The 280291-nt window shown below is 57.2% G+C and overlaps 2 protein-coding genes across 4 annotated transcripts; one reads left to right on the top strand and one right to left on the bottom strand.

The window, feature by feature from the left end:
- The first annotated feature begins 46560 nt into the window (after positions 1 to 46560).
- On the top strand, positions 46561 to 241245 carry HSPG2 (heparan sulfate proteoglycan 2). The gene is given in 100 exon segments (XM_073316403.1): positions 46561 to 46797; positions 88883 to 89018; positions 89912 to 90007; positions 91502 to 91576; positions 97669 to 97778; positions 98180 to 98238; positions 98754 to 98914; positions 99671 to 99709; positions 101455 to 101580; positions 102579 to 102686; positions 103554 to 103844; positions 106755 to 106874; positions 107660 to 107791; positions 107984 to 108128; positions 108764 to 108915; positions 109322 to 109469; positions 110186 to 110348; positions 110852 to 111031; positions 111741 to 111857; positions 111859 to 111938; positions 113096 to 113211; positions 113214 to 113242; positions 113625 to 113752; positions 113886 to 113972; positions 114325 to 114383; positions 115048 to 115115; positions 117657 to 117668; positions 117670 to 117798; positions 120822 to 120998; positions 121550 to 121729; positions 122100 to 122218; positions 123154 to 123265; positions 124980 to 125093; positions 126520 to 126647; positions 126816 to 126902; positions 128056 to 128105; positions 129090 to 129178; positions 130892 to 131032; positions 131136 to 131327; positions 145811 to 145903; positions 147064 to 147144; positions 148547 to 148777; positions 148897 to 149010; positions 149374 to 149501; positions 153975 to 154061; positions 155247 to 155305; positions 156723 to 156887; positions 158040 to 158150; positions 159083 to 159183; positions 160288 to 160468; positions 162207 to 162266; positions 163640 to 163762; positions 164592 to 164744; positions 165430 to 165572; positions 171222 to 171357; positions 172814 to 172965; positions 173340 to 173478; positions 174183 to 174322; positions 193730 to 193868; positions 194809 to 194960; positions 195724 to 195859; positions 196825 to 196976; positions 197421 to 197547; positions 197931 to 198082; positions 198485 to 198623; positions 199051 to 199202; positions 199599 to 199737; positions 200407 to 200567; positions 201773 to 201911; positions 202490 to 202641; positions 203066 to 203204; positions 203638 to 203781; positions 204522 to 204656; positions 205362 to 205543; positions 206220 to 206412; positions 216383 to 216562; positions 217423 to 217683; positions 218547 to 218724; positions 219154 to 219251; positions 219498 to 219764; positions 220061 to 220173; positions 223860 to 224007; positions 224936 to 225052; positions 226992 to 227076; positions 227571 to 227715; positions 227990 to 228089; positions 228341 to 228450; positions 228694 to 228802; positions 229384 to 229482; positions 229596 to 229817; positions 230497 to 230741; positions 233245 to 233416; positions 233757 to 233879; positions 234632 to 234688; positions 235048 to 235123; positions 235517 to 235595; positions 237335 to 237405; positions 238085 to 238168; positions 238484 to 238587; positions 239265 to 241245. Coding segments are annotated over 100 exon segments (12867 nt in total). The 5' UTR covers positions 46561 to 46731; the 3' UTR covers positions 239438 to 241245.
- Positions 241246 to 242137: 892 nt separating this feature from the next.
- LDLRAD2 (low density lipoprotein receptor class A domain containing 2) lies at positions 242138 to 271325 on the bottom strand. 3 transcript variants are annotated; one of them, XM_073316737.1, is made up of 5 exons: positions 271099 to 271325; positions 246896 to 247402; positions 244840 to 244983; positions 244349 to 244489; positions 242138 to 242875 (listed from the first exon to the last, which is right to left on the bottom strand). In XM_073316737.1, the coding sequence occupies exons 1-5, from the start codon at positions 271229 to 271231 to the stop codon at positions 242640 to 242642; spliced, it is 1161 nt and encodes a 386-aa protein (XP_073172838.1). In that variant the 5' UTR covers positions 271232 to 271325; the 3' UTR covers positions 242138 to 242639. The 3 variants fall into 3 exon arrangements, with proteins under 3 accessions (XP_073172838.1, XP_073172837.1, XP_073172839.1); XM_073316736.1 differs by having other exon boundaries at positions 242138 to 242855; XM_073316738.1 differs by lacking the exon at positions 271099 to 271325 and having other exon boundaries at positions 242138 to 242855; positions 246896 to 247505.
- Between the last annotated feature and the right edge of the window lie 8966 nt (positions 271326 to 280291).

Below are 280291 nucleotides of genomic sequence, written 5' to 3'. Positions count from 1 at the left end.
GATCCTGAACTCGACCATCTCATGGTCACTGCCTCCCAGGTTCCCATCCACTTTTGCTTCCCCATGTAATTCTTCCCGGTTTGTGAGCAGCAGGTCAAGAAGAGCTCTGCCCCTAGTTGGTTCCTCCAGCACTTGCACCAGGAAATTGTCCCCTACACTTTCCAAAAACTTCCTGGATTGTCTGTGCACCGCTGTATTGCTCTCCCAGCAGATATCAGGGTGATTGAAGTCTCCCATGAGAACCAGGGCCTGCGATCTAGTAACTTCTGTGAGTTGCCGGAAGAAAGCCTCATCCACCTCATCCCCCTGGTCTGGTGGTCTATAGTAGACTGATCAGGGAGTGAGTCACTAAGGGGGGGAGCGGAAAGGGCTGGGGGGGGGGGGGCTGCACCTTTAACCCCTTTGAGCCCTGAGCTCAGGTCCCCTAATTGGAGCAGGGTCAACGGTTTCCTCACAGCGCCAGGAAAAGCGGGAGGGGTTCAGCAGTGCTCCAGCAATGCGAGGGTTAACGGGGGTGCTGGGTGAGGCATGTGCGAGGGGAGGACCCACGCAGGGCACAGAGGTGCGGGCGTCGGGCAGGCTCAGCACCTGCCCCTGGAGAGCTGAGTGCGAATCCTGGGGAAGGTCCCAGAAGCAGAAATGAGTTTGTCTCAACCTCGTTCCCATTTCTCCAGCCAAACTATTCCCACGGCTTTGAGAGGCCTCAGGAGAATCCCAGGGGCTGTGGGTCAGGACTGAGGGGCGCCAGCGGAGCTATGTGTGAGGAGCTCAGCACTGAGGTACGGGGGGCCGTGGGTCAGGATCAGGGGGCACTGGCAGGGCTGTGTGTACGGTGCCCATTCCCAGCTCTGCTCTGGGCCCCTGGAGAGGCCCCCAATCTGCACAAGGCCCATCTCAGGGAGCCTGAGTAGGGAGATCTGCCCCCTGTTTCCTGGCCAAGGGGAGCTGGGGGTGCTGGGAGATTGTCCTGCCCTGTCTCAGGGGGCTGCAGAGGTACAGGCCTGTGCTGGGGGTTGGCATCCCATGGGAATAAACCTCGAGGCACCAGTCATCCTCAGGAAACTGTGGGGGAAGGAAGCCCCATGCACCATTCCTTGCGGGGAGGCTGCTCCCCCTCTGCATCCAGCCGGCTCCACTAGAGCAGGGCCGTGACCCCGCCTCACCCCCTTTGGAGGGCAGCAAAAACACCCTCCAGAAAAGGATGCCAGAGGCTCCTGCACCCAGCAGCTACAGCAAGCAGTGCAGAGCCAGTACTCTGTCCCGCTGGAGGCAGGGGTCCCTTTCCCCGAGAGTTGCCTTGCTCTCCGGCCATGCAGTGGGATGCCGACCAGGCCCCATGCTAGGTACATTTCCATAGAGCATGGATCCACCCTGTTCTCTCCCCCCAGGATGGCCGAGACCCCCACTGCTGCACTAGAGGCTCAAAGGCACAGAGGCTGTGCCCAGCACAGGGAAACGGCCAGTCCCTGCCTCCCCAACCCGCGACTGGGGGCTGATCAGCCCTGGAAGGGGCCCCCTGCTCAGCCAGCTGGTGGGTTTGTTTCCCTGTTTGTTCCCCCTTATCTCCACAAGCCCTGGGAGCTCTCATCAGTGCTGATGATACAGTGGGCAGCGGAAGGCCAGCCCAAGCACCTTCTAACCTCTGAATCCCTCCCGGAAAGAGAGGCCTCGGGGAGCGTGCTGAGCAGCGGAGGAACAAACAAGCCAGGCTATTCCTGTTGCTCGCACAGACACTTCCTCTGACATGGCCCTGACTGCAGGGACCCCAGTCCTGAGTGCGTGGGGTCCCAGGGGCTCCTTTCACACACCAGTCCTGTGGCCTCTTGGGGTAAGCTTAGCCCATCTCCCTACATCCCATTTATTTAAATGTCTCAATAGGTCTACTTACAACAGACTGATTAATGAATCCCATCCTGGGATAGACTCTGAGACCCTTGGTGCTAAAGCACAGGTGTCTACTTCTTGTGCTAAAGGACGAACTCTGTTAGCTGGTAGATGTAGTGGGCTTTTATCCACTGCCAGGCCTAACCACTAGGGCAAGGGACACACCAAGCTTAATTGGAGCATCACATGTCCTTGGAAGGATTCAGGATTGGTCGGTTAATGTCAAGAATCATCAGTTTCCACGTTCCACTTAAGCCCAACCACAGACATTTGTGGCAGAGGCCATGGAAATGCCAGTGTGTCGCTGCAAGGGGGAATGTAAGCCCCACACTGGCAATGCCAGGATTCAGGGGAGCTGGACAGCCCAGTTAGCCCATTCTGGGGCCTCTTCAGGGAACCAGGTAATGGAGGATCAGCCCCAGCTGAGAAGTTCCTATGGAGGAAGGACTGCGGGGCAATGGGAGGAAGGCCTACTTGGAAGCTTCCTCTCTCTGAGAAGGAATGAGAGGGGCCTGCAGGAAGGAGCTTGTCCTTTGGGACTGTCCCCGAAGGGAGAGGGCAGCTGGGGAGAAGGAGGCCCCTAAAGCAAACCTAGGAGAAGAGAGCCTCCAGGGAAGGTGCCCTGAGTATCAGCGGCTTGAGAGGAGCCAGGCCCCCTGGAAGAAAGCTCTGTGACCAATGGAGGAGGAACGCAGCGGAGCCCAGGAGAGGGGATTGAACTTGGGAAGGGGGGAAGTGTTTTGGTCCTTGGCACTGGGCCATTACCAGCTGGGCCGGTCAGTGTCACCAGGCAGGAGAGCCAAGTCACCACACAGCAGGAGGGTGAGGCTGAGGGCAGGTCTTGCCATCAGGAGGCGCTCTGGGATGCTGAGTGTGTGACACTCACCCTCCCAGATGGGATGGTGCCCTGGTCACCTGTGGGGACCGAACACCAGACCTCTGGATTTCAAGTCACAAACCGTGGCTGCTGGAGCTAAAGGAGCAGCTCGGAAGTCAGCAGCAGACTCGTAGATGTCTATGCATGTTGCAGCCACTAGATGGGGACAAGGAGCCACACGAGCTAGCATAGGCTAAACTGGCACCTGGCACCTGGCTGATCAGTTCGTAAGAAAGGAATGACAATAAAGGTGAGGCTCAGGCATCGGGGGTTGTTTCTGCATCTCTACATCTACAGACAGCAACTGATGGTGAGGGGCTCCTGCTACGGGGGTCTGAACTCAGCATTTCTGGGTGCCCAGCTTTTGAGTTCGAGCAGTTAAGCACCTGTTTTGGAAGGGCTGTGCAGAGCCGAGAGGCCCAGGGCCACCTGGACTCCAGCAGCCTTCGCTCCACGGGGCTGCAGGGGTGTGTGTGTTTGTTTATTCTGTGGGCTTGGTTTTGTTTTAATTTCCAGCAAGTGCAAAAATTGAAGATGGTGGAAAGTCAGGAGCCTGGGAGTAACCTGGATTTTATGGGGTTCCTGGCCCTTCACTAGCACCTGGCACAGCCAGGGCCAGGGCAGGTTTGTACTGAGCTCTGAGATCCTCAGAAGAATGCAGCCTTCAAACAGAAGAATCAGATAAGCATTCGCCTCTCTATTGTAGATGCCAAGCCAGGGGGCTTATGTTCCAGCGAAATCAATCGAACAGCCTCAAATGGCATGCACACCTCTGTGCACGCGTGGCATGCACACGACTGCACGTGTAAGCGGAATCTGATCTGCACACACATGTTACTAGACAGGCGCCCGCCTGGCAGAGCCCTGGTTTACACACCTGGCAGGCGAGCAGCGGGGCATGCAGCTTCCAGCTGAACAATGAGGCCCAGAAGTCTGCCCCACCCCTGCGAACACTGGCACTGGTGAGCGTGTTTGTGTCGGGCTGTCCGTGTGTGTTCATTCACCTCGCTGCCCTGCCCTCTCCTCTGCTCCAGGCCAGCCCTGGAAAATCCTGCTTAGACAGGAAAGAGAAGATAAGGCGGAGAGAAAACAAGGGGCTGTTCTAACCCCAGGAAACACCCTCCTAGTCTCAGCAAAACATTCCTTTCTCCTGTTAACCTCCCCAGCCCTCACAGGCTGGCCTGGATGGCTCCGGAGCCTCTCAGCTCCTGTAATGAGCCAGCTGCAGCCTCCCCATCCCCAGCCATGAGAAGGGAGGCTGGCGGGGCAGGACGTGGCTGCCCCTCTATCCCCAGCTTGAGCCCAGCCAGGGCTTCTGGCTGCAAAGGCAGGCAAGGAGCTGGAAGAAGCAGGATGCTGCTGGATGTGTCTCTCAGGGTGTCAGGTAGCTGAGATAGTGACTGGTGCTGTCTGGTCCATCTGCTGCCAACCTTCTGTCCCGGCAGCTGGCACTGACCAGGTGGGACGCTGTGATGAAGTGGGACTGTTCTTAATGTTCTCTCTAAATACTGTGCGGTGCCTCAGTTTCCCCTAGGCATTTCTTAAGTATCTAGGGGTGGCGGGATAAGGGCGTGTGATTGCTGCAGAGCCCTAGAGGGCCAGTGTGATGGTGTCTGCACAGAGAATGGCCGACCTGTCTCCTGGCGACTGATGGCCTGGGCCCTCCCCTGCAAAGGGACCAACTGAAGGTGTTGGAGAACGAAGAGATCAGGTGGCCTCCTGGCCCAGGAAAGGGACAAAGGCCAGGGGAGAGGCTGGAGAGTTTCAGTTTGGAGCTGGCTGGGGAAATGGAGAGAGGCCCAGATGGGGCTCTGGCCTCCCTGCCCCCCAAGATGGACCTGACTGAGGGGTCCTGTTCTCTGTACCTACAAGCTCTGTTTTAGACCATGTGCCTGTCATCTAATAAACCTTCTGTTTTACTGGCTGGCTGAGAGTCACGTCTGACTGCAGAGTTGGGGGGCAGGACCCTCTGGCTTTCCCAGGACCCCGCCTGGGCGGACTCGCTGGGGGAAGCGCACGGAGGGGCAGAGGAGGCTGAATGCTCTGAGGTCAGACCCAGGAAGGTGGAAGCTGTGGAAGCTTCTTGCCCTGCAGACAGGCTGCTCCCAGAGAGGAGGCTCCCCCAGAGTCCTGACTGGCTTCGTAGGGAGCAGTTCCAGAGCATCGCCCAGGGACTCCGGGACAGAGGGTGACCTTCCCAAGGTGGAAGGTGCAGAGCGGGGCAGCACCTTTCCCTTAGCCAGCCTGAGCTGGACTGGAGCTGAGCACCTGCACCCAGGGCGCCCAGCCCTCACCCTCCCGCGTCTCCCTGGGGCTGATGGGAATGCTGCTGGCCCGTGAGTCACCAGCAGGGAGCCCAGCCCTGGGGTGACTCCTCCCCCGCACGTACGTGATGCGGCCGAGCCTGGTAACTCGCGGTTGGCTTCACTTTCCAGGCTCTTTGCAGTCAGTCCCCACCCAGCTCTCATCTCTCACCCGCTGCCGAGCTGGCCATGCACCTCCAATAGCCCCTCAAGCTGGGCTCTGCTGCCCGCTGGTTACTTTTTCAAACAAGGCCCTTTTGCTTTCTCCCGGTGACCCCATGCTTGGGTGGAGCTCCCACAAACACCCACAGAGCTACTGCTTTGTCCTCAAATCGCTCCCTAGCGCTGCCCATTGCTGGGACGCCGGCAGGCACGGGACAGCTGTGGGTGTGCTGACAGCACGGCTGTCGTGCTGCTCAGGACTGTCCTCCTGTTCTTGGGCTCCCCCGCTGGTCAGTCTGCCCCCACCTGTCACTGCCCCTTGCACTTGGTGAGCTCCTGGGGGCTGTCGCCTAGCACCTCATGCACTGGGGGGGTGGGCCACAGAACGGTACCACTTGTGCGGAGGGGATACTAGAAATGGGCCCAAACTGCCCACTTCAGATCTGGATCTCGACTCTCCCAGGAAGCAGGGTTTTGGTCCCTCCTGTCCAGGACCTTGTCTTCACTAGGAACAAGGGTGTGTTCCTAAAACAAGTTAACTAATCAGAGGGAAAATCCAAGTGACACCACAGCAGCATGTGGCTTTCACGGGTAGGAGCAGGACCAGGTCAAACCCGTGGAGGAGACTGGGGCTCATCTTGCCCTGTGAAAGCTCCCAGCTGCCTTGGCTTCCCAGTTCTCGTGCCAGGTAGTCTCTTCATGTCAGCTCACAGGTGGAAGCTGGTGAGAACCAGTGTCGGGCAGGAAATGGCTTTCCTGACCCTTGAACATTTTCAAGATTTCCAAGCTGCATCAGGATGAATCCGAGACCTTTCCATGGTGAGAGCAGCCCCACACTAGCCAACCAGTGGGTTGGGGCTCATGTGGGCTATGGGAGAGCCAGGTTCAAGGCCTGCTCTGCCTAGTTCATTGGCACTCAAGCCTGGGTCTCATCCACCCCAGCTCAGTGCCCTGGCCAGGACATCTCGCTCTCCATCCGGGAGCTGAGAGACCTTCTCCACAAAGCACCATTTTCCCACAGCAAGAAAAGTTTGTCAAATCATTCCCAGCCAGCTCTGGCAGGATGCACGTTGGTGAACATGATGTGGGAACATATGTTATCTTCTCATGAGCATGGGACCCAGCCGGCTCAGTCCCTGCTGGAGATGATGGGGCAAAGCTCCCCAGCCGGCATGGCAGAACTTGCAGATACCCCAGGGTCTGGGGGCTGGCGCCCCTCACTGCTCAGTAGTTCATTACTGTGGACCCCAAGCTGGGCAAATCCAGAGATCACGGCTCATATGCTACGCTAGGCTCCCTCCTCTCCCTGCAGCGGCAGCCCAGCCTTTGCCAACCAACCGAGAGGAGCAATGGCAACTTGCCAGGAGCACATGGCTGCCCGCTGATATGCATGAAAACGGAAACGATTGCACCTGCCCTCCTCTGACAGCACGGGTGGGGCCTGCAGGGACACAGGTCTGCAGCCTGCTTCACTTCACGCAGGGGCCCTGTGCGATCGAACGCTGAACTGCGTTATGCTGTTCAGCCACTAACTGTGTTATGCATACAATACCTTATTTCATCCAACCTCAACCATACCTGGCAGAGCATTAAAGGAGCGAGTGATGAACACAGCTGGGTTATAAGCACGCTCTGCGCCCAGCCTGTATCTAACGCAGAAGTACATGACATGGTGTCAGCAGTAATCTAAGAACAGAAACAGAAGGAACAGCAACAAAGGTTGCAGGATCTCGTCAATATGCCACTCTTCAGTGCCCCAGAGAACTTAAACAGAAATTAAATGGTACAGTCCCAAAAGTGAAATCCCTGCAAGCTGCATGGAAACTCTTTAAAGACACCATAATAGAGGCTTAACTTAAATGTATACCCCAAATTAAGAGAACCAAAAGTGCCACCGTGGCTAAACAACAAAGTAAAAGAAGCAGTGAGAGGCAAAAAGGCATCCTTTAAAAGTGGAGTTGAATCCTATTGAGGAAAATAAAAAAGAACATAAACTCTGGAAGTCAAGTGTAAAAGTATAACTAGGACGACCAAAAAAGTATCTGAAGAGCAACTAGGCAAAGACTCAAAAAGTAACAGACTTTTTTTAAAGTACATTAGAAGCAGGAAGCCTGCCAAACAACCAGTGGGGTCACTGGACGATTGAGATGCTAAAGGAGCAGTCAAGGAAGATAAGGCCATTGTGGAGAAACTAAATGAATTCTTTGCATCAGTCTTCATGGCTGAGGAGGTGAGGAAGATCCCCACATCTGAGTCATTACTTTTAGGTGACAAATCTGAGAAAATATCCCACACTGAGGTGTCATTAGAGGAGGTTTTGGAGCAAACTGATAAATTAAACAGTAACAAGTCACCAGGCCCAGATGGTATTCACCCAAGAGTTCTGAAGGAACTCAGATATGAAATTGCAGAACTACTATCTGTAGTCTGTAACCTGTCTTTTCAATCAGCTTCTGTACCAGATGACTGGAGGGTAGCTAATGTGACACCAATTTTTTAAAAGGGCTCCAGAGGTGACCCTGGCAATTACAGGCTTCAGTACCAGGCAAACTGGTTTAAATTACAGTAAAGAACAGAATTTTCAGAGACATGGATGAACATAATTTGTTGAGGAAGAGTCAACATGGGTTTTGTAAAGGGAAATCATGTCTCACTGATCTACTAGATTTCTTTGAGTGGGGGTGAACAAACATGTGGACAAGGGGGATCCAGTGGATATAGTGTACTTGGACTTTCAGAAATCCTTTGACAAGGTCCCTCACCAAAGGCTCTGAGGCAAAGTAAGCTGTCATGGCATAAGAGGGTAGGTCCTCTAATGGATCAGTAATGAATTAAAAAACAGGAAACAAAGGGTAGGAATAAATGGTCAGTTTTCAGAATGGAGAGAGATAAATAGTGGTGTCCAGTTGGGGTCTGTACTGGGATCAGTGCTGTTCAACATATTCATAAATGATCTGGAAAAAGGGGTAAACAGTGAGGTGGCAAAATTAGCAAATGATACAATATTATTCAAGATAGTTAAGTCCAAAGCAGACTGCAAAGAGTTGCAAAGGAATTTCACAAAACTGAATGATTGGGCAACAAAATAGCAAATGAAATTCAAGGTTGATAAATTCAAAGTGATGCACATTGGAAAACACCATCCCAATTATACATACAAAATGATGGGGTCTAAATTAGCTACTACTATGCAAGAAAGAGATCTTTGAGTCACAGTGGATAGATACAGCCATTCTTATGTTCTTAACTTCAGCTTTGACAAACCTTCCCAATGGACAGACTGTAAACAATATTTTGCAAGATTTTGGATTGCAAACCAACTCCGCAAAGAAACTGGAGATATTCACCTATTGTCTCTAATTTATGAGCTAGGGAAAGGATATCTTTAAAGCCTTTGGCTTTACTGAAGATAGTCGTAAAGATGACTATGAAAGGGTTCTGACTATGTTTGATGCATATTTTATACCTTAGAGAAATGTGGTTTACGAAAGACCATGTTTTCACCGGAGAATTAAAAAACTAGAGGAAAACATTGACTGTTTCTCAGAGGTCGCATACACTGCTGGCTGAAAACTGATTTTGGGAATGAAAACAACAGAGACAGGCTGGTTATTGGGTTAACAGATAAAAGCCTTTCACAGCAGCTACAGCTGAAGAGATTTAACCCCAGCCACAGCTATGCAGAGAGTGAAGCAGTCAGAATTAGCCAAACAACAGACCAAATGGCAGGAGCAACTTGAAAAACCTGAAACTAGATTAGAAGCTGCAGACAGACACTTGCATGTTATCATAAAATGCTGAGGCCAGGAGAAAGAACTCCCAGGCTAAGAGGGATAAATTCCAGCCTAGTGCCCAAGGTGTGGAAAAAGTCGTATCCCAAGAGATGATTCATGTCCAGCCAGAGGCGCATGGTGTAATATGTGCATGAAATATGGACATTTTGTGACTGTTTGCTGCACCAAAGCAGTCAGGGAGTTGACTCATATTACAGACAATCAAAACGAGCCGTTGTTCTGGGATCTATCACTTGTGATGACTCAGAACGTGCATGGAGAGTGAAATGGACTATTCATGCAGAGACTATTGACTTTAAAATTGACTCAGAGCTGACATCACAGTCATCTCAGAAGGGGCAGCTCTGACTAGCCCTGGAGGGATTCTGAGCTGCCTGGGCAGCTCACCACAGAACAACTTACAAAGACAAGAGCTTTGTGTTCAGAGTGTATGTGATCCAAGGACACAGATCAACAGCCTTCCCAGCCGCAGCAGGGCAGCCATGATGGGCCTAGTGAGAAACATGGATGAACTCTATGGAATATTTTATGATACTGGACTTTTGAAAGGCGATCCAATGCAAATCAACCTAAAGAGACACTGGTGAGCCATAGAGAGTACAAACACCCCGAGCAGACAGACCTGAGAAGAGAATAGCTGCAGATTTATGCACATTCAGAGGACATCATTACCTGGTCATTCTGGATTATTTTTCCAGAATAATGTATTTTTCCAAGAAATAATGTACTTGAAATACATAATGTGTCACAATGTCTTCGAGAACCTGAAGTGCACTTTTGCTCACTTTGGAATTCCACAATTCCTAAGGATGGACAACGGGCCACAATTCACGACAGCAGAATTTAAGTCATTCCAAATGAAATATGATTTTGATCATATTGCTAGCAGCCCACATTACCCACAAGCGAATGGAGAGGCTAAAAGAGCTGTACAGACAGCAGTGAGATCCATTCCTTGCTTCTCTGAGTTACAGATCAACGCCAAGAGCGGCTACTGGATATAGTCCAGCATGACTCCTGATGGGAAGACAACTCAGAACATGAAGCGAGTAGCCAAATCAGATAAAAAGGGCTAGAAGAGCTTATGAACACTTTTGCAACAGACATCGCTCAGATAGAGAACTGCCAGGTCTAGAATGTCCTGTGTTCATATCAAATTGGATGGAGGAAAAGGGTGGACAATTCCAACTGTTGTAAAGAAAAAGAATTCCATGCCCAGATCATATGGGATCGAGCTGACCGCAGAGAGTTCAACAGAAGCCGTCAACATCTACATTTGTTCATCAGAGAGAACAATCAACAGAGCAGACTCTGCAGCTGGCAGATGCAGAACAAGAAGACGAGGACTCAAGGATTCCAACATAGCCAGTCACTGCAGCTAATGGACAGCCAGATGAGCATGTTGTTATGTGTAATTAGAAAACTAGTACAATTCAGAGACGCTGAACAGACTGATCCGTACTGAACATCAAAGACAGCGCGACAGTGTAAATACTGTAACTGGTAGGAATATAGAACTTAAAGGGGGAGATGTGATGGAACCCTAAACTGTATCACACAATTCAGCCACTAGGTGATATAGCTTATTTAAGCTAATCTTAGCCGTACCTGGCGGAGCATGAAAGGATCTAACAATGAACACAGATGGGGTATAAGCATGCTCTCTGCCCAGCCCACACCTGGTGCAGAGATGTGACTACCTAGACAGCCAGATTTGCAAATGAGCTCATCTCTTATCAGCTGCCACGGAGTACAATAGAGAATCCCCTACCCTCCCATTAAGAACAAGGGAGTGGCTGGGTGATGACCTATTCGGAAGTCTGGCCTGTGTGTTTTGCAGGCCGTCTCTCGGTGTGCAGAACAAGAATGGCCACAGGCAACAGAGAACTTGGCAGACCTGCTTTGTCAGTCTTGGGGACTGGTGCCCCAGTTCTGCCAATGCCCCATAAACCTGACTCACAGCCCCTCTGCTGTTCCAGCCTGGGCCTCCATACAGCGCGTTAATGCACTTTGTCTCTACCTGCTACCACAGCACAAACGAAGAATAACCTCAATCCTGGCCTGCTGCACCTTGGCCATTGCAGCCCTGGGCTCACACACAGCGCCGCTGCTGCCCCTCCATGCCACCCACAGCCCAGCTGCTAGTCCAGGCCTGGGCTCACCCACAGCCCCGCTGCTAGTCCAGTCCTGGGATCCCAAAGCAAGGCACTGCTGCTTCTGCTCAGTCCTGACCAATGGCGCCTCCAGTCTTAGATTTTTCAGGAATGAAGAATGTGATGGTGCCCCCCCATAAGACTTTATGGAAATATACTTATGAATGTATTAATGACATAACTAGAATATGTTTTATGCTACATATGCCATGTAACATATCTCTGCAAAGGTTATGATCTATTGAATCTATTAATCCTATTTGTATGCATGTGTCATTTTTGTATTCAAAATTATGAATATTGGCTGCCCACTTGTTTGATTCTAAGTAGGTTTTAGTGAAGCAGTTGATCAGCTTCCTGAGAAAAGACCATTCTCAGTAAGTGCCCATCAAGAAGCCCTTAAGCCAACAATGAACTTGGAGATGCCAATCCACATCTGGGCTTTCCCAGGAATGTGGCCTGGTTGGAAAGGAACTCAGTCATGCAAGGACATGTGACTTGCCCAGGTGACTCCAAAACTCCATTTTGTAGCTGAACTTTGCATAGGAGAGAGGAGGGAGTCTCCACCCACAAGAGAAAGTCTATTTAAACCCCTGGGAGAGCCCTCCATTTTGGTCTTCAGCTGGCTAAAGAGAGAGACTCTATCCCCAAGGATACCTGAAAGAAACTGAAACAAAGGACAGTAACTACAGGGGGTGTGAGTGATTGCTGGACCCACACTAGAAGGAAACTAGTCTGTAAAAGGAAGCTTACTGGGTGAGGATTTTATCTGTATTCAGTTTTATTACTGTACTAGACTTAGACTTGCGTGTTTTATTTTAGTTTGCTTGGTAATTCACTTTGTTCTGTCTGTTACTACTTGAAATACCTTAAATCCTACTTTCTGTATTTAATAAAATCACTTTTTACTTATTAATTAACCCAGGGTATGTATTAGAATCATAGAATATCAGGGTTGGAAGGGACCTCAGGAGGTCATCTAGTCCAACCCCCTACTCTAAGCAGGACCAATCCCCAACTAAATCATCCCAGCCACGGCTTTGTCAAGCCTGACCTTAAAAATATCTAAGGAAGGAGATTCCACCACCTCCCTAAGTAACGCATTCCAGTGTTTCACCACCCTCCTAGTGAAAAAGTTTTTCCTAATATCCAACCTAAACCTCCCCCACTGCAACTTGAGACCATTACTCCTTGTTCTGCCATCAGCTACCACTGAGAACAGTCTAGATCCATCCTCTTTGGAACCCCCTTTCAGGTAGTTGAAAGCAGCTATCAAATCCCCCTCATTCTTCTCTTCCGCAGACTAAACAATCCCAGTTCCCTCAGCCTCTCCTCATAAGTCATGTGTTCCAGTCCCCTAATAATTTTTGTCGCCCTCTGCTGGACTCTTTCCAATTTTTTCACATCCTTCTTGTAGCGTGGGGCCCAAAACTGGACACAGTACTCCAGATGAGGCCTCACCAATGTCGAATAGAGGGAAACGATCACGTCCCTCAATCTGCTGGCAATGCCCCTACATATACATCCCAAAATGCCATTGGCCTTCTTGGCAACAAGGGCACACTGTTGACTCATATCCAGCTTCTCATCCACTGTAACCCCTAGGTCCTTTTCTGCAGAACTGCTGCCAAGCCATTCGGTCCCTAGTCTGTAGCGGTGCATGGGATTCTTCCTCTCTAAGTGCAGGACTCTGCACTTGTCCTTGTTGAACCTCATCAGATTTCTTTTGGCCCAATCCTCTAATTTGTCTAGGTCCCTCTGTACCTATCCCTACCCTCCAGCATATCTACCTCTCCTTCCAGTTTAGTGTATTAATACCTGGGGTGGGCAAACAGCTGTGCATATCTCTCTATCAGTGTCATAGAGTGCCAACAATTTATGAGTTTACCCTGTATAAGCTTTATACAGGGTAAAACAGATTTATTTAGGGTTTGGACTCCATTGGGAGTTGGGCTTCTGAGTGTTAAAGACAGGAACACTTCTTAAGTTGCTTTCAATTAAGCCTGCAGCTTTGGGGCAAGTGGTTCAGGCTCTGGGTCTGTGTTGGAGCAGACGGGCGTGTCTGGCTCAGCGAGACAGGGCGCTGGAGTCCTACACTGGCAGGGAAAGCAGGGGCAGAAGTAATCATGACACATCAGTTGGCAGCTCCCAGGGGGTTCTGTGATCCAACCCGTCACAAAGATCACTAGTCACCATGAACTGGGGGGTGAGAGGCAGCGTGTGCATGTCCGAGGGTGTGGGTCGGGGTGTGCATGCATAAATGAGAGAGGAAGGATGAGACACGTTGGTTGTTATTGTCTAGCTCATTTTCCCAGCATTTGGTCCCTGCAGTGCCATTGCTCAGTATCTCCTCTGACTCTCCAGGGTGCAGCTGCCCCGCATGCCTCCCAGATTTCACTCTGACGATGAGCCCCCCTCCAAGCTCAGTAGCCTCCCAGGCTCTCCTTGCAGCCTGTGCCTGCTCTGCTCAGACATGTGTCACTCAGCCAGGGAGACAGCGTCCCTGGTTACGGCAGTTAGCTGAGATGCCACCTCCTGCAGATTGGTGCCATGCAGAGCTGGTGCCGCTCTTCACCGGCTGGGAGACGCCGCAGTCCCAATATAACCCTAAATCACGCTGCCTGGGTTTATGTTTACGCCCTGCGCGCCAGTCCGGGAGGAGCTTGGCCTGCGCTGGGATCACAGCGCTAGATCAGCTCATTAAAAAGCAGCCAGTTCTCTTGCCGGGCACTCCACACGCGCAGAGACAGGCCTGATAGCAGCTAACTACTCCACCGGCGCGGTTCCCAGCTCACCACCGCCACATGGTCAATCGCAGGCGGGTGTTAGCCCCTCCCTGCCGCACTGGGCACGGAGCCCATCTGGCAGGCTGTGCGGGAAGAAGTGACTCACCCACTTGGCATCTCCCAGTGCAATCAGCCCCCATCTATTTAAAACGGTGAGCTACAGTTTGCTGTCCGAGCTGCCATCCCGCCGCTGGCTCCATTCCAGGCCCAGCGCCTGGCCCCACAGGCTGCTGGTGGTGGTGATTATTTCAAGGCAGGGATTTCGCTAGCCACAGGCAGGAAGGGACAGGATTCAGGCCAGGCGTGGTCAGGCAAAATCGTGGCCATGTGCATGGAGCCGGCATGGAGCACTCGCGCTTGCCAGCTGGTGACAAGCACCCGCTCGCCTCTGATACTAGGAGAGCCCTGGCCAGGTGAGCAGCGAGGGACAGTCCTGCAGCGCCAGGGTACCAGTGGGGGCATGTTGGAGTAAGCTCAGGGCCTGGCCAGTGGTTTGGCAGGATCGGATTCCATCCGCCAGAGGTCGACCCATGCCAATCAGCAGGGCGGGTGGCTTCAGCTCAGGATGCTGAGCTGGGACACAGCAGCTAATTTCCGGCCCTGTCACTGATTCCCTGTGCTCCAGTTCTCTCTGCAGCATGGAGATGGTAATGCTCCCTCTCTGCCTTGCCTATTGAGGTGAGGGTCTCTCTGGGACATGGCCTGGGTCTCACCCACACAGGGGCCATCTCCGTGCTGTGTTTGTCCAGCCTGGGGGATGCCACAATGCAGATCAGAAATACTGGTGCCACCTGGGATGCCATGTCCAGGTGAGTTTCTGGGCACCACATGACACAGCATTGCCAACCGCAGCGTTCAACCACCAGGCGTCAGACCACCACCACCAGGAAACTGTCTTCAAAACTATGACATTAAAATCAAGAGTCCCCATTTTGCCGTGCATGGGTTGGTTGGTCTGAAGTCTGCTCTAAACAGCTCCCAGGGGTAACCCCAGCTGCACCCCTTTGCCCCTGGCCATGCCCTCTCTGCCTGCAGCAGGCTAGGGGCTGGATCTGTGTCTCCATGCGCAGCTGGGCCAGTGTAAAGCAGCCCTGACACACCAGGCCGCGGCGCCCTGGGCGGTGGGGCGGGGATGGAGCACCGGAGGCCTGGAATCTGCATCTGGTTCCCATTGGGTGCAAAGCGAGTAACACCCGTGGTGGGCTGGCGGCTGCGCCCGGGGTCCCAGGAAGCAGCCTGCTGTGCACACGCACCCCCTTCCCCCACTCCTGGTAGGAGCTTTGTGATCAGCCTTAGCGCCCGGGCCAGGGGCACAGAGGTCATTCCCACCTGGCATTGCAGCTGGGAGCAGGCTGGGCCGCAGCTGCAGGCGAAGGGGTGGATCTGTCCTATCAGGCAGGTGGAGAGCAAGGGGTTTTACACGGCAGCAAGGCCTGCTGCCCCATCCCTCACCCTGACAGCTCTGGCATCTGGAGGATGATCTCTCCCTCCCCCTGCACTGGGCACCGCCAGCACCTGGCTGCAGTGAGCGGCCGTGAGTGCAGGGAGCACATTGTCTGAACTGGCCTGAGTCCAAGGTTTCCAGTGTTTACGGTTGGGAAAGCATCCCACTGAGTCCTGACCTGCTCCCAGCCAGCCAGGGGGCTGCTGCCTTCTCCTTGCTCCCTGGTTGGGCTTGAGCAGAGAGCGGCTAAAGGGCAGGAGTCCCTGGGATGGATTCTTCTCTCATGGCCCAGGAGTCACTCCAGCTACACCCACAGGCTCGCACTGGGGAACCAGGCCGCCACGGGGAAGTAGGGCTGGATCACCTGACCTCATTCAGCCTGGGGCAAAGGGGGGTCCCAACCCTATTCCCATGGGGCCACATGAACCCCACTAGCAGGTTGGTTCCCCTCACGGCGCTCTGCCGGGGTTGTGACTGGCCCGGTAGCTGCTGCCGTCCCCTGCAATCGGATATTGCCCCCCACACTTTGCTCCAATGGCAAATGACGCAATCCGGTGCAGGGCAGCCGGGGACTGGGCCCCAGCTAGCATAAGGTGTTGGCCAAAGCAAAGGTGTTGGCCAAAGCCACCAGCAAGGATCTGGCTGTTCCTGAGTCCAACCTAAGCCCTTCAGCTGGAGTCAGGCCCCTGCGTGGCCACGCCCATGGTGGGTCCGGGGAGGCCAGGGGCGAGGCACCCGAGAGAGGGGGCAATGCCTGTACAGCAGCTTCCAGGCCACGGCCTCCACACAGATCCATCCTCCAGGCAGCTGAGCGCCTGGCCCACACCAGTCCCTGCGGGCGCCTCTCCCAGTGCAGGCCTGGGCTGACAGTGACCTGACCACATAGACCCTGGGCCAGGCAGGGTGCATCCCCCAGTGCTGGTGTGGGGGAGAAGATGCAGCAGAACGTGGCCAGGCTCCGGCAGGGCCCCTGAGCACCCAGGGGAGCAGCAGAGGGGGTTGCAGCTGGCCTCTCGGCCCCAGAGAGAGCTGACCGAGGCCTGTGGAGGGCCCCAGCAGGAGAGGCGTAGCTGCTTGAATTATTCTGAACATTTTCTGTTAATGAACCAGAGCCCAAGGAGGCTGTTGTTGTGGGACTGAAGAAAGCTTTATGTGAGTTCCTGAGGGGTTCAAGAGGGGAAACTGAGGCAAGGTGCTGCAGAGACTCCCCTGGACACAAGGGGGCACTCAGGAGGCAGCCCACCTCTTACATGGTCGTGGGCGGTGGCGGGGGAGGGCAGAACCCTCTCCTAGAAGCCTGGCTGAGGCCTTGTCTGCACCCGCATGCTGCACCAATGTCAGCCCCTTGTGTCAACAGGATGAGCTGCAGCAAGCTGGGCCTGGCACTGGTGTTGCCTCGCTCTGCTTGAGCCCAGCCCTGCTTGTCTGCACTGGGGGCACATCCCCCCACAAGCAGCTGAAATTGGGGCACATCCCCCCACAAGCAGGCTCAGAGGCGTAGAGGAGCGACTGTCCTTACAGCCTTTAGCCCGTGTGCAAGCTGTGTGCCCTGGGGAAACAGCCCTCCCACATAGATGGAGGTGGCAGATGCCCACTTTAGGTGTGGCAGTTGTGACTGGTTCGGTCACAGAGATCCCCTTGGGACTGCCACCTGACGTGCTGGAATTACCTCTGAGCCCGTTTTCCCGGCCAGCTCGGGACTCCAGAACCTGCCTTGTTGAGCCAGACACACTAGCCTGCTGCAACACAGACCCAGGTCTGGTCCACGTCCCCAAAGCTGCAGACTTTAACCAAAAACAGCTCTGCAAGTCGCCTATCTCCAGCACCCAGTTCCCAATGGGATCCAAACCCCACATAAATCCGTTTTACTCTGTATAAAGTTTATACAGGGTAAACTCATAAACTGTCCACCCTCGACAACACTGAGAGAGAGAGATGCACAGCTGTTTGCTCCCCCAGGTATTCATCACTTACTCTGGGTTTACTAATAAACAAAGGTGATTTTATTCAGTATAAAAAGTAGGATTTAAGTGGTTTCAAGTAATAACAGACAGAATAAAAAGAACAGGAGTACTTGTGGCACCTTAGCGACTAACACATTTATTTAAGCATAAGCTTTTGTGGGCTACAGCCCACTTCATCGGATGCATGCTGTGGAAAATACAGTAGGACGATTTTATATACACAGAGAACATGAAACAATGGGTGTTACCTTACACAGTATAATGAGAGTGGTCAGTTAAGGTGAGCTATTACCAGCAGGAGAGAAAAAAAACCTTTTGTAGTGATCATCAAGGTGGGCCATTTCCAACAGTTGACAAAAACGTGTGAGGAACAGTAGGGGGGAAAAATAAACATGGGGAAATAGTTTTACTTTGTGTAATGACTCATCCACTCCCAGTCTTTATTCAAGCCTAATTTAATGGTGTCCAGTTTGCAAATTAATTCCAATTCTGCAGTCTCTCATTGGAGTCTGTTTTTGAAGTTTTGTTGTTGCCATATTGCGACAGTATAGGGTGGTGTTTATGTGACCATTGCTTATTAGCACTGTAGCGTCCAGGAAGTGGATCTGTTGTGTGGCCTGGTCCAGGCTGTGGTTGATGGTGGGATGGAAATTGTTGAAATCATGGTGGAATTCCTCAAGGGCTTCTTTTCCATGGGTCCAGATGATGAAGATGTCATCAATGTAGCACAAGTAGAGTAGGGGCATTAGGGGACGAGAGCTGAGGAAGCGTTGTTCTAAGTCAGCCATAAAAATGTTGGCATACTGTGGGCCATGCGGGTACCCATAGCAGTGCTGCTGATTTGAAGATATACATTGTCCCCAAATGTGAAATAGTTATGGGTGAGGACAAAGTCACAAAGTTCAGCCACCAGGTTTGCCGTGACATTATCGGGGATGCTGTTCCTGACGGCTTGTAGTCCATCTTTGTGTGGAATGTTGGTGAACCAGTCGGAGAACACTTCAATCTCTCTGGTCACTTGATTACAGACCTAAAAGTCGCAATATTACAACAACAAAACTTCAAAAACAGACTCCAACGAGAGACTGCTGAACTGGAATTAATTTGCAAACTGGAAACCATTAAATTAGACTTGAATAAAGACTGGGAGTGGATGTGTCAATACACAAAGTAAAACTATTTCCCCATGTTTATTTTTTTCCCCCTACTGTTCTTCACACATTCTTGTCAACTGCTGGAACTGGCCCATCTTGATGATCACTACAAAAGGTTTTTTTTCCTCTCCTGCTGGTAATAGCTCACCTTAACTGACCTCTTTCGTTATAGTGTGCATGGTAACACCCATTGTTTCATGTTCTCTGTGTATATAAAATCATCCTACTGTATTTTCCACTGCATGCATCCGATGAAGTGGGCTGTAGCCCACAAAAGCTTATGCTTAAATAAATGTGTTAGTCTCTAAAGGTGCCACAAATACTCCTAAAAAGAAAAGGAGTACTTGTGGCACCTTAGAGACTAACCAATTTATTTGAGCATAAGCTTTCGTGAGCTACAGCTCACTTCATCGGATGCATACTGTGGAAACTGCAGAAGACATTATATACACAGAGACCATGAAACAATACCTCCTCCCACCCCACTCTCCTGCTGGTAATAGCTTATCTAAAGTGGTCACTCTCCTTACAATGTGTATGATAATCAAGTTGGGCCATTTCCAGCACAAATCCAGGTTTTCTCACACACACACCCCTTTTCCAAAAACCACAGACACAAACTCACTTTCCTGCTGGTAATAGCTTATCCAAAGTGACCACTCTCCTTACAATGTGTATGAAAATCAAGGTGGGCCATTTCCAGCACAAATCCAGGTTTTCTTACCCCCCCCCCCCAAAACACACACACACAAACTCACTCTCCTGCTGGTAATAGCTTATCCAAAGTGACCACTCTCCCTACAATGTGCATGATAATCAAGGCGGGCCATTTCCAGCACAAATCCAGGTTTTCTCACCCCCCCCCCACACACACACACAGACTCACTCTCCTGCTGGTAATTTTGCTTATGCTCAAATAAATTGGTTAGTCTCTAAGGTGCCACAAGTACTCCTTTTCTTTTTGCGAATACAGACTAACACGGCTGTTACTCTGAAACAAATACTCCTGTTCTTTTTGCGGATACAGACTGACACGGCTGCTACTCTGAGACAGAACAAAGTAAGTTACCAAGCAAAATAAAACAAAACACACAAATTTAAGCCTAATACATTAAGAAACTGATACAGTTTCAGATAATCAGATTCAGAAAATCTCACTCTTAAAGATGTTCCAATAAGCTTCTTTCACAGACTAGACTCCTTCCTAGTCTGGGCCCAATCTTTTCCCCAGTACAGTTCTTGTTAGCTCCAGCTCAGGTGGTAACTCAGGGATTTCTCATGACTGGCAGCCCCCTTTGTTCTGTTCCACCCCTTTTATAGCTTTCGCCGAAAGCGGGAATCTTTGTCTCTCTGGGTCCCCACCACTCCTTCTAAATGGAAAAGCACCAGGTTTAAGATGGATTCCAGTATCATGTGACATGGTCACATGTCACTGTAAGACCTCATTCTTCATTACCCACACCAGGTACACAGGAAGGCTTGCAGGTAAATAGACCCATTCACAACCAATTGTCCTAGTCAATGGAAGTGTCAAGGTTCCCTCCCAACTCTGAACTCTAGGGTACAGGTGTGGGGACCCGCATGAAAGACCCCCCTATGCTTATTTCTACCAGCTTAGGTTAAAAACTTCCCCAAGGCACAAATCCTTCCTTGTCCTTGGACGGTATTGCTGCCACCACCAAGTGCGTTAGACAAAACTTCAGGAAAAGGACCACTTGGAGTTCCTGTTTTCCTAAAATATCCCCCCAAGCCCCTTCACCCCCTTTCCTGGGGAGGCTTGAGAATAATCTACCGACCAAATAGGTAAACCAGATTCCTAAAAAACAGAACTTTATTATTGTGACGTTATTGACTTGAACTGGGACCGTATAAAACATTGTTGCAGCCAAGGTCCTACAGTGGCACCAAATCCTGTATAAAGGGGGTCAAATGAGGTGTCTAAAGACAAGGTTATGGTTTGCTGGTTATGATTATGCTGTCTATCTGTGTGTATCACTTTTGTAGTTAAAGTTATGGGTATTGGCTCTATACTGTTTGTATTTCAAACCTGTGCTATGCTTCTGGGTGACACCCCAGACAAGTTGGGGTCAGCTCTGCCTAGCCTGCTTGATGGCCCATTAAGGACCATCAGCGATACAAGTGACCCATTGAGAGAAGGCAGACACGCCTGGGGACTCAGCAAGGTGTGCAGGGACCTGCTGAGGGACAGAACTCTGAGGTGTTTCCAGGCCATGGGATGGACAGCGTGTCTTTGGGACAAAGAAAGACAGAGACCACATGGCAAGGGAATGTAAAAAGCTGCTGCAGCTCCTCCATCTGGTCTTCAGTCCTGCTTCCTACCTCTGGAGGGACTTTGCTACACTGAAGCTTTGAACCAAGGACTGAACGACCCATCCCAGCTGGGGATGTTCTCCAGAGATTTGATTTGAACCTGTAGTTTGTTCTATCACTGCTGCAAGTCTGAACCAAGAACTTTGCCATCACTGTATGTCATTGAGTCCATTTAACCCATTCTAGCTCTCGTCTCTATCCTTTTCCTTTTATGAATAAACCTTTAGATTTTAGATTCTAAAGGATTGCAACAGTGTGATTTGTGGATAAGATCTGATTTGTAGATTGACCTGGGTCAGGGGCTTGGTCCTGTGGGATCGAGAGAACCTTTTTTCTTTTACTGGGATATTGGTTTTCATAACCATTTGTCCCCATAACGAGTGGCACTGGTGGTGATACTGGGAAACTGGAGTGTCTAAGGAAATTGCTCGTGTGACTTGTGGTTACCCAGTGGGGTAAAACCAAAGTCTTCTCTGTCTGTCTGGTTTGGTTTGGTTTGCCTTGGTGGGCATAGAAACCCCAGCTTTGGGCTGTAACTACCCTGCTTGAAGCAATTTGTCCTGAATTGGCACTCTCCGTTGGGTCCCGCCAGAACCAGCAATGTTACAATTATAAAGAAAAAAAAAAGTAAAAGAAACACCTCTGTAAAATCAGGATGGAAGGTAACTTTACAGGGTAATCAGATTCAAAACACAGAGGATTCCCCTCTAGGTAAAACTTTAAAGTTACAAAAAAGCAGGGATAAATCTCCCTCTTAGCACAGGGAAAATTCACAAGCTAAAAACAAAAGATAAGTTACCAAGATATCTTATCTTGCCTTATTTACTTATCTTTTTTGCAATATTGAGACTCATTTTAGGATGATTTTAGGAGAAGGAGTTTTCTGACCTGATGCTTCTCTGCTTCCCCAGAGAACACACAACACAGAGCACAAAAAGTCTCCCCCACCCCCCAGATTTGAAAGTATCTTCTTTCCCCATTGGTCCTTTTGGTCAGGTGCCAACCAGGTTATTTGAGCTTCTTAACCCCTTACGGGTAAGGAGGAATTTTAGGCTACCCTTAGCTGTATGGTTATGACATGCCTCCCAAATCCCAGTCGGTGCTAGACAACCTGTACCACACTGGTTGTGATTTCTTCCTGGAGCTCTAGGACCAAACAGAGTTAATATGACACATGCATCTCTAGATATACTACTGATTATATAAAAACTAACAATATCTCCCACATTTCAAGGATGATTTTAACCAGTTGATTCTGGGAAACCTTCATGGGAGAGTGCATCAGCCATTTTGTTCTATGTTCCTGGAATGTATTGTATTTCAAAATCAAAATCTTGGAGAGCTAAACTCCACCGAAGAAGTTTTCTGTTATTTCTTTGACGGTGTGAAGCCACTTCAGTGCAGGATGGTCAGTTTGCAGGTGGAAACGCCGTCTCCAAACATATGTGCGTAGTTTTTCCAGAGCGTACACAATTCCTTTTCGGTGATTGACCAGTGACTTTCCCTCTCAGACAGTTTTTTGCTGAGAAACATGACAGGATGCAATTCTTGATCCGGTCCTTCCTGCATTAAAACTGCTCTCACACCATGCTCGGACGCATCCGTGGTTACTAGGAACAGTTTGTCAAAGTCTGGGGCCCTTAGTACAGGGTCAGACATGAGTGTCGCTTTAAGCTGGTTAAAGGCCTTCTGACACTCTTCAGTCCACTGAATGGCATTTGGCTAGTTCTTTTTGGTCAGGTCTGTTAGTGGGGCGGCAATTTGGCTGTAGTGTGGTACAAATCGCCTGTATTATCCAGACAAGCCTAAGAAGGATTGGACCTGTTTCTTTGACTTTGGGACAGGCCACTTTTGGATAGCATTCACTTTGGCTTGTAGGGGGTTGATAGTTCCTTGACCCAGCTGGTGTCCAAGGTAAATCACTCTGTTTAGGCCTATTTGACACTTTTTAGCCTTAACAGTTAGTCCTGCCTCCCTTATGCGCTCGAAGACCTTCTGGAGATGCTCCAGGTGTTCTGCCCATGAATCAGAAAAGATGGCCACATGATCAAGGTAGGTGACTGCAGATTCTCATCCATCTCATCATCAAGCTAGGAGACTATCTACAAGATTCTGGAAGGTGGCGGGTGCATTTCGCAGCCCAAAAGGGAGCACATTAAATTCACACAGTCCTACATGGGTGATGAACTACAGTCCTGGGGAACTACAGGCCAGTCAGCCTCACCTCAGTCCCTGGAAAAATCATGGAGCAGGTCCTCAAGGAATCACTTCTGAAGCACTTAGAGAAGAGGAAAGCGATCAGGAACAGTCAGAATGGATTCACCAAGGGCAAGTCATGCCTGACTAATCTAATTGCCTTCTATAACTAGATAACTGGCTCTGTGGATGAGGGGAAAACAGTGGACGTGTTGTTCCTTGACTTCCACAGTATTCTTGCCAGCAAGTTAAAGAAGTATGGGCTGGATGAATGGACTATAAGGTGGATAGAAAGCTGGCTAGATTGTCAGGCTCAACGGGTAGTGATCAATGGCTCCATGTCTAGGTGGCAGCCGGTATCAAGCGGAGTGCCCCAAGGGTCGGTCCTGGGGCCGGTTTTGCTCAATATCTTCATTAATGATCTGGAGAATGGCATGTACTGCGCCCTCAGGAAGTTTGCAGATGACACTAAACTGGGAGGAATGGTAGATACGCTGGAGGGTAGGGACAGGATACAGAGGGACCTAGACAAATTGGAAGATTGGGCCAAAAGAAATCTGATGAGGTTCAACAAGGACCTGCACTTAGGACGGAAGAATCCCATGCACCGCTACAGACTAGGGACCAAATGGCTCGGCAGCAGTTCTGCAGAAAAGGACCTAGGGGTTACAGTGGACGAGAAGCTGGATATGAGTCAACAGTGTGCCCTTGTTGCCAAGAAGGCCAATGGCATTTTGGGATGTATAAGTAGGGACATTGCCAGCAGATCGAGGGACTTGATCGTTCCCCTCTATTCAACATTGGTGAGGCCTCATCTGGAGTACTGTGTCCACTTTTGGGCCCCACGCTACAAGAAGGATGTGAAAAAATTGGAAAGCATCCAGCAGAGGGCAACAAAAATGATTAGGGGGCTGGAACACATGACTTATAAGGAAAAGCTGAGGGACCTGGGATTGTTTAGTCTGCAGAAGAGAAGAATGAGGGGGGATTTGGTAGATGCTTTCAACTACCTGAAAGGGGGTTCCAAAGAGATGGATCTAGACTGTTCTCAGTGGTAGCAGATGACAGAACGAGGAGTAATGGTCTCAAGTTGCAGTGGGGAGGTCTTGGTTGGATATTAGCAAACACTATTTCACTAGGAGGGTGGTGAAGCACTGGAATGGGTTACCGAGGGCGGTGGTGGAATCTCCTTCCCTTGAAGTTTTTAAGGTCAGGCTTGACAAAGCCCTGGCTTGGATGATTTAGTTGGGGATTGATCCTGCTTTAAGCAGGGGGTTGGACTAGATGACCTCCTGAGGTCCCTTCCAACCCTGATATTCTATGATTCTATGAAGACTGACCTTTCCTTGGTGGATTCATCCAGCCAGTACCCCTTGGTTAAGTCCAAGGTAGAGATGAACTGGGACTGTCCCAGTTTCTCCAATAGCTCATCTGTGCGTGGCATTGGATAGTTGTCTGGGCGAGTTACAGCATTTAGCTTACGGTAGTCCACGCAAAAGTGTATTTCCCCATCTGGTTTGGGAACTGTTAGAGGGGCGGATTACACCCATCTGTAGCATATCCTGGATCTCCCGTTCTACAGCAGTTTTAGCTTGAGGAGACACCTGGTAAGGTTGGGCTCTAATTGGGTGAGCATTACCTATGTCAATGGAGTGGTATGCCCGTTCGGTCTGTCCTGGGGTGGCTGAAAACGTTGGCGCGTAGCTAGTGCACAGCTCCTGGATCTGCTAGCATTGCATATATCCGAGGGTCATTGAGAAGTTCACCTCTTCCACGCCACCGTCACTTTTTCCTTCGTAGTAGACACCTTGAGGCCACTCAGCGTCATCTCCTCCCTAGGCTGTAAAATGACAAAGCTTTAATTCTCTGGAATAAAAGGGTTTTAGAGAATTAACATAGTACGCCTTAGGCCTTAGGTTTGAGGTGGGGGATGCTATGAGATAGTTAACAGCTCCGAGACACTCTTGGACCATAAATGGCCTTTCCCATGACACTTCCATCTTATGGGCCTGGAGCACCTTCAAGGCCATGACCTGGTCCCCTACTTTGAAGGAACGCTCTCTGGCATGTTTATCATACCAGGCCTTTTGCTCTTCTTTTAGGTTTTCTCTAGCAAGGGCTAAAGAGGTTCAGAGGGTGTTTTGTAGGTTGTTTACAAAGTCCAGAATGTTAGTTCCTGGAGAAGGTGTAAATCCCTCCCATTGTTGCTTCACCATCTGTAATGGCCCTTTAACCTCATGACCAAACACAAGTTCAAATGGTGAAAACCATAAACTGGGATGGGGTACAGCTCTGTAGGCAAAGAGCAACTGCTGCAACACTAGGTCCCAATCATTGGAGTGCTCATTTATGAATTTACATATCATGGTCCCCAACCTTCCATTAAACTTCTCCACTAGGCCATTTGTTTGATGGTGGTAAGGAGTGGCGACCAAGTGATTTACCCCATGAGCTTCCCACACGCTTTTCATGGTCCCTGCCAGGAAATTAGTTCCCGAATCCATAAGGATGTTGAAGGGCCAACCTACCCTGGCAAAAATATCTGTTAATGCCTGGCACACACTTTTAGCCCTGGTGTTGCTTAGAGCTACTGCTTCCAGCCATCAGGTGGCAAAATCCAGGAAAGTCAGTATGTACTGCTTTCCTCTGGGTGTCTTATTTGAGAAAGGACCCAGAATATCCACAGCTACTCGCTGAAATGGAATCTCAATTATCGGGAGTGGCTGGAAAGGGGCTTTCATAGAATCATAGAATATCAGGATTGGAAGGGACCTCAGGAGGTCATCTAGTCCAACCCCCTGCTCAAAGCAGGACCAATCCCCGACTAAATCATCCCAGCCAGAGCTTTGTCAAGCCTGACCTTAAAAACTTCTAGGGAAGGAGATTCCACCACCTCCCTAGGTAACGCATTCCAGTGTTTCACCACCCTCCTAGTGAAAAAGTTTTTCCTAATATCCAACCTAAAGCTCCCCCACTGCAACTTGAGACCATTACTCCTTGTTCTGTCATCCGCTGCCACTGAGAACAGTCTAGATCCATCCTCTTTGGAACCCCCTTTCAGGTAGTTGAAAGCAGCTATCAAATCCCCCCTCATTCTTCTCTTCCATACACTAAACAATCCCAGTTTCCTCAGCCTCTCCGCATAAGTCATGTGCTCCAGTCCCCTCATCCTTTTTGTTGCCCTCCACTGGACTCTTTCCAACTTTTCCACATCCTTCATGCACTGTGGGGCCCAAAACTGGACACAGTACTCCAGATGAGGCCTCACCAATGTCGAATAGAGGGGAAAGATCACGTCCCTCGATCTGCTGGCAATGCCCCTACTTATACATCCCAAAATGCCATTGGCCTTCTTGGCAACAAGGGCACACTGCTGGCTCATATCCAGCTTCTCATCCACTGTCACCCCTAGGTCCTTTTCCGCAGAACTGCTACCGAGCCATTCGGTCCTTAGTCTGTAGCGGTGCATGGGATTCTTCCGTCCGAAGTGCAGGACTCTGCACTTGTCCTTGTTGAACCTCATCAGATTTCTTTTGGCCCAATCCTCCAATTTGTCTAGGTCCCTCTGTATCCTATCCCTACCCTCCAGCATATTTACCTCTCCTCCCAGTTTAGTGTCATCTGCAAACTTGCTGAGGGTGCAATCCACACCATCCTTCAGATCATTTATGAAGATATTGAACAAAACCGGCCCCAGGACCGACCCTTGGGGCACTCCACTTGATACCGGCTGCCAACTAGACATGGAGCCATTGATCACTACCTGTTGAGCCCGACAATCTAGCCAGCTTTCTATCCACCTTATAGTCCATTCATCCAGCCCATACTTCTTTAACTTACTGGCAAGAATACTGTGGGAGACAGTGTCAAAAGCTTTGCTAAAGTCAAGGAATAACACGTCCTCTGCTTTCCCTTGATCCACAGAACCAGTTATCTAGTCATAGAAGGCAATTCGATTAGTCAGGCATGACTTGCCCTTGGTGAATCCATGCTGACTGTTCCTCATCACTTTCCTCTCCTCTAAGTGCTTCAGAAGTGATTCCTTGAGGACCTGCTCCATGATTTTTCCAGGGACTGAGGTGAGGCTGACTGGCCTGTAGTTCCCAGGATCCTCCTTCTTCCCTTTTTTAAAGATGGGCACTATATTAACCTTTTTCCAGTCGTCCGGGACTTCCCCTGATCGCCATGAGTTTTCAAAGATAATGGCCAATGGCTCTTTACAATCACATCCGCCAACTCCTTTAGCACTCTGGGATGCAGCGCATCCGGCCCCATGGACTTGTGCTCGTCCAGCTTTTCTAAATAGTCCCGAACCACTTCTTTCTCCACAGAGGGCTGGTCACCTCCTCCCCATGCTGTGCTGCCCGGCGCAGCAGTCTGGGAGCTGACCTTGTTCGTGAAGACAGAGGCAAAAAAGCATTGAGTACATTAGCTTTTTCCACATCCTCTGTCACTAGGTTGCCTCCCTCATTCAGTAAGGGGCCCACACTTTCCTTGACTTTCTTCTTGTTGCTAACATACCTGAAGAAACCCTTCTTGTTACTTCTAACATCTCTTGCCAGCTGCAACTCCAGGTGTGATTTGGCCTTCCTGATTTCACTCCTGCATGCCCGAGCAATATTTTTATACTCATCCCTGGTCATTTGTCCAATCTTCCACTTCTTGTAAGTTTCTTTTTTGTATTTAAGATCAGCAAGGATTTCACTGTCTTTTTTTTGACCTGGTCTTGGGGTTTTCCCACTCTTTGGCACACCTCAGAAGACTGGACATAGGTAGAAATGTCCTTGCCCATTCCCTCCCAGTGGAAGGACTTCCCCAAACGGTCTTTGGTCCTGTTCACTCCAGCATGGCCGCTGGGATGATCGTGGAATAAGCTCAAGAGCTTTACCCGGTACTTAGTTGGGACTACCAACTGTCTCTGAGGAAGCCAGTCTTCCTGGTGCCCACCAGAAAGAGTGTCCTTGTATAGAAGTCCTCTTTCTACAACAAACCGGGATCGACTAGAAGAGCTGAGGGGTGGTGGGTTGCTCTGTCCAAGCTCCCTGGAGGCTTTCAACTGCTTCCTGCTCAGCCTGGAACTGTTCCCTTGATGCTGGAGACATCAGTTCCTCACTGGATTGTAGACTTGGGCTTGGTCCCTCGGGAAGCGATGTAGGGGATGAGGCTGTTTCCGTTGACTGTGAACCGCTCTCCGCTGGTGCACTATGGGTTATTTCAGGTGCTGGCAGAGCCTCTTGCCCAGGTTTAGCTGCTGCTGCCAGGGCGGGCTCGGTGGGGCCCTCTGGTGTTGGGGTTGCAGGCGAGGTTGCAAGCGCTGGACTCAGGGCTGGCAATGGTTCTGGTGCTGGTTGCTCCACCAATTCCGGTTCTGGGACTGGCCCTGGCTGGGTCTCTGAGGCTGGATCCGCTATGGCTGTTGCAGTCGTTGGCAGGGGATCCGGTTCCACCACCTCTGTCTGGGTCTCTGGTAACACAGATGGGCCCCTGGTGGAAGGCTCAGGAACAGAGCTAGGTGTGACGGCTCGCTTAGCCTGGATGCAGGTGACCATTCCCACCCTCTTGGCCTGCTTCACATGGTTGGCCAAATCTTCCCCCAGCAGCATGGGAATGGGATAATCATCATAGACTGCAAAAGTTCACATTCCTGACCATCTCTTATACTGGACAGGCAACTTGGCTGTAGGCAAATCAAAAGAGTTGGACTTGAAGGGTTGAATTGTCACTTGGGACTCTGGGTTGATGAGTTTGGGGTCCACTAAGGATTGGTGGATAGCTGACACCTGTGCCCCAGTGTCCCTCCAAGCTGTAAACCTTCTTCTCGCCCACACTCACAGTTTCCCTTCCCTCTGAGGGTATCTGGGAGGCATCTGGGCCTGAGGACCTTTGGTGTGACCCCAGTGCAATGAACTGTAATCTGTTGGGATTCAACTTTATTATAAAGAAAAAAAAAGTAAAAGAAGCACCTCTGTAAAATCAGGATGGAAGGTAACTTTACAGGGTAATCAGATTCAAAACACAGAGGATTCCCCTCTAGGTAAAACTTTAAAGTTACAAAAAAGCAGGGATAAACCTCCCTCTTAGCACAGGGAAAATTCACAAGCTAAAAACAAAAGATAATCTATCGTGCCTTGCCTTATTTACTTATCTTTTTTGCAATATTGAGACTCATTTTAGGATGATTTTAGGAGAAGGAGTTTTCTGACCTGATGCTTCTCTGCTTCCCCAGAGAACACACAACACAGAGCACAAAAAGTCTCCCCCGCCCCCCAGATTTGAAAGTATCTTCTTTCCCCATTGGTCCTTTTGGTCAGGTGCCAACCAGGTTATTTGAGCTTCTTAACCCCTTACGGATAAGGAGGTATTCTAGGCTACCCTTAGCTGTACAGTTATGACAGCAAGCCATCAAGATTCCCAGGCACCATTAATGGCCCACACTTTGCATAGTTACAGTAGGACTTCAGAGTAATACTTCATATTTCTAGCTTCAGAGACAAGAATGATACACTCATAAAAATAGGTTGAACACACTCAGTAGATCATAAGCTTTGTAATGATACCTTACAAGAGACCTTTTGCATAAAGCATGTTCCACCTCATATTCACACTCATAAGCATATTTCCATAAACATATGGAGTGCAACGTCCCAGTTGGGAGCCCGGCTTCTCCAGGGTGGAGGCAGGCAGTGGTGCATGCCACGGGGTGAATTGCACTGGCTGCACCATATCAAAGGCCTGTGTGGTTCAAAGAGCCTTTATTTGTGGGCCCTGGTGAGGCAGGACAGCCTCCTTCTGGACCCACAGCAGCCTCTGTTCAGTTCCCATCAATTGGGAGCACAAAAGACAATGGGAGGTGGTGGATGGAGGAAGCTGGTTGGCTGGACGGAGGGCTGCTCCAAACGGAAAACATGCACCAGGCCATTGTCTGCAAACAGGGCAAAGCAAATTCACCCCAGAGTGGGACGGGGAGCAATCACAGCAGTGTCTGTGTGACGGGAGCCCCCAAGAACAGCCATGCCTCTTCCAAGCAGGAGGATCTCACCAGCGGGGGTGGGTACAATGAGCCAGAGCAAACCCCCTCCCCAGCTCTGCAGGGCTGGCCTTGTGCCAAGGGCCCCCCAGCAGACCTGGTTAGGAAACTGAGGGGTGGGGGGCGGGATGCATCAACATTTGGTCAATTTTTTTCACAATTTTTCTTTTTTAATTTTTAAATTCAAAACGTGCAAATCTGACAAAAGTCTCCCACCTCTGCTGGTCAGTGTGCGGACTTTAGCCAGGCTTCTAGGACCATAAGAATGGCTAGACTGGGTCAGAGCAAGGGTCCGTATAGCCCAGTGGCCTGTCTTCCTACAGTGGACAAAGCCAGATGTTTCACAGGGAATGAACAGAACAGGGCAATTTCAAGTGACCCAATCCCTGTTGTCCAGTCCTAGCTTCTGGCAGCCAGAGGGGGAGGGATACGCGGCATGAAGGTGTGTCCTTGACCATCTTAGCTAGCAGCCACTCATGGCCCTAACAGCCTCACTTTTCTTAGGGTTTTATTAATTTCATTTTTCAGGGTTGACTTTTAGCACTTTTTGAGTTGTGTGTTCAGAAGTCGGGAGGGGGCCTCAGAGCTTTCTCTTTGTATGCGGCCGCAGTACTGCTGGAAACAGTATCCCTTTAAAGCACACAAGGGCCCGGTTAGCATACACCAGCGGGGTGTACACAGACCCGTTGGTGTCCAGCACAGTAGTGCACTGTAGAAGGCAGAAGCCTGTAGTCCGCAGGCCCGCGTTACTGCTCCAGGGAGACATGCCCTTAGATCTGAGCTCAGGAGAGGGACATCACCTGCAGAAACAAACTGTGCCGGGTAAGGGGTGAAGCTACCATGAACCGAATAACCATTGCCAGTGGATTTCCAGCTTTTAGTGGATGAATGCCGAACTCTTGCTTTTGGGTGGTTGGGTTTTTTTGGTATCTAGGGTGTTTTATTGGTTGCATCCTAAAGTCAGAAGCCCCACTCATAAACTAGGAGCCCAGGAGTACTTGGGGAATGGCACCTTCTGTGGTTTATACGTAAGCTTGGAAGGATTCGATTTTTATCAGTAAACCTTGATTTGGCTGTACACACGCACACAAACCCACAGAAAAATGTTCCATTGGCCACAACTGACATTTACAGATTGGCAAAGGAAGAAAAATGGGGCTTGAGAACTCCTTCGAGTTTGATGTAAGGATAGTTACTTTGACAGCTGATGTTGACAATTTGTCTGAACAGTTACGAAGTGTTCACATTTCTAGGCCTACCATCATTAAATAGCTACTGTCCGAACTCCCATTGTCTGACCCCTCCCACCATTTCCTGCAACTGTGAACATTTAAATGAATTAAAATCAGAAAAATATTGCTTAAAAATAACCATCAGTGTTATCCATCGAAACAATAACAGCGACCAGTGAATGCTGCCAAGGCTACTGGCTGTGAGGCCGGGGGCTGGAGAAGAGGCAGAGGAGCGACAGTGTGGCCTAGTGGACACAGCTGTGGTCTGAGACTGCTGCGCTCTGGGGTCTGTGCCCAGCTCACCCTTGCCCTGCCGGGTGACGTTCAACATGTCCCCTCCCAGCTCTCCGTGCCTCTGTACCTGGGCAGCACCCACCGCAGCAGGGCCCCGCTCGCAGCAGGGGTGTCTGGGTACTCCTGGGATATAGGTAATAACCTCTCGGTTGCTGCTTCAACCCACCAGAGAAAAGCAACTCCTCTCCGTCCCGCCATGGGCCAAGGGTTTCTTTGCTGCCTGCAGCCCCTGCAGCCCAGCGCAGCCCAGCTGACAGGCAGCCGTGGCAAGAGGGGCCCCCTCTGAGCTGAGTCCCAGGTGCACAGGCTGCTCCTCAGCACGTGGGACACTCCATGGAGAACACAGGCCAGTCCCAGCCTGGCTGGGAGCACGGGCCGGCTCCTCACACAAGCAGGGAGAAAAGCGTCCCTGGGCGATGGAACAACCAGGGCCCAAGCCACAGCTCTTGGCTCCCGTGGCCTGGATTTGGGCCTCGGAAGGTCCTGGTCCTGTGATGGCAGCACATCGAGCTCTGTTGGGAGGGGGGGATCAGAGCCCAGGAGAGCTTATCCGCAGACCAGCTGCAGAATGGGCAGCAGCCACACTAGCTTCTCCCGCAGTGCTCAAACCAGACCAGTGCGGGGAAGGGCTCTCTGCTGAGCCTTGCACCCCTGCCTGCAAAGGAACAGCACAAGCCCCCCGCATGCCTGGGGTTCCCCAGCCCACTCGGGTGCCTCTCTGCTGCGTGGAAGAAAGCCTGCCCAGAATTCTTCCCCACTACTGGTCCTGGGCTTCCTGCTCACAGCCCATCTCTCTGCTCTCCCTCCTGTCTGGTCCCGGGGACCGACTGGCTCGGCAGCAGTTCTGCAGAAACGGACCTGGGGATTACAGCAGACGAGAAGCTGGATACGAGTCGGCAGTGTGCCCTTGTTGCCAAGAAGGCCAATGGCATATTGGGCTGCATTAGTAGGAGCACTGCCGGCAGATTGAGGGAAGTGATTATTCCCCTCTATTCGGCACTGGTGAGGCCACACCTGGAGTATTGCGTCCAGTTTTGGTCCCCCCACTACAGAAGGGATGTGGACAAATTGGAGAGAGTCCAGCGGAGGGCAACGAAAATGATTACGGGGTTGGGGCCAATGTTCCCTCTAATTTTTGACAGGCCGTGTGTGCAAAAAATTTCTTCTGTGCAAATTTTTGTGTGCGCGGTGTTTCGCTGTGTGCGCGGGGTTTAGGATCTGTGTGCTCACACACACACGCACAGCTTAGAGGGAAGAGTGGTTGGGGCACATGATTTACGAGGAGAGGCTGAGGGAACTGTGGTTATTTAGTCTGCAGAAGAGAAGAATGAGGGGGGATTTGATAGCTGCCTTCAACTACCTGAAAGGGGGTTCCAAAGAGGATGGAGCTCGGCTGTTCTCAGTGGTGGCAGATGACAGAACGAGGAGCAATGGTCTCAAGTTGCAGTGGGGACGGTCTAGGTTGGATATTAGGAAACATTATTTCACTAGGAGGGTGGTGAAGCACTGGAATGCGTTACCTAGGGAGGTGGTGGGATCTCCGTCCTTAGAAGTTTTTAAGGTCAGGCTTGACAAAGCCCTGGCTGGGATGATTTAGTTGGAGATTGGTCCTGCTTTGAGCAGGGGGTTGGACTAGATGACCTCCTGAGGTCCCTTCCACCCCTGAGATTCTATGATTCTATGGATTTAGCACCCTGGACTGCAGAGATCCCCATCCAGAACCTGAGTCTGGGGCCAGAAGCCTGCAGAGAGGCAGGGATGGGGCCCTTGGAGACCTGTCTTCTCAGCATTGGGCTGAGCTCCAACAGCTCCTGTCACTACTCTCCAGGGAGCCAGAGCAGAAAGGTCCCACAGGTCTCTCCTACCATCAGGGCCAGCTCCAGCGTTTTTACCACCCCAAGTGGCAAAAAAATAAAAAAACAAAAAACCTTGCCACTGAACACGGAGGTGGAGTGACGGTGCAGCCGCTGAATTGCTGCTGGCGACCGTAGGAGAGTCGCGTCCCCGCCGCCAAATTGCCGCCGAGCGCGAAACGCGCTGTGAGGGCGGATTGCTGCCCCAGAGCCCGCCATCCTGCCGCCCCTTTACACTGGCAACCCCAGGCACCTGCTTGGTTCGCTGGTGCCTGGAGCCGGCCCTGCCTACCATACACCCCATTCTGGATCCAGCCCACCCCCCAGGGCTGACTCTGGGCTCCCATCTCATTAGCAGTCACTCCTTGCTCTAGCAGTATCTTTTCAGATGCTCCCTGCTCAACAGCTCGGTTTTCTAAAGAGCCCTGAACTTTAGGCCCATTCCCTTGTTGCCTCTGCCCCCTGCTTTAATCTCCCTGGGAATGGCAAAGGAGCCCTCAATGGCAAAGCAGTTTAGCAGAAAATGATTGACCCGACCTCAGTGTTTTTCAACAATAAAAGACACAGAGGCAGAACAAAGTGGGACAATTCCCTTTGGAAAAAGCCCCAGGCCCGGTCCCACCCAGCCAGGGATCTAGGGGAGAGCGTCCAGGCTGTAGGACTGTGCCCTCAGCAGGACCCTAGGCCCGCAGGCATTGCTTATCTTATTTGGCTTGTGCTTCAGACACTGGGAGCCTCACCAGGGGAGGGGGTTGAGTGTCTCCAGGGGTGGGCAGCCGCCTGCAGGGCCTTTCACCGAAAGGTGACCTGTTCAAGCCAGGCCTGGGTCAGAAGTCCAAGCAGTAGCCTGCCTGGAATGAGACACGTGCTCTCAGTCCACACCCAGCAAAGAGGCCATTGGTGCCCCAAGAGCTGCCTGTCTCCCTGGATGGACCTGAGTAGGCCCCTCGCCACCCATGGAGATGGAGAGTGAGCCCTTGATTCTCCAGGGTCGGGGAGGCTCACTTATGCTGCTTGTGTGGCTCTGGCTCCATGGACAAAGGAATCCAGGGCCAGGGACCCAGCACAGAGTTCACAAGAGGCAACCTGCCCTCGAACCTCTGGGCCAGCATGTGGAAAAGGGGCCACTGACTCTGCTTTTGGTGGCCCAACTTGAGACCCCTGATTTTCAGGGGAGCTGAGCACCGCTGTGTCCAGCTGAAGTCAGTGGGAGCCGTGGCACAGCACCATCCAGTGGGCCCTGCAGGTATCTGGCAGAAAGTAGGCTAGCGCAGTGCTTCTCAAGCTATCTGATGTGGGGGACCGGCAATTTTATTTTCCAATGTGCGCACAGACCAGCAGCCGCTGGCTCATGGACCGGCGGCACTGGTCTGCGGACCACCACTGGATTCCATCATCCATCCATCCCTCATTCCCACATCAAAACTACACGAGTCAGATTACAGCAGGGTTTTGCACTTTGAGTAGCACTGGGCTAGAGAACAGGGTGAACAAACCCATCTCTAATTGGGTAGGACAGTCCCAAAATGTACATTTCCAAGTCCCGGTCCCAGCTGAATGACTCTGGGACAGCATTTGTCCCAGATTCCCTGCGGTGTCACTCCACACCAGCTTGGGGCTCAGGAGCAGCGCCAGCCTCTTCCCAATGGAGGGGACTGAGGTGAGCCTTAGCCCCCTCCTTGCCACGAGGCCCTGCCCCTGCTCCACCTCTTCCCCTGAGGCCCCACCCCTGGCCAGGCCGGAAGCCAAAGCCGGACCATGACCATGGTAAGAGCCGCCCACGGAGTCTGAAGCACAAGTCGCTGAAGGGAGCCTCACCTGTCCTGGGCTGCACAACCCAGGGGGCGGGGACACTGGCTGGGAGCTGCTTTTGTGCACCCTGGTCCCCCGCCCAGGGCAGATGGAGTGGTTGGGGCTCCCCACAGTGGCCCAGGCTGCCTGGGCAGCTCTTACCATGATCTGGCTCTGGCTTGGCCAGGAGATGGGGCCTTGCGGGGAAGAGGAGCAGGGCCATGGGGGGTGCGGCTCCTGCATGTGTCCTGTTTTTGCATTTTGAAAAGATGGTCACCCTACTGGAGACCCAGAAGCAGACAGTTCAGGCATCTGGGAGTCCACCCTGTTTCAGTGTCACCAATCCCGGGCTCAGAAATCACTTCAGGTCCAGCAAGTCATTAAAATATAGTAAACCTGGGATGCTTTTCTCTGCCTTCTGCGCCTTCAGAGTGCACACTGGTCACCTTTGCAGGGTTTCCTCTGCCAGCAGGATGGCTCGAAACTGATCTTTTAAAAAATGAAAGCTGAGTTCTCACCTATTCCCCAGCCTCCAGGAACTGGGGCTTTACGGGGAACACCAAATAGCATGGCATGGCAGCGCAGCTTGTTGTCTCTGAGCCTCCTTCCAACACAGCACGTCGGAGACTGGGCCCTGGGGTCTCTGACTGGGCCCGGACACACCGCTGCTCTCAGAATCATTGAACAGGTACGATGGGGCTTCCCCAGCTGCGCTGCTGAGGCTGGAAGGGAAGCGCTGGGCGCATCAGGGGCCGATACACAGCGCTCTCTCTGCGAGACCCTTTGTCGGGGATGTCCCGGATGTCCGGTCATCCTCATGCCCTTTAACCTCTCACCCTCTTGTCCTCCTTCAGCACCCAGGCTGCATGCTGGCATCTCCGTCTTCCGCCTCTGAGACACCTGGAGCTCCGGTGCCAACTCTCTCTTAAGAGCTCGGGCAGCCCACCCTCCTTCCAGCTCTATCACTGCGCTGCTACCTCTCGTGCCTGGCATGCCTGGCGCTCTCCTGAGCCAGGCTCTGGGCAGGGCCTTCTCTACAGGGCGGAGCAGGCAGCATGACCGCCTGGCATCGGCATGCCTACAGGCGGCAGCCTGCCAGCAGCGAGCTGGGGAGTGGCGGGAGGGATCGCACGGGGCAGCTTGTGCAGGAGCCTCGGCCCTGCTGCCGCGACGCTCGGCTGGGCAAGGCCAGTTGTGGGAGCTGAACGCTGCCTGTCCTGCCCGGGGCGACGTTCACGTTTCTCCAGAGAAACCCAGGCCGGGAGCGCCTTGGAGGGGTGGGTCTTCTCTCTGGGCAGGGCAGGTGCTGGAGCCAGGGGGCTCAGAGCTGGCGCTGTGGGGGAAGCTGCTGGGGAGGCAGAGGAGAGGGGCTATGAGGCAGTGGATCGCCGCGCTTAGGGGTGACTTGGCAGAGATCAGTGCTCCTGTGTGTCACCCAGCTGTGGCGGGTTCGGCTCCCCGCACGACGGGGCAGCATTGCTCGGGGAGGAGCAGCCTCTGCTGTGCTGGGGAGGGCGACTGCCCAGGCCTGGCCTTGTCGCTGATCAGTGGAACTGCAGCCTGAGCTTCCCTGTCCAGGGCAAAGGAACCTGCAGAACAATGGGGGGAAGCTCAAGGCGCGGGGGAGTCACAGAAATCCAGGCAAGGTCACCTCCGGCCCGGCCTGCTGGGACCAGGCAGGACAGCTCCCCTCCCCCACTTCGCAGACTGCTCCACCCGGCTACGGGTCTCCCTGATCCCTGGCTGAGGACCCCGCAATCCCTGCCGGGAGAGGGAGTGCACCTGCACCCACCCACCCACACGCAGGCCTCCAGCCCCTTGTAACTGACCAGGAGATTTGCCAAGGAGCCAAGCAGCTATTCTAAATTAGCTCAGGATGCCAAGAGCCGGGGAGGTGGAGGCGGGGACCTTGCCCAGAAGAGGGGTTTGGCTTCCTAGGGCTGCTCCTGCGGTTTCCCTCTGGTCACTCCCTCCTCTGCCTGCTGCTCCCCCAGGGCTGGTACAAAAGGGGGCTGCTCAGTCCCTCATGCAGGAAATCCAGAGTTAATCATTAATGGCACCTGGATCCCTGCAGTTCAAGGGTGTTACGCAGGAGGTGGAGGCCCCTCCCCCACCCGGGGGGGGGGTGTGTGTGCAGAGAGCTGGGGGGTGCTGGGGAGGTGAAGCAGAACAGGAGCCTTTGAGATGTGGGGAGAGCTGCAGAGGCAGAAGCTGAGTCATTGGTCCGTTTCAGAGATAGACAAAGCCAAAGGAAACGAAAAATCCCCAAGAAAAGAGCAGGAGTACTTATGACACCTTAGAGGTTCATTACACACACACACCCCCGCCCCGTGTGAGCATTAGGCAGTGCAGCGGGCTCTGAGCAGTGTGGATGCCCCTGCAGATGGCGGTGCTCAGGGCACCTCCTTGCTGCGTCCCAGAGCCTGAGTAACCAGTGGGGTGCCCTGGTTGTCCTCCCCTGCTCTGCAGTTTGCACTGGGGGGGAGGCCAGGGTTCACAGGAGACAAGACAGGTCAGAGACAGCTCCAGGACCATTCATTCTCCCCCCCCGAGCAGTGTGGAGGGAATGGAAAAGCTGCCTCTGCTTTTTGCAGAAAACCGGTGAGGCTTCAACTGGCCACAACCCCTACAGAGCCCCTGGTGCTCCCTGTAATATGCCGGGTGGCAGACTTTGTGAGGAGCTTCTCATCACCTGTATTGGGGGGTGGGGGGTGGGGGGTGGGGGGCAGGAACCATGGTCACTGGCAGATGGCAGGGTACAGTAGAAAACAACTGAAGCAAATACTTGCCTGTCCAAGTGAACTCTCTTTGCCCAGGCCCTCTTTGCACTCACTGTCCATGCAAGTCCCAGGAGCTGAGTTTCAGCAGCACAAACTTCTCCAGAGACTTGTCTGTGTGGCCAGTAAATTTTTAATTTGCTCATGCTCACCTGGTCAGAGAGAGGGAAAAGTGGCCATGTGATCTGTTCAGTCAATCACAGCTGAAATTGGCTATTGGCCATGGATCCTGAGGATGAAAATCAGATAGGAGTTTTGCAGAATATGAGATTATGGGATGAAGTCGCATTGGTTGTGATCTGCCCAGAGATGTCCCCGAAGTAGGAAAAGGAGCCAAGATTCAACCAGCAGATTATTGGTTGTGAATTATTTGCTCATTATTATAATACTGGGCTTTGATTAAATACCTGACATAGGTCAGTGATAGCTTGGCCCATCACTGAAATGCAGCCTCCTCTGGGGGGATGCTTAACAGCACACAACAATGCTGCATGCCACTTTGGGGCAGGAAGTGAAGAAGGATACTGTATTCTTTCAGAATGATGGAGTAGACACAATGCCCTCACCAGGGGTAAAAATGGGCCAGGACACATGGCCTCAACACCATGGGATCTCTCATAGCCCCAGGTGTGAGAGCGCCCCCTAGCACCAGACTGTGGATTGCTCAGCAGTGACAGAGAATCACCCATGCTGCTCCCTGCAGCACCTTAAATATGCCAGCCTCCTTGCTTATCTCCTGAGTGGTGACAGGCCCCAGCCTAGCTGCAGGCCGATCCTAAGCATTGCACAACTGGCCAGGGGTGGGGGAGTCGCTTTCCCAATGAGCTGGGGATCAGCCATGGCTGGAGGCCGCATGCCAGCCTGGAAGGAGCAGTGGTTTGATCTGCAGTGGCAAATCCAGTGTTCCCCCAGCCGAGAAACATCCTGCATCCTTCCCTTGTTGTTATGCTGACAAAACTACACAGAATCATTTCAGGGGACAAGACAAGATGTCACGTTTATTATAATAACTAATATCTAATACCTATGTACACACACACACACACAAATGTTCTGCAGCTGCTAGATGGTTCCCAGTCCTGAATGTAGCTTGAGTTTGTGGCTTGGGTTCATAGCTTATGGCAGCTCACTGGCCAGGAAAGCCGGGCACAAGGAAGGGCTGGGTCTCTGTGGAACGTGCACCAATGCCCTTCCATGTTGGCAGCAGAATGTGACCCTCTAAAGTCTTCCATCTCCCCCATCGTTTTTGTAGGCTTTAGTTTGAATCCAGAGTCTATCGGTCTTGGTGTGTCAGGTTGCCTCTGGGTTTGGTGTGATTGATCACCCGTCAATTGCAGACATGACTTTCAGCCTGGGACCTGGCTTTGATGTTTCTTCAATTGTACCTTTGTTCTTTTCTTTTGAGGGTGGACTCTTCCTGCTTTGTCAGGGCTGTTGTCTGCATCTTCAGCCATCGGTGTTTACACTTTATTTCATCAGGACAGGCTGGGGCTGGAGGTTGATTCCATCATCCATCCATCCCTCATTCCCACATCAAAACTACACGAGTCAGATTACAGCAGGGTTTTGCAAAAATGAAGGTTGCAGCAAGCTTTTACAAAATGGAGTGAGCATTTAAAAATGGAGTTTGGGACAAGTTAAAATGGAGTTTGGGTTACACCATGGGCACGTGTAAGGAACGGCAAACAGTGAACAGAAGTTACAATGTTGAAGTTACAATGCATCCGATGCAGTAAGCTGTAGCTCACAAAACCTTATGCTCAAATAAATTGGTTAGTCCCTAAGGTGCCACAAGTCCTCCTTTTCTTTTTAATGTTGAAGCAGTACAAGATTCAGTGATTTAAGCAGCAATTGGATTGAAAGTGAAACTCAAATAGCCAGTTATTGGGATACCTGGTTTTATGAATGAATGTAATTTCATTCATAAAACTTTACTTATTAAGTTATATTAATAAAGTGAACAATTAAAAACAATTTCATTGATCAGTTCTACAATGTCGAAGCACAGCCCTGGGCCATGTACAACTCTTCCTGCTGTCTCCTGGCAGGGAAGGGACTGGGTCTCAGCCCCTTCTCTCCCCGACTCCCTGGAGACTGAAAGAGGAAGGGGAAAGTCCCTGGGGATCCTCTCCCCAGATGGGAGAACAGTGCTTTGAACAGGGGCTCCTGGGTGCAGCCCAGTGAGCAGAGCACTAACCAGTGCCTGCTCTCTGCTCTGCCCCATGGCATGGGGGATGAGCGCGGCTCCCCAGTGGTGCACGCCTCCCTTCATGCTGCCTCTGCCTCCCGATGTGGCCTGTAGGAGAAAGGATCCCGGCTGCACAGGTGGAATGTCCTTAGCTAAAGCAGCCGCAGCTAGTACTGGGCACTGAGCAGGGCTCCAGCTGAGGAGATGGGGCCAAGGCGGGGGGGGCTTGCAGGCGCTCAGATGTGCATCAGCCGGCTGGGGAGAGGTGGTAACCCTTACCGCAGCTCCCTGCTCTTGTAGCCTCTCCTTTGGCGAAGGAGGTCTCTGTTGGAGCAAAGGGTCCATGCTGTACTCCCGGCACGGCTGGCCGGCGCACAGAGGGCAGTGTGTGTGCGAGAGGCTGTCTCCTTGGCTGCTCCCACTCCTTGAGGCACAGGCCGCTGTGCAGAGCACATGCCCAGTGCCAGGGCCCAGTTGTGCTCCTGGACACTGGGGACCCTGCTGGTTTCAGGGGCTTTCAGCAGGCCCCCATCTCGGTGCAAAAGGCTTTGGTTGTGTCTGCTGGTGTTCCGGGGTCGGCCCCTGGCGGCGCACACAGCTGCAGGGTGTTCTGGGGCTGGGATCAGAGGTAACCTGGCTCAGTGGACTGAACACAGGGCTGAGAGTGGGGATGCCAGACTCTCGGCCTCTGCCACTGATATGCTGCACGGCCTGAGCCTCTCACTGGCCGGTGCAGAGCCAGCGGACCAATTGCCATTAGGATTTGTACAGAGCTGCACATGCCTGGTGCCGAGTGATGGGGATCGGTCCCTTCATCATTCCCTTGGCTGGGAGCTGAGTTCCAGCTCTCAGGGGAGCACTGTGTCTGGCTGGGCCTACCTGGGCACCCCATGCGCTGGTTCCTGGGGATGTGGCTGTGACATGGGCTTATTTCCCCAGCTCCATTCTCCCAGGGGCCAGCTCTGCTACGTGTGGTTTGTGCTGTGGACTGAGGCCACCTGAGGGCTTCTCATCCCCCTCCCCCAGAGCCTGCAATGAGGTAACCATTCTTACCAAAGGTGGGGATGGGTGTCCTTTTATGGGGAGCCACTGTGGCTTGAGGACCTACACATTTCCTGATGGTAACACACAATGGCAGAGTGTCGGCCTTTGTTTCCCCCCAAAGACTGCTCACATAAGATAAGAGCCTACTACTGGTACCAACTAATAGAGCTGGCTCCTTTAGCACAAGCTGAAACAGCCTATGCTTTTACTGCAGAAAGTTCTGGGTTCAGGCCCCAGCCGTGGCTCATGGGGGGCTCTGCAGTGTTCCCAGGGTCTCCTGGTGCAGCAGTGCACAGGAAGAAAAGGACAGGTTTCAGAGTAGCAGCCGTGTTAGTCTGTATTCGCAAAAAGAAAAGGAGGACTTGTGGCACCTTAGAGACTAACCCATTTATTTGAGCATAAGTGGACAGGAGCAACCTTGCTGTGGACGTGCCCCATCCCACAGCCTGACACACAGGTGGTTCTTGTGCCCTATTGGCGAAGATATCACACTCACATCATCCCCCCCAGGAGATACTCCCTGCCCTGCTCTGCTCGCTTACCCAGCAGCTGCCTCTACTCAGAGGCCTATCAGGGTGTGATTAAAAGGCTGGTGGAAGAAACCATGGGAAAACAGCCAGTCACTGGCTGCCCCCAGGAAATTAAAACTGCACACTGTGGTAATCTCTACATGCTGTTTCCTTTGCCTGCTCCACCCTGCACAAGCCTGGCATGCTCTCCCTGGCTCCAGGCACCTCCACCAAGCTCAGCAAAGCAGGGTCATGAAATGGATCTTGCAGTCAGACCTGCACCCTGATCCCGCCATCAGATCCAGGGACCAATTCTGTAATGAGATCTGTGCCATAGTCCTGCCAGCGATGGCAAGATCAGCACCCGGGTCAGTCAGGACATCAGTCTTGCACTGTTTTAAAGGGACTCCGAACATTTCCCACATTTCATAGAATCACAGAATCATAGAATATCAGGGTTGGAAGGGACCTCAGGAGGTCATCTAGTCCAAGCCCCTGCTTAAAGCAGGACCAATCCCCAATTAAATCATCCAAGCCAGGGCTTTGTCAAGCCTGACCTTAAAAACTTCTAAGGAAGAAGATTCTACCACCTCCCTAGGTAACGCATTCCAGTGTTTCACCACCCTCCTAGTGAAAAAGTTTTTCCTCATATCCAACCTAAACCTCCCCCACTGCAACTTGAGACCATTATTCCTTGTCCTGTCCTCTTCTACCACTGAGAATAGTCTAGAACCATTCTCTCTGGAACCCCCTTTCAGGTAGTTGAAAGCAGCTATCAAATCCCCCCTCATTCTTCTCTTCTGCAAACTAAACAATCCCAGTTCCCTCAGCCTCTCCTCGTAAGTCATGTGTTCCAGACCCCTAATCATTTTTGTTGCCCTTCGCTGGACTCTCTCCAATTTATCCACATCCTTTTTGTAGTGTGGGGCCCAAAACTGGACACAGTACTCCAGATGAGGCCTCACCAATGTTGAATAGAGGGGGACGATCACGTCCCTCGATCTGCTCGCTATGCCCCTACTTATACATCCCAAAATGCCATTGGCCTTCTTGGCAACAAGGGCACACTGCTGACTCATATCCAGCTTCTCGTCCACTGTCACCCCTAGGTCCTTTTCCGCAGAACTGCTGCTGAGCCATTCGGTCCCTAGTCTGTAGCGGTGCATTGGATTCTTCCATCCTAAGTGCAGGACCCTGCACTTATCCTTATTGAACCTCATCAGATTTCTTTTGGCCCAATCCTCCAATTTGTCTAGGTCCCTCTGTATCCTATCCCTGCCCTCCAGCGTATCTACCACTCCTCCCAGTTTAGTATCATCTGGAAATTTTCTGAAAGTGCAATCCACACCATCCTCCAGATCATTTATGAAGATATTGAACAAAACCGGCCCCAGGACCGACCCTTGGGGCACTCCACTTGATACCGGCTGCCAACTAGACATGGAGCCATTGATCACTACCCGTTGAGCCCGACAATCTAGCCAACTTTCTACCCACCTTATGGTGCATTCATCCAGCCCATACTTCCTTAACTTGCTGACAAGAATACTGTGGGAGACCGTGTCAAAAGCTTTGCTAAAGTCAAGAAACAATACATCCACTGCTTTCCCTTCATCCACAGAACCAGTAATCTCATCATAGAAGGCGATTAGATTAGTCAGGCATGACCTTCCATTGGTAAATCCATGCTGACTGTTCCTGATCACTTTCCTCTCATGCAAGTGCTTCAGGATTGATTCTTTGAGGACCTGCTCCATGATTTTTCCGGGGACTGAGGTGAGGCTGACTGGCCTGTAGTTCCCAGGATCTTCCTTCTTCCCTTTTTTAAAGATTGGCACTACATTAGCCTTTTTCCAGTCATCCGGGACTTCCCCCGTTCGCCACGAGTTTTCAAAGATAATGGCCAATGGCTCTGCAATCACAGCCGCCAATTCCTTTAGCACTCTCGGATGCAACTCGTCCGGCCCCATGGACTTGTGCACGTCCAGCTTTTCTAAATAGTCCCTAACCACCTCTATCTCCACAGAGGGCTGGCCATCTCTTCCCCATTTTGTGATGCCCAGCGCAGCAGTCTGGGAGCTGACCTTGTTAATAAAGACAGAGGCAAAAAAAGCATTGAGTACATCAGCTTTTCCACATCCTCTGTCACTAGGTTGCCTCCCTCATTCTGTCAGGGGCCCACACTTGCCTTGGCTTTCTTCTTGTTGCCAACATACCTGAAGAAACCCTTCTTGTTACTCTTGACATCTCTCGCTAGCTGCAGCTCCAGGTGCGATTTGGCCCTCCTGATTTCATTCCTACATGCCCGAGCAATATTTGTATAATCTTCCCTGGTCATATGTCCAACCTTCCACTTCTTGTAAGCTTCTTTTTTATGTTTAAGATCCGCTAGGATTTCACCGTTAAGCCAAGCTGGTCGCCTGCCATATTTACTATTCTTTCGACACATCGGGATGGTTTGTCCCTGTAACCTCAACAGGGATTCCTTGAAATACAGCCAGCTCTGCTGGACTCCTTTCCCCTTCACGTTAGTCCCCCAGGGGATCCTACCCATCCGTTTCCTGAGGGAGACGAAGTCTGCTTTCCTGAAGTCCAGGGTCCGTATCCTGCTGCTTACCTTTCTTCCCTGGGTCAGGATCCTGAACTCGACCAACTCATGGTCACTGCCTCCCAGATTCCCATCCACTTTTGCTTCCCCCACTAATTCTTCCCGGTTTGTGAGCAGCAGGTCAAGAAAAGCTCCCCCCCAGTTGGCTCCTCTAGCACTTGCACCAGGAAATTGTCCTCTACGCTTTCCAAAAACTTCCTGGATTGTCTGTGCACCGCTGTATTGCTCTCCCAGCAGATATCAGGAAAATTAAAGTCGCCCATGAGAACCAGGGTGTGTGATCTAGTAGCTTCTGCGAGCTGCCGGAAGAAAGCCTCATCCACCTCATCCCCCTGGTCTGGTGGTCTATAGCAGACTCCCACCACTACATCACTCTTGTTGCTCACACTTCTAAACTTAATCCAGAGACACTCAGGTTTTTCTACAGTTTCGTACCGGAGCTCTGAGCAGTCATACTGCTCCCTTACATACAGTGCTACTCCCCCACCTTTTCTGCCCTGCCTGTCCTTCCTGAACAGTTTATAACCATCCATGATAGTACTCCAGTCATGTGAGTTATCCCACCAAGTCTCTGTTACTCCAATCACATCACAATTCCTTGACATCAACAGGACCTCCAGTTCTCCCTGCTTGTTTGCAAGGCTTTGTTCATTTGTATATAAGCACTTGAGATAACCTGCTGATCGCCCCTCATTCCCAGTATGAGGCAGGAGCCTTCCCCTCACAGACATTCCTTCCTGTGCTTCCTCCCGGTATCCCGCTTTCCCACTTACCTCAGGGCTTTGGTCTCCTTCCCCCGGTGAACCTAGTTTAAAGCCCTCCTCACTAGGTTAGCCAGCCTGCTTGCGAAGGTGCTCTTCCCCCTCTCTGCCTAGCAATTCTTCTTCTTGGAACACCATCCCATGGTCAAAGAATCCAAAGCCTTCTCTCCAACACCACCTGCATAGCCATTCGTTGACTTCTACGATTCAACGGTCCCTGCCCAGGCCTTTTCCTTCCACGAGGAGGATGGACGAGAACATCACTTGCGCCTCAAACTCCTTTATCCTTCTTCCCAAAGCCACGTCGTCTGCAGTGATCCGCTCAAGGTCATTCTTGGCAGTATCATGGGTGCCCACGTGGAGAAGCAGGAAGGGGTAGCGATCCGAGGGCTTGATGAGTCTCGGCAGTCTCTCCGTCACATCGCAAATCTTAGCCCCCGGCAAGCAGCAGACTTCTCGGTTTTCCCGGTCAGGGCGGCAGATAGATGACTAAGTCCCCTGGAGGAGACAGTCCCCGACCACCACCACCCGCCTTCTCCTCTTGGGAGTGGTGGTCGTGGAACCCCCAACCTCAGGACATCGCATCTCATGCCTTCCAACCAGCGGAGTCTCCTTCTGCTTTCTCGTCCCAGACATATCATCTGGTCCACTCTCCGCAATGGTACCTGTGGAGAGAACATGAAAGCGGTTAGTCACCTGTGTCTGCGTTGCTGGAACCCGGACATTCCAGCCAAAGCAGCTTGTTTTGTCTTGAGTGGCCCCTGCAGCGTTTGTGTCTGAAAACAGTGCAGCATGTGCTGGGGCTTGAGAGCCCTCAAGTGACACAAAGGGGACCCTGGGCAGTTTTATCAAGCTGCCCGTGCAGAAAGGGAGTGAGCACCAGAGCTGGCAGGAAGTATGTCCAGTTGTTACGTTAAAGTTGTTCTTTGCCGTGGAGTTTGAGCCTTTGCAGGTCAAGTTTTCACTCTTTTCTCTGGTCACAGGACAGAGGGCTAGAAACCGACTCTTAAAAACCGGAAGGTGAGATCCTCACCAAATCCCAGGACTCCAAGAGCTAGGTATTTAAGAACAAGCACCAAATACAGTGGTACAATGGCAAGAGACGGAAACACTGGATATGGGCCTGGATCTTCCAAAGTGACTAGCGGTTCCGGGTGCCCACCTCAAGACACTTAAAGGGGCCCGATTCTGCGAGAAGGGTCAGCTGGCACCCAGAAGCTGGGAACCTGGCTGTGCTCAGTGGGGCTGTGCAGGGTGAAGTCACTGTTTGCAGGATCAGGCCCTGCTCGGGATGTGCCCCCGTTCCTAGGGACCTGATTGTGACTTCACCCCTGATTTGCCCCGGCCGCGGCTCCTTCCTCCGCCCCCTCCCCGCGCCCAGCTCCCTTCCGGAGTCCGGACTCCAGGCCGCGTTTGGCCGCCAGCCGGCCGGGAGTGAGGAGCCGAGATTCGGAGCGGCGCCGCCGGGACAGGGCAGAGCGCAGGGAAAGTTGCTCGTGGCCGGAGCGGGCGCCCGGCGGCCCAGCCAGACAAAGGGACGGACCCTGTGCGCGGGCCGGTGCCGGGCCGGGATCAGGACGCTGCGCCCCGAGCCGGAACATGGGTCCCCGGCAGCGGCTCCCCGGGGCGCGCTGCTCGCTGCTGCTGCTGGCTGCGCTCCTGCGGGTAAGTCCCGGGGCGAGGGGGACCCCCGCTCCCGTCTGCGCGGAGCCTCTGCCCGGGACTCGGCCCCGAGCCCGGCGGGCGGGCGGAGCTTGGCCCCGGCCTGGGGCCCCTGGCGCTGGAGCCTGGGGGCCGCGGGGGCGGCCCGTGCTCGGCTGGCTCTGTCCCGGGCGCGCTGTGCCGCGGGTGCGGACCGCGCGGGGCTCAGCGGCGGGGCTGGGCTGCGGCCCCTGCTCGGCGGGCGCCGACCCCAGGAGGGCTCCCGGGCGCTCGGACCCTCCTTGGGCGCCAGCTCCGGGCGGGAGCCGGCGGGCCCCGCGCAGCAGCCAGCCCGGGTGCTCGGAGCGGGCGCGGTAAAAATAGCCGCCTTAAAATAAAGGCACCGCCCGGCCGGCGCGGAGCGGGGCGGGAGCGGCTCCCCCGAGAGGCCCTGGGGGCCGGCCGGGGTCCCGGCCCGCGGGGGAGCTGGGGGGAGCCCAGGTTCTGTCTCCCCGCCGCGGGGGGGCTCCGAGCCCGGCGGGCTCGCGGGAGCCCGGAGCCCGGCAGGGACCCGCCTGGCGCGGAGGGGCTGGGCTCTGCCAGGCCGGCTCTGCAGGGCACGGGGCTTTGGGCAGCTCCTGGGTGCACATGGTTTGGGGCGCCAGGGCGGGGGAGCTGGCTGCTGGAGCCTTTCCCCGATCCCTGGGTGCCAAGGGGAAGGCGAAGGCCACTGCCGGGACGGCATCGCAGCAGCGTGTAGTGGGGCTCCCCACCGGCTGTGAGGGGACGGGGCTCCCCCTCCTGCTCACAGCTGGGCAACGATCAAATGTCCCGTACCAGCGGCAGGGAGCAGCCCCTTTCCAGGAGTCTGCTCGGCCCCTCCCGCCTTCCTCTGCCCAGCCAGCCTCCCCCAGGGCAGCCTGGCTGGCCCTGGACAAGCGCTGGCCGCGGTGATTTAGCCCGGGCTAGGTGGGGTACCTTACTGCCAGCTGCTCCCACCTGTAGCAGCCCCTGCAGGGCGTGCGGAGGCTCCTGCTGGGCTTGGCTCCCTCCCGCGATCAGACCAGGGAGCCTGGGCTGGGTGTGTGCTGGGGAAAACGCTGCCGGGCACCCCACGCTGCGTCTCTGAGCTGGCAGAGGCAAGGGGACCCCGGTGATCAGGGTGCCGGGCCGTTGTTCCTTGCACATGGAGCACTGGGGTGCCCTGCATGTTTGAGGGGCAGGAAAGTCAAGTTGGGTGAAAGTTGCCAGGAGTATTTTTGGGCTCTTGGCAAGAGCCAGCTCCCCTTGGTGCCCCCTACTACTCCCACTGGGCCTTGCGCTGGGTAGACACTGCACCCACTCAGCGCCACTGATGCTGTTCAATCCTGACCTGCTGCCTTTCAACTGTCCCAGCCCAGGGCCCCCCCAGCCCTGCTGGTGCCCCTCAGCTATCCCAGCCCTGGCTCCACCAGAAGATCTTCAGTACAGGAGACCTCTGGGGGCTCTGGAGGTTGTTACATAGTCTGCCCTGCCTGCTCTCCACCCACATGGCCTGGGCTCAGGGCTGCGTGGGTAACAATGGACAGCTTTGTGTCTGAGAGTCCGCAGGCTCTGAGAACATGCAGGCGGCTAGAGAGACTCCTCAGCCTTTGCTGGGAGCCTGTTCCTGGAAGGTGATTGCTCAAGCTTGCCCATCTCAGGGGCATGGGGCACCCCCATCCTGGGGGCCCGCCTGCTGCAGCTGGGGGCAGCTTATAGGATGGGTGAAAGGCTGTCGAGCTTGGTGCTGCAGCCCTGGCCATGCGTTGGACACGATACCCGGGGTGGCCTGGCTCTCTGAATGGTCCTGGGGGTGCTGGCAGGGGCTCAAGGGCACAGAAAATGGAGCTGGAGGCAGGTGATGGTGGGCAGAGGCTGCTTGGACCAGGTGGAGCCGTGCATGCTGGGTAGCATGAAGCGGGTAGCTGCATTCTGTTCACGCCCCCTGCCCTGGGCCTGGCTGTCTGAAATTTCACTCACCTGTGACCTCCCCTTGCCTAGGGAAGTAGAGCCTGGCTGCAGCCTGCCTTCTCCCATGTGGGGAGCTGCTCCCACCCGGCCCCAGATTCAGGAGCGACTGATGACTTGCCCCGTCTAGCATGCTCCATTGCAGGCTCCCAACCTCCCTGCATGAGACCGGGTCTCTCCCACCCCATTGCACAGATGGGGAAAGTGAGGCACAGAGTGGGGAGGGGACTTGCTAGTCAGTGGCATAGCTGGAAATAGAACCCAGGTGTCCTGCATCCCAGGCCCTGTTTGGCTGGCCCTGTCCTTGAGCAGCAGCCCACTTCTCTGTCTGTGGGCCACAGGCAGGACTGCGGGGGTGGGGGTGCACTTTCCTGGGGTGCTGGAAGCAGGAGCTGGGCTGGTTGGGGGCTCTGCTGGGCAGCGAGTGTGTAAGTGTGCTGGGACTCTGGGTGGCAGGGTGGAGGGATCCCCAGGGACTTGGGCAGGCTGTGTGTGCTGGGTCTGGAAGGGGAATGATGAGGGGGCTTGCAGGGCGGTTGTGCGAATAGTGCACAAGGCCACCATTCCCTGAGCAGCTGAATGGGAGAGGATCATGTGACAGGCAGATATCTCCCCCCCCCCCCCACCTGCCCAGGCTTGTTCTCAAAGTAGAGGGTCTACGGGGGTGGGATCTGCTCCTCCCTCCCTGGGAAGGGGATGGGGTGGCTGGGTGAGAGGAAGTGCGAGGAGGGGGAGGCAGGATTGTAAACATGGCTCTAAATAGAACATGGATTGAGTGACTCCTCTGTAGTATTTATACAATCCAGGAATCTCTCCCCAGCCCTCTCTTGCAGGGAGCCCAGGCTGTGGGACGGCTCTTGGGACCCCGATCCAGCCATAGCTTAGCAGCCAGAGGGGAGTGTGCAGACCTCCCACCCTGCCCTCGGATGGGACCAGGCAGCAGGCTCGGTGGGACAATCCCTGGGAAGTGTGCTGGCTTCTTCATGAAGCTAAAGCCCAGTCCCTGGAATCTCCTCTAACCTCCAGCCTAGGCCATTGCAGTGGGGAGCTTCCCCACAGAAGAAGGGCTCTGAGCTGCCTGGAGGATCCCTGACTGGAGGTTCCAGTCCTGTGCCCAGGTGCAAACCACCCCATGTTTTCTTGCCCCCCCGTGCCATCCCTTCCCTCGGGGATCTCTCCCTAGCTGGGGTTAGAGAATGTGGGGTTGGTCCTGCCACCGCAGACCCCTCTGAAGACCAGGATAGCCCCACATGCCTGTTCTCTGGAAACCCTGGCTCCCATACCCAGGGTCGCAGCGCAGGGGGCATCCATCCTGTTGGGCGGGACTGCAGAGCCAGGAAAGCTGTCAGGGCGCGGAGCCTTGCAGAGGTGGACATGGCCGCCGGGGGCAGCCGAAAGACTCTGAGGCCTGGCCTAGGCTACAGTTATTATACACTAATTATGTCAGTGTCCACACTGCAGCCTTGCTCCCACCGATGTCAGTGCCCCGCTACACTGACATCATAACTCCATCTCCATGAGAGGAGCAGGGCTCATGTGGGTGTAATTAGGGCCTGTCATTCTTGTCAATTTCACAGCTCCACACAGAGCCATGAAATTGACAAGAAACCGGGGCTCCCCTCTCTACTCTGAGAGCAGAGCAGCCTCGGAAAACCGAGGCTGCTCTCAGCAGGGAGCTCTGTGCCTGGAGCTTGGGCGGCTGATGTGCTCCTGGTGGGAAGCAGGGAGCTGAGAGCCCAGGGGGCAGCTGGGTTCCTGTGGGGGTAGCCAGGCTCCTGGCAGGGAACCAAGAGTCTGGGCTCCCCGACACTGCCCCTCTTCAGTCGGTGGAAGTGCTCCTGGTGTGGACTACGGACAGAAGGAGGGTAGTGTGGACATGATTCACTGCAGTAATTGCTGCGGTGGCTGTAAGTCAAGGGTGTAGACATGCCCTGAGTTACAGTGCCGGAGCCCTGCGGGGGGAGAGCCTGGGCTAAGAGGTGTGCTGAGGTCAGGCTTCCAGCTGGCCCCCCCCTACCCAGCTCCAACAGCTTTAGCTGGGGTATAGTCTCCCTGGGGAGAGGGAGGCTGGGGGAGCCAGGATCTTATTCCCATCAGGTGTCTCCCAAGGACAGCTCCCTCCCCAGAGGCGTTTACTGCCCCCCAGCGCCCTGCCAGACATTGAGATGCTATCCTGCCAGGGGTGGCTTAATGCAGTTCCCAAAGTGACCAGAGGGGGAGCTATAGAGCAGTGCATGGTGCTGCCCCGAGCACATGCCGTCTGCTAGCGTGGGGGGACTGGCTCTGGCTCACTTGATTTTTAACCAGGAGGTGGAAATGCCCTGCAAGCAGCCACTGTGGGTGTCATCCCATAGGCCCCCCAGAGGAGTCTCAACAAGAACCCACAGCCTGGGCTTGCGGAGCCCTGGATCCAGCTTAGTAACTGGAGCCGCTGTGCTAGGTGCTGAAGGGTTCTGAATGGCGGCTCGCCCGTGCGAAGGGTGGCCAGTCCGGAGTCACCGGCAGACGGAGCCGCCCCGTTGGGGGAAAGGGGTTGGGAGCGAAGGTGCCCATCAGGTGGGGGTGGAGTGCGGGAGGAGGTGCCCACTGTGTGTCTCAGTTGTTTGCTAAGTGGCAGAGGCAGCTGTGTGTCCGGGAGGTGCACAAACACACCTCTCTTTGACTGGCCTCCGGGCCTCCCCCTCTCTGCCTGCTCTCCTCTCTTCCTCTGTCTCGTTTGCATTCTCCTTTGCACCACAGACCCAGAATTCTTGGACCAAATTAAAGCTGACAGTGGCTGAGAAATATGCCTGGAACTTGGGCTGTAGGAGCCGAGATGTTTTCCAAATGAGGCAGGTTGTTGGAGCTCTCCCGCTTGCCTTCTCCCTTCTTGTCAATTGCTGCTTTGAGGAGCTGGGGTGAGGCGGGGCCGGGGCTGCGAGTGGCTCAGAAATGCAATGGAAAAGCCAGCAGTAAATCCTGGGGCTTTGTGAGTGCCTGCACCCTGGCTCTGGGCTCCCAGCCTGCTGGGGATGAATGGTCAGCTGCGCTGTCCCACTGCACTGCAGGGACTTCCCCATGCAGATCACTGGGAGAGACAGGTGGGGAGCTGCAGACGGTGATGTCATGGCTGTGGACGGTGATGTCATGTTGCTGATGTCACAATGGGAGGGTAAAGTGGGGCTGCCCTGTTGTTCTGGCCGAGCGATGTAGAAAGCCCTGGCTGTGCGTATCGAGGTGCAGGCCAAGGCAGGCTCCTAACAGCAATGTTGTCCTTGCCCCCCCTCCCCCCCTCAAATGCCCGGCTGCACTCCAGCCCCGCCCCTCCCCCCCCCCCCAGCTCCCTCCTGCACTTGTCCCCTTCCACGTTAGTATTTCTGTTACGGGTAGCGCCTAGGAACCCCATGCAGAGGCCTGGGCCCGGTTGTGCGGGGAGCCGACGGACTAATCGCAAAGCAGACAGCTCCCTCGGCCTCTGTGTTGGGGAGGCCATTGAAGGGAATCCGTGGTCACTGGACACCCACTGGCTCCCCTTCATGGGCACGCAGCACAGGCCACCATCTGCCCTTTTGGTACGCCTGATCCCCGCTGTGCCCATCTGTCAAAGCCTCCATGTATCAGCATGCTTCCCTCCAGGCCCTGTGAGCCACAGCCCAGCAACAGGAATGCCACACACAGCAGGAAAATCAACCTGTCACACCCGTGGCATGGCCAAGTGCCACCAGGCGATCACTGGCATGTGGCGTGCTCTCTCGTTGAAGCTGGGCGGGTTGGGGGTACTGGGTGTCACCAGGCCCAAGCATTCAAACTCATAAGTCCGGTGACTAGCTTAAAAATCATGAGACTTTTTTTATTTAGGTAAATGTAGGGCTTCTCTCTCTTTGCCTTCTGAGCTTCCCATCTGACTGGTCACGTTTTCTCCACCAACGTTCGGGCTAGAAACTCTTTTTTTTAAAATGAAAGCAGAGATTCTCAGATATTCACATGACTCCAGGAGCTGGGGCTTTAAGAGTTACTTCCAGTGCTGTGAGGCTCCCGCTTAAATGGTGAGAGCTGGTGTTCTGGAGTCCCTGGGCGATGCTCTGGAACTACTCCATACGAAGTCAGTCAGGACTCTGGGGGAGCCTCCTCTCTGAGAGCAGACTGCCCTCCAGGGCAAGAAGCTTCCACAGCTTCCACCTTCTTGAGTCTGACCTTGGAGCATTCAGCCTCCCCTTCTCAGACCGTGCGCTTCCCGCAGCGAGTCTGCACAGGGCCCTGCACCCCAATTCCACAGTCAGCCGTGACTTTCAGCGAGTCAGTAAAACAGCAGGTTTATTAGACGACAGGAACATGGTCTAAAACAGAGCTTGTAGGTACAGAGAACAGGATCCCTCAGTCAGGTCTGTCTTGGGGGGCAGGGAGGCCAGAACCCCATCTGGGCCTCCCACCATTTTCCCAGCCAGCTCCAAACTGAAACTCTCCAGCCCCTCCTCTAGCCTTTGTCTCTTTCCTGGGCCAGGAGGCCACCTGATCTCTTTGTTCTCCAACACCTTCAGTTGGCACCTTTGTAGGGGAGGGCCCAGGTCATCAGTTGCCAGGAGACAGGTCGGCCATTCTCTGTCCGGACAGCCTCACGCTGGCCCTCTAGGGCTCTGCAACAATCGCTCACCCTTATCCCACCACCTAGATACTTAAGAAATTCCTAGGGGAAACTGAGGCACCCACCCAGTATTCAGAGAAAACATTAAAAACATTCCCACTTTGCCACAGCTGGTGATGCTAGATGCTGGATTCCCCTCTCACTTGTGTTGGAAGTAAATGGAGAGTAACTCAGAATTTCCATGATGTGAGAGGAGAACCGTGCCCCTGTGAGTTCTCCCTGCACTCTCGTCCCCTGGAGAAATGAGGGTGGGTGTAATCCTACTCATTGCTGCACGCTGAAGCCAGACACCTTCAGACTAGAAATTAGAGCAAATGTTTAAGAGTGAGGGGCCTACTGGCCTGGGTTGTGGGGGATTCTCCAGCATGTGGCCAGTCTTTCTTCGAGCTCTGCGCTGGCTCCGCCAGGAGGTCAGGGCGGGATTACGTGGGGAGGCTTCTCAAGCTTTGCTAGGCAGGAGGTCAGACTCCATCACGCTGGTCCCTTCTGGCCTGATGGCTCAAGCTGCAGAGGTGTGGAGAAGCGAAGAGGGAACTTTGGCCAAGGGGGAATTGAGGGCAAAGGACCCCTAGCATCTGAGCACCAACGGGTGTAAGTAAGATCAGGATTGGACCCTTCGTCCGGCACCGCCAGGAGTCTGATGCCCCTGCTATCCAGCTGTCCAGGTGGGAGCAGACAGCACAGTTATTGAATTAATGTGACCCTGTGACTAGCTGCTGGATGCCCCTCCTGGACCAGGCCAGGTTCTGGGGCTCAGTTACCCCCGCCTGGTGTAAATTCCTCAGCTACAGTGGAGTGGCTCCAGTCTGACCCTATGCCAGGCCGAGCAGAGTCTGGCCCTGGCTGCACAGGGAAGAGGGAAGGTCTGATGTCTTGTGGCTGTGGGTGTGTCCTTGTGGCCAGCCTGCCTGTGTGCAGAGGGACACGTACCCCATGGGCTGTGGGTGGCAGGACTGCCGCAGTGGGATTGGGGGAGGGGCCGGCTCTGACCCTGACCGTTCGCTACGGCCCTGATGCTCCCAGTCCCCCTTCTGTAGTGACCCCTCCCTGCCGGGAGACCCCCGCTCACCCCAGGCAGACCCCTGGACAGCCAGTGTTTAGTTCTTTTCCCAGCTCAGGTCTCAAGCTTTTCTAGGTTGTTGCAATGAAGGAGATGTCATCACAGTGCCCGGAAGCAGTGCCTGTGGGGAAGGGGGCACCCGGGGGGCCAGTGCTTGCCAGCTGGCTTAGCTGGGTCCCTCTGGGGCCCCCCATTCCCATCCCGAGAGAGGCCCTGCTTCCCTATGCCTGTGGCAAGCTCTGAGCCCACAGAGCGCCATCACCTCTGTGCCCCACGGCTGTCCCTTGACTGACAGTGGGGGCCTCCTCCCTCCTGAGAGGGAAGGGCCAGCGATGGAGACGGGATCCCTGCTCGGGGGGCTGAGGAGAGAGTCCTGTTTGCCGTGGAAACCGGAGAGGGGCCAGACTCCTAAAGGAGCTGGGGGGGGGGGGGGCGTGTAGGAGGGCTGGTGCCTGTGGAAGATGTGGGGGGGTGAGCTGTGGGCTCGGAGGTTAAGCTGGGGCTCCCAGGTGTGTGGAGCTGCTTAGTTGCCACCCCTCCAGCCTTGCTGGCTGGCGCCTCCTGTGGGCTGCAAGCATGTGTGAAGAGCGTTTCATGTCCGCCCCCGGTCCCCACCTTTCGCCCCTCCATCCTGAGGCCCCCGTGCGGGAAGGGGTCACGGCTCCTTCCTGGCTGGGGGGCCAGGGAAAAGTCAGGGGAGGAATGTTTGGTGGGCAGGCGAGCTGTGTCAAAGCTTGCCATTCACCTTGCTGAGCGGGGTGTGAACACGGGGTGGGGGGGTGTCAGAAATCGGAGCAGGCGGCAGGGTTTCAGGGGCTTTTGCTGGGGCTGTGGCAGCCTGCATGCGGGGCTCTCTGGGCTGAGGAATCCATGGTGTGGAGCCTGCGGCTGGGCTGGGGGAATGAGCACCACATGCAGAAAGGCATTTGTGTGCCACCACGGCTATCCTGCACCAGCAGCTGCCACGCTGGGCCAGCCCAAGGGCAGTAGCATGGCCGTGCAGGCAGAGAGGGAATCTGTACAGTTGTGGGGGAGCTCGTGGGCTGCCCCAGAGGGGGCCATGTCTTGCTGTGGATTCTTCTTCTCAGTGGCACATGGAGCTGTCTGAGCCCAGTGCAGTCGCTGCGTTTACCATCTGATTGTTCCAACGTACAGCTAGAACAGGGATGCCCGGGGAATACGAGGCTCCAGGGGTCCCGTGCTTGGGTCAGGCTGGAAGCACAGGGCCCAGTGGTAGCTCCCACCAGTGCCATGTGGCCTAGGACGCAGCCTGGGAGCTGGATCTTGGAGCATGGTTTGGAGACTCAGCTCCGCCCTTGCTAAGAGAATGCTCAGTGCTCCTGCTTTCCTCATTAACCCCCAGCCCTGCAGTGCTCAGACTGGGAGCTGGGGGTGGCTGCTGCTGCGGAGGAGGGGGTTGGGGACCTGATTCCATCTCTGTTCGTGAGAATCCATCCAGCACACCTGCTGCCTCCCTTGGGGCATGGCCACGAGAGCTGGGCACCGTGATTTTTGGTGACTTGGGATAGAACATTTGTCCTCTAGGGCGAAGGGCAGGGCAGAAGGGAAACACCTTTGGAGGCCCCACTGCTGTACCCAGCCGAGCGCTGCACCTCTGCCCTGGTGCAGGCTCTGTGCAAAGGCTTGTTTGTGAGGCAACCAGGATTCTGTCTGGCTTTTGCTTTGTATACCAAAGGCAAGAGACCCAGTGCTTGTGAGCAAACCGCATGTAAGGACCTGGAGTGCAATGGAAGTGAGACTCTCATGGGGAGAGCACAGGCCTCAGTCCCCCGGGGCTATGATAAAAGGTTCCTTGAACCAATTAACCCTGTGGCATGTCTGTATTCCTGACTGTGTGAGAGATTCATGCCCCTTCAGTAGCGCCTCCTACTGGCCAGCTCAGGAGAGGCGCTGCAAGCTGCTGCAGCCTGCTTTGGCCAGGGGAAATGGGTGGTCCTGGAGGTGTTGTGTTCCTGGCTATGGAATGAGCCAGGAGCTATGCAGAGGGGGCTCATTGTGCAGGCTGGAGGGGGCTTGGCAGAACTGACTTGGCTTTAGTAGTTTTGACAGATAATATCCATGTTTGCTGCCAAACAGGTTTTCTAACTTCCGCAGGCGCAGGCAAGTTATGGGGCATCAGGCAAGTTACGGGGCATCAGGCAGTTACTTGCTGACGGGCCTTGAGATGCATGAAGTTAAAACTGCTAAAACACATCAGTATTGCCTGTGGAAACAGATAAAGTAAATAGCCTTAGATCAAACTCTAGCTCCCTGGCTGCACTCTTCTTCCTTTGCCTCTCTGAGACATTTGCGTAAGATCAATGGGAACATTCCCCTTGTATGTGTGGTGAAACTCGGGTGACCAGATGTCCCGATATTCAGGGCTTTGTCTAATATAGACGCCTATTACCCCCCGCTCCCTGTCCCGATTTCTCACGCTTGCTATCTAGCCACGCTGGGTGAAACCGACATTTACCAACACTCACCAATGATAATCTAATCCTTCCCAGACTGCACGCGCGGGACAGGCCATGTGGGCTGGCTGGGTGTGCCTGGGGTGGGCTGAGGGATGCGTGTGTCTAGGCATCTCTAGCTGAACTGGGAGCTCAGGGCTTGGTGGGGCCTGAATCATAATCATAGAATATCAGGGCTGGAAGAGACCTCAGGAAGTCGTCTAGTCCAACCCCCTGCTCAAAGCAGGACCAATCCCCAACTAAATCATCCCAGCCAGGGCTTTGTCAAGCCTGACCTTAAAAACCTCAAAGGAAGGAGATTCCACCATCTCCTTAGGTAACGCATTCCAGTGTTTCACCACCCTCCTAGTGAAAAAGTTTTTCCTAATATCCAACCTAAACCTCCCCCACTGCAACTTGAGACTATTACTCCTTGTTCTGTCATCAGCTACTACTGAGAACAGTCTAGAGCCATCCTCTTTGGAACCCCTTTTCAGGTAGTTGAAAGCAGCTATCAAATCCCCCCTCATTCTTCTCTTCCGCAGACTAAACAATCCCAGCTCCCTCAGCCTCTCCTCATAAGTCATGTGTTCCAGTCCCCTCATCATTTTTGTTGCCCTCCGCTGGACTCTTTCCAATTTATCCACATCCTTCTTGTAGTGTGGGGCCCAAAAGTGGACACAGTACTCCAGATGAGGCCTCACCAATGTTGAATAGAGGGGAATGATCACGTCCCTCGATCTGCTGGCAATGCCCCTACTTATACATCCCAAAATGCCTGGTGCTGTATGGCGCTCCCCAGCCCCAGAGCTGTCTGCTTTGCCCTCCCCTCCTCATCTTTCCTCCCCTCCTGCCGCTGCTTTGATGTTGCTCCTGATGCCAAGGCAGGCAGGCAGCTACCTCTGGCCCTGGGAGGCAGTGGTGGCTTTCTCAGCCGGCTGCACTCCCATCTCCCCCACCCTGAGTCATGGTGACACCCATGAGAGGTCCTTGGCAAAGGCTGGTGAATCTAGAGCTGGTTTGTGAGAGAAGCGATAGCAGCTGTGGCCTCGGGGGTGTGGTGAGTTTGTCAAGCCTGGGCTGAGCTCTGCACACACGCTGCTTCCTGGCTCAGAACCACCAAGGCCTGGAAGCTATCTAGCACCTGCTTCAGAGCAAACCTGGATGGACTTAGGGCTCATACCTGCCTGCCCCAGGACCCCCTCAATCAGCCAGGGGTCTGAGCCTGCCCTTCTCCTGGGATAATGCACATACCGGGTATTTCTGTGGCCTCTTGCAGAGCTTTGTGAAGGAGCCCTCATTGCCCTGCTGACAGCCACTTGCTGGGAAGAGAACCCTGGAGTCCTGGCACCCAGTCCCCTGCTCTGACCACTAGATGCCACTGCTTTCCCAGAGCTGGGAAGAGAACCCAGGAGTCTTGCCTCACAGCTCTCTGCTCTAGCTGCCCTTCGGGGTGGGGGATGGGCCCGTGCGATGGGTGTTTTGTGCAGCTGTTGGAGTCCATGCAGGATCCTCCAACCTTGCTAGGCCGTGTTCCTGGTCACAGAGTTAACGATAAAATCAACTCCCGCTGCTGCTGTCTCTATGGGCATTTCCTTCCAGGTCACACAGATTTCCAGGGAGGACCTCTCCCATGCAGCCCCGTGGCCATGGTCTGATCTGGGTTCCTCTTCTCTCTTCGGCACATGGACTCTGCCAACTCTTCAGCCAGCACCTGGCTCTGCTTGATCCCTGCACCCATGACCCTTGCCCCTGGGTGGCTCTTCCCAGCACCTCTCTGGGCCACACGGTGGGTTTAAGCCCACAGAGCCATGGTCACCGGGCAGCCTGTGTGCCCTCCTTCCAGCCTTCCTCACCCCTGCATACATGGGCGGCTTATCCTCCCTCCCCTCCCAGCATCCTTTGTGCCTCTCCGAAGGCCTCTCTGGGGCAGGGCGCCCATTGGCTGGTGGGATGCGGTTGCAAGTGTCGGAGCAGGTGTGTTAGTGGGGAGGGAGGGATGGCACTGCCCAGCTCCCCAGAGAGTGGTTGGAGACCTCTGCCAGCTTCAGGCCCCCGGGCAGACTGAGCAGGGCTGGGGGAGTCTGAAGCTGTTTGTGATGCAAACTTGTGAGGCCGATAGAGGGGTGGGGGTAGCTTGGCAGCCAGCGGGAGTCCCGGGGCTGCGAGTCACCCGAGCAATGTGCCTAACTCGTCCAAAGGAGTCGCTGCAGAGCAGCACCAGCCCCTGCCCCCACCTCGCCTTCAGAGCCGGCAAGCGGAGTCGTGCCAGAGCCTCCTTCCCTGCACAGGGCTCCCCCCTGGTCCTTGGCCAGATCCGCCCTTACTGGGCCCCGTTTCCACGGGGAGCCTGGCCTGGTCTTCTAGGACTCCAGGGTTCTTTTTAGCTTCCCCATCTCCAAGAGCAGCTAGAGTGGGGCCCAGAAGTCAGGACTCCTGGGTTCTTGTCCCGGCTCCGGGGGTGAGTGTGATTGCGGGTAGATCAGGGTGTTCTGGGAGTCAGGACACCTGGATTCTTGTCCCGGCTCCGGGGGTGAGTGTGATTGCGGGTAGATCAGGGTGTTCTGGGAGTCAGGACACCTGGGTTCTTGTCCCGGCTCTGGGGGTGAGTGTGACTGCGGGTAGATCAGGGTGTTCTGGGAGTCAGGACACCTGGGTTCTTGTCCTGGCTCTGGGGGTGAGTGTGATTGCGGGGTAGAGCAGGGTGGTCTGGGAGTCAGGACACCTGGGTTCTTGTCCTGGCTCCGGGGGGTGAGTGTGATTGCGGGGTAGATCAGGGTGTTCTGGGAGTCAGGACACCTGGGTTCTTGTCCCGGCTCCGGGGGGTGAGTGTGATTGCGGGGTAGAGCAGGGTGGTCCGGGAGTCAGGACTCCTGGGTTCTTGTCCCGGCTTCGGGGGGTGAGTGTGATTGCGGGGTAGATCAGGGTGTTCTGGGAGTCAGGACACCTGGGTTCTTGTCCCGGCTCCGGGGGGTGAGTGTGATTGCGGGGTAAAGCAGGGTGGTCCGGGAGTCAGGACTTGGGTTCTCTTCCCACCCTGGAATGTTTAAATTCAAAGGGTCTAATCCTGCTCCGGCTGAATTCGATGGGGCTTTTGTCACTGACTGCAGGGTGAGTAGGAGCAGGTTCCCCGCAGACTGCTGTGGAGTGTCCCCCTCAGGCCGCTGCAGCATGCAGTGCGAGCCCCTCCTCTGACGGATGCCCAGGTGCTGGACTGTTTCTTTTGGTAATGTTAGGGGCTTCCCCCTTCTTTCTCTGCAGCGGCTGCTATTCCGAGTGAGGGCAGAGAAGGAGCTGTGGATAAATTAGGTAATGTTGACCTGGGAGGAATGTGCTAAGCATTGGGCCAAAGCCTGAGGCAGAGAATAGCCTCCTGGGCAGCTGAGAGGGAGCCATGCCGTGGCAGGGCGGAAGGAGCACACCGGAGCGGGGGGAGCTAGCAGGGAGCTAGGGCTGATCGCTCTGGCCTTGGGGAGGGCTTGGCCTGCTCTCTGAGCCTGACGGCTGTCCTGGGGGTCCTGGGCTGAGTGCTCTGAGCTGCCGTGGGTCCAGGGCGGGGGTTGAGTTCTGCTCATGCAGGGCTGTTGGGGCTGGTTCTCAGTGCTGCCCTGTGGAGGTCTGGGTTGAGGCCCAGCAGCTGGGAGAGCTAGTCACTTAGGGCCGATGGGGATAGGGGTGGGGGTGGGTGGGTGCTCCATGGCACCCCCCCCCAGCTGGCTGAGGCCCAGTGCCAGGGGACTTGTCTGGGTAGCTTTTCGTAGCATTTGTGCTGGATGATGGAGGACTCCTGCTGGCCCCCCTGCTGCCAAAGAGACTTTGCAGGGCAGAGACTGGCTCGGGGTGTGCCTGGGATGTGAGGGCACCATGCGCCCTGTGTTACCCACAGACTCTGTATGGCCCAAGGCGGGATGCCGTGAGGTTCCCTGAAGCCAGAGGGGGCCTGGCCTGACCCTGGTGGAGAGGGGCAGGGGAGCTAAATAGGCACCGTGGTCTGTCAGCCTGTCTGTCAGACTGTCTGCTGAGCTGTCAGTGGGGCCAGGCTGGTGTATGACTTGGGGCAAGGGGCCCTCTCCCTCTAGGCTGGTTTCCCTTTGCTCCATCCCATCCTGTCTCTGAAGCCACATGATGATCCCTGTCCATGCTGGGGGCCAGGTCAGAAGAAGGCTCCCCCTCCCCCCAGGTTGCCCATGTTGCCCTTCCATGCCTGTGTCACGTGGGTTGGTGCATCACACGGACAGCCTGGTGTGCAGATTCCAGCCCGAGTTAGTTCCACTCTGTGGGTGAGTCCCACGTTGCTCCTGCCTTGGACCCAGCCCTGGGCTGGCGTCAAAAGCCTCTGACTCATGCCTCTAGGGAACTGGCCAGTCCAGCTGGACAGCGCTTTCCAGCTCCCAGAGTTTTTGCCTTTTCCCCCTATTGTTTCACTGTCACTAAGGAGATTTGATAACACAATCCTGCCCCTTTGCTGGCGCCTGCTGTCCAGGGGTCTCCAAGCACTACACAGACAAGAGTGACTCGCTCCCCCCAGAGGGGGTGATGGGGAACTGTCACCCCCCATTTCACACCTGGGGAAGCTGAGGCCCAGGGTTGCACAGCAGGTTCGACACAGATCCTGGGACGAGGACTCAGGAGTCCTGATTCCCATGGTTGTGCCTTAACCATGACCTCATGCTGAAAAGCCCTTCTCTCCCCGCTGATGCCAGCTGGACCCGGAGACTAGCCCTGAATAAAGGAGAAGGGGCTGGGCCAGGCTCCTGGGCAGTGAAGTCTCTCTGCTCCAGCGCAGATCGGCTGAGAGGAGTGGCTGGGCGGGGCCCTGCTCCCTGGTGCCCTGTGGGGACTGAGCAAAATCCATGGAGCAGAGTCAAGGGAGCCATTGGGATATTGGACAGTTATAAAGCTTCATGCCGTGCAAATGTGGCAGTTGGGGCTGGGGTGGGAAGAGCCGGACATGTGATACTGCTGGATCTCTCGCTATTGGCCTGACCTCTCGGTACTGTACGGAGAGGAGGCCCATGGCCCCCACCCTGCTGCTGTGAAATGCTGCTCTCATATTGCCAGGGCTGAACAAACACTGCAAAGCCTCCTTTCAGCAAAGCAGCGAAGTGCGTGCATCTGGCCATCCCTCTTCAGCCGAGTGCCGAAGCACACGCGTCCCCTAAAGCGAACCGTCGGGGCTGGTCAGAAGAGAGGCCCGCTGCTGCTCTGGACCTGGCAGAACAGACCTTCAGCTGCAGCGGGTCCGTGGGGAGCTTGTGGGATGAGCGACGGCAGTGTTAGGAGGCAGCCAGAGATGGGCAGAGGTTCAGAACTCTTTTGGAGACTCCTGCTTGATGCCATTGCTAAGTCCGAGCTAGGACCTACTGTTGCCGAGTGGGCTGCGCTGATCAGAAACAATACAGCAGCCATATCAATCCCCACACACAGCGACGCGAAAGGCACAGGAAGGCTGCAGAGTCGAGCACTCCAGAGTTAAAAACGCCAGGACTAAGCTTGTCTATGCAACCCTAATTTGGTCCCCTTGTACGTATGTAGTCTGTCTGTAATGCCGTGACCGTGCTGTGTTCTCCACAGCGCCCCTGGCCCCGTGCACAGGACACACAGCGCTCCCTGAACGAGCAGCTAGGCAATACTTCATTTTATCCTCATTGTTCCGCGTGTGGCCCCAGGCCTCATTTACTGCAAATTTATTTCCTCCTGGGCTTTTCTGTGGCTCTCATCGCAGTATTTATTCTCTGAGTGCTTCCCAAGCAGTAAGGAATGGATGTCAATGACATTATTTTCCAGCACCGTGAGGGGTGGGGGGGTGTTGCGATCCCTGTTTTGCAGACGGGGAATGGAGGCACAGAGAGATCAAGGTCAAAAGCAGGGGTGCTACAGACCAGCTGTAGTGCACAGCTGTGGTTCATCCCCAGGGCAGGTCTCTGAGCACTAACTGAGGCAGTGGTGCTGGGGAAAACTAGTATGTGATCGAGTTATGGGCCTTGCGCCCCAGGAGGGCAAAGGGCAGAGGAAGCTTGACTTTGCAGCCTTAATAGCCTTGTCACATGGTCTGTTTGGCTGTGATCAGTAGAATAATGGTTTGCAGCTGGAATTTTATGAACATTTGAGGAGCACATAGAAGACTTGGGCAAAACACTGGCTGATAAAGCAAGGCCCTGGGCTTTCCTTGGGGTAGACAGTCATTAAGAAGAAAAGTAAATAAATTAATAAATATAAATGAAAAACAAAAGCCACAGAAAATATGCAGCCAGGAAGATTCTGGAGTGTTTTCCTGGATGTGCTTTCATGTGCAGGTGTTCTTTCCTCCCCTAACTCCCGGCCCTGCAAAGTTGGCCTGGAAAGGGGCTATCCAGCAGAAATCTTTCCAGCTCATTCATCACCACAGATAAAGATTCTGGGCTCTAAGCTGGGCTGGCCATTGTGGTCACTATATTGGGGTTGGGAAGGAATTGTCCCTAGGTCAGATCGGCAGAGACCCTGGGGTGTTTCACCTTCCTCTGCAGCAGGGGGCTGGGCCACTTGCTGGTTTGAATAGAGTAAATGGTGGATCCTCTGTCTTGCTCAGCCAAAGCTTAGGGGCCCATTTCAGGAGTGGATGGGTGAGGTTCTGTGGCCTGTGATGTGCAGGGAGTCAGACTAGGTGATCATGATGGTCCCTTTTGGCCTTAAAGTCTGATGCCAGAGTGAGTCCGACTTCCACGGGCTGTCCCCGGGCTGGGCTGGCTCAGTGAATGTTGCATTGGAACCCTCCGGCCCGGTGCCGAGACCCCGGGGAAGGCCCTGAGGAGCAGATCTGCTGGGTGAGATGTGGCCGGCTCTGCTCTCTAATATAGACACCATCTGGCCTGAGCAAGATGCATGCATGTGGCAGCAGCTGTGTGGGGCAGGGGTATTTGGGGGTGCGGGGGGAAGGACTCCACTGCACTCCTGAGTTTAAGTTTCACCCTCCTCCTGCCCCAGCATAAGTTACGTGTTCCCCTGATTCAGCCACTTCTCCGAGCAGCACCCGTCGTCTGGGGTGGGTATACCTGGGCGCTGGCAGCCCCACCCTGTGCCCAAGGCCCTCGTGGAAGAGAAGGTCCCCGCTGTGTCTCTGCTAGTCCTGTCCGGGTGTCTCTGCCCAGCACCAGTCCCACCCCTCTTCTCTCTTCCCTCGTTTGCCCCTGAAAGGGAGATTAGGGTTTGTTGTGACTGGGGTCAGTGGGCACTTTGCCCATTCCCTGAGCACTGGTATCTAGGTGCCAAGTATTTGCTGTCTGCACTTAGCTAAGCCCTGGGCCTTGGCCCTGGGCCCAGGAGAACAGGCCACGTCTGGCATCCTCTGATAGCAGAAGAGATGATATCTCATCTTTGCCGTGCGCCTCTGCTGAGCACTTGAGGCCTGATCCTGGCAAGTGCTGAGTGCCTTCCTCTGGGTGCTCAGCACCCTGAACTGCTGGCTTTCACAGCAGCAGTAGGCCAGGCTGACAGGACTTAGCTGGTCTCGTTGTGTGTCGATGGCCATTCCCACCAGTGCTGCCAAGCTACTGTAGGAAACAGGGAAGGAAACACCTGTAACGTTGCTGAAATCCGCTGGCCTTGGAGAACAATGAGCGAGAGGTTGCTAGGGCTTGGAGTTCGTTGGTTTGCTTGGGAGTGGAATGGCTATTAATAAAGGCACGGGTCTATTTCTGGTTGAGCCAGGCTGCAAGGCCACTCATTTAGTTCTTGTCTACTGAATGTGTTTGGAACGTCAGTGTAGACTAGTGCGTGAGCCAGAGAGGTGCTGTAGCCCCCAGGACCTCAGAGGTACTAAATCGCATTGAAATCCATGGGAGCGAGGTGCCGAAATACACAAAGCAGCCAAAGGAAGGAGCATTGCCCATTATAGAGATGGGGAACTGAGACTCAGAGAAATCAGAGCCAGGAACTGAACCCTGCTGTCCTGATCCCAGTCTAGTCACAGGGTCCTCCGTTCCAGCAGTGACTCATCGCTCAGCCAAGCCTATAATAAAGAGATGTATTGAAGAAAAGGCTGTTTCCACTGCTGAATCCTGCCCAGCCTCTGTGCACCACCCTTCACGTTCGCTAGGTCGGTGGGATTCCAGACCCAGGGAGCTGAGAGGTGTTTGTAAATGGACGGGCACCCACCCTGTGCTGAAAATCTAGCCACGGGTTCTGGTGCTTAAATGGGAGCTGTGCTCTCATGGCAACCTAGGCTGTTTACTCCATTTTGTTAACAGCTATTGAAGAATCATTGGCCAGTGAAGGCTGACAGGGTGAAAGAGCTGGCTGTAAATCTTAGTGCGATTCCACATCAAATAACATCCCCTTGCTGGGTGGGAAGATCCCTCCCGTGGTGTGACCTGCCAGTAAAATGTGAGTGGGAAGGGAACATTAGAGCTGTCTTCATTCCCTCATAACTACCTCAGATATTGTCCTTTCTGGGGTGAAATTTTGCCCAAGCTGGCCCCATCCAAAGGTGAACTGCTTCAGAAAGTTTGGAGCAAATCCACCCAGTCAATTACCAGTCACACAAGTGCATGTGCATGTTAGAGGATCAGGCCTCTGCAAGGAGGTGAGGCTTTGATAGGGTGGAAGGGACTGGGCTGGCAAATGAAAAAAGAGCCCAAACTGGAATGCTGCACGTGGGTACTTTTTCATTTGTATTTTCAATTGCTGGCAGCTTTATTTTCATTTTTAGCAGCACATTTCTCCAGGGTGAAATCTGGAGCGTGTTTAATGAACTAACCCACTTTTCAGTCACTAAAAAGAAAGGCTCCTTTTAAAACAGGCCGTGGGTTCCTGCTTGTGTAACACAGGGGACGGGCCTTGGCTTAGATGGTGATTCCCAGACTTTTGGGGGGATTAAGGGGCATGATGTCATTTCAGTAGGACTTGGAGGAGTCAGGGGCCAGGTGCTGCAGAGATACATGATGGGAGATAGTCCCTGTCCGCAGAGAGCTCCAAGTCTCAATAGAGAGGCAAGGCTGAGGTGTGGAAGAGAAATATGGGCAAATGCTGCTGGGAGTAGGGGTCTGAGAGGGGAAGTGACTTTCCCAAGATGAATGGCCAAGCTGGAGAAGAATTCAGGTGTCCCCCTCCCAGTCTGGTGCCATGTCTCCTAGGCCACACTGGGCAGCGAGCCCTGTCCCATGCCGTCAGGAGCTTCTCATTGATCTCAGCAGCAGCTGGGTCAGGTCCCTAGGCCACAGCTGTGTCACTGGTGGGGCAGTCAGGCTCTCCTGGGCGGCTTTGAGGCAGAAAGCTGGCCTGGTTGAGGCTCCTGCAGTGCTGCGAGGGCAGCGCCAGGCCAGGTGCGGACAGGATGTTCCCTGGGCGAGGACGCGAGATTCCAAGGTGGAACTGGGGGAACTAAAGAAACGTGCTGTTTCCGGTAACCTGAGTCGGAATGAGGCAGCTTTCCCCTTGAGGCCCCTCCTCTCTGCACTCCCAGCTCTGCCCTGGCAGCCCCCCTGCCGGCCCCATGACAGGTGCGAGAGTGATCGCTGGAGCAGGCAGCTCCGATTCCCTGCCCAGGGTCCGTGCTGCCAAGTCCTGGCGGAGGGCGGGCTGGCTGATTCCCTGCAGCACCCTGCTTGCTAATGCTCCAGCCGGGGACTGACCCTGGGGGAGCCGAGCACCCACAAACTCCCATTGGCTTGAGTGGAAGCAGGCCCAGACCTGGTAACTTCAGCAGCAGGTGCTGAGCCCCGTGCAGGGTCAGGCCTGACTGTAGCCGGCAGGATCCTGCTGCCTGTTCCCCTTCTCTCTGCCACTTGCCAGGTCAGCCAGCCCAGCGTGTGGGGCAGGCGCGGGAGGTGGTGTTTGCCCTACAGCTCAGGTCTGCGCAGCACTAGGGGGTTAACAGCCAGCAGCCTCTTGGGGAGAGTGAGCCCACAGCTCAGCATGAGGGGCAGGGTGATGAGGGTGCGACCGCGCCCACCCTGCTCTTTACTTAGGAGCAAACAGCGTTTGGGGCCAGGCAGAGGTGCTGATCCTCGGGGTCAGTGCTGCTGAGTGCGATCCCGCAGACCTCAGCCATGATGCTGCTGCTGGGCGGTGGGGGCCATGAGGGGTGCTATTGGGTGGGGGGGCAGTGAGGGGTGCTGCTGAGTGGTGGGCGGCTGTGAGGGGCCCCTGCTGCTGTGGGGGGGAATGGTGAGGGGGCGCTGCTGGGTTGGAGGGGGCCATGAGGGGTGCTGCTGCTGTGCAAGGGACCTTTGGGCTCCTGATAGTTCGCCCTTTGCTGTCTCAGTCACCGGCTCTCCCTCTTGAGCCAGGATTTCGGTGGTTCCTGGCCAGCTCCCTCCACCCGCTCCCTGGCTTCAGGCCTGGCTGGGAGGCCCGGCTGTGGCTAGCCCTGCACAGGGTGGGTGGGACCCAGGCCTCTGCCGTCTCTGGGTTCGGCTCAGGCAGGACATCTGCAGCGTGGCACCCGGGGGAGGGGTGGGTAATTCCTTCCTCAGGGTGGGCTCCCGTACCCTGGATCCCCCCTCCCCTCTGCCGAGAGCGCTGGATCCATAAAGGGCCGTGTGTGTCTGAGGCTGGCTCCTCTTGCCTTGGGGGACTGGAGCAGAGGCCCAGGGGCCTGCTCCAATGAGGCAGCTGCTTGGTGCTTTCTCAGAGTCAGTTTTGGGGTCTGTCTTTGGGCCCTTATCAGCCTTGGCCCTGCCCCTGCTCACAGCACCCCTGGCCAGGGAAATGGGCAAGCCAGTTTTGGGGTGATGGGCTCCTGAGAGCTGGGCTCTTGGCTCTGCAAGGGCCTCTCCCTGCAGCTGGACAAGATGGAGTTAATTCTCTCTAAGCTGCCCCAGGCTTACCCCCACCCCCCACCTGTATCTCCCCCATTCCCAGTGGCCAGGAGCAGTTTCCCCTGCTGTGATTTCAGCCCCTCACTTCTCCTGATGAGGGAGGTTAACTGACCCCGGGGCTATTTATAATCTGGCCCTGCTGTGGGCTGGGATCCGAGCAGAGGCAACGGGCTGAGAGGGGTCGACTGCCTCCCAGCTTAGAGGAGAGACTTCTAATGCAGTGGTCTCCAAACTTTTTTGATTGTGCACCCCATCAGTAAACATTTTTTGAGCACGCACCCCCAATATATGTATATTTATTTATGTATAAATTATAGACATGTACTACTGTACTAATATATTGTGTAAATTATAAAACACACACAAAAACAGAAATTAAAAAATGATGAGATAAAGATGAAATAAACAATATTTTTACAATAATTTTTTATTTTATTAACGGTACAAAAAACCTTTGTGCTCTCACTAAAAACATTATTATTAATAGTAATATTTTTAGTGAGAGCAATGTGATTGAACACGCTTTATTATTTTTGACTGGTTTCAGAGTAACAGCCGTGTTAGTCTGTATTCGCAAAAAGAACAGGAGGACTTGTGGCACCTTAGAGACTAACCAATTTATTTGAGCATGAGCTTTCGTGAGCTACAGCTCACTTCATCGGATGCATTTCCACTGAATGCATCCGAGGAAGTGAGCTGTAGCTCACGAAAGCTCATGCTCAAATAAATTGGTTAGTCTCTAAGGTGCCACAAGTCCTCCTGTTCTTTTTATTATTTTTGAAACTCTTGGTTTAACACTTTGTGATACAGCGGGTGCTCAGGGTGGGGTGCGGGGTCTGGGAGGGAGTTAGGGTGCGGGAGGGCACTCAGGATGGGGGTGCGGGAGGAGGCTCAGGGCTGGGGCAGGCAGGAGGTGCAGAGCACTTACCTGGGGCAGCTGGCCTGCAGCTCCGAAGCCCCATTCGGATGCGGCCCTGCGAGCACGGGCCGGAGGACTCAGGGCTGCCCCCGCCGCCCTTTTCTTCCTCCGGCGGTGCTCCTCCTGCCGTGCCCCCCAATCGATCATCTTGCGCACCCCCTGAGGCGTGCACACCCCACTTTGGAGACCACTGTTCTAATGTAACCCTTGGTGCTGCTGGAATTTACTCAGTCAGGGGCCCGGCCACCCGTGCTGACCCCAGTAGCCCTATGCAGCACTGGGGGGCACTGTGATGCAGGGAGCAGGGTGGGGGGCTCTGCAGGGGGCGCTCTCCCCTGCCGCCAGTGCTGACCCCAGTAGCCCTATGCAGCACTGGGGGGCACTGTGATGCAGGGAGCAGGGTGGGGGGCTCTGCAGGGGGCGCTCTCCCCTGCCGCCAGTGCTGACCCCAGTAGCCCTATGCAGCACTGGGGGCACTGTGATGCAGGGAGCAGGGTGGGGGGCTCTGCAGGGGGCGCTCTCCCCTGCCGCCAGTGCTGACCCCAGTTGCCCTATGCAGCACTGGGGGGCACTGTGATGCAGGGAGCAGGGTGGGGGGCTCTGCAGGGGACGCTCTCCCCTGCGGCCAGTGCTGACCGCAGTGCCCTGCAGTGATAGGGGCTGTTGTGCGGCAGGCAATGGTGGAGGGGCACCATAGGGGATGCTTCCCCGGTGCCGCGCTAGGGGGCGCTGTGCTGCTGGAGCGGCTGTCTGAGGGGTAAAACTGAAGCAGGGTCTTGCCAGGCTAAACCGGCAGCGGCTCGACAGCTGGTGGGGGTTGGTCTGCCCCTTTAAAGGGCAATGCCCCCATGCATCCCTGCGAGCTGCAGTGCAGCTTCAGTCCGGCCAGGCTGCCCTCCCCTTTCCAGCAAGGGTCTGCCCCCCTGAGAGGGGCGCGGGCACAGGCAACAGAGCACAGTGGTAGGGCTGTGGGTCAGTGACCCCCGTGGCCTCAGCTTGGGGGCAGGAGCCTGGCTCCGGATTCTCACCCCATCCCTCTCTGCAGCAGCGTTCTCTGCCTGGCCCTTGGGGTGGATGGTTTGTCCGCCAGGCCTGCCCCTCGGGGCGCTGGGTGGGCAGCAGGCCTAGGACACAGGCCTGGCCTAGTTTCCAGCCCTCCCCTGGCCAGCGACCCTAGAGCTGGGGCAGCCCAGCCCCCACTGGCTGCTCAGTGCACTGGACCCCTCAGGCCTCAAGGCCCTTGGGGCCTCCCTGGGTGGGGTCCTCTGAGCGTGGGCTCTCACTGGGGCTGGAATGGGCCCAGGCCTGGGATTTAGACCCTCCTCAGCCCCCCACCAGAGCGCAGTGGGAGCAGGTGGCAGGGCACTGTCCATCCTCCTTAGCACCCAGCCCGAGGGGGGGCTATTCCAGCAAGTAGGGGAGCAGCAGGAGAGGGGGAGCCTCCTGCAGTCACTCCCCTCAAACTGTCCCCCATGTCCACCCCCTCCCCGGGCAGGACCCTTCCTTGACTCAACACCCTCCCCGCTCCATGGGTTGCCTGGCTGGCTCAGACTGGCAGGGTGGGGCGGCAGGAGGCCTGCCGCCGGCTTGCAGGGTATTTTGGGCTGGGCAGGCCAGCAGGTTATTTTGGGGATGCTTTGGGCTGATCCATTTTCGGTAGCACTGAGCTCTGCCCCTCCCCCCACCGCACACGTGAGAGCAGTGACTCGGGGGGGGGCCCTCGGGCCCCTCCCTTCTCCCCATATGGGCAGAGCTGGGGAGTCCAAGAGGGGGACAGCCAGCTCGGATGCGCCCCCTTGTGGCAGCGTGTTCTGATTCCCCCTAGTGATCGATACCTCCTTCCCGCCCGGCAGGGACAGATGGGAGGCATTGCCCCATGTGCTTGGTGGCCCATGGTCACCATGCCAGCGGAGCCAGGTCTGGAAGGTTAGCCCTGCTGGGCACAGTTTCATCTCCTGGGTGGGTCCTTTCACCCTGAGCCGGCTGCAGGGCCGTAGGGCTGGGAGGAATGGGGCAGGGCGGGTGCTGAGGGTCAGGGAGGTGAAATCCTCATCCTGGAAAAATATGGGTTTCATCCCCCAATTTCCGCCTGTGTCTGAGGAGTGGAACCTGGTTGGACTCTGGGAAATGGGCAGGGGAGAGCGGCCCTGGGATGGTGGCTGGTGAGCTGCTCTCCCGTGCCAGTAACAGGAGAGGCTTTGCAGAATCCCTGCCAGGTGCAGTGCCAGGCGTGGACCAGCAGAGGTGTTGGGGGGCACTGCCAGGGCCCAGGGGGAGCCCAGGATGGGCTAGCTGGGGGGCTGATGGTTGGCACTGAGGGGCATTGGCAGATTGGGGGGTGCTGAGGGGCACCGCCAGAGCTGGGCAGGCAGTGCTGGGCTTGCAGGGCAGGGCAGGAGCTGAAATAAATAACTGGCTCTCAATCCTGCACCTGGCAAATCCCCAGCCACAGGCACAGGGTGGGGCCAAGCCTGCGAGAAGCAGCAGGGTAAAGGCAGGGCCGACTGGGCTGGGTTTGCTGCAGATTCACAAACCTCTCCTGAGTTTGCCAAATCCCTGAGCCCCCCCAGCCACATTCGCTTCATCAGGAGGCCCCCCCTGCGATCTAGGACTAGAACCACTGTCCACACACCAATGATGGACCTGGACCAGCCCTGCCCACCCCCAATCTGCTCCTCTGCCAGCCTGATTGGCTGGCCTGGCCAGCTCCTGAAGGGGCAGCTCTCCGGAGGGTTCTCACCTGGCACTAAGCTTGGTGCATGGGCCGGGCCATGCTCCCACTCCAGGCTGTGTGGGGGGTGGTATTTGAGCCAAACTGAGACCCTTTGGCCCTGAGGAAGCCAGAGAAGGGAACGGAAGCTATGGCAGTGAGGGAAGTGAAGGGGAAATAACCACAGATGCTATGGAGACGGCCACAGGCCTGCAGTGTGTTAGCAGAGCTGGAGACCCCATGACAGCAGGGGCTGCAGGTTAGGAATGAGGGGCACTGGCAGAGCCAGGGGGTGGGGAAGGTCAGGGCAGAGGGATAGCTCAGTGGTTTGAGCATTAGCCCCCTAAACCACGGGTTGGGAGTTCAATCCTTGAGGGGGCGATTTAGGGATCTGGGCCAAAAATGGGGCTTGGTCCTGCTTTGAGCAGGGGGTTGGACTAGAACTTCCTGAGGTCCCTTCCAACCCTGAGATTCTAGGATTCTATGAATAGCAGGGGGCTACGGGTAGGGATTGAGGGGCCCTGTCGGAGCTGTTCGTGGGTAGAGCAGGACTGTGGTAGCAGGGGTGGTGGGGCGAGCAGCCCCATAACATGGGTTGGAAAATGCTGCACCGGAGAACGAGCAGGTTTCTCTGGTGGCGAACAAAGGGGAGTTTCTGGGAAGGCTGCACACTCTGGCAGATTGTGGGATGAGTGACAGGCTGTTACAATGACCCTGTGAGCAGCTGTAATGGTTTAGGTCCTGCTGGTCCCCAGAGCCAGCTGCACCCAGCAGCTCAGCTCCATGCACTTGGAAAATTGGTTGTAATTAAGCGGTTATTGGGCCCTGATCCAGCCCCTGGCAGGAGGGCAGGTTGGTGGGAAGGTGGGGCCTGATCCAGGTCTCTGGATGCGGGGGGGGGGGGGTGGATGAGGGGGATGGTCGGGCTCGTCTGGGTGTTGATGGGGCATTTTGCCATTGATTTCAGTGGGGCAGGCTTGAGCACTGTGCTATGCGTGGGGACCGTCGTCCTTGGCTGGCTGCAGCTTAGGAAGCTCACGGGCTCTTCCAGAGGCGGCAGCGGAGCAGAGGTTTTCTGTAGCTCCAGTGATTGGGCCCCGTGTTGGGAGCCGTGGGGCCTGGGTTCTTGGCACCAGGGGCGAGTTTATTTTGGCGGGGGCATCTGATCCTAGTTCATGTTACCGCAGGGGCCTGCTCTCCAGCAGTCCTGGTCCTGGTGGGCTGAAACAGGAGTTTGCCTCCCTGCTAAGAGCCAGGTGTTCAGTGGTCAGCGCCAGATTTCCGAGGTCCCAAGTGCTTCGTTTCCTGGTGCTCGGCTGGGGCTGTCCGTGATCGGGACGAGGCACAGGGCTGGCACTTGGCAGTGGGGGTTGGTTTTCCAGTTTGATTTCTGGAGTAGAGTCAAATGGCAGGAGCCTCTCCCAGCTGGGCTGGAATCGGGGGAGGGAGGACTGCATGAAAGAGGGCAAAGGAACAGTTAAGGAGGGTGAGGACGCTGCAGGGAAGCTCCCTGATTTCCCTGTGCCAGCCTTCAGCACAGCGGGGGCGGGAGATGACTGGGCCCCGGACCCCCCCATCAGGGGTTCAGTGACCAAAGAGAGGAGTTGGCGCAATGTGGTGAGTTAGAGAGCAGCAGATCGCCAGCAGCTGCTGCCATGGGTGTTGGGTGATGCTGGCCAAGTGTTCTGAACGGCTGTTGCTGAGATCAGGGGATGTGGCAGCGAAGTTGCTAAGCTGCTACCCAACCCACGTGGGCCTAACGCCCGCTCCTGTAGCAGGGGGCTGGAGGGCAGGGAGTGGGCAGCGAGCCTGGGGATTGCAGCTCACTGGGATGCGCGGGCATACTGGACGCACTGGCTGGGATCTGCTCAGACGCCGTGAGGGCCATGAGCTGAGAGTGAAACTGACGCGGCTGCTGGGAGGGCAGGCCAGGGCATGGCACGGGCTGCCCCAGGCGGGGCGCTAATGGAGAGGAGGGCAGCTGCCACGTGCTTTTAGCAGGGGAAGGGTGGCTGCTCCACGGCTTTGCCCAGGGTTGTGGCGCTGGCTGATGGGAGGATGCAGGAGGGTTAATCCAGTCGCCCTCTGGGCGGGTTCCTGGCCCTACCTCAGCAATGCTGGTGCGGCTGCTGTTGGGGCATACTGGCCTGGCTGGGCCCCTGGCTGACCCCCCCGGCAGTTCCAGGATCCCTGGAGAATGGGCCTGGGCTTGGCACAAGCTGGGGATGCCCCTGTTCTGTACTGAGCACCACGACCATCCTCTGCCATGGATGCTCTCGGCTGAGCAGGGCTCCGTGGCAGCAGCTGGAGCCGCCCCACGTCTTCCTCTGCCCCTCTTAGGTCAAGCTTCAGGCTGCCTTGGGGAAAGCAAAGGAGAATCCTCCAAGCCCCGGCCTGGGCCCTCCCTCCCCCCCCTCTGCCAGGGGTGCTGGTGGAGCACGGGGCAGTGGTTGGAGATGAGTGGCGAGCAGGGACATGCGGGGGGGTTGAATGCCTGTGTTTGGGGTGGGGGCCCTTGGCTAGTCCCTGCTGAGCCGCCTGCTGGCTGGTGCATCTGTTCCCGAGCACAATTTCAGGAAGTGTCTCATTCCTGCAGGAGCCTGGGGCGGGGGCGCGGGAAGCGGCCTGGTGCTGCCTGGAGCTTTAAATAACCCCTGGGCTGCCTCAGAGGCTTGGGAATAGCTGCCATTGTTCTGGTGGCAGAGGGACCCTAGCTCCCGCATGGGGCCACGTTGTCGGGGGCTGATCTCTCCCGGGGGAAACCTCACCCCCATCCTTTTCTTGGGGTGACTTTCCTGCAGGCCGGCGAGTGGGATCCGGCAGGGCTGTGGGGGTGCTGTGCATGGCACATGGTGCATTGGGGTACAGGGGTGTGACTCACACTCCAGGGCTGAGGGGGGGGGCGTGTGGACAGCAGGTCCTGGCTTCCTATCCATCCTCCTGGGGGTTTAACACCCTTCTGCCTCTCTGGCATGTCAGTTACACTCCTTGGCACCTCCGTGTACATCAGCTCGGCTGTCAGGCCCAGCCCTGGATCGTGACCAGGCTGGAGGGGGCAGCTGGGGGGAGAATATTTTCCCCTTCTGAACTGGTGTAACACGGTGCCTGGTGGGATTCCAGAGCGCTGTATTCAGGCCCGGGGTTTGCTCCACGCCTGCTCTGGGCGATGACCCCCCAGACGTTAAACATAGCCCAGAAGTCAGCCGTGATGTAAGTATTTCCTGGCTGCGGGGCAGGAGCGAGCGAGACAGTGGTGTGTATGTGCGTGCTGCCGGCTACGTGAGTGCCCGCCCGTCTGTGGGCATGCTGCATCTGTGCACTTCTGCCCGCCACTGCCTTTGCATGCAGCTGCGGCCCCTCCCCGCGCCCAGGCGCTGCCATTAAAGCTCCTTCGTAGCTGGTGCTAGCCGCCGGCTGGTGTCTGGGCTGCAGTATCTCTTTATTTTTGTCACAGCCCCAGCGCAGGGATTTGCAGCCTAGCACTCCGGAGGCATTTCCAGCAGCTTCCCGGGTTCATTACTTTTTCTTCTCTATTAGCTGTACAGCTGGAGCCCTTGTGGGGGTGAGCTCAGGGCCCATTGTGCTGACGCTGCACAGACACAGAGTAGGCCAGTCCCAGGCCCCCAGAGCTGACAGTCTCAACAGACAAGACAGAAACAGTCTGGGAAGGGAAACTGAGGCTCACTTTCTTTTCTTTTCTTTTCTTTTCTTTTCTTTTCTTTTCTTTTCTTTTCTTTTCTTTTCTTTTCTTTTCTTTTCTTTTCTTTCTGTATCCTAGTTAATTTTGGGGAGGGGGCAGTTTCCAAACTGGCAGCCCCTAGACAGTGGAGTTCCCCCCTACTACGGGGCGGTGTGTATTGGGCACAGAGCAGCGATGCCATGGCAGGATCTGAACGGGACACTGAATCACCAACCATCTCCAGTACCCCAGGATTCCAACCCAGTGGCCCTGCAGCATTACCTCACTGCAGAAATGCTGCCCCTTGCTCAGCTGAACTGCCAGGTCTCCTCTGGGGACAGGGCCAAATTAAAGCTGCCCAGGGCCATAGGCACACCCCACATGAGACTCCCCCTGGCATGGGCCTGTCCCTCACTGGAATGGCAGCAAGTTTCAGTAGCTCTTGGAGCTACTGGTTCAGGCTGCCTGCAGACTCAGGCAGGCAATGCTTGTACTCAGGCCTTGGCTTCAAGCTTTTCTTTGCCCCGGGGGGTAGGAACAAATAGATCTGTAAGTGAGAGCTGAGACTGTGCGCTCAGCATGGGACTGTAAGAGCCAGGGCCTTTCTTTGGTCTGTGTGGGAGGCCGAACCTGCAGGGAGATGGTGCTTCCCTGGGAGCTGGTACCTGGCCACTAGAGGAGGATATGGGGCTAGAGTCCATCCATCTGCCAGGCCCAGGGAGTGAATCTGTGCCCCTCGCCTGCTGCCTGCGATCCTAGAGCCACCCTAAATCCCGCCTGGCTGGTGGGACAGTGTGGGTCGCAGGGCTTGATTCATAGAATCATAGAATATCAGGCTTGGAAGGGACTTAGGAGGTCATCTAGTCCAACCCCCTGCTCAAAGCAGGACCAATCCCCAACTAAATCATCCCAGCCAGGGCTTGTCAAGCCTGATCTTAAAAACTTCAAAGGAAGAAGATTCCACCACCTCCCTAGGTAACGCATTCCAGTGTTTCACCACCCTCCTAGTGAGAAAGTTTTTCCAACCTAAACCTCCCCCACTGCAACCTGAGACCATTACTCCTTGTTCTGTCATCTGCTACCACTGAGAACAGTCTAGATCCATCCTCTTTGGAACCCCCCTTCAGGTAGTTGAAAGCAGCTATCAAATCCCCCCTCATTCTTCTCTTCTGCAGGCTAAACAATCCCAGCTCCCTCAGCCTCTCCTCATAACTCATGTGTTCCAGTCCCCTAATCATTTTTGTTGCCCTCCGCTGGACTCTTTCCAATTTTTCCACATCCTTCTTGTAGTGTGAGGCCCAAAACTGGACACAGGACTGCAGATGAGGCCTCACCAATGTCGAACAGAGGGGAACGATCACGTCCCTCGATCTGCTGGCAATGCCCCTACTTATACAGCCCAAAATGCCATTGGCCTTCTTGGCAACAAGGGCACACTGTTGACTCATATCCAGCTTCTCGTCCACTGTCACCCCTAGGACCTTTTCTGCAGAACTGTTGCTGAGCCATTCGGTCCCTAGTCTGTAGCGGTGCATGGGATTCTTCCATCCTAAGTGCAGGACTCTGCACTTGTCCTTGTTGAACCTCATCAGATTTCTTTTGGCCCAATCCTCCAATTTGTCTAGGTCCCTCTGTATCCTATCCCTACCCTCCAGCGTATCTACCTCTCCTCCCAGTTTAGTGCCCCCAGCTCTCAGCAGGTCCACTCTGGGAGGCGCTGAGAGTTCCCCTGCATGGGGCCACAAAACCACTTGACTCCTGAGGGAAAGCATCCTCATGGGTCTAATGCACTTTACGCTCACAACACGGCACCTGAGCTGATTCCCCTCCATGTCCCTGGGTGCAGACGAGCCCCAAGGGTCCCTGGCGGCTGCAGGGCGCGGCATGGCTCCCACCTGCTGCTCTCCTCTCGCCCCGGTGATCTGCGCGGGGGTCTCACTCCCTGGCCCTTTTAAGAGAGGCCGGTGGGGGACGGGGTGCGCGGCTGGTGTCCAGGCCGGCAGTCCTGCCCAAAGGACACACATTGCTTCCCCTGGGAGACTGGGCATGGCGGGGCTGGAGGCTGCTCTCCCCCGCAGAGTTGGAAGGGGATTGTGCTGAAAGAGGGGGCTGGTTTGGGCTGGTGGAGCACCGGGAGATTTGTGAGCGCCAGGTCTGGAATAGCGGGGGGCTGCCAGTCGGGATTGAGGCTCACCGGCAGAGCGGGGTGTGGGGAGCTCAGGGCCGGGCGGGCTGTGGGTCAGGAGTGGGGGGCAGTGGCAGAGCGGGGTGTGGGGAGCTCAGGGCCGGGCGGGCTGTGGGTCAGGAGTGGGGGGCAATGGCAGAGCGGGGTGTGGGGAGCTCAGGGCCGGGCGGGCTGTGGGGGAGGCGTGGGGGGCAGTGGCAGAGCTGGGTGTGGGGAGCTCAGGGCCGGGCGGGCTGTGGGTCAGGAGTGGGGGGCAATGGCAGAGCGGGGTGTGGGGAGCTCAGGGCCGGGCGGGCTGTGGGGGAGGAGTGGGGGGCAGTGGCAGAGCTGGGTGTGGGGAGCTCAGGGCCGGGCGGGCTGTGGGTCAGGAGTGGGGGGCAGTGGCAGAGCTGGGTGTGGGGAGCTCAGGGCCGGGCGGGCTGTGGGTCAGGAGTGGGGGGCAGTGGCAGAGCTGGGTGTGGGGAGCTCAGGGCCGGGCGGGCTGTGGGTCAGGAGTGGGGGGCAATGGCAGAGCGGGGTGTGGGGAGCTCAGGGCCGGGCGGGCTGTGGGTCAGGCGTGGGGGGCAGTGGCAGAGCGGGGTGTGGGGAGCTCAGGGCCGGGCGGGCTGTGGGTCAGGCGTGGGGGGCTCTGGCAGAGCTGGGTGTGGGGAGCTCAGGGCCGGGCGGGCTGTGGGTCAGGAGTGGGGGGCAATGGCAGAGCGGGGTGTGGGGAGCTCAGGGCCGGGCGGGCTGTGGGTCAGGAGTGGGGGCCATCGGCAGAGCTGGAGTGAACTGCACCATGCCTGGCCTCTGAATGTTTGACTCTATCTAAATTTGCCCATAATTAATTGATGTAAAGAAGAGACCCCAACACGGACCCCAGCAGAGCCCCCATCCGCCTGAGACCCACAGAGTGGCCCTGCTGGGGGCTCCCAGCCTGGTGGTTCGGCTGAGGCCCAAGGGGCAGGCCCACATGACCACTGTGTGGCTGACTGCATGCTAGCCCCAGGGGCTGCGCAGCTTGGAGCCTGCCCCACGGGGAAGGAGTCTGCATGTCCCACCAGGATGTTCCCGCCCCAGTGGGTGGTGCCTGCGGGCAGCCAGAGCCGGGGTGATTTGCCCCGGCTGCTGCATGATCCCATCCTTGGTGGCCACCAGCACCTGCTCTATCCCCCAGCCTCGGGTGGCCGGGCAGGGCTGTGACCCCTGGCACAGCTGGGCACGGCTCTATCCCCCCAGCCTCGGGTGGCCGGGCAGGGCTGTGACCCCTGGCACAGCTGGGCACGGCTCTATCCCCCCAGCCTCGGGTGGCCGGGCAGGGCTGTGACCCCTGGCACAGCCGGGCACGGCTCTATCCCCCCAGCCTCGGGTGGCCGGGCAGGGCTGTGACCCCTGGCACAGCCGGGCACGGCTCTATCCCCCCAGCCTCGGGTGGCCGGGCAGGGCTGTGACCCCTGGCACAGCCGGGCACGGCTCTATTCCCCAGCCTCGGGTGGCTGGGCAGGGCTGTGACCCCTGGCACAGCCGGGCACGGCTCTATCCCCCCAGCCTCGGGTGGCTGGGCAGGGCTGTGACCCCTGGCACAGCCGGGCACGGCTCTATCCCCCCAGCCTCGGGTGGCTGGGCAGGGCTGTGACCCCTGGCACAGCCGGGCACGGCTCTATTCCCCCAGCCTCGGGTGGCTGGGCAGGGCTGTGACCCCTGGCTCAGTCGGTCACGGCTCTATCCCCCCAGCCTCGGGTGGCCGGGCAGGTTTGTTACCCCTGGCACAGCCGGGCACGGCTCTATCCCCCCAGCCTCGGGTGGCCGGGCAGGGCTGTGACCCCTGGCACAGCCGGGCACGGCTCTATCCCCCCAGCCTCGGGTGGCTGGGCAGGGCTGTGACCCCTGGCACAGCCGGGCACGGCTCTATCCCCCCAGCCTCGGGTGGCTGGGCAGGGCTGTGACCCCTGGCACAGCCGGGCACGGCTCTATTCCCCCAGCCTCGGGTGGCTGGGCAGGGCTGTGACCCCTGGCTCAGTCGGTCACGGCTCTATCCCCCCAGCCTCGGGTGGCCGGGCAGGTTTGTTACCCCTGGCACAGCCGGTCACGGCTCTATCCCCCAGCCTCGGGCGGCTGGGCAGGGCTGTGACCCCTGGCACAGCCAGGCACGGCTCTATCCCCCCAGCCTCGGGTGGCCGGGCAGGGCTGTGACCCCTGGCACAGCCGGTCACGGCTCTATCCCGCAGCCCCCGGCAGCTGGGCAGAGCCCTTGGCTCCCTGCTGCTGGGTTCTCAGGGCAAGGCAGGTCTGGAGCCCAGCTGTCTGGAGCCCTGGTCTCTCTTCCCAGGCTGGTGCCCTGCACCCCATCCCCGGCTCAGTTGAAAGGGGGCCCTACGAAGTGTGGGGGAGGGGGAGCCAGCTGCGCCTTCTCCAGAGCGCTCCCAGATGTGGGGAGGGGAGGAGGGAAGGTGCTGTCACAACTGGGGGAGGGGCTGCTACAGGGTAGCCTGGGGCTGGGGGGGACGGAGAGGGGGCTGGAGGCCAGTGCATTTGTCTGGGGGTTGGAGCCCCACCCCCCTGGCCTGGGTGAGCCACCCTGCTTCGCTGATGGCCCTCGGCCCCCAGCTGCCTGGCAGTGACAAGGGCGTGTGTGGGCCCATGGCGGGGGCTGCAGGGGCTCAGTGTGGGACTCTGGCAGTGATGGGGCGGGTGTGGGGTCCTGGCTGGAACGGGGGCCGGGCACAAGCGAGCGGCGCTCGTGACAATTTCTGCTGTCTGCAATGACAGGCCCAGCCATGCCGTGACTGATGCTGAGCAGGGTCCGTTGCCCTGGGGAAGCCTGTGGGGCCCGTGACCCTGTGTGCCCTGCTGCTCTGGCACTGCCGTGGGGATGAGCCCTGACTCCTGGCCTGACAGCCCAGCAGCTGCTGCAGTGGGAGGGCCGAGAGCCCTAGGTGACGGTGGACTTACTTGCCTGGCCCATGGCTGGAGATGGGAGGGTTTAGACTGCTTGTGCCATCTCTTGTCTAATTGCAAAGCTCCTTATAGGTGCTCAGGCCTGTGTGAAATCCTGCTGGGCTCTTGGCCTCAGATACACCTTGTGGCAGTGAGTTCCACAGGCTGACCACACTATGGGTGGCATTGCCTCATGCCTGGATCATGGGCGCAGACAGCGCCAGTTTGCCTGCTCTGCTCCTTTGTGCCACGTCTGGGTCTGCACACCTGTGCTGTGTGCCCTCCCATCACTGCCTGCTGGCCCTGCCAGGCACGGGGCTCAGGGCAGCTCCTCCAGTGCTCCTCGGCTGGGATACGTGGGTCGGGGCAAGGGCGCTTTTGTGGGGGGGAGCCCCCAGGAGCCGGGAGGATCCTGCTGAGAACGGGCCGGGCCAGACCTCACGTCAGGGCTGGGGCAGCCTCCCCCAAGGGGCCGGGCCAAGCCCCAAGGCTAAGATTAGAGCCGGTGATGGGATCTGCCCTCAGCTTCCTTCCTGCCCTGAGCAGAGCAGGGGTGAGTGTGTGCCAGTCCCACCCCTCAGCAGCCCAGCCCTGGGCTTAGGGTCTTCTCCAGCCCAGAGTCACCGGTGCCTTGGCGGTGCGGCTGGTGGCCTGCTTTTTTGGGAGACATCTGTGAGCCTTAGACGCATCCATGTGTCCCGGGCCCAGCACGCTCTGGCTGCAGCAGATCAGAGCCCTCCAAAGGGGCTGCTGGGGCAAGTCTCAGGGGCACTCCAGAAGAGACACAGAGGCTCTGCCAGCCACCAGGCCAGGGGCATGGGGAGAGCCCCTCAGCATGCCCACCCCTGGTGGATTACGGCTGGGGCACATACCTGTTCAGGTGGTTCCGGCTGTGGCCCCCGGCTGGCTGCCCCCTGGGTCGCAGGGGGACCCTCAGCTGCAGTGATGTGCCATGTGCCCGCTGATTGGGTGCATGGGTGCTGGCTGGCAAACACTGCAGTGACCTGCCTGCAAACTCCAAGCCACAGCGCTGTGGCTGGTGTGCCCTGAGCCTGGCACAGGCCTGGGCATAGCAGCTGGTCCCTTTGAAGTGATCTCTGCTCTCTTCCTTGCTGTGCTAGCAGGGGCCCGCTCGCTGGGTCAGTGACTGCCACACACTGAGGCTTGCGTGCCCAGGGTCTGGGCAGATCCGTGGGCAGCTGGGACATGTGGCCATGCCAGGCTGGAGCTGAACCCCTGCTGGGCATCATGTCTTCATTCCACTTCCCACAGGCCCCCCTGCCAGGCTGGGAGATCATGCCCTTGTATCCATCAGTGCATGTGGTATCAGTGCCCTGGAGTCCCCTCTACCTGCACCCTGTTGGCACCTGGCTGTAGGAGATCTCTTTGTTCCCAGCGAGTGCCAGGAGAGATGCCAAGCTGGCAGAGGGCAGAGAGTGGCATGGGGGTAAATAGGGACACCTGGTGCCATCCAGGTTGGGAGGGCAGCAGTGCTGGGTTCTTGGGGGCTGTGTGCGTGGAGCCTGGCATGGTGCCATGCTGGCATTTGCAGACTGCATGGATCGCCAGCTCCTGTTTCCCCTTGGCCTTTTCATGCCCATTCAGACAGCCGGGGCTGATTAAATACCTTTTCTGTTTCCATCAGGCCTTTGTCCCCGTGCCGATCACCCGGGAATAATAACCCGGTGTGTTTGCACAGGAAAGTGCTGCTGTGACGAATTCCTGCCTTGTCGCGGTCTGATGCCCCAGGCCACTCGCTGCCAGCGGGGTGGGGTGGGGGAAGGGCAGGGAAGCCGGCGCCCAAGCTGCCCCAGGAAGGGGCCCCGCCAGGGCCACCGGCTGGCAGTAGGGGCTGGCTGCGGGTGCGATCGCTGTACTGGGATGTGCCTCCTATAATGTGATGGGCTGAATGAGTGGGGCTCAGGGGAGGAGATTGGGGGTGCTGGCCCTGGGAGTGCAGCAGGGGAGGGGGTTGCTGATCTCTGGGGAGAAGGACAGAAGGGATGGGGGGGCCGGCACTCAGGCCATTCTGCCCGCCCTGCCACCCCAATGCATGCTCTCTCCCTGTTCCTGGGCAGAGAGCTGCCTTGTGGGGACCCTCCCCCTTCCTTTGCCTGCTGGGGTGGGTGAACCCCCATGATGAGCTGGGTCATGGCTGGTTCTCCCTGTACGTGGGCTATTGCAGCTGTTCCATGCGGGGTACGTGGTGGGCTGGGGCTGGATGTGCTCAGGGTGGGCGTGTGGGCTCAGAGTGGTGTTAGGTGCTCTGCCAGGCTCATGTCACTCCTTGCCCCACCCAAGCCCCTCCCAAGAGCTCCCACTTCTAGGTTATTTCGTGGGGGCTGCAGGCCTGTGAGGGATCCAGCAGGGGCGTCCTTCCCTTTGCACCTGCCCAGAGTAGGAAGTGGAGGGACGCTGCTGCAGGGAGCAGGGTGGGTGGCTCTTCCCTTGCAGTCCGTGCTGGGCTAATGCCCAGCATGGCACTAGGGGCATGGTGCTGCAGGGAGCAGGGCAGGTGACCCAGCAGGGGGCACTCTCCCCTTTGAGCTGGTGCCCCAGTGCCAGGTGGCACTGTGCTGCAGGGAGCAGCGTGGGTGTCTCTCAGGAGGGGGTTTTGCTGCCGCAGGGGGTGTCTTTCAGATACCATGTGAAAAGGGGCCTGTGCCCATTTGCCCATAGGGGCTTGTGCCCTGCTTTGGACACAGGAGGAAAGTGAATCCTGCCCCCCGAATCTCCCTGCACTTTCATCCATATTCTTCTCCACTTCGCATCCCAAAGCAGCATGCAGCATTGCTGTGCACTGTTCCCACCCCAGAGCTGGCTGCATTTCTATGAGCTAAAGCAGTTTCTGAGTAGCTTGTGGGGCAGGAGGCTCTAGTGGGGTGAGAGCCCCTGTTCTTCCCACCACAGGCCCAGGGCTAAACAGAGGAGTGCAGCCCCCTGCCCCCCACCAGCTTGGGGATGTTTGCTTTGCTTTAATCAGCGTAAGATGAGTCCCTGTGGACTCATCCTGCTTCCATGTCAGAGCAATGAGGCAGTGCTGGGAGCTGGCTTGGAGGATCAGCTCTGGCCAGGGAGCACATGGCCTCTGCATGGGGATCCCCTTCAGCCCCACCCCAGGGTGAAAGCCATGGAGCAGACAATGCACCCCACCTGGCTGGCCCTGCTGCCCCAGGGCCAACGCCAGAAGCCAGATCTTGTTTCCTCCAGTCTGGGGTGGGCTCCTGGATTTCTGTCAGCCCTCAGCTTGGGGGAAGGAGCATGAGCCACAGTTTACCCCTAGGTAGTGGCATGCCAGCACCCATCCGTGCTGCAGAAGGAGGCTGCAGGGGTGTTGCTGCCAGCATGCCCACTCCCTGCTGCCCCTGGGAGCGGGGGGCACAAGGCCATCGGCCCTGGGCCTCTTGCATGACATGCAAAGTGCTGCTTTGAGCTGCACTGAACTAGTTCCCACTGGAACTGAGTTTGCTGCTGGGGGCCATCCCCTTGCGCCTTCCTGCCTGAAGGATCCCAAAGGGCTGGATAGTGCATGGGCCAAACTCTGCTCATAGTTTCCCTGGTGTAAATCTGTGGCATCAGGGGAGTCACTCCAGGTTCATGTGCCGAGGATCAGTCCCCCCTGCCATGGAAATGCATCTGCCTCTGGGGTGAGGCTGTTGAACAGTGCACAGCGCTGTACGCCCATGGGGGAGCGGGCGTGAAGAAGACTGCCATAGGGGTTACCCAGAATATTGGCAGCCCAAGCTGGCATTTGCCAGGATGCTGCAGGAAGCGGCCATGGCCACTCCAGGGAGCAGTGCCAGGGAAGCCTGGGTGGCCGCGGGACTGTGGAGCTCTGCTGGAGTGTGGGCGGAGGGAAGGGTGCAACAGGCAGGGTCCCAGCGCGGTGCCCAGAGATGATAGTCCTGATGCATTGGTGCACGGGGCCCCCTGACAGCGGGAGGTTCAAGGTGACCTGCAAAAAGAAAAGAAGCTTCTTTGGGCCAGGTCTTGTCTGCCGCAGGAGTCTCTGTGGACATCTGGGAGCTGCGGCCACCGTGTGGTGTGGGAGGGGAGAGGATTCTCAGCCAGTGGTGCCAGTTTCACGTTGGCACCGAAGGAGCAGAGGTTGGGAGGACGTGTCCGGGGAAGACTCAGGGTGAGAGCACCCAGTCCTGGCTCCCCGCCACCTGAGATCTGTAAGGAAAAACCCGGCAGGATGACAACCCCGTGGACAAACACTTTCAGGCCTTCTCCGGCCTGCGTGGGCACCTCAGTGCCAAAGTCGTGTCTCCCCTATGGGCAGGGTTGGCAGCGGGGCTGGGGGTGACTGCAGCTAGCAATGGAAGCCCCCATGATGAGGTGGGGCCAGTTGGAAGGGAATGCGGCTCCGGCGGGGTGAGCTGGGCCCCGGGCCCGGGGGGAGGCGGCTCCGGCGGGGTGAGCTGGGCCCCGGGCCCGGGGGGAGGCGGCTCCGGCGGGGTGAGCTGGGCCCCGGGCCCGGGGGGAGGCGGCTCCGGCGGGGTGAGGTGGGCCCCGGGCCCGGGGGGAGGCGGCTCCGGCGGGGTGAGCTGGGCCCCGGGCCCGGGGGGAGGCGGCTCCGGCGGGGTGAGCTGGGCCCCGCACCTGGGGGGAGGTGGCTCCGGCAGGGTGAGCTGGGCCCCGGGCCCGGGGGGGAGGCGGCTCCGGCGGGGTGAGGTGGGCCCCGGGCCCGGGGGGAGGCGGCTCCGGCAGGGTGAGCTGGGCCCCGGGCCCGGGGGGGAGGCGGCTCCGGCGGGGTGAGGTGGGCCCCGCGCCCGGGGGGAGGCGGCTCCGGCGGGGTGAGCTGGGCCCCGCGCCCGGGGGGGAGGCGGCTCCGGCGGGGTGAGCTGGGCCCCGGGCCCGGGGGGGAGGCGGCTCCGGCGGGGTGAGCTGGGCCCCGCGCCCGGGGGGGAGGCGGCTCCGGCGGGGTGAGCTGGGTCCCGGGCCCGGGGGGGAGGCGGCTCCGGCGGGGTGAGCTGGGCCCCGGGCCCGGGGGGGAGGCGGCTCCGGCGGGGTGAGCTGGGCCCCGCACCTGGGGGGAGGCGGCTCCGGCGGGGTAAGCTGGGCCCCGGGCCCGGGGGGAGGCGGCTCCGGCGGGGTGAGCTGGGCCCCGGGCCCGGGGGGAGGCGGCTCCGGCGGGGTGAGCTGGGCCCCGGGCCCGGGGGGGAGGCGGCTCCGGCGGGGTGAGCTGGGCCCCGCGCCCGGGGGGAGGCGGCTCCGGCGGGGTGAGCTGGGTCCCGGGCCCGGGGGGGAGGCGGCTCCGGCGGGGTGAGCTGGGCCCCGGGCCCGGGGGGGAGGCGGCTCCGGCGGGGTGAGCTGGGCCCCGGGCCCGGGGGGGAGGCGGCTCCGGCGGGGTGAGCTGGGTCCCGGGCCCGGGGGGGAGGCGGCTCCGGCGGGGTGAGCTGGGCCCCGCACCTGGGGGGAGGCGGCTCCGGCGGGGTGAGCTGGGCCCCGCGCCCGGGGGGAGGCGGCTCCGGCGGGGTGAGCTGGGCCCCGCGCCTGGGGGGAGGCGGCTCCGGCGGGGTGAGCTGGGACCCACACTGTGGGCACGTCTCTCGAGCAAGCACTCAGGCCTGGGGCCCAGTGGTCTCCCTTTCTGAGCTCTGTTCAGCCCGTGCCATCTGTGCGGTTGCATGGCCACCTGTGGGGCTGTGCCCGCTCCCCGAGGTCACTCCTGGGGGGCTGGCCACACAGAGGGAGCAAAGCCCAAGATGAGAACAGCCCCCCTAGGCGCAGCCAGTGCTGCGGGGTGCTCCGACACCACGGGGAGGGGAGGCGCATGCTGAGCCCTGCTGAGGGGAACGGGTGCCCCCCGGGGCATCTTCTCCAGCTGTGGAGCTGTCTGGGGATTCCCTCCCCCCTAGCCCCCCCCACGCCAACCCCCGGAATTCCATGGGCTGAGATCATGGCCGCTGCGAGCACATGGCCCAGGAATGCTTGTGGGTGGCTGGAGATGAGCTCACTGCCCCTGTCCCTCCCCCAAAGGCCAGCATGACTTTACTGCTCAGCAATGTTGGCGAGGCCATGCCAGGAGCCTGCAGTGAACACCAGCCCATGCAAAGGCTCTCAGGCAAAGGAAGCTGTCATGGGATAAGAGGGAAGGTCCTCTCATGGGTTGGTAACTGGTTAAAAGACAGGAAACAAAGGGTAGGTATAAATGGTCAGTTCTCAGAACGGAGAGAGGTAAATAGTGGTGTCCCCCCGGGGATCTGTACTGGGGCCAGTCCTATTCAACATATTCATAAATGATATGGAAAAAGGGGTAAACAGTGAGGTGGCAAAATTTGCAAATGATACAAAATTACTCAAGAAAGTTAAGTCAAAAGCTGACTGTGAAGACTTACAAAAGGATCTCTCAAAACTAGGTGACCGAACAACAAAATGGCAGATGAAATTTAAGGTTGATAAATGCAAAGTAATGCACATTGGAAAATATAATCCCAATTACACATATTTAATGATGGGTTGTAAATTAGCTGTTGTTGCTCAAGAAAGAGATCTTGGAGTCAGTGTGGAGAGTTCTCTGAAAACATCCACTCAACGTACAGCGGCCGTCAAAATAGCAAACAGACTGTTGTGGGGGAATCACGAAGAAGGGGAGAGAGAGTAACAGAAAATATCATGTTGCTTCTGTAGACATCCCTGGCACACCCCCATCTTGAATACTGTGGGCAGATCTGGTCGCCCCATCTCAAAAAAAGATATGTTAAAACTGGAAAAGGTTCAGAAAAGGGCAACAAAAATGATGAGGGGCATGGAACAGCTTCCATATGAGGAGAGATTAATAAGACTTGGACTTTTCAACTTGGAAAAGAGATGACCAAGGGGGATGTGATAGAGGTCTATGAAAGGCTAAGATAGATAGAGGGCTAAGTCATTATGCAAGGTAGCCTGTTTCCTCTTGTTTTTTCCTACCCCCCCCCCCCCCCCCGATGTTCTGGTTTAACTTGGATTTAAACTTGAAGAGTGGTCAGTTTGGATGAGCTATTACCAGCAGGAGAGTGAGTTTGTGTGTGTATGGGGGTGGGGGGGATGTGAGAAAACCTGGATTTGTGCAGGAAATAGCCCAACTTGATTGTCATGCACATTGTGTAAAGAGTTGTCACTTTGGATGGGCTATCACCAGCAGGAGAGTGAATTTGTGTATGGGGGTGGAGGGTGAGAAAACCTGGATTTGTGCTGGAAATGGCCCACCTGATGATCACTTTAGATAAGCTATTACCAGCAGGACAGTGGGGTGGGAGGAGGTTTTGTTTCATATTCTCTGTGTATATATAAAGCCTGCTGCAGTTTCCACGATATGCATCTGAGGAAGTGAGCTGTAGCTCACGAAAGCTCATGCTCTAATAAATTGGTTAGTCTCTAAGGTGCCACAAGTCCTCCTTTTCTTTTTGCGAATACAGACTAACACGGCTGCTACTCTGAAACCTATGAAATCATGAGTAGTGTGGAGAAAGCAAATAAGGCAATGTTATTAATTCCTTATAATAACACTAGAACTGGAGGTCATGCTATGAAATTAATCGGCAGCAGGTTTAAAACAAACAAAAGGAAGTATTTCTTCACACAATGCAGAGTCAACCTGTGGGACTCCTTGCTGGGGAATATTGAGAAAGGCCAAAAGTAAAACTGGGTTTACAAAAGAATGATATAAAGTTCATGGAGGATAGGGCCATCAATGGCGATTAGGCAGGGTGAGCAGGGATGCCACCTGCCGCTCTGGGTGTCCTTAAATCTCTGTTTGCCAGAAGCTGGGAGTGGTCAACAGGAGATGGATCACTTGATAATTGCCCTTTGAGGCAGCTGACATTGGCCACTGTTGGAGGGCAGAAGACTAGGCTAGAGGGACCATTGATCTCACCTAGTATCGCCATTCTTATGTTCTTGAAACAGGTTTCTACGCATGGCATTGTAATCGTCTGACCTATTTTTCCTTTGTACAATTGTTTTAAAGCAAATTTGATGTCTGGTTTGGCATCTGTGGGGCGTCTGTTCCTCCACTCGATTACTCATGTCCCGTTGCACCTGGCTTGTTACTGCCCCCTTTGCCCCTCGGGCAGCCTTCACTCGCTGGGCTCTGCTGCTGGCCTGGAGCTTTCCCTGCAGACGCTGGCTTGGTGGCTCCCACCAGGAATTTTTAACCTGCCGATCGCTGAGCTGGTCCCAGGGGGTTGCCTGCATTTGAATGGCTCAGAAGCGTGCTGGTCTCTTTCACCTGGTCCCTTGAGCTCCTTGGGGAGTGCCCTGCCTCCATCACAGGCTGTTAATCCCCTACTGCACGTGGCCAAAGCAGAGTGTGGGTCAGACACAGGGCAGAATGCAGTGCAATCCTAAATCGTAGAGCAGCCCGACAAAGGGGCCTGGGCACTATCCGGTCTCGCCTCCTGCGCTCGACGCCGGGTGGAGCAAAGCCAAGTGGCTGGAGCAGCCTTGTCGGGCCTCGGCTGTGCTTGCATCCAGGCAGCTGCACAGAGCTGCCCCAGCCTGTGTGACTGAACTGAGTGCCAGGGAAGTGACTGCATTCCTGCCAGCGCCGCTTGGCACCTGGGGCATTGTTGCAGTGAGAGAGGGTGACTCTCCCTCAGCTAGACAAGCCCTGAAGTTTCCCCTGCTCAAGGGAGCACTGGGGATGCTGGGGCAGTGTGCCGGGTACACCCTCAAACCCTGCCTCTTGGGTCTCATGTGCAAGGGGTGCTGTGGGAGCTGATCCAGCCCTGGTTCTGGTTTGCCAAGAGGAAGGGCCGGCCACTGACTGATGCTATCTGGGCTTCTCTCTGGCAGGTCTCCCACGCTGCCCAGGGGCTGACCGAAGCCTCCTTTCCCGAGGATACAGAGTCTGACCCAGCGGGCACACCCTGGTGGAGTGATGTCGACCTCTCTGATGACGAGGACATGCTGGCAGATGAGGCCTCAGGAGGTAGGGGCTGCGAGGCTCCAGCATGCCCTCCCTGGCCTGGGCTCTGAGATCTGTGCTTCCCGCCCCACTGACAGCCCCTGCTCCTGCTGGGAGAGGGACAGGGCCGGCTCCTGTGGCTCCCAAAATGCACGGCTGCTCTCCTGTCCCCTGTGCCCCAGCTGGGGACATGGGGCCAACACTCCCACCCAGGCAGGGGCTTTGCAGCCCTGACATGTGCTGGGGGGAAGTGCCGGGCGCCCCGCCAAGTCCTAAAGGTGCCGTGTAACAGTTCTGGGGCTGCACAGGACTCTCGTCCTCCCAGCCCCCGCCCATGTGGCCCCAGGGCTTCATGAGCCAGCAGGGAAATCCCCTCCGGCCGTAGCCAGAATAGTCCCAGATACTCTGTGCAGGCCCCCGCAGTGGGTGGCTGAGCTCGCTGTGGGCATGCGCTCGTGAACTGGCGCCATGCCCATGGCAATAACGGGCAGTCCTGAGGGGGAGCTGGGCCGTGGCCTGTGAGCCGGAGGGAGTGTTCTGGGAGAGAACAAGACGGGCACCTGCTCCGTTTGCACAGCACTGTCCCTGGGTGTTACCAGCTCCGAGCGTAACTGTTGCCCAGTATCCCTACTCTGGGTCTTACTCCTCCAGGCAGGGAGCTGAGTAAGAAGGTGCCACTTTTACCAGGCCAGCTCCACAGCAGCCTGGCCGTGGCCCGTGGGTCCCCAGGCCTTCCCTCACAAGAGGGGTGGGTATTCCGTGCCAGGGAGATGGGCCTGGAACCCTGCATGGGGCTTGGTCCTTTCCTCGCCGGCGTGACTGGCCCTGACCCTAGCCGACCCTGGGGAGCTGGTGCTGCCAGGAGCCCCACACCGCGGCTGCAGCTCACGGCCATGTTCTGTCTGCTTCCATTCCAGATGGCAACGGCAGCGGGGAGAACGGCAGTGGGATTGCGCTGCCCGACATGCCGCTGTCCACCAGCCGGACGCCGAGCGTCACGCTCTTGCCAATGGGTAAGGGGTGGAGCTGGTGGGCGCTGGTGGGCGGGGCCGAAACTGCAACCAAAGAGCAGCAACACGGCCCAGCTTCCTGGTGGTGGGCACCAATGGGCTGGCAAGTCATGGGTGTGCTCAGGGCTGGGAAGTCTGGATGGCAGCTCTGCCTTCCCCAGTATGCAGTGCATCACAAATAGCGCTCACTCGCCCCGGCTGGGCTGGGCTGGGCAGCTTGTAACAGGCCCGACGACGCTGCCTGTTTGCCTGGGGCCTGTGGGAGAGTCTAAGCCGAGCGTGGAGGGAGGTGGGGGTATCATGAGGCCTGGATCCATTCTGACCCCAGGGGAGTTACCCAGGATGGGTGTGAGTGGGCATATCCCTGTCCCTTGCCTGGGGCATGGCCTCCATTCATGGGTGGCACAAGCAAGGGAGGGGGCAGGGGGAGGCAGCGGGGGTGGGGCTGGGGTGCAAGTATAACAGAGAGGCAGGGTTGGCTGCTGGGGCCATGAGGGCCATGGCTTGGTGGTGGTAGGAGGCAGCGTGGCATTGTGTGGCGGTGGTGATAGGAGGCAGCGTGGCACTGTGTGGCGGTGGTGGCAGAAGGCAGCGTGGCACTGTGGCGATGATGGTTGGAGGCAGCGTGGCACTGTGCGGCAGTGGTGGCAGAAGGCAGCGTGGCCCTGTGTGGCAATGATGGTTGGAGGCAGCGTGGCCCTGTGTGGCGATGACGGTTGGAGGCAGCGTGGCACTGTGTGGCAGTGGTGGCAGGGGGCAGCGTGGCACTGTGTGGCAGTGGTGGCAGGAAGCAGCATGGCACTGTGAGGCGATGATGGTTGGAGGCAGTGTGGCACTGTGTGGCGATGACGGTTGGAGGCAGCATGGCACTGTGTGGAGTGGTGGCAGGAGGCAGCGTGGCACTGTGTGGCAATGATGGTTGGAGGCAGCGTGGCACTGTGTGGCAGTGGTGGCAGGAGGCAGCGTGGCCCTGTGTGGCGATGACGGTTGGAGGCAGCGTGGCACTGTGTGGCGATGATGGTTGGAGGCAGCGTGGCACTGTGTGGCGATGATGGTTGGAGGCAGCGTGGCACTGTGTGGCAGTGGTGGCAGGAGGCAGCGTGGCCCTGTGTGGCGATGATGGTTGGAGGCAGCGTGGCACTGTGTGGCAGTGGTGGCAGGAGGTAGCGTGGCACTGTGTGGCGATGACGGTTGGAGGCAGCGTGGCACTGTGCGGCAGTGGTGGCAGGAGGCAGCGTGGCACTGTGTGGCGATGACGGTTGGAGGCAGCATGTGCGGCAGTGATGGCCTGGCTTTCAGGTCAGGGCTGGGGCTCTCCTCTTCTGCTTAGCGGTAGCGTTGGGCCTTTCTCTTGGGTTGCTGGCTCTGGCCCTGCATGACCTCGGCTGTAGCTCTTTCTTCTCTCTCAGTAACTGCCCATCTTTCTCTCTTTTTTTCTCTCCTGTCCTGTCCCTCTCCATCCTCCATCTTCTTCCTCCTCCTGCTCCTGGGGTGCAGCCCAACCGGGTGCAGCAGGGCAGCCCCATCTGGCAGGTATGACTGTGGCTGACCCGGACGATGAGGCCCCCCTCAGTAAGTGAAGGGCTTGGGGGCCCAGGCTGCGTGTGGGGAGGGGGCGCAGACTGGGCTAGCTGGGGTGGGGAGGTCAATAGAAAACTTCAGCATGTTGATAAAAATGTGAATGCCAAAATATTTGGATTCAGAATTGCTGCCACAATGCCTCATGGGAGTTATGGTTCAGCTCTCTCAAGCTCCAGTTCTCCTCTATAGGCCAGGTCCCCTGGTCGGATTATAGCTCCCATGATGCACTGTGCTCTGCCCCCTTAGTGCAGAGAGGCTGTGCAACATGAGAGTCCCTAGCCATGGTGCATCATGGGAGCTGTAGTCCAGCTAGGGAACTGGCCCATAGAGGAGAATGGGGACAACGAGGCATGCGAACTACAATTCTCAGGCAGCACCGTGTCAGCCTCTCCAAATTGAACTGTTGTGGTTTTCGGGATTTTGGACAAAAAATCCTGTTCTGCAGGCAGCTGACGCTATTTGTGAAAAATTTCATTTAGTCGAAACCAGAGTTTTCTGTTGAAAAACAGCTGAGATGGAACCTGCCCACCCCAGCCTTGTGGTTCCATTGCATCTTGGGGCAGCAGCATCCCGCCTGCAGGAGCAGGGTCGCAGTGTGGGGTATCAGGGCCACCCCATCAGGGACAGGCTGTCTGGCTGTTAGCAGCAGAGCCGGTTCCCTCGCTGCAAGGCTGGGTTGTTTATTTTCTACCCCAGTTGGCAGATCTCTCCATTGTGGGTCGCTGGCACGCTGGAACCCTGGGCCTTCCTAGCCCCAGTCCTTGAGCTCCAGGAGTAGCTGCCCCTCTGTGGCTCAGCTGCTAGCCAGGGGGCTGCATGTGGAATGGTCGTGATCAGGACTCCTGGGTTCGGTCAGTGGCTCTGGAGGGGAGCATGGACGTGACGTTAAGATCTAGTCCCAGCTCTGCCTGAATCATAGAATATCAGGGTTGGAAGGGACCTCAGGAGGTCATCTAGTCCAACCCCCTGCTCAAAGCAGGACCAATCCTCAATTTTTGCCCCAGATCGCAAATGGCCCCCTCAAGGATTGAACTCACAACCCTGGGGTTAGCAGGCCAATGCTCAAACCACTGAGCTCTCCTTCCCCCCCAAGTGCCCTTGTAGGATGGCGCCATTGGCTGCTGTGTAAAAGGAGAGAGGCCTGGTGCTCGTCTGGCTGCTAGGGCAGAGAACGTGGTGAGCAGTCAGAGCTACCAGGTGCTCAGACGGCAGCCAGGAGAGGGGAGAGTAGAAACCATCCCTGCACAGCTCAGTGCTGCAGGGGATCAGGGCACTGTGCCCCCAGCTCCCACCCAGGACACCATTGGCCTCGCCAGCCCATTCTCTTGCCAGGTTGGCCAGCTCCAGCTCCTTCCGCCTCTCCCTATCAGGCGACCCCCCGTCACTCTTATTGCTCACCCCAAGCTCACTGCAATTTGCTGCCCTCGTCCTGGCGCTGAGGCTGGATTCCCCTTGCCGTGTAGAGGGGCTTTCTGGGCCTTCACAGGCAAAGCGCATGTTGCACTGTTGTGGCCACGTCACAGGGCCGGACCATCTCCCCTGGTGGCGTGGGCATGCTGGGGCACCACCTGCCTCCTGGCCCTGATCCTGATTCTGGGACACAGCCCCTGTGTGTGAGCTGGGTAATACCACGGCTACCCTGCCCCCTGCCAAGGTCATTCGCTGGGCTCATGAGTTCAGAGGTCTCCCCAGGGCAGCGAGCTTGGAGCGCTGGAGAGCCCCAGGGTCTGTGCTGAGCGCGAGCGCCGGGCTGGGTGTGTCACCCCCCACGTGCCCTGCCTCACGAGAGGAGCCTGCCCAGGGCTGGGCTGGCTTCTGCTGTCAGCTCCAGAGGTCCCAGGCACCGTGTGGCGAGGCAGTGGGCCATCCGCGCAGTGCCCTGGCAGGGGAGGGAGTGATTTCCAAGGCAGACTCTGCCTTCCCCCAGGTCATGGTGAGCCAGGTCTGTCCCAGGAGCCCCCAGCCCCGTGCAGCCCGGAGCGGGTGCCCGGGAGGGGTGGCTCAGCCGGCGCCGGACGCAGCAGCAGGAAGCTGAGGGCTCCGCAGCCGGAGGCATTTTTTCCATCTCCCTCCCCAGCCAAGTGCAAACAAAGTGCAGCCGAGAACCGAGGGCTCCTTAAAAGGAGGACGAGTGGCTGCTGGGGCAGCCAGGGAGCAGGCTGGGCTTCCTGCAGCAGGCTGCTCTCCAGCCCAGGGCTGAGCCAGAGCCAGGGCCCCCCAACGCGCCACTCCCAGTGCCTGGCTACAAACGCAGCCCCAGCCATGTGCATGTGGCTGCACCTCCCGATGCTGGGCACTGGGGGTTGTGGGCACAATTCTTTGGGCTTTTGCCTGGGGCCATTGGGCATGTTTGTAGGGCAGTGTTGCTGGTGCAAGGCTTCCCATGGGCACCCTCTGCTTGCCCACTCATTTTAACCCTGTGTGCACCCCCCATGTGCTCAATCCTGCTTTTGTACAGCCAGAGAGCTGCACAGTCTGACGTGAAAGCCCCTGAACTCTCGCTCTTGTGCCCAGATGCCCATGGGTAGCCAGTGGGGCTGACAAGGGCACATACCCAGCTGGGGCAGGGCTGAGGCTGCCCTCCTGAGCCTATGGGGGCTGGGACCCACCTTGGAGAGCGACCACCCAGTGCCAGCCCCAGGGCGTCTGCAGGAATTAAATGTCCCATGTGACGAGGTCCCAGCTCCTTGGCAGGAGGGCTGGAGCATCACCCTGTCTGAGGCCAGGCTGAGGGGCTGGCAGAAGCAGAGCAGTGGCCAAGCAGAGAGCTGGGCTCTGGGCTGCTGGTAGTTAGCGAGGCCCAGTGATGCGCGTTGCCGGCTCCAGGCTGAACCCCCATCCCCGACGCTGCAAGAAAAGGGGCTTTGTAGTGTGAGCCGCATGCTCCCTCCCCCTGAGCTGAGGAAGGGCTGTTTCCTGGTGGCCGCCTGGCTGCGCTCTTTGGGGTGAGCTGTGCTGGAGGGCAGGGTGTGAGGGGCGACCCCACCCCCTGGCTGCCCGCCATCCCCGCTGTCACAGGGCACTTTCAATGGGCTCTTTGTGTGCCTGACAAGTGCCCTTGTGTTCCCTGGGCTCTGGGAGGGGCACCTGGGCAGGGAATGGCAGCACCTCGCTGCAAATGGGGGAAGCCCCTGTCTTCAGGCAGGGCCACCACCCCTAGCCCCAAGTGCTCTCTGGCACTGCCCTCTCTGGTGCTGGTGGCACGGCCTCTCCCGTGCCTGGGAAGGGCCTGGCTGGGAGCAGAAGCAGCCCTGGAACGTGGGGAGACTGCTGGCTCTGTGTGCGGGCCTGTGAGCCAACATTACAAGGCATCACCCCAGGGAGCAGCCCTTGAGCAGCTCCATCCAGCCTGCAGGAGACTCTGGCTCTCCCAGGCTGCTGGGGGGCACCTGGGAAGGGTTGGGGGCTGACTGGCCAGCTGCAGGGGAGCTGCTGCGTTCTGAAAGGGGCCCCTGCCCCATGCATAGTGCCCATCTCCATCCTTCCCAGCCCCTGGGATAGTGAGAAGCCTCATCTGGCCCCCCTGCCCTGCCCCCGGCTGGTTCCAGTACCCTGCAGCTGTCCTGCTGGCACCCCAGCCCCCATGCTAGCGGGCAGGAAACAGACTCTCCTTGCAGACAGGCCGCCCACTTCCATGGGGTGAACCAAGCTAGGGGCAGGCAGCGCCAGTGGGCACAGCGACAACCCTGTCCCATCCCTGCCAGGATCTCAGAGCTCTGCACAACCTCCCCAGCAGGTCAGGATCCTTCTCCCCGCTTTATAGAGGGCAAAGTAAGGCACCTCGGGGGAAGGAATTCACCCAGTTGCAGGACTGTGAATAAAACCCAGGAATCTGACTTCAACCCTCCCCGGCTCTAATCCACTCGATCCTACTTCCCTCCCCAAGCAGAACCCAGGAGCACTGACCCCCTAACCCACCCCCACTCGACTCCACTCTCTACTCCAAGGGGAATTCTGTGCCAAAAAATTAAAAATTATATGCACAATATTTCAAAATGCTGCATATTTTATTTATCAAAATAAAACAAAATAATCAGGCCGGTTTCAATTATTTTGGTCATTTATTTCAAAATACCAGTCAGCGCGTGTGTCTGTAACAAGACAGCGACAAGACAGGAGGAGGCAGAGCGGTGGCTGCTCGCCACCCTTCGTTTTCTGCTGTTGCTAGCAGCAGTGCTGCCTTCAGAGCTGGGAGGCTGGAGACCAGATTTCGCTGGGGAGACCAGATTTCACGGTCTGTGTTGCAATTTTCATGGCTGCAAACTCGGTAGACCCCCAAATGTAGGAGGGAGGGCAGCACAGCTAGGGTCAGACAGGAGGAAAAAGGAAGCATTTTGGTTGAAATCACAAATTCTGCATGAAAAACAAATTCTGTGGGGAACATTAATTCTGCATTGCGCAATGGCACAGAATTCCAGCGGGAGCACAGTCCTCCCAAAGCAGGATAAAGAACTCAGGAGCTCTGGCTCCCAGCCCCCCAGTTCTAACCCACTAGTCCCTACTCCCTTCCCGAACAGGAAATGGAACCCAGGAGTCCAGTCTCCCATGCCAGGCCTTTTTCTCCTTGGAGAAGAGCGGGGTAGATTGTCCAGCTCTGCCATGTACCTGGGGGGTAGTTTGCCAGTGTCAGACCCCAAGCTGGGGCATCTGAAGCAGGCAGGGCGCAGTTTCTCCCTGGTGACGTCACCACTGCGTGTGGTGGGGCTGGGACCGTGTTACCGATACCTGACAAGGCACTGTGGAGCGTGTGGGCAGGGCAGGGCATAGTAACTTCCCTGGCACAGCCTGCCTCTCCTCTCTGACAAGGCCGGGCTGTGTGCCCCCTCGGCCCCACACCTAGGGTGTTTGCCCCAGAGAGCCAGCTCAGGGAGGCCAAGCCAGTGCTGCCCTCGGCTGGGTGATCCCTGTGGGCAGAGCCCAGAGGCCCAGTCAGAGTGCAACCACATGGTGGAGGAGCTCCCCCCTGCCCCTGGGTCTCCGGTGCTGGGGGTCAGGCTGCAGGGACTCCTTGGCCTGGGAGCAGCTGTCCTGTGGGGGAGCTGTGTGGTGTCTGGCCTGTCTGCAGGAGCTGGGGGAGGTGGTGAGTGGGGCTGCTGTTTACTCACTGCAAGGAGCTGAGCAGCTGGTGCTGGGGAGGGGTCCCTGCGGGGCTGGACGCAGGGCAGCTGCGAGCGGGGGATGAGCTCTGGCAGCCGCAGCCTGATGCAGGGAGCCAGGGGCTGCTCCTGGCACGGCAGGCGTGTGAAGCTCGGGGGTGCAGTTAGCAGGACTCCACAGACCCCTCCCCCCGGCCCAGAGCTCCCACCTGGGCGCAGCCCCTGTGGCACGGACCCTTCGGGGCTGGCTGCAGATGGCCTTGCAAAGGGGGCTGAGGATTTTCCCAGCCGGGAGCCAGGCTGAGCCTGCCCCCTCCACCCCACCCCACCGTCAGTGGAGCCTGCCCCTGGGGAGATGATCAGGGCTCTGCTCCCTCTGCCCGCATGGGAGGCCAACTCCTGAGGGAGGGCTCCCCAGTGCCGCCCCCTGCCCTGCCGTCGTCCCAGGGGGTCCCGGCTGGTCGAGGTGGGAACCGCCTCGGTTGGGCAAACGTCACACTGGGAGGGAGGCGCTGTGCTGCTGGGGGCAGTGTTGGGGGCTCAGTAGGGGGCGCTCTCCCACCACAGTCAGTGCTAGAGCCAGTGCCTCAGCACAGCACCAGGGGGCGCTGCGCTGCACAAGGTGCACAGCCAGGTCGTGTCCCCCTCTGGTCATTAATGATCCCTTGGCTCTTTTTGGCAGAATAAGGGTGTTGGCTCCATTGGCCTGGCCAGGTCCTAACCCAGCGGGGGGCCTTCTGGTGTCCCAGGGTCCTGCAGGTTTCAGCTGGACACCCTAGTCTTCCTCACTTCCTGTCCTAACAGTTGCACTGTGTTGTCATGTGGCTGCAGCAACCCACCCCAGAGGTGGCTGCATTACAGGGCTGGGCAAGGTGATCCCTGGAGGTAGCCAGTAAAGCTGGTCAGTGCAGAGGCCCTAGAGCTGGTCCTCCCTGCTCAGCTGCGCCCTGCTCTCATGCTGGCTGTTTCTCCTCTCCACATGCCCAGTCTACTTCCGCGCTCTGGTGAATTTCACCCAGTCCATCGACTACAGCCCTCGCCTAGACGATGCCAATTCGGAGGAGTTCCGGGAGGTTTCGGAGGCCGTGGTGGATACGGTGAGCCCTGGCCCTGCCACCTGGCCCTGCCCAGAGAGCTCCCTGGCAGCTGGCCCCTGCTGCTCCCAGATTCAGCAGTAACCCTGCCCCCTGCTCGGCACTACAGAGGTCTGTCGGCCCCGGCTGCCCAGCCTGGGTGCAAGGGGCTTCAGTCTCTAGTGGGCGTAGCCCACCGGGCCCCAAGGCCCTTTCCAGGCAGGGTCACTGTCCCTAGGATAGATGGGCAAACTGGGGTGGGGGAAGAGCCTGGAGCCGATGGCTAGGTCAGGTGACGAACCTCAGCAGCTTGGCTCATGGTGCCCTGCGCTCACTACTAGGCCATGCTGCCTGCGGGATTTGCCCCCTGCCTCCCTCGGCCATGGGGTATCTCTTGCTGATGCTCTCTCTGCCTCTCTCTCCAGCTGGAGTCCGAGTACTACAAGATTGGCGGGGAGCAGGTGGTCAGCGTGGTGTTCATCAAGTGAGTGAGGTGCCCCTGGCAGTGCCGCGGGGTGGGGAGGGCAATGGAGGCCCTTCTGTCCCCTGTTCCCCTGGGCCTGGGGCATTTATCTCTGGGAGCTGGAACTTTCCCAGCTGTCAGCATCACGCCCTGCCCGGCTGTGCCCCAAGCACCCTGCGCCAGGGTCCAAAGTGTGCATGGGGAGTCGCACACCATGCCCAAAGAGAGGACACCCCACCCCGCGCCGCCTTCTGCAGCCGGAGACATTGCGGGGGTCACGGCTCTGCTCCTCCCGCGGACTGCAGCTGTTTCAAACAGGCCTGAGCATGGGAGCGAAAGGAGCAGCCCCGTTAGCGCAGCCGTAGCAGGATTTTTATTATCTGCAGAGGGGGAGGTAACTGGGAACACACGAGCCTGGTGGATCCCAATTGGGAGACCCACGCACACAAGGGAATCTACTTCCATCCAGTACGGAGCAGTGGCCGGAGCACGCATGCACACCTCCCCCGATTCAGCCCGGGCCCCGCTCTCCCCAGGGAAATCGACGACTGTGTCTTTGTGGAGCTGGATGTGGGCTCAGAGGGGAACCTGGACGAGCGGGAGATCCGTGAGGTGCTCTACTCCATCATCCAGGGCGGCTCCATTGCCTCCTACGTCACCTCCACGCAGGGCTTCCAGTTCCGGCGCCTTGGGGAAGGTGAGCGAGGCCCTGCCTGGACCCCCAACTGGGGTCACTGCCCTGGGCGCTGTTGGAGTGTGCCAAGGGGGCCGGGGTCGGGGGGGCAGCAGCTTGCCAGTGTGTTTAGAACAGATCCTGGGCATGCAGGAGGCCCCTCCCCAGCAGTTGAGCCCTGGCGACTGGCAGACTAAGTGCGGGGTGGGGCCTGTGCCCGCGATGGGCATGGTATGGGCCCAAGGCCGGTCTGTCTGTGTGGTTCACCCCACAGTGGCTCAGAGGGGCTGGGACAGATTGGCCTGGCCTGCGTGGACAGAACAGGGCTGGTTCTGGTCGCTGTCCGATAGAACCAGACTGCTCCCTGGGCATCCATGGGCTGTGTCCATCGGTCTATCTGCAGTCACTGTGTTGCCCGGGTGCCGTGGTCTCACTCTGGACTCCCTAGCCTGTCTGCTCCCCTGCCCAGGCCCAGCAAACCCGGCTGGAACCTGGCGCCTGGCACAGCGGGGGCCGCTCTGCTGGGAGGGTCAGCTGGCAGCCCAGATGACAGGTTAGGGGCAGTGCTCCCTGTGTGGGGCTGCGGCTGCGGCCCTGCTGCCTGTGGGGCCAGATGGAGGGCAGGCGGGAGGGAGGGCAGCGTTGGCTGGTCCACTGAGCTGCTGTCTGGCCAGGGCTGAGCCAGGTGGCCCCGAGCCAGAGACCTCCACTCCTTAGGCGGCCTGCGCTTAGGCCTGGGGGGCCCTTCCTCCCTGGCTCTAACCTTCTATTCACTTGCAGCCCAGACCCCACCTCCCCCCATTGCCAGGGAGTCGCCAGGTGAGTAGGGTGAGGCAGCAGGTGCAGGGAGAACCTGGAGGCTTTGCAGTGCAACTGGCAGCCAGGGGAGGGGCGGGGGGAGCGCCCCAGGGGCAGCCTCTGCTCTTCCTGTAGCCCCTTGCACCCTAGAGGGCTCCCGCTGATTGGCACAAGCTGGTTGGATGCAGGGTTTTGTCATTGGGCACCTTCGGCCTGAAGAGATTTCCAGAGCTGGGTGTTGGCTGCTGCACCCAGTGCCAGGCCCTTCCACCGAGCACCCAGGGTTCCCAGTTCCTGCCCCAGTGATTGGCAGTAAAGAGATTAAAGATCCCAGAAGCCCAGCCTGTGGGTGAGCTGGTCTGGACTGTGCGAGAGGGCGCAGACATCTCCTTTCCCCTCCCACGGCAGCTGCCAGCCCCCGGGAGGGTCTCTGTGACCCAGCGTGGTGGGGTGCTGCCTGCCTGCCTTCGGCTGGTGTTCGGAGCGCAGACCAATGCTGGGCCCCCCGGATTGGGCCAGGCCCCATCGGCTCCTGCAACAGGCTCCAGGTTCCCCCACGCTGTGCCGTGCCGTGCCGTGCTGTGCTGTGCCAGGTGTGTTTTTGGGCGGCCTGCCATTTGCGTGGCTCTGGTGCCACTGGCTGATGCCTGGCTGTTGGCCCTGCAGCTGGGGCCCTGGCAGGTGACACCCCCCGCAGCTGGCACAGACCCTGTCCTGCGGCTCGACGCCTTTGTGCAGGCACTTGGAAATGGCTGCTTTCCCAGTGCCGCCACACCAGGAGACACAGGGCCATGCCAGGGCCCTCACTGTCGGGCTGGGAACCATGGACATGGCCTGTGAGGCTTGTGGGCTCTGGGGAGAATAACAAGTGCCCTCTTCCCCTCGCTCGTGTACCAGGTGAGCTCTGGAGCCTGTCTGTGCTGCTCCTGAGATTGACCAGGGGGGCATTGCGGAGCACTGGTACTTACCTCCAATGGGGGAGCCGGCAGCCTCCACGGCACTGCCCCCGGCTGGCTGCATTTTGCGCTGCTCCCAGACCCCCGCAGACCCAGGCCCGAGCAAACCCACCCTCACCTGAGCCCAGCAGACTCATCAAGGTCAGAGCGGGTGGTTCGTGCAGGGACCCACCAGGCAGGAGTCCAAATCCACCAGGTGCTGGGGGCAGGTGGGCCCTGTGCGATGGCATGTCTGCCGCATAGTACGTGTGCCCCAAGGCATATGCCGCGTGGCGTGTGCACATGGCGTGTTCCACATGGCATCTGCCATGTGTCGCGTGTGTCACATGGCATATGGCCCGTGGTGTGGGTACCTGCTGCCTGCCTCTAACCGTGTGCAGTGCTTGTTTTGCTTCCTGAACACGCAGCTCACGGGGTTTCTGGTGCTGGATCCCACCCCATGCCTGGCCCATGTGGGCAGGGGGCAGCGAGGGGATTTCAGTGCAGCTGGGTGAGTCTGGGGAGGTGGGAGGAGGCAGCGTAGGGCGTCCCTGGGGGTGGGGTGGCAGTGAGTGGAGCTCTGGGGAGCCCCCTGTGAGCCTGCAGAGGAGAAGGGGCTCCAGGCAAACTCCAGCCATCCGGCTGGGATTTGCCATCCCAGGAGCTAGCTGGGCCAAGGTCAGCAGAGACCTGGGCTGGACCTCGAGCCCTGGCCCATGGGCTGGGAGCTTTCCCCAGGGGTTGGAGCCCTAGTGGCACCTCCCCTCGCCCCCAAGGCGCTGACCCCGGCTGGCCTGGGGGTCCCGTGGCTCTGACTCCTGCCCATTGCAGTGCCCCTGGATGTGCGTGCCTGCACTGGGGAGGAGTTTGCCTGCCGCAGCGGGGAGTGCATTGAGAAGGAGTTCCGCTGCGACCGCCGCCCTGACTGCCGCGACATGTCGGATGAACTGGACTGCGGTAGGTGCCGGGAACGGGCAGGGGCGGGGCTACTGATGGGGGCAGGGCTATTGAAGGGGGCGGAGCCATTGATTGGGAGGCCTGGACCTCGCTGGATCCTCCCAGTCCAGCCCCTCCCCTGCAGTGGTCCCCTTGCGTATGTCCTTCCTCTAACCAGCTCCTCCCCTCTGAACCACTCGCAGCACAGATCCAGCCCCCCCAGCCCAGAGAGGGCCAGGAATCCTGGCACGAGCCCCCCTCAGGAGCTCTGGTGGGGTCAAATACCTCCCAGCAGCTTCCAGGCCTCAGCTCCCTCCCTCCCTGCGACCACGGAGCCATGGGCAATAGAGACCCAAGAAACCCCCGGCACCTCCAGTTGAGGGGCTCTCCCACCTGGGAGGTGGGAGGGATTATGCCGCATGCTCCCGAAGGTGCTTTGCAGATGGGGAACTCGAGGCACCGAGCAGCCAAGTTGAGAGCTGGGGTTAGAACCTGAAGCTCCAGCCCGCCCCGTGCTGGGTAGAGCCCCTGCCCGTCCTCAGTGACCCTAAGAGAGCGCTGCTGCCCAGGCCATGCCCTCTGCCTGCCCTGCTCTAGGCCAGAGCTGGAGTGGAGCAGACCCCTGGGGGTGGCAGGGGGAGGGACTGCTCACAGCAGGCTGGTCTCCCGGGCTCAGCTGGTCCCAGGCGATGCCCCTGGGAGTGGATTGCGCAGCCTGACTGAGCTCCCCCAGCGCTGGTCTACCCCTGGCTCAGCCCGTGCTGTGCCGCCATGGCAGATCCAGAACAACCCCTGTAACTGTGAGCGAGACCCTCTGCCCCAAGGCCTGGGGTGCATGGGGCTGGCCCAGCTGAGAGGGGGCACTTGCCCTGGAGGCCTCGTGAGCTAGGACCTACCTCGACCCCTGGGAACTGGAGGCCTCAGGCTGCAGGGGCCAGGAGCTCGCGGGCGCCTGTGGTCCTAGAGTGGGGGCTGCCTCGGGAACTAGCTGATCCCCCCCCGCTTCCTGTCCCCTGCAGAGTGCCCCAGCGAGGAGTTCCGGTGCGGCACTGGGGAGTGCCTGCCCTTGGCCTACCGCTGCGACCGCAGCCCTGACTGCAGGGACGGCTCCGATGAGCACGGCTGTGGTAGGGAGCCTGGGGGCCCCAGGACTTTCCCTCGCCACCCGCTGCCATTGCGGGAGAGACTGGGCACCCCTTGCCTAGGCTTCCAAAGGGCCAACTGCCAGGACAGCCTTGGGCACAGCCAGGCGCTGCCCCTTGCCTGGGCACTAGTTGGAATGCCACTGGGCTGGGGAGGGGGCATGTGTATTGTGAAGGCTCTTCCCATGGGCATGCTCTGCTCACAAGCCCTCCCATCCTGTATGTGCCAGGGACACCCTCAGACTGCCGGGGGCATCCCAATGCTAGCAAAGGGCCCAGGACCCAGCAGTGCCAGTCCTTGCCATGGGACCTCCATGCTGCCATGACCCCAGGCCAGGCAGCTGAGCTTGGATGGGAGTGAACTAGTAATGTCTCGTGCCCCCCGGCCATGGAATCCCCGTTCCCTAAGGCTGGATCCCACTCCTGCCGGCGCTGCATGCCCTGGCTGCCTACCTGGTCGCTGCCCCTCCTTCCAGCTGAACCCTGGGTAGCCAGCCTGGCTCTCCTGATCACAGATACCTTCCTTAGTGTCCCTGGCCTTGGATATAGGATCCCCTGCCACCAGCGCCTCTGCCTGGCCTGGCCTGGCCTGGCCCAGGAACTCAGATCTCAGGGCTGGATTCCCTGCCCCCAGCTTCCCTGCCTGGCCTGGCCCATGATCTCAGATCCCAGGGCTGGATCCCTAGTTCCCCTGCCTGGCCTGGCCCAGGATCTCAGATCCAAGGGCTGGATCCCCTGCCTAGCCCAGCTGGGCCCAGGATCTCAGGTCCCAGAGCTGGATCCCCTACCACCTGACCTTGGCTCTCAGCCCGTTTCTCTCTGGTCTCTAATGCTCTCTCTGTCTGGTCCCAGATCGGCAGGAAGTGGTGACCTTCCCACCCCTGCCCATCACCACTGCTCAGCCAGCCACCACCCGGACACCCACAACCTCCCCTTCGACACCCATGATCACTACCAGGAGGGTGCCAGCCACCACGCCCCCCCGGCTCGTCACCCCCAAGCACCCACCGATTCGGCACCCCCTGGAGCAGCGCCCCTGCCGCCGGGATGAAGCCGTCTGCTCCAACAAGCAGTGCATCCCCCGGGACTACCTGTGCGACGGCGAGCGGGACTGCCTGGATGGGAGCGACGAGCTCAGCTGCGGTAGGGGGCGTGAGGGGGTGGACTGGGCCAGGAGGGGCAGCAAAAGAACAGCCAGGCTAGCGGCTGCAGCGCTAGCCCAGGACATGGCCCTCGGCTCGGATGGCTCCCGCAATTGGCTGACGGATCATTACTGGGGAATCGGGTCCCTGTGCAGCGCTGGGGAGGGTCTCTCCCGTGACACGGTGCGGGGGGACGGGCAGCGCTGGGGAGGGTCTCTCCCGTGACACGGGGCGGGGGGACGGGCAGCGCTGGGGAGGGTCTCTCCCGTGACACGGGGCGGGGGGACGGGCAGCGCTGGGGAGGGTCTCTCCCGTGACACGGTGCGGGGGGACGGGCAGCGCTGGGGAGGGTCTCTCCCGTGACACGGTGCGGGGCGACGGGCAGCGCTGGGGGGGGTCTCTCCCGTGACACGGTGCGGGGGGACGGGCAGCGCTGGGGAGGGTCTCTCCCGTGACACGGTGCGGGGCGACGGGCAGCGCTGGGGAGGGTCTCTCCCGTGACACGGTGCGGGGCGACGGGCAGCGCTGGGGAGGGTCTCTCCCGTGACACGGTGCGGGGCGACGGGCAGCGCTGGGGAGGGTCTCTCCCGTGACACGGTGCGGGGGGACGGGCAGCGCGGGGGGACGGGCAACGCGGGGGGACGGGCAGCGCGGGGAGGGTCTCTCCCGTGACACGGTGCGGGGGGACGGGCAGCGCGGGGGGACGGGCAGCGCTGGGGAGGGTCTCTCCCGTGACACGGGGCGGGGAGACGGGCAGTGCTGGGGAGACGGGCAACGCGGGGGGACGGGCAGCGCGGGGAGGGTCTCTCCCGTGACACGGGGCGGGGGGGCGGGCAGCGCGGGGGGACGGGCAGCGCTGGGGAGGGTCTCTCCCGTGACACGGGGTGGGGGGGCGGGCAGCGCTGGGGAGGGTCTCTCCCGTGACACGGGGCGGGGGAGATGGGCAGCGCGGGGGGGCGGGCAGCGCGGGGGGGGCGGGCAGCGCTGGGGGGTGGGCAGCGCTGGGGAGATGGGCAGCGCGGGGGGCGGGCAGCGCGGGGGAAACGGGCAGCGCGGGGGGACGGGCAGCGCTGGGGAGATGGGCAGCGCGGGGGGGGCGGGTAGCGCGGGGGAGATGGGCAGCGCGGGGGGGGCGGGTAGCGCGGGGGAGATGGGCAGCGCGGGGGAGGGTCTCTCCGTGACACGGGGCGGGGGGGACGGGCAGCGCGGGGGGGACGGGCAGTGCTGGGGAGATGGGCAGCACGGGGGGGCGGGCAGCGCTGGGGAGATGGGCAGCGCGGGGGAGATGGGCAGCGCGGGGGCGGGTAGCGCGGGGGAGATGGGCAGCGCGGGGGGGCGGGTAGCGCGGGGGAGATGGGCAGCGCGGGGGAGGGTCTCTCCGTGACACGGGGCGGGGGGACGGGCAACGCGGGGGGACGGGCAGCGCGGGGGGGACGGGCAGTGCTGGGGGGGACGGGCAGTGCTGGGGAGATGGGCAGTGCTGGGGAGATGGGCAGCGCGGGGGAGATGGGCAGCGCGGGGGGCGGGCAGCGCGGGGGAGACGGGCAGCGCGGGGGGACGGGCAGCGCTGGGGAGATGGGCAGCGCGGGGGGACGGGCAGCGCTGGGGAGATGGGCAGCGCGGGGGGACGGGCAGCGCGGGGGAGATGAGCAGCACGGGGGAGATGGGCAGCGCGGGGGGACGGGCAGCGCAGGGGGACGGGCAGCACGGGGGAGATGGGCAGCGCAGGGGGACGGGCAGCGCAGGGGGACGGGCAGCGCGGGGGGGCGGGCAGCGCGGGGGAGATGGGCAGCGCGGGGGGGCGGGCAGCACGGGGGAGGTTCTCTCCGTGACACGGGGCGGGGGGACGGGCAACGCGGGGGGACGGGCAGCGCGGGGGGGACGGGCAGTGCTGGGGGGGACGGGCAGTGCTGGGGAGATGGGCAGCGCGGGGGGGCGGGCAGCACGGGGGAGGTTCTCTCCGTGACACGGGGCGGGGGGACGGGCAACGCGGGGGGACGGGCAGCGCGGGGGGGACGGGCAGTGCTGGGGGGGACGGGCAGTGCTGGGGAGATGGGCAGCGCGGGGGGGCGGGCAGCGCTGGGGAGATGGGCAGCGCGGGGGAGATGGGCAGCGCGGGGGGCGGGCAGCGCGGGGGAGACGGGCAGCGCGGGGGGACGGGCAGCGCTGGGGAGATGGGCAGCGCGGGGGGACGGGCAGCGCTGGGGAGATGGGCAGCGCGGGGGGCGGGCAGCGCGGGGGGACGGGCAGCGCGGGGGAGATGAGCAGCACGGAGGAGATGGGCAGCGCGGGGGGACGGGCAGCGCGGGGGGACGGGCAGCACGGGGGAGGGTCTCTCCGTGACACGGGGCGGGGGGACGGGCAACGCGGGGGGACGGGCAGCGCGGGGGGGACGGGTAGCGCGGGGGAGATGGGCAGCGCGGGGGAGGGTCTCTCCGTGACACGGGGCGGGGGGACGGGCAACGCGGGGGGACGGGCAGCGCGGGGGGGACGGGCAGCGCGGGGGGGACGGGCAGTGCTGGGGGGGACGGGCAGTGCTGGGGAGATGGGCAGCGCGGGGGGCGGGCAGCGCGGGGGAGACGGGCAGCGCGGGGGGACGGGCAGCGCAGGGGGACGGGCAGCGCAGGGGGACGGGCAGCGCGGGGGGGCGGGCAGCGCGGGGGAGATGGGCAGCGCGGGGGGGGCGGGCAGCACGGGGGAGGGTCTCTCCATGACACGGGGCGGGGGGACGGGCAACGCGGGGGGACGGGCAGTGCTGGGGAGATGGGCAGCGCGGGCGGGCGGGCAGCGCTGGGGGCGGGCAGCGCTGGGGAGATGGGCAGCACTGGGGAGATGGGCAGCGCGGGGGGGCGGGCAGCGCTGATGCAGGCAGGGCCCAGGCCGTGCCCTGATGGATTCTCCCGCCCGACAGGCACCGCTACCCCGTGCGAGCCCAACGAGTTCAGGTGCCGGAACGGGCACTGTGCGCTCAAGCTGTGGCGTTGTGACGGGGACAACGACTGCGTGGACGGCTCCGATGAGGCCGACTGCCGTAAGTGTGCCGGCGAGAGCCACCCTGCCTTCCCCGGGCCCTGCCCAGCTCCCCAGCCTGGCTGCGTGAAGCCCCAGGGCACCCAGGACAGCTCCGGGCTGCTCCCTGGTGCCTGCAAATGGCCCAGGCTGTGGCTCTGACTCCAGGGTGCGAAGGAGGCCTGCCAGGGCGGAGCAGTGGAGCCGTTTGGTGACTCCACGGAGACCCTTGGGGCTGGGGGCTCTGGCTGGCGGCAGTGTGGTGGGGCTTGGGGCCGAGGCGAGGGTGCTGCGTGGGAGAGGAGCACGGCGTGTCCCTTGGTGCCCCTCACGCAGCTGGCGCGCTGTGTCCCGGGGCCAGGGAGCCGCAGTGGGCCAGAGGAGCTGCCAGCGGAAGCCGGGTCAGCCCGAGCTGCTGCCCTGCCGGTGGGATGGCAGAGGAGAGCAGGGTGCCCATGGGTGCCACAGGCTGGCAGAGACTCGTAACAGCTTCCTGTGGGCTGGGCACGGGTTCAGCTCTGTGCTGGCCCAGGCCCAGTGCCGACTGGACTCGCCTCTCCCAGCTGGCACTGGGATAGTCCTCGGCGGGGGGCTGGCCAGCGGTGTGCATGTGCCTGGCCCTGGCTGAGCTGGGGGGATGAGGGGGATGCTGGTAGGCGGGGGGGTCATGCCAGCTGGGCAGGGGGCGATGCTGGCCAGGCGGGGGGGTCATGCCAGCTGGGCAGGGGCGATGCTGGCCAGGCGGGGGAGTGTGGCCAAGCATTCGCAGGTTTATGCCCACTAACCCCCTCGTCGCATGCCCCCCAGCCACCAAGGGCCCCGGCGACACCTGCAGCCCCGACCAGTTCATCTGTGTGTCCAGCCGCACCTGCATCCCGGCCAGCTACCAGTGTGACGAGGAGGCCGACTGCCCCGACCGCTCCGACGAGGTCGGCTGCAGTGAGTGCGGGCATGGGGTGGGCTGTGGGGCCTTTCCCCCAGGGGGTGAGGGGTGGGCTCAGCCAGCTGCCTTGGCAGAGGGGTCTCTGCCCTCCGAGGAGGGGTGGGGGAGCCCTCCCCTTGGAGCTGCTGTGGGGCAGCCTAGGCCCGGGGTGGGGGACGCCCGCCTGCCTCACTGGTTCCTCCCCCTAGCACCGCCACAAGTCATCACGCCCCCCGAGGAGTCCGTGCAGGCCATCCCTGGGCAGACAGTGCGCTTCCGCTGTGTGGCCGTCGGTGTGCCCACCCCCATCATCACCTGGAGACTCAACTGGGGACACATCCCTGCCAACAGGAGGTAGGCTGGGGATGGCCCAGGACACCCCAGGGAGCGGGGAATGTGGTTTCAGAAGGGGGCTCTGCAGTGGGGGAGGGGTGTTGCAGTGGAGTCACAGTGGGGATTAATGTGAGGGTCTCTGCAGTGGGGGAGGGGCTCTGCAGTGGAAGTGCAGTGGGGGTTGGCATGAGGGGCTCTGCAGCATGTGGGGGGCTCTTCTGGGGCGAGGGGCTGTGCAGTGAGGGTTGGCATGAGGGGCTCTGCAGTGGGAGGGGGTGTTGCAGTGAAGGTGCAGTGGTATTTGGCGTGAGGGGCTCTGCAGTGCGTGCGGGAGCTCTGCAGTGGTGCAGGGGCTCTGCAGCTCATGGTGGGGTTCTGCAGTCGAGTAGGAGCTCTGCAGTGGGGGAGTCACAGTGGAGTCTTGCACTGCAGTGGAGTCACAGCGGGGATTGGTGTGAGGGGCTCTGCAGTGGTGGTGCAGTGGTGGGTTGGCATGAGGGGCTCTGCAGCATGTGGGGGGCTCTGCAGTGGGAGAGGGGCATTGCAGTGGAAATGCAGTGGGAGGTTGGTGTGAGGGGCTCTGCAGCATATGGGACCCTTTTGCCAGGGCTCCCTCCATTGGGACTTGTGGGCACTGCCCTTCCTCCCCTCCCCAGAGTGTCCATAAGCAGCGAGAACGGCCACGGGATGCTGACCATCCGGGACGTGAAGGAGGCCGACCAGGGGGCCTACACCTGTGAAGCCATCAATGCCCGGGGCATGGTGTTCGGGATCCCCGACGGTGTGCTGAGCCTCAAGCCCCAGCGTGGTGAGTCTGGGGCCCAACACCCGCCCTCCCTGCCAGCTCTGCCAGCCTGAGACCTGGCCAGTGAGCGCAGGGCCTGGGGGCTTGGTTCGCTGGTCTGTGACCTCCCCAGCTGTGGCCTCGCAGCTCCTGGGGAAGGGGGAGTTGAGCCTGGATGGGGAAGCAGGACGGGCGGGAATGGGGAGCCGACTGGCGTATGGGGCTCACCTGCGTGAGAAATTTCCCAGGTGGGGCCGGACGTTCCTGGTCAGTGACGGTTCCGTCACCCCCGCCATGGCTTCCATGGCACCTGCCTGCCCCGCCCTATTCCTGCGTGGGGCGCTGTGGCACCAGCAGGGATGTGCAGCCAGGTCCGCTCTGTGCCCCCAGGGCGCCAGGGCCTATCGTGGTCTCCCTCGTTTCCCGGCAGGTCCCTGCCCCGAAGGACACTTCCATGTTGAAAGTACCTCCAAATGCCTGGCCTGCTTCTGCTTTGGCATCACCACAGCTTGCCAAGGCACCAGCCGCTACCGGGACCAGATCCGCCTGCGCTTTGACACGCCTGAGGACTTCAAGGGTGAGGGGCCGGGAAGGGTAACTGCTGATACAGCTGCCAATACTAGCCGGGCCCTGCCATGCAACATGCCCCCTTGCTCTCTGGGCCATGGTTACTGCCCTGTGGCTTTGCCAGGGTGAGAGTCTGGCTGTGGTTTCCCAGCTGGGAAGCACGTCTCCCTGGGAGGAATGCCCCCTGCTGGGGTGTGAGCCCACCGAGTTGGCCTCGCCTCAGGCGTGGTGCTGAGGGCTGCGGCCCCTGCTCCTGCACAGACTGGCCTGGGAGGGCTGGCGTGGGCCTTGGAAGGGCGGCTTAGGTTGGCTGCCCAGCTTGGAAAGCAGGTTACTAGCAGTTAGTGGAATGGCCTCCAGAGTGGCTGGCTGCAGACAGGGCTGGGGTGGAGGGGTTGGTAGGGCCCTTGTGGCTGAGAGTTTCCTCTAAGCTGACTCCTGGCCAATCAGGCCCCACTCTGGTTCCTGGCTTGTGCAGCAGGTGCCCTTGTGAAGGGCCAAGGACAATGCAGAGCTGGTCCACAGACTCACTCTGGCAGCCAGACCAGAGGGGTCTCATCAGCCACAGCTCAGCTCTGGGGGCACAGGGGGGCTTGAGGGAGGGCAGCAGGTCTCGTTGCGGGGCCCCTCGCAGCCGCCGTCTCCCCATGCAGCCCTGCCCCTTTCTGTGTGGGTGAGCGCTGTGCTGGGAGCAGGGGGTGCTAAGCCTTTCCCCTCCTGGCCAGGGGGTGAATGTGACGACACCAGCGCAGCTGGGGACGCTGCCCCTCTCCTCCACGCAGCTCCACATCGACCCCGCCCTGCAGGAGTTCCAGCTCGTGGACCTGTCCAGGAGGTTTCTGGCACAGAACTCCTTCTGGACATTGCCTAGCCAGTTCCTGGGCAACAAGGTGAAGGGCCGGGACTGGGCAGACCCTTGGGTGGGGAGGGGACAGCAGCCTGGGAGGGGAGGTGGCAAGTGGAGTAGCCCATCCCTCCGCTGGCACCGTCTAGGGCACAGGGAAGTGCCTGCTCTGCTGGGGGACTCTGGGGCAGGAACGGTTGCCACTGTGCGGGGCAGCCCAGTGCCGCGTCCCCAGGGGCCTGGTGGCTTTGCGGCCTGGCTGGTGCTGGAGAAGAGAGGGGCCCTTCCAGACACGCAAGCCAGCAACAGCCTCACGTGGGCTTAGAACAGGGGCGAGGGCTCTGCTCTACCCTGCCCACGCCCCAGGAGCACCCCCTGCTGGCTGGCTACACACGAGGGGCGCCATGACGGCCTGAGGCCCTGTGGAGGGCGAGGGAGGGGCTGGCAGGTGGAGGGGACCATCTCTGGGTTCTTTGCAGGGCTTGCAGGACTCCCCTGGGGCTGCCAGCTCCCGACTGCATGCTGACCTGAGCTCTGTTGCTGTTGCAGGTGGACTCCTACGGCGGGTACCTCAGCTTCCAGGTGCGCTATGCATTAGCGCGCGGCCAGTCGGAGCCTGTGCAGAAGTCCAGTGTGGTGATTGTGGGGAATGGGCAGAAGCTCATCTACCGGGTGCAGGTGCCCACCCAGCCATCGGTCATCAACCAGCTCCAGATTCATTTCACAGAGGTGGGTCTGCTGGAGAGGCAGCTGGCCCCACGTGCCCAGGGAGGGCTGGGGGCCTCCGTCCCTGGCAGCATGCTCTCTCAGCTGCCCGAGCCGATGACCATGTGTTGGGGGTGACGTTCAGCCCACTCACTTGGCTTCCAGTAGGGCTCTCGCACCGTGCGGTGGGTGCTGTTCTGCTGCTCACGCCGGCTGACCCTGCCATGCCCGGCGGGCCCCTTGCAGCAGCGGGAGGCAGGCCTGGCTTGGCGACCGAGGCTCGTTCTGTGGCTCACCAACTGCCCCTTGGACACCTGTTGGCAGCTCCAGGCAGGCAAAGGCAGCGGGAAGCTGGGGTGAAGGAGACGGGATGCTGAGACCCGCCACTTGTCCTGAGCTCCTTAGCTAGGCTGTCCCGCACTGGGCATGATGCCCTCAGGAGAAACAAAGTTTCCCTTGGCTTTCTCCACCAGCTCCTTCCTGGTCCCTTATTGCCAGGAACACATGCTAGGGGATTCCCTTGCTCTCCAGTCACTGGGGAAGAGGTATTCGGACATGGTAGGTCACATCCAGTGTGGTTGTCAGAGCCATGAAGGGGCATCTGGAGCTGCTGTGTGCCTGGTCCTCTGAGTGCAGTGCTGAGATGCCCCTCCCCCGGTCCATATTGCCCTGTGTTCCCGGCGTGCACTCGGGGGGCGAATGCGACATTGTCCCTCCCCTGGGCCTTTCCCAGGAAAACTGGCAGCACGAGTCGGGTGCCCCGGTGAGCCGAGAGACGCTGCTCCTGGCCCTGCAGAACCTGGAGAGCATCCTGGTGCAGACGGTCTACGACAACAAGATGGCGAGCGTAGGGCATGAGCGACATCGCCATGGACACCACCACCACGGAGCTCACGAGCCAGGGCATGGCGCAGGGCGTCGAGGAGTGCAGGTGCCATCAGGAAACTGCCCGGCTTGGGTGGGGGGAGTCTCCTGCTTCCTAGGAAGCTCAGGGCCCCAACATTCTGGGCTCAAGGAGCCGTGGGCTGGCTGGTGTCTCTCTTCCCTCCATGCACTGGTGTAGCCGGGACGTACCGTTGCTGCAACAAGGCTGGGGCCCAAACTCGGCGTGCTTCCTTGTGACAGGGCTGGGCCCCTGCTGCTGTGCTGCGGGCCCCCCCGCGTGCTGTGGATCCCCCAGTGCCTGCCATGGGTCCCCCCGCGTGCCATGGGTCCCCCAGTGACTGACGCGGGTCCCCCCTGCATGCTGCAGGTCCCCCCAGTACCTGATGCGGGTCCCCAGTGCCTGATCTGGGTCTGCCCTGCGTGCCATGGGTCCCCCCACTGTGTGCCAGGGGTTTCCCAGTACGTGCTGTGGGTCCCCCAGGGCCTGATGCAGTTCCCTAGCATCTGCTGCGGGTCCCCCCTATGTGTCATGGGTCCCCCTTGTGTGCCATGGCTCAACGAGTAAGCAGGAGGGCCCTGCAGGGAATCACAGAATCATAGAATATCAGGGTTGGAAGGGACCTCAGGAGGTCATCTAGTCCAACCCCCTGCTCGAAGCAAGACCAACCCCAACTAAATCGGGAAGAGTGCTGCGAAAAAGCAGGAGGGCGCTGCGGGGAAGCAGGAGGACGCTGTGGGAAGCAGGAGGGCGCTGCGGGGAAGCTGGAGGGTGCTGTGGGGAAGCACTGGGGACTGTGCTGGACCCTCAGCTCTGGAGCATCCCAGTCCCGAACTAAGGAAGGGCAACTGCCCCAGGGCATGATCCTTGGGCCCCGCTGGAGCTGCAGGGAGCAGGCTACAGCTGTCTTTCTAGCAGGGGAGCCCTCTGTTCACGCCAAGGACCAGCCCGCTCTCCCCAGCCCCTAGTGAGTGGGGAGAGGACCACTCTGGCTGCCCCCCCCCCAATGTGGAGACCCATCTGTTGCCCGCCACTCGCCCACTGTGCTCTGTCCTGGCTCAGGCTCCATCCCTGATGGAACCAGGGGTGGGATGCAGCACCCTGGGCCTGCCGGATCTCCAAGGGGAACGTCAGCTGAGCCCTGGGTTTTCCGTAGCCTGGGACTGTCCCACTCCCTGCGGCCAGCTCCTCCTGCTTCCTTCCAGGTGCCCCATCGGCTACCTGGGCCTGTCCTGCGAGAGGTGCGATGCCCGCTTTGAGCGGGTACCCGAGGGCCCCTACCTCGGCACCTGCTCCGGCTGCAACTGCCACGGGCACTCCAGCTCTGTGACCGGGTCTTCGGCTACTGTCTGGTAAGGAACAGGGCCTGGCTACTGCCTGGCTACAACCTGGCCTCCCTAGTGACGGGAGGGGGAGGGGCAGATGCCAAGCGGGATGGAGCGGGACTCTGTGCATCGCCCACTCCTGGGCTCTCTCCTCTAGGGCATGTGCTGGCCGGACCTATTCCCGGGGCAATGCCAGGTAGACCGTGGATGGTCAGTGCCACCCATGACATGCCCAGTCCAGTGCATGCTGGGGCAATCTGAGCGCAGAGGGGAGTCACTGTGGGGAGCGGGCCTGTGCCCCCTTGTTCAGGGTGTGGTGCTGCACAGTGCGGGTGGCATTGCCTGCCACGGGCACCATGCCCCTTGCAGCTTCCTGGAGCCTCAGCGACCCACCTCCTCCCTCCCCCAGAACTGCCAGCACAACACAGAGGGGCCTCAGTGTAACAAGTGCAAACCTGGCTTCTTCGGAGATGCCACCAGAGGCAACGCCACGGCCTGCCGGGCCTGCCCCTGCCCCTACACTGACTCCGCGCGCAGGTGAGTGCTGGGAGCGCACCACCCCGTGGCTTGCAGGGCATGGGTTGCCCCATTGCTGGGCTGCTCTATGCCTGGCTCCATGCTCTCCCGGGGGCACGCAGGGCGCTAACTGTCTCCGCTTTGCTGCCTGCAGGTTCTCCAACACGTGCTTCCTGGACACAGACGGCCAGGCCACATGCGACGATTGTGCCCCGGGGTACACGGGGCGGCGCTGTGAGAGGTGGGTCCCTGAGGCACTGGGGGAGCAGGGGGGGATGTTACCCAGGGCACTGGGGCATTCTCCTAGATGGGGAAGGCTGCAGGGAGGGGTAAGCTGAGGGGGCCTGCTGGGCCTGGTGTGCGGGGGGATGGGCAGCAGGGATGGCACTGGCGAGGAGGGAGAAGGGCAGGGGTTGGCATGGACCGGGGGAGCCCATGGGGAACAGGACACTCTGAGAGCTCTCCCGCACTGGGAGATGGATGGGTGCCCTCTGGGAAGTCGGGGTCAGGGAACCTGCCCTATAGAGGGGACATCCATGGCCTTGCTCCAGGCGGGCCTGTCTGACCCGGCATCTCTCTCAATTCCCCTGTAGCTGTGCCCGTGGCTACGAAGGGAACCCCATGCAGCCAGGCGGGAGGTGTGTGACAACGGGTGAGTACCCCCATGTGCCCTCTGCCAGTAAGTGCCCCGGACCTTGGCACTGCGCGGGTTTCTTCCCCGCTCTGCTCATTGGCATCCCAGCAGAGAGGCCTCAGCCTCGTCCCTCGCCTCAGGCAGGGGCTGTGCCTGGAGCCTTCCTGGGGGTGCTGTGGGCTCTGCTGGAGACCCACAGCCATCCCTAGGGTCGTGCCCAGCCCCTCAATGAGGAGATCGACAGTCTGGATCTTTTCTCTGAGCAGGGCCTCTGCAAACATCACGTTGCCCTTGGGGGAGCCCCCAAACTGGGCCCTTCCGTGCCTGGCTCCTGAGCCATGTGTACCGAGACCCCTACGCCATAGCCTTGAGCCTTGTGTTTGGGAGCCATCAGTGGGGCAGGACAGAATCACTGTGACCCCTGAGGGAGCCCCTGCTGGTGACGCCCAGCCCCCTCACTCCATCCCCTCATGATCTTATCTGGACCCAGAACACCCCAGGGTGCGATGGGCACTGCAGCTGCTGACAGTGCTGTGGCCCCATCCCGCTCCGGTGCCCCTGGCTGCACAGAGACCAGCCAGTGCCAAGCAGCCAGGGCTGCCCCACGGCGTGGTAGCAGGAGACGAGTGGGTTGGTGGTTGGGTGAGTGTCTGACTGGCTGCAAACCCCTCTGCTTCCCCAGCCCAGGAGTTCATGAAGTGTGACAAGCGGGGGAGCAGTGACTCCACAGGAGGCTCCTGCCGCTGTAAGGTAGGTACGGTGCTGTGCGGTGCGGTGCTGTGTGGTGTGGTGCTGCACGGTGCCTTGCGGTGCAGTACGGCATGGTACAGTGTGATACTCGATGGTCTGGTGCAGTGCAGTACGGGTGGTGTGGCGCGGTGCAATATGGTTTAGTATGGTACAGTACAGTGCAGTGTGGTACAGTGCAGTACAGGGCTATGCAGTTTGATGGTGTGTGGTGTGTTGCAGTGTAGTGTGATGCCGCGCTGTGTGGTGCGATACGGTGCAGTACAGTGTGATACTCTATGGTCTGGTGCAGTGAAGTACGGTGTGGTGAGGTGTGGCGTTGCATGGTACAATTTAATATGGTGCGGTGTGGTACAGTGCAATATGGGGCTGTGTGGTTTGGTGTTGTGCGGTGTGTTGCGGTGCAGTGTGGCGCAGCGCTGTGTGGTGCAGTGTGGCCCAGCGCAGTGCAGTGCAGTGTGGCCCAGCGCTGCGTGGTGCGGTGTGGCACAGCACGGTGCTGTGCGGTGCGGAGCAGTCTGGCCCAGCACTTGCATGGTGCAGTGTGGCACAGTGCGTGCAGTGCAGTGTGGCCCAGCGCTGTGTGGTGCAGTGTGGCCTAGCGCGGTGCTGTGCAGTGCGGTGCAGCGTGGCCCAGCGCTGCGTGGTGCGGTGTGGCCCAGCACTGCATGGTGCAGTGTGGCCCAGCGCGGTGCGGTGCGGTGCGGTGCAGCGTGCCCCAGCGCTGCGTGGTGCGGTGTGGCACAGCATGATGCTGTGCTGTGCGGTGCAGTGTGGCCCAGCACTGCGTGGTGCGGTGTGGCACAGCGCGGTGCTGTGCAGTGCGGTGCAGTGTGACCCAGTGCTGCGTGGTTAGGTGTGGCACAGCGCGTGCTGTCCGGTGCAGTGCAGTGTGGCCCAGCGCAGTGCGGTGCAGTGCGGCCCAGCGCTGTGTGGTGCAGTGTAGTGCAGTGCAGTGTGGCCCAGCGCTGCGTGGTTCGGTGTGGCACAGCGTGGTGCTGTGCAGTGCAGTGCAGTGTGGCCCAGCGCTGCGTGGTGCGGTGTGGCCTTGTCGCGGTGTGGTGCAGTGTGGCACAGTGCAGTGCTGTGCAGTGCAATTCAGTGTGGACAGCGCTGCGTGGTTCGTTGTGGCACAGCGCGGTGCTGCGCGGTGCGGTGCAGTGTGGCACAGCACGGTACTGTGCGGTGCGGTGCAGTGTGGCCCAGCGCTGCGTGGTTCGGTGTGGCACAGCGTGGTGCTGCGCGGTGCAGTGTAGTGTGGCCCAGCGCTGCGTGGTTCGTTGTGGCACAGCGCGGTGCTGCGCGGTGCGGTGCAGTGTGGCCCAGCGCTGCGTGGTTCGTTGTGGCACAGCGCGGTGCTGTGCGGTGCGGTGCAGCGTGGCCCAGCGCTGCGTGGTTCGGTGTGGCACAGCGCGGTGCTGCGCGGTGTGGTTCGGTGTGGTACAGCGTGGTGCTGCGCGGTGCGGTGCAGTGTGACCCAGCGCTGCATGGTTAGGTGTGGCACAGCGCGGTGCTGTGCGGTGCAGTGTGGCCCAGCGCTGCATGGTGCGGTGTGGCCTTGCACAGTGTGGTGCAGTGTGGCACAGTGCAGTGCTGTGCGGTGCAATGCAGTGTGGCCCAGCACTGCGTGGTTCAGTGTGGCACAGCGCGGTGCTGCGCGGTGCGGTGCAGTGTGGCCCAGCACTGTGTGGTGCGGTGCTGTGCTTTGCAGTGCAATGCGACCCCGCTGGCCTGGGGAGCACAAGGTGGCGACAGGGATTTGAACAGCAGAAGCGAGAAGCAGAAACGAGTACTTGGGTCCTGCCTTCTGGGCTGTCGGGCAGGGCCTGCCTCGGGGCTGGGGGACGCGCTGAGAGGTTTGGGGCAGACAGCTGCATTTGGAGCCCCCAGGACTCCTGCACCACGCCCTCCCGTAGGGCTCAGGGCCTGGCCCTGGCCACTCCTGTGTGCCCTCTGCTGGCTCCATGCCAGGGGCTTCATCCATTCTGGGGGTGCTGCAGGGGCGTATCTGTTCCCTGGAGTCAGGGAGGGAGAGGAGGGGACCCCCAGTGCCCGCCTCGGAGGCTGTGGCCCAGCCCGAGTACAATGACCCTCCTCAGCTATTGTGCTGGACAGCTGCCTGGCAGACGGTGGCCAGCTCTGCCATCTCCGCAGCTCGCCTTCAACCACGCCATCTGCGCCCTGCAGCCTGCGGCCTGGAGCGGCACAGGCTAGTCCCACTAGCATGCCCCCTCCTCCATGATCCAGGGTTCCCAGACAGACACAGCGCTCCCTAGGGCCCTTGGCACTCGGCGCCAGGACTTGTGGGTGCTGTGCCCACCTGAGAGCAGTGGGGGCCCCTTGCCAGAGGCCCAGGCCAACACGAGATCGGTCGGATCCCTGGAGGATGGGCTGTATTGGAGCCAGGCCAGTGCCCCGGAGCACGCAGGAGCCCCTGGGCCCTGCCCGGCTGGGGCAGCGTGGGTGGGGGTGCAGTGGGAGCAGCCCTGCTACGTGCCCAGCCTGCCCGCATCTCTCGGTGCCAAACCTCCGTCTCTTCTGCAGCCCAATGTGGTGGGGACGTCTCTGCAACGAGTGCACGCCTGGAGCCTTCTACCTGAGCGACCAGAACCCCGACGGCTGCCTGAAGTGCTTCTGCATGGGGGTGTCCCGGCAGTGCGCCAGCTCCTCCTGGAATAGAGAGCAGGTACCGCCCGCAGCCGGGCCTCCCCCCAGAGACCCCCTCAGGGCAGGTACCGCCCGCAGCCGGGCCTCCCCCCCAGAGACCCCCTCAGGGCAGGTACCGCCCGCAGCCGGGCCTCCCCCAGAGACCCCCTCAGGGCAGGGACCGCCCGCAGCCGGGCCTCTCCCCAGAGACCCCCTCAGGGCAGGTACCGCCCGCAGCCGGGCCTCCCCCCAGACACCCCCTCAGGGCAGGTACCGCCCGCAGCCGGGCCTCCCCCAGAGACCCCCTCAGGGCAGGGACCGCCCGCAGCCGGGCCTCTCCCCAGAGACCCCCTCAGGGCAGGTACCGCCCGCAGCCGGGCCTCCCCCCAGACACCCCCTCAGGGCAGGGACCGCCCGCAGCCGGGCCTCTCCCCAGAGACCCCCTCAGGGCAGGTACCGCCCGCAGCCGGGCCTCCCCCAGAGACCCCCTCAGGGCAGGGACCGCCCGCAGCCGGGCCTCTCCCCAGAGACCCCCTCAGGGCAGGGACCGCCCGCAGCCGGGCCTCCCCCCAGACACCCCCTCAGGGCAGGGACCGCCCGCAGCCGGGCCTCCCCCCAGACACCCCCTCAGGGCAGGGACCGCCCGCAGCCGGGCCTCCCCCCAGAGACCCCCTCAGGGCAGGGACCGCCCGCAGCCGGCCCCCCCCCCCCAGAGACCCCCTCAGGGCAGGGACCGCCCGCAGCTGGGCCTCCCCCCAGACACCCCTCAGGGCAGGGACCGCCCGCAGCCGGGCCTCCCCCCCAGAGACCCCCTCAGGGCAGGTACCGCCCGCAGCCGGGCCTCCCCCCAGAGACCCCCTCAGGGCAGGTACCGCCCGCAGCCGGGCCTCCCCCCAGAGACCCCCTCAGGGCAGGGACCGCCCGCAGCCGGGCCTCCCCCCAGAGACCCCCTCAGGGCAGGGACCGCCCGCAGCCGGGCCTCCCCCAGAGACCCCCTCAGGGCAGGGACCGTCCGCAGCCGGGCCTCCCCCCAGAGACCCCCTCAGGGCAGGTACCGCCCGCAGCCGGGCCTCCCCCAGAGACCCCCTCAGGGCAGGGACCGCCCGCAGCCGGGCCTCCCCCCAGACACCCCCTCAGGGCAGGGACCGCCCGCAGCCGGCCCCCCCCCCCCAGAGACCCCCTCAGGGCAGGGACCGCCCGCAGCCGGGCCTCCCCCCAGAGACCCCCTCAGGGCAGGGACCGCCCGCAGCCGGGCCTCCCCCCAGACATCCCCTCAGGGCAGGGACCGCCCGCAGCCGGGCCTCCCCCCAGAGACCCCCCAGGGCAGATACCGCCCGCAGCCGGGCCTCCCCCCAGAGACCCCCTCAGGGCAGGGACCGCCCGCAGCCGGGCCCCCCCCCCCCCCAGAGACCCCCTCAGGGCAGGGACCGCCTGCAGCCGGGCCTCTCCCCAGAGACCCCCTCAGGGCAGGGACCGCCTGCAGCCGGGCCTCCCCCCAGACCCCCCCTCAGGGCAGGGACCGCCCGCAGCCGGGCCTCCCCCCAGAGACCCCCTCAGGGCAGGGACCGCCCGCAGCCGGGCCTCCCCCCAGAAACCCCCTCAGGGCAGGTACCGCCCGCAGCCGGGCCTCCCCCCAGAAACCCCCTCAGGGCAGGTACCGCCCGCAGCCGGGCCTCCCCCCAGAGACCCCCTCAGGGCAGGGACCGCCCGCAGCCGGGCCTCCCCCCCCCAGAGACCCCCTCAGGGCAGGGACCGCCCGCAGCCGGGCCTCCCCCCCCCAGAGACCCCCCAGGGCAGGGACCGCCCGCCGCCGGGCCTCCCCCCAGAGACCCCCTCAGGGCAGGGACCGCCCGCAGCCGGGCCTCCCCCCCCCAGAGACCCCCCAGGGCAGGGACCGCCCGCCGCCGGGCCTCCCCCCAGAGACCCCCTCAGGGCAGGTACCGCCCGCAGCCGGGCCTCCCCCCCCCCAGAGACCCCCTCAGGGCAGGTACCGCCCGCAGCTGGGCCTCCCCCCAGAGACCCCCTCAGGGCAGGGACCGCCCGCAGGCAGGGCCTCCCCCCAGAGACCCCCTCAGGGCAGGGACCGCCCGCAGCCGGGCCTCCCCCCAGAGACCCCCTCAGGGCAGGGACCGCCCGCAGCCGGGCCTCCCCCAGAGACCCCCTCAGGGCAGGGACCGCCCGCAGCCGGGCCTCCCCCCCCCAGAGACCCCCTCAGGGCAGGTACCGCCCGCAGCCCGGCCTCCCCCCAGAGACCCCCTCAGGGCAGGGACCGGCCCGCAGCCGGGCCTCCCCCCAGAGACCCCCTCAGGGCAGGGACCGCCCGCAGCCGGGCCTCCCCCCAGAGACCCCCTCAGGGCAGGGACCGCCCGCAGGCAGCGCCTCCCCCCAGAGACCCCCCTGTCCCGGAGTCCCCGGGCGATGCTCTGGAACTACTCCATACGAAGCCAGTCAGGACTCTGGGGGAGCCTCCTCTCTGGGAGCAGCCTGTCTGCAGGGCAAGAAGCTTCCACAGCTTCCACCTTCCTGGGTCTGACTTCGGAGCATTCAGCCTCCTCTACCCCATCGTGCACTTCCCACAGTGAGTCCGCCCAGGTGGGGTCCTGGGGAAGCCAGAGGGTCCAGCCGTGACTCTCAGCCAGCCGGGAAAACAGAAGGTTTATTAGTCGACAGGAACACAGAGCACCTCCCCACCCAGAGAGCCCCAGCGGGCAGGTACCGCTGTCAGTAAGCACCTCCTGACCCAGAGAGCTCCACCGGGCAGGTACCCGCTGCGGGCAGTGCCTCCCCACCCAGAGAGCCATACCTGTCTCCCCAGGCAGAGAGCCCCACCGGGCAGGGGCACGGCCCCATCAGCTAACCTTCACCGGGGCCCATAGGTTCGCCCGTGTCATGCGCTGCCAGTGGGCAGAGCCGTTCACTGGCCTGCCCCCCGCGTCCTTGATGCAGATCAGTGTGCTCACCCCATGGCAGAGATGGAACCCCCAAAAGGGCAGTGAGGCGCAGGAGAACCCAGGTGTCCTGCTCCCGGCGTCGGGCCGCCAGCTAACAGTGTTTGTGTTGTAGGTGCGGGCCACGGACGGTGAACAGGAGCACTTCAGCCTGGCCAACCTGGCCACTACCCACACGGTCAGCGAGGGCATCCGGTTCCCGAGCCATACCGAGTTGGCCTTTTCCGCCTTCCACTCCCTGCCTCGCGATGTCTACTACTGGGTGCTGCCCGAGCGCTTCAAGGGAGACAAGGTGCCCCCCTTCATTCCACAGTGCCCATAGCTGACGCGGCCACCCTCATGGCAGGCTGGGCTGGCAGCATTGCCAGGCCCCGGTGCCCCGTGGTGCTGGGGAAGGGTGGAGACGGGGGAGGGCGGGTGCTTCGTGGGGTGAGCAAAGGGATGGAGTGGGGGAGGCTATGCGTGGGGCCAGATGGCGGGACTGGGGAGGCTTTGGGCAGGGTAGGGCAGTGGGATGGAGGAGGGTGGGGGCAGGGCCGGATGGTGGGACGGGGAGGCTGAGGGGGCTGGGGGTGGGGGAGGCTGTTTGGGTGGGGGCGGCTGTGGGCGGGGCCAGGCTGTGGGGTGGGGGTGGCTCCGGGCATGGCAGGGCGGTGGGTCGGGGAGGCTGTGGGCGTTGGGCAGGGCAGGGGAGGCTCTGGCTGGGGGCTGGGTGGTGGGTGGGGGTGGCTGTGGGCGGGGCGACAGAGGCTGTGGGTGGGGCTAGGCTACGGGAGAAGGGAGGCAGTGGGCGGGGCCAGGCCACGTCCGTCAGTCTGGCTGAGTGGCGCTGTCCCCGCCCAGGTGACCTCGTACGGCGGGGAGCTGCACTACACGGTCACGCACAGCGCGCCGCCCGGCGCCCACCCCCTGCCCGGCCAGCCCGACGTGCTTCTGCGTGGCAACGGCATCTTCCTGGAGCACTTCACCGAGGCTGGCCCCCAGCTGGGGACCCCCACCCGCCTCACTGTCCCCTTCCGAGAGGTGAGAGCGCAGCCGGCCCCGCAGGGAGTGGGATGGGACCCCCTTGCCCACCAGCTCCTGAGTCTCCCAGTGTCCAGGAGCCCGGGGCTAACCCACGGTGCCTGCCGGGGCGCCCTGCCCTCACTCCCCAGTGACCTCTGCCCACTGACTGGCCCATGGCCCCTGCGGGTGGGGGCGCGTGTGGCTGCTGCTTGGGGACATGCCACGCCGTGAAGTACCCAGAATCCCCTGCTCCGCTGCTGGCAGCGACGGCTAGAGCGCCCCGAGCTCCAGCCTGCGGTGGCCTGTGTGCGGGGAGCGGGGCTCGCACGGGTGGCACTTTGGGTGGCAAGACGGTCGGTCACTCCGGCGCTTGCTCTGCCCTCCCTAGCGAGCCTGGCGCCGGGCTGACGGGCAGGATGCCACGAGGGAGCACCTGTTGATGGCGCTGGCCGATATCGACCTCTTCATGATCCGGGCATCGTACATGGACAGGCCAGCAGAGAGCAGGTAACGTGGGCGCCGGGGCCCGGCCCTGGCTTCGGGCTCCAGCCTGGCAAGGGGCAGCAGGCGGCTCGGAGCAGAGGAGAAGCTGTCTTTGCTGGTGTCCCAGCTGTGCCTGTTCTTTGGGGAAGGGGCCAGTCTGCAGGGCTGAGAGACGGGGCCAGCTGCGACTGCGCCCCAGCCCACACCTCTGCATCACACACACTGCATACACGCACCACACACACCACCCATGCACCACACCCGTGCACATGGGCGTGCCACAAACTCAAGTGTGCACACACCACACACACGCACCCCCACCCCAGCCTCACAGACACGCCCGCCGCACCAGAGCGCAAACTCGCCCGCCTCTCTCAGTGCCTGTGTAGCTCCCTGCTGGGGAGCCAGAGGCTGCAAGTTTTGGGCTCCCCCCCTTCTTGCTCCCTGACGCCATCCTGCCCTTGACCCTGGCAGAGCCTCGGGGGAGGCCCTTCTTGGCAGTGGCGTGGAGCCCAGCTGATGTGGGGGTTGGAGGCTGTTCCTGGACCCAGCGTGCCAGAGGGCAGTGCGACGGGACAGCAGGAAAGAGGCTGCTTTGAATTCAGCCATGGTAGCTACCTCCGCCTGCAGCATGGGTTGCTCCAGGGACCTGCCTTCTAAAGCTGCTCTGTACCCCTCTGAAAGGCAGAGGTGCGTCCCCTCTGCCGGGACAGGTAGGCTTGGGAGACTCCCTCCTCGGCTCCCTCAGATGGGCCTGGGACACAACTGCCCATGCACAGAGGCTCCAGGATGGAGGGTGACCCTCACTGATCTCGCTGCCTCACCCGGGATCCTGTGGAGTCTGGCTGTGACCCTTGGGAGACCTCGGCCGGGGCCGGGACCTGGCTGTGCCCAGGCAGCCTGGCCCAAGCCTGTCTCTCTGCAGACGCTGAGCTCCCTCCTGGCCTCTTGTCTCCCAGGCTCTCCAACATCCACATGGACGTGGCTGTGCCCCATGCCACGGGCCTGGAGCAGGCGGTCGAGGTGGAGGAGTGCACCTGTCCCCCTGGCTATCGTGGCCCTTCCTGCCAGGTGAGTCTGCCCCTGGAGTAGGCAGGAGCCCCACCCAGCGCACAGGGCAGCAGCTCTGGCTGGGGGGCAGCCTTCTCCGCAGCACTGGGGGCCATGCAGCAGGGGCCAGAGACGACACTGCCTGGTGCTAGATGGCAGCTGTGGAGCGCAAGCCCACTGCTCCTCCCTCCAGCTGCTGGGCAGCCCAGCTGGGGGGGCTGGTGTCCTGCCGCTGCCAGGGCTGGGCAGCAACGGGGCCCGCACCGGCGTACAGGGAGGCAGGGAGCGGTCCCAGCGTTGGGGAGGCTCTATGTCACCTTAGGGTAGAGTCTGAGCCATATCCTGGGAACCGGGCAGCGTGCCCCGTGCCAGCATGAGAGCTTCGTGGCCCATTTGGACCCAGAAAGCCAGGGGGTCAATAGGCTCAGGCTAAATCAGTCTGAGCCCTGTGCCAGGCTGACTTCACCGCTGCTGTGTGCGGCGTTGACTCCGGGGGCGGGTCAGGTGGAGGACGGTGTTGCAGCAAGAACAGCTGCAGCCTCCCGGCCATTCTGAGCACAGAGTCCAAAGGACAAAACTCCCTGGGAGACCCGGAGGGTGGCCGTGGCCTGAGCTGGAGGAGGGGTCTGGGGGCAGCATACCCTGTCTGGCACCGGGGGAAGGTCCCAGCCCTCGTGGCGCCGGGGGAGGGTCCCAGCCCTGCGTGGCGCCGGGGGAGGGTCCCAGCCCTGCGTGGCGCCAAGGGAAGGTCCCAGCCCTCGTGGCGCCGGGGGAGGGTCCCAGCCCTGTGTGGCGCCGGGGGAGGGTCCCAGCCCTGCGTGGTGCCGAGGGAGGGTCCCAGCCCTGCGTGGCGCCGAGGGAAGGTCCCAGCCCTGCGTGGCGCCAGGGGAGGTCCCAGCCCTGCGTGGCGCCGAGGGAAGGTCCCAGCCCTGCGTGGCGCCGGGGGAGGGTCCTAGCCCTCGTGGCGCCGGGGGAAGGTCCCAGCCCTCGTGGCGCCGGGGGAGGGTCCCAGCCCTGCGTGGCGCCGAGGGAAGGTCCCAGCCCTGCATGGCACCGAGGGAAGGTCCCAGCCCTGCGTGGCGCCGAGGGAGGGTCCCAGCCCTCGTGGCGCCGGGGGAGGGTCCCAGCCCTTGTGGCGCCAAGGGAAGGTCCCAGCCCTGCGTGGCGCCGAGGGAGGGTCCCAGCCCTGCGTGGCGCCGGGGGAGGGTCCCAGCCCTGCTTGGCGCCAGGGGAGGGTCCCAGCCCTGCGTGGCGCCGGGGGAAGGTCCCAGCCCTTGTGGCGCCGGGGGAGGGTCCCAGCCCTGCGTGGCGCCGAGGGAGGGTCCCAGCCCTGCGTGGCACCGGGGGAGGTCCCAGCCCTGCGTGGCGCCGGGGGAGGGTCCCAGCCCTGCGTGGCGCCGGGGGAGGGTCCCAGCCCTGCGTGGCGCCGGGGGAGGGTCCCAGCCCTGCGTGGCGCCGAGGGAGGGTCCCAGCCCTGCGTGGCGCCGGGGGAGGGTCCCAGCCCTTGTGGCGCCGAGGGAGGGTCCCAGCCCTTGTGGCGCCGGGGGAGGGTCCCAGCCCTGCGTGGCGCCGGGGGAGGGTCCCAGCCCTGCGTGGCGCCGGGGGAGGGTCCCAGCCCTTGTGGCGCCGGGGGAGGGTCCCAGCCCTGCGTGGCGCCGGGGGAGGGTCCCAGCCCTGCGTGGCGCCGGGGGAGGGGTGGATTTAGGAACCCACTGGCCCTGTTCTCTCCCACAAGGACTGCGACGTGGGCTACGCTCGGACCACCAGCGGCCTCTACCTGGGTACCTGCGAGCGCTGCGACTGCAGCGGGCACTCGGCCGAGTGTGATGCCGAGACAGGAGACTGCCAGGTGAGCCCTGCCCCGTGAGCCGCCCATGGCTGACACTGCTGCCCTGTGTGGGGAGGGTCCATGACTCAGCAGGGATGTCCCCTGCCATGTGATTCTGGGCACAGAAATCTCAGCACCTCCTGCTGCTGCGGGTGGCTAGGGCCAGGTGCCAGGGGTTCAAGCCCTGAGTGCCCGACACAGCAGAGATCTACCCCTGCCTCGTGGGACCTTGGGGGATGGGCAGGAAATAGCAGGCTCTGCCAACGTCACCCCGCACCCGGCCCTGCCTGGCCCCTAGCCAAGCCAGCTCTTACAGGTTCCTCCAGTGGGCAGCATCCTGCGCTCTGTCCTGGCCTGGCTGCTCCCAGGGGTTTCTGGTGGGCTTGTTGCAGAGGGCCTGTGCCCAGAGCTATGCCAGCCAGTTCCCCTCAGGGACCCTCGTGAGCTCCCTGGCTCTGGGGATGAGGCTGGCGTGGGACAGGCAGTGGATGTCAGTGACCTGTGCAGCATCTTGTCGGGTATCTGGGGCTTCAGGTTCCTGGGCAGGTGCCAGGCTGAGGTGAGAGTGAGGGGGTGTCAGGGTGGTGCTGGCAGGACCTGGCTATAAGGGATGAGAACTTAAGAACGGCCCTACTGCTGGTCCATCCAGCCCAGTATCCTGTCTTCCGACAGTGGCCAGTGCCAGGTGCCCCAGAGGGAGTGAACAGAACAGGTCATCATCAAGTGATCCATCCCCTGTCGCCCATTCCCAGTTTCTGGCTAACAGAGGCTAGGGACACCTTCCCTGCCCATCCTGACTCATAGCCATTGATGGACCTATCCTCCATGAATTTATCTAGTTCTTTTTTGAACCCTGTTATAGTCTTGGCCTTCACAACATCCTCTGGCAAGGAGTTCCACAGGTTGACTGTGCGTTGTGTGAAGAAATACTTCCTTTTATTTGTTTTAAACCTGCTGCCTATTAATTTCATTTGATGACCGCTAGTTCTTGTGTTATGAGAAGGAGTAAATAACACTTCCTTATTCACTTTCTCCACACCAGTCATGATTTTATAGACCTCTATCATATCCCCCATTAGTCATCTCTTTTCCAAGCTAAAAAGTCCCAATCTCTCCTCATATGGAAGCTGTTCCATACCACTAATAATTTTTGTTGCCCTTTTCTGAACCTTTTCCAATCCCAATGTATCTTTTTTGAGATGGGGCGACCACATCTGCCCGCAGTAACAGGGATTTATACAGAGGCAACATGATATTTTCTGTCTTATTATCTATCCCTTTTTTAATGATTCCCAGCATTCTGTTCGCTTTTTTGGCTGCCGCTGCACATTGAGTGGATGTTTTCAGAGAACTTCCACACTGACTCCAAGATCTCTTTCTTGAGTGGTAACAGCTAATTTACACCCCATCATTTTATATGTATAGATTCCTTCTCTTTCCTTCTCAGAACTGCCAGGACAACACCGAGGGCACCAGGTGCGAACGCTGCCAGTCAGGCTACTATGGCGATGCCCGACGAGGGACCCCAGCAGACTGCCAGCCTTGCCCATGCCACAGGCCATATGCCACCAGCCAGTACGTCCCCTGACAGCCTGGGGCAGTCCCACCTCACAGGGTTTCTGCTCACTCCATGTCTTGTGTCGTCTTGTCTGTCTGTCAGTCCTTGGGGTGGGCTGCGGGGTGGACAAGGCTGGGGCAGGGCTGGGCTGGGCTGGGCATGACTCTTCTTCATCCTCCTCTCAGGGCTACGAAAACTTGCTTCCTGGACACGGACGGACAGCCCACTTGTAATGCCTGCACCACGGGCTACGTGGGACGCCAGTGCCAGAGGTAGGGGGGTGCCAGTCTGTCCCTGCCCAGACGCCGCGCAGGGACTGTCCCATGTGCCCTGTTTGGTTCACCCGAGTGCCAGTCTGTGCCTGCCCTGGGGGTCTGGGGCTGTGGAAGCAGCACTGACTGCATGGTGCCAGGGGTGACCCCGAATGCCAGTGTAGGTCACTGCTCTGGGAGCCCCAGCAAGGCTCCCTGGCTCGGACACTTGGAGAAGGGAACCGCTCTAAGCCCAGCTAGCCTAGCACAGCCTGTCTCCTGCAGAGTCGAATGGGTCTTGGAGCCTAGCCGTGGGGCTGTCTGTGGCTGCTGCCCAGGTGTGGGGTGCCAGGGCTCTGGGGTTAGTTAAGGACTGTGGGGCTGGGGGCTCAGCTGGGAAGGAAGCTCCTCCAGCCTAGTACTGAGGCCAGGGCTCCCTGTGCTCCTGCCCAGTTACCGGCCACTGAACGCTCTGGGGGCCTGATTCTTCCCCTGGGGGACGAGTAACCCCCGTCAGGCCAGCAAGAGCCACTCGTGTTGTGGGGGAATAGGGCCAGATGCAGAGCTCAGGGCACCCGACTCCAGGCTGGGAGCAGCAGGAGGGCAGCAGAGATACAAAGAGCCAAACCAGAGTTGGGGGGCCGGGAGGATGAGGGGCTGTGAGGTATGGGTGTGGAGGTGTGTGGCTGTGTGGGAGGTGCAGATACAGGACTGTGGATGAGGGGTGAGAGGTGGGACTGTGGGGGCATGGGTGGCTGTGTTAGGGGATGGGGGGTAGGGCTGTGGGTGAGGGGGCAGTATGTGGGGTGGGGTCTGCAGCTGTGTGGGAGGATGGGGGTGGGGGCTGTGGGGGCTATGTGGGGTATAGGTGTGGGAGGTGCGTCTGTGTGAGGGGGTGGGGCAGTGATTGAGGAGGCGGTATGTGGGTGGGGGGTGCAGCTGTGTGGGGAAAGGGGTAGGGCTGTAGGTGAGGGGGCTGTGTGAGGGGGTGGGGCTGTGAGTGAGGGGGCTGTGGGGTATGGGTGTCGGGGGTGCGGCTGGTGGAAGGTGGAGGTGCAGGGCTGTGGGTGAGGGGTCGGGGAATGGGGGGCTGTAAGGGGAAGGAGCAGCTGAGGTTTGGTGGGCCGAAGACTGCTCCCCTTGTGACCAGGAGGTCACTTCCCTTTCCCCCCAGGTGTGCTCCTGGCTACCTGGGGAATCCCAGCCTGGGACAGCCCTGCAGAGGTGAGTGCCATGGAAGTGAGTGGCAGCTGATTCTGGGGGAGCCGTGGGGTGAGACTGGGGTTCAGGGCCTGGTGCCAGGGCTGCCAGGAAGGAAGGGGCCCCACTGAGTCATGCAAAATCCCCAGCGTCCAGCAGCCAAACCCATGCAGTGCCCTCGGGGTGACGGGGCCCGGTGCCGGGAGAGGGGCTCCCCTGGGGGTCCAATTGTGGGGGAGATTGAAGGAGCCCCAGCCTGGGGGAGCCCATCCCGCATTCTGATGCCCCATGCCTGTGGGCAGGGCAGACCTGGTGGTTACCCATGGAGCTCGTTACCCATTGGCAGTTACCCATCGTTCCTCTCTATTCGACATTGGTGAGGCCTCATCTGCAGTCCTGTGTCCAGTTTTGGGCCCCACACTACAAGAAGGATGTGGAAAAATTGGAAAGAGTCCAGCGGAGGGCAACAAAAATGATTAGGGGACTGGAACACATGAGTTATGAGGAGAGGCTGAGGGAACTGGGATGTTTAGTCGACGGAAGAGAAGAATGGGGGGGGGGATTTGATAGCTGCTTTCAACTACCTGAAGGGGGTTCCAAAGAGGATGGATCTAGACTGTTCTCAGTGGTAGCTGATGACAGAACAAGGAGTAATGGTCTCAAGTTGCAGTGGGGGAGGTTTAGGTTGGATATTAGGAAAAACTTTTTCACCAGGAGGGTGGTGAAACACTGGAATGAGTTACCTAGGGAGGTGGTGGAATCTCCTTCCCTAGAAGTTTTTAAGGTCAGGCTTGACAAAGCCCTGGCTGGGATGATTTAGTTGGGGATTGGTCCTGCTTTGAGCAAGGGGTTGGACTAGATGACCTCCTGAGGTCCCTTCCAACCCTGATATTCTATGATTCTGTGATTCTTGAGGGTACTGGGCTCGGAGCCCCTTCATCGCTTGCCCCCCCCCCAGGTGCCCGGGCTCAGGAGTAACAGCTCTTCTCTTCTGCCTCATTGCTGTAGAGTCCCACAAGCCCAACGGAAACTGCAGCTGTGACCCACAAGGCAGCGTGAGCAGGCAGTGTGATGCCAGCAGACAGTGCCAGTGTAAGGTGAGGGGAATAGCTCCATGCTTGCACGTTCATGACAGGGAAGTTCCTCTGCCATGTGTGGGGACTCACCCACAGCCCTGTCAGGGACCCATCTGGGGACCTAGCTCTATTCCTCCCCAATTGCCAGACCTGGCGCTTGTCCGAGGGGGGGCTCTCAGGAGGCCACAGGCTGATGCTCCCAGCCACTGCTCTAATGCAAGGTGAACTGAGCCAGACAGATGCAATACTGGTGGAGCTGGGATAAGAACCCAGGAGTCCTGGGCCCAAGCCCCCCGCCCTAATCTCTTCCCCACTCCCCTCCTAGACCCAGGAGTCCTCACTGTTCTAACCACTAGACCCCACTGTCACAGATCCACAGGCTCAGTGCTACAGACCCAGCTTTGGAACAGTCTCTAGGACTGTTCAGTGGACTGGACCCCCAGGGGCCTCACTCTTCCTCCAGGGTAGGGCCTGCTGCCTGGCCACCTCCTAGACTGGACTTCTGGGGCTCCAGCCCCCCTGCTTCACACTGTGAGCTCTGTGCAGCGAGGCCCACTGAGCCAGACTCCCGGTGGAGACCTGCGCTGTGCAGGGATTAACGCGACATTCACCCAGCACTGTCACAACAGTCGGTTTATGCGGCAGCTGGAGCCCAGCAAGGAAGTTCCCAGGTTAGCCCAGAGAACTGAAAGTGAAAGCACAGCCCATCCTGGTCAGCCCAGAGCTCGGCCAGGGGAACAGTGAACCCACTGTTCAGGCTCCGTCTGTCTCTCTCTGCCTGACCTCCTTGGTCAGATCTCCATGAGAGCCCCGACTCCTTCCAGCGGGCACCTCCAGTCACCACCTCACACCTCTCCAGTCCTTTGTTCTCCAGCTGTTGCTTAGCTCCTCTGCAGAGAGGTGGGGAAATCCATCTCCCCTGCACCATTGGTTCCTAGGTGTCAATGTTCTGGGATTGGGTTGGCCATTGGCTTCTCGCATACTCCACTGATGTGGAATTGGCCTTGGCCAATCTTTTTTAATGACCCATCCCAGCTCGTTCAGCCTGGCAACACTCCTATGTGTGTTGCAGCCTGCCCTGAGAGCCCTTCCTCCCCTCTGTGTAGCCATGCGAAATATAGGGGAAACTGAGGCACACACAGAAGACATACAAATCTTACAGAAAAGTCTCACTTTGTCACACCTACTCCCTATTCTTGTTAACATCGTATGCTAAGCGTAACTGGCTCTCCTGTGTCTGACGCTGAGCTACCCTCAGTTCCCCAGAGCCACACTGAGAACAAAATTCCCGGGCTGGGTTGTTCTTTGCGCCTCACCCCAAGCTCTGGCCCTTGCCCGCCCCGTGCTGCTGACAGCTCTTACTGTGCTGCCCCAGCTGGTGGGTAGCTGGCCTATGCCCACGTGCATTGAGTCTGCACCCTCTGCCTGGCCCCCACCAGTGGTGGCTGAGATCTCCACCAGTCTGTGTGCCTGAACACAGGGACTCGGGGGAGAGGAGCACGGTCCCCGGGGTAGAGGATCCCTCTGTAGCTTCCCCAGGATTCTGCTGCACTTACCCCTTCGTTCCCGTGCTCCTGGCCCAGTTCATTGCTGGGGCGTGGAAGATGCTTGGGGAATTCCAGCCCTGGGGACGGGATGGGGCTGGTTGGAGCCCCTGCCAGTTGGGGTCACTCAACTGTCTCCCCAGCTGTTGGGCCGTCTCCTCAGCCCCTCATCTGTCCCATTCACTTGTAGCCCCACGTGGAGGGTCCCTCCTGCAGCAGCTGCCGTGCCAACCATTTCCACCTGAGTGCCGAGAACCGTGACGGCTGTCTGCCCTGCTTCTGCATGGGCGTGACCCAGCAGTGCACCAGCTCCTCCTACTACCGGGGCCTGGTAAGAGCCCGTCTCCCCCAACCTCCCAGTCCAGTCCCGCGGGATGCCTGGCTCGCGGGGGCCTCTGGTTGGATTCACATCCCTCGGTGTCTGTTCCCGGCAGGTCACTAGCCCCTTCCTTCCGGGCGACTTCCAGAGCTTCGCCCTGGTGAACCGCCAGCACAGCACCCGCATCGTGACCGGCTTCGCCGTGGAGCCGTGGGCCGAGGGGCCGCAGCTCTCCTTCGGGCACTTCGGCCAGCTGGGCCAGGAGTCCTACTACTGGCAGCTGCCAGAGCCCTACCAAGGAGACAAGGTATGGCAAGAAGCCCAAGGCCCTGCCCGTCCACCTGCCCCACTGTGGCTGGAGCATGGCTGAGGGGCCCCCTGGGGCCAGGCCACACGGCGCGTGTCTGTGCGAGAGCTCTGCATGCCCGGGCTGACACCCTGAACTCCAGCGTGCCCGGCAGATTCTGAGGCCCTGGGCTCCTGCACTGCACTAGTGATGCCCCTGGCTCGTCTCCGGCCCTGCCAAGCAGCGGGTCTCATAGTGCTTTACAGAGGGCAATACTGTTAGCTCCATGTTACAGATGGGGAAACCGAGGCACAGGCCTGCACTGCTGTGTCTCCTGGGCCCCTGTTATCAGCATGTGAGCCCTGAACCTATGAGCTTTCCCCACAGCCCTGTGCTGAGGCCAGAGCCCCATCTTGCCAGGCACAGCAGGGCCAAGCCCGGGCAGAGGATAGCACGGGCTCTAACGGGCCCTATTCCTCAGGCAGCCCTGAGGTGAGCAGCGCCATCGCCCCTTGGAGAAACCCCAGACCCCCACCTCACACTGATCCCCGCAGCCGGATCCCGGTGGCACAGACCCAGCTGGGCCGACAGCCCAGGGAATGTGACCCATGGGGCTGAGCACTAGAGCCCCTCCCCGCAGGGATTGCAGCTGAAGGGGGCATGAGCTCTGCCAGGAGCCTGGGGGGCTGTGGCTACGTGTCACTGGGAAGGGAATTTGCCCCATGAAGGCAGGATTGCCTAGTGGATAAGGCACTGAGGTGGGACTCAGGAGACTGGGGCTTGGTTTCTCTGGCCCCTTGTGTGACCTTGGGGAAGTCACTTAACAGCTCCATGGCTTTGCTCTCTGCAGCCTGAGGGCTGTGCCCCCTACTCCCAGCAGGAGCCCATTCTAGGGGCTTTGATACGAGCAAGGTCATGGCTCTCTGGTGGCCTCCGTGGGTAGGTCCACGCTGCGCACTAACCCCAGGCTGTGACTCAGGTTTGAGCCCAAGCCCCTCTTCCATCCACACAGCAATCAGGCAGATTCAGGTGTGCAAACCTGCAGGCTCTGGCTCCTAGGATCCCGATGGGCATTCGGTCAGAGCTCGGGTCCAGCTGCGACTCGGCTCCAAGTGTGGACACAACTCGAGCCACAGCCCCAAGGCAGGGCTGTGCAGTGCAGCGTGGACGTGTTCACATGGGGCCAGCCATCGTAAGCCCAGTTTCCCAATGAGTACACAAGCACAAGTTCCAGTCGTGGGTTTCCATGTAGACGCCAAGCAGGCAAATTGGCACCCGGCGCGCAGTAGATGCGCTCGCCGTGCGGTGATGTCCCGGGATCACAGGGCAGCGTTGTGTCTGGAATGGACTGTGTTTACTCCAGACACCCCTTCCCCGCAGGGGGCAGAGCTGGGGGCTGCATTCCACACTCACTGCTCCCCCTGGCTGGGCGTTTGTTCTAGATCAGCTCTGCCCCCCTTCCCTTGAGCCCCAGCAGGTGTAAGGAGAGGATGACTCTGCCCTTACAGGGGGAAAGGGGCCCAATTCACTGTCTGTAACCGGGGGGATTTGTTCCTTCCCTGGGGGCCAGCCATGCTCTGGCAGCGGCCGCCATGTGCTGGGAGCACCAGTCATTTGCTGGGAGAGCTAGCTGTGTGCTGGGAACGCCGTTGTGTGCCAGGAGCACCAGCCATGTGCTGGGAGCACAGCCATTTGTCGGGAGCACCAGCCATTTTGGGAGTGCCCACCGTGTGCCAGGAGCACCCGCCGTGTGCCGGGAGCACCCGCCGTGTGCCGGGAGCGCCCGCCGTGTGCCGGGAGCATAGTCCTACATGGGGACCCAGCCCTGCCCCGGGCTCACAGGCACATTCAGCACAGACTTTGCCACCTGCACACAGGGCACCCAGGGGATTGCTGGGAGGAGGGTGTCTGGTTTGCGAGTTGCGGGGTGCAGATGAGAGCGGGAGGTGAGAAGGAATGGCAAGAAAGCTGGGGGCTTGGCAATGAGAGGAGAAGCTGGAGAGGGCTGTGGGAGAGCCATGGGATGGGAGGAGCCAGGTTCGCACTCTGCAGCTGGCCCTGAGGAGCAGCTGTCCAACTGAGCCAGACAGGGAGGGGGGCAGATAGCGTGCCAACCATCTGTGACCGGTTCCTGGGCCCCTGGAGTGGGGAGTGCTCTGTCCTGATCCCTCCCGTCGGTTGGCCCCATGCTGGGGCAGGCTGCATTGCCTGGGGGTTTGCTCAGCCCTGCCATGGAGTGTCCGTGGCAAACCACGCCTCGGGGTCTGCTGCCTCAGTCCCAGCCCGGCTCGCGGTCAGCACCAGGCCGACAGCTGCTGGGCAGGCGGGAGTGGCGGGGGCAGCTCGGCTTTTCAGCCATCTGGAAGGGATTTCCTGCACGTGGGCGGTTTGGCTGGCCCGCGCTGGGTGCAGGTGGGCTCCTGGCACTGCTCACTTGTCCTCAGTAACCCTGCTCTCTCCTCTCCTTCCTGCCTGTCTCCTCCCTTAAACAGAGAGAAACCTATTTTGCCCGGATGCGCCGTGCGCACAAGGTACTAGGCACGGGCACCGCATGGCGGGGGCGTGAGCATGGAGTGCTCCGTGGGGCTGCCGAGCTAACCCGCAGGTGCGGGCCTGGGGCAGTCAAGCGCTTGGCTCCCAAGGGTCCTGGAGTCCGTTGGCCTGGGTCATGTGGCCCTCCTGGATAATCTGGCAAATGGTGGTCAGAGAAGGGGCGTGGCTTACCCACCTGCCAAGGAAGGGGTGTGGCTTACCCCACCTGCCACAGGAGGGGCTTGCCTGCGGGGTGTGTGGCTTACCCGCTTGCAGGGGGAAGGGGTGTGGCTTTCCTGCCTGCTTGGGAAGGGGTGTGTCTTATCTTAGCCCCTCCCCTCATCTTTGGGACAGAGCTAATTACATGGAATTTGCATGTTACTAAGCACCTGCGGGCATTTGGCCAGCCCCAGTGCTGGATTGTCTGGGGTGTCTTGTCAGGGGGCCTTGCCAGTGGGAGGGGCCGGGGCGTGGCTGGTTCTATTGTGGCCAGGATAGCCAGGCTGGGGTGGGCTGTCCCCATGCTTGTGCCCAGTGCTTCGCAGAGTAGCACCCGGGGTCTCTAACACCCCATGAATACTCTGAGCTTCAGAGCCATCTGCCCTGCACCCACCGTGTCCTCGCTCCCACGGAGATGGCTCGCAGTCAAGGGAGCCCCACGAGCGATCGTAGTGGCATTGTGCCCTGCTCACCACCATGGGGCAGGGGAGTCAACGTGTCCCTTTCCCCTCTGACTGGCTCCCTCCTGGCTTGGGCCGGGCTGAGCCTGGCATGGGGACCCTAGTGTTCGTGGGGGGGACATGCCCAGGGTGACAGGGTCTGGGTGGCATCTCTGAGAGCATGGTAGCTTGTGGTGACTACAGCAGCGGACACCTCGGTGCCAGTGTGGCTCTGAGTGGAGACTCCCCTCCCCTCCCCAGGCCAGTGTGCAGGGGCAGTGCCACGGGGACTCGCCCACGTAGCTGCTCATGGAGCTGGAGCATGCAGCGTGTGGCGACCCTGGCCTGTGGCACTAGGCACAGCCAGGGGCAGGTGGGTGAAAGGTGTGAGGGCTGCTTGTACCCCCTGGGTGGGAGGGCCCGTGGATTCATGGCACCCTTGTGCCTCCCATCAGAACAGCACGTCCCTTACGGAGGAGCAGCTGCGGAATGCTGTGGCCGCGGGTATGATCCTGGGCTCTGGAGGGGGCAGCCGCAGGGTCAGACGAGCTGCTAAGGTAATGGGGGGGCATTGGCTTGGGCATGCTCTACAGTGATTGACAGGTCAGAACCCCTGCTTGGACTCTGTGGGGCTAGAACTCAGAGGAGCAGGGACTACAGGAGGATCTAGGAGGCTTCCCACTATGCTCTTGGGCAGCATTTTTCTGCCTGTGCTCACCAATCTGCCAACCCTGCACCACTCCCTGACCTAGGCCAGCCAGCCAGTGCCCTGCCCCATCCCCCATGCCAGCCAATGTCCAACCTGCCCTGCTCCCCGCCCCATGTCAGCCAGTGCCCAGCCCCACACCATTCCCTGCCCATTGCAAGCAAGTGCCCAGCCCTGCTCGGCTCCCTGCCCTGTGCCAACCAGCACCCAGCCTACCTGGCTCCCTGCTCTGTGTAGCCAGCCCTGCCCCACTCCCTGCCCTGTGCCAGCCAGCACCTGGCCCCACACCACCTCCTCCCTGTGCCTGCCAGTGCCCAGCCCCACCCTGTGCCATGCCCCATGCCAGCCAGTGCCCTGCCCCACCCCCTGTGCCAGTCAATGCCCAGCCTGCCCTGCTCCCTGCCCCTTGCAGGCAAGGGCCCAGCCCTGCCTGGCTCCCTGACCCATGTCAGCCAGCTGGTGCCTGGCTGCCCCCCATGCCAACCAATGCCCAGCCTTCCCTGCTCCCCGCCCCTTGCAAGCAAGCACCTAGCCCTACTTGCCTCCCTGCCCTGTGCCAGCCAGTGCCCAGCCCTGCCCCACCTCCCCTCATGCCAGCCAACACCCAACTCTGCACCGCTCCCCCACCACATGCCAGCCTGTGCCCAGCCCCACCCCACTCCCCTCCCTATGTTAGCCAGTGCCTCATGCCCCTTTCTGCCCCATGCCAGCCAGCACGCGGCCTCACCCAACCTCCCCCATGCTGGCCAACACCTGGCCCTGCGCCACTCCCCGCCCCATGCCAGACAGCACCCAGCTCTGCACCGCTCCCCCTCCCCATGCCAGCCTGCACCCAGCTGGCTATTGCCGTGTGCATGGAGGTCGCTCTGAGGAGATGTCCTGCCAGCGGCTGCTGCAGGGCACCTGAGCGGGGCCCTGCCCCTGAGGCTTCCGCTGCTGGCTGCCTCCAGGAGGCGCTGTTTGGAGAAGGCCCAGCATCCTTGGCTCCATCCCGTCCCTGTGTGGCATGTGGGTTCAGTACCACTCTTCCAGGGGCTGGGGCATAGTGGGTGGGGGTTAGCACTTCCCCATCCTGGTGTGTGGGGGAGGGGGTTGGCACAACCCCTGCCTAGTCTGGTGTGGGGTTGGTTCTGTGCCCATCATGGTTTGTGGGGTTGGCACCGTGCCTGGTATGGGGTTGGTGCTGTGCTTGGCATGGTGTGTGGGGTTGGCACTGTGCCATGATGGTGTGTGGGGTTGGCATCATGCCCAGTGTGGTGTGTGGGGTTGGCACTGTGCCCAGCATGGTGTGTGGGGTTGGCACCGTGCCCAGCATGGTGTGTGGGGTTGGCACAGTGCCCAGTGTGGTTGTGGGGTTGGTGCTGTGCCTGGCGTGATTTGTGGGGTTGGCACCATGCCCAGTGTGGTGTGTGGGTTGGCACCATGCCCAGCATGGTGTATGATGATGGCACTGCCTGGCGTGGCCACTCCCTGCTCTCAGGTCACTCACTGGCTCTCTCTGTCCGTCCCCTCCCTTCATCAGACCGATGAAGCCCAGTGGAGGCTGGATGCTGTGATCTGGGAGCTGCTTTTTGGCTTCGCCGTGGGGCAGACGGCCTCTCCACATAGCACTCCGCCCTGGCTGGATGCCCCTCCCTTGACTCTGGGATTTCGCTCTTCCCAAGCCCTGGCTTCCCCTTCACCCGCCAATGCTTCACACCCTCCCCCCCATCCTGCAGTGTGTGCCTCAGCCACTCTCCCTGACGTGGGGACTCAGAGAGCTCCCCAGATACCCCCCTCCTTTCCACCCTCCCGCCACCCTCCCTCCTCCTTCACTGTCCTTCCCTTGCCCTCCCGTCCACTGCTCAAAGCTCCGGTATGAAACTGCAGAAAAACCTGAGAGTCTCTGGACTAAGTTTAGAAGCATGAGCAATAAGGGTGATGTCGTGGTGGGAGTCTGCTAGAGACCACTGGATCAGGGGGATGAGGTGGACGAGGCTTTCTTCCGGCAACTCACGGAAGTTGATCGCAGGCCCTGGTTCTCATGGGAGACTTCAGTCACCCCGATATCTGCTGGGAGAGCAATACAGCGGTGCACAGACAATCCAGGAAGTTTTTGGAAAGGGTAGGGGACAATTTCCTGGTGCAACTGCTGGAGGAACCAACTAGGGGCAGAGCTCTTCTTGACCTGCTGCTCACAAACCGGGAAGAATTAGTAGGGGAAGCAAAAGTGGATGGGAGGCAGTGACCATGAGATGGTCGAGTTCAGGATCGTGACACAGGGAAGAAAGGAGAGCAGCAGAATACGGACCCTGGACTTCAGAAAAGCAGTCTTTGACAACCTCAGGGAACTGAGGGGCAGGATCCCCTGGGAGAATAACATGAGGGGGAAAGGTTTCAGAGTAGCAGCCGTGTTAGTCTGTATTCGCAAAAAGAAAAGGAGTACTTGTGGCACCTTAGCGACTAACCAATTTATTTGAGCATAAGCTTTCGTGAGCTACAGCTCACTTCATCAAATGCATTCAGTGGAAAATACAGTGAGGCGATTTATATACACACAGAATATGAAAAAATGGGTGTTACCATACACACTGTAAGGAGAGTGATCACTTAAGATGAGCTATTACCAGCGGGGGTGGGGGGGGACGGAAAAGAAAACCTTTTGTAGTGATAATCAAGGTGGGCCATTTCCAGCAGTTAACAAGAACGTCTGAAGAAGGGGGGGGAATAAACATGGGGAAATAGTTTTACTTTGTGTAATAAGCCATCCACTCCCAGTCTCTATTCAAGCCTGAGTTAATTGTATCCAGTTTGCAAATTAATTCCAATTCAGCAGTCTCTTGTTGGAGTCTGTTTTTAAAGTCTTTTTGTTGTAATATTGCGACTTTTAGATCAGAGATCAAGTGACCAGAGAGATTGAAGTGTTCTCTGACTGGTTTATGAATGTTATAATTCTTGACATCTGCTTTGTGTCCATTTATTCTTTTACATAGAGACTGTCCAGTTTGACCAATGTACATGGCAAAGGGGCATTGCTGGCACATGATGGCGTATATCACATTGGTAGATGTGCAGGTGAACGAGCCTCTGACAGTGTGGCTGATGTGATTAGGCTCTATGATGGTGTCCTCTGAATAGATATGTGGGCACAGTTGGCAACGGGCTTTGTTGCAAGGATAGGTTCCTGGGTTAGTGGTTCTGTGGTGTGGTGTGTGGTTGCTGGTGACTATTTTCTTCAGGTTGCGGGGCTGTCTGTAAGCGAGGACTGGCCTGTCTCACAAGATCTGGGAGAGTGAGGGATCGTCCTTCAGGATAGGTTGTAGATCCTTGATGATGCGTTGGAGAGGTTTTAGTTGGGGGCTGAAGGTGACGGCTAGTGGCGTTCTGTTGTTATCTTTGTTGGTCCTGTTCTGTAGTAGGTGACTTCTGGGTCCTCTTCTGGCTCTATCAATCTGTTTCTTTACTTCAGCAGGTGAGTATTGTAGTTGTAAGAACGCTTGATAGAGATCTTGTAGGTGTTTGTCTCTGTCTGAGGGGTTGGAGCAAATGCGGTTGTATTGTAGAGCTTGGGTGTAGACAATGGATTGTGTGGTATGGTCTGGATGAAAGCTGGAGGCATATAGGTAAGTATAGCGGTCAGTAGGTTTCCGGTATAGGGTGGTGTTTATGTGACCGTTGTTTATTAGCACTGTAGTGTCCAGGAAGTGGATCTCTTGTGGGGACTGGTCCAGGCTGAGGTTGATGGTGAGATGGAAATTGTTGAAGTCATGGTGGAATTCCTCAAGGGCTTCTTTTCCAGGGGTCCAGATGATGAAGATGTCATCAATATAGCGCAAGTAGAGTAGGGGACGAGAGCTGAGGAAGCGTTGTTCTAAGTCAGCCATAAAAATGTTGGCATACTGTGGGGCCATGCGGGTACCCATAGCAGTGCCGCTGATCTGAAGGTATACATTGTCCCCAAATGTGAAATAGTTATGGGTGAGGACAAAGTCACAAAGTTCAGCCACCAGGTTTGCCGTGACGTTATTGGGGATACTGTTCCTGACGGCTTGTAGTCCATCTTTGCGTGGAATGTTGGTGTTGAGGGCTTCTACATCCATAGTGGCCAGGATGGTGTTATCAGGAAGATCACCGATGGAATGTAGTTTCCTCAGGAAGTCAGTGGTGTCTCGAAGGTAGCTGGGAGTGCTGATAGCGTAGGGCTTCAGGAGGGAGTCCACATAGCCAGACAATCCTGCTGTCAGGGTGCCAATGCCTGAGATGATGGGGCGTCCAGGATTTCCAGGTTTGTGGATCTTGAGTAGAAGATAGAATACCCCAGGTCGGGGTTCCAGGGGTGTGTCTGTGCGGATTTGTTCTTGAGCTTTTTCAGGGAGTTTCTTGAGCAAATGCTGTAGTTTCTTTTGGTAACCCTCAGTGGTATCAGAGGTAATGGCTTGTAGAAAGTGGTGTTGGAGAGCTGCCAAGCAGCCTCTTGTTCATATTCCGACCTATTCATGATGACGACGGCACCTCCTTTATCAGCCTTTTTGATTATGATGTCAGAGTTGTTTCTGAGGCTGTGGATGGCATTGTGTTCTGCACGGCTGAGGTTATGGGGCAAGTGATGCTGCTTTTCCACAATTTCAGCCCGTGCACATCGGCGGAAGCACTCTATGTAGAAGTCCAGTCTGTTGTTTCGATCTTCAGGAGGAGGGGAAAGGAGTCCAGGAGAGCTGGCTGTATTTTAAAGAATCCTTATTGAGGTTGTAGGAACAAACCATCCCGATGTGTAGAAAGAATAGTAAATATGGCAGGCGACCAGCTTGGCTTAACAGCGAAATCCTTGCTTATCTTAAACACAAAAAAGAAGCTTACAAGAAGTGGAAGACTGGATAAATGACCAGGGAGGAGTATAACAATATTGCTCAGCCATGCAGGAGTAGAATCAGGAAGGCCAAATCACAGTTGAGAGTTGCAGCTAGCAAGGGATGTTAAGAGTAACCAGAAGGGTTTCTTCAGGTACGTTAGCGACAAAAAGAGAGTCAAGGAAAGTGTGGGCCCCTGACTGAATGAGGGGAGCAACCTAGTGACAGAGGATGTGGAAAAAGCTAATGTACTCAATGCTTTTTTTGCCTCTGTCTTCACGAACAAGGTCAGCTCCCAGACTGCTGCACTGGGCAGCACAGCATGGGGAGGAGGTGACCAGCCCTCTGTGGAGAAAGAAGTAGTTCAGGACTATTTAGAAAAGCTGGATGAGCACAAGTCCATGGGGCCGGACGAGTTGCATCCGAGAGTGCTAAAGGAGTTGGCGGATGTGATTGCAAAGAGCCATGGGCCATTATCTTTGAAAACTCCTGGCGATCGGGGGAGGTCCCAGACGACCAGAAAAAGACTAATGTAGTGCCCATCTTTAAAAAAGGGAAGAAGGAGGATCCTGGGAACTACAGGACAGTCAGCCTCACCTCAGTCCCTGGAAAAATCATGGAGTAGGTCCTCAAGGAATCAATTTTGTTAGGAATCCTCCTTCAAAGAGAGGAAAGTGATCAGGAATAGTCAGCATGGATTCACCAAGGGGAAGTCATGCCTGACTAACCTAATTGCCTTCTATGATGAGATAATTGGCTCTGTGGATGAGGGGACAGCAGTGGACGTGCTGTTCCTTGACTTTAGCAAAGCGTTTGACATGGTCTCCCACAGTATTCTCGCCAGCAAGTGAAAGAAGTATGGGCTGGATGAATGGACTATAAGGTGGATAGAGAGCTGGCTAGATCACCGGGCTCTCATATCAAGCGGAGTGCCCCAAGGGTCAGTCTTGGGGCTGGTTTTGTTCAATATCTTTATTAATGATCTGGAGGATGGTGTGGATTGTACCTTCAGCAAGTTTGCAGATGACACTAAACTGGGAGGAGAGGTAGATACACTGGAGGGTAGGGATAGGATACAGAGGGACCCAGACAAATTAGAGGATTGGGCCAAAAGAAATCTGATGAGGTTCAACAAGGACAAGTGCAGAGTCCTGCACTTAGGACGGGAGAATCCCATGTACCGCTACAGACTAGGGACCGAATGGCTCGGCAGCAGTTCTTCAGAAAAGGAGCTAGGGGTTACGGTGGACCAGAAGCTGGATATGAGTCAACAGTGTGCCCTTGTTGCCAAGAAGGCCAATGGCATTTTGGGCTGTATAAGTAGGAGCATTTCCAGCAGATCGAGGGACGTGATCGTTCGCGTCTATTCGGCATTGGTGAGGCCTCATCTGGAGTAATGTGTCCAGTTTTGGGCCCCACACTACAAGAAGGATGTGGAAAAATTGGAAAGCGTCCAGCGGAGGGCAACAAAAATGATTAGGGGACTAGAACACATGACTTACGAGGAGAGGCTGAGGGAACTGGGATTGTTTAGTCTGCGGAAGAGAAGAATGAGGGGGGATTTGATAGCTGCTTTCAACTACCTGAAGGGTGTTCCAAAGAGGATGGATCTAGACTGTTCTCAGTGGTACCAGATGACAGAACAAGGAGTAATGGTCTCAAGTTGCAGTGTGGGAGGTTTAGGTTGGATATTAGGAAAAACCTTTTCACTAGGAGGGTGGTGAAACACTGGAATGCATTACCTAGGGAGGTGGTGGAATCTCCTTCCTTTGAGGTTGTTAAGGTCAGGCTTGACAAAGCCCTGGCTGGGATGATTTAGTTGGGGTTGGTCCTGGTTTGAGCAGGGGGTTGGACTAGAACCGTCTGAGGTCCCTTCGAAACCTGAGATTCTATGAATCTGTGATTCCCCCAACCCTCTCCCTACCTTCATTGCCTTCGCCGTCCGCCATCCGCCTTTGCTGCCCTCCCCCTGTGCTCACTACCTTCCCCACGCCCTCTTGCTGCCCTCTCCCCACCTTCGCCACCCTGCCAAGAAGCCATGGCAGAGCCGTTGGGCTTGTCCAAACCCTGCCCAGGATAGCCCTGGGCCGGGCGAGGCAGCGCTGGTGCCCAAGGGGATGCCACGTGTATGGAGTGGTCCCGGGTCGGGCCATGAAGCTGTTTAAACAGTGTCTGCAAATGGACTCAGTCGTTGGCTCTGCTCCTCTCTGCTGCCCCTGTCTGAGGCCGCTCCAGCAAACCAGTGGTCTGGACCCTGCCTCACCCATCTGCGGGGTCTGTGGTCTCCTTCCCCCCCCCAGTCAGTCTATGCAATGCTGTCCTGGGTCTATGGCTTTGCCCCCAGACACTGCCTCCGTGGACTGAGCCCTCCCTTGGTCTCTTGTGTTGCTAAAGCCCCAGCGGGAAGCATTGCTCGGACCTCGCTCCCAGGAGTCCAGCAACCTCCTCTCCCAGGGCCACAGGCTTGCTGCTGTGGCTGAGAAGGTACCGGAGGCCAGGGTTTGCCCACCTGCATGGCCTGGGTGGGGCTCTACATGGCTGAGGGATTTGGCTCTCTGGGAGGGAGTAAAATGGCCCCGCTGTCCCCATGGGATGCACAATGCCGGGGGTGGCACTGCATGTCCCGGGGAATTGCATCTGGTTCCTGCAGTAGCGCTCCCTGGGCCCTGTTCGCAGGGTACCGCGGGCCAGATGCTGATCTCATTTGCCCCAGTGAGGCTATGCTGGGGTGAAAGCACTTGGGAACGAGAGCAGATTCTGGCTTCGTTTGCCTGGGTACTACGACATGGCAGCTCCCCTGGTATCCCCTGGCCAGCCCTTTCCAGCTAAGCAGAGACCTTGCATACTAGCATGCCCAGGCCTGGGCTGGAGCACCACGGCTGTGGAGCCTGAGGTCTGGATTCAGAGCTGATGTAGATGGTGAAAGCCCAGCACTTGCACCCCGTTGACCCACCCTGTGCATGCGCCTTCCTGCCCATTGTTGTGCCCTGGGAATCTGTCCCGCTCGGGGACGACGGAGCCTGCCTGGCTCGGGGAGGTGGAGGTGCCATCGGGAATTGTGTGGTTTGCTGTTGAAGTCCTTTAACTCTGCCTGCATTTGTCTGTGCGCGTGTGGGTGGCTGCAACCGTCCCTAACGAGTCTCCGTGCTGCTCCCCACTGGCCGACTGCAGACAGACAGTGGGGGACAGGGTTTCCCGTCTGTGTTCCCCTAGTTATCCTGCTCTAGGAGGGGATGGGCCCGTTCCCCTGGCCCTCCCCCTGGGGGGACTTCAGCCTCTCTCCAGCCCCCCAGCATTTCCTCCAGGGTCACCTTGCCCCCACAGTGACCAACAGGAGCTCTCCCGCGCAGACTGCCAGCATGTCTCCTGCTGTGAGGCTGCCTGTGCCCGCAGCTGAGCATCGCTCCGGCCTGCAGCCCAACCAGGCCGCATTCTTTCCTGATGAACAGGAAATTCCACCCATCTGGGAAAACAGCCCCCTTGCAAGAGGCCACTGCTGGCTCCAGCTCTCCTGCCGTGCCTCAAGGTACCACTTCATGACAGGTGCAGGAAGCAGGGGCATGGTTGTGCTCCAGCCTGGCACAGCTGGAGCCTTGGGTACAATCTTAGCTTGGCTCACAAGTGTGATAACTCCAGTGGGTCTCGTCCTAGGTCCTAGTGGCCCCTTCTCCCCCATTGTTAGTGGGCAGTCGGGAAGCCAGCAGTGGGCACTGCAGGTGGGATGGAAGGGCATCAGCAGGGCTGCAATGCAAGGGTTGTGCCCCTGCCCATGGGCACCACTGCCTCGCAGCCTGGGCATGGATTAGAATGAGTGATGCAGAGCGGGAGTGAGGGCTGTCACCCCCAGGACGCCTGGGAACTGGCACAACGCTCCTGTCTCACCCGTGGCCCTTCCCGCGGGGGCATGGCTTGTGGTGCCATTTCCCTGTGGCACAGGAGTTTCAGTGCCATGCCCGTGCTTTGTGTGGCTCCCCCTCTACTCTCCTGCAGCCAGCCAGGTGGGGACACTCAGCTGTGCCCCCTCTGTGACGCGGTGCCATGTGCCCATCTCTCTCCTCTCCCAGTATTCTCTCATCTACAAGGGTTTCTCTCTGCTTCCTGAAAGTGTTTTCTACTGGCAGCTTCCCGGCGCCTTCCTAGGGGACAAGGTAACTTCTGGGGAGGGGAAGCACTGCTGGCAGCTGCCACTTTGATCTAGGTCCAGAATGGGGGTGCTGGGATCTGGGGTTCGGCTAATCCCTTGTCCTCGAGCGCTGGGTTGTGTGGCTGAGCAGAGTTCCTGTTGCAGCCTGCTCCGATGCCCATGGCAAAATGGCCCTGGGGAGCCCCCTGCCTTGTTACCCGGTGCTGTTCCCTACCCGGGTTCTGTGCCTTCGCTGGGTCTGTTCTGCACAGGCCCTGCCTGCCGGAGCCTGTAGTCCCAGGGAAGGGCCTGGCCTCCTCTGGAGAGCGAGGGGCTTTGGGGGCACTGGGCTTTGCCTTGAGGGCTCCAAGGACGAGCGTTGCACTCTCCAGAGCTGTAGATCTCCAAGAAGTCCCCTTCATTTCATCGACTCGGAGGCCAGGAGGGACCATTGTGATCATCTAGCCCAGGGAGTTCCAAACTCTGCCCTCAGGCCCCCCATGCAGCCACCGTTAGCACTTTGGGAGGAAAAATAGTCACCTGGATGATTTTAGACTTATGAACTCCAACCCTGTATATAAACCATGTGCCTGCTACTGTGATGGTCCCAATCATGTCTCGTCAAGGTGGAAACGGAGCAGCACGGCCAAGCCCCAGTCGCTGCAGGGCCGAGACTCCAGGGGGCCCGGCTGCCTTGGATTGCGGGGTGCAGTGGCTTGGGGCGGGAATGGCTGGGAACCCTCCAGCCTCTGGGAGCTGCCACCTCTCAGGGCCAGCCCTTCTCCTCACCCTCTACTTAGCAGCTCCACTTCTCTCTCTGCCACCTGCCAGAGGCACTGTGCCCCTCTGGCCCTGGGCAGGGCCATTGCTGGGCACCACTCTGCCAGTGGTGGGGGGCTAACAGCCAGCTCCAGGCACACGACTCCTCGTTGCTGTCCACTTCCCAGTCAGACATGGTGGCACTGGGTGCCCTGTGTGTGAGAGAGGACCTGCTGGGGAGGGTGTGACTCGAGCTGTTCGGGGGGCAGCTGAACCTTTAAATTGTGCCTCCCACTATCAACATATACATTTTGGGGGGGCAGTGCCCCCCAAGCTCTGCCCATGATGCGTCAGTGGAGCACCCGGGACTGTGTCCTGGCCCACCTTTGGGTGCATCCCACAGTTTGGGAACCCATGATCTCGCCTGACCCCCTGGATAGCACAGGCCAAAGACCTGCCCCACAGGAATTCCTAGAGCAGGTCTGTTAGAGAAACAGCCAGGCTGGATTTCAGATGGTCAGAGCTGGAGAATCCACTGGGAAATGGTTCTGAGGGTTAATTACCCTCACACATGCACTCCCTGTGCCCGTGATTCAACCCGTCGCTGCTGGACTGATGGGCCCGTTAGTAAATCTTTGTTCCCCACACAGGTCTTTACAGACTGGGGTCAAGGCCCTCTGAGCCATCTCTGTCAGGCTAAGGAGATGGAGCTCCCTGGGTCGATCGCTATCGGGCAGGTTTTTGATCCTTCCCCCTGCCCTGTCCCCGCCCCTAGTGCCCCCCTCATGGACTGACCAAACCAGCCCCAGGCAGACTCACTTGAGGGACCCTTGGCCAGGCCAGGGCGCCACAGAGCCAGAGCTGAGGTGCTCAGCCTACGCTGTTCCTTGCTTTCTCAGGTCGGCTCCTATGGTGGGCGGCTGCGCTACACCCTCTCCTACAACTCGGGGGGGAGGAGTGCCCCGCTGCCTGACGCCGACGTGCAGATCACGGTAAGGGGGCTGCCTGGGATGGAGGGGTGCCTGGAACAGGACAGTGGGGGGCCTGTGGGGCACCAGGGCTCTCTGGAATGGGAAGGGGGCTGCCTGGGATGGGGTTGGGGGTAAGGGAGCTGTCCAGGATGGGATGGGGGCCTGGCTGGGACAGGACAGTGGGGGGCCTGTGGGGCACCAGGGCTCTCCGGGATGGGAAGGGGGTTGTCTGGGTGACAGGGTGTCTGGGGCCAGGGCTGGAATAGCAGGGGGCTGGGATTGAGGGGCATGCAGAGAGCTGGGAGAAGGGAGGCTGGGAGGGAGGGCAGGGAATACATGCCAGAACAGGGAAAGGTCAGGGTAAGGAGTTTGATGGGTTCGGTGTATTGAAGTGAGCAGGGCCTGGTGAAGTGCACTCTCGGGCACATAGGGAACTAGCTGAAGCCAGCTGGGAACCCGTTAGTGACCATCTTGGAGAACTCCCCAAGGACGGGTGAGGTCTCAGAGGACTGGAGATGCGTAGCCTCGTACCCACCTTTGAAAAGGGGAACAGAAAGGACCTGGGCAATTGCAGCCCAGAAAGCCTAACTTCAATACCCGGAGAGATACTGAAACAAACGATTCAAAGTCAATCTGTAAGCACCTCGAGGACAGCAAGGCGATAAGGAGCAGCCAGCATGGACCTGTCAAGAACAAATCATGGCAAAGCGTCTAATTTCCTTCTCTGATGGGCACTGGCCTAGGGGATGGGAGAAGCTGTAGGTGTGGCATGTCTCTGTTTCACAAAGGGATCTGGCACAGTCCCACATGACAGGCTCATAAGCAAACAAGGGAAAGGTGGGCTAGATGAAACTACTCTTAGGGGGGTGCTTTAGAGAGGGGCAGCCACAGAGACGGGCCCTTGAAATCTCCCCCCGCAGGGAGGGCGCTACATGAGGGGGTGTCCAAGCAGGCTGGGCGAGAAGAGGCCAGCACCTGCCAGCGGACTGGGGGGCGTGCTCACAGCACAAGGGCCCTGTAGGTGAGTGGAAGGCAGGTGGCGTCTGGTGGAGGGAGAGGGTCAGAACAGGTCCAGGACGGGCTGGCATGGCGTGTGCAGGGGGGGCCCTGCCAACCTGGATGAGGGTGTGCGGAGCCGAGCCCGGGGTCTGACCAGCCGCTTCCCCTTGCTGTCTGTGCAGGGCAACGACATCACGCTGGTGGCCTACCAGCCTGAGCTGCTGCCACGTGACCGACAGAGCTTCGAGATCGTCCTCCGGGAGGTGAGTGCGCGGCTCACAGGGTACCGCCCCGGCCCCCTCCCCGGCCCCACCTCACCCACGCGGTACCGCCCCGGCCCCCTCCCCGGCCCCGCCTCACCCACGCGGTACCGCCCCGGCCCCCTCCCCGGCCCCGCCTCGCCCACGCGGTACCGCCCCGGCCCCCTCCCCGGCCCCGCCTCACCCACGCGGTACCGCCCCGGCCCCCTCCCCGGCCCCGCCTCACCCACGCGGTACCGCCCCGGCCCCCTCCCCGGCCCCGCCTCACCCACGCGGTACCGCCCCGGCCCCCTCCCCGGCCCCACCTCGCCCACGCGGTACCGCCCCGGCCCCCTCCCCGGCCCCGCCTCGCCCACGTGGTACCGCCCCGGCCCCCTCCCCGGCCCCGCCTCACCCACGCGGTACCGCCCCGGCCCCCTCCCCGGCCCCGCCTCGCCCACGCGGTACCGCCCCGGCCCCCTCCCCGGCCCCGCCTCACCCACGGTACCGCCCCGGCCCCCTCCCCGGCCCCGCTTCGCCCACGCGGTACCGCCCCAGCCCCCTCCCCGGCCCCGCCTCGCCAGCACGGTACCGCCCCGGCCCCCTCCCCGGCCCCGCCTCGCCGGCACGGTACCGCCCCGGCCCCCTCCCCGGCCCCACCTCGCCCACGCAGTACCGCTCTGGCCCCCTCCCCGGCCCCGCCTCGCCCACGCGGTACCGCCCCGGCCCCCTCCCCGGCCCCGCCTCACCCACGGTACCGCCCCGGCCCCCTCCCCGGCCCCGCCTCACCCACGGTACCGCCCCGGCCCCCTCCCCGGCCCCGCCTCACCCACGGTACCGCCCCGGCCCCCTCCCCGGCCCCACCTCGCCCACGCGGTACCGCCCCGGCCCCCTCCCCGGCCCCGCCTCGCCCACGCGGTACCGCCCCGGCCCCCTCCCCGGCCCCGCCTCACCCACGCGGTACCGCCCCGGCCCCCTCCCCGGCCCTGCCTCGCCCACCATCTTACACCCCCGCCTCCCGACATGGTCCCCCTGCCCCCTCCTCTCCAGTCTGAGCTCCCCGCAAGGGCGTGGGGAAGGTGCAGTGGGGCTCCTGGCCTCCCCTGAACTGAAGCCACTGGAGCCCCCATGTCAAGCCAACTCACCCACCTGTGCCAGGAGGGGGCATGTCCCAAGGGGCTGGGCTGCCCTCTGGCTCCACGGGGTTGAGCTCTCGTCTGAGCTGGGTTTAGTCCCCATTCGTGCCATGGCGGAGTCGCCGCCCCAGAGCCCCCTCCAGCCCCTGCTGCATGAATCCAGGGCAGCCTGGCTGAGCCAAGGTCCAGGGTGCGAGCACATGGGCTTCCCTGCAGGGCAGCCCCGCTGTCCTTGCCTCAGAGCTCGGTGGGCTTCCAGCCAGGCGTGACTCTGCCCCTCTCCCCCACAGCAATACTGGAAGCGTCCCGACGGGCAGCATGCCACCCGGGAGCACTTGATGATGGCGCTGGCCGACCTGGACGAGATCCTCATCCGTGCCACCTATTCCACCGACATGGTGTCGGCCAGCATTGCTGGCGTCAGCATGGAGACCGCTGTGCCCACCTACAGCAGCCTGCCGCGGGCGCTGGAGGTGGAGGAGTGCCGCTGCCCGCCTGGGTACCGGGGCCTCTCCTGCCAGGTGAGGTGGCCCCTTGCTGACCCACATCCCTTGGCTTGGGGCCTGGCAGCTGTGCCCGCTCTGGGGGCGAGGCCCCGGCCGGTTGTACTGCAGGGTGACGCTGTGTCTCTTCCCTGCAGGACTGTGCTGCTGGCTACACTCGCACCGGGGGTGGCCTGTACCTGGGGCACTGCGAGCTGTGTGAGTGCAATGGCCACTCGGACTCCTGTCACCCGGAGACGGGGGCCTGCTCGGTGAGTGACCAGTGTGCTGTACACTGTACCTCCCCACCGGCTGGAGCAGCCTTTCCACCCTGCCTCGCTGAACCAGACACTCCTATGTCTTCTGGAGTCCCCCTCGCCGATGCCCCAGGCCAGGTGGATGCCCCAACGTGGGCTGAGAGAAGGGCTGAGACTCCCTCTGGTCCCCCTGAACCTGCTTGCGCTGGGCCAGAGCCCCTGGCTTCCTGGGCCCACACTCTGTGACTCGGCAAGGGACCCCATCTATACCCTGCCTCCTGCCCCACCCTGGAGGAGAACTCTGCCCCAGGGCAAGCCCCTCGCTGCAGTCGCTCCTCTCCCATCGGCTGGGTGTGTGAGCTCTGTTCCTCTCCCCAGAACTGCTTACACAACGCGGCCGGGGAGTTCTGCGAGCAGTGTGCCCCTGGCTACTACGGTGACGCCACCGCCGGGACCCCCGAGGACTGCCAGCCTTGCGCCTGCCCACTTTCCGAACCTGAGAACCAGTGAGTAGCTGACACCAGCGGGTGGGGTTGGGGGTTAGAGTGTAGCAACCCATGGCACACATGGGGTTAACATGACTGAGCTCATCACCTCCCACGTGGCATCTCCATCTCTGAGTGTTAACCTCGGGGTGGAGGTGGAGTGAGGATTTATGGAGGAGGCCCCAAGTTCTGGCCACCCTATTGCCAGCCAAGGTCTGTCGGCATCTCAGCACCAGCCCCACCGCTGCTGCCAGCCAGAGTTTCCTGGCAGGTCCCCCGAGAACCTGCCTTGGGGGTGATCCTGAGGGCTCTGTGGTTTGCTCAACCTTGTGTGTCTAATAACTCGGGGGGTATACATCGGGGACAGGACCGCTCTTCCTGGGGCGGCAGGGCAGGGGGCAGGAGGCACTGTTCCCGGAGCGGCTGAGTGGGGGCAGAGGGCTCCGTTCCTGGGGCAGCTGAGTGGGGGCAGCAGATGCTGTTTCCGGGGCAGCTGAGTGGGGGTGAGGTGTTGTTCCTGCCGTGGTTCCGGGGTGGCGGAGGCAGGGGGGCGCTGTTCCCGGGATGGCTGAGCCGGGGTGGGGTTCTGTTCCTGGAGTGGTTCCGGGGTGGCGGAGGCAGGGGGGCGCTGTTCCCGGGATGGCTGAGCCGGGGTGGGGTTCTGTTCCTGTCGTGGTTCCGGGGTGGCGGAGGCAGGGGGCGTTGTTCCCAGGATGGCTGAGCCGGGGTGGGGTTCTGTTCCTGCCGTGGTTCCGGGGTGGCGGAGGCAGGGGGGCGCTGTTCCTGGGATGGCTGAGCCGGGGTGGGGTTCTGTTCCTGGAGTGGTTCCGGGGTGGCGGAGGCAGGGGGGCGTTGTTCCCAGGATGGCTGAGCCGGGGTGGGGTTCTGTTCCTGCCGTGGTTCCGGGGTGGCGGAGGCAGGGGGCGCTGTTCCCGGGATGGCTGAGCCGGGGTGGGGTTCTGTTCCTGGAGTGGTTCCGGGGTGGCGGAGGCAGGGGGGCGCTGTTCCTGGGATGGCTGAGCCGGGGTGGGGTTCTGTTCCTGGAGTGGTTCCGGGGTGGCGGAGGCAGGGGGGCGTTGTTCCCGGGATGGCTGAGCCGGGGTGGGGTTCTGTTCCTGCCGTGGTTCCGGGGTGGCGGAGGCAGGGGGCGCTGTTCCCGGGATGGCTGAGCCGGGGTGGGGTTCTGTTCCTGGAGTGGTTCCGGGGTGGCGGAGGCAGGGGGCGTTGTTCCCAGGATGGCTGAGCCGGGGTGGGGTTCTGTTCCTGCCGTGGTTCCGGGGTGGCGGAGGCAGGGGGGCGCTGTTCCTGGGATGGCTGAGCCGGGGTGGGGTTCTGTTCCTGGAGTGGTTCCGGGGTGGCGGAGGCAGGGGGGCGTTGTTCCCAGGATGGCTGAGCCGGGGTGGGGTTCTGTTCCTGCCGTGGTTCCGGGGTGGCGGAGGCAGGGGGGCGCTGTTCCTGGGATGGCTGAGCCGGGGTGGGGTTCTGTTCCTGGAGTGGTTCCGGGGTGGCGGAGGCAGGGGGGCGTTGTTCCCGGGATGGCTGAGCCGGGGTGGGGTTCTGTTCCTGCCATGGTTCCGGGGTGGCGGAGGCAGGGGGGCGCTGTTCCCGGGATGGCTGAGCCGGGGTGGGGTTCTGTTCCTGGAGCGGTTCCGGGGTGGTGGAGGCAGGGGGGCGCTGTTCCCGGGATAGCTGAGCCGGGGTGGGGTTCTGTTCCTGCCATGGTTCCAGGGTGGCGGAGGCAGGGGGCGCTGTTCCCGGGATGGCTGAGCCGGGGTGGGGTTCTGTTCCTGGAGTGGTTCCGGGGTGGCGGAGGCAGGGGGGCGCTGTTCCCGGGATGGCTGAGCCGGGGTGGGGTTCTGTTCCTGGAGTGGTTCCGGGGTGGCGGAGGCAGGGGGGCGCTGTTCCCGGGATGGCTGAGCCGGGGTGGGGTTCTGTTCCTGGAGTGGTTCCGGGGTGGCGGAGGCAGGGGGCGCTGTTCCTGGGATGGCTGAGCCGGGGTGGGGTTCTGTTCCTGGAGTGGTTCCGGGGTGGCGGAGGCAGGGGGGCGCTGTTCCCGGGATGGCTGAGCCGGGGTGGGGTTCTGTTCCTGGAGTGGTTCCGGGGTGGCGGAGGCAGGGGGGCGCTGTTCCCGGGATGGCTGAGCTGGGGTGGGGTTCTGTTCCTGTCGTGGTTCCGGGGTGGCGGAGGCAGGGGGGCGCTGTTCCCGGGATGGCTGAGCCGGGGTGGGGTTCTGTTCCTGCCGTGGTTCCGGGGTGGCGGAGGCAGGGGGGCGCTGTTCCCGGGATGGCTGAGCCGGGGTGGGGTTCTGTTCCTGCCATGGTTCCGGGGTGGCGGAGGCAGGGGGCGCTGTTCCCGGGATGGCTGAGCCGGGGTGGGGTTCTGTTCCTGGGGTGGCGGAGGCAGGGGGGCGCTGTTCCTGGGATGGCTGAGCCGGGGTGGGGTTCTGTTCCTGGAGTGGTTCCGGGGTGGCGGAGGCAGGGGGGCGCTGTTCCCGGGATGGCTGAGCCGGGGTGGGGTTCTGTTCCTGGAGTGGTTCCGGGGTGGCGGAGGCAGGGGGGCGCTGTTCCCGGGATGGCTGAGCCGGGGTGGGGTTCTGTTCCTGGAGTGGTTCCGGGGTGGCGGAGGCAGGGGGGCGCTGTTCCCGGGATGGCTGAGCCGGGGTGGGGTTCTGTTCCTGGAGTGGTTCCGGGGTGGCGGAGGCAGGGGGGCGCTGTTCCCGGGATGGCTGAGCCGGGGTGGGGTTCTGTTCCTGGAGTGGTTCCGGGGTGGCGGAGGCAGGGGGGCGCTGTTCCCGGGATGGCTGAGCCGGGGTGGGGTTCTGTTCCTGCCGTGGTTCCGGGGTGGCGGAGGCAGGGGGGCGCTGTTCCCGGGATGGCTGAGCCGGGGTGGGGTTCTGTTCCTGGAGTGGTTCCGGGGTGGCGGAGGCAGGGGGCGCTGTTCCCGGGATGGCTGAGCCGGGGTGGGGTTCTGTTCCTGGAGTGGTTCCGGGGTGGCGGAGGCAGCGGGGCGCTGTTCCCGGGATGGCTGAGCCGGGGTGGGGTTCTGTTCCTGGAGTGGTTCCGGGGTGGCGGAGGCAGGGGGGCGCTGTTCCCGGGATGGCTGAGCCGGGGTGGGGTTCTGTTCCTGCCATGGTTCCGGGGTGGCGGAGGCAGGGGGGCGCTGTTCCCGGGATGGCTGAGCCGGGGTGGGGTTCTGTTCCTGGAGTGGTTCCGGGGTGGCGGAGGCAGGGGGCGCTGTTCCCGGGATGGCTGAGCCGGGGTGGGGTTCTGTTCCTGGAGTGGTTCCGGGGTGGCGGAGGCAGGGGGGCGCTGTTCCCGGGATGGCTGAGCTGGGTTGGGGTTCTGTTCCTGCCGTGGTTCCGGGGTGGCGGAGGCAGGGGGGCGCTGTTCCCGGGATGGCTGAGCCGGGGTGGGGTTCTGTTCCTGGAGTGGTTCCGGGGTGGCGGAAGCAGGGGGGCGCTGTTCCCGGGATGGCTGAGCCGGGGTGGGGTTCTGTTCCTGTCGTGGTTCCGGGGTGGCGGAGGCAGGGGGGCGCTGTTCCCGGGATGGCTGAGCCGGGGTGGGGTTCTGTTCCTGGAGTGGTTCCGGGGTGGCGGAGGCAGCGGGGCGCTGTTCCCGGGATGGCTGAGCCGGGGTGGGGTTCTGTTCCTGGAGTGGTTCCGGGGTGGCGGAGGCAGGGGGGCGCTGTTCCCAGGATGGCTGAGCCGGGGTGGGGTTCTGTTCCTGCCATGGTTCCGGGGTGGCGGAGGCAGGGGGCGCTGTTCCCGGGATGGCTGAGCCGGGGTGGGGTTCTGTTCCTGGAGTGGTTCCGGGGTGGCGGAGGCAGGGGGCGCTGTTCCCGGGATGGCTGAGCTGGGTTGGGGTTCTGTTCCTGGAGTGGTTCCGGGGTGGCGGAGGCAGGGGGGCGCTGTTCCCGGGATGGCTGAGCCGGGGTGGGGTTCTATTCCTGGAGTGGTTCCGGGGTGGCGGAGGCAGGGGGGCGCTGTTCCCGGGATGGCTGAGCCGGGGTGGGGTTCTGTTCCTGGAGTGGTTCCGGGGTGGCGGAGGCAGGGGGGCGCTGTTCCCAGGATGGCTGAGCCGGGGTGGGGTTCTGTTCCTGCCATGGTTCCGGGGTGGCGGAGGCAGGGGGGCGCTGTTCCCGGGATGGCTGAGCCGGGGTGGGGTTCTGTTCCTGCCATGGTTCCGGGGTGGCGGAGGCAGGGGGCGCTGTTCCCGGGATGGCTGAGCCGGGGTGGGGTTCTGTTCCTGCCATGGTTCCGGGGTGGCGGAGGCAGGGGGCGCTGTTCCCGGGATGGCTGAGCCGGGGTGGGGTTCTGTTCCTGGAGTGGTTCCGGGGTGGCGGAGGCAGGGGGGCGCTGTTCCCGGGATGGCTGAGCCGGGGTGAGGTGTTGTTCCTGCCGTGGTTCCGGGGTGGCGGAGGCAGGGGGGCGCTGTTCACTGGGTGGGTGGGGGCGCTGTTCCTGACCGGTTTGCTCAGTTCGCTCTCTCCCTGCAGGTTCTCGCGGACATGTGAGAGCCTGGGGGCGGGCGGCTATCGCTGCTCTGCCTGCGATCCCGGCTACACCGGCCAGTACTGCGAGCAGTAAGTCTTTCCCCTAGGGCTGCCACCCGGCCAGCTTTCCCCCAGACAGTCTGGGTTTTGGCTTGTGTGTCCTGGTGTCATTTGACAAGCCCCCCTACATTGTCCATGTTTTAAAGTCTGGGATGAGTGGGGAAGAGGCAGAGCAGGGGCGGGGCCTTGGGGGAAGAGGTGGAGCAGAAGGGTACTTGGGGGAGGACATGGAGAAGGGGTGGGGCTTTGGGGAGGAAGCAGAGTAGGCGGGCAGGACCTCAAAGGAAGAGGCAGGACAGGGCCTCCGGGTCTTCTTTCCAGCCCTTAGAAAGGTGACAACTCTATTGTCCCCTGGACTCGCAGCTTCCATGGGTCGGGGCTTGCCCCATGGAGTCTGGCCTCATTGCACCTGGACCCCGGGGGCTGTGTACACTGGGGCAATAACTGCTTCCCCACGCTCCTCAGGCCCAGCCTGCAGCTCCAAGGCACAGCGGACAGAAGGCTTTGTTAGGGAGTTCCCAAAGGTGTCCGTTTTTCGACCGGAACGCCCAGTCGAGAAGGGACCCTGGCGGCTCCAGTCAGCACCGCCAACCGGACCGATAAAAGTCTGGTCGGCGGTGCGGCTCTAAGGCTGGCTAGCCCTATCTGTCGTGGGGCACTGCACTGCTTCCAGAAGCGACCAGCAGGTCCAGCTCCTAGGCGGGGTGGGCCACAGTGCTCCGCGCTGCCCCCGCCCCGAGCACTGGCTCCACAGTGGGGCTGGGGGGTTGTCAGTGCCTGCAGCTGAGAGCAGCACATGCCGCAGAGCCTCCTGCCCGCGCCCCCACGTAGGAGCCAGACCCGCTGGCCACTTCTGGGGCGCAACACGGAGCCAGGAGGGGCGGGCAGCCTGCCTTAGCCCTGCTGCGCCGCTGACCGGGAGCCACCCAAGGTAAGCCCACGCCCCAACCCCGAGCCCCAACCCCCTCCCGTACCCCAACTTGCTGCCCCAGCCCCAGTGAAAGTGAGTGAGGGTGGGGGAGAGCGAGACACTGAGGGAGGGGGAATGTAGTGAGCAGGGGGTGGGCCTCAGGAAGGGGCGAGGCTAGGGTGTTCGGTTTTGTGCCAATAGAAAGTTGGCAGCCCTAGGCTTTGTGTGCAACTCCCCCTCCCCCCCATAATTGTTTTCCCCTGGGAGCCAGTGCCCCCTTCACCTGTCTCTCCTGCTCCCCACAGATGTGCACCAGGCTATGTGGGGAACCCCAGCGTGCGGGGGCAGAAGTGTGTGCCTGTGGGTAAGTGCTGGTCCAGGCGCTGGCGGCAGGGCTGGGTCCCAGTGGGTCCCCACTGCCCTGGCTTTTGGGCCAGCAGAAGGACAAAGGCTAGCAGCCTGCAAGCTGAGATGTTGAAGGTCCCTTGACACTGTCCAGGGTCAGTAGCCAGCAATTTTCTATGTTCACTGGAGTTACCAACAGCTCAGTTTAAACACAGTGCTGCACTGGGTTAGATTAAAAATCAAGCCAGTTTATTTAACTACAGCCTGGCGGATTTCAGGTGAGTACTAGTGTAAGGCATCAAAGTTAGAAATGGGTCCAAGAAACACAAATATAAACCCCTTTCTAGCAGCTACCACTGAACAAGCTAGGCTTGGCTGGAGGTCAAACCTGCACCACTCTCCCGTCAGTATGGCTGATGCAGACCTCAGGTCCAGCTCTCCCCTGCAGTCACAGTGCCCTGCAGGTGAGAGAGAGGTGGCTGGGGTGGTTTTGCTGCTCACTGTCACAGTCCAGCCCCTTTTGAAATGCTCTCTGCTGAGGGTCACCACGGAGAAAGTTTACTCCAGCGGTGAGGTCGGGATGGGGAGTCCCATACGGAAAGAGGCTCCAAGCTGCTGTTTGCAGATTGATTTGTTCCTACCCCCATTGCTGCCAAGGAGCAGCCCCGGGACAGGCCAGAGGTGCCAGCCTGTCCTGTGTCTGAGAAGCAGGGTTACCCCACCCGGTTGTTGGGTGAACTCTTCCTGTGCGCTTCGTGCATACGCTCCCCAAGGACATTAGCCTGGAGGGGGACTTTAATGATTCCTCCCAAGGCGCATCGCAGTGATGTGGGGAGTGTGAATACAGGGTGCTTGGAGCACCCCCTCCTGGAGGGCTGTGACTCCGGGCTCAGGTGGCTGCAAGGGGAGCAGGTGACTGCTTGATGCTGGTACAGCTCCCAGACCACGGGCCAGACTTCCTAGCATCCAGCCCCTCATCCCTGCCTCTGCCCCGCCAGCAACGGTCAGCAGAGAGATGGGATCTGGCCAGGAGCTGGTAGAGGGATGAGCCCCTCAGGGCACAGGTGGATACGGCCCCTCACCCCAGAGCCCTGGAGGGCCCCCGTTGGTGGGTGCAGAGCAGGGAACGGGTGGATACGGCCCCTTGCACCAGAGCCCCGGGGGGTCCCCCTTGGTGGGTGTACAGCAGGGCATGGGTGGATACGGCCCCTTGCCCCATAGTCCTGGGGGGGTCCTGTTGGTGGGTGCAGAGCTGGGCTTGGATGGATATGGCCCCTCGCCCCACAGCCCTGGGTGGGCCCTTTGCTCTCACATCAAGGCAGTTCCCATGTGGGGGGGCAGCTGGCCACAGCACCATTGCTGACCCACCCCTGTGGGTCTGATGCATCGCCCCAGCATCCCCAGAATGACCGGCTCCCGCTCTCCTCTCCCCACAGACCGAGCCCCTTTCGTGGTACGAGTCCACCCGTCAAAGACCACGGTGTCGCAGGGTGGTGAGGTGACTCTGCGCTGCCAGGCCAGTGGCAGCCCGCCCTACTACTACTCCTGGTCGCGGGAGGATGGACGCCCTGTGCCCAGCACTGCTCAGAGCCGACGGCAAGGTAACGGTGTGGCCAGGTGTGGAGAGAACAATGAACGTTAGGAACCAGGCACATCCCCTCCGCTGAGGCTGTGTCTGCACTGTGGGAGCTATGGTGGCACAGCGTAGCTCCGTCATGTAGCTGGAAGGGTCTGACCATTGCTTTGGGAGCTCCCTGAGCGACGGCTGATGGAGGCGTTCATCTGTCAACCTAGCTGCATCTACCAGGGTTGGTAGCATAGCTACAGTGCTCAGAGGTGTGGATTTTCACACCCCCGAGCACTGCAGCTATGTCGACCTAAGTTATAAGTGTAGACCAGCCCTGAAATGCAGCTGCTTCTGGGGTGTGGCAATATATCCATTTATACAGAGATCCCTCACCTAGCACTGGGATCCAGCTGTCTCTGGGGTGCGACAGGGTAGCTCTTTATACAGTCACACCGCAATGCTATAAAACTGTAGGACAGGAGGGGAAGGAGAATCTGGTATCCACATGCCACTGCAGGGTCATCCTGGTGGCTGTGGGGAGTGGGTTTGATGGCAGGTTTATTGTGATTAGTACTGGTGCTGGCAGACGCCCAGGCCAATGGTGGAAGGTTTGAATCAGTAGGGAACCGAGGGCAGGATGGGGGTCCAGCCCTGGGTCCCACAGACTCAGGGACACACCTGGCTGGGGCCAGCCATTCTGTCATTCAGCCTGCTCAAAGGCGAGGAGACAACAGGGAGTTCAGGAGGGGCTGGATCAGGACACCCCAATCTGGTGCAAATGCAGCCCCCCGAGGCCAGAGCAGGTCAGGAGCTTGGATCGATGCTCCTCCAACTGCAATCTGCAGGGGAGAGCACCCCCCACGGAATGTCCTAGCACCACACGGGGGCCCACGCTGGCTCGGGCGCATGTGCCACCTCCCGAATCACCAGTCTGAGCATCTCAGGTGTTCCTCAGAGCTCTCCGTCCAGATGTGGCCCAGGCCAGCCCTCCCTAGCTGGGGTGCTGGGCCATGGCTGGGGAGCTGTGACCAGTGGCTATAAGCAGCGGGGTGGCAGAGACAGGGTCTCCCTGCAAGCTCCCCAGGCCTGGGGATGTTCTCCCTGCCTGCCAGAGGGCCCCTCTGTGCACACGCTCTGCCCGTGGTGGGCCATGTGTGGGTCTCACGCGTCCTTTGCCTGGCCCTAGGTGAAGAGCTCCACTTCCCCAGCATCCGTCCCTCGGAGGCCGGTGTGTACGTCTGCACCTGCCGCAGCCTGGAGCACAGCAATGCCAGTCGGGCGGAGATCATTGTCACGGGTGAGCGGCTGCGGGCTTGGCCTGCGGGTGGGGGAGCGGGAGGGCGCTGCTGAGACCAGGTGGGCCTGGCACCCGGGCTGTGCACTCTGCGGGGCCACGGTTGGGAGCTGACACCCTCCTTCCCTGGCAGAGCCGTTGTCATGGTGGCCCTGCCCTCAGTGGCGGTGGGATAGAGGCAGAGCAAATGGCACTGCTCCACGCAGGCAGCCAGGGCAGGGTCGAGGTCCGAGCCTCTGACCCCATCCACCACCAGCCCCTCACGCCTGGGCAACAAGATGAGCTCCTATGGGCAAGGCCCAGGGGTGGGCAGGGCCTGGGGTCCAGGGCCTGGGGTCCAGCGGGGAGCAGGGTCTGCCTGGGCTCAGGGGAATGGATAGGGCCTTCCCGAGGCTGGGCAGGATCTGTGTGGGGGCCGGGGGGGCAGGGCCCATGGGATGGGCAGGGCCTGGGGTCTGGGAGCAGACAGGACCCAGGAGGCAGGCAGGGCTTCAGGCCCCGAGGCTGGGCAGGATCTGCATGAGGATCAGGGGGCGGGCAGGGCCCAGGGGATGGGCAGGGCCCAGGAGGAGGGCAGGGACCAGGGGATGGGCAGGGCCTGGGGGCAGGCATGGCCGACGGGGCCCGGGGGCAGGCAGGGCCAAAGAGGAGGGCAGGGCATGGGGCCCGGAGAGGGGGCAGGATTTGCCTGGGACCCAGGAGGAGGGAAGGGCCTAGGTTGGGATGAGGCAGCCTCAGAGAGGAAGAGCTGACAAGAAAAGCTGAACTCAACCCTCCCACCCCAAGCGCTGCTCCCTGTTGGCCTCCTTGCCCTGCCTGGCCCTGGCCCTGGGGCACCATTAGGCCCTGGTGGCTGGGCCCTGGAGCTGCCGTCCTGCTGTCCATGGCCTGCAGGGTGTGCTGGGCACGAGTCTTATGTCTCCCCGTCGGTGCAGAGGCCCCCAGCAAACCCATCACAGTGACCGTGGAGGAGAAGAGGGTCCAGAGTGTGAAGCCGGGAGCTGACGTCACCTTCATCTGTACGGCCAAGAGCAAGGTGAGGGCAGGGCAGCTGCCTGGGGCTGGGGGAGGCAGCGAGATGGGCTGAGCGTGGGTGGGGAAATGAAAACCGAACTCTGCGCTGTTCACTCGCACGGCTGCTACTCCAGAAACAGCACAGGCCCGGGCAAGGAACCCACGCGCCTCCTGCAGCCGCCTGGACACCCAGACCCTGCACAGACACAAGGCCACAATGGCCACACACCTGTTTTTTCTGGAGTGGCGCCGCGAGGCCCTGGCCAGGGATCAGGCCGGTTGTGCCAGGCACTGCACGCCCATCTAGCAAAGAGCCGGCGCCCCAGAGAGCTTGTGCTGGAAAGTCAATGGGAGCCGGGCGAGCGGCTAGCGGTCCTGTGACTGCGGGGTCCTCACGGCGCTTGTCATTGTTTAACGCGGGGTGAAGCTGAGGGTGAGCACGGTGCATACGTGGGCTCTGAGGGCAGTGCAGACAGTCATGCAGTTTAGAGCAGAGTGCCCAGCCGGCTGCCAGCTGCCAGGTGGTAACGCAGCCAAAGCCCTGTGCCCACATTTGGGATAACGGGCAGCCGGCATGGCACACCCGCTGGAGCCCTTACACCCAGCCGGCGTAAATGGACGTTGCCAGGGAAGTCTGTGAAACGAGGTCCAGTCACCCCAGCTGAGAGTCTGACCGGGCGCAACTCTCAGGTGGTGCCAGCAGGGCAGAGCCCGGGCTCCCCGCAGCGGGAGGACTGACACCTGCTCTCCCCACGCTTTGGTGAGCAGAGTAGGGAGCAGAGTGACTTGCTAACCAGGGCCTGGGGTCTGACAGTCCCTGAGTAGCCAGGCAGGGAGCCACCCTCCCGAAGCTGCCGAGCGCAGCCTAGGGGACGCAGCCTTCCCTGCCTCTGCCTTCTTCAGTGACGTGTCCATCACCATGGTATCTGGGTGCCACTCCTGTGCTCTGCCATCCCCTGCAGTGGCCCTAGCCCTGGCAGGGGTGTAGGGAGGGGAGCAGGTTTATTGCCTAGGTGAGGATTGGCCCCACGTTGCCTCCCGAGGAGCCCACCTAGCGCCAGCTCCCTGGGGTGGGGGAGGGTGGGCTCATGCCCTCCTCATGGCCATGTACCCTCTGCTCCCGCAGTCTCCAGCCTACACGCTGGTCTGGACGCGCCAGAACCATGGCAAACTGCCGCGCCGCGCCATGGACTTCAACGGCATCCTCACCATCCGCAACGTGCAGCCCGAGGACGCCGGCATCTACGTCTGTACCGGCTCCAACATGTTGGACATGGCCGAGGGCACAGCCACGCTGCACGTGCAAGGTGTGCACGCCCCATTGCGCCCTCAGGGAGAGCCTGGCCTGGGTTAGTCAGATGGAGGCAGTTAGGGAGAGCCTGGCTGCTGGCGCCCGGTGCTCACCAGTTACCAGGAGCCACCCCTGCAATCCGGAGTCCTGAGGCCACCTTCTGCCCAGGACAGTGCCACCAAATGTAACCTTCTGCTAGCCAGGCTCCCCACTCTGCCCTGGGGGTGCTAGCATTGCTCTGTGCCCCCCCCCCCACCCTGTGGCACTTTCCCTGGCAGGAGTGGTGCCCACGGTCAGTCCCCATTCCGTCCTTCTCTGGTTCCGGGGTCGGTGGGATCTGCTGGCGCTGACCTCACTGGGTGGGTTTTTAATGGGGACGTTCCCCACCGGCCGGTGCCCACCATTGGCCTTTACAAAGGCAGCTTCCTTCTGGGCGGAGGGGAGAGCTGCATGGGGGGACATGACCATTGAAAAGTTGCACCTGACTTGGGCTAATGCCCCTCCCCCCTGATTTCCTCCTCAAACTCTCGTGCTAGTGGATTAATTCAGAGCGGTGCCATTCAGCAGGAACCGCCGACCCCGCAGAATCTCTGACAGGAGCAGGGTCAGGGTTTATGGCCAGCTTAGGTGTTGTGAAAGCAAAGTGGAACCCTAATCAAACGAGGTCGGGGGGTCAAAGGGAAGCTGCTCCAGTTTGGGTTTAAGCGCCCTTGCCGCTGCGGCATGGAAAACAGAAATCAAGAAAGCCAGTTTCTTTGTCAAGATGAGAGAAATAGGGGGCAAGAGAAGCTAGGTGTAAAATTCCTGCCGTGTCCTGTCCGGGCCAAGCAACACAGGGTCGGAAGCGTGGGCTTCTCTATGGGGTCAATCTGATTTTGGACCCTGCTCCTTTAGTGTCACTGCAGGAGGGCTGAACAGCGAGGAAAGATGATTTGTAGCTAGGGCACCTGGCTGGGACTCAGCAGATCTGCATTCTTTTTCTGACTCCGCCACAGGGTGTGTGTGACCCTGTGGAAGTCATGGAAGCTTTGTGCCTTGGTTTCCCTTTTTGGGAAAATCAGGAAAATGATCCTTCCCTACATCCGAGAGGAGGTAAATTCATTCACATTCAGGAGGTGCTTGAGCACGGCAAGGGTGGGGGTAGAGAAACACCGCCTCGTTTTTTCTCTATCCAGGGCCCTGTGGAAGAAGAAGCAGCCTGTTTCGTAGAGTGTGTTGGGGGCAGAGGTGGAATGAATTTTTTTTTACACCTCTCTTTCTTGCTGTCCCTGGGGCTTTCCTTCTGCGGAATCTCTGGAGGAAGTGACCTCATTCCCGCTGCCCTCACAGGCACGGGGACATGGCTCTTTGCTTTCCAAGCCACTTCCCAAGAAAGGGAAGATGGTGCTGGGCCATTTTCCTTTCTTGTGGCCACGTGGCTGGTGTCAAGTCCTCCAGCTTCTCTCTCAGCGGCACATGGGCTCAGGGTCCAGCTGCCTCCACCCACCACAGAGCAGCCTCTTCTGTCAGCTGTCCCAGGGCTCTTCCCTGGCGCAGCCATTCAAGACACCGGGACACAGAAACCTGACTTGCTGGCTGGTGCCCTCAGGCTGCCCTGTAGTGGTTTGTGAGCTGAGACAGCAACCGCTGCGTTGTCGGGGAACAGGCCCAGAGCTGGGTGCTGCCATGCTCCCTCCGGCAGGTCCCCGCATGGAGCCGCGCACGCAGCGCTCAGTGTTCCTGTGGGTTGAAACTGAAACCTGATTTCTTTGCAGCCCCTTCTAAGACTCAGATGTTTTATGGACCCATCGAAGTCATGGAAGGCCACCGACCCTGTAAGTTGGCCTGGCTGTGCACGCCCAGCACTGTGCCAAGGCTTCCCGCTCAGGGTGGCGCCTATGCGGCTCGCTGTCCCCCGCAGCACGGAAGGGCGGCGCAGCTGCTGTTTGCGCCTCTCTGCACCCCCGCCCCCCCACCGTGCGAGTGGTGGGTGGGGACTCAGGGAAGAGGCTGAGTGGGGGCAGGACCTCGGATCAGAGCAGGGGTTGGGGTCTCGGGGTGGAGCATGGGGCCGGGGCCCTCAAAAGGTTAATCCAGCCCTGAGGACACCATGCCTGGGACAGCCCAGTTCCTCTGGCCACAGTAATCAGGGCTGGAGAGGGGGTTAGACACCAGAGGTCAGTGATGTGTACTGGGTTCCTATGTGTCACGGTGGGCAGGTCCCTGAGTGGCCTCTTCTCCTGTGACTGACGCTGGGCTGGAGATGGAACAAATGCCAGCAGGGGCAGGTGTCGGAGCAGGTTGGGTGTTTGGGGCTCTGGGACCTGCCTGGTGTTCAGAGTAACACCTTCTTTCTGTGGCATCCTGACCCATTTCTCTGAAAACTGGCCCGTGGTACAGCACCGCAAGGCACAGGTGGGTGATACGCCAGACAGGGTTAGTTGTCCTGGGCCCACCTGCATTGGGCTCCAGGAAGAGACCCCCTCCTGCTTTGTCCTTTGAGGGGGAGGGATAGCTCAGTGGTTTGAGCATTGGCCTGCTAAACCCAGGGTTGTGAGTTCAATCCTTGAGGGGGCCATTTAGGGATCTGGGGAAAAAATTGGGGATTGGTCCTTCTTTGAGCAGGGGATTGGACTAGATGACCTCCTGAGGTCCCTTCCAACCCTGATATTCTATGATTCTATGCATGGGGGGCTTCAGGATTGTTTCCTTAACATCCTACGAGCTGCTCCCCACACTGGCCCCAGGGGCAGCAATTTGGTCACAAACTGGGGGATCCCAGCCAAGTCACTGCAGGTGCCAAGACCCAGGCTCTCGGCTGTACTCAGCACTTGAGGGAGACTCTCAGGGAGTCAGCTCTGGGTCCCTAATTCTCAGTCCTGGCCCTGGGTGCTGGTTAGAGAAACCTGGGGCCTGCTCGAAACTGCCCACTTGGCTGTGGTCCATTATGGACCATATACTGTTCTCCAGGGCAGAACAGGGGCCGCCCGGCCGGGACATGGCCTCTGCTCAGTCTTCTGGGGCCAGTGTTACTGTAGATGAGAGCTGGGATGCCCCAGGTAGGCCAGGCCTGGGGTCCATACAGCCCTGGGGTGCCCTAAGTAGGCAGCAGGTCTAGGAGACTGGAGCACCCTGCAGCCCCTGCCACAGGGCTCTCCAAGTTTCCTGCTAGTACAAAGTGATTAACCCGCTGTACTTCTTGCCGCAGCTGCCACCGCTGTCCTGCCCATGGCCACCATCGAGCCAGCACAGCTGACGGTCCAGCCAGGCCAGCCGGCTGAGTTCCGCTGCATTGCCACCGGGAGCCCCCCGCCCACCGTAGAGTGGATCGGTAGGTGCAGCAGACCCGCTTCTGGCCAGGCGTGGAACACCGTGGGAGCTGTGGCGATGGGGCTGTCAGCACTTCCCCGTGCCGGCCATACCTCCTGCCTGCCAGGCTTCCATGTTCGCCTGGCCACTCGGAGGCCCAGGACTGGGACAAGGCAGCTGAGACGCTCTGCAAACCATTAGACTAGATCCCATTGACTGTGGCCTGTGGCCATGGGCAGCAGGTATCAGGGGATGCTAAGCCTCCCGTAACCCAGGCCGTGGCTCCGCCCCGAGGCCCCACCCTCAGTCCCCCTCTCCCGGAAGCCAGTGGGGGATCCTCCGGCCACAGGGAGCCTGGGAGGGGGGCTCAGGGCTGAGGCGGGACCTTAAGCGGAAGGGGTAGGGCTGTGGGCTAGCCGCCCTGAGCAGGGGTTCACCTGCTGCCCAGGCCTGAGGCTGCGTCAGCAGGAGACAGGGGTTTGAACAGGGGACGGGGAGTCCTAGCCCCTCGCACCTGAGCCGGAGGAGTCCCTTCATCAGCTTTGGGTAGACAGCAGGCTGCTGTAGTGCCTGGGGCTGGCCACTAGAGGGCGACATGCTCACATGTACCCCATTGCGTTGCAATGCCAGGCTCCAGCTACCCAGCATGGGCTGCCAGGGGCTGTTCTCCAGGCCCCTAACCCCGGGGCATGCGTGACCAGGCCGTGCTGTGCCAGGCCGGCCACGGACTGTGAGCCCGGCTGCTCTCCGGGCCCCTGGCCCTGGGTGGGGGTGAGGCAGGTTGTGCAAGGCTGGGGTGCTGAGAGAGGGGGCATTAACTGCTGTCTCTCTCCTGGTCTGGCTCACTGCAGGAGGACGAGCTGGCATCATGTCCCGCAAAGCCGTGATCCAGGGAGGGACCCTGCGCTTCCCCGCTGTGGAGCCCTCGGACGAGGCGGAGTATCTCTGCCGTGTGCGCAGCAGTGCTGGGCAGCACGTGGCCCGGGCCTTCCTGCAAGTGCACGGTACGTACACTGTGGCGGGTGCTGCCTGCCCTGACCCAGAGATCTCACCCAGCCTGCCCGAGCCAGGGATCGTACAGGGAGACCAGCCCTTCCATGGAGCTCTGCGTCTCCAGACCAAAGGAGCAGCAGCAGGACCCCAGAAGCAACCCTTGCTCTCGCTGTCCGGGGACTGCACCAGGTGCTGACTCCACACACCAAGTTCTACACACTTTGGCCTCTTGTCATGGACTAGAGCAGCAGCAGTGGGAGCAGGGATGCAGGATGGGCTAGTGGTTCGAGCAGGGACGTTGGACCTTTCTGGTAGGGGGTAGTCAGCGTGTGCCATGGACAGAGTCCGGTGGGGGCAGGGATGGGCGGTCAGCATGTGCCCTGGACAGAGTCCGGTGGGGGCAGGGACGGGTAGTCAGCGTGTGCCGTGGACAGAGTACGGTGGGGGCAGGGACGGGCGGTCAGCGTATGCCGTGGACAGAGTACGGTGAGGCTCAGGGGCGGGCTGAGTGGTGGAAGGATTGCAGGGTGGGACGCAGTGTCCCCCATTCGCTTGTGCTGCGAAGGGTGGAGAGGTGCCGTGGGGAAGGGTGGGGTGGGAGATGGGTGACGTCACACTTGCCAGGCTGGCCCTGCTGTGACCCAGCCAGGGCTCTCCCCGAACCCCCCGCAGCTCTAACCCGCTGGCTGTTTGCAGGTTCCAGCGTGCTGCAGGTACAGGTGAGCCCGGAGAGGACAGAGGTGCAGGAGGGCAGCACAGTGAGACTGTACTGCAGGGCTGCTGGCTCCCCCACTGCCACCATCACCTGGGAGAAGCAAGGGGGCAGCCTCCCACCCCAGGTAACATGCCCAGGCCTACAGACCTTCTGGGGACGGGGCAGGGGTGTGGGACGGGCTGTGTTGGGGGTGTATGCTGGGGGCATAGCCATTCTGCGGGGGAAGGGGTACAGGGAGCCAGTGATTGTACTGTGGGGCCCTGCGATATGGGAGTGCCAGGGTTCGAAATGCTCAGAGGTGGGCCATGGGGACCGAGCAGATTGGGAGTGCTGTGGTTTGGGGGTACCACAGGTTAGGGGTGCTGTGGGTTGGGGGTGTTTCGTGTAGCAGATTGGGGGTGGGTGCCGTTGGTCGAGGTGTGGGGCCTGGCAGGTTTTGGGTGGTGCCGGGGGTTTGGACCTGGGGCCCAGCAGGCAGGGGATGAGTGCCACTGGTTGGGGCGTGGGGCCCCACAGATAGGGGGTGGTGCCATGCATTGGGGTGTTGGGCCCAGCATGTTGGGGGGGGTGAAATTGGTTGGGGCGTGGGGCCCAGCATGTTGGGGGTGGGTGCTGTGGGTTGGGGCGTTGGGCCGGCAGGTTGGGGATGGTTGCTGTAGGTTGGGGATGGGTGCCGTTGGTCGATGTGCGGGGCCCAGCAGGTTTCAGGTGGTGCCGTGGGTTGGGATGTGGGGCCCAGCAGGCTGGGGATGAGTGCCATTGGTTGGGGATCGGGGCCCCGCAGATTGGAGGTGGTGCCGTGGATTGGGGTGTTGGGTCCAGCAGGTTGGGGATGGGTGAAATTGGTCGGGGCATGGGGCTGGCAGGTTGGCAATGGGTGCCGTGGGTTGGGGCGTGGGGCCCAGCAGATTGGGAGTGGATACCATTGATTGGGGCATGGGGCCCGGCAGGTTGGGGGTGGTGCCGTGGGTTGAGGCGTGGGGCCCCGCAGGCTGGGGGTGGTGCCGTGGATTGGGGCGTGGGGCCCGGAAGGTTGGGGGCTGCGGTGGATCCAGCCTGTGACGTTGGTGCGGAAGCTCTACGCCCCAGCAAGGCCAGATGCAGGCAGTCCATTGGTTCTCCCAGTCCCTGAGTAGGGACCTCGATGGGCAGGGGCCTCCCCCACTTGGTCAGGGCCAGAGCCCAGTGCAGCCCCTGAGGTGTGCACCCCATGTCATAGGGGCAGGAGCGCAGGCAGCAGGGACTGGCCCCATGGGCAGGGGCTCAGGCTGTGTCTCAGCATCTTTGGGCTGAGCCAGGCCAGTCTGGCTCCTTGGCCGGGACCTAGGGCCCCAGGGGTCTCAGGGCTTTGTTGCTGGTGCCAGCTCCCAGCCCTGTTCCCATGAGGGAGCCACTTCCCACCGGACAGGCCGGTCGCAGGACGGGCCTTGCAGACTCTCACGCATGGCCACGGTCACGCACGCGGGCACCCCCCCCCCACCGGCTGCTGTCGCTCTGTCACTCTGCCACCCTCTCTCTGCCAGACTCTCTCTGCCTACGGTTTCCTTCACTTCCAAGGCACCAGCCTGGAGGAGATACAGCAGCGGGTCCAGGAGCTCTGGCAGGTAGCTCGCTTGCTCTTGTGCTTGGCATGGCTGGCTGGGCTGGGCACTGGCTTCCTGCTTTCCTCTGCCAGCTCTGCCTGATGGCTGTTCCTCCCTCACTGGCTCAGGGCGCTAGGGATCACAGCACGTCAGCAGCCCAGGCCCCGGGAGCCGCTCCGTTAGCTCCAGCAGAGTGCCCTGGCCACGCGTTCACGGGCGCCACTGCTTCCTGAGGAGGGGGGTGATTTGGTACCATCCAGCCCAGGCTGGCAGGAGATCCTTGCTGTGCAGTGGGCTAGCCCAGGAGAGCCCGCTGACATCCCCACCAGAGGCCCGGGCCCCAGCACAAACAGGATGCAGCTCACCATGCCCAGGTTCCCCCACCCCCCGGCCCCTCTGAAGGGAGCCACACCGGGTCCCCCTGTGATAGGATCGTAGGGTTGCCTGCTTTCTAATTGCACAAAACTGAACACCCTTGCCCCGCCCCCTGCCCTGATGCCCCTCCCCTTTTCTGAGGCCCCGCCCCCTGCTCACTCCTTCCCCCAACCCTCACTTTCACTGGGCTGGGGAGGGGGTTGGGCTGCGGGAGGGAGTGAGGGCTCCAGCGGGGGTGCAGGCTCTGAGGTGGGGCTGGGGATGAGGGGTTTGGGGTGCAGGAGGGGGTGTGGGCTCTGGGAGGGAGTTAGAGTGTGGGAGGGGGTTCCGATCTGGGGCAGGGGGTTGGGGTGCAGGAGGGGGTTCGGGGTGTGGGCTCCGGCCAGGCGGCGCTTAACTTAGGCGACTCTTCGAAACATGAAACCAAACACCCTAGCCCTGCTCCTTCCCCCAAGGCCCTGCTCCCTGCCCCGCCCCTTCCCCGAGGCCCCACCCCCTGCTCACTACATTCCCCCTCCCTCGGTGGCTCGTTTTCCCTCACTTTCACTGGGCTCGGGCAGGGGGTTGGGGTGTGGGAGGGGAGAGGGCTCCGGCTGGGGGTGTGGGATCTGAGGTGGGGCCGGGGATGAGGGGTTTGGGGTTCAGGAGGGGGCTCAGGTCTGGGGCAGGGGGTTGGGGTACAGGAGGGGGTGCGGGCTCCGACTGGAGGTGCAGGCTCTGAGGTGGGGCCGGGGATGAAGGGTTTGTGGTGCAGGAAGGGGTGTGGGATGTGGGCTCTAGGAGGGAGTTAGAGTGTGGGGGGGGGGGTTCAGACCTGAGGAAGGGGGTTGGGGTGCAGGAGGGGGTTTGGGGTGCGGCGCTTACCTCAGGCGGCTCCTGGAGCCGCCGGCATGTCCAGTTCTAGGTGGAGAGGCGGCAAGGGGGCTTCATGTGCTGCCCACAGCTGCAGGTGGCACCCTGACAGCTCCCATTGGCAGTGGTTCCTGGTCAATGGGAACTGTGGAGCTGGCGCTCAGGGCGGGGGCAGCACGCAGAGCCCCCTGGCTGCTCCTGTGCCTAGGAGCCGGATATGCTGGCTGCTTAGGGGAGCTGCGTGGAGCCAGGGCAGGCAGGGAGCCTGCCTTAGCCCCACTGCACCACGGACTGGACTTTTAGAGGCCCAGTCACTGGTGCTGACTGGAGCCTCCTGGGTCCCTTTTCGACTGTGCATTCTGGTCGAAAACTGGATGCCTGGCAACCCTACGGGATCACTGGGGTACAACCTGGAACTTGGATACCGCTGTGCCCCCTTAACTCTCCAGCCTGGGTTGTCGCTCACAATGCTTTGCTAGTGACAAGCAACAAACCCTTCTGGGCACTGTTATCACTCAGCCATCAGCATGTGGAGTCCCACACCCAGCTAGATCGCATGAATGCTCCCTGAGCCACTCATGGATCACACAGAGAAAGCCACCAGCCAATTCCCTCCAGCTCTCCAGCCTTGCACCCCAGAACTGTACCTGACCAGTGTATGTTTAATACCCAGTCCACCCCTCCTTCAATGTGGAGAGGACACACACTAGCCTTTGTAAACTGAGCTGAGATTTCCCAAGCACTTGAAGCAAAACACACTGTTCTAGGTAAAATATAAAACAGATTTATTAACTACAGAAAGATAGATTTTAAGTGATTACAAGTGGTAGGCACAAAAGGTCAGAGCTAGTTACAAAAGAAAATAAAAGGTAAGCACTCAGTCTATATCTGAAACCTTATTACACTCGGCAATATTTGGATCAAGCAGTTTTGTCACCACACTGGATGATACAATTCTTAATACACAGGCTTCTCCCTTGAGCCTGGGACCAATCTCCTCAGTTGAAGTCTTTGTCTTCCCAGCATTCTTGTTGCTTCCAGTGTAGGTGTGGGAGGAGAAAGGTGAAAGAATGATGCCACTGTCCCCTATTTTATATCCTCAGTTCATGTGCCTGGAAAACACTAGCCCAGACATGTCCTGGCGGGCTTTGCTGTGTCACAGAGTTGAGCAATCCCCCACTGTGTGATGCTTGTGCAGCCCTCTTACAAGTATTGTAAATTCCTTGTTTATAATTCCCCTGCTGATTAATGGTCGCATAACACTCCCCAGGGAGTGGGTCACCACCTAGCAGTAGAGAGTCTCAGACTTACACCATATTTCAGTAACAACCATACAGCAAAATCTCATAACTTCATACACATTAACGATATACAGGTTTGGACAGAACAGTGGATTTCAGCAGATCATGAGCTTTCATATGATATTTTACATGGCATGTGTGACAGGTTTGGGCCTTTTGGGGTGTCACCTTATGTGCTGGGATGCCACTGAATCAGCCTATTCTGCCAGTCTGGGTCCCCTTTACCTGGCCTGGCTGGGGTAGGCCCACAAGCCTGTTCCAGCCAAGCACAGAGGCAGGGCCACGCCCAACTGCACATAGAGACAGAGATCTGCTCTGGGAAGATTCAGCCTTCGGGGCTCGCCTCAACACTCTAGTGCCCATTCCGTTTAAGGGGTACAAACCCAAAGGTTTTATGAAATTCGCCCCCTCCCTCACCATGGAAGGAGATATGCACAACTTCTTCCCCCCCCCCCCCCCCGCAGTTAGAAATTACATAAACTGGGTTATATTATAAACAAGAAATAAGTTTATTAACTACAAAAGGTGAATTTTAAATGAATATAAGAGGTAACTGACAGAACAAAGCAGATTACTGAGCAAATAAACCAAAGTACACAAGCTAAGCTCAGTATACTTAAGAAACAGGTTACACAATGTAATTTCTTACCCTAAATGTTATTTTAGGCAGATTGCAAAGTTTCTGTAGTTCAGAGTTCCAGTTATATTTCTTTTCAGACTGGATCCCTGTCTCAGTCTGGACTCCCACCCGCCTTCCCTTCAGGTGGCTTTAAAGCAGTCTTTCTTCTTGGGCAGACAGGCCATGGAGAGGAGGGGTCCCGTTTGCCTTCCTCCCCATCCTTAAATAGGATTTACATAAGGCGGGAATCCTTCGTTTCCCAAACTTGATCCCCCTTCCCTTCCAGGGGAAAGTTACCAGAAATCCCAGGTAATGTTTAGTATCAGGTGAGAAGACCTTCTGACTCTGTAATATCACAGCGTCCATGAGTCAGTGGCAGTACGGAGATTCCGCGGAAGGCCAAGATTTCACAATCCATTGTCCTCACTGATGGGCCATCCGCCCTGTCTGGCTTTTCCATTGTTGTACCTGAAGTGTTAGCAGTGGGCATCACCCAAAGTAGCATAGTTGAAATACAGATACATAGTCAATATTCCTAACTTCAGATACAGAACTGATACAGGCATACAAATTGGATAATCACATCCAATAAATCATACCCTTTCCAATGATATCTCACATGATCCATCTTGCTTAAAGTATGTCTCAGTTATATAATATTCATATCATAAGCATATTTTCCTAAAGAATATGGAGTCAAACGTCACAGCATGCTTGTGGGAAATAGATCATAATTATTTGACATGTGAATATGGGGGTTCCAGGGTGCTACTTTGAGGGACAGAGAGCCACCCCCCACAGGCCCTGTACCACCCAGACAAACCGCCAGTAACCAAGATGGCCACCCAGCAGCCCCTTTCCTGCTAAATTGCTGTGCTGTCTTCTGGGCACTGATTAATGGTCTCGTCAGTGGGCCCTGCTGTGACCCCGCACAATGGGGATGGGGTCCCAGGTGCCCTCCCCTCTCCCTGCACACCTGGAGCATGTGCCTGGTGTGTGCCCCCGGGACCCCAGCCCTGACTGCTCCCTTGCTGTGTTTGCAGTCCCGCTCGGAGCGCACCGACATCGCCACTCTGGTGATCCCCTCCATCACGGCTGCTGACAGCGGGGTCTACCTGTGCATCGGGACCAGCCCAGCCGGTGTCGGCAGCGCCAGGATCGAGGTGGTGGTGCTACGAGGTAGGGGCCCAGAGATGGGCTTTCACTGCTAACCACTAGGGATGTGCCGGCCGACTGGGCCACTTGCAGGGCTGCCCTGGCACATGCTGTGCAGCGCAGCATTGGGCATCAACCACATGCCATCCAGCTGGAGGGTGTGTAGCTCCCCAGGGCAGGGCCCAGGAGGGGGCAAGGCCCTTGCCTTTCAGCTCCAGCAGCTTCTCTCCAGCTGTTGGTGCTTCCAGGACTTTAACAAGAGGCTCCCACAGAAAATCTGCTCCCTTAGCCTGGGCTAAGAGGAGGGGGAAGCATCTTGGGGGGTCTGCCCCCATGAAAGGGCTCTGCACTGATCCTGCAAACCAGCCTGTGTTCAGTGTATGGAGAGCGGACCCCAGGCACGCAGCCCTGCCTCCCTCTAGTGGCCAGGCCAGTGAAGAGCTTCCCAAGTGCACTGTTCCCTGCCCCAAGCTGCTGGAGCTGGGTTGTTAGCTCAAGCCGTTGACTGTCCTGTTGTGATATCCCAAGACTCCGGTTCAGTCCCTGCGGGGACCCATTCAGGGGCGTTGTCACAGTAGCCCAGCTTGGCTGTGGACCCCTGCTGTGGGGTGGCTGCTGGGGTATTAACTGTTGGCACTGGCGGAGCCCGGAGTCACTCTGGGGCTGCTAAGTACAGAATGCCCCTGGTAGGGTAAGAAGTGACACTGGCAAGAACTCGGAGCTGCCTTGCGTAGTTGTGCTGGGCCTGATCGGTCACGTGGTGTCACCCCTCTGCTCCCGATTGGTGGAACTGAGGCTGCGTGACTCGTCTCTGGGGGCGAATGCTTGAAGGAACATAGCTCAGTCTCCCCCTGTGAGTGGCTGGGGGGGCGTTTGAGCTCATGCTAGTAAAACCCCATGGCACAGATGCTTGTGCAAAAGGGGCCTGGGTACAAACAGCCCTGAGGCCCACAAGGAGCTGGCAGCATGCCAGGGGAAGGGTCACTGGCACCTGACCGAGCACTGATCACAGAGAGTGGCTCCCAGCTCAGGCTGCCATGATCCTGCCTCTTCTGCGGGGAGGTTCTTGGTGCTGCCACCAGGCACTGTCACTTGAAATAAGTGACCAACTGGGAGATCAGCCGGAAAAGGCCAAGCATCTCCAGCTTTTGGCCTGCGAGAGCCCAGCACAGCCAGCCCCCTCCGGGGGGCTGCAAGAAAATGAGCCATTGCTAATGCATTTTGACTGCCGGGCCCCCACCTTTCTGCTCTGTGGCTGTGCAACACCTGGCACGCAGAGGCCTGTCCTTGACAGGGCACCTGCAGATAACGCGAACGATGAATAATTCCATGCTAGGCTGCAGTAGCTAGGCATGAGGACGTGTGGGCTGCATTGTGGGCCCTCGTAGACGAGCTGCTGGGCTTTAAATGAACTCTTAGCCATTGATCCATGCTAAGCTGATTAACCCAGGGATTCTCCACCCTGTCCTGGCTCTTCCAGCCTCGGGCGTGGCGCCCCCCATCCGGATCGAGGCCTCGTCATCTTCCATCACCGAGGGACAGACCCTGGATCTGAACTGCCTCGTCGCGGGCCAGGCACCAGCCACGGTCACGTGGTACAAGCGGGGGGGCTCCCTGCCAGCCAGACACCAGGTACAGCTGTAGGAAATCAGTGTGACTCCACGGACAGCTGCGGACCTGCACCAGTTCATCCCCGCTGGGGATGTGGCCTGTGGCACTGCAGAGCCCCTGTGTGGACTCCCTCAGGTCCTGGCACAGATGTTCATGGATCCCAAGGAGGCTTTTCCTTATCCCAGGGCAGGCGGGCAGCTGTGTCATTCTCTGAGAACACGGAGATGGGAGGATGCAGAAATGAGAGGCCAGTCATTCTCAGGCTGAGGCCCAGCGAGTCCCTGGGATTTTCAAGGGGGCTGGGCAGGGGACACAGTGGGGCTGAGGGTTAAGCTCAGGTCTGTTTTCTTCTCTTCCCCCTTGAATTCCCTCTCTCCCACCCATCTCCCTGCCAGGTCTCTGGCTCCCACCTGCGCATCTCTCAGGTCTCGGCGGCCGACTCGGGTGAGTACGTCTGCCGCGTGAGCATTGGTGCCAGCCCCCATGAGGCCTCCATCCCAGTTACTGTCCAGCACAGCGCCGGCTTCCCACATGGTAAGGCTGAGCTGTGTGTGCTGGCTGGCTTGGGGGCAGGAGTTCCCTGCTCTTGTTGCCCTGGTACCAGGGGTCCCTGTGAGCGATGCTCTGGCATCCACTGGGTGAGGGATGGCTCTGACCCGCTGTGGCCCCAGGTGATGTGCTTTCCAGACCCTGCCTTGCCCCTTCAGATGCTGCCCTCCGCACCCTGCCCGCTGCACATGGCAGGTTTCGGGGCCACCATTCCCCTTCCACAGGTGAGTGGAGGAGCCTGTGCAGACGGGTGCAGGCTGCAGGGAGTGTGCCACAGGGATCTGCTCTCACAGACAGTTGCCCTTGGTGCTTTCCCCAGGGGAACCAGCCTCGCAGTGGCATGACCAGGCAGCACAGCGGTTGCTGTTGTGGGGGGGCGGGGAGATCTGGAAGTTTCTGCTGATCTCTGGGGGCAAGAGACCCCCCCCAGTGGATCTGCACTGGAGGGTGAAGGGCGGGCCATGGGCTGCCCTCTTTCCCCTTGGTGTTGCCCTGAGGTCCGTGCAGCTGCCTTGCCAGTCCTAGGAGAGCTGCGCTCTGACCCTGTGGGGCTGCGGGCCGGGCAGGTCATTTCCATTGCTTTACAAATCACTTGAGGGTTCTTACCCCTCCCCAAGCCAGCGCTGCTCCAGTCTGCCTTTTGGTGATGCTCTGCTCTTGGCTCTACCCCTCCCTCTCTGCTCTTCCAGCCCCCCCTATCCGGATCGAGTCCTCCTCCTCTGCCGTCACTGAGGGACAGTCCTTGGACTTGAACTGCCTCGTCACAGGCCAGTCGCCAGCCACAGTCATGTGGTACAAGCGGGGGGGCTCCCTGCCGGACAGCCACCAGGTAGTGGACCATGTGGGAACACAGTGGGCTGGCTCTGGTGCTTTGGCCTGTGCCAGTTCTGGTGTGGAGCTGGGCTGAAATGCCCAGGCCTCAGCAATAGCTGCTTGGGAATTCCTTGGGGAACCAGTAACTCCACAGCGCTGCCTCCCAGTAATGTAGCACCACTGTCCAGCTTACCCACAATACCTTACTCCTCCTCATGCTTCTGGGAGAGTCTCTCCAGAGCCCTGCCTCAAGAGGTGTGGCACCATGGAGGGGGAGGTTACCGTTGTGATGGGTTCACCCTGGGGTGCCACCTCAAACTGGGGTACCATTGAGCCCCCTGACCCACCAGCCTGGGCTCCCTTCATACTGCACTGCTGTGACAAGCTGCCCAGCCCAATACAGGTAGGGATACACCTAGCTGCAGTTACATGCAGAAGCTGTGACCAGCCCTGCATGGGAAGGGTCCAACTAGGGAACTTCCCAGCTACTCAGGCACGCCCCCTCTGGAGTGTAAACCCTCTGGAGTGTAAACCCCAAATTATACTATCTTGTGCTGCACAGGGAACTGTACAGCGTAAGCTCATGAAATTTACCCCCTCCCGCAAAGTGGAGAGGAATATACAATAGTTTTCTGCGCCGAGTTATGAATCCCACACACTGGTTTTAAACAAAGCAAAAACAAGTTTATTAACTACAAAAAGTTAGATTTTAAGTGATTATAAGGGACAGCAAACAGATCAAAGCAGTTTACCTAGCAAATAAACAAAAACCGCAAACTAAGCTTAATATAGTAACAAGTTTGGATATGAATAGAGGATTCTTATCCTAAATGATGATACAAGCAGTCTGCAGATTCCTAAGGGGCAAGCTGCACTAACTTACAGCTTGGAATCCCCAGGTGTTCCATTCACAGGCTAAAAATCCCTTTAGCCTAGGTCCAGCACTTCCCCCAGGTCAGTCTTTCTTCCTCAGGTGTTTCCAGGAGTCTCTTTGGGTGGGGAGTCTGTGAAGACCCATGATGATGTCACTCCCCTGCCTTATATAGCTTTTGCATGTGGCGGGAACCCTTTGTTTCAAAGCTTGATTCCCATGCCAGTCAGTGAAAAAATACTGATGTCCCAAGATAGAGTCCAGCACCAGGTGACCTGGTTACATGTCCCTGTCGTGTCACAGCAGCCATTACTCGGAGGCTGTCTGCGGCCTCCTCAGGAAGGCTCCCCAGGTGGGAAATAAGCTTCTTCTAAGGCCTGTTGTTTTCTCTAATGGCCCTTCTCCACCCAGCTTTTCAAAATGAAAACATCTTGTCTAGTGGGCGTTCCCCAGGAGTAAACACATTTGTAATACAGATACATAGTCAATATTCCTAACTTCAGATACAAAAATGATACATGCATACAAATAGGATAATCATATTCAGTAAATCATAACCTTTCCAAAGATATCTCACATGGCCTATTGTAACGATGCTGGCTTTGGTGGGACACAACTGGGAGTAGCAATTCAGGACAAATTGCTTAGAGCAGGGCAGTCACAGCCCCAGGCTGGTGGTTGTCCACCTCTAAGGCACACCAAACCAGCCAAACAGAGAGGACTTCGGTCTCACCCCACTGGCTAACCATCAGTCACACAAGCAATTCCCTTAGACACTCCAGTTTCCCAGGCTTCAGAGTAGCGGCCATGTTAGTCTGTATCAACAGAAAGAACGAGGAGCACTTGTGGCACCTTAGAGACTAACAAATTTATTTGAGGATAAGCTTTCATGGGCTAAAGCCCACTTCATCAGATGCATGCAGTGGAAAATACAGTAGGAAGATAGATTAGATAAAGAACATGAAAAAATGGGGGTTGCCATACCAACTCTTAACGAGACCAATCGATTAAGGTGGGCTATTATCAGCAGGAGAAAAAAAACTTTTGTAGTGATAATCAGGATGGCCCATTTCAAACAGTTGACAAGAAGGTGTGAGTAACAGTAGGGGGAAAATTAGCATGAGGAAATAGTTTTTAGTTAGTGTAATGACTCATCCACTCCCAGTCTTTATTCAAGCCTAATTTAATGTTGTCCAGTTTGCAAATTAATTCCAGTTCTGCTGTTTCTCGTTGAAGTCTGGTTTTGAAGTTTTTTTGTTGAATAATTGCGACTTTTAGGTCTGTAATTGAGTGTCCAGGGAGGTTGAAGTGTTCTCCAACTGGTTTTTGAATGTTGTAATTCTTGACGTCTAATTTGTGTCCATTTATTCTTTTGCGTAGAGACTGTCCAGTATGGCCAATGTACATGGCAGAGGGGCATTGCTGGCACATGATGGCATATGTCACATTGGTAGATGTGCAGGTGAATGAGCCTCTGACAGTGTAGCTGATGTGATTAGGCCCTGTGATGGTGTCCCTTGAATAGATACGTGGACAGAGTTGGCAACGGGCTTTGTTGCAAGGATAGGTTCCTCGGTTAGTGTTTTTGGTGTGTGGTTGCTGGTGAGTATTTGCTTCAGGTTGGGGGGCTGTCTGTAAGCGAGGACTGGCCTGTCTCCCAAGATCTGTGAGAGTGAAGGATCGTTCTTCAGGATAGGTTGTAGATCCTTGATAATGCACTGGAGAGGTTTTAGTTGTGGGCTGAAGGTGGCAGCTAGTGGCGTTAGGCTTGAGTAAAGATTGGGAGTGGACGAGTCATTACACTAACTAACAACTATTTCCCTGTGCTAATTTTCCCCCTACTGTTACTCACACTTTCTTGTCAACTGTTTGAAATGGGCCATCCTGCTTAGCGCTACAAAAGTTTTTTTTCTCCTGCTGATAATAGTCCACCTTAATCGACTGGTCTCGTTAAGAGTTGGTATGGCAACCCTCATTTTTTCTTGTTCTTTGTAATATATATATATATATATATATATATATGTTTCTCCTGTATTTTCCACTGCATGCATCTGATGAAGTGAGCTGTAGCCCACGAAAGCTTATGCTCAAATAAATATGTTAGTCTCTAAGGTGCCACAAGTGCTCCTCGTTCTTCCAGTTTCGCAGTATCATCACCAGTGCCTCTCTTATTCTGGGGACGAATGGTTATGAAAACCAATACCCAGTAAAAGAAAAAGGGTTCTCCTGATCCTAAAGGACCAAGCTCCAGACCCTGGTCAATATACAAATCAGATCTTACTCACAAATCACACTGTTGCCAATCCTTTAGAATCTAAATTCTAAAGGTTTATTAATAAAAGGAAAGAAATATAGATGAAAGCTAGAATTGATTAAATGGAATCAATTGCATACAGTAATGGCATAGTTCTTGATTCAAGCTTGTAGCAGTGATGAAATAAACTGCAGGTTCAAATCAAGTCTCTGGAGTACATCCACAGCTGGGATGGGTCATCCAGTCCTTTGTTCAGAGCTTCAGTTTGTAGCAAGGTTCCTCCAAAAGTAAGAAGCAGGATTGAAGACAAAATGGAGGGGTCTCCAGGGCCTTTTATATTCTCTGCCCCGTGGAAGGACACCTCTTTGTTCTTACTGTGGAATTCACAGCTGCAAAATGGAGTTACATAGCCAAGCCACATGTCCATGCATGACTCAGTTCTTTACAGGCCTACGTCATTGTTTACATGTTAGTTCCCAGGAAAGCTCAGCTGTAGATTGAGGTCTCCCAAAGTCCATTGTCAGTTAAGGGATTCTTGATTGGGCACTTACTAAGAATAGTCCTTTCTCAAGACGCTGACCAAATGCTTCACTGAGGCTACTTAGAATCAAAACACATTGAGATACAAGTACGTAGCCACTATTCATAACTTCAACTACAAAAATGGTACACACATACAGACAGCATAATCATAACCAGCAAATCATAACCTTTTTATAGACACCTCACACGACAGCCTCTTTACATATGAACAGTCCTGAACCTTAAATAGTTTTTCTGAGCAAAATTTCCATAAATCACTTAAATGTGAAGGTTTTGGCCACTGGGCTTCATTTGAATGTACGATATCATCTACATTTGGGTAGGTTGCGGGTGCAGTGGTGAGGTTAATGGAGGAAGGGATGGTGGGGGTGATGGTTGTGGTAGCAAGGCGTTTTTGATAGTCACTGTCTGGAAGCCAATTAGGGAGGGCAGTGCATGGTGAAGCCACTTGTCCAAAAACACAGGGCACAGCCTGTGAAATAAACCCCAATACCCAATCAATGCCACATTCCCAAGAATGGGACCCACAAGTTCCTCCCTGCCAATGTACAATGTTCTGTCTTCTGTACTATGGTAAATTCTTAATGTCTTTGGTAGTCAGGAATTCTTGTGCCTTGGCTTTAGCAGAACAGATGTTCCTCTTCTTTTGGAACATCCGTGGTTTAGCATCATATAAGGGAGAGGTGACTGGCACTTTATTTGGTCCTTCAGAGGGGTTATTTATTGACAAATTGCTGGTGGCTTTGTGCATCTAAAAGAACATAACAGTATCATCAAAGTTCAGCAATAGTAGCAAGAACATAGTTACGCATACAAACCAAATAGAAGGCATCAGTCATTTTCACACCATGGCTAATTCTTTTATTCTGACCGCGGGGTCGGTCATGACAGTTGGGTGCCAGCGGGCGCTAGGCTCTCCACTGGGCTTCTAAAGGCTTTATTCTGGCCTTTGATCTCTGGTGTCCCCTTTACCAGCAGGCCTGAAGCCTTAGCTAGCTATAAGGGTGAATCACGGGAAGTGTCACTGTCTCTTCCTGAGATTGTACCTAGGTTCCCTTTTGGGGCCTGAAGCTGGGTTGCCATCACAACCACTCTGGTTGTTTTTTGGAACTGGATCTCGTGGTTGAAAATCCCCAGCGTCTGGGTCCAAGGGTGATGTTATTTTCTTGCCGTGGGAGGCGTGGATCCAGCTAACGAGTCCCTTGCACTTGACTGCTGTATGGGTGGTCAGTAGGATCTCGTAGGGGCCCTTCCAGCGAGGTTCCAAAGAAGTCTTTCTTTGATATACCTTAATATAAACCCAATCTCCAGGCTGAAGGGGATGGCATGGTGTGTCAGCTGGTTCCACCAGGGCACTTTGGAACTGTGAATGGATAGACCTAATGCAATGAATTAGCGTCTGACAGTATGTCATAACAGTATCATCATTTAGTTGCAGGTCCAATTGGCAAGAGAGTGGGGGAGGGGAAGTCAGCATATGCATAGGTCTAGCCATAAGGATTTTATATGGGGATAGGCCATGTTTGCGTGTAGGTGTGTTCCTCATATATATGAGAGCAAGGGGTAAGGCATCAGGCCATTTAAGGTTGGTTTCAGCACAGATCTTAGAGACTTTGTACTTTAGTTCCCCATTTTTGCGCTCAACCACCCCTTCACTCTGGGGGTGATGAGCACAATGCAAGTGTTGGGTGATGTTAAGAGCCTTGCAAATCTGTTGCATGATTTGTCCTGTAAAATGGGTACCTCACTCACTGTTAATAGAGAGAGGTAAACCAAACCGAGGAATAAAATCCCTTAACAATTTTTTTGCTATGGTGAGGGAATCGGCCTTGGCGCAAGGGTAGGCCTCTATCCATCCAGAATACATGCAGACATAAACAAGAACATATTCATAAGAACAACATTTTGGCATATTGATAAAATTGATTTGGATATTTACAAAAGGTCCCCACGGAGTGGGGTGCGCAGCGGGTTTTGTCCGAACTGGTCTGCCGCTATTGTGGGCTAGGCAGATCGGACAAGAATTGCAGTACTGCTGTGCCATAATGGAGAAATTTGGGGCATACCAATGATGCAGTACTAAAGCAATCATCCCCCCTTTGCTCACATTCGCCAATCCATGGGATGCACAAGCGAGATAGGGGAGCACAGCCTTGGGCGCCACCAAGCAGCCATCTGGGGAGCGCCACAAGGCATCTGGATGCAAAGTACCTCCATCCCACTTCCATCTGTCCTTCTCTGGTTCTGGGGACGAATCTTGCATAAAAGCTAAATCGTGGAGAGAGGCAGGCATGGAGGGGAACTGTGAACTGAAGAAAATAAAATCAAATGGAGCCAGAAACCCGGAAATGGCCGCCTATCTGACAGTAGCATCTGCCAGTGCTTTTCCTCTGGTAACATCATCCTAAGGTTTCTGGTGAGCAGTACATTTTACAATGGCAATAGCAGAAGAGAGTTGAAGGGCAGAGAGAAGAGCACCAACAAAGGGCCCATTACTGATCTTTGCCCCTCCCCCCCAAAGTGAGAAATCCTCGGTGTTTCCATAGTTGCCCATAATCATGAACCACCCTGAAGGCATATCGAGAGTCTGTGTAGATGGTAACAGACTTGTTCTTGGCTAAAGTACAAGCAAGGGTAAGGGCGACAAGTTCTGCGACTTGGGCTGAATGTGCTCCCGGAAGGGAGCGAGCCTCCACAGGCTCGTATTGGGAACAAACAGCATAGCTGGCCACGAGTAGGCCCGCAGGATTTCTGAGGCAGGACCCAGCTACATAGAATAGTAGATCAGGATTATGAAGCAGGATATCCTTCAAATCAATTCTAGGAGTGAAGAGTTCTGCTGTCTCAGCTAAACAGTCATGAGGTTCCCCCTCAGCTGCCGTGGGAAGTAGGGAAGCGGGGTTAAGGACAGGGCAGCGAGTAACAGTTACATTTGAGGCATTTAAAAGCAGCATTTCACACTTGGTTCATCTGTAGTTAGAGAGATGCTGGGTTTTGCTTTGTAGAAGCAGGGTGGTCACGGCATGTGGGACGGCAACACATAAGGGGGAACCCAAAACAAGAGTAGCAGAAGTCTCCACAAGGGAAGCAGCTGCCGCTACCGCCCAAAGACAAGGAGGGAGTCCAGCTGCCATAGGGTCCAGAGGTGAGCTATAATATGCCACGGGGCATCGTTTGTCGCCATGAGTTTGAGTAAAGACCCCCAAGGCTATTTCCTCCTTCTAGTGGCAGTAGAGGGTAAAGAGCTTCTGGTAGTCAGGTAAGCCCAAGGCAGGAGACCTGGTAAGAGCCTCCTTAATCTTAGTAAATGCTTCCTCGGCTTTTGAGGTCCATGGAAGGGGTTCAGGAACCTTGTCAAGGGTTAATTCTTGCAGGGGCCTAACAATAGCTGTATACCCAAAGATCCACTGTCGGCAATACCTGGCCATACCTAGGAAGCTGCGCATTTGTTTCTTAGTGGTTGGTTTAGGGACCTGGAGGATGGCTTGTATTCACGCAGAGGACAAGTGTCTCTCTCCAGCTGAAATATCATGTCCCAAATAATGGACCTTGGGCAGACAGAGCTGCAGTTTAGACTTGGAGGCTTTTTGACCCTTCTTGGCTAAAGCTTGCAATAGCGTAAGGGAATCAGTTTTAGAGGCCTCTAAAGATGACGATGCCAATAGCAAGTCGTCTACGTACTGGACTAGAGTGGACCCCATTTTGAACTCGACGTCATCCAGATCCCTTTTGAGGATATGTGAGAACAAGGTGGGCGATTTGGTGTAACCTTGGGGTAACCTGGTCCAAGTGTATTGACATCCTTGGTAGGTGAAAGCAAACAGATATTGACTATTTCTGTGGACAGGGATAGAGAAGAAAGCCGAGCAGAGGTCAACAACCGTGAAATGAACAGCAGAGGGAGGAATACAGGAGAGAATAATAGCAAGGTTTGGGACAACGGGGTAGATAGGGAGAACAGCAGCATTGACTGCGGAGATCCTGGACAAAGCGCCACATCTGCTTGCCAGGTTTCCTTACAGGTAAAATGGGGGTGTTACATTTACTGACTATAGGAATAATAACTCCTTGTCAAATTAGGGAGGTAATCACTGGGTGGATTCCCTCTTCGGCCTTCGTTGAGAGAGGGTATTGCTGAACTCTAGGAAGGGGTTTTGCCGGATCTAGGCGAATTTGAACCGGTCTAGCAGTCCTGATGCACTGGTTGGAGTGCTCGGCCCACAAACAGGGAGGAACCTTGGCCAGCAATTCCTGTTGCAACAAGGAAGGGCTGGGGTCGGTCTCCTCCTCTGGAGCGCCCAATTGCAAGACTGCCAGGATCTCATTTTGACTGGGATCAGGGACATCCAAATACACCCCGTCTGGGGTGCAATAAATTGTACAATTTAATTTGCACAGCAAGTCTCTTCCCAGAAGGTTAACAGGTGAGCAGGGGCTGAGGAGGAAAGCGTGGTGCTCAGACAGAGGACCGATAGAGATAGTCAGAGGTGAGGAAATGGGATGGGGAATAGGAGTGTTCCTCACTCCTACTGCATTTACTATTTCTGAGGTTACTGGAAGGGAAGGGAGGTCGCCCGCATGGAGGCAAGAGGTAGGGGTGCCATTATACAGTTTACATATGGTCCTGTCTGGTTCAAAGGAACAAGCAAAGCGATGATGTCACCCGTCTCCTGGCTATCCTAATGGCTTTGAGGGCATAAGGGAACAGGGGAAGAATATTGCGATGAAAGGGCAGGGTCGATTGACCTGTTAGGGCGATTGGGACAATTGTTTTTCCAATAGCCGACCCGTCCACAATTGTAACAGGCGTCATTACTTTGCCTCTGAGCAGGGAGACAGTGGGGACCTCTGTTGGGTCTCCCTCCTATTCCCCTTAATGGGCGGTTGTTGTGGGGTTTTTGTATATTCTGGATCTGGAGGGTCATTCATTTAGTTTCGATGTCGTTCTTTTTTTTTTTCTAACTGACGGTAGTAATGCTGGGCGACTGCCAGAATTTCATCTGGGTTTTTTCCTTCCCAATCCATGGTACCAATTTCTAATTGGTCCCCCAATCGTGGATTGAGTCCCCGGACAAAGGCGGCCACTATGGCTTGTTTAGCATCTTGCTCTGCATTATCTATGCCAGAATATCCCTCAAAAACCTGCTTAAGGCGCTTTTCTCCTTTATTTTGTCTACAAGCACTAATTTTAGTCCAATCTGCCTTTTTTGGGCAGTTTTTAAGAACTGCATCCAGCAGGTTGTTTCTGTCTGTGTTTAAGTTCCTATTATGGCCTTGGTCGTCGCTGGGCCAGTGGGCCTCTTGTAGGAGGTGATTTAATGTTTCCCTGAGCAGGACTCCTCTCAGGAGTTGGTTTAAATCTGCCCAGTTAGGGTTGTAACAGCTTATGACTGTTCTTAAATCTTCTTGAAATTTGACTGGGTCTTCCCTTATTTTAGGAAATTTTTCAATCAAATTATACAAATCCGTGGGAGACCAAGGGGTATGTACAGTCACCAGGGTTGCCTGGCCCGAATGATCAGCACCTGGGCCTGGGAGTTGGTGCAAAGGGAATGCTGTTTCATGATGGGGAGACAGGGGCTGAGGGCTGAGCATGAGGGGCCCCTGGGATCGTAACTTCTATTGTCTAGTATTCTTTGCCAATGGTCCAGATGAATTTTCCGGCAGTCCATCTAATTGGTCACATAGATATCAGACCGAGTCTGCTAGGGTAGTGATTGGTCTTCCTGTGGGATCTGAGGGCGACTCAGGGGAAGGCGGTGAAGTAGATGCTGACATTGGTGTTACTGCTTGGGGCAAGGGTCCCTGGATAGTGGAGTCAGCCTCCTGATTGTAGAATGGTGGAGGTGTGTAGTCTGGTGGAGGCGGGCAGGGTCCACTGCCCTCTCTATTTGTTCCTCCCTGAGTGGACGGACCTGCACTCACCTGTCGAGGTAAAGTAGGGGCAGCCAGCTGTCTACATTCTAAGTATAGATCTATAAGATCTGTGGATGGGGCCGAGGGGTTTTTTTGAAGAGGCCTTGAAGGGTAAAGGGGTATTTGCTGGCCAGCCGGGGTTTGGAGAAGAGTTAATTTCTCCTTTGCCTCTTTTAATTGCGTTTTAAGTTTCTCCTGGGAGTCCTTGAGACTCCTCATTTGAGATTCACAGCGCCGTTTTTCTGTTTCCCCATACCAATCGAAATATGCATCAAACTGACCTTTCCCTACTGCTTTGGCCTGAAGTGCGCCTCTGAGGTGCACAATCTTGTCAAGGTCGAAGCTTCCCTCTAAGGGAAACTGTAATTTTGGATCATCCCTGGTATACCGATTCCCTTTCTCTAAAAACTTGCAAGTGAAAGGACTATAATTTGTGTACATGTAGTATGCCGGTGTGCCTTTTGGCGGGATGGTGATCCTTTTTGACTCACCAGCCCCCATCTTTTGCTGGCAAGTGCGGGAATCCCTTTTTGGATCCCCTGGCTCCCAGAATCCCTACGGATCTTTCACTCGTCACACTCACACAGGGAAGGTTTTGTTTAGGGTCTCCACGACTGTCTTACAGCCTCCCTTCAGCAAAGAGCGTCGGCTGGTGCCACATACTCTGTCGCTTCAGGAGAGGTGATCAGACCAGTCAGTGGCTCATAACTAGAGGTAGGGGAGGAAAGAGGGTACGGCAACAAACCGTCCGAGGATGGAAAGGATGGGATCACACAATCCTAGACCCAGACAGGCCCCTCAACGGTCATGCCATGCAGAGGGAAACTGCCGAGGTCAGGGCATTTATCGTGATGCCCACTAGATGGAATCACAGGGCTTGCTTTAGAGGCACCTCTGACTTCGCAGGGTGCTCTGGGTGTCTTCCTGTGACTCACACTCACACCGGTCTACCGACCTTCACTTTCACACTGGCACACGGACCCAGGTCTATCCACGACCTGCCCAGCCACACCCAGTGGCTCTTCCCGAAAACCAAACCTGGATGGGACTCTAACCCACCCAAGGGCATCAGGTGTGTCTGGCAGCAGAAGTCCGGATAGAGCGTGCAACTCACCTAAGCCCAGAGCCTACGGGCGGTCCTCCACCAGAAAACCAATATACAGATTTCAAAAGGTCTCTTACCTTTCTGATGGGCCCAGGGTCTGGTGGGAAACAGCTCACTGTCCTCCAGCTCTCGGGGGTCATTGTCTATCCAAGTCATGGCACCAAGAATTGCCGTGGAAAAATCACCACGGGTTCTGTTTGGTTCAGAACAAGCCTGAAAGCCAGCTTTATTCAAGCATGCGCATACAGGGAGAGTCAGCCAGAGCTGCTCTGCTATAAACAGAAAATACGGGAGCTTATATTGCTGAAAACCATAATCTGTTAAACACACTTCCTTCAACAGCATTTTTCCTTATTTGGCATATAGTGCAAGCTTTAATGGTAGTTTTTCCTTATTTGGAATATAGCAAAACAAGCGTTACCTGTTACTGACTGGTGCTTCCTTTGTGGTTAATGGTCTTTTCTAGCTTCTAGCGGTTATGGTTACATTTTTAAGCTGAGCTGTTGCTATTTGCCTCTCAATGGCAATTTCCTCACCCGCTTCTTATGCTTTATACATACAGTTAGCTTAACCAAAGTTCTAGGCCTATTAGTTTAGGCCTACTAGATTTTTCCTCCACAGATGAGAAGCAGTATTCTTATAAGACTTCCTTGATGCCACTCCTACCATGTTTAAAAATTTTCTGCAAAAATTATGTATGTTACACATTTTTAAAGGATTTACCATCAGTACCAAATTCTTTGTCATAACCAACAAACTGTATTATGAGACTTAACAGTACCAGAAAATTAATGACAGGGAGACGTTGCCAAGTATGTTTATCATACCATGCCTTCTGTTTAGATGGTCTGGTTTGTTGAATATTTATTGTGTTTTTCAATTTCTTCCTGAACCATACTATGTATTCAGGAGCTGCTCTTTCTTCCCCTTTAGTGTTTTGTCCAGTGTCCCTTCAGTAAAGGTTCTCTGTTCATGTCTGTCTTTGGAGTTTTGGAGAGGTAAGGATGTAAGAGGACCTAGCATGTTACTGGCTGGTCCTTACGGAGATGCATTCCATCTCCAGGGCTAAACCCATGCAAAAAATCCTCCACCCTGCCCTTCTAGGGTTTCCTTGTAATTCTCACTCCAAGAATTGGGACTTTTCCCACCCCCTTCTTCTACAGGGCTGTGGTCTCTTAGCATAAGAACATAAGAATGCCCCTACTGGGTCAGACCAAAAGGTCCATCTAGCCCAGTATCCTGTCTTCTGACAGTGGCCAGTGCCAGGTGCCCCAGAGGAAACGAACAGAACCATCGGTAATCATCGAGTGATCCACTCCATGTTGCTCATTCCCAGCTTCTGGCAAAGAGAGGCTAGGGACACCATCCCTGCCCATCCTGGCTAATAACCATTAGTGGACCTATCCTCCATGAATTTATCTAGTTCTTTTTTGAACCCTGGTATGGTCTTGGCCTTCACAACATCCTCTGGCAAGGAGTTCCACAGGTTGACTGTGCGTTATGTGAAGAAATACGTCCTTTTATTTGTTTTAAACCTGCCGCCTATTAATTTCATTTGATGACCCCTAGTTCTTGTGTTATGAGAAGTAGTAACCAACACTTCCTTATCTATTTTCTCTACACCAGTCATGATTTTATAGACCTCTAGCATATCTCCCCTTAGCTATCTCTTTTCCAAGCTGAAAAGTCCCAGTCTTATTAATCTCTCCTCATATGGAAGCCGTTCCAGACCCCTAATGATTTTTGTTGCCATTTTCTGAACGTTTCCCAATTCCAATATATCTTTTTTGAGATGGGGCAACCATATCTGCACGTAGTATTCAAGGTGTGGGCATACCATGGATTTATATGGAGGCAACATGATATTTTCTGTCCTATTATCTATCCCTTTCTTAATTATTCCTCACATTTTGTTCGCTTTTTTGACTGCCGCTGCACACTGAGTGGATGTTTTCAGAGAACTATCTCCAATGACTCCAAGATCTCTTTCTTGAGTGGTAACAGCTAATTTAGACCCCATCATTTTATATGTATAGTTGGGATTATGTCTTCCAGTGTGCATTACTTTGTATTTATCAACATTAAATTTCACCTGTCATTTTGTTGCCTAGTCACCCAGTTCTGAGAGATCCTTTTGTAGCTCGTCACAGTCTGCTTGGGTCTTAACTATCTTGAGTAATTTTGTATCATTTCCAAATTTTGCCACCTCACTGTTTACCCCTTTTTCCATATCATTTATGAATATGTTGAATAGGACTGGGCCCAGTACAGATCCCTGTATTTAACTCTTTAACTCTTCATTCTGAAAACAGACCATTTATACCTACCCTTTGTTTCCTATCTTTTAACCAGTTACCAATCCACGAGAGGATCTTCCCTCTTATCCCATGGCAGCTTACTTTGCGTAAGAGCCTTTGGTGAGGGACCTTGTCAAAGGCTTTCTGAAAATCTAAGTACACTATATTCACTGCATCTCCTGGTCCACATGCTTGTTGACCCCCTCAAAGAATTCTAGTAGATTGGGGAGGCATTATTTCCCTTTACAAAAACCATGTTGACTCTTCTCCAACAAATTATGTTCATCTATATGTCTGACAATATTTTTCTTTATTATAGTTTCAACCAGTTTGCCTGGTCCTGAAGTCAGGCTTACAGGCCTGTAATTGCTGGGATCACCCCTGGAGCCCTTTTTAAAAATTGGCATCACATTAGCTATCCTCCGGTCATCTGGTACAGAATCTGATTAAATGATTACAGACTACAATTAGTAGTTCTGCAATTTCACATTTGAGTTCCTTCAGAATTCTTGGGTGAATACCATCTGGTCCTGGTGACTTAGAATCAGAGAATCATAGAAGATTAGGGTTGGAAGAGACCGCAGGAGGTCATCTAGTCCAATCCCCTGCTCAAAGCCGGACCAACACCAACTAAATCATCCCAGCCAGGGCTTTGTCAAGCCAGGCCTTAAAAACCTCTAAGAATGGAGATTCCACCACCTCCCTAGATAACCCATTCCAGTGTTTCACCACCCTCTTAGTGAAAAAGTTTTTCCTAATATCCAATCTAAACCTCCCCCACTGCAACTTGAGACCGTTACTCCTCGTTCTGTCGTCTGCCACCACTGAGAACAGCCTAGCTCCATCCTCTTTGAAGCCCCCCTTCAGGTAGTTGAACCCTGCTATCAAATCCCCCCTCACTCTTCTCTTCTGCAGACTAAACAAGCCCAGTTCCCTCAGCCTCTCTTCATAAGTCATGTGCCCCAGACCCCTGATCATTTTCATTGCCCTCCGCTAGACTCCCTCCAATTTGTTCACATCCTTTCTGTTGTGGAGGGCCCAAAACTGGACACAATACTCCAGATGTGGCCTCACCAGTGCTGAATAGAGGGGAATAATCACTTCCCTTGATCTGCTGGCAATGCACCTACTTATACAGCCCAATATGTTGTTGGCCTTCTTGGCAACAAGGGCACACTGCGGACTCACATCCAGCTTCTTGTCCACTGTAATCCCCAGGTCTTTTTCTGCAGAACTGCCGCTTAGCCATTCGGTCCCTAGTCTGTAGCGGTGCATGGGATTCTTCCTTCTTAGGTGCAGGACTCTGCACTTGTCTTTGTTGAACCTCATCAGATTTCTTTAGGCCCAATCCTCCAATTTGTCGAGGTCACTCTGGACCCTATCCCTACCCTCCAGCATATCTACTTCTCCCCCCTCCCCCCACCCCAGTTTAGTGTCATCTGCGAATTTGCTGAGGGTGCAATTCATCCCATCATCCAGATCATTAATAAAGATGTTGAACAAAACCGGCCCCAGTACTGACCCCTGGGGCACTCCGCTTAATATCAGCTGCCAACTAGACATTGAGCCATTGAGCCCGACTTTCTAACCAGCTTTCTATCCACCTTATTGCTGTTTAATTTATCAATTTGTTCCAAAACCACCTCTAATGATACCCCAATCCGGGAGGGTTCCTCAGATTTGTCACCTAAAAAGAATTGCTCAGATTTGGGAATTTCCCTCACATCCTCAGCCACAAAGACCAATGCAAAGAATTCATTTATTTTCTCCACAATGATCTTATCATCCGTGAGTGCTCCTTTAGCACCTTGATCGTCCAGTGGCCTCACTGGTTGTTTAGCAGCTTCCTGCTTCCAATGTACTTTAAAAAAAAATTGCTATTACTTTTTGAGTTTTTCCTAACTGTTCCTCAAATTCTTTTTTGGCCTCTTCCTCATTGTATTTTTACACTTCATTTGCCAGAGATTTTGCTCCTTTCTATTTTTCTCACTAGGATTTAACTTCCACTTTTTAAAGGATGCCTTTTTGCCTCTCACTGCTTCTTTTAATTTGTTGTTTAGCAGTTTTTCCTTAGCTGCTTGGTGGATCCTACCCATCTGGGGAAATTGATTCCTCCTCCCCTTTCTCAGGTGGGTCATTAGCATTTTCATTGACACTCAAGTCTTTAGTAGGATTCTCATCCTGTCTTAAAGAGACAGAGTTAGTTTCCACAAGTACATCAGGAACATCATTTTTCAAAACTGGGAGCTGGATTGGGGTACCCTCTGTCATAGCTCTCTCTGTCCCCAAGGGGTCAGTTGTGTACCTGCTCCCTTCCGGGAGGTCAGTTACACAGTTTCCTCTTAAAACCTGAGCCACAGGTTGGATGCCTGGGAGCAAAGATGCTGACCAAGCAAATCTGTCCTGGGCAAACCCTCCCCTGTAATCAGTGAGGAGACATTCCTGTACTCTCCCAAATTCCTTCTCAACTTCCTCCTCTGGGGCCCCCCTCTAAGACACACATCTCTGTGCTTTCTAGAGTGGGATCTATCCCCTGTGCAGCTGTGAAGGGCTCTCAGCTAACAGCCAGAATGGTTCTTTCACTGGCAGGCACCACGTCCTCCTCCCTCTTTGAATTGGGTTTGTCTGCAGCTACACAGCCCGTGGAACCCTTACCCACCTCAGTATCTCTAGTGTTCCATCACCTTCCTCTGGGCTTCCCGCTAGGACACATCTTCCTATGCACCCTAGAGTGAGGTCTGACTCTTGCTCAACTACAACCTGTTGACAGTCAGCAACCTGGACAGTTTTCTCACTGACAGGCAATATGCTCCCCTTCCACCTGGAGGAAACACTGCCTTTAGCCCACTGGCAGTAGGAGCTGGTCTCAACCACACCCACCCCTGGTAGCAGACTGTTTTCCACTGCTGCAGAGGAATTAAAGAGACGCTCTCCCATTCCTTCAGCAGTTTCTGGGACTTTATCTTTCTCCTCTGGGGTTTCAGCATGATATTCCTCCTTGCTACTGGCAGAACCCTTGACAGCCCAAGCCACATTGAAAAAACATTTCCCAGCAACAATTGTGATGGGTTATTAGGAACTGCCACCACAGTCAGTTCAGCTTCCAAATCTTGAGTTTCTATGTGCACTTTAGCCAAAGGCACACAGAATTTGTGTCCTCCTACTAACAAAAGCTCTGCCATCCATCCTGACAGTCTGTCTTTTTCCTGAACAAGGTTTCTCCTAACCACAGAAATTTCTGCACTTGTGTCCCTCCACCCAAGGTGGTCCTTGCCATTAATTTTGACAGCCTTTATGTGCTTTCTGCCTGGCTGGACAGAGGCTATTTTTACAAACCCTTTATGATAAGTGGTAATTGCCTGAGGTGCCTCTGTGCTCTGGGTAGCAGCATTCCCATGAGTTGCTTGCTGCCTGTTCCCACTCAGCACAGGGCATTTATTCCTCAGGTGCTCAGTGGAATTACAGTGATAGCGCCTTCTGGGCTCTTCTGTTTTTACAGGAGATTTGGGGCGAGGACTAGAGGAATGGATTTAGACAGGTGAGCGCCCAGCCTCCCCTCCACCCTCCTTTTTCCCAGGGATAAAATGGAAACCCAGCTTTCTTCCAGACTTAAACCCCTCTGCCAGTGATTTATTTCTAATAGATGCTTGGATTTGTTCAAATTCATCCGCTAGAGTAGCAAGTTCATCAACAGTCTTCACCTCTTTATCCCATAAACACTATTTTACATCATCACTACATGTATTCAGGAAATGTACCTGAGCAACACGATCACACATTTCTTCAAAGCTTCTAATACCTTTTCCCCTCACCCACTTATCCATCAAATCTTTTATCTGGTTTACATATGCCACAGCACTCATTCCAGCACCCCTCTTAAGGCTTCTAAATTTTACTCTGTGTGTTTCAGGTGTAATCTGAAACTGTTTTAAAGCCATTTCCTTGAATTTACCATAATCTGAAGCATCTCTAATTGGCATCTTATTGAATATATCCAGAGTTCTACCAGAAAACTTTGCAACCAAAATGGGCATCTTTTGGTCTTCTGGAATCTCATGTAGTACACGCAGCCTCTCAAAGGTGATGCAATATTCAGCAATGCCCCCTGTCTCACTGTATGCAGGATACAACCATTCCTATTTGCGGATTTTTGAAGAGGTGGGACTCCCCTTTTTTTGTGGGCTCCACTTCTCTATCAAGTCCAGTTCATGCTTTCTCTCTCTCTCCCTCTCCTCCATGACTAGCTTCCAGGCCTAAATTTCTTTTTCTTGCCATTCCATGGCTCTCTGGTGTGTAGCTTTTTGCCTGGCCTCCTCTGCTTCCATGGCTCTTCAGTGTTCAGCTTCTTGTCTGGCATTCTCTCCTTCAATCTGCAGTGGCTGCAATTCCATATATCTTCTCCTCCTTCTCATCTGCCTGCAATCTACACAGCTCCAGCTTCTTAATAGTTTCACTTTCACTCATTTCCCTACTTTTCTGTCCCTACTTCCCTTGCCCCAAATCAGCAAACAGAAAATAACAAATTGGTAACCACTTTGACTGATTTCTAGCCACCACACTTAAAACTCTCTTAAAAACACCACCAGTGTGTGAAGTCTCACTCAGAGCAACAAGCTGTGCATATGACCCTGCTCGCTGCGCCACTGTGCCGGGTTCCCCCCCAGGGTGCCACCTGGAACTGACCAGCCCCTGACACAGCAGCCTAGACTCCCTTTACACTGTACTGCTGTGACAAGCTGCAGAGCCCTCTCCAACCTGCATTTTCACCAGCATACACACAGGTAGGGACACACCCAGCTGCGGTTACATGCAGGCAGACTCTCTGACCAGCCCCTGCATGGGAAGGCTACAACTAGGGCAACTACCAGCTCCTTAGGCATGCACCCACTTTGGAGTATAAACCCAAAATTATACCGTCTTGAGCTGCACAGGGAGATGTGCAGCGTTAGCTCATAAAATTCACCCCCTTCCACAATGTGAAGAGGAATATGCAACTGCCTTTTGACCCTGAGTTATGATTCCCACACACTGGTTTAGATAAAGCAAAATAAGTTTATTAACTACAATAAGATAGATTTAAGTGATTATAAGGGATAGCAAACAGATCAAAGCAGATTACCTAGCAAATAAACAAAAACTAAGCTTAGTATACTAACGAGATTGGATATGAATAGCAGATTCTCACCTTAAGTGATGATACAAGCAGGCTGCAGATTCCTAAGGGCAAGCTGCACTAACTTACAGCTTGGAATCCCCAGGTGTTCCATTCACAGGCTAAAAATCCCTTTAGCCTGGGTCCAGCACTTCCCCCAGGTCAGTCTTTCTTCCTCAGGTGTTTCCAGGAGTCTCTTTGGGTGGGGAGTCTGTGAAGAACCAGGATAATGTCACTGCCCTGCCTTAAATAGCTTTTCCATATGGCGGGAACCTTTTGTTTCAAAGCTGGGTTCCCATGCCAGTCAGTGGAAGATACTGATGTCCGAAGATGGAGTCCAGCACTAGGTGACCTGGTTACATGTCCCTTGTAGTATCACAGCAACCATTACTCGGAGGCTGTCTGCAGCCTCCTCAGGAAGGCTCCCCAGGGGGGAAATAAGCTTCTTCTAAGGCCTGTTGTTTTCTCTAATGGCCCTTCTCCACCCAGCTTTTCAAAATGAAAACATCTTGTCTAGTGGGCGTTCCCCAGGTGTAAACCCATTTGTAATACAGATACATGGTCAATATTCCTAACTTCAGATACAAAAATGATACATGCATACAAATAGGATAATCATATTCAGTAAATCATAACCTTTCCAATTATATCTCACATGACTTATCTTGCATAAAATACATCATAATTATGCCATAATCATATCATAATTTCTCTATGAAGAATATGAGGTGCAGTGTCACACCCATGTCCCCGGGCAGCCCTTCCCTAGCGTCCCCTCAGGAAAATCAAACCAGCGGCACCTCCAATCCTGCTCCCTGGCCATGTGTGGGTGGAGGGTGACACGTTCTCGTGTAGGCCTCTTCCACGCTGGTCCTTCGCCAGCCCCCAACCCACACGCCCTGGGAAAGGCTGGCCCAGATTGCCCTGCTGTCATGGAGCTAAGCCTGGCCGCTGAGTGGGGGCACCCCCAGCATGATGGAGCATCTCAGGCTCCCTGCAGACTCGGGCCGACCCTGCATTGGTTGCACTCAGGTCATGCTTTCACAATTTTCTGTGCAACCTTCACAGCAAGGGACTGACTCTTTTAGCTGAACGTTGGAGAACCACTGAGAGGCGGGTCCACTCCCCCACCCCAGCTAGTCCTTTGCCCCACACGCTGGGGGAGGCTGCCTTGGCTGAGGGACGCAGGCTTGGGGTTAGCTCCCCCAGCGGCTCCATTCAGCTTGCTAGTTCCATTCTCTCTTCTCACAAAGCCCCATTGCTTTCCTGCCCCATTCCCCGCCAGGTCTCCGGCTCCCACCTGCGGCTGGTCCGGGTCTCAGCGGCCAACTCGGGCGAGTATGTCTGCCGCACCAGCTCCGGCGCTGGCATCCAAGAGGCCTCCATCATCGTCAACATCTACCGGGCCACCGATTCACCGTACTGTAAGTGAAGGCAGTGCCTGGTACGGTGCAGCCCTGGGCTGGCCTGGAAACCCTGACTCGGGCGTGACCTCTGGCCTTAGGGTTCAGGGCATCTGCTCCTCCGCCTTGCTGGCAGCTGGGCCCGGCAGTGCCAGCTGGGATGCACGGGGCGGGAGGGAGCGGGTCCAAGGAGGTCCTGCAGGGAGCCCTTTAGGGCAGCCCTGCAGGGGAAGGCCAAGGCATCTCTTGTCTCCCAGGGGACGAGCAAAGCAGTGAGGAGCAGAAGGAATCTCCTTCCAGGCTGGCCATGGCCATAAAACAGGCTAACCACCACTGGGCCAGCATCTAGTAGGGAGGTGCCCACATCATGGAAACTGCCATCCTGATTGGCACCCCTGCCCTTGGGGCGGCCGGCTCAGCAGAGGCTGAGAAGGAAGTGAGCTGTGGTGCTGATCTGGCTTCGGGCCCCAGAGGGAAAGGGAGACCTGTTTGTGCTGCTGGAGGGAAGGCAATGCTCCAGGAGAGGCTGCATGGCCTGGGCATGGAGGGGGCTCAGGAGACCTGGGTTCTAGCCCCACCTCTGCCCTAGCTTGCTGCGTAACTGGGGCAAGTTACTTCCCCTCCCTGTGAAACTTGCCTTGGGTTCCCCCTGCTTGACCAGCACTGTTCCCTGTCCCTCCACATCACGGCCCGGTGCCTGGGAGCAGAGGCTGCTGGCCATGAGGCCAGAACCTCCAAGCACAGAGCTCCCACACGCCAAGCAGGAGGCGCAGCCTGTCAGCCACCTTGGCCTCTCCTGAAAGCCAGACCCTCAGCTCTCCAGGCTCTGCTGACAGAGCTCCTGCTGCAGGGGCTGGGTGTGGACTAACCACTTTGGCAGGCTGTTTCTATCTCCAATTCCTCTGCTATGTGAGGGGACCTCTCCCCCAGCTCTAACACCCCATCCCCCTGGCTCCTCCAGCCTCGGGCGTCGAGTCCCCTGTCCGCATCGAGTCTTCCTCGTCCTCCATTGCTGAGGGACAGACCATGGACCTTAAGTGCCTTGTCGCGGGCCAGGCACCAGCCATGGTCACGTGGTACAAGCGGAGGGGCTCCCTGCCGGCCAGTCACCAGGTAGGAGATACACACGCGGGACATGATTGCGGGTTCCTTGGGCCCAGGGAGAGTGGGTCTGGCAGGGTTGTTTGCTGCAGATGAGCCCATCTCTGGAGGATGTCCATCTCCCTCCAGAGTTATCTGGTTTCTCACCTTGGTACCCTGGTTAGTACTTGGCAGCTCCATGGGGAAACTGCCCAACTCTGCCATAGCCCAGTGCTGTAGTGGTGTGGGAACAACCTGTCAGGGTCCCCAGGCGGGGGCTCTCGCACGACTCAGGAACAGTCCCTGGAGGGCCCCCTTCAACATATCAGCCCCTGTAGGGTCACTGAGGCCCACACACTAGACGGAATGGATTACTTGATAATTACCTGTTCATTCCCTCTGGGGCCCCTGGCATTGGCCACTGTCGGTAGACAGGATACTGGGCTGGATGGACCTTTGGTCTGACCCAGTGTGGCTGATCTTATGTTCTTATACAAAATACTATGAAAAACTCCCATGCTCTCACATACATGGCTCCTGTCATCCTGCCTGCGCTATCCACAATGCACTGCTGCTCCCAGGGCAGTGGGGCTCGGGTTGCTCTCCTAGGAATGGCGACCGTCAGAGCCTGGCTAACAGGCTGGGATCATGGCAGCCCCCGACGGTGGAGGGTCACCTTGAGGGTGGAGGGTCACCCCTCCTGCCCTGAGGAGACGTTATCGGAGCCTGGATGTCAGATGTGGGGTTTGTCCCTTTCTCTCCTCCACTCTCGCTCTCCCGGTTCCTTCCCCACCAGGTCTCCGGCTCCCACCTGCGTATCCCCCAGGTCTCAGCGGCTGACTCGGGCGAGTACGTCTGCCGCGTCAGCACCGGTGCTGTGGTCCAAGAAGCCTCCATCATTGTCACCGTCAGCAGCGCCGGGTCCTCCTACTGTGAGTTCAGGCAACAGACATGACGGCTGGACTTCCAGTGTCCCACGAGGGGTGGCTCTGTACATCCATGGCAGGCAGCCTGGCCTAGTGGACAGAGCACTGGACTGGGGATCTGGGTTCTATGATCCCTCTGCCACTGACCTGCTAAACTCCTCTGTGCCTCAGTTTCCCCTCCCTTTTTCTGTTTAGCTCTTCAGGGCAGGGTCTCTGTGTCTGTGCAGCGCCTGACACAATGTGGCCCTGATCTCAAATTGGGCAGGGCCTGGCTCTCACTCTGTGTCTGGGCAGTGCCCGGCACAATGGGCCCTGATCTCAGTGGGGCCTCGGGTGGCTCCTGCTATAAACGGTAACGATGATTAGCACATCCCTCACTGCTCAAGGGCTGTGGGGTGATGGCTGCTGAGACTCCTTCGTGGGGAGCATACTGGAGTGTTGAGCAGGTGCTTGGCTCAGGGCAGAGGCAGGATCGGGTGCCACCAGAGACCCTATTTAAAGTGGGGATGGGGGTACGTTGCAGATTCTGCTTCGGTTTCCCCAGCCTAGCCTGTCCCATGGGCACTGGCCTTGGGAAAGTGGGCTTTAGAGGCAGCCTCCCCTGTATATGCACAGCTGAGCTTTGTACCCCAGGACGCATGCCTGAAGCCCTACATGTGGGGAATCCAATCACCTGCCCTGCCTTGGGATCTAGGGTGAGGGGAGGGCAGCATCCTGCTTGCCTTCAGTGCAGGAGCATCCTGCAGAGATCAGGTTGGGGGCCGTCCCCTTTAGATTTCAGAGGGAGAGAGGAGGGGTTCAGCTCTGGGATAATTTCCTGCCGGGGGAAGCCCCATCACCGGGCTGTTGACAGCTGGGGTGGGCTGGGACCATAGGACCCCAGAGTCATTTACATCTCCACTTTGCATGGGGGTATGAAATGCTCTGAGAACATGCTGTCAGCCATGCCTACCTCTTCTTGGCTCTTCCAGCCTTGGGCATCCGCCCCCCAATTCGGATAGAGCAATCATCGTCCTCCGTCACCGAGGGACAGACCCTGGACCTGAACTGCCTTGTTGCAGGCCAGGCGGCAGCCACGGTCACATGGTACAAGCGGGGGGGCTCCCTGCCGGCGGATCACCAGGTAGGAAAGCGAGGCTGGTCTAGTGGGGAGGTTCTGTCCAGGTTCCTCTGGGTCCAAAGAATGTGGCTACTGGGTGAAAATGGCAGCTCTGGGAATGAGCTGGGCTCTGTCCTGCTGCGAGCTGGCTCTATGGGGGTCCCGGTGCAGTGGCAGGACTCCTAGTCGAAAGGGCAGAGCCAGGAGTGGCGTTCTCATCCCTGGCGGCAGAGGAGTCGGGGGCTGGGAGCGTACATGGATAGGGGGGTGAGTCCTGCTCTGCCAGCTGATCAGCAGGGGACCTGGGAGCAGCAGGCGCAAGCCTGAGCCTGGTGGAGGCCAGGCAGGCAGCCCCACGCTGTGTGGTGCAGGTTAGACGCTCCAGCTCCATCCCCGCAGAGCTGGGTCAGAGGACAGCAACCTGGCCTTCCTTCTCTGACTCTGGGCTCTCCGTGACCCGCCCCGCAGCTCTCTGGCTCGCGCCTGCGGCTGGTCCAGGTCTCAGCGGCTGACTCGGGCGAGTATGTCTGCCGCGCCGGCAACAAGGAGGCCTCTGTCATCATCACCATCCAGCAGAGCAGCAGCATCTCCTACCGTGAGTTGTGCGTGGCCACTGTGCTCTCCTCTTCCGCAGGGCGGAGGAAGCTCGGTGCCCTCTGGGGATGTGCCTCTAGTGGGCAAGCCTGAGCACCCGCAGGTGCTGCCATCCAAGGGGAGATCTGAGCCCCCCAACAGGGTGACTAGAATTGATGGGGTGGCTCTGAGCTCCCAAAAGGCGAGGTCTGTGGGTTGTGGGACAGGCCCCTGGGGAAGCGGCTGGAGCCCTGAACTAGACCAGGCAGGGCATTCAGGAGCTCCCTGCTGGTGCTGATCTGGCCCCAGCCCTGGGAGACCTGCCCCCACAGCTCTGCTCCATCTCTTCTCCATGGGAGGGAGCTGGAGCCCGCAGCTCCAACCCTCTGCCCTTGGCCCCTCCAGCCTCAGGCGTCACCCCACCAGTGAGGATCGAGTCTTCCTCATCCTCCGTCGCCGAGGGACAGACCTTGGACCTGAAGTGCATCGTTGCGGGCCAGGTGCAGCCCAGAGTCACATGGCACAAGCGGGGGGGCTCCCTGCCGGCCGGCCACCAGGTAGGAGACATGGGGGGCCTAGCGGGCATTTCCAGAGGGTGTTTCCTGGGCCTTGGATTCCCTTTGCCCTCCCAGGAGGGGGTCTTGTCCCGGGGTTTCCTGGAATACCTTCTCCTCCTGACCAGGCAGCGGGGCTTGGCTCCAGTGGCTCGGGAGCAGAGATATAGTTAGAGGAGGAGGAGGGGCCCCCTGGGCCAGGAGAGCTCAAGGGAGCAGAGCTGAGCAGTCCTGCCAGGAGACCCAGTGGGAACAGCCAGCCCCACCCCACAGCGCAGAGCCTGGGGAGGGGTCGCTTGGGGCCAAAGGCGGGGTAAGGGAGTGGAGGGATCACTGACCTCGCCAGCTTCCCGTGCGCTCCCTCTTCTCATGGACCCGTTCTCCACATGATTCGCTGCCCACCAGGTCTCCGGCTCGCGCTTGCGCATCCCCCAGGTCTCAGCAGCTGACTCAGGCGAGTACATCTGCCGCGTCCGCACTGGTGCCATCACCCAGGAGACCTCGCTCATCGTCACCATCCAGGGTGGCGCCGGCTCCTCTTACTGTGAGTTTGGCCTGGGCTGGGCTGCGGGCACGGGGAATGGCCGGGAAGCAGGAGGGAGCTGGCCTGGGCTGGGCTGCGGGCAGTGGGATGGGCCGGGAAGCAGGAGGGAGCTGGCTGATGTGCTGGCCTGGGCTGGGCAGCGGGCACTGGGAATGGCCGGGAAGCAGGAGGGAGCTGGCTGATGTCCTGGCCTGGGCTGGGCTGCGGGCAGTGGGATGGGCCGGGAAGCAGGAGGGAGCTGGCTGATGTCATGGCCTGGGCTGGGCAGCGGGCACGGGGAATGGCCGGGAAGCAGGAGGGAGCTGGCTGATGTCCCAGCCTGGGCTGTAGTCTCGTGCGCCCTGTGGGTTGATCATAGCTTGGCAGGGCACAGTGGGTCCTTCACCATCTCTGAGCTCTCTGTGCTGAGCCTCTGTTCCCCTTCCAGCTCTGGGCGTCACCCCCCCAGTGAGGATCGAGACCTCTTCCGCGTCCATTGCTGAGGGACAAACCTTGGACCTGAACTGCCTGGTCGCAGGCCAGGCGCAGCCCAGAGTCACGTGGTACAGGCGGGGGAACTCCCTGCCAGCCAGTAGCCAGGTATGGGGGCTCATGGCGGCTGGGAATTGATGGCCGTAGCCCGTAAATTCCCCCATGCTCCTGGGAGCAGCAGACCCATGGGATTTCCTGGGTGGGGCAGCGACGGGGAGAAGGTTGGTGTCCTTGGACAATGAAACCCACAAGAGGCAGCAAATGCTTTGGAAACCAAATGCCTGGAAAAGTCCGTGGTGTCCCAGTCCTGCCTCAGGAGGAGCCACAGGGGCTGCATGGGGGCTGGGAGATGGTGGGAGTCGGACACAGTCCGTGCCAGCCTTGTAAGGGCTTGTCACACAGGCAGGGCTGGCTTTCCCAAGGAGCCCAGCTCCTCGTGTGCCCCTGCCTACCGAGCACAGCTCTCCTCAATGCCCCATGGCCTCTGCCCTCTCTCCCCGCCAGGTCTCCGGCTCCCGCCTGCGCATCCCCCAGGTCTCAGCTGCCGACTCGGGCGAGTACATCTGCCGTGTCAGCAACAGCACCGGCCCCCTGGAAGCCTCCGTCATCGTCACCATCCCCCGCAGTGCCGGCTCCTCGTACCGTACGTCTGGGCAGGGTGGGGCCCACATGTGGAGAGGCCAGTGGGCATGGGACTCAGTGCCAGGGGCCCACACAGACAAGGGGCATGGACCCAGTGCTAGAGACCCCTGGGGGCCCAGTACCCTCTCCTAGATTGGTTCGTACCCATCTCCATGGAGACATCTGTTGAGATTGGCTCAGGGCCCTGGCCTGGCTCAGGAATAGCAGGGGCTTCACATCGGGGTGCACAAGCCAGGAGTCCATGGGGATCGGAGACCCCTGGTGTGGTGAGGTGGGCACTGTGGGCTAAGGGGTGGGGCCAGGTGGGTGCTATAATCCTAGGGCAGGTATTGGGATCCACCTTGGCTAACTCCAGTGCATTGTGGGAGGGCACAGACCCTGCCCCAGTGCTGGGTTAGCCCTGTGGGGCAGGGTCCATGAGGGAGGCTCCCAGGGCTCTGAGTGCTGGGGAGGGCTCGCTTGGGACTGCACAAGGAGGGGAGCCGGGGGTGATAGGATGCGCTGGCTGCATTGCGGGGATCCCATCACCTAGGGGGCCTAGGGTGGAGTCCTTTGGAGCTGGGCAATGCACTGGGAACCTTCCTGCCATGGCTGGGCCCTGCCTGGGGAGATGGACGACACTGCCTTTGCTCCTTGGCACCGTGATGCGATGTTGCACCCTCCCCCTCAGCTCTTCCAGCCTTGGGCGTGGCCCCCCCTGTCCGGATTGAGTCTTCCTCATCCTCCATCGCAGAGGGACAGACCTTGGACCTGAACTGCCTCGTTGCGGGCCAGGAACAGCCCAGAGTCAGATGGTACAAGCGGGGGGGCTCCCTGCCAGCCAGTCACCAGGTACGGCAGCAAGCAGGGGGCTGGGCTGAGCTCCAGATTGGTTTTCTCAGGCCCTGCTCCTGGAACGGCTGTGTCTGGAGGCTCCCAGACAGAGGAGCTTCCCTGGGCAGGGAGACAGGCTTCTGGGCTTTGCCAAGAGTGAGGAGAGAGGTGATTGAGTCGCTCCAGCCGAGGGAATGAAAGCAGCAGTGGGATGCTTAGGGAAGGAGCAATGGCAGCAGATGGCAGCTCTTCTTACCACTGTGCCCCACCCCGGGAGCAGGGGGCCTCAGGACTGACTGGGGCTGTGGACTCTGGGAATCAGGGCAGGCTGCTTCTTGTTTGCAGCTGACACAAATATCGGAGTGGTAAATAAAAAGAGGTTAGGTCACTGACAGAGCAGTCGGATCACTTGGTAAACTGGGCGCAAGTAAACAATATGCATTTTAATATGGTTAAATGTAAATATATCCATCTAGGAACAATGAATGCTGGCCACACTTACAGGATGGGGGACTCTACCCCGGGGAACAGGGACTTTGAAAAAGATTTGGGGACCATGGTGGATAATCAGCCGAACATGAGCTCCCAATACGATGCTGTGACCAAAAGAGCTAATGCAATCCCGGGATGCATAAACAGGGGAATCTCGAGTAGGAGCAGAGAGGTGATTTTACCTCTGTACTTGGCACTGGTGCGACGCAGTTGGCATCCTGGGTCCAGTTCTGGTGCCCACAATTCAAGAAGGATGTTGATACATTGGAGCGGGTTCAGAAAAGAGCCACAAGAAGGATTAAAGGGTTAGAAAACACAATTTATAGTGATAGATTCAAGAAGCTCAATTGATTTTGCTTAACAAAGAGAAGGTTGAGGGGTGACTTGATCCTAGTCTGTAGGCATTTACACGAACAAACGTTTAATAACGGGCTCTAGCAGTGAAAGGTCTGACAGGATGGGACTTGAAGCTAGGCTCATTCAGACTGGAAATAAGGGGGACAGCGAGAGCAATTAACCACTGAAACAATTGACCAGGGTCTTATGGATTCTCCAGCCATGGCAATTTGTAAAGCAAGATGGGATGTTTTTCTAGAAGCTCTGCTCTAGGATTTATTGTGGGCAGGTCTGTGGCCTGGGCTATCCAGGGGGACGGGCTAAGTGATCACAATGGCCTTGGAATCTATGAATCTATGTTTGTCCTGGTCTGTCACGGACCCTCTCCCCACCAGGTCTCCGGCTCCCGCCTGCGCATCCCGCAGGTCTCAGCAGCCGACTCGGGCGAGTACGTCTGCCGCGTCAGCACCGGTGCCGTCACCCAGGAGGCAGCTCTTGTTGTCACCATCGAGGACAGCACCGGCCCATCCCACTGTAAGTCTGCCTGGCCTGCGCTGACGTGGCCTCTCTGGCAGGTAGTCAGTTCTCTGGGACCAAATCCTGCCAGCCGCTCTACAGGCAGGTGGGCTTCGGCAGCCAGGACTGGACATGCCCTAGCTCGGGGCTGGTGCCTGAGGTGGGAGATAAGTGATCTGCTCCCAGGCCGACTCCCGCACAGTCCCCTGCCCACAAGCAGCAGTGTCTGACTCTTGGAGCACTAGGAGCGAGGCTGTCCTGGGTTCGAATCCTGCCTCTGCCATAGATTAGCTGCATGGCCTTGTGCAAGCCTTCTCCTCTCTCTGCTTCAGTTTCCCCATCTGCTGAAGGGGGTGATGATCCTGCCAGCAGGATCAAGGCTGTGGCACAGTTCCCGGGGAAGGGCTGGGAGCCCCTTGCTTGAGTCTTTTCAAAGCTGCCTGCATCAGGCTGTCTGGGATGAGGGGCTCCTGCTCTGGCCATGGGGGCTGGGGGTGGACTGGCTGCTTTGTCAGGCAGTTTCTATCTCCAATTCCTCCGCTGTGTGAGGGGACCTCCCCTGCAGCTCTAACTTCCATCTCCCCCGGCTCCTCCAGCCTCAGGTGTGGTGCCCCACGTCCGGATCGAGTCTTCCTCGTCCTCCATTGCCGAGGGACAGACCCTGGACCTGAACTGCCTCGTTGCGGGCCAGGCACCATCCACAGTCACGTGGTACAAGAGGGGGGGTGCCCTGCCGGCCAGTCACCAGGTAGGAAGTAGCCCAGCACCTGGGGGCACTTTCTTTCTTTTTCCTGGGGTGTGGGGGGGATCTTCCCAGGATTGATTTGTCCTGGGGGACAGAGGGATCTGCTGCTTCTGTCTCCACAGAGCTGTGGCTGGGGATGGGACTGGCTCACTCCCCAGCAGGGCTCCGTCAATGGCCTAGCAGTCAGCTGGGGTTGGGGAATCCAGGTACAATAGACAGATAGACAGTCGCCAGTGAAGGGGGGAGCAGTCACTGACTGGGCCACCCCATGGCGGAGCCCGGCAGCATGGGGAGCGTGTGGGCTGGGGGCTGCCGTGGCTCTGGTCCCATGGCAGCTGTCGGAAGTGGGATCAGACTTTCCCAGGGATTGGCTGTAGACAGATGCTTCAGCCCTTTCTCTCCGACTCCTGGACTCCTCTCCCGCCAGGTCTCCGGCTCCCACCTGCGGCTGGTCCAGGTCTCTGCAGCCGACTCAGGCGAGTACGTCTGCCGCGTCAGCACCAGCGCCGGCCCCCGCGAGGCCTCCATCACTGTGAGCGTCTCCTCTGGCACCAGCTCCTCCTACCGTAAGTCTGTCTGGCCTGCTGATAGGTGGGCGGTCCTAAGGCCGTGGCTCAGGGGCTCCCCGGGGATAGTCTATCCAGTGACACTCAGACAGCTCATGAGCCACAAGTGGCTCCAGGTGGCTCCTGCGGCTCTTCGCAGCACATATTAAAACACTGTGATTTCATAAGTAACCAAGCAGGGTGCTGTTACTCTGTTATTGACCGACTGCAGCTGATAAAATAATGCTATTCGGTCAGTCATTTTGCTGCGAGAACGATATCGAGATAATTCCCATCAGACTGTTTCAATCGGAATCTCTCGCGCTACAGGAAGTGAACCAATGGCTTCACGCGACTGGGGCTTTTGGGGTAGTGCTGCTGGCTAATTTAGCTCCCGAACGCCTGAGGTCTGGGTGTCACAGCTCTAACCCCGTTTCCCTTCCCCGCCTGGCAGGTCTGCAGAGCCCCATCATCTCCATCGAGCCACACAGCACTGCTGTGCGCCAGGGCGAGGATGCCACCTTCAAGTGCCGCATCCATGATGGTGCCCGGCCCATCAATATCACTTGGAAGATGGCCCCAAAGCAGCAGCTGCAAGGTAGTTCTCACGCCAACTCCAGCCCACTGCTGCTGATGTCCCCCCCAGTGCCCTGGGTCCAGTACCCACGGCCCCCACCATACAGGACCCGACATCCCCTCTTCATCAGCGTCCCTTCCCCCACACCTTGTTGTCCTCTCCCTGCCCCCACTTCTCTCCAAGATCCCCCCATGAGTGCTAGCCCTGCTCCCCCAGACCCACAGCGCCTAGTCTCCTGTGGGGGCACTCCCATTCCCTGGCCAGGATGCTGGGCAGCCATGGGCATTGTCCCTCTCCACTGCAGCAGCCATCTGCAGACCCTGTGTCGTCCTCCCTTCCCATGTGGGGCCATGGGGCCTGGACGCCCGTTGGGCTCTGCATATCTGGGGTGTGAGCAAAAACAGCCCACCCTTCCCCTGGGCCAGGGACACATGGGCCCCTGCTCTAGCCATGGCCCCAGCTCCCTGGGCTCGCACTAGAGTGAGAGCAAACAACCTGGGGCACAGAGGGGCTGCAGGGCAGCAGTGTTGGTTTCAGGGAAGCTCAGCTCCTCCAGTCCCAGCATATGCCAGCAAGAGGCGTGATAAGATAGAGTAAGAGCCTGGGTGCTCGGGGGAAGTTCCCAGCTACTCCAGTCCTGGCCTCTCCCAGCAGGGGGCGCTGTCAGTGTTTCAGGCGTTAGGAATCTGGGTTTTCTGCAAGAGCTCCCAGCCCCAGGGGTGAGATCAGCTGTTTGCTCACCTGTGTCTTTCCCCCTGCAGACAATGTGAAGATCAGCCCCAATGGCTCAGTGATCACCATCTACAGGGCTCGCCCCAGCAACCAGGGGGCCTATCGCTGTGTGGCCTCCAACCGCTACGGCGTAGCCAACAGCGTGGTTAACTTAATGGTGCAAGGTGAGAGGCCGTGAGTACAGGAGAGGGGGCAGCGCTGGGGACAGGCAGTTGGGATACCTGGCCTGGTCCCTAGCTCACTGACTGGCCCCTGAAAGCCTCTAGCTGGCACCCCAGCATTGTCGTTCTATCACACCAGTCCGCCTCAGCTTCACCCTGTCCCGGGTGGGCGCTGAGGGTCTCGGTGGTGGGGGCCAACCTGAGCTGCTGCTCCAGGACTGGAACCCTGTGTCGGCTGCCGTGCTCTGGCAATGGGGCTGGCGGAGGTGCACTCGGGCTGTTCCTGGTCTCTTGCCCGGGAGCCAGTGGAGCCTGGGGATGTTCCTCAAGCCAGGGAGCCCATGGGCAGGGATGGGGGGGCCTTTGGGGAGGGGTAGGTTTAACCCCCAACAGCCTCCCAGCCTGGATTGCATGTCCCAGTCGGGCCCACCCCCAGACACGCCCCTCAGTGCTCAGGGCTTGAATCCGCTTGTGTAGGGCTGGCCTGAAAGCCCACTGACTAGCTGAGCACACTGGGGGCTGGGCTGCTGGCCACCCCACTTTGGCTCCACACTCCTGCCCAGCAGCTCCTTGAAAGCTCTTGGGGCCATCTTGGTGCTGCCCCTGCAGTCTGTCGGGGCCAGCTCCCAGCTGCTCCATGAGGATTTCTAGCAGCTCTGGCTGGCAGGTTGTGCCCTGACTCCACCCCTCCCCTCTGCACCCTTCCAGGCTCTCCTACAGTGTCTGTGATGCCCCAGGGCTCCGTGACGGTGAAGACAGGCAAGTCCATCAGCCTGGATTGCCTTGGCATGGGCGACCCTCGCCCGCTGGTTCGCTGGAGCCGCTTGGGCATGAGGCAGAAAATCGAGCACCAGACCTTGTTGCCCCTGGAGAGCCAAGCAGTGCTACAAGTAAGCTGGGGCTGGGGGGAGGGGGAGGGGGCCCCGCACCATGGCACAGGCAACTTGGCCTTTATCCTGTCCATGTGGACCATGGGGCTATCGGGGTCGCCAGGGGATCTGCCCATGGCTGCACCACAGTCCAGTCCTGCCCGGCCAGGGAGCAGAACTCCCTTCCTCAGCCAACCATAGCAGGAGCTGAGCAAAGAAACCACCCATGCCGGCCTCTGATGGGGCATGGGGCAGTTCAGGGCCCACTCTGAGGTAGGGGGGCAGGCAACGTGGCCTCCCCATTGTGACTGAGCTGTCTGCCTGGATCGCACTGGGACAGGGACCTGGCCCGTCCTTCCCCGAGGCTGCTGGGCACAGACAGACCCTGGGTTTCTCTCTGGCTCCCACAGCCTGGATCCCCACACAAGTGCCCCTAAATACTGCCCTGGGCCTGGCGGACATGAAAGGGGCTGCTGCCCTCTGCGCTCCGGGCTCCCTGTCTTGCTGTCTGCAGGGCACAGCGCTGGACCCCCAGCCAGCTCGCTGGGCAGAGCTGCAACAGACAAGGCTGCACCCCCTACAACAGGACCTAGTGCCGCCTAACATCACTCCTGTCGCTCAGCCTTGGGGGGACTGGAAGGGGGATGTGGCTTCATCACACCCCACAGGCCTCCCAATGCTGTGTCTCTGCCCCCAGATCTCGGCAGCCAAGTCTGAAGACGCTGGCACCTACATCTGCGTGGCCCAGAACTCCATCGGCTCCGCACAGGTCCAAGTGGAGGTGAACGTGGAAGCTGCCCACGGAAAGCCCGGCGCCCCTGAGATCACAGTGAAGCCGACACTGACAGTGGTAGCTGGAGAAACCGCGACCCTCCAGTGCTCTGCTACAGGTACTTGTGTGCCAGGCAGGGCCACTGGCTTCCCTGGCGCTGTCCACTTGTAGGGCAGAGCTGGGGAGTAGCCTGCAGCCAGAGCTCCGAGAAGGGATGGGAGTTTGGGAGCGGCTCCCTGGGGAGGCTCCCACTTGACTTGGGGCAGAGATCCATGCCTCCTGTTCTGCCAGCCCCTGTTTGGCCTTCCCATTCCTCCTCCCTAGTATGAGTCTCAGACCTGGCAGCTAAATGGGGCCAGGCCTACTCCGTCTGGAGGTAGGAGACCACAAAGGGCAGCCAGAGGGCAGGGTTGGGGGGCACTTATCTCCTTGAGGCAATGCTCTGTGGGCAGCACCCTGCTGTTGGCACCTCCACACCCATCACACGTCCCAGGGCACTTGGGAGCCACCACAAAACCCATGTGAGCCCAGAGCCAGTGAACACCTGCTGGAACCACTGCTGGCTGAGATGGGTGGGCTTCCGGGGGAAAGCCAGACCCTGGCATCCAGCAGACAGGTGAGAGCGCTGAATTCTCCTTGCATTGTGGAAGGTGGGTTATGCCACTGAATGAGAAGGATGAAATAGTCAGCTCCACTCAGGCTGTTCAATCAAGTTCCCTGAACTACAGATCTGACAGGGTGGGTAAGGAAAGGCAAAGCTGCCCAAGTCAGATCCCGGGCCTGTCTGCATGCACAGGGCCAATTTCTTTACAGTCTGCAGGGTTTTTATGTTACCTATTTATCTCACAGGACAATTTGTGATTAGTCCACTTCCCATGGAACGTTCAATCGTTTAGACTGTTACATTTCTATCCTCCTTTACGTTCCCCTCTACAAAGAATCACAACACCTTTGACCTACTTAAAAGAACTTATCTGGGGTTTAACCAAGAGTCTTAACCAGTTCATTCCATTTGTTCTGTGCGTCTGAGTGCATTTTAAACGTCACGCTTTCCACAAGATGATGTATGTCTCCACTGATACATTTCTTTGCTATTAAATTAACAGTATTTTTTCTGTAACAATTTTTTTTTACTTTATCCCTTTTTATGGTTTTATTACTACAGTATAACTTGTGATTTTAGTAGAAGCCGGCTGCAGGTTACAGAAGGATTACGTACATTCACTTCATGAGCAGTTACTTTATCTGCTAGTAATTTTGTTATATTTAGTCTTGGAAGGAGTAGATTTTTATCTGTAAATGTCAGTTTCACCATATACACACATATGGAGGCATAGACCTACACACAAACACAGACACAGAGACACAAACACACACACAAATATTTCCATCAATAATAATTGAAATTCACAGCTAGGCAAAGTGAGAAAAATGCTGCTTAAGAACTAGAGTTTGGTTTCAGGCTCTGCACTTTGTCTGACACACGATGTTGACAATTTGTGTTTTAACAGTTATAAAGCATTAACTCTTTGAGTCTCAACATTGACTGTCATTAAATAGCAAGAAAAAGAGGACTTGTGGCACCTTAGAGACTAACTAATTTATTTGAGCATAAGCTTTCGTGAGCTACAGCTCACTTCATCAGATGCATCCAATGAAGTGAGCTGTAGCTCACGAAAACTCATGCTCAAATAAATTGGTTAGTCTCTAAGGTGCCACAAGTACTCCTTTTCTTTTTGCGAATACAGACTAACACGGCTGCTACTGTGAAACCTGTCATTAAATAGTTATTCTTCTTCGAGATGAGTTGCTCATATGCATTCCACGGTAGGTGTGTGTGCTCACCACGTGCACCGGTGCTGGAAGTTTTTCCCAGCAGTACCTGTAGGGGAGCACCCCAGCGAGCCCATGGTGCGGTATAAGGGGGTTGCGCGCTCCCCCCACCCTCAGTGCCTTCTTGCCGCCAGTGAAGGTGCTTCGGAACTGCTCTGCTCCAGCTTTCTGCTGTAGCTTCCCGGTTTGGACTGTTGTTTAGTTCATAGATAGTTAGTACCTGTAGTAAAAAAAAAAAAAGAACAGGAAGTCATATAGATAGAGTAGAGAAGTGCTCCGGGGTTGGGGCATGCCCTGCGCCCCGGGCTTTAAGTCGTTCGACACTTGTAAACGGCCTATGCCCATAAGTGATCTGCACACTAGCTGTTTACGCTGTCTTGGGGAAACCCACCTCAGCGACCGCTGCAAGATTTGCAGATCATTTAAGCCTCAGACCAAGAAGGAGCAGGACATTCGGCTCCAAGCCATATTGATGCAGTCAGCTCTGACCCCAACACTGCTATGCCGCTCCGAGTTGGCACCGAGCACCACAGCATTCGTGTGTGGCGACCCAGCGGTGCCCTCCACCAGCCGGCACTGCTCCCCATCCACAGGACACGCTAAGAAGATGAAGAAGCGATCTCGATCAAGGCACCGGGGCAAGACTGTATTTTAAAGAATCCTTATTGAGGTTACAGGGACAAGCCATCCCGATGTGTAAAAAGAATAGTAAATATGGCAGGCGACCAGCTTGGCTTAACAGTGAAATCCTTGCTGATCTTAAACACAAAAAAGAAGCTTTCAAGAAGTGGAAGTTTGGACAAATGACCAGGGAGGGGTACAAAAATATTGCTCGGGCATGCAGGAGTGAAATCAGGAAGGCCAAATCACACCTGGAGTTGCAGCTAGCGAGAGATGTTAAGAGTAACAAGAAGGGTTTCTTCAGGTATGTTAGCAACAAGAAGAAAGTCAAGGAAAGTGTGGGCCCCAGACTGAATGAGGGAGGCAACCTAGTGACAGAGGATGTGGAAAAAGCTAATGTACTCAATGTTTTTTTTGCCTCTGTCTTCACGAACAAGGTCAGCTCCCAGACTGCTGCACTGGGCAGCACAGCATGGGGAGGAGGTGACCAGCCCTCTGTGGAGAAAGAAGTGGTTCGGGACTATTTAGAAAAGCTGGACGAGCACAAGTCCATGGGGCCGGACGCGTTGCATCCGAGAGTGCTAAAGGAGTTGGCGGATGTGATTGCAGAACCATTGACCATTAACTTTGAAAACTCATGGCGATCGGGGAAGGTCCCAGATGACGGGAAAAAGGCTAATGTAGTGCCCATCTTTAAAAAAGGGAAGAAGGAGGATCCTGGGAACTACAGGCCAGTCAGCCTCACCTCAGTCCCTGGAAAAATCATGGAGCAGGTCCTCAAGAAATCACTTCTGAAGCACTCAGAGGAGAGGAAAGTGATCAGGAATAGTCAGCATGGATTCACCAAGGGAAAGTCCTGCCTGACTAATCTGATTGCCTTCTATGATGAGATAACTGGCTCTGTGGATGCAGGGAAAGCAGTGGACGTGTTGTTCCTTGACTTTATCAAAGCTTTTGACACGGTCTCCCACAGTATTCTTGCCAGCAAGTGAAAGAAGCATGGGCTGGATGAATGGACTATAAGGTGGATAGAAAGTTGGCTAGATCATCGGACTCAACGGGTAGTGATCAATGGCTCCATGTCTAGTTGGCAGGCGGTATCAAGTGGAGTGCCCCAAGGGTCTGTCCTGGGGCCGGTTTTGTTCAATATCTTCCTAAATGATCTGGAGGATGGTGTGGATTGCACCCTCAGCAAGTTTGCAGATGACCCTAAACTGGGAGGAGAGGTAGATACGCTGGAGGGTAGGGATAGGATACAGAGGGACCTAGACAAATTGGAGGATTGGGCCAAAAGAAATCTGATGAGGTTCAACAAGGACAAGTGCAGAGTCCTGCACTTAGGACGGAAGAATCCCATGCACCGCTACAGACTAGGGACCAAGTGGCTCGGCAGCAGTTCTGCAGAAAAGGACCTGGGGATTACAGTGGACGAGAAGCTGGATATGAGTCAACAGTGTGCCCTTGTTGCCAAGAAGGCCAATGGCATTTTGGCGTGTATAAGTAGGGGCATTGCCAGCAGATCGTGGGACGTGATCGTTCCCCTCTATTCGACATTGGTGAGGCCTCATCTGGAGTACTGTGTCCAGTTTTGGGCCCCACACTACAAGAAGGATGTGGAGAAATTGGAAAGCGTCCAGCGGAGGGCAACAAAAATGATTAGGGGACTGGAATACATGATTTATGAGGAGAGGCTGGGGGAACTGGGGATGTTTAGTCTGCGGAAGAGAAGAATGAGGGGAGATTTGATAGCTGCTTTCAACTACCTGAAAGGGGGTTCCAAAGAGGATCAGTCTAGGCTGTTCTCAGTGGTGGCAGATGACAGAACGAGGAGTAATGGTCTCAAGTTGCAGTGGGGGAGGTTTAGGTTGGATATTAGGAAAAACTTTTTCACTAGGAGGGTGATGAAGTACTGGAACGGGTTACTTAGGGAGGTGGTGGAATCTCCTTCCTTAGAAGTTTTTAAGGTCAGGCTTGACAAAGCCCTGGCTGGGATGATTTAGTTGGGGCTTGGTTCTGCTTTGAGCAGGGGGTTGGACTAGATGAGGTCCTAGGGTCCCTTCCAACACTGATATTCTATGATTCTAAGACTGGGGGCGAGACTAGACCTACGTTGGGCAGCTCTCGATCCCCCTCGACCTCGCAGCCTCCAACTCAAGTTAAGTGGAGTAGCCCAGCCCACTCCGAGCCAGCTTCCCCGGACGTCAGTGGCCACATATGGGTGCCCTCCACGCCAGGGGTCCTACAGGTGGCTTGAGACGTAATGTCTCTCCCGGTAGCGGCTGCACCGACCCCAGTGGCTCCTCAGTCCAGAGGCAAGCCAGTGCTCGGCCCACCACAGTCGCCACGCGGGCGGTACCACTCACGGTCAAGGGAAGGTTCCCGACACCGTTCTCCGCAGAGTGACTTCTCCGCTCGCAGCCCTTGCCGGTCCATGTTGACCCCCACCAGACTGTCTGTCTGGGTGATGAGCAGCAGGGAATCCAGGCACTGCTCTGCATAGAGGGAGCGCAGGCCTCAAGATCAGGAGCATGCCCCACCGGGTCTGGGACAGACGGTCCCAGAGGTCACCAACTCCAAGAAGCCACCATAGTCCCTCGCAGTACCGATGTTACTCTCCATCTGGCTGAGGTCCCCAACCCGGCACCGCTCCCACAGCCCTAGGCATAGATCGCTGGCAAGTGGCCATCATGGAGCCGCTCGTAGAGCAGCTGTTACAGACGGTACTCTACAACAAACTCAAGGTCTCGAGCCTGGCACCGTTCACGATGCCTTTACTCATCCCCATCCCAGGATAGCAGCCGTTCGTATGCCAGCATGGCCTCCCCTTGAAGCCGACCGTCGGCAGACGGGGCGAGTCCAGCGGGGCAGCCCACAGCAAGTACGGTGGCACCAGGCTCCCTGGCCAGCGCCCTGGCACCAATGGACCCCAGGAGCCCCAACGCAGCCCCCAGTGGTGGTTCACTCAGTGGCCGGGGCCTCGGAAAGACCGTCGGCCTCCCTCTCTCAGTCCCCCAGGAAGGGGTGGGGGGAGCGCTCTTCCCCAGCCCCGTGCTCAGAAGGGGACCAAGTGTTGGGTTCTGTGGCACCGGTGGGGACGCAGAGGACCGTGCTCCCATCCTCACCCTCCCCTGATAAGGGAAACTCCTCCTCCTGTGTCCCAGGAGGACACAAACGCCCACCAAGAGCTCTTGAAAAGGGAGGCTTCGAGCTTCAGTCTACAGGCCTTCGGACTCCCTCTTCGATGTCCTCTCGGCCACAGCGCTCCCTCTCCACGACGGGGTGGCGAAGATCTCCAATGCCCTGTGACAGATCCTGTCTTCCCTGCCTCCCATATCTAAAAGGGCAGAGCAGAAGTATTTTGTGCCCACAAAGGGGCACGAATATCTATACTCCCACCCCAACTCCCTAGTGGTCAAGGTGGTCAACCACAAGGAGCATCAGGGCCAACCTGCTCCCACCCGTAAGAATAAGAATCGAGGAGGCCGGACTTGTTCGGCCAAAAGCTTTATTCTTCCTCGAGCTTCCAGCTGAGGGTGGCAAACCACCAAGCCCTGCTGGGCAGATATAACTTTAACTCAATGCCAAAGTTTACGGACTCCCTCCAGGAGCATAATAGGAAGGAGTATAAGGCCCTGGTAGAGGACGGCACAGCTGCCATGAGAGCAGCCCTTCAGGCAGCCTCGGATGCAGTGGACATGGCTGCAAGAACTATGGCCTCTGTGGTGTCCATGAGGAGGCTCCTCTTGTACGGGTTGTCCAGCGGGGGACAGAGCTCCCTGCAGGACCTCCCCTTCGATGACAAGGCCCTGTTCTCGGAGCAAACAGACATGAAATTACACGGCCTCAAGGACTCTTGCACGACCTTGAAGACTCTTGGTCTATACGTCCCGGTCCCAGCCAGGACCAAGTTCAAGCCTCAGCAGGCACCCAGACAGGCCACCCACTCAAGACACGAGCCTCCCTATAAAAAAATCTAGGGACTATGAGAAACGCCCACAGCAGCAGTCTCGGCCTGCACCCCAGCTTGGTCCCTCTACGGGCAAGCACCAATTTTGATGGGATGCTCGGGGACGACTTACCAGTCTGCACCAGGGATCCACCCAACCTAACCTTCTCCAACAGTCTGTCTTTTTTCCTCCCGGAGTGGTCGCGACTGACCTCGGACCATTGGGTCCTCAACACCATCTCCAGGGGCTATACCCTCTAGTTTCTCTCTACCCCACCTACCCACCCGCCCTCCCATCCCTCTTCAGGGACCCCTCTCAGGAAAGCATACTCAAGCAGGAGGTGAGGCGGCTCCTTCACCTTGGAGCAGTGGAGGTGGTGTCTGCAAAGTTCAGATACAGAGGGTTCTACTCCCGCCATTTCCTTATCTCGAAAGCCAAAGAGGGCCTCAGGCCCATCCTGGACCTGCGAGGCCTAAACCAATACATGGTAAAACTCAAGTTCCGCATGGTTTCCCTGGCCTCCATCATTCCCTCCCTGGATCCCGGAGACTGGTTCGCTGCCCTCGATCTCCAAGACACATACTTTCACGTTCACATATTCGAGGGCCACAGGCGTTTCCTCCGCTTCACAGTAGGACAGGAACACTACCAGTTCACCGTCCTCCCATTTGGCCTCTCCATGGCACCCAGAGTCTTCACAAAGTGTATGTCTGTGGTGGCGGCCTACCTCAGGCGTCAGGGGGTCCAGAAATCTCCCCTACCTCAACAACTAGCTGGTCAAAGGCAGCTCCAGATCACAGGTACAGGAACACGAAACACTCCTCCTGTCCACATGCACCACACTGGGGCTGCTGGTAGACAACACCAAATCCACGTTAGTATGGATACAACATATAGAGTTAATTGGCACAATTCTCGATGCGACATTGGCCAGAGCTTTCCTCCCGCCGGACAGGTTCGAAACTTTGAGGGAGCTCATCCAGGTGATCACGAGGTTTCCCGTGACAGTGGCCAGGGCGTGCCTCCAACTCCTGGGTCACATGTCAGCATGCACATACATGGTACGTCATGCCAGACTCAGGACGCGGCCCCTTCAGCTCTAGCTAGCCTCAACGTTCTCCCAGTCCAGAGACAGGTTGGACAAGGTCCTCACCGTGCCTGAGCACGTTCTAGCCTCCCTCTGTTGGTGGTCCACCCCGGAGAACATGCTCCAAGGGGTCCCGTTCAGGAGCTGCCCCCCAACTATAGAATTGGTGTCCGATGCATTGGACTTGGGGTGGGGAGCCCACATGGGAAACCTCCAGACCCAAGGCCTGTGGTCTGCACAGGATCTAGCCATGCACATAAACGTCAAAGAACTCAGGGCGGTCAACACCGCCTCGATGTTCTACATCAACTGGCAAGGCGGAGCTCGATCCTCAGCCCTCTGCCAGGAAGCCCTCCGGCTGTGGGACTTCTGTATAGCCCATAATATCAGGCTGGAAGCCCACCACTTACCAGGCATCCGGAACTCTCTGGCGGATCGCCTGAGCCGGGACTTCTCCTCCCAACATGAATGCTCACTGCACACGGAGGTGGCGCACATGATCTTCCAAAAGTGGGGTATTCCCCAGATGGACCTGTTAGCGACCAGGCAGAACCGCCGCTGCCCCCGGTTCTGCTCCAGGAGGGGCCTGGGCAAGGGCACGATTTCCGATGCCTTCCTTCTGTCATGGTCGGGTCAGCTGCTATATGCTTTTCCACTGATAGGCAAGGTCCTAGAAAAAGTCAAGACAGACAGGGCTCGCGTCCTCATGATCGCCCCAGCATGGCCCAGGCAGCACTGGTGTGGGACTCTTATGAGCCTGTCCATTACCCCCCTGTGGCTGCTGCCAACCTGCCCAGACCTTCTCTCTCAGGACCAAGGTCGCCTCCTCCACCCCAACCTTTCAGCCCTCCACCTCACAGTGTGGTTGCTCAATGGCTAGGCCACGAGGAGAGGACCTGCTCGGAGAGGAGAGGACGTGACAGGCCTACCTGGCAAAATGGTCTCGGTTCTCTCAGTGGGCCACGGATCGCGGCGTCTCACCAGTGGCTGCCCCGCTACAGGTTGTACTGGATTACCTCCTTCATCTAAGAGCCCAAGGCCTAGCGCCCTCGTACGTCAAAGGGCATCTGGCAGCCATATCGGCCTTCCACCCGCCTGTCCAGGGCCACACAGTATTTTCTCATGCCATGACTGGTCGATTCCTTAAGGGCTTGGAGCGCCTCTTTGCTTATGTTAGGCCCCCAGTCCCTCAGTGGGACCTGAACTTGATTCTGGCCAGGCTGACAGGGCCTCCATTTGACTTGCTTGCTACATACTCCTGGTCCCACATGGACCATGGAATGTAGCCTTTCTTTGGCGATCACGTCTGCTAGGCGGGTCTCGGAGCTCCGGGCCCTGACCTCCGAACCCCCGTACACGGTGTTCCATAAGGATAAGGTCCAGCTCCACCCACACCCTTCGTTCCTCCCTAAGGTGGGCTCCGCCTATCATATGAGCCAGGACATTTTCCTGCCGGTGCTCTGTCCCAAGCCCCACGTGTCTAGGGAGGAGCGCCGCCTCCACACACTGGATGTGAGATGGGCCCTGGCTTTTTACCTGGAACGCACAAAACCGTTCAGGAAGTCTTCACAGCTGTTCATTGCCACGACCGAACACATGAGAGGCCAGCCGATCTCACTGAGCGGCTCTCCAACTGGATCACCGCGTGTATTCGTACCTGTCACGGCCTGGCGGGAGTCCCCCCACCGCCAATTGTGAAGGCACACTCCAACAAGGGCACAAGCCTCGTCGGCCACCTTTCTGGCTTGCGTCGCTATTCAGGACATCTGTAGGGCTGCTACATGGCCGTCGGTCCACATGTTCACCTCGCACTATGCAATCGTCTCCCAGGGCAGGGAGGACGCTGGGTTCAACAGGGCAGTGCTCCGTCCCGAGTGCCTGTGAACTCCTACCCACCTCCAACAGCATAGCCTGCAATCACCTCCTGTGGAATAGACATGAGCAACACATCTCGAAGAACGCCAGTTATGGAACAGGTAACTGCCGCATTGTCTGACCCCCCCCCCCAACCCCCATTGTCTGACCCCCCTCCCCACCATTGTCTGACCCCGCCCTCCATATTTTTCCACAACTGTGAAAATGTATATGGATACAAACTGAAAACAATGCTTAACATGAACCGTCGATGATAGCCATCGAAATTGTAAAACGTTGCATTCTGCCCAGCCCTACGCTCCTCTCACTCCCAGACGTTTCGCACTGGCCAGGAGGGAAGCTGGGAACATTAAACCTAGCTGGTAACAGTTCCTGCAGCTCTATGGCCGTGCAATGCCATCCAGACCCATGGGGTGGGCCCCAGATAAGCGAGGGGAGGAGAGTCCTCTGGCAGCCCTGTGATGTGTGGAGGGCAAAGGAGGTCTCTCCCACAGTAGCAGTCTGAGGCAGAAGAAGGGAGCCATCCAGTTGCACTGTATGTAGGAGTTAAGTTAGGGGCATCTGCCCAGTGCTCAGGCCCTAGCTAGCTAGCGATCCCCTCACACCCCTCTAGCCACCCTCCAATCTGGAGAAGACCGGCATCCCTCAGGAGCAGTGTGGACGGCTCACCTGGCCTGGCCCTGGGCCTGTCTAGCCAGCACTTCATTGTCTCTTTGTCCCCGCAGGTGACCCCCCTCCCACCATCCAGTGGTCCAAGCTGAGGGCCCCGCTGCCCTGGCAGCATCGGGTGGTGAATAACACTCTGCTCATCCCCCGCGTGGCCCAGCAGGACTCAGGCCAGTACATCTGCAATGCCAGCAACGCCGCCAGCTTCACCGAGGCCTTCGTCACACTGGATGTGGAGAGTAAGGAGCTCCCACCTCACGGGGTCAGCCCTGTGCCTGGGCAGCTGGCACTTCACCTCTGACCTCAGGCCCCATATTTCTGTGCCATGTCAGCTGGCGGGAGAGACTGGGGGGGCTGGCTCGCCAGCGCATGCCACGGGGGAAGGGGCAGGGTGAAAGATGAGGAGCTGGTGTCATGGGGCTCTAGTGGCTGAGATGTGTGAAGCCCCTGCCTGCAAACTGCAGCCCCTTGTGCCCTAGGACTCTCTGCTCCGGGCACCGGGGTGTGTGTGTGGGAACCAGGATCTCGCTCAGAGCTGGCACTGATCACTCAGTCAGGCCTGCTAAATGCAGGGACAGGGGGACAGGCTCCATGCACCCTGCCATTCTTTCCCCATTTCCCTGCAGGGCCTCATGGAGTGACACAGGGCTGCCAGCAGGGGGCAGCGCGCTGATAGCTGTGGGCCCCATGTGTGAGCTGTGGGCAGCCGCCCTGGTTGGGCAAAGCGGTTCCCAGAAGTGGGAGACTCTGAACCAGGGGTGCTGGGGATAGAGACTGCTCAGCCCCCCATCCTTCCTGCTGGCTTTGCCTGCTCCATGGCCGCGTCCAATGGCCCAAGCCCTGGGGTCCCCATCCCCGGGGGAGATGGTGCCGCAGCCAGCCAGGCCCATGGGCTCCAGCTCAGGCCTTTCTGTCCCTCTGCGGGGTGGGGCACGAAGGATTCAAGGCTGCAGTGGCCCTGGGGAAGGGGGGTACCAGGGGGCCTCAGTGGGAGCAAGTAGGGCCCAGACACAAAGCGCAGAGCCGACACCGCCAGGAGGGCCTGTTGCCGGCAGCAGTGGGCTGATCCCCTAATGCCCGCCGCCTCTCTGCCCCCCAGTGCCCCCCTACGCCACCAGCCTGCCCGAGGCGGTCTCGGTGCAAGCGGGCGAGGCGGTGCAGCTGCAGTGCCTGGCTCATGGTACGCCACCCCTGCGCTACCAGTGGACCAAGGCCAATGGCAGCCTGTCCAGCCACGCCGTCCTGCGGGAGAGTGCCCTGCACATCAGCCCGACCGCGCCCGAGGACTCGGGTACCTACCGCTGCCTTGTCAGCAACAGGGTGGGCTCGGCGGAGACCTTCGCCCAGGTCAGCGTCCAGGGTGAGTATTGGGGCAGAGGGCACAGGCAGGGCCCAGCACTGGGGGAGCCAGCCCCAGGGAGGGGGTGGCAGGGTGTGGGAGGGGTGGTCCTGCGGGGGCGGGGGGGCGGCGGGGCAGCCCTAGCAGGGAGGGGGTGGGGGTGGGGCAAGTCCCAAAGTTGGCCACAGACTCAGGAGTGGGTGAACAAGGGCACTTTGTGGCTTTGCTCCAGTTGGCACAGTGCGGGGAAGGCACAGTGTTGCCAGTCCCCGGGGACAGCATCAGGGCCAGCCGACCCCACTGCATAGGCTCTGCAGCTGCCGGACCCATGGAGCCTCCAGCTTCTGCCCATGCCCAGTGTCTCCTGAACTCTCCCCAGCCCCATGTCAGCTCAGCCCCTCCTGCAGCTGGGGGCTTTCCTCCCCGTGCCCATGCCCAGGCGGGGTCCCCGGGGAGCAATCAGAGAGGGTTTTCCCTGGGCAGGCGGAAGAAGGCTGTGGTAATGCTGCTCTGGCCCCATTGAGGGTCGGGGTGACGCCAGCCCCATTGGGGGTTGTGCGCGAGGGATGCTGCCAGCCCCACTGGGGGTCAGGCTGGGGAGAGGTGACGCAGGCCCTGTTCGGGGGAGGGGTGATGCTGATCCTGCTGGCAGGGGGAGGGGTGCTGCCATCTCCATAGGCGTCGGGGAGTCACGGTGGATCCCAGCAGCCAAGAGTTTTGGGGGCTGCCTGAGGTGCCAGGGGCGCAAGCTGGAGGGGGTGGGCTGTCAGGCAGCGGTTCGGCGGGTGCCCTCGAGCTCACCCTGTTGGCTCCAGCGCGTGCAGCTTCCCCGGGGACGGGGGTTGAGTGCTGTAGCTGGTACCTCAGTGTCTCTGCCCCCACAGGATTGGCCCCCAGCGCCTCCCCGACCGTGCGAGTCACACCCCAGACGGCTGTGAAGGGCGTGGGTGGCACGGCTGAGTTCACCTGCTCTGTCACCGGAGACGCCCAGGCACGGATCGAGTGGTTCAGGGAGGGTGGGGAGCTGCCCGCCAGCCACAGCGTGCAGAACGGGGTGCTGCGGTAAGGAGGAGCAGGCCTGCGCCCTCTCTGGGGCATGCCCGGGAATGTAACCAGTGGGATTCACCCCCATGCCCTCCAGAGGGGCTGCCCCCTTCAGCTCAGGGCCTCTCTGCTGAGACGGGGGCAGCTAGTGCTCTTGGGGATGGGGTTCATGGGGCTTGACCCCCTGCCCACTCTCCCTAACTGCAGAGTTCAGGACTCTTCTCCCAGGCCTCCTTCAGGGCATGAGCTAATTGCCATGCGGGGCAGATCCACCCCCAGAGCCTCAGGGATAAGCCGGTGTTTACGGCTGGGTACCAGACCCGGGGAGGGCAGCACGGGAGGTCTAACCCTCTGTGGCTAGGAGGCCTGGCAGGGTGGCACTGCTGGGGGGCAAAGGGGCCTCAGGGTATGCAGGAGCCAGTCCATCTCTTTGCTGTTTCACTGCAGAATCCAGAACTTGGATCGTGGGTGCCAGGGGGTTTACACCTGCCGGGTAAGCAGCCCCTCCGGGCAGGCCCAGGACAGCGCAAGGCTGGTGATCCAGGGTAAGCAGGGGCCCTGGCACAGGGCAGGGGAGAACACAGACCCTGCCAGCTGAGCAGCACTGAGCTGGCCATGCAGTCTCCACACTAGCCACCGCTGCTCTGTAAGACGGGCTGGGTGTTCCTCCTTGTCCTCCCTTCGGCACAGCTGCTGTGTGTGGGGCTGGCCCTAGAGGGTAAAGCTGCTCCCACACTGTGGCCGCTTGGGAGGGTGCCCCCTCACTCACCTCTGCCATCTGCCCCACCCAGCTCTGCCCAAGGTGATGATCAACGTGCGCACCTCAGTGCAGTCGGTGCTGGTGGGCGCGGCGGTGGAGTTCGAGTGCCTGGTCGTCGGGGACCCCAAGGCACGCATCACCTGGAGCAAGGTGGGCAGCCGCCTTCGCCCCGAGGTGGTCGTCCGCGGTGGGATGGTGAAGATTGAGCGGGCAGAGCAATCGGACGCCGGGCAGTACCGCTGCACCGCCACCAACGACATGGGTACCGTGCAGTCCAACGTCATCCTGCACGTGCAGTGTAAGTGTCTGCTGCCCTGCGGGGGGTGCCCCCTCCCGCTGCACCTCCCCTTGCACCTAGGGGCGGGGGGCTCTCACGGCGGCCCTTGCCCTGTTACACCGGCACACGCACGACTCCGTGCCCCTCACTGGGGGTCACGGGGCCCCGTGCTGGGCGAAGTGAGTGGCCTGCAGAGCAAAGGGCGATGCATCCCCACACATTGGATGGGGAGTGGGTGGGGCAGCAGCTGGGCCCTGGGCAGGAATGCCAGCGCCCCACGCTGACGGAGGCCTGAAGAATGTGTTCCTTCACTGCAGCCGTCCCCCAGATCGCAGCTCAGCCGGAGGTCAAGGAGGTCACCACGGGGTCGAGGGCAGTACTCCCATGCCTGGCATCTGGCTTCCCTGTCCCAGAGATCAAGTGGACCAAGGTAAATCCCTGATCTCTAGGGAATGCCCCCCACCCTCCAGCCCTGGGCACTTACTCCCCTGGCACTCTCCCAATGAGTAAGGAGAGAGGAGGGCAGCCGGGGCTTGCCAGCAACAACCACTCTGGGCTTCACCAGCAAGATGGGGGAATCTGCAGTGGGGGTGGCTGCAGAGTGCGCCCCTATTGTGGGAATTCTCTGGTGTCAGTGGGGTGTGAGTGTCAGGGGCCACTGGAGGTAGTGATGCCCCTGCTCACCCCAGAGGAATGGGCATGATGAACAGAGGCGGAATGGAGGCGTGGGTAGATGTGTGGATGCATGGATGGATAGGTAGGTGCACAGTAGGTAATGAGTGGAAGGGTGGATGACAGATGGACAGACGGATGAGTGGGGGGTGGATGAGAGATGGATGGAGGATAGATGGGTAGATAGGTGGGGGGGTAATAATGGGTGGATGAGGGATGGATAGGTGGGGGCATGGATGAGGGACAGATGGATGAGGGATGGATGGGTGGATAGGTGTGGGGGTGGATGTTCAACGGATGGGGGATGGGTGTGTCAGTGGATGAGGGACGAATGGATGGGGTACAGATGGGTGGATAGGTGGGAGGGTGGATGATGGGCGTATGGGGGATTGATGGATGGATGGATAGGTGCGGGGGTGGGTGATGGGCAAATGGGGGATGGATGGGTGGATAGGTAAGGGGTGGATGATGGATGGATGGGGGACGGATGGATAGTTTTTGGGGTGGATGATGGGCGGATAGGGGATGGATGGGTGGATGGATGGATAGATAGGTGGGGGGGTGGATGATGGGCGGATGGGGGATGGATGAGTTGGATAGGTGGGGGTGGTGGATGATGGGTGGGGAAGGGATCATAGAATCATAGAATATCAGGGTTGGAAGGGACCCTAGGACCTCATCTAGTCCAACCCCCTGCTCAAAGCAGAACCAAGCCCCAACTAAATCATCCCAGCCAGGGCTTTGTCAAACCTGACCTTAAAAACCTCTAAGGAAGGAGATTTCACCACCTCCCTAGGGAACCTATTCCAGTGCTTCACCACCCTCCTAGTGAAAAAGTTTTTCCTAATATCCAACCTAAACCTCCCCCACTTCAACTTGAGACCATTACTCCTCTTTCTGTCATCTGCCACCACTGAGAACAGCCTAGACTGATCCTCTTTGGAACCCCCTTTCAGATAGTTGAAAGCAGCTGTCAAATCCCCACTCATTCTTCTCTATCAAATTAAAAAACACAGTAAAAGAACTAAAAAAGAGCCACCGTGGCTTAACAACCATGTAAAAGAAGCAGTGAGAGATAAAAAGGCATCTTGTAAAAAGTGGAAGTCACATCCTAGTGAGGTAAATAGAAAAGAGCATAAACACTGCCAAATTAAGTGTAAAAATGTAATAAGAAAAGTCAAAAAGGAGTCTGAAGAACAACGAGCCAAAAACTCAAAAGGTAATAACAAAATGTTTTTTAAGTACATCAGAAGCAGGAAGCCTGCAACCAGTGGGCCCCAGGACAATCAAGGTACAAAAGGAGCACTTAAAGACGATAAAGTCATTGCGGAGAAACTAAATGAATTCTTTGCTTCAGTCTTCACGGCCAAGGGTGTTAGGGAGATTCCCAAACCTGAGCCGTCTTTTGTAGGTGACAAATCTGAGGAATTGTCACAGATTGAAGTGTCACTAGAGGAGGTTTTGGAATTAACTGAGAAACTTAACAGTAGGAAGTCACCGGGACCAGATGGCATTCACCCAAGAGTTCTGAAAGAACTCAGATGTGAAATTGCGGAACTATTAACTATGGCTTGTAATCTGTCCTTTAAACCAGCTACTGTACGCAATGACTGGAAGATAGCTAATGTAGCGCCAATATTTAAGAAGGGCTCTAGAGGTGATACTGGCAATTACAGACCAGTAAGTCTAATGTCAGTTCCGGGCAAATCAGTTGAAACAACAGTAAAGAATAAAAGTGTCAGACACATAGAAGAACATAAATTGTTGGGAAAAAGTCAACGTAGTTTCTGTAAAGGGAGATCATGTCTTACTGATCTATTAGAGTTCTTTGAAGAGGTCAACAAACATGTGAACAAGGGGGATCCAGTGGACACAGTGTACTTAGATTTCCAGAAAGCCTTAGACAAGGTCCCTCACCAAAGGCTCTTACATAAATTAAGTTGTCATGGGATAAGAGGGAAGATCCTTTCATGGATTGAGAACTGGTTAAAAGACAGGGAACAAAGAGTAGGGATAAATGGTATATTTTCAGAATGGAGAGGGGTAACTAGTGGTGTTCTCCTAGGGTCATTCCTAGGACGAATCCAGTTCAACTTATTCATAAATGATCCGGAGAAAGGGGTAAACAGTAAGGTTGCAAAGTTTGCAGATGATACTAAACTGCTCAAGATAGTTAAGACCAAAGCAGACTGTGAAGAACTTCAGAAAGTTCTCACAAAACTAAGTGATTGGGCAAGAAAATGGCAAATGAAATTTAATGTGGATAAATGTAAAGTAATGCACATTGGAAAAAATAACCCCAACTATACGTACAATATGATGGGGGCTAATTTAGCTACAGCTAATCAGGAGAAAGGTCTTGGAGTCATCGTGGATAGTTCTCTGAAGACATCCACGCAGTGTGCAGCAGTCGTCAAAAAAGCAAACAGGATGTTAGGAATCATTAAAAAAGGGATAGAGAATAAGACAGAGAATATCGTATTGCCCTTATATAAATCCATGGTATGCCCACATCTTGAATACTGTGAACAGATGTGGTTCCCTCATCTCAAAAAAGATATACTGGCATTAGAAAAGGTTCAGAAAAGGGTAATTCAAATGAGTAGGGGTTTGGAACGGGTCCCATATGAGGCGAGATTAAAGAGGCTAGGACTTTTCAGCTTGGAAAAGAGGAGACTAAGGGGGGATATGATAGAGGTCTATAAAATCATGAGTGGTGTGGAGAAAGTGAATAAGGAAAAGTTATTTACTTGTTCCCATAATGTAAGAACTAGGGGCCACCAAATGAAATTAATGGGTAGCAGGTTTAAAACAAATAAAAGGAAGTTCTTCACTCAGCGCACATTCAACCTGTGGAACTCCTTGCCTGAGGAGGTTGTGAAGGCTAGGACTATAACAGGGTTTAAAAGAGAACTGTATAAATTCATGGAGGTTAAGTCCATTAATGGCTATTAGCCAGGATAGGTAAGGAATGGTGTCCCTAGCCTCTGTTTGTCAGAGGGTGGAGATGGATGGCAGGAGAGAGATCACTAGGTCGTTACCTTTTAGGTTCATTCCTTCTGGGGCACCTGGCATTGGCCACTGTCAGTAGACAGGATACTGAGCTGGATGGACCTTTGGTCTGACCCAGTGTGGCCCCATTCTTATGTTCTGCAGACTAAATAATCCTAGTTCCCTCAGCCTCTCCTCATAAGTCATGTGCACCAGCCCCCTAATCATTTTTGTTGCCCTCCGCTGGATGGATGGGTGGATGCGGGGGGTGGATGATGGGCATATGGGGGATGGGTTGGTTGGTGGATGGGGGACGAATGGGTGGATAGATGTGGGGGTGGAAGATGGGTGTATGGGGGATGCGTTGGTCAGAGGATGAGGGACGAATGGGTGGATAGGTGATGGTGGGCTGGGTGACGGAGAGTGATGCCCTGGTCTGACATCTGGTTGCAGCTGGAAGGAGACCTCCCCAAAGACATTTGTCTGGAGAACAACATCTTGACCATTCCATCTGTGAAGCCAGAAGATGCTGGGATCTATGTCTGCACGGCATCCAATAGGCAAGGGAAGGTGACGGCCTTCTCCATGCTCAAAGTCCAAGGTGAGCGTTCTGGGCTGGGCGCTCATGCTGCGCTGGTGCCCGCAGGATGTGACCCGTGCAGCTGGGAGGGACATGTCCCTCGTGTCCCCCATTGGCGTCTTCACATTACCGCCATTGTCCTTTCTACCCCCCTGGAGGCGGCATGTGACAGAGGGTGTCCTTCCAGCTGAGGGCAAGGGGACGGGATCCCCTTCAGGACTGGCTGGCACCTTAGTAACCTCTCTGTCCTGCTGTGGCATGCACAGCGCAGTCCCCACCCTGACCCAAGAGCAACGGGGGACTGAATTTCCTATCGGAGGGAGACACCAGGCTGAACCCTAGACGTGCAGCCCTGAGAAGATCTACCCTTGGGCCCCGTGCATGCAGCCAGCGGGGGCACTGCTGAGCAGGCCGAGGAGGAACCCATACTGCCTCCATGGCGATCCAAGCCCCGCCAGGCCGTGGTTACTGAACCCGAGCCTCTGCCGAGCACTGCTTAGCACCAGGCCTCCAGCCAGGCTGCACTGTCCGGTCCAGCTGCTCCTTGGAGGTCTCGGTTTCTCCAGCTGGGGCTCAGCTCTCGATGGCAGGGGGAACAGGCTCTCTGGCATCTCTCCGTCTCTGCCCCCATGTTCCGTCAGAGTGGGGGTGGCAGCAGTGTGTCTGCTCATCCCACCGCCCGTGCACACACACAGCAGCCCTGCCCAGGGACCGGCGTTAGCCACAGCTCCATCTGGTCTGGCAGGACAGGATCCCAGACCCGAGTGCTGGCCCAGCTCCTCGTGTGTAGATCTAACTCTTGTGTCTATAGCAGCCAAGGCCCAAGGCCCTGCTGGGGATGGGAAGGCTCCAGGCCTTGGCGCCTCTTCATGGGGGGCGTGGGGGCAGCCCTGCACATGGATCTGTTCCGTCACGCACTGACCCACTCTCCCTCATTCCACGATTCCAGAGCGGGTGGTGCCATATTTTACCCAGAATCCTCAGACCTTCCTTGCCTTGCCCACCATCAAGGACGCCTACAAGAAGTTTGAAATCCAGATCACCTTCCGGCCAGACACTGCTGATGGTGAGCCAAGTCCGTCTGAGAAACAGGCACGCCTGCCCACCCGGGGACAACGCCTTCCCGTAGGCGCAAGGGGTGGGGCCCTGAGCCAGGACAGGGCTGGGGGGTGCGGGGGAGGTGAGGGCTTCTCCACTGCTAACTGCATCGGCAAGCCCCTGCCTTTGATTGTAGCCCAATGGCCCCTGTAGCACATGGGCACTTTCTCCTTTCGCCTGCTCCTGCCTCTTCTCTCCCCGGCAGTCTGAGTGAGCCAGGCTCATTTCACTTACCTGTTCTCTTTCTCCTCCCTTCTCTCTCTGCCTTGTCCCTCTCTTGCCTCATGTGTTTCCTTTTCCATCTCTCCTCTCCCCCTCTAGCGCTCATTCTCTACTCAGGTAAGTCTTCTGCTGCCTGATGACCTTTCACAGCCTCACGTGGGATTAGCTCTTAACCCTCCGCAGCCTGGGGCCAGGAGCGCTGGCCCTCTGGGTGCAGGACCCATGCACCCCCAGGGTGCCTTAAACCTGCAAACTCTGCACAGACTAACCGAGTGACTGGGGCAGGCTGGGGGTCAGCCAGGCCTGGTGCTCCCCCGTGTGTCTAACTCCTACTAGCCACAGCTGCTGCTTAACCTCCAGCGCATCTTCCTGCCTATCCCAGAGATGTCACTCTCCAGGAAGTGACATCATCCCAAAACACTAGGTGCCCAGGTCACCTTGACTGAAGTAACTCCTGCTGGCATTGTGTTACTGTGCTAATCCATGCTGCCAGCTCCATGCCTGCACCGGGTGCGGGGGCCCTTTGGGGAGTGGACAGAACTGATGGGCTGAGTCTGTTTATGGGAACACTTTCCACGGATTGCCATGTCTCCCCTCAGGGGCCTGCACAGATACCAGATAAAAGCCTACTGTTGCTGCCAGTGAATGAAACCCATTGGCATAAGGGGTAGAGCCCTGTGTTGCTGGCTCCATCCCCACCAATGATGCACGGCGGATGGCAAAGGGCCTCCAAAGGGCCCCTGATAAAGGAGCTGACAGCAGCAGAGGATGGGTTTAACTGATGTTGATGGGGCCCCAGGCTGTCCTGAGGCTGGACTTTCCCTTGTTCATGGGCTGGGCCTTCCTGCCCTTTGCAGCCCCACTATGGCTGGGCGTGAAAACCCAGAGACTTCCCCCCTTTCCCTGCACCCCCCTCTCCTTCACCTGCCTCTGCTGGCTCAGGGAGCCACCTCCTCCAAGATTGTGAAATAAAGGCCCTGCCACTAGGAGGAACTAGAGTTCAACACCCGCCCCTGGCCTTCCAGTGCTGCCCACACTCGACTGACCCCATGGGCCCATGAAGCATCAGGGCTCCCATGGCATCATCCCCTCTCCTGGCTTGGAGGCTCAAGACTTTGGCCCCTCTGTTAGCAAGATATGCCCCACCAGTGCTCTGGGGGTACCCCGAGGCCTAGTGCGGCTCAGCACTTCTCGCCAGGCACGCTCGCCATCAGCTAAGCCATGAGCAGAGGGCAGGGACCTCTCCCTCACCAGCGCCCTGTTCCCGCCCAGCATAGCTGCTCTGAGCCCTTTGCGGATCACAGGGGCTCAGTAGGGCCCCGGCTGTGCTGATGTATAGGGGATGCCCTGTGTTGGGGCTCTGTGATAGGGGAACCTCTGTCAGGGTGGGGCTGCCAAGGGGCAGACACAATGCCCAGCAGTCTCCATTCCCACTCAAGGGCGTGAGGCCAGGGCTGTTCCGGCCAGGTCCCCTCTGCTCAGCTGTGCTCTGGTGTTGCCCCTTCTCCAGCCTGCTGCAGTGCTGTGGTCAGGGCCTAAGTGTCTCTTGTAGCTCGTGGGGAGCAGGGAATGGGGGCTGAGTAGTGAGTGCTTCTGGCTGTGATTTGGACCCTCCCCACTCCTGGCATTTGTTGGCTTGGGTTTGGCACTTACATCCCCCAGCTCAGCTCCTCTGTTTTTGGCAGGGATGCTGCTATACAATGGGCAGAAGAAGAGCACCGGCGCAGACTTCGTGTCCTTTGGTCTAGTGGGAGGCCGCCCGGAATTCAGGTGAGACCTGGCGATGCCAGCCCCTCCCCAGAGCCAGGCCCTTCTGCCAGGAGCAGCCACAGCCTGCACCAACCTGACCAGCTCTGAGCCCTTCCTGAATCCAGGTCGCAAATCGAACAGGGCCCAGGTCCTGCCTACGGCTCCGATTGGCAGAGTTGTTGAATAGAGCCGGTACCTAATTCTGATTCAGATGGTTGCGAACTGGCTGCCCAGATCCACTTGGTGGTTCTGAAATCCTGGCTGCCCCGATGCCATCTCCCACCCCAGGATCTGCAGTATGGCAGACACTGACAATGTGGGGAGAGCCACATAAAGCGCATCTTGTGGCTCAGGAAATGGGCGGCCCAGGCGCTGCTTCACACCAACCTCATCCTGAACCGGTGCTGAGTGCAGAAGCCAGGCTCCAGGTTGCAGCAGAGCACTGAGAAGTGCCAGGGACCGGGGGGGAGGCGGCTCTGCTCCCTTCCCTGTCTCCCACATGCTTGATGTTGCAGGTTTGACGCTGGCTCAGGCATGGCCACGATCCGGCACCCAGCACCGATCCGACTTGGGGAGTTCCACACGGTCCGGTTATACCGGAACCTCACCCAGGGCTCCCTGGTGCTGGACAGCCACCCTCCTGTCAACGGCACGTCCCAGGTAAGAGAACGCTCATGGGGCCACATGGGGTGAGGCCAACAAGTTGGACTGCTGCAGCCTGGCCATGCTGCCAGCAGGGCTGTGGGCCCGGCCATGCCCTGCTGGCTCTAGCCCCCCGGAGTGGCGCTAGGCCTGGGACAGCCCAGCGGGGGAGGACGTGGGGAGGCTGGATGGCTAGGGCTGTGCCTGCACAATGCACAGGGTTCTCCTGGGACCTGAGGAGGGCACCAAGGATAGCCCTGACCCGCTGTGCCCATCATTCTGTGCCCCCCAGGGTAAATTCCAAGGGCTGGATCTGAACGAGGAGCTGTACCTCGGCGGCTATCCCGACTACACCGCCGTCGCCAAATCCGGCCTCAGCAGCGGCTTTGTGGGTGAGTGGCTCCCGCTCCTCGCGCAGCCCTCTGAGACTCCCGCCCCGGGGCGCCCAGTGTGGGAGCCCTGCATGTGTGTGGAGAACACCGCCGTGAGATGGTGATGGAGGGATTCTGAGCCCCTTGCCCAGCAGGGTTCCTTCCTTCATTGTTCCCCGGGCACTCCGCCCAGACCCCCACCTCGGCCGGATGTTTGCTGTTGCCCTTTGCCCAGCGTGCTCTGACTGCCCCTGCTCCCTTTGTCCCCCCAGGCTGTGTGCGCCAACTGCTGGTCCAGGGCGAGGAGGTGATCTTTAAGGATTTGGACTTGAGAGCTCATGGTGTTTCAAACTGTCCCACGTGCCGGGACCGGCCATGTCAGGTAACTCGCTCCCTGACCCCTGGCCCCTCGGGGCAGAGCTGATGCACAGTTCAGACATATGCTGGGACCCTCCTTCCCTGGGGTTGCACCAGTGTAATTGAGGGGCTTTGGCCCGAGGGGGCTCTGCTTTCCCCCATGGCATGTGCTGGCCCCAGGGCTCCTTGTGTTGTGGGATGTCAGCAGCAGCTGGGGGCAGGGCTCTGTCCCCTCTGCCGTTCTAACCCTCTGATTGCTCCTCCCCAGAATGGAGGCACTTGCAGAGACTCGGAGAGCAGCAGCTACGTGTGCCACTGTCCACAGGAATTCACGGGGAGCAACTGTGAACACTCGCAGGCGCTGCATTGCCACCCAGGTACTGCCCCCCAGCACCGCTGCCCCACAACTACAGCACTGCCCACCCCATCCCCACTGCCCCATAGCTGCAGCACTGCCCCACGGCACCGCTGCCCCATAGTTACAGCACTGCCCCATGGCAGCTCAGCAAAGGGGCCCCCCATAGCTATAGCACTGCCCCACGGCAGCTCAGTAAGGGGTCACCCCATAGTTACAGCACTGCCCCTCGGCAGCTCAGTAGGGGGGTGCTGTCACCACCCTTGGCCCAGCAGGAGCTTTGCCAGGGGCCAAGGTATCTCTCAGCTGGCAGGACCTCCCAGCTGCCCCATCCATGTGAGCAGGGCATGGCCCGTCCAATGGGCTCCCCAGAGTTCCTGCACTAGGAGCCACGGGGCCGTGCTGGGAGCAGGTGCTGGCCATGGCCTGACTGCGCCGCAGGAGCTGCTCCGCGCCCCCCACCCTGAGCGGAGCAAGGGCACCCCGCTACAGCCAGAATGCCCCGTCCAGGGGCTGGTGGTCACCCCCGCTCCTTTCGCCCCGGCCCTCCCTGCCCAGCCTTGTGCTGCCCGAGCGCTGAGCCCCGTTGTCCCGTCTCCTCAGAGGCCTGCGGACCGGATGCCACCTGCATTAACCGCGCAGACGGGCAGGGCTACCATTGCCGCTGCCACCTGGGCAAGTCTGGGGAGACGTGCATGGAAGGTGAGTGGGGCGGGCGGGCCTGGCAGGGACAGTCCTGCCCCAGTCGGAAGGACCTGCGGGTCAAAGGGCGGCTGGGGCCGGGGGCGGTCCTCAGTAACACCCCCACTCCACAGGCGTCATGGCAACCACCCCTTCCTTCAGTGGGAGCGACTCGTTCATCTCCTACCCACCCCTCACCAACATCCACTACGAGCTGCGCCTCGAGGTGGAGTTCAAGCCGCTGTCCCCCAGCGGCCTCGTCCTGTTCAGCGGGGGATCGGGCGCCCCCGTGGAGGACTTCGTGTCACTCGCCATGGCCAGCGGGCACGTGGAGTTCCGCTACGAGCTGGGCTCAGGTAAGGGCGCCGGGCGTTTGGGCACGGCTGGCGCTAGTCCCACCCCAAGCGAAGATGCCTGCTGGGGCCCCAGCAGGGCTGAGTGTTGGCATCTGTCCCTCAGCCCCCCCACTGGCGCTCGCCCCACCTCCCCGGCTGCGGGGCCGGGCCAGCTCTTGACGGGGAGGGTTCAGTTTCTGTGGCCTGTCTGCTGTGACTGTCTGCATGCAGGCGGCTGGTGCCAGCTGCGCGGGGAGCTGTTCTGGGAGGTGCCTGCTGGGCAAGGGACGCTGCCCCACCACGCTCATTTCACCCCCAGGAAGGCCGGTCCGTTGCTGCTGCCCGGGGCTGCATTTGGGCCATGGCCAATTCCCTCAGCCCCCCAAGCCCCACACCGCACTGGCTCCCTTTCGTCACGGGCACACGGGCTCTGCGGTGCCCTCCCAGCACACAGACCTTTGTAGCCCGGGATCCAGGACCTTGCAGCCATCTGCCTTGTCACTGGCTCCTGTGCTTGGCCCCTGTGATGCTCCTTGGCAGGGCATAGGGCTCTGAAAGCACCCGCCATCCTGCGAGGTCCTGACATGCCCTGGCAGGGGAGATTGCAGCTACCCTGCCACTACAGGTGAAGGAGAGAGTCCGGGGCGTGCCCTGAGCTCGGCGCCAGGCGGCATGCCCGTCTCACCGTTCTCTCTCGCAGGCATGGCTGTGCTCCAGAGCACAGAGCCACTCGCCCTGGGCCAGTGGCACAAAGTCTCGGCAGAACGGATCAACAAGGATGGCACCCTGCAGGTAGACAGCAGCAAGCCGGTGAAGAGGTCCTCCCCGGGGAAGAGCCAAGGGCTCAACCTCCGCACGCCTATGTACCTGGGCGGGGTGGACAAATCTGTCACGCTGCCTGCAGCTGCCAGCATCAGCTCCAGCTTCCATGGCTGCATTGGGGAGGTGAGTCACACCCTTCTGGAGTCACTCCTGAGCCGTACTAGGAGTGGAGTCAGAGGAGGTGGCGGGCTGGGAGCCAGGACTCCTGGGTTCGATCCCCGGCACTGGAAAAGGAGTGGGCCCTAGTGGGGTGAACAGGGGCAGGCTGGGAGTCAGGACTCCTGGGTTCTATTCCGAGTGGTGCCATTGACTCTGGAAGTGGTTTACAAACACCAACCCCAACCGCCCCATAGGGGGCAGGTGAACCCCTTCCTATTTAGCAGCGGGGGGCCGGCGGCTCAGCTTGGGGCAGCCTGGGACCAGGTCACGCACTGAGTGGCTCCCGGGCAGCCTGGATCACATATACTGTGTTCTCTACCCAGCTCTGAAAGGGCCCTTCTGTGCCAGTGCAGACTGCCCAGTTTGGGGCAATGCCAAACTCCTCAGTGTAGGCCCCAGAGCCCCTAGAACCGTAGAACATCAGGACTGGAAGGGACCTCGGGAGGTCGTCTAGTCCCACCCCCTGCCCAGAGCAGGACCAATCCCCGACTAAATCATCCCAGCCAGGGCTTTGTCAAGCCTGACCTTAAAAACCTCAAAGGAAGGAGATTCCACCACCTCCCTAGGTAACGCATTCCAGTGCTTCACCACCCTCCTAGTGAAAAAGTTTTTCCTAATATCCAACCTAAACCTCCCCCACTGCAACTTGAGACCATTACTCCTCGTTCTGTCATCTGCTACCACTGAGAACAGCCGAGCTCCATCCTCTTTGGAACCCCCCTCAGGTAGTTGAAAGCAGCTATCAAATCCCCCCTCATTCTTCTCTTCCACAGACTAAACAATCCCAGTTCCCTCAGCCTCTCCTCATAAGTCATGTGTTCTAGTCCCCTAATCATTTTTGTTGCCCTCCGCTGGACGCTTTCCAATTTTTCCACATCCTTCTTGTAATGTGGGGCCCAAAACTGGACACAGGACTCCAGATGAGGCCTCACCAATGTCGAATAGAGGGGAACGATCACGTCCCTCGATCTGCTGGCAATGCTCCTACTTATACAGCCCAAAATGCCATTGGCCTTCTTGGCAACAAGGGCACACTGTTGACTCATATCCAGCCTCTCGTCCACTGTCACCCCTAGGTCCTTTTCTGCAGAACTGCTGCCGAGCCATTCAGTCCTTAGTCTATGGCAGTGCATGAGATTCTTCCATCCTAAGTGCAGAACTCTGCACTTGTCCTTGTTGAACCTCATCAGATTTCTTTTGGCCCAATCCTCCAATTTGTCTAGGTCCCTCTGTATCCTATCCCTACCCTCCAGCGTATCTACCTCTCCTCCCAGTTTAGGGTCATCTGCAAACTTGCTGAGGGTGCAATCCACACCATCCTCCAGATCATTTAGGAAGATATTGAACAAAACCGGCCCCAGGACAGACCCTTGGGGCACTCCACTTGATACCGGCTGCCAACTAGACATGGAGCCATTGATCACTACCCATTGAGTCCGATAATCTAGCCAACTTTCTATCCACCTTATAGTTCATTCATCCAGCCATACTTCTTTCACTTGCTGGCAAGAATACTGTGGGAGACCGTGTCAAAAGTTTTGCTAAAGTCAAGGAAAAACACGTCCACTGCTTTCCCCGCATCCACAGAGCCAGTTATCTCGTCACAGAAGGCAATTAGATTAGTCAGGCAGGACTTTCCCTTGGTGAATCCATGCTGACTATTCCTGATCACTTTCCTCTCCTCTGAGTGCTTCAGAAGTGATTCCTTGAGGACCTGCTCCATGATTTTTCCAGGGACTGAGGTGAGGCTGACTGGCCTGTAGTTCCCAGGATCCTCCTTCTTCCCTTTTTTAAAGATGGGCACTACATTAGTCTTTTTCCGGTCGTCTGGGACCTCCCCCGATCACCAGGAGTTTTCAAAGATAATGGCCAATGACTCTGCAATCACATCCGCCAACTCCTTTAGCACTCTCAGATCCAGCTTTTCTAAATAGTCCTGAACCACTTCTTTCTCCACAGAGGGCTAGTCACCTCCTCCCCATGCTGTGCTGCCCAGTGCAGTAGTCTGGGAGCTGACCTTGTTCGTGAAGACAGAGGCAAAAAAAGCATTGAGTACATTAGCTTTTTCCACATCCTCTGTCACTAGGTTGCCTCCCTCATTCAGTAAGGGGTCCACACTTTCCTTGACTTTCTTCTTGTTGCTAACATACCTGAAGAAACCCTTCTTGTTACTCTTAACATCTCTTGCTCGCTGCAACTCCAGGTGCGATTTGGCCCTCCTGATTTCACTGCTGCATGCCTGAGCAGTATTGTTATACTCCTCCCTGGTCATTTGTCCAGTATTCCACTTCTTGAAAGCTTCTTTTTTGTGTTTAAGATCAGCAAGGATTTCACTGTGAAGCCAAGCTGGTCGCCTGCCATAGTTACTATTCTTCTACACATCTGGCTAAACCCAGAGAGGCCCCGGGCACTGAGTCTGAGGGAGCCTGTGTGCCGGTGACATGGCGTCTCCTTTCCCTTCCCCCAGGTGTCGATCAATGGGAAGAAGGTGGACATCTCCTACAGCTTCCTGCAGAGCCGGGGCATCACCCAGTGCTATGACAGCTCGCCCTGCGACCGCAGGCCCTGCCTGCACGGCGCCGCCTGCATGCCCACCGGCGAGTATGAGTTCCACTGCCTGTGCCAAGATGGCTTCCGAGGTGGGCACGCCTTGTCCCCGCAGTCGCAGCATGGGCAGGGCTGGGAACACCTCTGCGCACCGGGGCACTGCCACCTGCCCTGCCAAGGGCCCAGGGACGGCTGGCAGCAGATTGCAGCCCCTCCACCGGAGTGAGGAGGGGCCCTGAACTGGGCATCCCCACTCATAGCATGCGGCTCGGGGATGTGCCCAGGGCGGGTCCCCCACAGCTGGGGTCCCCTCTCCCTGGGGATCCGTGACATGGGGCCGGAGTGCATGTGCGTGTGTGCGTGCGTGTGTGCTCACACATGTGTGCGTGCCCCCTTGTGGCTGCCCACAACCCCCCGGCTGTCTCCCCACAGGCAATCGCTGCGAGTTCTCCGAGGATCAGTGCCTGGTCAGGAACCCCTGCCTGAACGGCGGGATGTGCAAGGCAGATCAGTGCCTATGCCCGGCCGGCTTCTCGGGGACCTACTGCGAGCAGGGTACGCAGACTGGGGCTGGCGGGCAGGGGGCTGCCTCTCCTGCCCCCCGCACAGCCCCAGGGGGCCTGCCAGGGATCTAGCCAGGCCCTTAGAGAGAGGCAGGTGCCACAGCAGGGCAGCAGAAGGCCTCTGGGCGCCGTGGGTGCAGGGGGAGGGGAGGAGTCAGTGGGGGGCTCGGGGGCCTGTAGAGACCAAGGGAGGGAACCAAAGCTGAGTGGACAGGGGTGGGCAGCAGCATGGCCGGGGCTGGGAGGATGGTGAATCAGCATATCTGGAGCTGGGGGGGTCAGGTGGCAGCACATCGGGGCCTCGGGGTCTTGAAGGAAGCAGTGTGCCATGGCTTGGGAATCTGGGGGGCAGCGTGTGCTCAGGGCTGGGGCTGGGGGCAGCGTGTGCTCGGGGCTGAGGCTGGGGGCAGCGTGTGTTCGGGACTGGGGCTGGGGGCAGCGTGTGTTCGGGGCTGGGGCTGGGGGCAGCGTGTGCTCGGGGCTGGGGCTGGGGGCAGCGTGTGCTCGGGACTGGGGCTGGGGGCAGCTGGTCTGGTTTGGAGCGTGGCACTTGGTACCCCCAGCCCTGTGCAGTGAAGGGACCAGTGGGGAGCCAGCTCCAGGGCCCAAGCTGGCAGGGCTGCGGGGGCTCCCTGGCTGGGCCAAGCCCTCTGCCCGCTCCCTGGCATGGCGCAGCGCTCGTGCCCTGGGCTGCTCCGCTGCGCTGTGTTCCCTGTAACCCACGCCTGTCTCTGCTGCATGCAGGCCTGGCCCTGGCGGCGCTGGACCGTGAGTGGGCCCTGGAGGGCAGCGGGGGAAACGGTACGGTACCTACTTTACTTGGCATCTCCCCCACCGCCTCTCTCCTTCCCCCTCGTTGTACTAGCAACACCCATGGGCATCCTGGCCCAGCGGCTCCCAGGTTCCTTGTGGGGGGTGGCCAAGGGCGGGAGGGCAGCTCACCCCAGGTGGTGGGCTTCAATGAGCTGCAGGGGGGGAAGCGTCAGGAAGCAGCGCTGGCTGACCTGTGCTCACCCCCTCGCCCCAGGGCATCTGCGGCAGGGGCAGGTCCAGCTCCTTACAGAGGGTTCTGGGTGCAGCTGGGTTAATGGTAAGCCCAGGTGTGGGACGGGGCGGCTCCCAGCGCCCGCTGCTGTCTGATCCCAGCTTTTGCCCTGCAGATGCCCCAGGCCAGTACGGAGCCTACTTCCAGGACAGTGGCTACCTCGCGCTCCCCCGGCACGTGCTGCCCCACAGGTGAGTGGGCCCCTATGCTGGGCGGGGGAGGAGGGGCATGGCCCCATTGCCCACATGCCGTCTGTGTTCAGGAAGGCCCGGAGCTCCCAGCATGTGCCATTGGGGCAAGCACTGGCTCCAGCTCCCAGTGCCAGCCACACGGTGTTCCGCGTAGCCGGGGAGGGAGCCTGGAGCGTGAGCTGGGCAGGCTGATCCGGGAGCAGCCATCTCACCAAGCCCCACCAGAGGCCATGTGGCCTGGCTCTGGGGGCAGAGGAATGACAGAGCTGGGCCCTGGTCGGGGGACTGGAGGCTGGGGGGGCAGGGCTCCCGGGGCATGCCATGATCTGGTCTCTGCTCCCTGCCCGTATACCCTGGGGCCCAGGGCTGACAGCTGCTGCCTTCTCCTTGCAGTCACCCCAAGTCTCCAGAGACCATTGAGCTGGAAGTGCGCACCCGCTCCCCGAACGGCCTCCTCCTTTGGCAGGGTGTGGTGAGTCGCGCTGGGGGCTGGGCTCCACGGCCCTTGCTATGTGGGGGGATGCTCGGAGTGAGCACAAGGCGGAGAGGAGCTGGGCTGGGGCAGGTGGGAACCAGGCCAGCATGGGTGGCTGGGGCAGGTAGGAGATGGGTGGGTGACGGAGAAGGGCTGTCTGGGCTCCCTGGCACTCCGGAACGGAGGCTGGGCCAGGTGAGGGTGACACAGGCCAGATCCAGAGGGAGAGGTGGGAGGGGCAGGTCGGAGACAAGGGCAGCCCGGGCAATGAAAGCCCAGGGGTGAGCATGGTTCCAGCATGCCTTGCGGGACTGGGTTCCAGGGCTGAGGGTGGCACCAGGGACGGGCTGCAGCCATGTCCCCGGCCGGGGCGACTCCATCTACAGCACTTGCCGGCCTGGAGTTCTGCAGCGGTGGGTTGAGAGCAGCCAGCAAGGGGGGAAGAGGGGCCAGTGCGTGAGGCAGGACGGAGCTGGGCACACCCCACTGGGGAGAGGGCCAGGGCATCCCAGATGGCTGAGAGGGCACTGGAGGGTACCAGCTTCTCCCTCAGCACTTGGGAGCACAGTGAGCCCCTCAGGGGCTTGTGGGCTGTGGGGAGCCAGGATGAAGGGCAGGGCCAGGTGCATGGGCCCTCAGGAAGGGCAGAGCATGCAGAGTAGCCAGCTTCCTGGCTGCCCTCTGGAGAGGAGGGAGAGGGGCCTTGTTTCTGCAGCTCGGCCTGGGGCAGAGGAGGAGCAGGGCACAGGGAATCTGTTGGGTGCCAGGCGGGTCTGACCAGCAGTGCCCCCTGCTGTCAGTTGGGGGATTGGCTGCTGAGTGTGATCAGGACGTGGGCATAGTGCGCCAGCCAGCATGCTGGGCTGCTCCCTCCCCAGCTATGGCATGGGCTGGAACCCGGCTCCACTCTGGACTCACATCCTATCCACCCACACTGTCTGATCTGCCTGCACATGCATGAAGCCGGCCTGTGCCTCCTGTCTCAGGCCAGAGAGCCAGGCCCGTACTAATCTGCCATGCTCAACTGCTCATTCCATGCCACGCCGGGCTGGCGTCGCCCAAGGGTACTACTCCCTGAGCCATGCCATGGCTGCCAGGCTCCCCATCACCTCCCTGGTGCATGCTGCTTTGCTGGCAATGGACATTTCACTGCCCTGTGGCACGTTTCTCCTCCAGGTGACGGGGCAGCCTGCCCTCAAGCCACATGCTACTAACGAGGTATTTACTGCAGTGGCCTCGGGCGCTGGGCCTGACACCAGATGGGGAGCAGCAGTGTGGCTTACGGCCTCCGGGATCACCAGGCTGTGCTTGCTGCAGGGGCGCAAGTTTGCACGAGCACCAGCATGCACCCCGGCCAGGGACACCCGGGGAGCCCCGATTAGCTATCACTCCCTGCAACTCGGCCCCCGACAGCCATGTCCCCCACTTGTCCGCAGCCGCGCAGGGGTGGGATTTCCCACGCCCCGCGGGCAGTGCAGCTGGCTGCCCATGCAGGCGTTCCCCATTGTACGGGGTCAGTCGGAGCATCCAGCCCAGTGTTGCCAAGAAGCTCTGCAGGTGAGCGTGCGCCGCTTGTTGCCTGCTTCATGGGCCCCACAGCGCTGGCTGGCTCATGCCCTGGGCCCAGCTGGACCCGTTCCTGGATGGCAGGCAGGGCCCATGGCTCCCGGGCTGGCTCCTGAGCAGGGTCCCAGTCAGACAGGAGACAGCAATCTCATAATGCCTCTCTCTGGCAGGAACAAGGGCAGAACGGCAAAGCCAAAGACTTCATCAGCCTCGGCCTGAGAGATGGACACCTGGTGTTCAGGTGAGCATGGCCTGGTGCCAGCCGAGGAGCAAATGGCCATGTGTCCCTTGACGCACCCCTTCTGCCAGCCAGGGAGCATGTCCAGAGCACAAGCTAGAAACCCCAGAGCTCCTGCCTTGGGACCCCAGATCCACCTGCCCTGGGCCCACCTTCTCCCTGCCCCCAGGTCCACCTCCCCCCAGCATCCCAGATCCACCTTCCCACTGTTCCTAGGACCCCGGACCCACCTGCCCCCAGGACCCCGACCCACCTTCCCCCTGACCCAGGACCCCAGATCCACCTCTCCCTGGAACCCCAGACCCACCTTCCCCCTACACCTGGGACCCTGGACCTACCTGCAGCCTGGATCCACATTCCCCCTGCCCAGGATCCCAGACCCACCTTCTCTCCCCACTTCTTTCATGTCAGATCCACTCTCCCGTCTCTGAGACCCTAGACCCCCCCTCCCGAGCCTCACCCCCAGGGTCCCAGAACCACCCTTCCCCGGTCTCCCCCAGACCCCACTGCCCCAGAGCACTGGGCGATGCAGACACTGCTTGCCCCCCCCCCCCCGGCTAGTGCTGGGTAATGGGTGGATGCTGTTGTTTCCCCGCCTCCCCCCCCTCGTCCCCCCGAGCACTGGTTTATGCGGACGCTGCCCCCTGGCAGTGGGTGCTAATACCAGCTGTTCTCCCTGCAGTTACCAGCTGGGCAGCGGCGAAGCCAACATCGTCTCTGAGGACCCAGTCAATGATGGAGAGTGGCACAGAGTGACGGCCGTTCGGTGAGGGGCCCCAGGGCTTCGCTCAGCACCGTCCTACAGCCAGACATCCCCCTGGGAAGGGAAGGGGAGGGAGCCATCCCACTGCAAGGCAGCCCTCTAGCTATTCTGAAAGGGTCCTTAGTCCCGGGCTCCCCCTGCAGAGGGGCTGAGCCAGGCTGCAGCCTGGAGCCGGGGAGCCCAGTGGGGTGGCAGGGGAGTCACTGGTGTCAGTGGGCGCAGCTCCCCCATGGTCGATCATCCTGCCCCCTCACTCCCGGCTGGGATGGGGGCTGGCCCTGGACGAGCCTGGCTCACACCTGTCTCTGTGTCCTGCAGGGAAGGCAGGCGGGGCTCCATTCAGGTGGATGGCGAGGAGCTGGTGAGCGGGGAGTCACCAGGCAGCAACGTCATGGTGAACACCCAAGGCAGTGTGTACATAGGTGAGGCTGGGCTGGCGCCCTGGGGACCTGCAGGGCACGAGCGGACGGGCTGTGTGGGACTTGGGAGACCTGGGTGTACTTGGGGAGGGGGAGGGGAGGAACTGGGGCTCTCCCCTGCCCCTGCCCGCTAGCTGGGCCCTCCTGCCCAGGGACCTAGTGCCCAGGAGCCCTGTCTGAACCAGCACCACCGCTTCTGGAACAGAAGAAGGAGTGAGAGGGCTGCCAGGCCGGGCACTTCCCATGGCGGGATGGGGCCAGCGGAGCCCAGGTGTGTCACATGGTGCGATTCTGCACACTCACGGGTTTGGGATGCGCTGAGAGGATCGTGGTCACTTGGGGAATTCCCATAAACCCCCCTCCCAAGAAGGGAGAGAAGGGTCTAGTGATTAGAGCAGGGAAGGGGAGGGGGTTCCATCCCCAGCTCTGCCCCTCGCCCTGTGTGTGTCCTTAGCTCGCTCCATGCCTCGGTTTCCCCACCGCTCCATGTGAACAGGACGTAAGAGCTGCCGTGCTGGGTCTGACTCAGTCCGTCCAGCCTGCTCTCTGACAGGCCATGAAGAGCAGTGGGCCATGTGGAGTGATCCAGTCCCGGCTGTGGCCATTGGAGCGCTCGGGACAGCCTGGGGCTGCCCCCGGCAGTGTCTTTGGGAGCTGACTGTTTCTCCTCTCGTCCCCAGGAGGCGCTCCTGCCATCCGAGCCCTGACCGCCGGCAAGTTCCGCTCCGGAATCACAGGGTGCATTAAAAACCTGGTGCTGAGCCACGAGCAGCCGGGCCAGCCGCCGCGGCAGCCCATTGACTTGCAGCATCACTCGGAGGCGGGAGTTAACATGCAGGAGTGCCCCTCATAGGCTGGCTGCCACCGGCCCCGTCCGCCGCCGGCCCCGTCCGCAGGCCGATTGGGGGACCTCGGCTGCTTATTATTACGATGATTCATTTTTGTAAAGAAACCCAGAGGAAAATGGAGCTTCGCTGCTACCCCAAGCGAGTGGGGGAAGGGTTTGTTTGTGTGATTGGCGCGTGGCAGCAGGGGGCAGCCCCGCCTCCCGCCAGCCCCACGGGAACGCGGACCCTTCGCACCTGAGGAGACGGTGGATTTGACCCAACCGCCATGGGCCCGTGGCCATAGACAGCCGGGAGCCCAACCCAGCGCCAGCCCCTCCACGTCCTGCCCAGCAAGGGCCCCACGGGATGGGGAGCCCACCCCTCTGCCTTCCAGCTTCAGCACTCGGAGCATGTGCCCCTGAGCTGGGCGGGACGGAGGGTGCCAGCTGGCTCTGCTGTGCCCCATGCCCGCTGAGGGATGGGGGTCTGGGGAGACGGGGCATCTTTTCTCCTCTGGGGAGAGATGGGATCCACATTCATCCTTCCAGAGTTAGGAGAGTGGGATCGAAGTCACAGCCCACTTTGCAGGTGGCATGCCTCACCCCGCTCGGGGGGAATCGACAGGAGAGCCTGCCCCCTCTCTCCGGGAGCAGTGAGGGGGCAGGCAGGGGGCTCCCAGCCTGGTCACCCCCACCCCCTCCATTCCATGGGCCAGCACTACAGGAGCCAGCAGGCCAGGGCAGGGGTTCCCACCAGGATCTGGTCTGTTTACACTGGCCGTCCCCATTGCCTCAGCCACACTCCAGCACCCGCACCACGGCTGCCCCAAGCCACTAGCTGAGCTGTCTCCCTAGACCCTCACCCGGAGGGTCATGCCCGCAGAGCAGGAGGGCAGGGGCAGGCTCCTGGAGGGGCAGGCCCCGGGAGCGACAACAGCTCATGCTGCAGGGTACCCTGGCCAGCATCCCGCATGCACAGCTGGGGGCCCAGGCATGACGGCAGCCCCATGGCTCACTCCAGGGCCCCACAGAGAGACCAGTGGTGGCGGCAGGAGCATCCCAGGAGCAGAGGCTGTTACGTGTCCCTATGGGCAGCAACGCAGACCAGCCCTCAGGGCTGGATTGGGACCCCCCCCAAAGATCATTCCTCCCCAGTCAGACGGGCGGACAGACGCAAGTGCCTTACTAGCAGCAGGACCCTCTGGGGTCTGGGCTGCCCCTATTCACCCAACAACCATTGGGCAGACCCTTGAAAGCTGCCCACCCATTCCCTGCCCTGCCGTGCCTGGCAGGGGGCGTTCCCTGCTCTGGAGCCGTCTGCTCACAGGACAATCTTCGCTCACTGCTCTTGCCGGCTCTGCCAGGTCCAGAACTGAGCACTCACCCAGCGCCGAGCCCTGCAAATCGCGCCCCCGACTGCACTGGCTGGAGCTTGCCCAGCACCACATAGTGGGACAGAGACAACTCGGCCTAGGCAGCGGCAGGCTGGGCAGATCAGCCCACTGCAAACAGCCCTTTGCCCCAGCCCACCACCAGCTCCCTGAGCAGAACCGGGAGCTCCAAGGGCACCGGTTCTAACAGAGCCCAGCCAATGTCACCTCTCTGCCTTGAGTGACGTCCCGCCCTGGAGCAAGGTGCCAGCACACGGCACAGGTCCCGCTGCCACTGCCCTGCGTTGCCCTTCTCTCCGGGGCGGCTGCCACCCCAGAGACCGGCAGGGAGCCGGGCTGCTTGTGTTCCTGCCATTCAGATGGCGTCCTAACGCACCCAACCCCAGACCACGTCCGGCTCGTGCTGTTTCACTGGATTCTTATTAAACGACAAGTAACGCCTGAGCTGTCTGTCGGAGGGTGAGCTGCACCTCGCCCCGTGTGTCTGCTTCGGGCGCCTGCCAGCCGGGCCAGGACTCAATACAGGGGGTGTTAGCAGTTGTCCCATGGGTCCCTCTTTGTTAACGAGTCACCAAACAGCTGCCAGTGAGGGGGCAGGCAGGGGGCTGGATGCAGAGTCTGGCAGGGCCCCACCAGTCCTATGGGCCCATTAAGCCGAGCCAGCACCTGGTGGGGCTTCATGGGGGAGTGTGATGGGAGCCAGGCGAAGGCCACGCTCCTCTTCCACTGGCTGGGGAGCAGCGTTTCCCTTGGGGTGTTTGGGCTAGGGCCCTGGCCCCTGCTGGACCTGCCAGCCCTGCTTGCCCCCGTCCCAGAGCCTCCTTTGGGGAGCCCAGCTGCAGCCGGATGGAGCCGGTGCTGTTTGTGCAGGAGCTGGGGGAAAGCCCCAGGGCCCCTTTAGCAGAAGATGGGGGTTGGTCACTGTTCCTAAATAAGCCGTGCTGAACCAGCCCGGTGCCTGGCTTCCCAGCCTCAGCCGGGTCATGCAGGGGGCAGCAGTGGCCATTGGTGTCGGCTCTCCTGGGCCTGGTTTCCAGTGGGGCCGAATGCCGGCAGCTCCTGGGGCTGCAGAGGAGTTCGCAGGCTTGGAGCTGCTGCCAAATCTGGCCCCCAGCACAGACCGGGCACCTGGAAAACAAGGTGCCCCAAAGCGTCTGCTTGTGACAAGGTGGGTGCAGCACCCCAGGAAATGGCCAGGCCTGGTCACCCCCAAAGCTCTTGCAATAGCATGACCCCAGCAACACGGGCCGTCCTAGTGATGCCGCCCAGCCCTCCCCGCCTGCAGGGCCAGCTCAGGGCTGGGCGCACACAGCTCCCAAGCAAAGGGTGGGCTTGTTTTATTAGCGCTGGGCTCACATCCTCCGCCAGCTGCACCCCACAGGGTGGGACAGTGCGTTTGGTGCGGCAGGCTTCACAACAACACTCACAGGCCGATCTGGGGGGCACGCGGCCTGCCCCCAGCCGCGCCGTGCTCAGAGGCCGGGGGCCAAGCCCCACCCAGGCCAGTGACTCCGTCGCTCCTTCCACCACCCGCAGCGCTCACTGGGGCAGCTCCCGGGCCCCCGAGCAGCCCTCTGGGCCCTTGTGTTTTGGAGGCTGCCGCCTCTGGGGGAAGGCACATGGGGCCTGGCCCGTGCCTATGGGAGTGGGCAGGGGGGGTAGGGGGAGCTGCCCCATCCCCTCTCATCTCCCCCCACCCACCCCACCAAGCCAGCAGAGGGCACGGGCAGGAGAGGTCGGATCCCTGCTCCTCCGGCCGGGGGGAGGCCCAGTGCCCGCCCCCAGGCAAAGATGGCACGGCTGGCATCAGAGGGGCAGGTCGTCGCTGTGCTGCGGCGTCACTTTGCCGGAACAGCCCTGGTTCCTGTGGGCACAGCTGCGGGGGCAGAGCTGGCATGAGGCCCACACGGAGTTGCAGCCAGGCAGGAACCGGCAGGCCCCAAGTCTCCAGACAAACCAGCCAGGGGACCAGCAGCACCAGAGCAGGAGGGCTGAGCCCACGCCCAGCCCCAGGAGGATGTAGAGGGGCAGCAGGGAGCCCGAACTCCTCTCACCTGGAGAGGAAGGAAAAGGGCTGGGGGCAGTGAGTGCCAGGTGCCTCCCTTCTCCTCCCCAGCACTGCTCTGTGGCCGTCTCTGCCCCCAAACGCCCTCGACGTGCTGGAGCCAAAAGCAGACAACTCTGGCGAGCCTGTCCTGCCACAGGGTGGGCAGAGCCCAGGGGGCTCCCGTGCCCTCAGTGCCCCAGCCATGGGGCCACAGGGCCTGAGTTGCTGCCAGCCTGCTCCTTCTGCCATGTGGTGCTAAGCCAGCTGCACTGTGCATGGGGGCACGAGACACCAGGGACAGGGTGGATGCGGGCCGCAGGGGACAGCTGGCAATGCTGCATCACACGGCCAGGCGTTGGCCCTTGGAGGGTCGCTGTAGGGGGCACGTTGGGAGAGGAACAACACAGGTGCCTGTTGCAGGGCCCAGAGCCTCGGCGAGGGTCAGTGTGAGACAGCAGCTGATCTCCCACTCGCCTGCCGAGCCGCTACTCCTCGAGCCTGAGCTCAGAGCGGGGGGAGGAGGAACACACACGTAAACATGCCTGTCATCGCACACGCAGCCACCTGCCATTGCACGTGTCCATGCATGCACACATCATACACCCACCTGTCGTTACACACTTTGCACGTCATGGCACACACCTGTCAGTACACCCATTGCACACATGGACATACCGGTCATTACACACGCACACACCCCCGTCATTGCATACACCTGTCACCATGCACACACGTCTGTCATTGCACAGGGACATACACAGCTGCTAGGGCATATGCACACATGTAAACATGCAACTACCTGCCATTACACGCATATGCACGTGTCATGGCACATAGACACATACACGTCATTACACAAACCTGCACACAGGCCTTTCATTCCACACGTGCCATCATGTTTGTCATTATACATCCAGCTGTCGTTGCACACGAGCCCATATCTGTCATTATATACACACGTCATTGCATATGGACACACACCTGCCATTACACACACATCATCACGTGTCTGGCATGACACACACAGAGCTCTCGTTGCACACACACACATGCGCACACATCAGTCAACCCTTCTGCAAAGTGCTGGGGGCATCCTGGGCTTTGACCTCCCAGGAGCAAGCTCAGATTGGGCAGAAAGGGCCCTGGCTGCCCGCCGGTTCAGGCTCCCCCCGGGGCATGTCGCAGGGGCTCAAGCACCCACTGAAAATAAATAGGGGGTGCTCTGCCCTGCCCCCACTTGGCCTCTCCCCACCCCGAGGTCCCGCCCCTGCTCAGCCTCTTCCCCTGCTCGCATGGGGTGGAGGGAGGAGGGGACAGAGCAGAGCACCCACCGCCTGCGAGTGGGCGGGTCCCAGACCCTGGCCCTGCCCCAGTCCCCGTCTGTACCATGGGGAACAGCCCAGCCCTGCCCCCAGGGCACGCGGAGAAATCCATTAACAATGCCAGATGCTGAGCACATTTCTGGGCCAGGCCCGGGACTTTGCACTTGGACTTAGGTACCTGCTGCAGGCTTGTCCAGGGGCGCAGTGTCTGGGGCCAAGGGGTGGCTCTTCTCTGCCCCGGCACAAGCCGCCATGCAGGGGGTGACGCTGGCTGCAGGGCTGCTCACCAGCTGGAGAGATGCTGATGTGGGGAGGTGGCCTGCATGGGGGAGAGGAAGAGGGTGTAATTGCACCAGCTGCCAGTGCAGGCGTCAGCCCAGCAAAGAGCCCCCAGGCCAGGAAAACCCTTGGAGGGGAGCAGCCCTGAGCTCCTGCTGCCCCCTCCCACCCCAGCAGCCCTTCCCTGGCAGCTGCCTCACTAAAGGCCTCAGAGCCCCCCACCTCCCCGTCCGTTTGCTCCCCCGTCCTCCCATCCAGAATGCTCCCCCGCGCTCCCAACTGCACCAGGCAGGATCGGGCCCATATTTTCCAGCCCTCTTGTCCATTACTGCTCTCGGGGGCACTCCCTCTCCCCCGCCCTTGCCCTGGGTTCTCCCCACCCGCACTGACCTCTGCACTTGGCAGGGGGGTGGGCCGCCTGGTCCGAGCCGTCCCCGCAGTTATCGATGCCCATCCGGTCACACACCAGGCTCCTGGGGATGCACTTGCTGTTCCGGCACTGGAAGTACGGCTCCTCGCTGCACTCCATGAAGCCTGAAATGGAGATGGCCAGCACTGACAGCGTGGCTGGGAGCAGCTGGGAGCATGCACTGGCATGGGTACGTGACTCAATGGCAGAGAGGGAAACGTGACCAAGCTGCCAGGCTCCCGGGGATGAGGTGTTTAGGGTGCAGGAGGTGGCTCAGGGCTGGGGCAAGAGCTTGGGGTGTGGGCTCTGGGAAGGCGTTTGAGTGCAGGAGGGGATTCTGAGGTGGGGGAGGGGGGTGGGGCATGGGAGGAAGTTTGGGAGTGGGGATCTGGCTGGGCAACACTTACCTCAGGCAGCTCTCGGAAGCAGTCGGCATGTCTGGCTCCTAGGCAGAGGGGCCAGGGCACTCCGTGCGCTGTCTGTGCCTGCCGGCACCTCCCCCACAGCTCCCACTGGCCAATGGGAGTTGCAGAGTTGGCACTCGGGGCAGGGGCAGTGCGTGGAGCCCCCTGGCTGCCCCTGTGCCTAGGAGCTGGACATGAGGACTGCTTCCAAGAGCTGCGCAGAGCCAGGTCAGGCCTGGAGCCTGCCTTAGCCCCACTGCGCCACCAACTGGACTTTTAGCAGCCTGGTCAGTGGTGCTGACCGGAGCTGCCAGGGTCCCTTTCCAACAGGGTGTTCCAGTCAAAAACTGGCAACCTTAGCCATGCCGCAGAGTTTCAGACCCAGGCTCTCTGCAAGCTGGGGCCCTGCCTGGGGCACTGCAAGCAGGACCTTAACACCCCACTAGCCACAGGTGAGACAGCAGGGCGAGCATGCCAAGAGGCTAAAGGACATGGCAGCACCTACTGCTCTGGAGGGGAGATGGCCTCTCCTGTCAGGGGGGCGGCATCAGAGCAGCGGGGGTGTCTGACCAGGGAGAATGGCCTTTGGTTTCTCTTGGAACCACTGGCTCTGGGGCCTGGCAGTGACCACTGAGAGCGGAGCCAGGCTATCGCGCCACCAACGCCCTGCTCACTGGCATCAGGGGCGGGGCGTCACTCATCTCAGCAGGGCCATGAGTTCACCCTGACTAAAGGGCTCTTTGCAGGGCTAGAAACCCTGGGTCTCAGAGCCCGAGACAGTCGGCACAACCTGAAGACCTGAACTACACTGGCCTCAGTGGGGGTGGGGGTGGGTGTGACAGAGAGAGCGAGAGAGCGTGAGGTTGCATGTGAGAGGACATGTGCAACCTTGTGTGAGATGGGGGTGGGTGTGCACACGCCCACGTGCGCAAGGGTGTGTGTACAGGAGCGTGTGTGCAGCTGTTCATGTGCAGCCTTGTGTGAGACTCTGGGTGCGTGCACGCAGGCCTGTGTGTGTGGAAGCATTTGTGCAGCCTTGTGTGAGACGCGGTATGCGTGTGTCTGTGTGCAGCCGTGTGTGTGTGTGTGTATAGGGGTGTGTGCAGACAGCGTGTGTCCAGGAATATATGTGCAGCTGTGCGTGGGGGGCCTAGGCACACGTCATTCTGTGTTCCAGGCAACTGTGGAGTCCCTGGCAAACAGGTGCGTTTTCCCCGTGCCCTGATGGGTGTTCATCGCCATCACACGCGCTTGCGGCCAAGCCCATGTCACTCCTGATTCACCCCCCACCCCGCCAATCAGGTGGCCTTTGGAATCTGCACCCCCTGGGCGTTCATGGGCCAGCCCTGCCTCTGCTCCCCGGCCTGCACCTGATCCAGCCACCCCAGGACAAGACTCCTGTACAGCCTGGCGGGGATTCAGCAGGCGGCACAAATACTCAGTTTATTTCCTCCACTGAAGCCCTTTGCCACATGTGCCCTGGCCCCGTGACGGCTGGTGACCGGGCCCCAGGGCACAGCTGGCATTGGTCTCCAGGCAGGCGGCGGGGGCTGGGCAGCTGATCTTTGGGCTGGACACTGTGCTTGTCTGGCAAGGTCCTTTGGCTCGTGCCCCTGCACGTGTTGCACCTCACCCAGTCGGAAGGATGTAAAATCGCCGACGAAATCCACCCGGGGCTGCTGCCCCCGTGTCACCAAGCGGAGGGTCAGGTAGTTCCCGGTGGACAGGATGGGCCTGGGGATGCTCTTCCCACACAGCGGGACCCCCAGGGGCTCGGCAGCACGACCTCTGCCATCATAGAACTGCACATACGATCCAGCATTGCAGGGATCCTGAAGCTCCCAGTCTCCACCAGACGAGGTCTGTCCAGGCCCCCTTTGGCTGGGCCGGCTGGTCTCTGGGGGCAGAGGCGCTCCGGTGGCAGTGGGTGGGGGCCTGCCGCTGGGGGCCAGGCGCAGCAAGCTGTACACCAAGAAGAATCGGAACTGAAACTGGACTTTGTCTTTGGGCGACGCGGCCTGCATGGTGAGGGAGCAGTCTGTCCCCGTGGCCACGAAGTAGTAGCGCCGGGAGTCCCTGTGCGAATTGATAATCAGCCCGTCGTCTCTGATGGTCAGGCCACAAAAATCCACCAGGTTCACTGAGGCGGGGGAGAGAGAGAGAGTTGCCACCCGAGCCCCAGCAGGATGTGCAGCCCCTGAATCCCAGTGCCTCTGTCCCTGCCTCGGGAGACGGCAAAGCATGGAAACGGCCCTGGGGGGGAGCCGGCTCGTCCCCGCCTAGCGCCCAGCTGCGCTAACAACATGCACCAGCTCGCACGGCTGCGGCCTGCTCTGGGGACACACAGATACCGCCTTCCTCCTCTGACCCCAAGGGCCAGGATGCACAAACCCCACAGCAGGTAGGAAGGGGTTAAAGAGCAGCCATGGGATCGGGCAGCCCCGCCCTGCACACCTGTGACTGATGCCAGGTTTGGAGGAGATGCTTACCAGGGAGAAGCCCAGCTCAGAGGACCCCAGCCCTGGGAGGGCATCAGGCCTCTACCCCTCAGCTCCCAGAGGGAAGCCCAGCGGGTGCAGGACGATGGCCAGGCCGCTGGTGGGACAGGAGGCATGGTGCTGGGCTCTACTGCTGTTAGTTTGGTTTTCATGCTTTGCTGCCGCACCCCCTTGCTTGAAATGGTTTCCATCATTAACAGTTTGGTTTCAAGTCTCTCAGCACCCCCACTATAAAAACGGTTCCAGCACCCCTGGCTGTGGCAGCGGCTGAGACCACGAGCCTGGCCCCATGGAATATTTGGTGATATTGGACTTCTGAAAGAAGATCCAGTGCAATGACCTTAAGAGCCAATGCTGAACCATACAGTGTACCTACACCGTGCAGGATTCCTAGCCCATTACTTCATAAAGTGGAAACTGAGTTAAAGAGAATGGAGCGGCTTGGCATAATCAAGCCAACTGCATGGTGTGCCCCAATAGTACCAGAAATAAAGAAAAATAGAAAAATACAAATCTGTATGGATCTTAACAGTCTTAATGAATTAGCTGTGAGACAAAAATCTACCCTTCCACCACTGGCTGACTTCCTCCCCAAAATGAAAGGAGCTACAGTATTCTCCAAGCTGGATGCCTTGAGTGGATTCTGGCAAATTCCGTTAGCCACAGAAAGTGCTAAACTGACTACATTTATCAGACCCTTTGGGAGATTTTGCTTTGATTTTGCTTTTGGAATTGCCAGTGCACCTGAAATTTTCCAAAAAACAATGGCAGAATTGCTAACTAATGCAAATGGAGTTGTCGTTTCCATGGATGATATTCTGATATCCTGTCCTCACAGCAGATGGTAACTGGCTCCTCACAGTCAAAAGCTGGGCAGAGCACTCTGATAGTCTCCTGAACTGTCAATCCACTATGTCCAATGGAGCCATTGACTCAAGCCCGCAGTGTCCTGTCCTGGAGGGGCTAGCTGTGGACCTTTCTTTAGACAAAGTTACTAAGGCCATCAAGCAGCTGTTCAGGGGCAAGTCTCCACTCCTGGTTGCATTCCACTTAATGTGTACAAATGTGGAGGTGTTCACCTGGTCAGAAAACTCACCAACTTTTTCAAGTCTATATAGGAACAGGACACTGTGCCCCAGGAGTATAAAGATGCCTTCATAGTCCATCTATACAAGAGGAAGGGAAGCATACCTTGCAGTGAGAACCATCGTGGAATTGCACAACTGTCTATAGTGGGGAAGATCCTTGTAGTCCTCAGCAAGCTCATCTCTCACTTAGTGGACTCGGTGTATCCAGAGTCACAGTGTGGCTTTTGTCCTGGCCATGGCACCATGGACATGAGTTTTGCAGAGAAGGCTGGTGAACAGAACAAGGACCTGTACATGGTGTTTGCTGGCCTGACCAAGGCCTTCGGCACAGTGAATCACAAGGGCCTGTGGAAACTCCTCCATAATTTTGGCTGCCCAGAGAAGAGGATTGCTGTCATCTGCTCACTTCATGATGGCATAATGGGCAGGGTTATGGAGACTCATCAGAAGCCTTCCCTGTCACCAACGGCAATGGCTCTCAACCTTCCCAGACTACTGTACCCCTTTCAGAGGTCTGATGTGTCTTGTGTACCCCCAAGTTTCACCTCACTTAAACTACTTGCTAGTAATTATAAAATAAATCAATTAGAATATAAATATTGTACTTACATTTCAGTGTATATAGAGCAATATAAACAAGTCATTGTCTGCATGAAATTTTAGTTTGTACTGTGGGGGGAGATAGCTTAGTGGTTTGAGCATTGGCCTGCTAAACCCAGGGTTGTGAATTCAATCCTTGAGGGGGCCATTTAGGGATCTGGGCCAAAAATTGGGGATTGGTCCTGCTTTGAGCAGGGGGTTGGACTAGATGACCTCCTGAGGTCCCTTCCAACCCTGATATTCTATGACTTCACTAGTGCTTTCTATGTAGCCTGTTGTATAACTAGGCAAATATCTAGATTTTGATGTACCCCCTGGAAGATCTCTGCGTACCCTTGATTGAGAACCACTGACCAATGGCACCAAACAAGGATGTGTAATGGCTCCAGCCCTCTTTGCCACTGTCTTTTCAGCCATGCTCTTGGTCACATTCCAGGACTTTGACAGAGACGTAGACTTCTGGTTTATATTGGATGAGGGGTCTAGTCAATCTACAGCAACTCAGGGCCTGCACCAAGGTAACTGAACAGCTACTAAGAGATCTCCTGTTTGCTGACACCTGTGCTCTCCCTACACACACACTCGAGGACATTCAGCTTATTGTGGACCATTCTTCCTATGCCTCAAAATGCTTCAGTTTCACACTCAGCCTGACAAAGACAGAGGTCATGCACCAGCCAGCATCAGACCACCCGCACCATGATCCCATTGTCACAACCGACAACACACCCCTCAACTCAATCAGGAAATTCTGCTGCCCGGGTACCATGTTGGATGATGAGATCACTCAGCACCTGGCAAAGGCCAGCTTGACATTTGCCAGGCTCACCCATGAACTCCAAAGGGAACGTGGAGTCTGCCTCAGAACCAAGATAAAAAACCTACCACTCTCTTGTACTCACCTCACTCCTCCATGGGGCAACACATGGACGTTCTACGAACACCACATTAAACAGCTGAAGAGCTTCCACCTATGCTGCCTAAGATCCATCTGCAACATCAAGTGGCAGGACAGGATCCCGGCACAGAGGTCACCGAGAGGTGCCAAATCCCTGCCCACAAGAGAATGCTCATCAGGGCTCAGCTTCGCTGGGTTGGACACAAGGTGCGCATGGAGGTTTCCCATACACCGAAACCAGCGCTCTCCAGCCAGCTGAGACAGGAACTGCTCTAAGGATCAATCCATCCTCATATACAAAGACGCCTTGAAGGCCAACCTCAAAGCATGCAAGATAGACATTAAAACCTGGAAACTTGTTGCAATGGACAGACCCAGAGGTAGAGGTCTGTGCCATGAGGCTGTGTCCACATTTGGTTTGTGAGGTGTTTGCAGGGGAAGAGAGCACCTCATAAGGCTAACACCTCAAAACTTCCCATCAACAACAACTACACTTCCAAGACATGAGACTGCATTTGCAAACCCAGGATTGGACTCACTTCTCTTGTGAAATGCCATAAAAACAAATAAACCCAGAACTTAGGTCACTACTAACTGAACACTCACCTGTTGAAGCAATGAGAGAATCCATAACACTCTGATAAGTGGAACTTCCATGGAAGACACACCAAAACCCTCAATAAAGTCCTATGCCTTATCAGGCACTCTGGACTGAAGCTAAGAAGGAAAAATCCATCTTCCACCGAACCCAAAGGAGTTTTTGGAACAAACAATAAAGAAAGATGGAATCAGTCCTAGTCCTGAGAAAGTACAAGCAATTCTAGAATTGAATGTACCAATCAATGTACCAAAACTGAGACGTATATTGGGGATGGTACATTACCTTGGTCAATATCTATAAGACCTTTCTTCAGTGACAAAATCACTGAACGAACTGTTCAAGTTCAAGACATCTTGGCTATGGGGCCAAACCAAGAAATTGCCTTCAAAAAGGGAAAAGAAATTATTTCAACAGCGCCAGTTCTCAAGAACTATGATGTGAACAAACCCACCCTGGTCAGTGCAGATGCAAGCACCTGTGGCCTCGGTGGTATGTTGTTTTAACAACAGGGCTCTGAGTGGAAATTAGTGCATTTTGCTCTTGCACACTTACGGAAGCAGAAAAATTGTATGAACAAGGAGTGCCTGGCAAGCATATGGGCATGTGAGAATTTTTAGAGATAGCTGTGTGGACTGGATTAATTTTATAGATAGCTGTGTGGGCTGGAGTACCTATGGGGGAAAATGGTAGGTGCTTAGCACCCACTGACAGCCATCTCCCCCTTCCCTCCAGCGCCTCCTGCCGACCAGTGGCCACACCAATCAGCACCTCCCCCTCACTCCCAGCCCCTCCTGCCCACCACGGAATAGCTGTTGTGAAGAAAAAGAATTCAGCACCCAGATCGTACGTGATCGAGCTAACAGTGTAGAGTTCAACAGAAACCATCAACATCTACAGTTTGTTCCTCAAAGAACAATCAACAGAGCAAACTCTGCAGCTGGCAGATGCAGAACAAGTAGACGAGGACTCAAGGATTCCAACATAGCCAGTCACTGCAGCTAATGGACAGCCAGATGACCAAGTCGTTATGCATTCGGGTTGTGTAATTAGAAACCAGTACGATTCAGAGACACTGAACAGACTGATCCGTACTGAACATCAAAGACAGCGCGACAGTGTAAATACTGTAACTGGTAGGAATGTAGAACTTAAAGGGGGAGATGTGATGGGATGCTAAACTGTATCACATTCTTCAGCCACTAGGCGGCACTGTGTGCGCCATACTTTAGGTGAGCTAACCTTGGCCCTCCCTGGCGGAGCGTTAAGGGATCTAAGGATGAACACAGCTGAGTGTAAGCATGCTCTGTGCCCCGCTCACGTCTGGTTCAGAAGAACATGACAAGGGATATCTCAATGGCTTGAATTAGAGTAGCTTTAGTGATCCCTCCCCTGCTACTTCACAGAGCCATGGATTTTTCAAAGAACCTCACCCAGTGACTTCTGCATCTCGCTCATTACCTTTGCTGGAGATCTGGCTTCACTTGCCCACAATGAGTTAAGTCCGGGGTGAAAGTAACTGAGGCCACTTACCGGTACAGGGCCGGGGCGGCTCCGGCCCCGCTTCCAGGCCGCCTGGCCCGCGCCACCCGGGGCTCCCGTGTTGATTTAAAGGGCCCGGGGCTCCGGACACCGCTTCCGCTACTGCAGCCGTGGCGTCTGGAGCCCCAGGCCCTTTTAAATCACTGGCCCCAGGGCAGCAGCTCCTTTGCCCCCCACCCAGCCCTTCGGCGGCCGGGGGGGCAAAAGGGGCAGGGACGTTAAAGTGCTGCAGGGTCCTTTGCTGTAGCAGCTCTTTAACGTTGCTGCCCCCCACCCCCCACGTCAGTGGCCCCGCCGATGTGCAGAGAGCACAGTCACATCCAAGTGCTGCCACGGCAACGCTTTACTGGGGGCTGGGGCCGGGCCGGGTGGGTTCTTGCCGGTACGCGGTACCAGCCCCTACCAGCTCACTTTCACCCCTGGTTAAGTCTGTGTCTGGTTCTGAGCAACCTCTCTCCTACAGTGCATCTCTGCAAGCCTTTGACCCTCCTCCCGCACTGCCCCTCCCATGGAGACCTAGAAAGCTCACAGACGTTTAACACAGGAGTTCCTAGGAGGCCCACAAGGCTGGAATCTGGGTGCGCACACAACTTGTGTATTTACATCGTTCCCAGACTCTGCAGAGGGCCTCACTCCTCCAGACGTGTTTTCCCAGCAAGCAAATTAAAAAAACAACAGTGGCATCACTTTCCTTTCCGAGTAAACGCACTCGAGCTTTGCCAATTAAAACAAGCTAATTCCATCCCTGCGTTAGCCAAACGCTGCTCCCCAGGAGCAGGCAGGCTCTGCACCACATGCTGGTGAGGGATTATTTTTCACCATTTAAAAATATTTTTAACTTGTTCATATATGATCAACCCTACAATAACAAATCAGCATGCACCTTCCAGTGCTCATGACCAACTCAGTGATAACAAAGGCGCATACGCAGCCTGGGCCTCAGCAGCAGCAGCCCTACAATAACAAACCAGTGCACACAGCACAGTGCACATCCTCAGCAACCCTACAATAACAAACCACCCCATCTTCTTCAATTTCACTAGTGATTTCCCATGTGGAACTGCATCAAATGTTTTCCTTTGTCTACAAAATCAGTTATCTTCTTAAAGAAAGAGGCCAGGCTGGTCTGACATGATCTATCTATTGTAAAACCATGTTGTAGTTTATCCCAGTTACCATTTACCTCTATGTCCTTAACTTTCTTTCAAAATTTGTTCCAAGACTTTGCATACAGCTGAGGTCAAATCTAACAGGCCTGTAGTTTCCCAGCTCACTTTTTTTCCTTCTCTTAAATGTAGATACTAAATTTGCAATTCTCCAGTGGGGTGGTGTATGCACACCCCATTCCCCTTCGAGGTGGGTCATGGTTGTGCTGACACCATGGTTACAGTCTACTGGACTGTTCTGGGCCCCACAACAGTGTTGCCCAGTGGCCAGAGTCAAAGCGGCGGCTCTTGGGTTTTGGCTATGTGGCCTAATGGCCCAAGACAATATGGCCGCCCACAAGCACAGGGCAGTGTGGCCTACTGGCCAGAGTCAATATATTGACCCCCAAGTGTAGCGCTGCATGTCCTAGTGGCCAGAGTCAATATAGGAGCCCTTGAGTGCAGGGCAGCATGGCCTAGTGGCCAAATCCAGGGGCTGCCACCAAAGGGGAGGTAGTGTCGGGGTAGAGGGACCAGGCCCACCCAACTCCACCGGGTCCTGACCCAGGGCCCTAATAGTGCCAGAGTGGTCTGCCACTGGATCAGTGGGGAATCCAACTGCATCATAGCGTGATCGTTCCCCTCTATTCGACATTGGTGAGGCCTCATCTGGAGTACTGTGTCCAGTTTTGGGCCCCACAATACAAGAAGGATGTGGAAAAATTGGAAAGAGTCCAGCGGAGGGCAACAAAAATGATTAGGGGACTGGAACACATGACTTATGAGGAGAGGCTGAGGGAACTGGGGATGTTTAGTCTGCGTAAGAGAAGAATGAGGGGGGATTTGATAGCTGCTTTCAACTACCTGCAAGGGGGTTCCAAAGAGGATGGATCTAGGCTGTTCTCAGTGGTAGCAGATGACAGAACAAGGAGTAATGGTCTCAAGTTGCAGTGGGGGAGATTTACATAAAAAGAATTCAACCCTTTCAGAAATCCGCTCAGCTTTTAGTAGCCATTGCAGACAGATTTAAAGGCTGCCCAGTCTCAGTCCAGAGAATTTCAAGAATCGTGGATCACATCCTGTATCCGTACTTGACATGACCTGGTGAAGGTCCCAGCTCCTCTACAAGGGCTCAAGCATCAGCGGTGGCATTCATGGCGCGGGTTCCAATTCACGACATCTGTAGAGTGGCGACATGGTTGTCCATCCACACGTTCAAGTCACATGCCATCACCCAGCAAGCTAGAGATGATGCAGGCTTTGGCTGAGTGGTGCTACAATCAGCGAACTCCGAACCCTCCCGCTGTGGAACTGCTTGGGCATCAGCTACATTGGAATGGACCTGAGCAAGCGCTCGAAGAAAAAACAGTTCCTGACCTTCTGTAACTGTTGTTCTTCGAGATGTGTTGCTCATGTCCATACCAACCCCCTCCCCTCTGCTGCTCCTCTGTCGGAGTTAGCTGGCAAGAAGGAACTGAGGGGGCGGTGGGTCAGCAGGGCCCTATATACCACGGCATGAGGGCACGACTCCAGGGGCCACCAGAACCGACCCGACCGATACCATTGAGGGGAAATCTTTCCGGTGATGGTGCTTGGGGCGAGCACGCAGCTGCATTGGAATGGACATAAAGCAACACATCTTGAAGAACACATTGGAATGGACATGAGCAAGCAGACAGCTCCAGCAGCCCAGGAGCCAGCAAACAGAGCTGTAAACAGGGGAGTTTGACTGGGAGTTTGAAAGGGGAGTTCATGTTGCGGTGCTTGTTGGGGGTTTGTTTGCTGCGGGTGGTGGGGTTTGTGTGTGGTTTGTGTTTCCCAGATTAACAGGATTTAGGTGGGAAGGCGATGACAGACACAGAGGCAGCAGTGGAAGTAACCCAAGTAGTGGAAGACACTATGAAGATGACTGGATGTGGAAGCTGCGGTATGTCCATGATCCTGGAGGGGGGACCTGGAAAGAGTTTTTTCTGCATGAAATGCCGTCTGATTGAGCTGATGGAAGAAAAGATCCAAGGATTGGAGGTGCAGGTGGAAAGTCTGGTTGAGTTTAGAACGGGGTTCAAGCGGATTATGGAGCAAAGACATGAGGCGGTTGAAGGGAAAAGCTCAGACTTGCAGATGGAAGCAGGACCGAAGAACTCTGAGGGGAGACTGCTGGGTGAAGAAAATGGACAGTGGAAGAATGTGACTAAGAGAACCAGGCAGAGGAAAAGACGGGCTAGTGAAGAAGAAATAGAGCTCAAGAACAGGTTTGCAGAGTTGGAAAATGAAGAAGGGGCTTAGCAGGTGGTCACTGAAGGTGGAAGGGCAAGGAAGAAGAGAAGAGCTGCTAGTCCTATATAAAAAGGGGAAGAGTCAATGGAGACTATACCAAATATGAGTCCCAGGAGGATACAGGATGGCTTGAAGAGCATTACAAGGGAGAATAGGAATGGAAAGAACTTGCAGCCAGAGGGAACAGGGGATAGACTGGAGAATCGCATCGTCACCAGGAAAAGGCAGGTCTATGTGATCGGGGACTCCTTACTGAGAAGAATGGAAAGGCCTGTAACCAGAGCTGATCCAGAGAATAGAAGGGTGTGCTGTCTTCAAGGTGCTAAGGTACGGGATGTGGACCTGAGGTTGAAGAGGATCCTAAAGGGAGCAGGAAAGAATCCACTGATCGTCCTTCATGTGGGAACAAATGATACCGGTAGATTCTCGCTGGAACATATCAAGGGAGACTATGCCAGGTTGGGAAAGACGCTTTAGGAAATCGAGGCTCAGGTGATCTTCAGTGGGATTCTGCCTGTTCCTAGAGAAGGGCAACAAAAGTGTGACAAGGTTATGATGAACAACACTGCTTAGGCAGTGGTGCTAGAAGGAGGGCTTTGGGATATATGGCCACTGGGAGGCATTCCTGGACAGAGGACAGTTCTCTCGGGATGGACTTCATCTGAGTAGGGAAGGATATAGACGTCTAGGATGGAGGCTGACACAACTGATTAAGAGAGCTTTAAACTAGGAATTTGGGGGAGATGGTTGGGAGATGTCCAGGTAATCTCCACGCCGAATTTTAACATTGAGAGGGAAGAAAACAAAGTAAGAAAGGATACAGCCGTGGGTAGGAGAATGGACATAAGGAGGAAGGGCAGTGTGGATACCAGTCCAATAGGTGATACTGGCTGTAGAATGTCTGTGCCTAATCGGGTACAGAATGTGAGCGAGGCCAAACAGCAAAAATTAAGATGTTTGTACACCAATGCGAGGAGCCCAGGTAACAAAATGGAGGAACTAGAGTTACTGGTACAGGAAGTGAAACCTGTAGGGATAACAGAAACATGGTGGAATAGTCGTCATGACTGGAGTACGGGTATTGAAGGGTCTGTGCTGTTTAGGAAAGACAGAAATAAAGGCAAAGGTGGTGGAGTAGCATTGTATATCAATGATGAGGTAGAATGTAAAGAAATAAGAAGCGATGGACTGGATAAGACAGAGTCCATCTGGGCAAAAATCACATTGGGGAAGAAAACTACTAGAGCCCCCCTGTAATACTGCTTGGGGTGTGCTAGAGACCGCCGGGATCCGATCTGGATATGGATAGAGCCCTCTTTAGTGTTTTTAATAAAGTAAATACTAATGGAAACTGCGTGATCATGGGAGACTTTAACTTCCTAGATATAGACTGGAGGACGAGTGCTAGTAATAATAATAGGGCTCAGATGTTCCTAGATGCGATAGCTGATGGATTCCTTCACCAAGTAGTTACTGAACCGACTAGAGGGGATGCCATTTTAGATTTGGTTTTGGTGAGTAGTGAGGACCTCATAGAAGAAATGGCTGTAGGGGACAACCCTGGTTCGAGCGATCATGAGCTAATTCAGTTCAAACTGAAAGGAAGGATTAACAAAAATAAATCTGCGACTAGGGTTTTTGATTTCAAAAAGGCTGACTTTCAAAAATTAAGGAAATTAGTTAGGGAAGCGGATTGGACTGAAGAATTTATGGATCTAAAGGCAGAGGAGGCCTGAGATTACTTCAAGTCAAAGCTGCAGAAGCTATCCAAATGATCAGAAGCCTGCATCCCAAGAAAGGGGAAAAAAATTCATAGTCAGGAGTTGTAGACCAAGCATCTCAGAGAGGTGATTAAGAAAAAGCAGAAAGCATACAGGGAGTGGAAGGTGGGAGAGATCAGTAAGAAAAGCTACCTTATTGAGGTCAGAACATGTAGGGATAAAGTGAGAGAGGCTAAAAGTCAAGTAGAGTTGGACCTTGCAAAGGGAATTAAAACCAATAGTAAAAGGTTCTATAGCCATATAAATAAGAAAAAAACAAAGAAAGAAGAAGTGGGACCGCAAAACACTGAGGATGGAGTAGAGGTCAAGGATAATCTAGGCATGGCCCAATATCTAAACAAATACTTTGCCTCAGTCTTTAATGAGGCTAATGAGAATCTTAGGGATAATGGTAGCATGACAAATGGGAATGAGGAAGTGGAGGTCGATATTACCTTATCTGAGGTAGAAGCGAAACTCGAACAGCTTAATGGGACTAAATCGGGGGGCCCAGATAATCTTCATCCAAGAATATTAAAGGAACTGGCACATGAAATTGCAAGCCCATTCGCAAGAATTTTTAATGAATCTGTAAACTCAGGGGTTGTACCATATGACTGGAGAATTGCTAACATAGTTCCTATTTTTAAGAAAGGGAAAAAAGGTGATCCGTTTAACTACAGGCCTGTTAGTTTAACATCTGTAGTATGCAAGGTCTTGGAAAAAATTTTGAAGGAGAAAGTAGTTAAGGACATTGAGGTCAATGGTAAATGGGACAAAATACAACATGGTTTTGCAAAAGGTAGATTGTGCCAAACCAACCTGATCTCCTTCTTTGAGAAAGTAACAGATTTTTTAGACAAAGGAAACGCAGTGGATCTAATTTACCTCGATTTCAGTAAAGCGTTTGATACGGTGCCACATGGGGAATTATTAGTTAAATTGGATAAGATTGGGATCAATAGGAAAATTGAAAGGTGGATAAGGAATTGGGTTAAAGGGGAGACAACAACGGGTCCTACTGAAAGGTGAACTGTCAGGCTGGAGGGAGGTTACCAGTGGAGTTCCTCAGGGATCGGTTTTGGGACCAATCTTATTTAATCTTTTTATTACTGACCTCGGCACAAAAAGTGGGTGTGCGCTAATAAAGTTTGAGGATGATTCAAAGCTGGGAGGTATTGCCAATTTAGAGAAGGACCGGGATATCATACAGGAGGATCTGGATGACCTTGTAAACTGGAGTAATAGTAATAGGATGAAATTTAATAGTGAGAAGTGTAAGGTCATGCATTTAGGGATTAATAACAAGAATTTTAGTTACAAGCTGGGGACGCATCAATTAGAAGTAACGGAGGAGGAGAAGGACCTTGGAGTATTGGTTGCCCACAGGATGACTATGAGCCGTCAATGTGATATGGCCGTGAAAAAGGCTAATGCAGTCTTGGGATGCGTCAGGCAAGGTATTTGCAGTAGAGATAAGGAGGTGTTAGTGCTGTTATACAAGGCACTGGTGAGACCTCACTTGGAATACTGTGTGCAGTTCTGGTCTCCCATGTTTAAGAAGGATGAATTCAAACTGGAACAGGTACAGAGAAGGGCTACTCGGATGATCCGAGGAATGGAAAACCTGTCTTATGAAAGGAGACTCAAGGAGCTTGGCTTGTTTAGCCTAACCCAAAGAAGGCTGAGGGTAGACATGATTGCTCTCTATAAATATATCAGAGGGATAAATACCAGAGAAGTAGAGGAATTATTTAACCTCAGTACCAATGTGGACACAAGAACAAATGGATATAAACTGGCCATCAGGAAGTTTAGACTTGAAATTAGATGAAGGTTTCTAACCATCAGAGGAGTGAAGTTCTGGAATAGCCTTCCAAGCGATGCAGTGGGGGCAAAAGACCTATCTGGCTTCAAGATTAAACTCAATAAGTTTATGGAGGAGACGGTATGATGGGATAACATGATTTTGGCAATTAATTGATCTTTAACTATTCATGGTAAATAGGCCCAATGGCCTGTGATGAGATGTTAGATGGGGTGGGATCTGAGTTACTACAGAGAATTCTTTCTTGGGTATCCGGCTGGTGAATCTTGCCCACATGCTCAGGGTTCAGCTGATTGCCATATTTGGGGTTGGGAAGGAATTTTCCTCCAGGGCAGATTGGAAGAGGTCCTGGGGGTTTTTCACCTTCCTCTGCAGCATGGGGCACGGGTCACTTGCTGGAGGATTCTCTGCACCTTGAAGTATTTAAACCATGATTTGAGGACTTCAATAGCTCAGACATAGGTGAGAGGTTTATTGCAGGAGTGGGTGGGTGAGATTCGGTGGCCTGCATTGTGCAGGAGGTCAGACTAGATGATTATAATGGTCCCTTCTGACCTTAATATCTATGAATCTATGAAACACCAGTTAGGGAAGGTCAGAAACCATTTTTTTTTCAGTCAAGTCCATTTCCAAACTAATTCCCTTCATTTTTAAAATTTTGCCCTTTTGAAATCAAGGACCCTAGTTGCAGACATGTTTTCATTTACCCTCCTATTTAGTTTAATCTGAATTAATTCATGATCACTCGAACCAATGTTGTCCACTATAACCAGTTGCAGCATATCTATCTCTCCCCTCAGTTTAGTGTCTTCTGCAAAGTTGCTGAGGCTGCAGTCCATCCCATCATCCAGATCGTTAATGAAGATATTGTACAAAACCGACCGTTGGGGCACTCCGCTTGATACCGATTGCCAATTAGACAATTGAGCTGTTGATCACTACCCATTGAGCCTGACAATGTAGCCAGCTTGCTATCCACCTTATAGTCCATTCATCCAGTTCATACTTCTTTAACTTGCTGGCAAGAATACTGTGAGAGACCGTATCAAAAGCTTTGCTAAAGTCAAGATATATCACGTCCACCGCTTTCCCCATACCCACAGAGCCAGTTATCTCATCATAGAAGGCAATCAGGTTAGTCAGGCATGACTTGCCCTTCGTGAATCCATGTTGACTGTTCCTGATCACCTTTCTCTCCTCCCAGTGCTTCAAAATGGATTTCTTGAAGACCTGCTCCATGATTTTTCCAGGGACTGAGGTGAGGCTGACCAGTCTGTAGTTCCCTGGGTTCTCCTTCTTCCCTTGTTAAAAGATGTACACTATATTAGACTTTTTCCAATTGTGCTGGAACTCCCTCAATCACCATGAGTTTTCAGATATAATGGCCAAGGGCTCTGCAATCACATCAGCCAACTCCTCAGCACCCTCGGATGCAGCGCATCTGACTCCATGGACTTGTGCATGTCCAGCTTTTCTAAATAGTCCTTAACCTGTTCTTTCACCACTGAGGGATGCTCGCCTCCTCCCCATACTGTGATGCCCAGTGCAGCAGTCTGGGAGCTGACCTTGTCTGTGAAGACCAAGGCAAAAAAAGCATTGAGTACTTCAGCTTTTTCCACATCATCTGTCACTAGGTAGCCTCCCCCATCGAGTAAGGGTTCCACACTTTCCCTGAACTTCTTGTTGCTAACATACGTGTAGAAACCCTTCTTGTTCCCCTTCACATCCCTTGCCAGCTGCAACTCCAATTGTGCTTTGGCCTTCCTGATTACTCCCTGGCATGCTTGAACAATATTTTTATACTCCTCCCTAGTCATCTGTCCAAGTTTCCACTTCTTGTAAGCTTCCTTTTTGTGTTTAAGCTCACCAAAGATTTCTGTTAAGTCAAGTTGGTCACCTGCCATATTTGCTATTCTTTCTGCACATCAGGATGGTTTGTTCCTGCTCTCTCAATAAGCCTTCTTTAAAATACAGCCAGCTCTCCTGGACTCCTTTCCCCTCAGATTAGCCTCCCAGGGGATCCTGCCCATCAGTTCCCTGAGGGAGTCAAAGTCTGCTTTCCTGAAGTCCATGGTCCATATTCTGCTGCTCTCCTTTCTTCCTTTTGCCAGGATCCTGAACTCGACCATCTCGTGGTCACTGCTGCCCAGGTTCCCACCCACTTCTACTTCCCCTACCAATTCTTCCCGGTTTGTGAGCAGCAGGTTAAGAGGATCACGGCCCCTAGTTGGTTGTTCCAGCACTTGCACCAGGAAGTTGTCCCCAACATTGTGCGTAGAGATCTGTGGATGAAAAACGGTATCTGAGAGGTATTATTATCTACAAAAACTTCCTGGATTGTCTGTGCACCACTGTTTTGCTCTTCCAGCAGATGTCAGGGTGATTGAAGTCTCCCATGAGAACCAGGGCCTGTGATCTGGAAACTTCTGTTAGTTGTCCAAAGAAAGCCTCGTCTACCTCGTCCTCTGGTCTGGCGGTCTATAGCAGACGCCCACCACGACAATACCCTTGTTGTTCTCACCTCTAAACTTAACCCAAAGACTCTCAACAGGCTTTTCTCCAGTTTCCAGTTTTTCTCCAGTTTCAGCTCTGAGCAATCATACTGCTCTTACATACAGGGCAACTCCCCCACCTTTTCTCCTCCGCCTGTCCTTCCTGAACAGTTTATACCCATCCATGACAGTGCTCCAGTCATGTGAGTTACCCCATCAAGTCTCTGTTATTCCAGTCACATCATAGTTCCTTGACTGTGCCAGGACTTCCAATTCTTCCTGCTTGTTTCCCAGGCTTCTTGCATTTGTGTACAGGCACCTAAGATAACTAGCCGATTGCGGTACTTTCTCAATAGGAATCAGGAGGCCTCCCCTGTTGCACCCTCGTCCTTATGTTTCCTCCTGGTATCCCACTACCCCACTTACCTCAGGGCTTAGGTCTCCATCCTCTGGCAAACCTAATTTAAAGCCCTCCTCACTAGGTTAGCAAGCCTGCCTGCAAAGATACTCTTCCCAGTCTTCGTTAGGTGGATCCCATCTCTTCCAAGTAATCCTTCTTCCTGGAACCACATCCCATGGTTGAAGAATCCAAAGCCCTGTCTCCGACACCATCTGCATAATCACGCATTTACTTCCACAATTCGATGATCCCTATCTGGGCCTTTTCCTTCAAGAGGGAGGATAGATGAGTACACTACTTGCACCTCAAACTCCTTTATCCTTCTTCCCAGAGCCACGTAGTCTGCAGTGACCCGCTGAAGTTCATTCTTGGCAGTATCATTGGTGCCAAAATGGAGAAGCAGGAAGAGGTACCGGTCCGAGGGCTTGATCAGACTCGGCAGACACTCCATCACATCCTGAATTCTAGCACCAGGCAAGCAGCACATGTCTCGAGTTTCCCGGTCTGGATAGCAGATGGATGACTCAATCTCCCTTAGGATGGATTCCCAGACCACCACCACCCGTCTCCTCCTCTTGGGAGTGGTGATCGTGGAACCCCCATTCCTAGGAGAATGCATCCTATGCCTTCTGGTCGATGGGGTCTCCTGATCTCTTCCCTCAGAGGGCTCTTCCAAACCATTCTCCACCATAGTACCTGTGCAGAGAGCCTGAAAACGGTTCCTTACCTCTATCTGCATTGGGGGTACATGGGTTCGCCTCTTTCTTCTTCTGGAGGTCACATGCTGCCAATTTTCTTCCCCGTTCTGCACTGCCCTCTCAGATTCTTCAGCATGCTGTTCCTGCAGTACCAAACGCTGACTTCTATCCAGAAAGTTTTTGTTTTCTCTGATGCAACGCAGGGTTGATACTTGGGTCTCTAATCCTTTAACCTTCTCTTCCAGTATGGAGACCAGCTTGCACTTCGTACAGATGAAATCGCTTCTGTCCTCTGGGAGAAAGACAAAATGGCACATCCTGTGCATGTCACAACAGCTGATCTCTCACTATCCATATTGTCTTCCTTCTAAGAGCCTCTTCAGATGTTGTATTTACTGCTCACAGAAGCCTGAAAGGCAAAAAATCTGTGGGGGCGCCCCCCGCAGGCGAACTCCCAGGCAAAATCCCTCTGTTTCCTTCTCCTCTATTCGCAGCTCGCTCTGTTCGCTCTGTTCGCAACCGGCTGCTTTTTTACAAGGCTGCTGGCTCAAAGCCTTCCCTCCAATCAACCACTCAAGGCCCACCTGTAACAAAGCACTCCCAATTCACACTTTTCAAACAAACAAACACACGGTCAAACAGTCCCTGCAACGAGCACCAGTCAAACAAATAGTCACAGCAGATAGACACTCAGATATTCACCCCACCAGCTCACAACACAGCCCCCTAATGCAGCACTCACTGTAGCTCCTCATGGATGGTTCCCAGGTAAACTCCCTCTGTTTGCTTCTCCTCTGTTCGCAGCTCACTTGGTTCGCAACTGGCTGCTTTTTTATAGGGCTGCTAGCTTGAAGCAGTTGCCCCGGCTCAAAGCCTTTCGTATCATCTGCAAATTTTGCCACCCCACTGTTTACCCTTTTTCCAGATCATTTATGAATCCTAGTACAGACCCCTGGAGGACACCACTATTTACCTCTCTCCATTCTGAAAACAGACATTTATTCCTATCCGTTGTTTCCTATCTTTTAACCAGTTACTGATCCATGAGAAGACCTGCCCTCTTATCCCATGACTACTTACTTAAGAGCTTGCTTAAGAGCCTTTAGTGAGGAACCTTGTCAAAGACTTTCTGAAAATCTAAGTACACTATATCCACTGGATCCCCCTTGTCCACATGCTTGTTGACCCCTTCAAAGAATTCTAATAGATTGGTGAGGCATAATTTCTCTTTACAAAAGCTATGTTGACTCTTCCCTAATAAATTATGTTCATCTGTGTCTGACAATTCTGTTCTCTATTATAGTTTCAACCAGTTTGCCCGGTACTGAAGTCAGGCCTGTAATTGCCGGGATCACCTCTGGAGCCCTTTTAAAAAATTGGTGTCACATTAGCTCTCCTCCAGTCATCGGGTACAGAAGCTGATTTAAATGATAGGTTACAAACTACAGTTAGTAGTTCTGCAATTTCACATTTGAGTCCCTTCAGAACTCTTGGGTGAGACCATCTGGTCCTGGTGACTTACTATTGTTTAATTTATCATTTTGTTCCAAATCCTCCTCTAATGATACCTCAATCTGGGACAGTTCCTCAGATTTGTCACCTAAAAAGAATGGCTCAGGTTTAAAATCTCCCTCACATCCTCAGCCGGGAAGACCAATGCAAAGAATTAATTTAGTTTCTCCGCAATGGCCTTATCCTCATAGTGCTCCGTTAGCATCTCGATTGTCCAATGGCCTCACTGGTTGTTTAGCAGCTTCTTGCTTCTGATGTACTTAAAAAAAAAATTTGCTATTACTTTTTGAGTCTTTGGCTAGTTGTTCTTCAAATTATTTTTTGGCTGTCCTAATGATATTTTTACACTTCATTTGGCAGAGTTTATGCTCCTTTCTATTTTCCTCACTAGGATTTAACTTCCATTTTTTAAAGGATGCTTTTTTGGTCCTCACTGCTTCTTTTACATGGCTGTTAAGCCACGATGGAACTGTTTTGGTTCTCTTACTATGCTTTTAATTTGGGGTATACATTTAAGTTGGGCCTCTATTATGGTGTCTTTGAAAAGTGTCCATGCAGCTTGTAGGGATTTCACTCCAGTCACTGTACCTTTAAATTTCTGTTTAACTAACTGCCTCATTTTTGCATAGTTCCCCTTTCTGAAATTAAATACCACAGTGTTTGGCTGCTGAGGTGTTCTTCCCACCACAGGAATGTTAAATGTTATTAAATTTTGGTCACTATTAGCAAGCGATTCAGTTATATTCACCTCTTGGACCAGATCCTGTGCTCCACTTAGGACTAAATCAAGAATTGTCTCTCCCCTTGTGGATTCCAGAACTAGCTGCTCCAAGAAGCAGTCATTTAAGATGTCAAGAAACTTTATCTCTGTATCCCATCCTGAGGGGACAGGTACCCAGTCAATACAGGGATAGTTGAAATCCCCCATTATTATTGAGGGTTTTTTTTAATAGCCTCTTTAATCTCTCTGAGCATTTCACAGTCACTATCATCATCTTGGTCAGGTGGTCAGTGATATATCCCTACTGCTATATTCTTATTATTCAAGCATGGAATAGAGATTCTATGGTACAGTTTGGTTCATTTAAGATTTTTACTTCATTTAATTCTACGTTTTCTTTCACATCTAGTGCCACTCCCCCACCAGCACAACCTGTTCTGTCCTTCTGATATATTTTGTACCCTGGTATTACTGTGTCCCATTGAAAAGAATGAGGAGTACTTGTGGCACCTTAGAGACTGTATTTTCCACTTCATCAGATACATGCAGTGGAAAATACAGTAGAAAGATATATATATACAGAGAACATGAAAAAATGGGTGTTGCCATACCAACTCTAATGAGACTAATCAATTAAGGTGGGCTATTATCAGCAGGAGAAAAAAAACTTTTGTAGTGATAATCAGGATAGCCCATTTCAAACAGTTGACAAGAAGGTGTGAGTAACATGCCAGCAATGCCCCTCTGCCATGTACATTGGCCAAACTGGACAGTCTCTACTGTGACAGGGTCAGGCGAGATGGCTATAGGAGAGTGATAGAAGGCAGATATATTAGCCCCAGGTTAAGTAGGTCCCTTTTCCCTGGGTAAGGTAACAGGGAAGGTTCCAGAACAATCAGGAACTTTCTGGAAACAATTAAGGCAGACAGGCTGATTAGAACACCTGTAGCCAATCAAGAAAGCTGCTAGAATCAATTAAGGCAGGCTAATCAGGGTACCTGGGTTTAAAAAGGAGCTCACTTCAGTTTGTGGTATGCGTGTGAGGAGTTGGGAGCAAGAGGGACTAGGAGCTGAGAGTGAGAAAACATACTGTTGGAGGACTGAGGAGTACAAGCATTATCAGACACCAGGAGGAAGGTCCTATGGTGAGGATAAAGAAGGTTTTGGGAGGAGGCCATGGGGAAGTAGCCCAGGGAGTTGTAGCTGTCGCACAGCTGTTCCAGGAGGCATTCTAGACAGCTGCATTCCATAGGGCCCTGGGCTGGAACCCAGAGTAGAGGGTGGGCCTGGGTTTCCCCCAAACCTCCCAACTCCTGATCCAACACAGGAGGAGTTGACCTGGACTGTGGGTTCACAAAAACTGCCAAACTGAGGGCTGCTGTGAATCTCTGAGGTGAGCAAATCCGCCAATAAGCGCAAGACCCACCAAGGTAGAGGAGGAACTTTGTCACAACACGCAAAAGAATAAATGGACACAAATCAGATGTCAAGAATTATAACATTCAAAAACCAGTCGGAGAACACTTCAACCTCTCTGGACATTCAACTACAGACCTAAAAGTCACAATTCTTCAACAAAAAAACAGACTCCAAAGAGAAACTGCAGAACTGGAATTAATTTGCAAACTGGACACCATTAAATTAGGCTTGAATAAAGACTGGGAGTGGATGAGCCATTACACAAACTAAAAACTATTTCCCCATGCTAATTTTCCCCCTAACCTTACTCACACCTTCTTGTCAACTATTTGAAATGGGCCATCCTGATTAGCACTACAAAAGTTTTTTTTCTCCTGCTGATAATAGCCCACCTTAATTGATTAGTCTTGTTAGAGTTGGTATGGCATTTTTTCATGTTCTCTGTATATATATATATATCTTCCTACTGTAATTTCCACTGCATGCATCTAATGAAGTGGGTTTTAGCCCATGAAAGCTTATGCCCAAATAAATTGGTTAGTCTCTAAGGTGCCACATGTACTCCTCGTTCTTTTTGCTGATACAGACTAACACGGCTACCACTCTGAAACCTGTGTCCCATTGATTATCCTCATTCCACCAAGTTTCTGTGATGCCTATTATATCTATATCTTAATTCAATACAAGGCACTCTAGTTCACCCATCTTATTATTTAGACTCCTAGCATTTTGACAGGTTTCAGAGTAACAGCCGTCTTAGTCTGTATGCACAAAAAGAAAAGGAGGACTTGTGGCACCTTAGAGACTAACCAATTTATTTGAGCATGAGCTTTCGTGAGCTACAGCTCACTTCATCGGATGCATACTGTGGAAAATACTCCTAGCATTGGTATATAAGCACTTAAAAATTTGTCACTTTTTAGCTGTCTGCCATTATGTGATGTAATTGAATGGGACCTTTTCTCATTTGACTGTTTCTTATCAGATCCTGCCTTTATTTTATCATCGTCCATCCTCTCCTCCTTACAAGGACATAAAGAATCTACATTAATAGATCTTCCCCTAAGGGATGTCTCTGTCTGAACCATGTGCTCCTCCACACCTGTTGACTTTCCCCCAGCCCTTAGTTTAAAAACTTAGCTGGCTCCATGAACTGGACATCAATTTCCGAGTGGGCGTGTCCAGCTCTGTCTGTCTCGGGTTCTTCACAAGGAGAGAAAGAAGTGCAATGGATGGCGTCCACTCCTCAATGCAGTTGCTGGTCCCGGTGTTTTCCCAGCTCCACCTGTGGGGCACAGAGGGCAGCTCTCCCTCCTGGGGGAGGAGAAGCTCAAGGCAAATTGTGGGGAGCAGAATTGCAGTTTTCAAAGTCTCTCCCACCTCAGGGAGGTAGACTGGGCCCTGGAGAAAGTCAGAAAAGTTCCCAGCTCCTAACAGCCCCCTGCTGTACCGTGGGATGGTCAGCCGTGAACCCGCACCACTGGTCCTGATGAGCAGAAAGAAAAAGGTTTGCTCCTGTAGTGTACTCCAAAACTCGACTAACATGGCTGCTACCCTGAAACCTATCAAATTACCAGGGGCTCGTTTAATGGGCCTTCTGACTGTTGCCCTCAAATCGCAAGGGAGCAGCCCACTGTGGCTAAACACACACAGAATCTGCTCACGTTCCCTGCCATGGCATTGCAGTTACACACACACAGACCTGAACAATGCTGCTCTGTGCCTCTGGGAGCCCACACGTCTGGGAAGCGCCGGGGAAGCACTTTATAGTGCCAGCATATTCCAGCTCTCCTGCTTGTCAATGCCAAAGGGCCGTGTCTCCTTGATGCCAAAACGTCTTGTGTCCTATGCAGGTGATTTTAATCCAATTACATCTCAAATCATTGGCTGAGACAGCTCCTTTGGAGAAACAAGCCTGCAGCTTGCTGTTGAAATACCCTTTGAAGTTGTACAGTGGAGCTTAGTTTGCAGAGCGATGAGGGCTTGGCTCCTCCAAAACCTTCAGCAGTGATCCCCCAGCACTGAAGGGGGGTGTTGTTTAGATTGTCCAGATTATATTGGGTACAGAGAAGCAGATTAGATTTTTAGCTCTGGCATTGTTTTAGGCTAGGGTTTAGGGTCAAAGCCAAATCAGGATTAGGACTTGTGTCTGGATTTGACTCAGTGAAATCTCAAAAACTGATCTCATAATATTTTGGCCCAAAACATGTAAACATGTAAACATGTCTGACCTGATGAGACTTGAGCCATCTTGAGTAGGGCAGCTCACACAAGACCAGCTGTTCTCATAAAATTTCAGCTGGGTGGGAATTTGAACTAGAAGAATCCAACCCCATCTGAAACACAGAGGGGACTCGATTGGAGGTGCCAGTTCGGGTCCATGTCTGGGTGAATCCTGGCTCCACTGACATCAATGGCAAAAATTCCTATGGGGCCAGGATTCCCCCTCTGTTTTTTACAGCAAGTCCATTACAGCAGAGAAAATCTGGAATGGGTGAAACATTCTGTGCTGTGCTCTGGTGCCCGGTGTGGGGCAGCCAGCACTCACAGAGTTACCCAGAGGATAGGACATGGTGACGAGGGCACTCCAAACTCTCCTGGGGTCCATGTGCCCTTGTCCGCCCACCCAGGCGTGCGGGAACAACGTGTATAGTGGGAGTGCTGAGAGCCATTGAACCAAACGGTAAAACCTGTATGTCATGGAAACTACTTCAAGCCAGGGGGCGTGGCTGTTCCAGCATATATGCATCCTCTACGTCCTCTCCTCCCCGTGTAGCCTGTGCCCCTCTCAGACGCTTCCTCGCTTCCTCGAGGAAAATGTCTCGTTCTGTCTGTTGGCCCCGGTTCATTCCAGTTCCCACAGGAAGGGAAGGCATGAGACAACCCTGCAAAGTGAACTTCCATCACAACCCAGTTCCTCTGGGTTTCAGTGAATTTCCTCCATCACCTCGAAACACTTCCCCACTTTTCCTCATGGGTATTAAAGTACTAAATCCAACACAAGAAAGCACCTACCGCTCCTATGCCAAAGGGTTGGACTCCTGGACTCCACGGTAGAAACTCCCTCTTAATGTTTCCACCTCCTGATGGGGAGCCACCCCTTCCAAACTAACATTTGCTTAGGCCAGTAAGATTACTGGGCTGGTGAATTACATGCAATGAATGTGCTCATTCTCTATGGTAAGACAGGTATTGATAATTCTAGCAATGCAGCTACACAATGGACAATAGATAGCTTTCTGTGTAGGGTGCAGCTAAGGCACCTGCACTGTCTTGGCTAACCAGACCTGGATGTGACAGAGAGCCAAATGCAGCACTTGGTCACACCCGTACAAGCTCCTTGTACAGCTTACTGGGGCTGCACAAGGGTGAGAGAGGGCTGCATTCAGCCACAGGACGAAGGTCAAAATGCTGCTCTCCGGTCCACACTGTGGATCTCTTACCCATGCCACAGAACAGAGGGGAGAATTTTGTTCCAAGGCAAGTTAAGAGGTTCTACCTACTCAGTCATGTTTCCCTGGACAGAAGATGCCATGTAGGACTCATACTGCCTGGCTGGACTCATTGGGCCTGATTTTCCTGTAATTTCCACCACTTTCACACTGGTGGAACTCCATTAATTAGAGCTGTAGCTCACGAAAGCTTATGCTCTAATAAATTGGTTAGTCTCTAAGGTGCCACAAGTACTCCTTTTCTTTTTGCGAATACAGACTAACACGGCTGTTACTCTGAAACCTGTCATTAATTAGAGCAGTTACTCCTGATTTGCACCTGCAGAAGTGAAACAGGAATGATGATAACAGTGATTCTTCTTGCACTGTGAATGAGAGTTTGGCCTCAACACCCTAGGAAAAATATTAACTGCAAACAGTCTGTCAAGTTGCTGTGTGTGAATGCCAACGTGTCATTGCACAACTCAGCACAACATCAGGGCCCTGGAAGTGTGCTGAATGTCTTCCATGCTTAGAAAGGTCGCAACTAGCAGTGAGTTCACACAGGCAAATACACACAGGGGCACAGCCAATCATGATTTGGGAAACTACTGATGGTCACCTGCTAGCCACAGGTGCCTGTCTCCCCTTAGACCATATGAATCATTCAGCATTATGCAGCTGCCTTTTAAACCAGGAAAAATAGCAGCTTCTGTATAGGCCATGAACATATCTCTCCCCATCCTAGTGAAACCATTTAGCTCTCACCTATGCAAAGATAGGAAGGAGTGTGGCTACAGTGCACGTCAGATATGCACTTTAGATTCAAGTGTAAAGTCGGGTTTCTACTAGTAAACCAAACAGAGAGCTCGAGTTCTGGATCAGCCCAGCTGGGGAGCAAAAGAAGCAGTCCGGAAAAACCACCATACCTGTTTCTATGGATGAGACCTCCAATGCCATGAAGTTCAGCAGAATCAGCCACTTTGATAGCATATGCAAGTGTCCCCTCATCTTTGTGTTTTCTTTTTCAGGAGCCCCAAATCCCAAGCTACAGCGAGACATGAGGAAGTACTGGCTAGGCCAGCAGCAGCTGGTAGACTGAGGAGTGTGGTGACCTTCTAGCTTTCAGTGAGCAAATCAAGCTGGAGGTTGCTGTGACATGGGAACAAAGGGAAGCAGCTGATCTGCTCATAGTGAAAGGCAGCAGCCCTGGTTGTTGATTAAAAGGCAGAGGACTTTTCTCTTTCTTCTCTGGGCACAATGACTCCTAGAGCTTTACTTTTGTCCTTGCTTCACTCCGCTTTTTACGGTCAGGATTTGTGTTGGTTGGGTAGCCATGGCAACTATGGGAATTTGATGGAGCAGTAGAAGAGCCAGGGGGAACAATAAAACATGCTGCTCCAGGAACCTCCAATCCATTACGAGACTAAAAGGCATCTATGTGGTGACAGCAAACCGACATGGACAATATCTAGCCAGTGAGGATGAGGCATGGATGTGCCAGAGCATTAACAAGACAGGTATTGGGAGATCCAGGCTGAAAACGATGGGCTCGGGACTGATTTAGAACTGATGGAAACTGCTGAGGCCCTGATTCCATGAGGTGTTTGAGCACTCCCATCGAATCAATGGAGCTACACAGACCGTTCAAGGGAAGCACATGCTGAAGCACCTGGCTGAATCCAGGCCATAAAGAGGAAAATCATAGTACAGACCCAGGCAGCTTTAACCTTGCAAGGGAGGTGGGAGAAGGTAACCATTAAGGAAGGGTATCAGGTCGCCAATGTTTTTCAGAAGACCCAACTGGACAAAACAAAATCATCTTCTTTTTCTTCCTTCAAAACTTTATTGTCCTGGTCCCATTTCCCCGATTCTACTACTTGGGCCCACTTCCCCCTTGCCTTTCATCTCCCTCCCCGTGCAGGTTGCTCAGCCCATAGGACTTGCTTATGGCACTCACAGAACTACTGCTGGAGGCTGAGATCTGCAGAGCGGTGCAGGAGGTTTAATGCTAATGGAAACTGGGTGTCCAAATCCCCTTGATGGCTTTGAAATTCCCATCTGTGGAGTATGTGGGTGTGTTTGTAAAAATCCTTTCTTGATTTATTGTGGCACCATCGGCATAAAGCTTTAGCTCTCCCATGAGAGGCCACGGGTTCTGCAGTGCTAGCGTTAGGGCAGGAACTCCACCCACTCCCGCTACACCCACTAGGATTATTCTGGAAAATCTGGGGGCTTCCCAATCTGGTAAAGGCTGAATTTATAAGCCACAAGTTCCTCCAAATGGTGATTTGCTAGAAATTAGAGAACATGGTTAGCCCAAGAAGAACTAACAACAACTACTCCCAATGTCATAATCACTTAACGCTTTATCATAGAATCATAGAATCTCAGGGTTGGAAGGGACCTCAGGAGGTCATCTAGTCCAACCCCCTGCTCAAAGCAGGACCAAGCCCCAACTAAATCATCCCAGCCATGGCTTTGTCAAGCCTGACCTTAAAAATATCTAAGGAAGGAGATTCCACCACCTCCCTAGGTAACGCATTCCAGTGTTTCACCACCCTCCTAGTGAAAAAGTTTTTCCTAATATCCAACCTAAACCTCCCCCACTGCAACTTGAGACCATTACTCCTTGTTCTGTCGTCAGCTACCACTGAGAACAGTCTAGAGCCATCCTCTTTGGAACCCCCTTTCAGGTAGTTGAAAGCAGCTATCAAATCCCCCCTCATTCTTCTCTTCCGCAGACTAAACAATCCCAGTTCCCTCAGCCTCTCCTCATAAGTCATGTGTTTCCAGTTCCCTAATCATTTTTGTGGCCCTCTGCTGGACGCTTTCCAATTTTTCTACATCCTTCTTGTAGTGTGGGGCCCAAAACTGGACACAGTACTCCAGATGAGGCCTCACCAATGTCAAATAAAGGGGAACGATCACGTCCCTCGATCTGCTGGCAATGCCCCTACATATATATCCCAAAATGCCATTGGCCTTCTTGGCAACAAGGGCACACTGTTGACTCATATCCAACTTCTAGTCCACTGTAACCCCTAGGCCCTTTTTTGCAGAACTGCTGCCGAGCCATTCGGTCCCTAGTCTGTAGCGGTGCATGGGATTCTTCCGTCCAAAGTGCAGGACTCTGCACTTGTCCTTGTTGAACCTCATCAGATTCCTTTTGGCCCAATCCTCTAATTTGTCTAGGTCCCTCTGTATCCTATCCCTACCCTCCAGCGTATCTACCTCTCCTCCCAGTTTAGGGTCATCTGCAAACTTGCTGAGGATGCAATCCACACCATCCTCCAGATCATTTATGAAGATATTGAACAAAACCAGCCCGAGGACCGACCCTTGGGGCACTCCACTTGATACCGGCTGCCAACTAGACATGGAGCCATTGATCACCACCCGTTGAGCCCGACAATCTAGCCAACTTTCTATCCACCTTATAGTCCATTCATCCAGCCCATACTTCTTTAACTTGCTGGCAAGAATACTGTGGGAGACCGTGTCAAAAGCTTTGCTAAAGTCAAGGAACAACACGTCCACTGCTTTCCCCTCTTCCACAAAGCCAGTTATCTCGTCATAGAAGGCAATTAGATTAGTCAGGCATGACTTGCCCTTGGTGAATCCATGCTGACTGTTCCTGATCACTTTCCTCTCCTCTAAGTGCTTCAGAATTGATTCCTTGAGGACCTGCTCCATGATTTTTCCAGGGACTGAGGTGAGGCTGACTGGCCTGTAGTTCCCAGGATCCCTTTTCTTTTTTAAAGATGGGCACTATATTAGCCTTTTTCCAGTCATCCAGGACTTCCCCCGATCACCATGAGTTTTCAAAGATAATGGCCAATGGCTCTGCAATCACATCCGCCAACTCCTTTAGCACCCTCAGATGCAGCACATCCGGCCCCATGGACTTGTGCACGTCCAGCTTTTCTAAATAGTTCTGAACCACTTCTTTCTCCACAGAGGGCTGGTCACCTCCTCCCCACGCTGTGCTGCCCAGTGCAGCAATCTGGGAGCTGACCTTGTTCGTGAAGACAGAGGCAAAAAAAGCATTGAGTACATTAGCTTCTTCCACATCCTCTGTCACTAGATTGCCTCCCTCATTCAGTCAGGGGCCCACACTTTCCTTGACTTTCTTCTTGTTGCTAACATACCTGAAGAAACCCTTCTTGTTACTCTTAACATCTCTTGCTAGCTGCAACTCCAGGTGTGATTTGGCCTTCCTGATTCCACTCCTGCATGTCTGAGCAATATTTTTGTACTCTTCCCTGGTCATTTGTCCAATCTTCCACTTCTTGTAAGCTTCTTTTTTGTGTTTAAGATCAGCAAGGATTTCACTGTTAAGCCAAGCTGGTCGCCTGCCATATTTACTATTCTTTCTACACATCGGGATGATTTGTCCCTGTAACCTCAATAAGGATTCTTTAAAATACAGCCTGCTCTCCTGGACTCCTTTCCCCCTCATGTTATTCTCCCAGGGGATCCTGCCCATCAGTTCCCTGAGGGAGTCAAAGTCTGCTTTTCTGAAGTCCAGGGTCCGTATTCTGCTGCTCTCCTTTCTTCCCTGTGTCAGGATCCTGAACTCAACCATATCATGGTCACTGCCTCCCATCCACTTTTGCTTCCTCTACTGATTCTTCCCGGTTTGTGAGCAGCAGGTCAAGAAGAGCTCTGCCCCTAGTTGGTTCCTCCAGCACTTGCACCAGGAAATTGTCCCCTACACTTTCCAAAAACTTCCTGGATTGTCTGTGCACCGCTGTATTGCTCTCCCAGCAGATATTGGGGTGATTGAAGTCTCCCATGAGAACCAGGGCCTGCGATCTAGTAACTTTTGTGAGTTGCTGGAAGAAAGCCTCGTCCACCTCATCCCCCTGGTCTGGTGGTCTATAGCAGACTCCCACCATGACATCACCCTTGTTGCTCCCACTTCTAAACTTAATGAAGAGACTCTCAGGTTTATCCCCCTTTACTGCATTTATTCCTGTACTTGATAACCAATCAAGACTGTCACAACTTGATTTCCATGGTGCACCTAAGATGTGTGACCAGCTAGTGTAAGTGAGAATACTTTTCAAACACAAACAGTCCAGAAAAAGAATGACTGTGAAATGCTCAGGGAGATTAGAGAGGCTATAAAAACAAAAACCTCAATAATAAAGGGGAATTTCAACTATCCCCATACTGACTGGGTACATGTCACCTCAGGATGGGATAGAGATAAAGTTTCTTGACACCTTAAATGATTGCTTCTTGGAGCAGCTAGAACCCACAAGAGGAGAGGCAATTCTTGATTTAGTTCTAAGTGGATCACAGGATCTGGTCCAAGAGATGAATACAGCTGGACCCCTTGGTAACAGTGACCATAACATAACTAAATTTAACATCTCTGTGGCAGGGAAAACACCACAGCAGCCCAACACTGTAGCAATTAATTTCAGAAAGGGGGACTACACAAAAATGAGGAAGTTAGTGATAGAGAAATTAAAAGGTACAGTGCCAAAAGTAAAATCCCTGCAAGCTGCATGGAAACTTTTTAAAGACACCATAATAGAGGCTCAGCTTAAATGTACACCCCAAATTAAAAGCATAGTAAGAGAACCAAAACAGTTCCATCGTGGGTAAACAACAAAGTAAAAGAAGCAGTGAGGACCAAAAAAGCATCCTTTAAAAAATGGAAGTTAAATCCTAGTGAGGAAAATAGAAAGGAGCATAAACTCTGACAAATGAAGTGTAAAAATATCATTAGGACGGCCAAAAAATAATTTGAAGAACAACTAGCCAAAGACTCAAAAAGTAATAGCAAATTTTTTTTTTTAAGTACATCAGAAGCAAGAAGCTGCTAAACAACCAGTGGGGTCATTGGACGATCGAGATGCTAACGGAGCACTCGAGGATGATAAGGCCATTGCGGAGAAACTAAATTAATTCTTTGCATTGGTCTTCCCGGCTGAGGATGTGAGGGAGATTTTAAACCTGAGCCATTCTTTTTAGGTGACAAATCTAAATCTAATCTGGGAGGAACTGTCCCAGATTGAGGTATCATTAGAGGAGGATTTGAAACAAAATGATAAATTAAACAATAGTACATCACCAGGACCAGATGGTATTCACCCAAGAGTTCTGAAGGGACTCAAATGTGAAATTGCAGAACTGCAAACTGTAGTCTGTAACCTATCATTTAAATCAGCTTCTGTACCCGATGACTGGAGGAGAGCTAATGTGACACCAATTTTTTAAAAGGGCTCCAGAGGTGATCCCGGCAATTACAGGCCGGTAACCCTGACTTCAGTACGGGGCAAACTTGTTGAAACTATAGTAAGAACAAAATTGTCAGACACATCATCATCATTATGTTCCTATTACACCTCTGACTTTTAGGGCAGTGACGAAGCTCCTCTACTCCTGTCTGTTTCTGGCAAATCTTTCAATGGTTCCCCAGCTGTGCCTCAGATTTTTCAGCTTGGCTTCCACAGCTCTTTGCCATGTCATTTTCGCTTGCCTTCAGGTGTCCATCTTATTGCTACTCTGGTGATCCATCCAAAGCACATGACCAATCCATCTCTAACGCCTCCTGGCAATGATGGTGCTCATATTCTCTTGGCTGCACTGTATCAACAGATCTTGGTTTGAGATTTTTTCTGGGTCAAAAGATATGGAGGATTTTTCTGAGGCAGGTTGTATGGAATGAAGACAGTTTGGACATGTCATACTTTCTCATTCCCCAGCATTCTGCACTAAAAAGTAGTATTGAAAGTACCTCAAGTATATATCTTGAGTTTGGTTTTGGTGTTGTATTTTGATGATTTCCAGACTGTATTTAAGCTCCTGAAGGTGTTCCTGGCTTTATTGATTTTGTTCCGGATATCCTGGCTAGTTCTACCATCCTAGCTGATGGTGTTGCCCAAGTATGTGAATGTTTCTACGTTGGTGAGAACATAATCCTCTATGTGTCAGATACATAGATGAACATAATTTGTTGGGGAAGAGTCAACATGGTTTTATAAAGGGAAATCATGCCTCACCAATCTACTAGAATTCCTTGAGGGGGTCAACAAGCATGTGGACAAGGGGATATAGTACCTAGATTTTCAGAAAGCTTTTGACAAGGTCCCTCACCAAAGGCTCTTAAGAAAAGTAAGCTGTCATGGGATAAGAGGGACGGTCCTCTCATGGATTGGTAACTGGTTCAAAGACAGGAAACAAAGGGTAGGAATTAATGGTCAGTTTTCAGAATGGAGAGAGGTAAATAGTGGTGTCCAGTTGGGGTCTGTACTGGGACAGACTATTAAACATATTCATAAATGATCTGGAAAAAGGGGTAAACAGTGAGGTGGAAAAATTTGCAGATGATACAAAACTACTCAAGATAGTTAAGTCCCAGGCAGACTGCGAAGAGCTACAAAAGGATCTCACAGAGCTGGGTGACTGGGCAACAAAATGGCAGATGAAATTCAATGTTGATAAATACAAAGTAATGCACATTGGAAAACATAATCCCAACTATACATATAAAATGATGGGGTCTAAATTAGCTGTTACCACTCAAGAAAGAGATCTTGGAGTCTTTGTGGATAGTTCTCTGGAAACATCTGCTCAATGTGCAGCGGCAGCCAAGAAAGTGAACAGAATGTTGGGACTCATTAAGATAGGGATAGATAAGAAGATAGAATATATCATATTGCCTCTGTATAAATCCATGGTACGCCCACACCTTGAATACTGCAGGCAGATGTGGTCGCCCCATCTCAAAAAAGGATATATTGGAATTGGAATATTTCAGAAAAGGGCAACAAAAATGATTAGTTTCAGAGTAGCAGCCGTGTTAGTCTGTATCCACAAAAAGAAAAGGAGGACTTGTGGCTCCTTAGAGACTAACCAATTTATTTGAGCATACGCTTTCGTGAGCTACAGCTCACTTCATCGGATGCATTCAGTGGAAAATACAGTGGGGAGATTTATATACATAGAGAACATGAAACAATGGGTGTTACCATACACACTGTTAGGAGAGTAATCACTTAGGGTGAGCTATTAGCAGCAGGGGGGGAGGGGGAACCTTTTGTAGTGATAATCAAGGTGGGCCATTTCCAGCAGTTGACAAGAACGTCTGAGGAATGTGGGGGAGAATAAACATGGGGAAATAGTTTTACTTTGTGTAATGACCCATCCACTCCCAGTCTTTATTCAAGCCTAAGTTAATTGCATCCAGTCTGCAAATTAATTCCAGTTCAGCAGGTCTCTCGTTGGAGTCTCTTTCTGAAGTTTTTTTGTTGAAGAATTGCCACTTTTAGGTCTGTAATCAAGTGACCAAAGAGATTGAAGTGTTCTCCCACTGGTTTATGAATGTTATAATTCTTGATGTCTGATTTGTGTCCATTTATTCTTTTACGTAGAGACTGTCCAGTTTGGCCAATGTACATGGCAGAGGGGCATTGCTGGCACACGATGGCATATATCACATTGGTAGATGTGCAGGTGAACGAGCCTCTGATAGTGTGGCTGATGTGATTAGGCCCTATGATGGTGTCCCCTGAATAGATATGTGGACATAGTTGGCAACGGACTTTGTTGCAAGGATATTTTCCTGGGTTAGTGGTTCTGGTGTGTGGTTGCTGGTGAGTGTTTGCTTCAGGTTGGGGGGCTGTCTGTAGGCAAGGACTGGCCTGTCTCCCAAGATCTGTGAGACTGATGGGTCGTCCTTCAGGATAGGTTGTAGATCCTTGATGATGCGTTGGAGAGGTTTTAGTTGCGGGCTGAAGGTGATGGCTAGTGGCATTCTGTTATTTTCTTTGTTGGGCCTGTCCTGTAGTAGGTGACTTCTGGGTCCTCTTCTGGCTCTGTCAATCTGTTTCTTCACTTCAGCAGGTGAATATTGTAGTTGTACGAATGCTTGATAGAGATCTTGTAGGTGTTTGTCTCTGTCTGAGGGGTTGGAGCAAATGCGGTTGTATCGCAGAGCTTGGCTGTAGACAATGGATTGTGTGGTGTGGTCTGGATGAAAGCTGGAGACATGTAGGTAGGCATAGCGGTCAGTAGGTTTCCGGTACAGGGTGGTGTTTATGTGGCCATCGCTTATTTGCATTATAGTGTCCAGGAAGTGGATCTCTTGTGTGGACTGGTCCAGGCTGCTGTTGATGTTGGGGTGGAAATTGTTGAAATCCAGGTGGAATTTTTCAAGGACCTCCTTCCTGTGGGTCCATATGATGAAGATGTCATCAATGCAGCGCATCTAGAGGAGGGGCACTAGGGGACGAGAGCTGAGAAAGTGTTATAGAAAGAGAAAGAGGAGAAATCCCGTTTGCCTTCCTCCCCACCCTTAAATAGGATTTACATAAGACAGGAATCTTTTGTTTCCCAAACTTGATCCCCCTTCCCTTCCAGTGGAAAGTTACAAGAAATCCCAGGTAATGTTTAGTATCAGGTGAGAAGACCTTCTGACTCTGTAATATCACAGCGTCCATGAGTCAGTGGCAGTACGGAGATTCCGCAGGAAGGCCAAGATTTCACAATCCATTGTCCTCACTGATGGGCCATCCGCCCTGTCTGGCTTTTCCATTGTTGTACCTGAAGTGTTAGCAGTGGGCATCACCCAAAGTAGCATAGTTGAAATACAGATACATAGTCAATATTCCTAACTAGGGTGACCAGACTGTAAATGTGAAAAATCGGGACAGGGGGTGGGTGGTAATAGGAGCCTATATAAGAAAAAGATCCCAAAATTTGGGACTGTCCCTATAAAATCGGGACATCTGGTCACCCTATTCCTAACTTCAGATACAGAAATGATGCAGGCATACAAATGATACAGGATAATCACATTCAGTAAATCATAACCTTTCCAGTGATACATGAGCCATCTTGCATAAAGTATATCTCAGTTATATCATGTTCATGTCATAAGCATATTTTCATGAAGAATATGGAGTGAAACATCACACAGAGTTCAAAAAAGAACTAGATAGTTTCATGGAAGATAGGTCCATCAATGGCTATGAGCCAGGATGGGCAGGGATGGTGTCCCTAGCCTCTGTTAGCCAGAAGCTGGGAATGGGCGACAGGGGATCGATTACTTGATGATTACCTGTTCTGTTCATTCCCTCTGGGGCACCAGGCACTGGCCACTAT

The sequence above is a fragment of the Lepidochelys kempii genome, chromosome 18 (genome assembly GCF_965140265.1).
Source record: "Lepidochelys kempii isolate rLepKem1 chromosome 18, rLepKem1.hap2, whole genome shotgun sequence".
In the NCBI taxonomy this organism is placed as follows: Eukaryota; Metazoa; Chordata; order Testudines; family Cheloniidae; genus Lepidochelys; species Lepidochelys kempii.
This window is presented reverse-complemented; position numbering and strand designations above follow the sequence as displayed.

Bases quoted from the DNA above. Each gene is read 5' to 3' on its own strand.
- LDLRAD2 (XM_073316736.1), bottom strand. From the start codon at position 271,231: ATGTCTCGCTGTAGCTTGGGATTTGGGGCTCCTGAAAAAGAAAACACA. The intron at 244,984-246,895 runs GTGAGGTGCAAC...TCTCCATTTCAG, and splicing joins TTTTACATCCTTCCGACTGG to GCTTCATGGAGTGCAGCGAG. The intron at 244,490-244,839 runs GTCAGTGCGGGT...TCCCCCATGCAG, and splicing joins CCCCCCTGCCAAGTGCAGAG to GCCACCTCCCCACATCAGCA.